At 42.2% G+C, this 288,358-nt stretch overlaps 2 protein-coding genes across 10 annotated transcripts in view; one reads left to right on the top strand and one right to left on the bottom strand.

Annotated features, from left to right (window-relative positions):
* CCN3 (cellular communication network factor 3) overlaps positions 1 to 15,015 on the top strand; it is a 16,956-nt gene extending 1,941 nt beyond the window's left edge. Inside the window, exons 2-5 of the mRNA XM_089659063.1 lie at positions 4,413 to 4,626; positions 5,764 to 6,015; positions 7,792 to 8,006; positions 12,585 to 15,015. Coding sequence (XP_089515189.1) covers positions 4,413 to 4,626; positions 5,764 to 6,015; positions 7,792 to 8,006; positions 12,585 to 12,884 — 981 coding nt within the window. The 3' untranslated portion in view covers positions 12,885 to 15,015. The remainder of the gene's footprint in view (positions 1 to 4,412; positions 4,627 to 5,763; positions 6,016 to 7,791; positions 8,007 to 12,584) is intronic.
* Positions 15,016 to 83,144: 68,129 nt separating this feature from the next.
* ENPP2 (ectonucleotide pyrophosphatase/phosphodiesterase 2) lies at positions 83,145 to 240,094 on the bottom strand. 9 transcript variants are annotated; one of them, XM_089659054.1, is made up of 29 exons: positions 239,948 to 240,094; positions 207,395 to 207,500; positions 180,751 to 180,906; positions 180,000 to 180,071; positions 160,933 to 161,055; positions 158,461 to 158,521; positions 156,376 to 156,473; positions 152,319 to 152,398; positions 150,906 to 151,025; positions 150,473 to 150,528; positions 148,906 to 148,971; positions 147,279 to 147,351; positions 147,048 to 147,156; positions 144,130 to 144,252; positions 137,030 to 137,061; positions 135,307 to 135,434; positions 134,921 to 135,008; positions 134,719 to 134,806; positions 132,896 to 133,068; positions 131,154 to 131,202; positions 123,834 to 123,890; positions 123,427 to 123,564; positions 117,563 to 117,699; positions 108,187 to 108,322; positions 106,012 to 106,089; positions 104,940 to 105,072; positions 103,522 to 103,675; positions 89,234 to 89,284; positions 83,145 to 83,708 (listed from the first exon to the last, which is right to left on the bottom strand). In XM_089659054.1, the coding sequence occupies exons 1-29, from the start codon at positions 239,966 to 239,968 to the stop codon at positions 83,538 to 83,540; spliced, it is 2,877 nt and encodes a 958-aa protein (XP_089515180.1). In that variant the 5' UTR covers positions 239,969 to 240,094; the 3' UTR covers positions 83,145 to 83,537. The 9 variants fall into 9 exon arrangements, with proteins under 9 accessions (XP_089515180.1, XP_089515179.1, XP_089515183.1 ...); XM_089659053.1 differs by lacking the exon at positions 239,948 to 240,094 and adding an exon at positions 208,039 to 208,260; XM_089659057.1 differs by lacking the exons at positions 123,427 to 123,564; positions 239,948 to 240,094 and adding an exon at positions 208,039 to 208,260.
* Positions 240,095 to 288,358: the final 48,264 nt, after the last annotated feature.

Here is a 288,358-nt window from a genome sequence, read left to right as displayed (position 1 = left end):
GCTGACGATCCCCGCAGGATAGAGTCCGATCCATTATGCTCAATCCGCAGATCCAATCCATTCTGCGGGGATCGTCGGAGCGGGTGTCACCAAGTGTTACCGCACCAGGTGACACCAACCCTAGGGACGCCTCTGACAGGAAGTGCCATTACTGGCAGGATCTCCGGGTAAGAAATTTTGCACCCCGAAGAAAGGATTTGCTGTATACAGCAAGGCAGGATGCCTTTGTATTTCCTTAACTGAGAATGCTAATATGAGTATCTTTACATAAATAATCTTAGAAATTTATATTCGTGTTTTAAACGCTATATGTGTACCTGTGTATACTTTGTAAGTACATATATATTGGGTCCAACATATTTGCTTACTTAATGCACATGCTGTGCTCTCTGCTTAGCTGTACTGCACGGTGGCTGTGCTTTATTGTTCCTCTTTTATAACAAGTCTATAAGCCGCCTCGCACTTAGTCTAGATTCACACCTATGCATTCTTCCATCTGATGCCTTTTCTATTGAAATCAATAAAAAAAACATAAAAAGAGAAGTACAGCCAAAGCTCTTTTGGCTGTACTTCTCCTGTGGATCACAGGATTGCAATTCGTACTGCACTCCTGTGACCTGTTTTCAGCTGACAGCGGGCTGAAGCCCGCTGTCAGCTCATGTCACTCACCCAGTCCAGGCCAGGGAAAGATCCTGATTTTGAAGTCGGGATCCACCCCAGTCTGGAGCGGCACCGGCACAGCCTCTCAGCAAGTCAGCAAGCCGCTCTTCCATCGCCGCCACAGACCATTGCTCCAGTGAAAACGGGTTGGCAGAACAGACAGCGGTGATTGATAGTCACTGCTCACTGCGACGGTGAGAACTCAGCGATCAGCAATCATGTGATCGTTGAGTTCTCACTCTAAGCCCGGGTTCACACTGATGCGGTGCGGAATTCGCACCGGTTTCTGTGTGTTTTCCGCACTGCATCATAATCGCACCCCGTTCATGCGAACCGCTGCGGGTGTGTATGTTAAGTTAACAACACCCTGAAATTGGTTCGCAAAACGCGGTGCGAAGTACAGAATTGGATCACATGGGTGTGAATAGCCATGTGATCTGATTCTGGTGCGGACAAAAAAAAGGGTCCTGCACTTTTTTACGGTATGAACTGAGCCATACAAAATGTATGGCTCAAATTGCCCCGCACAGAAATCGCATGTGATTTGCGCAGAAATGCGGTGTGGTTCCTGTGTGAATCACATGCAATGTGCTGCACTGCATCAGTGTGAACCCGGGCTTAGAGCCGGCGAGGGACAGATGGTCGCTGATGATCGTCGAACCAATTCAGCATCCACCTAAGTAAGTATAATTTTGGAAAAACAATCCATCCCATACTTCTCTTTTAAAACAAGTCAACGCGCTTTGACACATATTAATGTGTGTTTTGCACATTGCAATGAACTGTGTGTTGAATGTCAACATGCATCATAATGCACTGATGCATGTCAATGTGCATTATGATGCATTTAGGTGCATCATGATGCATCAACATGCATAATGACATGCAGTGACGAGTGTCTCCACACAGGCATTGAGATGTGTTTTTATGTGTTTGCACCAATGCATCAGGCAAAAAACCGCAAAAGGTGTAAATCCAGCCTCAAGGCTTTATAATTGGCAGGTGGCTTACCCTGTCTTCCCAGCAGTTCTGTACAAGTGCTAATTGAACCTGTTATAGGTGCACTTGTAGGACTTTCCACTAGAGGGGGCATCATCAGCCCGCCATATAAAATACAGTCATGAAATTATAAGGTGATGTCCTGTGACATATGAGAAGCCAATGAATGGCTCAACCAGCCAGTGTGAGAAATCACTCACAGCAACCAATCCAATTTAACTTTTCTTGAAGTCTCCTGCAATTAGTTGTTGCTGGTTTCTGCAAATGCATGTTGATTTTTGGTCAAATCTATTTGTATAGACAAAAAAGAAAACTGCCATTAAAGTATGTACGATGGAATGAAAGAATTCTTTTTAAAGGAATGTTGAAATCTAACTATTTTTAAATTTAAAGATCAGCTTCATTGTCAGACAAGTTGGAACTGGCTGTATATCTGAATTCTTTTAGGTGAACGTAATCGTATGTGATCACTGTCACTACCTGTAGAGGGAAGAGAGTGATCTCATTGCAGACACTAAGTGGAAACATATCAACCTGTCTACTCTGTTACAGCAGATTGGGACACATGCAACCTTCCGACACCTCTATATTGGCCCACAGCTGCTTTAATAAATTACATGAAACTCATTCTATAGGCTATTAAAGCAGAACTCTGGGGAAATTAAATAAGCTACCCTTGGAGTGGGGCTCTCCCTGCACCACGTGGGGCTCTCCCTGCAATGCAAAGATTAAATGCTTGTTTTTTTGTATCCATTAATAGGCACTTTTAGCTATCTAATCCCTCACTCCTGCAGACTCCTCCTTCCATGCAAATGGTCTCCAAAGCTGCTTCTCTTCAGCACTCCGTCTGTCGGTTGCACTCTTACGTCAACACATACAATACAGGACCAGGGGCGGACTGACCATTTGGAAACTCAGGTACTGCCCGAGGGCCCGGGGTCAGTAGGGGGCCCCATGAGATGCCCCTGGTACCTTTTTCATAGGCTTTTTTGAGTTTGGGCAAGGACACAGGGGCCCCATGATCCCCTATTGCCCGGGGGCCCCATGAGGTGTCAGTCTACCCCTGTGCAGGACCAGCAGACCTTCATTGTAAGTGGGGATGCGAAGAGCCCGCTCATAACTCAGGGGGAAGGGAAGAACACCGGCTGCTGGGGAGCTTAGGGTAAGATAAGTAAAAATTACTTTTTAATGATACCCTAGACCAGTGTTTCTCATCCTGATTTTAGTCAAGGCACCCTTTAAAAGTATGGACAATCTCAAGGCACCCTTTAAACTTATGGACAGCCTCAAGGCTCCCATTCTAAAATGTAAAAAACTATTCTAATAGTTTTAAATAATGCATCAATATCCACACATGTAAGACACCCAACGTTAGAGGTGATTTATTCTTCCAAATCAAATACACTTTTGCACACTAGTATTGATTAGTATTCCAAGGTTTCTCTTCTCCCTCAGTTTTTCTCCATCACTGAGCTAATGTGACCCCAGCACTGATGGAGAGGGGCAGGGGAGGGTCAAACTAGGATGCTGTGCAGACGACTGACTTCCTCCTTATCAACTGATGATGTCATTAGCTGTTAGGATGCTGGCGGCTAGAAGGCCGTAATGGTGCACAAAGAAAACCTGTGGCTTTGTGTAACTAAAAGGCTGGTTTGAACCACCTGCTGGCTTGTATACAATTTTTGGGCAAGTTTTAGGTATTTTGCCAAGGCACCCCTGAAGAAACATAAAGGCACCCTGGTTGAAAAAGGCTGCCCTAGACAATAGGGACCATTTATCCATTGCAGTGCAGGGGAAGGTTCACCGCAGGGGTAGTTTTTTTAATTTCCTAAAGTCGTACTTCTAAACTATATGGATTTTGCATCACTTTCTCTATTGGTGACAACGGTTGCTGGGACTAATATAACGGGGGAATCTGCCCAATGGAATCACAGACAGAAATAAAAACCTGACAGGTATGTAACCTTTTGCTGACCACCTGACCCATATGTTCAGCAGCAAGGCAGATGGGCCTTAACACCCATGTATTGCACATATGTGTCCATGGTGCACCACTGTTCTGTGCTGAGAGTGCGCTCACTGACAGCTCCTGGTCACCATTTATGGCCAGGAGCCGGTGGGATCATCTGACAGTCAATACAGCAGTGACATAATTGGGAATTCCACCTTACATCATTCAGAACCTCTTAAAGGGCAGGCAGGAGGCAGCTGCAAGGGGTTACATACTTCCACACTCTACACAAAACTAAAAAAAAAATGTTTTTGGATTTAGATATACAGTACAGTAAATAATTTGTACGCTGACCAACCTAGAAAATGTTTTCTTGTATAATTACTAAGGTCACTTATTTCTTTGTTTAACGACCCCCCCACCAGGCATACATGTAACGGCAGGGGGTGGTCATTAAAGCCCAACCACATATATGAGTTGCTTTCTTGATCTGGGATGCACTCCATCATCACCCCCAAAATTTTAGCAAACTGTCACCAACTACAGATGAGGGGGAGCTGGTAGGTGCTTCTAATGAAAAAGATTAGCATCTGGCAGCCAATCAAAGTGTGGCCTACTGGCTTCTGGAGTCATGGCCAATTTAAAGCACCAGGAACCTCTAGCCAATATTGGTGCAACAGAACCATGAAGACTGTTGTGGGGAATTGCCTGCACCTGTTTTAAGATATACCCCATCTAAAAAAAAATCCAAAAACGGGCAGAAAATTACTTTAAGCTCACGTTGTGACTATTTGCCTTGCAGGTGGTTTCCCAGAGATGTCCATCGGAATGTGGTCCCTGCCCAGAAGACCCACCCAGGTGTGCTCCCAACGTACCAATTGCATTAGATGGCTGTGCCTGCTGTCCTGTATGCGCTCGACAAGATGGGGAGAGCTGCTCAGAAGTGTACCCATGCCAAGAAGGATTATTTTGTGACTTTAGTGCCGATCTCAGGGCCGATGTTGGCATTTGCATGGGTGAGTCAAGCATTGTAAAATCAATATAACTGCAAACCTCTTACTGAACAAGGACAGTGTAAACCCATAGCAAACAGCTATCTCCTTTCTCTTCCTAACTGCTTTTAAATATAGATATTTGTGGAAGTACTAGAAGGAGCTCTCAGTGGCTCAATGCCATTACTCTCTATTCAGTAACTGTTGAGATAATACATTTATGGAATTTATTATAGGCATTTATATAGCCATCACTATACTATTCATTCACATTAGTCCCTGCTGACAAGGAGCTTACAATCTAGGGTACTTGTTTCACATACTAGGGCCCATTTAGATAGGAGTGAATTAACCTACCAGCGTGTCTTTGGAATGTAGAAGAAAGCTGGAGTACCCAGAGCAACCTACACAAGCACAGGGGGAACATGTAGAGTCCATGTAGATAGTGTCCTGGCTGGGATTTAAAGGATAAATTGCATAGAGTGCAGAGGTCAGGAGTAAGTAATACAAAGATTACAGAGGTCAGGACTAAATAAATGCACAGAGTGTACAGGTCAAAAATAAATAAAGAAAAGAGTGCATCCAAAGCAAAATATTGCCAGGTTATCCACCCAGGCTGGGGATGCCATTGGAGAACTGGGAGCTAATCTGGGGAGTCTTTTTTTCCTGGGGACAACCCCAAAAACTGAGGACATCTGGTCACCACACCGTAGTTGGCATTGGGAGAGCCAGTCACTTGCTTGGGGGTGGGTTGAGGGGTTTCTTAAGCATGGTGTTTTTTTTGTGTCGGTCATAGGTGGTTGGGCAAGGGGAGCAGAAAGAGTGGGCATGTTGGAGAGCAGTGTGAAAGCAGCAACTATTATAGTTGACAGAAATCCATTGTGTGGTAGAAGGGAGGCCACGGTCACTAGTTGCCCACCTCTGATCTTAGGCAGGCATGCAGTGAGGTGCTCCCCAAGTAGTCCCCCTCCTTGGGTTGTGGGGCTGAGCCCATAGCAGCTGCCCCTTCTTTGTCCTGGCCCTATCTGTACGTATATATGGAATACCCACTTACTTTTTAGAGTACATGTAATAGTGTTTTACAGTAGATTTATGGATTTAGTATAACACACTGTTGGGTCCAGTAAGTCACTGTATTTCTTATTTTTCTTCATTCTCCAGCTCTGGAAGCTGACAAATGTGTGTTCAATGATGTGGTGTATCGCAGTGGTGAAACCTTCCAGCCCAGCTGTAAATATCACTGTACATGCCAGGACGGGCAAATCAGCTGTGTTCCCAGATGCAACAATGACCTGTTGCTGCCCAGTCCTGAGTGCCCCAACCCAATCAAAGTGAAAGTGCCCGGTGAGTGCTGCGAGAAGTGGATCTGTGACTCCAAAGAAGAGGTGGCGATCGGCGGTTTTGCAATGGCTGGTGAGATATTTACATTTCAACAATTTTTTACAAATATAACTTAACATCAGTTTGTAAATGGATAGAAAACTGGCTAAAAGACCGTATTCAGAGAGTAGTGGTTAATGATTCATAATGGTCTAGGGTTGGTGGTGGTGTACTCCAAGGTTCAGTGTTGGGACCCTTACTTTTTAATATATTTATACATGATATAGGGCCTAAGAGTACCCTTTCAGAGTTTGCAGATGACACCAAGCTGTGCAGTGGAATAACGACCTTACAGGATGTCTCCAATTTACAAGACAACCTCAATGCACTGCATAATCTGATTGAAACACATGTGACCAATTTATATTTAGGTGAATTTATTTATCTTAATCTGTTGTTGCCAGCCACAGGCATATATGTACAGCTGGTACAATTTGCACTCACTTGGCGCCCCTACACAGTAACTACGCTGTCATTGGCAGCTCCCATATATACAATCCAGGTGCGCCAAACAAACATCCAAACGTCGAAGGTTTTTAATGATAAAATTGATTCATAGCAGAAAAATCCAACACATTTCGATGGCTAAACACACTCCCCTTTCATTAGGGCTACAAAATAAGTACAGATACGAAGGTCATCAATATAAAAGTAAATTGTCATCAATATAAAAAATGAGCATACAAGTAGAAAATAATAAATAGAAAAGAGTGATTTTTTATTATTACATTTTACTTGTATATTTAATTTTATATTCATGACCTTTACCTTTTACATTGATGACCTTTGTATATGCACTTGTCTGAGATTCCATGTCCAGATTACTTGCATAAAAGGAGACTGTCGCACCCCAATGATGTCATCTTTAAAAATCTTAATTGAAAGCAACAAAAACACAGGAAATACAGACAATCTCTATGACCAAGTCTTGTAGGTGAGGCGAAATGCATTGAGGATTGTTTAGGTGCAGCTGTTGTAGTACCTGTGTACATTGAAGTGCGACTGTCTGTAAGCTCCTAGTCACTATTTACAAGCCAGGGAGATGTGCTCATAATTAGGTGATCACTGTGACAGCCAATCACAGTAATTACATCAATAGTCTACCTACCCGCCTTGGACAAATTGGGGTTTATTTACTAAAGCTGGAGAGTCCAAAATCAGACTCCCTTCTGCATAGAAACCAATCAGCTTCCAGGTTTCATTGCCAAAGCTTCATTGAACAAGCTGAGGTTAGAAGCTGATTGGTTTCTATGCAGAAGGGAGTCTGATTTTGGACTCTCCAGCTTTAGTAAATAAACCCCATTGGGTCTTCATATGATGGTAAATATTAAAAGACATCTGATTTTTTTTTTCTCAATGTAAACTGGTCCTAAAAAAATAAATAAATATATATATATATATATATATATTTATTTTAAATGTTGGCATTATATTTCTTGCCATTACCATGACCCACCACCAACACATAACCTAAAATAAGTTTTCCTATCATGTCTAGTGATACCACATATGTGTACATTATTTGATGTTTGTAGTCATAGTAGGGCCCAGAAGGGCTGTCACCATGGTCAAGTGATTAGGAGCTGTCCAACCAGCTCATCACTCTGGGTCTTGGAGGTGCCAGATCAGTCACATTGCTGGGGGCCCTCCCTGAACAAAAATAGTTGTGTTTAGGTGGTGTTGAGAGGTTAAAATACTCATAAGAATGTTCTTGATGAATGTTGTACATCGACAGATAAAAAGTCATTTTTTGAATATTTGCCAGACTCTCCACTTTAATATAACGATATCCATTTTTATATTTTACAGCTTACAGACCTGAAGCCACTTTAGGAGTCGCTGTGCCTGATATGGGTGGCAACTGCATTACGCAGACAACAGAGTGGAGTGCGTGTTCCAAGACATGTGGCATCGGGCACTCATACCGGGTGTCCAATCGGAATAATCGATGTGAAATGCAGAAGCAGATCCGCCTGTGTATGGTGCGACCCTGCGATGAGGAGAAACAGTGGCTTCTTGGAAAGGTAATGGCCAACAGCATCATTTAGCTTTTAAGATTTATATTAAAATATACGTCCAGTTTTGGATTCGGTGGGGAAGGGTTTCAAGTAGGTTTTGCGGCTATCTGTTGTCAGAGAGAGAGAGATTTCCCCTCACTTCCTGTGCTTTTGACAATGGTTTTATAGACAGGAAGGGAGGAAAAATCTGTAGCAAGGAAACAGACAGGAAATGGCCACCCCCCTACTCTACTAAAGGCTAGGCGACACAGAATTTGGGATCCTGATGTAAAAATGTATTAAGAGTGCCGAACCAAAGATCTGAAATCCAAAGTCAAAAATTTCCCCCTTCTTCAGGGCTCAGATTTGGTATGTAGTTACAGTAGCAGAACTCAAAAATGGCAGAGTAGCCAAAGCTCATTACTTAAAGTATAAAAGGTAAAACATTTTCTTTAGTTTTAGATAGAGTGGAGAGGGTTTAGAACCCCTGCCAGGTTTTTATTTATGTCTGTGGCCGTTATAGAGACTCACCCTCTTTATTTGTCATGTTTACCATTATCATTAAATGTGAAAGTAAAAGAAAATCCCAAAGTTTGATTTGCTCCTAGAACAGTAATACGGGGGGAATCGTCCAATTGGTGCACCAGTTCCGATGATCTTGGTAACAACCAGGGATTCTCTCATTTTGGAGGGTTTTCCTCTCACTTTCTGAGTTGACCATGGGACAAGAGGTGAAGAGAAATCTCCACAATGGGACACAGATGGCAAAAAACCCTGAAAGTTGTGTCTTTAGTTGTACTTTAAAGGGTGAACAATACAATGTTCCTGGATTAGGGCCAAGATCAGAATCTACACCTGAACTGACCTATAGAATATCTGAACCCCCCCCCCCCAAACACATTGGATGGTTTCTGTATTCTTGTTATGATCTGACACTATGAGTAAAAGATTTTTAACTCTTAGATCTTTGGTCTGGTGCTCTCAGGAGATTTTTACATGTGGATCCCCATCTCTGGGTCCCCTAGCCAAGGGGCAACCTGTTTTTATTTTGGTATATGTCCCCTTTGCATATTATCTCTTATTTAAAAACTAGCTATGGATTATAATTCTTCCCCATTCTATCTAATGGTAGCCATCTACAGAGCAATTTTATTTACTGTCAATTTGATTTACTGTCAAGGTGAAAAATATGATGGGAAGATCAAAAAGATCATTCAGCGCACCATACACCTAATGATCATAATCTAATTTTACAGAATACAATCCATGGTTTTCTTCTAAATCAGCGGTTCTCAACCTGGGGGTCGCGACCCCTTTGGGGGTCGAACGACGCTTCCACAGGGGTCGCCTAAGACCATCGGAAAAAACACATATTTCCGATGGTCTTAGGAACCGAGACACCGCTCCTCGCCGCCGCCGCCGCCACCGCCGTCTCCAGGTGTGGGCGGGATGACATGCCGCCCCTGTCATCTGGACACACCTCGAGATCAATCCTCGCCTGTGATTGGCCGCCGGCACTGTAGCTCAGGAGAGGCACACAGGCGGCCAATCACCGGCAAGGAGGTGGAGCTTGGAGAGGAGGAGCCGAGCGGCACCGCGAAGATCGAGCGAGTGAAGAGGAGGAGAGCGGCCGGAGAAGGAAGACATCTGACAGGTAAGTGTCGGTACCATGGGAGAGGGAGGGAGCGAGCGAGCCCAGGCTGGAGCAGGGGTCTGCAAGGTAAGTATCATTGGTGTCAGTGGGAATAGTGCGCCATCATTGGTGTCACTAATACCAATGATGGGGCACTATTCCTCCCACTGACACCAACGATGGGACACTATTCCTCCCACTGACACCAATGATGGGGCACTATTCCTCCCACTGACACCAACGATGGGGCACTATTCCTCCCCCAAATGACACCAACGATGGGGCACGATTCCTCCCCCCACTGACACCAACGATGGGGCACAATTCCTCCCCCCACTGGCACCAAGGAGGGGCACTATTCCTCCCCCCACTGACACCAAGGATGGGGCACTATTCCTCCCCCCACTGACACCAAGGATGGGGCACTATTCCTCCCCCCACTGACACCAAGGATGGGGCACTATTCCTCCCCCCACTGACACCAAGGATGGGGCACTATTCCTCCCCCCACTGACACCAAGGATGGGGCACTATTCCTCCCCCCACTGACACCAAGGATGGGGCACTATTCCTCCCCCCACTGACACCAAGGATGGGGCACTATTCCTCCCCCCACTGACACCTATGATGGGGCACTATTCCCCCCACTGACACCTATGATGGGGCACTATTCCCCCCACTGACACCAATGATGGGGCACTATTCCCCCCACTGACACCTATGATGGGGCACTATTCCTCCCCCCACTGACACCAATGATGGGGCACTATTGCTCCTCCCACTGACACCAATGATGGGGCACTATTCCTCCCACTGACAGCAATGATGGGGCACTATTCCTCCCACTGACAGCAATGATGGGGCACTATTCCTCCCACTGATACCGATGATGAGGCACTATTCCTCCCACTGACACTGATGATGGGGCACTATTCCTCCCACTGACACCGATGATGGGGCACTATTCCTCCCACTGACACCGATGATGGGGCACTATTCCTCCCACTGACACCGATGATGGGGCACTATTCCTCCCACTGATACCGATGATGGGGCACTATTCCTCCCACTGATACCGATGACGGGGCACTATTCCTCCCACTGATACCGATGACGGGGCACAATTCCTCACACTGACACCGATGACGGGGCACTATTCCTCACACTGATACCAATGACGAGGCACTATTCCTCCCACTGACACCAATGACGGGGCACTATTCCTCCCACTGACACCAATGATGGGACACTATTCCCCCCCACTGATACCAATGATGGGGCACTATTCCTCCCACTGACACCAATGATCGGGCACTATTCCTCCCACTGATACCAATGATGGGACACTATTCCTCCCACTGATACCAATGATGGGGCACTATTCCCCCCCACTGACACCAATGATGGGGCACTATTCCTCCCACTGATACCAATGATGAGGCACTATTCCTCCCACTGATACCAATGATGGGGCACTATTCCTCCCACTGACACCAATGATGGGACACTATTCCTCACACTGACACCAATGATGGGGCACTATTCCTCCCACTGATACCAATGACGGGGCACTATTCCTCCCACTGACACCAATGACGAGGCACTATTCCTCCCACTGACACCAATGACGGGGCACTATTCCTCCCACTGACACCAATGACGGGGCACTATTCCTCCCACTGACACCAATGATGGGGCACTATTCCTCCCACTGATACCAATGACGGGACACTATTCCTCCCACTGACACCAATGACGGGGCACTATTCCTCCCACTAACACCAATGACGGGGCACTATTCCTCCCACTGACACCAATGACGGGGCACTATTCCTCCCACTGACACCAATGACGGGGCACTATTCCTCCCACTGACACCAATGAAGGGGGCACTATTCCTCCCACTGACACCAATGACGGGGCACTATTCCTCCCACTGATACCAATGATGGGGCACTATTCCTCCCAATGACACAATGACGTGGCACTATTCCTCCTACTGCTAAATTACAGTTATGAAGTAGCAACGAAAATAATTTTATGGTTGGGGGTCACCACAACATGAGGAACTGTATTAAGGGGTCGCGGCGCTAGAAAGGTTGAGAACCACTGTTCTAAATCGATTGATGGCACAGTATGTTAGCCTTTCTCAACCTTTTATTACAGAGGAACTCTTGAAATTATTTTTAAGTCTTGGGGAACCCTTGCAAGATTTAATTCATTGGTGATTATTGGGAAAAATGTCCCTCATATTGGTGGTTAGTGGCAAGAATGCTCCCATCAGTGGTGGTCACCACCGAAAACAGCCAAAAAGATCATTGGGTTAGTTGACTCTGCCAAGTGGCGTTGACCCAGCACTATGCTGGCACCATCAGATGAGAAGTCAATCAGCTCAAGGAACCCCTAGTAACCGCTGGAGGAACCCTAAGGTTCCATGGAACTTTCCATGGCTGTGGTATGTGTCTTTTCAATAATTGACAGATTTGATTATATTGATTCCTTTGATCGGATCATTATGTGTATGGCCACCATAAAACATAAAAAACATTTTTTGACTTGACATACACTTGAATACGATTCTCTTGGTGATTCTTTGGGGGCAGTTCTCATATCTGTTACTCTTAAGAGTCTTTTATCCATAGAATTTTCTTGCCAAATGTTTTACGAGTTAGGTCACCAAGTCTTTCCTCTACCTTCCACAATAGCTTGGACTTGGGACCAACATGCAGAATGTGATGACACATGTGCATAGCCATGTAGTATTCCTATACTAGGGCTCATTTAGATAGGGGCCAGTGGGCCAGTGACCCTACCATCATGTGTTTGGAAAATGGGAGGAAACGGAAGTACTCAATGCTAGCATGGGGAAAACATCCAAACTCCATGCAGGATGTATCCATAGATAAAAAAGCTTAGAGTGTAAGGAAATTGTGCACCTCCATAACAAAATATTTTTTCTTGCTCTCTCACAGGAAGGAAAAAAATGCACAAAGGTGACAAGATCAGAAAAACCTATGCGATTTGAATACAAAAACTGCATCAGTGTTCAGAGCTACACGCCCAAGTTTTGTGGCAGCTGCAGCGATGGCCGATGTTGTACACCACACAGCACCAGGACCGCCCAAGTGGAGTTCCAGTGTCCCAAAAACAGAGTCATGAAAAAACCTGTGATGTTCATTAATACATGCGTCTGTCACTACCACTGCCCACGAGATACGAGCCTCCTTCAGACAGAAAATGCAATGTTCCCGGGCCTGCGAAGACCATTATAAGGATGAGATGGGATCCACTCTTAAAATTCAAATCTCCAGGCCATGAAATGGCCAGTGAACTTTGAAATGCCCCTGATGATATAAATATACAGCGGGTGGCAGGAAAAAAGTAGAGTGTAATTATAACATTTTTATACTTGCCGTATATTTAAAGTAATTTAAGTAGGCAAAAAAAATTCACAGACTGTTTTTTGACTTTTTTTTTTAAATTGTAAATATGGTAATTTAAATGGAATATTTTAAATTTGATGTGTCTGTCTTATTGTGAATGTAAAAAGTCAATGTTATGTTAATGAAAATAGTGTACATTCCATTTAAAGCCCAAGCAACATGGATTATTTAATAGAAATTAGGTTTTTAAGATCAACCCCAACATCTGCTTCAGCTCAGAATTTTATGTGGGATTTTAAAAACAGGAAGTGAGGAGAAATCTCCCTCAAAGGGGCAGAGACAGCATTTCAATCCTGGCATGTTCTAAACATTTCTCAGATTGCTAGGACTCGCTTGTTTCCACATGGAGGAGAATTGCTTAGACTTCTTCAAACAGACAGGAAGTTGGGAGATTTCAACTTACTTCCCGTGAAACAGATTGAAAGCAAGGTGAAATTTTCCAAAGGGAAGCCAAGCACCGATCACTCAACTTCCCTACTTAACCCCTTGCCGACCTCGTAAAGCACATGTGCAGTGGCATGGAGTTAGACCGCACATATGTAGCCATGGTGGCCAAGGTTTCTGTCCTGGGACCAGGGGCGGACTGACCATTTGGGCACTCGGGCACTGCCCGAGGGCCCAGGGTCAGTAGGGGGCCCCATGAGATGCCCCTAGTACTCTTCATAGGCTTTTTTGGGTGTGGTTTGAGGGTGGGTGAGGGCACAGGGGCCCCAAGATCCCCTATTGCCGGGGGCACCATGAATTGTCAGTCCGCCCCTGCCTGGGACTATGTTTCCACCACAGTTACCAAGCTGACACAGACAGCTCCTGGTTTATGATTATGACTGGGAGCCAGTGGTATGGGCTCATGTGACCACTGTGACAGCCAATCACAATAATCACATGACTGAGAAGTCCTCCCATCATTAAGACCCAGCTAAAGGACTACCAGGAGGTGGTGGGAAGGGGTAACATCTCCTAGGCTAAAAATCATGGCTGCCCACATGTGCACATATATTTATGAACAATACACAGAGACCAGGTTTTGAAACCATTACAACACTTAAATGTGTTTTAATTTTAAAATGGGGAAGGGTTATAATCCAGTTTTCCTCACACTTCCAGAACAGAGATGCAACAAGAAGTGAGAGTAAATCACCCCAACAATTGTTATCGAAACACATGGAAGAATTACTTTCACCTCAAATCCAATTGGTAAATTTTCCATCCCAATGGTCACCAGGAAAAATAGCAAACGTGAATCTAACTTCAGCTGGCTATTGAAACTGAACAGGGGTTCTAATTCATCCCTACTCTATCCAAAATTAAAAAAAAAGAAAAAAAAATGTTTTTTCTGTAAATACATAAGAACATTTTATTTTCCAAACAAACATGTAATATAGGGGTCTGCCATGATGCAGGGGTCACAGAGCATGATGGGCTTACCAAACAGGGATCACAGCAGGAGCTGCTTGCTTTCAAACTGCCACTCTCTCACTGAAAATCTGGTGGAAGATATACAGAACAGGGAGACAGGTAGGAAGGATCAGTAACTGCTCTGACTAATTTAACTGTGAAAAAAAGAGCTTGAGCTACTGAGCTCTGTAGACAGTGTGGGCTTTAAGCATAAGTTAGGATTAGGCCAGAAAACATGTGGAAAGCTCCACCTGCTGGCTCAACATAGGAAAATATAAAATGTTTGCAAACAATAATTTTTATTTACTGGACTTATAAAATTAAGTATGTATATTTTAGACCTACACATAATTAAAGAAAGAAAAGCTTTACAATTACACTGTACATTCCCTTTAAGTAGGCCCTATACACTAAAAGTTCAGAAATGCTATACTGAGTTGTGTGCTGGAAATTTGGATTTGAGATTACAAAGATTTTGTAAAATACTTGTGTATATTTTTGTGTTCTTTTTACATTGTGTTGTACAGTGAAAAATATATTTTTTCTAATAAATCAATTTGTGTTACCTCCTGTGTCCCACTTTTGTCCTGAAACACTTTGCAATATAAGGCCATTATCTTGACCTGTACTGCCACCTGTGGGTGATGTGTGGGAACTACACATAGCATCCCAAGTACTGCAATGGTTTGTTATTCTCTGGTTATTGCTAACTGTATACTCTTTCACCATTCCATCTGCATTGTCAAGATACTCTGCATTTATTCAGTAAACGCCAAGTGGCACATCACTATTTGATCATTTGGCTGATCTTTTTTACATGAAAGGTTGTTTTCCCAGACTTTAGCTTAAATTAAATTAATCCTTTACATTTAAACTTTTGGGAAATTCAACCCTAACCATAAACTAAGCACCCTATCCCCCTAATATTATCCCTATCACTAAGCAATGCATCCATCAGTCCACTTATGTATTCTTTTAAAAGCCATCAAAACGGTTCTCGTTTCATTACAACAGTGTAATGGCCTCAAATCTGTCTTTGTATTGTGCTGCTGCTGTACATCACATGAAAGCTGACAGCAGGTTTACCCCAGGGGTATCCACACTTTCCAAACAAAGGGACAGTTTACTGTCCTTCAGACTTTAGGGAGGCCAGACTGTGACCAGTGGTGAGTAGATAATGCCTCAAGCTTGGTGGTAAGTGGGAGTAAAAAAAATTACATAGCAGTCCTGTGGTTAGGAGGAAGCAAAATAGTCCCCATTCATTATTATTAGTGGGAAGAATAATGCCCCCATCATTGATATCAGTGGGAGGAATAATGACCCCATCATTGGTATCAGCGGGAGGAATATTGCCCCCATAACTGGGGTCAGTGGAAGGAATAATGCCCCCATCATTGGTATCAGTGGGAGGAATAATGCCCCCATCATTGGTATCAGTGGGAGGAATAGTGCCCCATCATTGGTATCAGTGGGAGGAATAGTGCCCCATCATTGGTATCAATGGGAGGAATAGTGCCCCATCATTGGTATCAGTGGGAGGAATAATGCCCATCATTGGTATCAGTGGGAGGAATAATGCTCCTATCATTGGCATCAGTGGGAGGAATAATGCCCCCATCATTGGTATCAGTGGGAGGAATAATGCCCCCATCATTGGTATCAGTGGGAGGAATAGTGCCCCATCATTGGTATCAGTGGGATGAATAGTGCCCCATCATTGGTATCAGTGGGAGGAATAGTGCCCCATCATTGGTATCAGTGGGAGGAATAGTGCCCCATCATTGGTATCAGTGGGAGGAATAATGCCCATCATTGTATCAGTGGGAGGAATAATGCTCCTATCATTGGCATCAGTGGGAGGAATAGTGCCCCATCATTGGTATCAGTGGGAGGAATAGTGCCCCATCATTGGTATTAGTGGGAGGAATAGTGCCCCATCATTGGTATCAGTGGGAGGAATAGTGCCCCATCATTGGTATCAGTGGGAGGAATAATGCCCATCATTGGTATCAGTGGGAGGAATAATGCTCCTATCATTGGTATCAGTGGGAGGAATAGTGCCCCATCATTGGTATCAGTGGGAGGAATAGTGCCCCATCATTGGTATCAGTGGGGGGAATAGTGTCCCATCATTGGTATCAGTGGGAGGAATAATGACCCCATCATTGGTATCAGTGGGAGGAATAGTGCCCCATCATTGGTATCAGTGGGAGGAATAATGCCCATCATTGGTATCAGTGGGAAGAATAATGCTCCTATCATTGGTATCAGTGGGAGGAATAGTGCCCCATCATTGGTATCAGTGGGAGGAATAGTGCCCCATCATTGGTATCAGTGGGGGGAATAGTGTCCCATCATTGGTATCAGTGGGAGGAATAATGACCCCATCATTGGTATCAGTGGGAGGAATAATGCCCCCATCATTGGTATCAGTGGGAGGAATAATGCCCCCATCATTGGTATCAGTGGGAGGAATAGTGCCCCATCATTGGTATCAGTGGGAGGAATAATGCCCCATCATTGGAATCAGTGGGAAGAATAGTGCCCCATCATTTGCATCAGTGGGAGGAATAGTGCCCCATCATTGGTATCAGTGGGAGGAATAATGCCCCCATCATTGGTATTAGTGGGAGGAATAGTGCTCCATCATTGGTATCAGTGGGAGGAATAATGCCCCCATCATTGGTATCAGTGGGAGGAATAATGCCCCCATCATTGGTATCAGTGGGAGGAATAAATACACCATAGTTGGTGTAAGTGGAAGGAATAGTGCCCCATCATTGGTATCAGTGGGAGGAATAATGTCCAATCATTGGTATCAGTGGGAGGAATAATGCCCCCATCATTGGCATAAGTGGAAGGAATAATTCCCCCATCATTGGTATCAGTGGGAGGAATAATGCCCCATCATTGGTGTCAGTGGGAGGAATAATGCCCCATCATTGGTGTCAGTGGGAGGAATAATGCCCCATCATTGGTGTCAGTGGGAGGAATAATGCCCCCATCATTGGTATCAGTGGGAGGAATAATGCCCCATCATTGGTGTCAGTGGGAGGAATAATGCCCCATCATTGGTGTCAGTGGGAGGAATAGTGCCCCATCATTGGTATCAGTGGGAGGAATAGTGCCCCATCATTGGTATCAGTGGGAGGAATAGTGCCCCATCATTGGTATCAGTGGGAGGAATAGTGCCCCATCATTGGCATCAGTGGGAGGAATAATGATCCCATAGTTGGTGTCAGTGGAAGGAATAGTCCTCCATCAGTGGTGTCAGAGGAAGAATTTATGTTCTATTATTGGTGTCAGTGGGAGGAATAATACCTCACTGATGTCAGAGAGAGAAATAGTGTCCCAGGGACCAGATAAAGACAAGCAAAGGGCCGGATCTGGACCTTGGGCCGCAGTTTGGAGGTCGTTGCTGTACACTAATAAACCAGAGTAAGGGGGGCATTTAGGTAGGCATACGGGGAGGGGGGGAGGAGAAAGCTCCCCGGAGCTGTATGGATTGGCGAGCAAGTAAAGAAAAGGTGAGTATCTGCAGCTAGGGAGAGCAGCAGTCAAGTGAACCTGTTACATAGTTAGTAAGGTTGAATAAAGACACCAGTCCATCCAGTTCAACCTGTGTATGTGTGTGTGGGTTTATATTACATAGTTAGTCTGGCTGAAAAAAGACAAAAGTCCATCCAGTTCAACCATAAAAAAAAAAAGTTATAATCCTACACCCACAGTTGATCCAGAGTAAGGAAAATAAACCCAGCACAGCAATTTGCTCCTGTAGGGGAAAGAAATTCCTTCCTGATCCTCCAAAACGCAATCGAATATTCCCTGGATCAACGTTACCTATAAATGTTAGTATCCAGTTATGATCTGTGTATCTCAGAAAGAATCCAGGACTTTTTTAAAGCAATCCACTGAGCTGGCCAGAACCAACTCTTGAGGGAGTCTATTCCACATTTCATAGCTCTTACTGTGAAGAAACCTTTCCGTGTTTGGAGATTACATTTCTTTTCCTCCAGACGTAAAGAGTGCCCCCTTGTCCTCTGTGATGACCTCAGGGTGAATAACTCTACACCAAGTTCACTATATGAACCACTGATGTATTTATACATGGAGATCATATCCCCCCCCTTGTGTATTATACATGGAGATCATATCCCCCCTTAATCTCCTCTTCTCAAGAGAGAATAAATTCAGTTCCTCTAATTTTTCCTCATAGCTGAGCTCCTCCATGCCTCTTATCAGTTTGGTTGCCCTTCTCTGTACTTTCTCCAGTTCCCTAATGTTCTTTTTGTGAATTGGTTCCCAAAACTGAACTGCATATTCCAGATGAGGTGATACTAATGATTTGTACCGGGGGAAATGATATCTCTCTCTGAAGTCAATACCATTTTCTATATTACTGTATATTGCGTTCACTAAAAAGCCTTTCTAAGAGTTTTTATAAATTATTGACACTTCCTGCTAACACCACCAACTGTGGAAGGGAGTTCCACATCCTACTGCTTTGACAGTAAAGGATCCTTCACAAGTTTTAAGGTAAAACCGCTTCTCTTCCAAAGTCTGCCCTTCAGGGGTAAAGCACAGGTTAATTGAAGAGTAGGTGACACACTTGATGTTTAACCAGTTGGTGACCACTAACAGCAGATATACTGCGGCAGAGCAGCCCCACTGTTCTGGATCACATACATGTACGTGATCCAGCTCTTCTGGGTAGGGGGGCATGTGCGTGCCCACTGCCCTGGCTGTACTGATATTCACTCCAGCACATGCCAATCAGGGCCCCAGCCAATGATTTATGGCTGAGGCTCACTGATTGCCTGAGTGAATGACAGAAGAGAGCCCTGTGTTGGTAAACAACATAGGTTTTCTACAGACAGCAGAGAAGTGCCATTTTTTTTTCTCCCTGCACAGCAGGGAGTAAAAACCATTACATTGCTTAGTGAAAAAAGCACACAGTAAACACAGTACACATTGTTAGGCACACAGTTAACCCTTTGATTGCCCCTAAATGTTAACAGCTTCTCAACCAGTGTCATTAGTACAGCGACAGTGTATATTATTAGCACCGATCACTGTATTAGTGTCACTGGAGATGTCAGTGTCATTTAGGGCAAGTTCACACTACAAAAATGCACTCCAGATGCATTCCAGGTGTATGAGTCTAGCAGCATCATTCATAATAGACTGAAGGGGGGATAGCCTGTGTAATGGTAGCCCAGTGAGGAGGGAGTTGCAGTAGTCAAGGCGGGATAAAACCAGGCGTGGATAAGTTGTTTTGTGGTGTCACTGGTCAGGAAGGGGCGGATTTTGGAAATGTTCCGGAGGTTGAGGGCAGGGTTTAGCCAGTGAGTGGATGTGGGGCCCAAAGGAGAGGTCAGAGTCTAGGAGTACGCCTAGCACCCTGGCATGAGGGGAAGGACCAATGGTTGTGCTGTTGATCTTGATGGTAAATTCATGAGTGGGGGATCGGGGGGGAGGAAATATTACAAGCTCGGTTTTTGAAAGATTGAGTTTAAGGTAGTGATGTGACATCCATGCTGATATGTCGCTTAGTAGATTTGTGATGCGTTAGGAGATTGAGGGGGTGAGCTGGGGAGTGGAGAGATAGATCTGGGTGTCATCAGCATAGAGGTGGTATTGGAAGCCATGGGAGGTTGTCAGTTGGCCCAGGGAGGAGGTGTAGAGAGAGAAAAGGCCCAAGAACAGAACCTTGGGGTACCCCAACAGAAAGGGGAAGAGGAGCGGAGGAGGAGGAGTTGTATGTGACACTGAAAGTGCGTTGAGCAAGGTAAGAGGAGAACCAGGAGAGAGCAGAGTCATGGAGGCCGATGGAGTGGAGTTTACTGAGGAGGAGCCGGTGGTCGACTGTGTCAAAGGGAGCAGAAAAGTCAAGAAGTATGAGTATGGAGTAATGGCCGTTGGTTTTAGCAGTTAGTAGGTCATTAGTGAGTTTTAGTATGGCAGTTTCAGTGGAGTGTTGTGGGCGGAAGCCAGGCTGTCGGGGATCAAGAAGGTTGTTGTCGGTGAGGTAGCAGTTCAAACGGTTGTGAACAAGCCGCTAAAGAAGCTTGGCCTGCATCTGGTGTGAACTGCATCTAGTGTGAACTAGCCCTTAGTCAGTTCCCACCCAGCATCAGTTAATGACATATTGCCCGCCACACTATCATAGTCCCTCTATAAGTTGCTGATCTCTGCCATTACTAGTAAACAACAAAATTTCAGTTATAAATACCATCATTTGTAAATGTTATAACTTCCATACAAACCAATTAATATGCACTTAATGGGATTTATTCTTACTAAAGACATGTAGCAGAATACATTTTGACCTAAATTTATAACGAACTTTGATTTTTTTACATTTTGTTATTAGATATGTTTTATAGCATAAAGAAAGAAATACTGTTTTTTTTTTCAAAATGTTCTCTCTTTTTTACACCTATAATTAAAACTATAAAAAAAACAGTGGTGATCAGATACCACCAAAAGAAATCTCTATTTATGTGAAAAGAAAAGATAGAAATTTAGTTTGGGTACAGCGTAGCATGACCACACAATTACCAGTTTAAATATCGCAGTGCTAAATAGCAAAAAATGGCGCAGCAGCAAAGGGGTAAAACCTTCCGGAGCGCACGTGGTTAATGATGTATCATTCTGATATATTTGTTACAGTTTAGTTTTATTAGTTACTGTTAAAAAAATGTAGCAATGGTTATTTTTTGCCTGCCTCTGCCTAACTGAATATTCATTCAGGACCCCATGAGACAAAGGCAGTGAGGGGATGCATCTGTCTTCTGATCATTAAAGTGGAGCTCCAGTCTCCCCCCCAAAAATTAAAAGTCAACAGCTACACATACTAATATAAGGACACTTACCTGTTCAGATATTCAACGATGTCCTCACCTAAGCCGATTCTTCAATTGGCTTTGTGTGCAGGCGCCGGCATCTTGGGTAAGGGAAACCGGCAGTGAAGCCTTCCGGCTCCGCAAAAGGTTTCCTACGGCGCATGCACAAGCATGGTGAATGGTGAATGGTCCTGCAGTCTTGTGTGTCCCAGAAGGAGGAGGGGCTGAACTTATTCCCAGAAAGAGGAGGGGCTGAACTTATTCCCAGAAGAAGGAGGGGCTGAACTTATTCCCAGAAGGAGGAGGGGCTGAACTTATTCCCAGAAGGAGGAGGGGCTGAACGTATTCACAGATCGCTGCAACGATCTCACCCAGAAATGGAAGCAGTTACATGTCAAAACCAGGTGTCAGGGTCCGCCACGGCGTCTCGTCCGGCGCATGCGCAGTCTCGGCAGCTCGCACCGGGATACGGGCACTAGGTCCTAGCCGGCCGCGGCTGAGGGAGACTCGTGCATGAGCAGTAGGTGCCGCGAGTACACGCTGGGCGGCCAATGACAGCGCAGGGCTCGGTATTTAAAGATGCCCTGTGCTGTCACAAATCGCCGCAAGGTCTTATCCTGTTACCAGAGTTCCTGTACCCCTGTGATTGTGTTATTTTGACCCGGATTGCCCTGACTACGCTGCCTTCTCCTGTTTTTGACCTGGATTGCCCTAACTACGCTGCCTTCTCCTGTCCTGACCCCCGGCTTGTTTGACCTCTCTGCGGACTGACCATTCCAATACTGACCCTGCGTGTGACCTGACTATCCTTTGCCTGCCGATTCTGTACCTCGCTGCCCCCACGGTGACAACTGGCTAGTTTGACTACGATCCGTCCATCCATCCATCCATCCATCCTGCCTGGGCCTGCCGGCCTCCTCACATCTGGCTCTCCTCCTGTATCCATCCCCGGAGGTTCCCTCTGCCACGGGTGGGATTGCTCGGAGGTCGTGACCTGGTCCTGGTCTGCTTCAAGTCCATCCCCACCATCAGGGGCCCTGGTCAACACGCAGACGGGGACTTAGACTCCACGCTCTGGGTATTCCTGTCCAGTGGGCTGCCAGAGGCACCACCTGGCGGATCCTTAACACCGGGTATCAGCACCCCCCCATAATGTGGGGGGGGGAGGATGCAAACAAGCAGAACTTCCTCTTTTGGGTGTAGTTCCACTTTAAGCTGAACATGTATTGCAAACAAGCACAATAAAAAAAACAATATCCGCGCTGAATTTAAAAGTGTAAGGCAGCTGACACCAATAGGTAGGTAGCATACTGAACCTAAATCATTGTGCATAAAAAAATACAAGTGTAGCACCAATCATAAAATAGTGTAGCTAATAAAACATATACTGTAATCCAGGGACACATGGCAAAAATCAAAATACAAAAAACAAATATACTAAACGTTCATAGAGTCAAAAGTTCAGTGAAAAAACTTAATGATGTCAATCCACCATCATAAAGTACTCTTGCTTGCAGTAAAGTAATTCACAAATGATTATTATACAGGATTTATATAGCACCAATAGTTTGCTCAGCACTTTACAAAATGAAGATAGACATTACAGTTACAATACAATTTGGAACAAGAGGAAACAGAGGGCCCGGCTCATTAGAGCTTACAATCTAGGAGATGCTGTCACCGTTTATTTATTTATGATTTATTTATTATGTTATTTATTTATTGCAGGTACTTATATAGCGCTGTCAATTTATGCAGAGCTTTACCTATACTGTATATTGTACATTCACATCAGTCCCTAACCCTCAAGGGGTGTACAATCTAAGGTCCCTATCTTACATTCATACATATACATACTAGGGCCAATTTAGACAGGAGCCAATTTACCTACCAGCATGTCTTTGGACCGTCTACCTGTGAATTAAAAACTCACCAGAAATGATGGCTGTCACTACAACAGCATGAACGCCCCTGTGTTTAAACAGAAATTCAAAAGGTGCACATGTCTGGCAAATGACTGTATCAGTAGGTGTCACTCTGTCTGGTCGGGCTTTAGTGAAATAAAGCTCACAAGGAGCAAATATTCTTCCATTAGAGGTGTGATTTGTAAATGGAATGTTGCACCTGAAGTCGAACCGGAGTGAACCAGGTCTTTAGATGATCCCTAAACATCAGGCATGTCTTCTTTTGTGATCCACTAGGGGGCAGTGCTGCACCATAAACCACAAGAGAGATGATTACTACAATCTATATAAAAGAAAATCTTTTAACATAAAAATATGGACACTGCCATTGCTGATTTACATCATGTTCATCCTTGTAGTTTCTTATAAACTATTTGAAAACAGTCTTAGCACTAGATGTTAGCACAGCACCAGACACAGAACCACTGAGTATCTTAAAGTGTTACTAAACCCCGGACCCCGCATTCACTATATCCGCTCTCCCCGGACCCTGCATTCACTATATCCGCTCTCCCTGGACCCTGCATTCACTATATCCGCTCTCCCCGGACCCTGCATTCACTATATCCGCTCTCCCCGGACCCTGCATTCACTATATCTGGTCTCCCTGGACCCTGCATTCACTATATCCGCTCTCCCTGGACCCTGCATTCACTATATCTGGTCTCCCCGGACCCTGCATTCACTATATCTGGTCTCCCCGGACCCTGCATTCACTATATCCGCTCTCCCCGGACCCTGCATTCACTATATCCGCTCTCCCCGGACCCCGCATTCACTATATCTGGTCTCCCCGGACCCTGCATTTACTATATCTGGTCTCCCACAGTAAACAGAACATGGAAGTGCAATTATTTTAATTAATTAATTAATTTATTTATTCCAGGTACTTTTATAGCGCCATCAATTTACACAGCGCTTTACACATATATTGTACATTCACATCAGTCCCTAACCCTCAAGGAGCGTACAATCTAAGGTCCCTAACTCACATTCATACATACACATACTAGGGCCAATTTAGATAGGAGCCAATTAACCTACCAGCATGTCTTTTGAGTATGGGAGGAAACCGGAGTACCTGAAGGGAAACCTATGCAGGCACAGGGAGAACATGCAAACTCCAGGAAGGTGGTGCACTTCAGTACTTTGCTGTTCACAAAGACTATTAATAAATTTAAAATAAAATACACTCACTGCAGGTTGACCCATTCCCCTACATAGAAAGAATGGATATCCCAGATGGGAGATACCTTATGAATTGAAAAATATATCTATCAGCACAGAATGTGTTTTGGTAAATTTGATAAGCTCTGGGCACCATGGTTAGGTACTCTGGACCTTGTCCAAGTAGATCTCATTATGGACCGACTAATGTTATGCCTAGGTGTCATTAAAGTGGAGCTCCACCCAAAAGGGGAAGTTCCGCATTAAGGACTGCTCCCCCGCTTCCATTAAGGATTGGCACCTCTGGGGGGCGGGGAGGGAGCGGGTACCCGAATTTGACAGGTACCCGCTCCCAGTTCCGGTCTGATCGCCTAGGCGACCGGAAGCAGAAGGTGTCCTCCCTCCCTTTAGTCTTTTGGGACACATGACAGGTCCCAGAAGACTACAGGACCATTCATGAAGCGCAGCGCTACTCGCGCATGCGCAGTGGGTACCCGGCTGTGAAGCCGCAAGCTGTCACAGCCGGGTGCCCACACTAAAGATGCCGGCCTCCTGGAATACAGGACGGCCAGTGAAAGGGCTGCGGGGGACACACCACGGGACCAAGGGACAGGTAAGTGGCTGTTTTTTAAAAGTCAGCAGCTAGAGCTACCTGCTTGTATAATATGCCCATGTGCCTGTTCATACATCTGTTTATACGTCATTTTTTGATGGTGTCATAATCTAAATATGATGTTTCTATGAGATGTACACTGGACTTTATACTGTTTATTCACACTGCTCAATAAAGGTCTTTGAGGAAAAAAAAAAAAATACGCTTTGAAAATATGCTGTTATTTTTCACCCAATGTATTTGTTAACTCTAATTTAGAGGGTTTTTTAAACAATATTTATTGGTATGATTTGCATTCCGTGAAACATATTGCTAACAATTTACAATCTAGAAGAATAGTTGTTCCATAATAACCAATCAGCTACTCCAGCACCCGAAGACAGCCTTAGGGCCGGTTCACACTATAGAAACACAATCCGGATGCGTTTCTGCATGTGCGTTTTTGACACGTTCTGGTGCGTTTTTGTGTGTGCCATGCATTTGTATTCAGCCTCCTTTACTCTGATACCCCTAACTAAAATCACAACTATGAGCCACTTTGTGTTGGTCTATCACATAAAATCCCAATAAAATACATTTACATTTTTGGTTGTAACATGACAAAATGTGGAACATTTCAAGGGGCATGAATACTTTTTCAAGGCACTGTATGTATTTTCCCTGCAATTTTGAATTTGGCCACATGGTGGAGACTGGAATGAATTCACTGTTTTTCAGAAACCAGAAACTGTTTAATTAATAAAAGCTCCCATCACCCTTTATGCTAAGAAAAGGAAACAGGTGCATCCTGGGAGCTCAGACTCCATCTTAAGAACTGAAGGAAAGGAACCAGCCACAATTCTCTGCAGAAGGTCGTGGACTGAACTTGCATCCCCTACAGGCAGCATCGCTGGTGAGCATGGTCTTATTGCCATCCGCAACCTAATCATTTCTTTTTGTTTGTATGTTGCACACATTAATTGTACATATTTCTCATCTGTTTTTCCCAGCAGTTTCACCCACCCTGTTTTGTTAATAAAGCTTCAAGATTACGTTCAGTCTGGCTTTTTGCAGAATTATTAACATCCAGAAACCAACCTAAAAATCGTTTCTATGAAATAATTATAACCCGTCATTGTCCTCCAGGCAGAGTGGACCCCAGGAGATTTTCAGAGAAGGTGCATATCCACCTTGCGAGAGTTAAAATCCAAGGAGGATCATAACATGCAAATCACCATTATAAGTATTCAAGGATCTCATTGTCAATTCTCTGATCTCATATTTTGGCGAATCACTTAGTAAATCAGCTCCCACTTCCAATGTCAGTAAGTCCAGGCCTCTCATATCAGAGGGTATTCACAACAAGAACCTTAGCATGCTTTGTCCAGGTAGATACTACATGATTACAAAAAGTGTAATCCCAAGTGTTTAGTCCCTGGGGTGACTCCCCAAAAACCTCTGACATAGGGGATAGATAGGACCAGGGGCGGACTGACAACTCATGGGGCCCCTGGGCAATAGGGGATCATGGGGCCCCTGTGTCCTTGCCAAAACTCAGAAAAGCCTATGAAAAAGGTACCAGGGGCATCTCATGGGGCCCCCTACTTACCCCAGGCCCTCAGGCAGTGCCCGAGTTTCCAAATGGTCAGTCCGCCCCTGGATAGGACATAGGGTGGAAAAAAGGAAAACGTTTTAGCTGGTGATTTCAGTCATTGCAGTCATATATTATGTTGTAATTATATCCCTTGTCCTGGGATAGATGCTTGCAATGGTGCAACTGTATACAATATAAATATGAGGCATTGCCTGTTTTTTGTTTTTTTTGTAGGCAGCTGTTAATCTGAGCCCAGGACACAAAAAACTCTAGTTATGCAATGAGGCAAAAATATTCTTTAGCCAGCAGAATAAGCCGCAATACTGAGCTCTACCAAACAAACAACTGATAAGAAGATTAAATGCTGCCTACACAGCCGCTGCTGGCTGACACAATGTATTGGTAACACACTGACAAATTAGGAAGGTCACTGTGCCACCAGAAAGATATTCAATCACTTAAAGTGAACTCAGAAATGGAAGATTTGCTATATTATAGGTAATATCTAGAAATGCTTATTGTGCCTAAACATCACTTCGTAAGAATTACCTTTTGTCTTGAATTACTACAGAAAAAATATTGCTGCACTCCTATGCTTTGAGTCTGCAGTGTGAGATCATTCAAGGCACTGCTTCCTCTGACTGCTACTTTTATGAACCTGTATGAGAAGCTCAAGATAATGAGGGTGGTTGCTTGCACAAGATAACGAGGGTGGTTGCTTGCACAAGATAATGAGGGTGGTTGCTTGCACAATTCTGGGGCAATGGAAGAGCACAGGTGCCAGGCAGCTGGAACCTTGGACTTGAATTTGAGGGCACTGGTGTAAGGTAAGCAGAAGCACAGCGATGAGGGAACCTCGCCTTTACCCCGACCAATAAAGAGTAAAGCCAGGTCACAAGCCAAGTTCGGTAACAGTTGAGAGGGAAGGCACCAAATCATAAACAGGATCAAGGTCAGAGATGAGCAAAAGTTAACAATGTGCAGGCAACGAGGTACAGAATTGATAGTCAAAATCTTGGTCAAGAGTCCAGGCCAAGGTTGGTAACATAGGTAGCAGGGATACACAGGCAGGGGTAATCTAGAGGGAGGACAGGTAAAAGCCAGTCATTAACATGTAAGCAAGTGCCTACTTGGGGCTACACACCCTGCCATGTTCTACTTCATGTGTTGCTGTTGCACTGTTTTATTGATTAAAATATATTGGAAGTCTTGTCTATTTGGCTGCCTGGAAGTCAGGAGGGGGTTATTTGCTGACTCTCGGGTGTTCACGGCTCTGTCCCCTTGTGGCAGGTTATAAATACAAGGGGAAGCAACCTAGCTGGGGCTTTGGGTCTTGCATGGGACCGTAAAAGGAGGACTACAGCCACATATAGAGTTACCGGCCACTTTATTAAGTACACCTGTTCAAATGCTTGGTAACACAAATTGCTAATCAGCCAATCACATGGCAGCAACTCAATGCATTTAGGCATCTAGACATGGTGAAGACGACTTCCTGAAGTTTAAACCAAGCATCAGAATGGGGAAGAAAGGGGATTTAAGTGACTTTGAATGTGGCATGGTTGTTTGTGCCAGACGGGCTGGTTTGAGTATTTCAGAAACTGCTGATCTACTGGAATTTTCACGTACAACCATCTCTAGGGTTTACAGAGAATGGTCCGAAAAAGAGAAAATATCCAGTGAGTGGCAGTTGTGTGGATGAAAATGCCTTGTTGATGTCAGAGGTCAGAGGAGAATGGGCAGACTGATTGTTGTGACATTCAGATGGTAGGGTCAGAATTTGGTGTAAACAACATGAAAGCATGGATCCATCCTGCCTTGTATCAACGGTTCAGGCTGGAGGTGGAGGTGTAATGGTGTGGGGAAGATTTTCTTAGCACTAGCAAGGTGTACCTAATAAAGTAGAGTCTAACTCTACTCTTGAGGGTCTTCCCCTTGGTGGGTACGCAACTGGGGTACCTATAACAGATCATGGACAGTACAGAAAGAGCTCTACTTTGTTTATGAGGTATGCACTGGGCAGCCTAAAGATAGGATTAACTAGAGCTGTGTATAGAGGAATCTGTGAGAAACGTTTATACTGCTTTGTATTTGATCAAATTTCAAGTAAAGGTTCTGAAGTTCACAAAAGTTTCTGAAGTTTCTTAAGGTGATTGTAGCCGTATTAGTGCACTTGCGACAGAAACAATTGAGTACTGACGTGATATTTTTTTTATTTGCACTAACATACTATTTTGAGGACAAGCTTTCGGGGTGTGTCCCCTTCTTCAAGGTCTCAAGGTTCTTGAAGTTTCTTAAAAAAGGGGAGCATGCACGGCATATCAAAAGAACAGGACTTAGTATGGGAATGAAGAGGAATAATTGGAAGAGGCATTACAAAAGTTTAACCTGCAGAGGAGTTGGAGGATAGGTTATATTGTCATTGCAATACATAGCCAGGGGCGGACTGACAACTCATGGGGCCCCCGGGCAATAGGGGATCATGGGGCCCCTGTGTCCTTGCCCAAACTCAAAAAAGCCTATGAAAAAGGTACCAGGGGCATCTCATGGGGCCCCCTACTGACCCCGGGCCCTCGGGCAGTGCCCGAGTTTCCAAATGGTCAGTCTGCCCCTGTTCATAACTGAAGTGATATTGGGTACTAAAGCAGCCAGCCAGTGGAAAGAGGTTTGAACTGGCATGGGTGACGGAAGGCCCTGGTAGTGTGGGGGCTTGCAAGCTTAACCCCCTCCCTAGCGATCCGTGCCCCACATACAGGGACCGATATCGCGACACAGTTTTCTTGCGGTACGTTGTGTCTGCACACCCTCCTATGAAGCAATAGCAAAGGCATCACTCTGTCCTCAATGATTTTTTATTTTCTATTACTGGAGAGGCATGATAACATTGTTTGTCTTTGTATTGCATTGAGAGTTGGACATTATCAGCAACTATACAATACAAAACAATGAGTTACCTGTGAAGGCTGGAATTTGCTGTAGTAGGCACTGCTACTGCAGTGATCTCCACAAGCTTCCAGGTCCCTAGCCAAGTGGCTGCATTGTGAACACAGGAGGTCGCTTGTTCAGGCAGACGCCATTCAGGTGGGGTGGTGACATAACAGTCTCCATCTTGTCCAATCAGAGAACGCTTTGCATTCTTTGAGAATATAGAAATGAACGAATGGTGCTGTTGTCGAGCAAGGGACCTGCTGTATTCAGTAAGCATGGCAGCCTCTCGGCACGGGACCAGAAAGCTAGCGGCAACCACTGTAGTAATGGTGCTTTCTATGATTTTCAGCTTCCATGCGGATCCCACAGGTACGACACATACATACGTACATTGGTCCAAGCTGGAACCAATTGCCATACCTAAAAATTGCCATACCTAAATTCAGCTTGAAGAAAATACTGTATACAGTGAGGCATGTGGCCAAACATAATGAAAAATTGATTTTGGGTTTTCATACCTCTTGTATCTCAGCCACTCCTGGCAGTGTTTGTCCCAAACCCTTGTGCGGAACAGATTGCAATTTGGAAAATAATATAATATTATAAAAAAGAGCATAAAATGAAACAAAAAGAGCATATGAATCATTGTACTATGTATTTTAACACAATAAAGTTATCAGAATAAACTATCTTTGCAACACTGGTCTGGTTGGTCTTATATTTATTGTTTTACAGTAGCTCTTCTGACCAATCATGATCAGAGCAGTGGTCTCCAAACTGCGTCCCAGGGGCCGGATGTGGCCCTTTGCTTGCCCTTATCTGGCCCTTGTGGCATTTTTCCTGCCACTAACATCAATGATGGGGCATAATTGCTGCCACTGACATCAACCACAGGGTACTATTATTCCCATTGACACCAACAAAGGGCTATAATTCCTTCCACTGACACCAACAATCAGGCACTTTTCCACCTACTGACCCCCAATGAGGAGGCAGTATTCCTCCAACTGACACTAATGATGGGGAGCTATTCCTTCCCCTAATATAAACGATAGGACATTGTTCATTCCCACTGGGCAGTCTGGCCCCCTAAAGTCCCTTTGTTTAGAATGTTTGGAGACTTATGTTTCAGAGGAACAAAGATGTGGAAATGAAGGGGGAGGCTAAAAAGGCATCTTAAATAACAGACACACATGTAAGATATAAAGAAACATATAAATGATGCATATATTCACTTAGGTATGGTTTCATTATTAAGGAAACAGTGTGCATTTAAGGTATATTAGAGTTCCCCCCAAAGGCTTTAGTTATATAGACTATAAAGAGAACCATCTGGCCTAATGCTGCTTTGAGGTAGGTCCTCAGCATTGACTAAGTAACTCCAGATTTATTTACTTTTTGAGCAGACATACAGCCGCTGGATCACTTTTACATATGGCAGAAGTTGGTTCCACCCACCCCCACCGCCTTCTGCCGTCTTCCTGGCATTTCCAGTTCTACTAGGGGGCCCAGGACTGAAATTGGCAGTCGCGGTGGTACACCATAGAGATGAAGGAGGAACTTCCATTCCTGATCATCTCTATGGTCTATGAAACCAGAAGTGATGAGGATTTTGTCATTTCTGGTTTTCCCCAGATTTAAACAAGCCGTTATGGGCTTGTAAAGCATCTGATCAAACCTATCTTGGTCTGATGAGATGCTTTTGACAGCAGAGGAGAAACTTGGAGTCTAATATACCCCAGATCTCACAGTAAAGAGTATCTGTCGCTGCCCTAGCTAGTACAGATGTTGTTCCACCCCTGTGATTGATCATAACTTTTTTTAAAGAGACAGTGTAAAAAATAAATTTAAATAAAATAAATAATACATTAAAAAAAATTAAAGCTCTATTGTCCCTCCATGTTTATGCACAAATGCGAATTTGCACGTTGGTCCAGCGTGCATATGTAAACGGTGATTGCACCACACATGTGAGGTGTCGCCATAAACATCAGAGTGAGAGAAATAATTCTAGCACCAGACCTTCTGTGTAACTCTTAACTGATAACCTGGAAAGGCTTTTAAAACATCGACTATAGAGACCTTTTAAGTACTGGAGTTTTTCGCCATACCACAGGCGTGACATGTTAGGTATCTATTTACTCAGAACAGCGTCATCTTTTATATTTTACCAATTATATATTATATTTTGCTTGTGTGCACTAAAAGTCATTAAAGTGTTTTTTTTTCCAAAAAATTTGCTTTTGAAAAACCACTTTGCAAATACTGTGTGACATAAAAAATGTAACAACCAACATTGTTTTCTCCAGGGCCTTTGCTTTCAGAAAATATATAATGTTTTTTGGTTTCTAATTATCTAGTAAAAAAAAATGCAGATTTTTTTTACTTGTATGTCAGAATTGGCCTGGTGGTCAAGTGGTTAAGTTTAATTAGTTTTACACTTCAGCCACAGAATTTTATATGGGATCATTTCTTTTCACATCTCATTTTATGGATCCATCATCACGCTGTATAGAAAATAAATGTTCATGTCTTTCTACCCTTGGCCCAAGAACACAAGACTTTCATGTTTTGTTATTACCATTATGGAAAGAACTGAATTTACGTCAGTTCCAGTTGGTTGTTTTGGCTATAAGCATGCAGTGTATAGATTTGTGTTAATGAAAGCCAGCCTTTATGTTTATTATGTAACATTGACATAGCTATGTTTTTGAAGATACTGAAAAGGTCAGCGTCAATCTAATGGTGTAAGGTGACCCATGGGAATGGGTATAAGTTATATATTATTATTATTATACAGTATTTATAAAGCGCCAATAGTTCGCTCAGCGCTGTACATTACAAAGGGGGACAGAACATGTGACAGAACAATACCAATACAATGCAAAACATGAGGGGATCGAGGGCCCTGCTCTTTCAAGCTTACAATCTAGGAGGGAGGGGGTGGTGGCACAGGAGGAGATAGCTGTGGGGGATGGAGTGGTAGGAAGAGTGGAGGAGGTCGGCAAGTTAGCAGGGGGTGGGGTAGGCTTCCCTGAAGAGATGGGTTTTCAGGGTGCGCCTAAAGGAGAGGAGAGTAGGTGATAATCTGATGGGTTGGGGCAGGGAGTTCCAGAGGATGGGTGACACCCTGGAGAAGTCCTGGAGGCGGGCATGGGAGGAGGAAACCAGGGAACTAGAGAGAAGGAGGTCTTGTGAGGAGCGGAGTGTGCATGCTGGGCGGTACTTGGATATTAGGTCAGTGATGTAGTTCGGGGCAGTATGGTGGACAGCTTTGTACGTCAGCGTTAGGATTTTGAATTTGATCCGTTGCGCAATCGGAAGCCAGTGGAGGGATTGGCAGAGGGGGGTGGCGGAGACAGAGTGGTTGGAAAGGTGAATGAGTCTGGCAGCCGTATTCAGGATCGACTGAAGCAGGGATAGCCAGCGGCGAGGCAGGCCAGTGAGGAGGGAGTTGCAGTAGTCGAGTCGTGATATGATGAGGGAGTGGATGAGCTGTTTAGTGGTTTCTGGGGTTAGGAACGTGCGGATTTTGGCGATGTTGCGGAGGTGGAGTCTGCACGAGTTTGTTAAAGATTGGACTTGGGGCTGGAAGGATAGGTTGGAGTCCAGAATGACACCCAGTACTCTGGCCTGCAGGGCGGGTTTGATGGTAGCGTTGTTGGACGTGACGGAGAAATCAATGGGGGGTGGTGTCCGGGCTGGGGGGAAGACAAGAAACTCGGTTTTGGAGAGGTTCAATTTAAGGAAATGGAGCGACATCCAGTCTGATATGTCGCTCAGTAGGTGTGTGATTCGGGCTGAGACCAAGGGGGTGAGGTGGGGGGTTGAGAGATAGATTTGTGTGTCGTCGGCATAGAGGTGGTAGTTGAAGCCGTGAGAGTGTATGAGTTGGCCAAGGGAGGAGGTATAGATAGAGAAGAGAAGGGGCCCGAGGACAGAGCCTTGAGGGACCCCAACAGAGAGGGGGAGTGAGGGGGAGGTGGTAGCATTATAGGTAACGCTGAAGGAGCGTTGTGACAGGTAGGATGAGAGCCAGGAGAGAGCAGAATCTCTGAGGCCGAGGGAGTGTAGTTTTTTGAGGAGGAGGGGGTGGTCGACTGTGTCGAAGGCCGCAGAGAGGTCAAGGAGTAGGAGCACTGAATAGTGGCCATTAGCTTTGGCGGTTAGCAGGTCGTTGGAGAGTTTGAGTAAGGCAGTTTCGGTGGAGTGTAGGGGACAGAAGCCGGACTGTAGGGGATCGAGGAGGTTGTTGTCGTTGAGGTGAGAGCATAGGCGGGTGTAGACTAGGCGTTCGAGGAGTTTAGATGTAAATGGGAGCAGGGAGATGGGTCTGAGGTTGTTCGGGTCATTGGGGTCCAGGGAGGGCTTTTTAAGTATGGGGGTGATGTGTGCATGTTTCAGAGGGGAGGGGAAAGTGCCTGAGGAGAGGGAGAGATTGAAGATGTGGGTGAGGGAGCGTTGGATGGAGGAGGAGGAAGGTCGTAGGAGTTGTGAGGGGATAGGGTCGAGGGGGCAGGTGATGAAGTGGGCATCAGAGAGGATCTTGGAGACTTCCTCGATGGTAGTAAGGTCAAGGGTGCGGAGTGTGGGGGGAGCTTCAGTATGAGGAATGTAGGGTGGGGTGGAAGAGGAGGTCAGAGCAGTGGTGGGGCCGTGGGAGAGGGGTGATGAGGGGGTAGCTGAGTGAGGGTGAAGGGGGTTGGAGAGAGTTTGAGCAGCGACGAAGTCCCTGCGGGTTATGTCGAGGGGGAGGGGGGATAAGGGGGTAGCTGTGCGAGAGGGGACGGGTTGAGAGGGCGTGTGAGTTGCGGCAATGTCCTTGCGAATTGTGTCAATCTTGTTTTTGAAGTGATTGGCAATCTCAAGGGCAGTGAGTGAGGTGCTGGGTGGAGGTGGGGGTGGAGAGAGTAGAGAGCTGAAGGCAGAGAAGAGTCGGCGAGGATTGGAGGAGAGGGCCTTGATGAGGGTCAAGAAGTAGGCCTGTTTGGCAGCATGGAGGGAGGAGGTGTAGGTGCGGAAGGCAGATTTATAGCGGGTGAAGGCTTGTTGGGATTTGGTTTTGCGCCATAGTCGCTCCAGGGCACGACTTTGTCGTTTGAGGGTTTTGGTGTGATCAGTCTGCCAGGGCTGGAGCGGTCGGGGTCTGATGTTGCGTGTGGTTAAAGGCGCTAGTGAGTCAAGGGCTGTTGAGAGCGCATTGTTGTAGGCGGTCAAAGCCAAGTCGGGGCAGGACAGGGGGAGGATGCGGTCGTGGAGTTGATCAGCTGCAGAGTGGAGGGAGGCAGGGTTAAGGTTGCGGAGGTTACGGCTGGTAGTAGTGTGACATTTGGAGGGGTAGGCGTTGGAGGACGAGGAGATAGAGAAGGTAATCAGGTTGTGGTCAGAGAGAGGGAAGGGGGTGTTAGTGAGGTTGTGGGGAGCGCAGCGGTTGGAGAAGACAAGGTCCAGGATATTTCCGTCGGAGTGGGTGGTGGATTGTATGCACTGTGCAAGTGCAAAGGAGGAGGTTAGGTGGAGGAGATGGGCTGTGTCTGGGTTGTCGAGGTTGACAGGGATGTTGAAATCCCCAAGGATGATGGTGGGTAGCTCAGAGGAGAGGAAGAAGGGTAGCCAGGAGGAGAAGTCATCCAGGAAGCGGGGTATGGATCCAGGAGGCCGGTATATCACAGCAATCTTCAGGGGGGTTGGGGAGAATAGTCGGATGCAGTGGGCCTCGAAGGAGGAGAAGGATAGGGAGGGGGGGTTTGGGAGGACTCGGAAGGTGCTCTGCGGTGACAGGAGCAGACCAACCCCACCACCTTTACGACCGTTAGGCCTGGGTGAGTGGGTCCAGGTGAGACCTCCGTAGGAGAGTGCAGCAGGGGAGGTAGAGTCAGTTGGCTGGATCCAGGTTTCCGTGATCGCTAGGAGGTTGAGGGAGCGGGAAACAAAGAGGTCGTGGATGGCGGTAAGCTTGTTGCACACCGAACGGGCGTTCAGGAGTGCACATGAAAACGGGGGGGGAGATTTTAGGGAGCATATATATAGTTCTTGAAAAATGATCTGGTACAGCAAAAGAAGATAGATAGATGAATGTAGCAGCTTCAAAGGAGCAAGAGGACTTCATTTAAAGACCATATTGGTTATAGGATCCCAGTACACTTTTACTGCCAAGGGAGCTCATAATGTGTGGAAGTCTAGTTCCAAAACCCTTGTGAGCATGACATACACATATGAGCAGGCTAGTTTGGGGACTCCTTTCATGTCTGAGAGTCCATTCCTTGAAATATGATTGGATCAGCAAAGGGAGAACTCTTTGTTGGATTTGGCAGTTTCAAAGGAGCAGAAGACATCATGGAAAGGCTATATTGGTTATATGGACCCTTGCACACTTGTACTGCCAAGGGAGCCCATAATGTGTGGAAGGCTAGTACCATAACTTTTGTAAGAATATGGAAAGAACTTGAGTTGCAGCACCTTTTATGATGTTTACATATGAGCACGCTAGTTTGGGGGACTCCTTTCATGTCCACCCCTTGAAAGATGTTTGATTCAACAAAGGGAGAGCTCTATGCTGGATGTGGTAGTTTCAGTGGAGCAGGAGGCATCATGGAATGGCCATATTGCTTATGTCACTTAGAACACTTTTACTGCCAAGGGAGCCCATAGTGTGAGGAAGACCAGTAAGAACCCTTGTAAGAATGTGGAGTGAACTTCAGTTGGAACACCATTTATGATGTATACATATAAACAGTCTAGTTTGGGGGACACTTTTCCCCGAGTCCATCCCTTGAAACATGATTTATTCAGCAAAGGGAGAGCTCTATGCTTGATATGGCAGCTTCAAAGGAGCAGGAGAACATCATGGAAAGTGAAGACCAGGGGCATACAAAATATTTGTGCAGCTACACAAGGGCTCTCTGGGATAAAGGGGACAATTTATACTAGATCTGGTTCAACCAGGTGCTGGGACCCACGTCACTGTTATATATAAACTGCTTAATTCCAGGGCAAGTGAGAAGCAGATGGCAATACATGCGATATAAAGAACTATTTGCATGATCCCAGCTATTCCCACTCTTTCCGCCTACCTCCTCCATACTTAGAAGTTGTACTATAGCTTGTTGGCATTTTTGATGAATGCATATGACAGGTTTCTTGGCTCAATTAATGCCCACAGTACCAGAAACTTAATGCTGCAGGGGTGGGTGGGGTATCGGAGGATGAAAGTGTACCGCTACCCCTGCAGGAGGTATTTTGGGTTCTCTGTTTTGTTGTCTTGAATCTGTGAACAACTTCGGCCCATCTAACACACCTGGTGTAAGCGAATGGTTGCTGAAAACACTTATGTGAGCACAAATATGAGTATCCTGCACACAACTGTGTTTTAGTACCAGTAAATAAGCCTCAAACTGGATGACTGTGAATATAATAGTTATATTGTCACAGCTTAAGGAAAATTGCAATATATACATAAATGAGTAGATAAAAAGTAGTAGATAAAAGAATCAAAAGAATCAATTTACTCACAGAGCTATTCAATTGAATTTGTAGGCTACAGTCACTTAGGATATAATACTGTAGCAATGAGCAAAATCAGCACAGCAACATCAAAGGAGGCAATATATAAATAAAGAGTCCCACAACAACTCCTCTGTGACCAGTAACCTATGCCTCTTCAGAGTGCACTCTAAGTAAATGTCTGTGATGGTTTATGTAGCTCCCTAAGTGGAAACTCTGACTTTGGGTAATTAGGGCAAAGTTCATGTAAAGCAGTTGGTGTGTATACAGTTCTTAGTTCTGAATCTTCAGTTGGCAAGTGTTGGGGCCCAGTCTTTAAGGTGATGCACATCAGTACAGTCCCTTTTAAAGTCAGTGATTCCAACCAGTAGGCAGATGGTCAGCAGCAGTAGAACAATCACGGCCACAGCCTTTCACTAGTAATAAAAAAAGTATTGGCCCAGGTACTTAGCTGTCAGCAGCTCTGCACTCAGGGTACTCCAGTCATAATCCCCTTCGGTCTCCAGCACTCCAATCACAGGTTATAGCAAGAGTGTACATTGTGACAGAGGCGCACACTCCCTGGTCTCCCTACAGCAGGAAGAAATCCTTTTGTTTACTCTCCCTCAATTCAGTGCGGCCAGCATTGAAGTCTATTGAGCTTCTTCTGCTTGTTAACTCCCCCTGCTGGTTGGAGGCGAGATAGCGTTAACCCATTCAGCATAACAGTCCAGTGGGAGAACAGAGAGTAACCGCAGCACAGTGTCCTAAAATTGGTCTCTCTGTCTCTAGTCAGCACCTGGCTACAGAAGATTTCAACTAATCTGTGGCCAAAATAACAATTGGGGCTGATTTGCTATGGCAAATCTGCAAGGGAATGTGCATTAGAGCTTAGTAAATGAGGTGAATCTTCACTTTGCAAAGAATACCCAATCACATGCAAGGAAAATAAAAAAACTGAATTTTTGCTTGCACATAATTGAATGATGAAAGTCAGCAGGTTTCAAAGTGAACAACCTATTTACCTTTACAGTAAATAATGTCTCTTGTGCTGATTTTTTAAAAACTTTTCTGGCCAAACTTAAAGTGTTACTAAACCCACAACAGTAAAACCAGTCTGTATATGCAATAAAGCATGCTTGGCATACTCACTGTGGAATCTAAGGGGTTAATCCTCTGCTTTGAGTAAAAAGGATGTTTGATCCTGTCTTTTCTGATCCTCCTCTTCTTCCACAGTCCCCAGTCCATCTTCTGATAGTACAGAGCGCAAGAAGGCACTCTGAACATGCTGAGTTTAGTGTGTATTGCTAGAGAGTTTTTTTTTTTGGGGAGGGTGCATGTTATCAGCACAGGGCCAATCAACACTATCAAGACAGAGGGTCAGGGGTTATGCAGCCTTATAGGACAGTCAGAGCAGAATGAAAACTTCTCCTACAAGCTTAAACGTGGAAGTAAACCCACTTTGGTAACTTTTGCCTATAGGTAAGCCTTTAATAAGGCTTAGCTGTAGGTACTGTAGATATCTCCTAAACGTGCACCATTTATGAGATATTTACTGTAGAAGTACTTCGTGCATGCGTGGGAGTGATAACATTGTGCCTCGGCCAATCAGATGGCCGCAGCTCGTGAACCCGGAAGGAACACTGGGTGAAGATGGAGGCCTCGGGGAGCCATGACAGCGCTCTGCTGGAGGACTTCATTTTAAGGTCTTTCATAATGTGCTAGTATGTGATGCATACTAGCACATTATCCTCTTAACTTGCAAGAATTTGTTTGGGCGGTTTACTACCACTTTAACCAGTGCTCAGCTGGACACTGATAGAAGTCACAAGACTGCTATATACTGCTGATGAGAATAGGTATTTAGAAGTGTAACGTCCTCTAGTGTAGATAGTTTTTTGTACAGTTAGAGGCTTGCTAGAAGCCTGGGTATGAGTCAGCCTGGGAGTGAGTTAGCAAGGTTACTTCATGTTAATGCTGCAGGGCTCTATAGGTCAGTTCTCTGATACCTCCCGCTGCTCTAGATAAGTTTCTAGAAGCCAACAGGCGGGAGTGAGGAGGGGCTGATATGCATACTTAGGGGAATCTGGCCAACCCCCAGGCAGGAGGCCTGGCATGGTGGCTAGGTCAGCCCTTAAATATGACAGAGCCAGTCCAGCACAAGGGCGGACTGACCATTCGAGCACTGCCTGAGGGCCCGGGGTCCCCATGAAATGCCCCTAGTACCTTTTTTATAGGCTTTTTTGGGTGTGCCTTGAGTGTGGGCAAGGACACAGGGGCCCCATGATCCCCTATTGCCCGGGGGCCCCATGAATTGTCAGTCCGGCCCTGGTCCAGCAGTAGAGTTGGGTGGAAGATGAAGTGGGGAAGTGCTGCTGGTGTGGAGCCTGGGAGGGGGTCCAGGAGGAGGGGGGTCTACCTACAGGCTGGGAGCCTGATAGAGGGACCAGCACTGTTCCACAGTCTGCCGGGGAAGAACAGCCGTCCACAAGGGAAGAAGCTAGCACAGCGTAAGGCATGAAAGCAGCTTCACCTTTAAAGCTACAGGAACAGTACAGTGTGAGTACCTCTACACTCCCTGGATCTACAAGGGAGAGGGTGGTCAGGTGAACTAGTTCTCCCTGGGACATCATTCCATGTGTGTTTTGGAATCCCTTGCCCTGGAATACTCTTTTGACAGCCAGGTGGATGAGGAGATTTTCATCTGGGGTTTGAGGAGGTTCATTTAGGGGACCTAATGCTCCTAGTAAAAACTGTGTGTTAAATTTTTGCCTGTTTGTCCTCCAAGTTGTTTCAGTTCCATTGGGCATCCCATATACCCCTAGACCCTATCCAACTTGTTAACCCCCTAATAAAACAACAAAAACCAAGCTCATGAACTGTTTACGGACTGTGGATGCAAGAGTGGAAAAATATGTGTGCCCCTCAAGAGGGAAGCCCTGAAGCAGTTTATATTTACTAAAGTAATTGCATTTTCATGTTGTGTGTACTGTGGGAGACCAGATATAGTGAGTGCAGGGTCCGGAGCTTAGGAACACTTTAAACTGAAAGGTATATCTGAACTCCCTAAGGGGTTTAATCATGCTACAGACTGTTACTTTAAAACATAAACCTAACTGTCTTGCCTAATGCCACTTTGAGGTAGGTCCTCAGCATTGACTAAGTAACTCCAGATTAATTTCCTCTGTGAGCAGCCAGCTGTCAAAGACACAGAAACAGCTTGGTATTAGCAAGATTAAGTGTAATTAGTTTTACACTTCAGCCACAGACATTTTCTATGGGGTCATTTCTTTTCACATCTCATTTTATACATCCATCATCACACTGGATAGAAATAAAATGTTCGTGTCTTTCTACCCTTGGCCCGGGAACACAAGATTTTCATATTTTAATATTAACATTGTGGAAAGAATTAAGTTGATGTAAGTTCCCGTTAAACCATTTGGTTTTGGCTATTACCACACAGTGTATAGTTCTGTGTTCATGAAAACCAGCCTTTATGTTTAGCACATAACTACGACATAACTATAAAACACTGTCTGTGATAATCTAATGATGTCACGTTGTAAAGTGCGTACAAACTGTTGACGCTATATAAATCCTGTATATTATTAATAATAGTAATAATAAGGTGACCAACAAGGATGGATTTCAGTTGTATGGTCCCTAACCCACATTTTATTACAAATGGTAATTTTAGGTATTTTAATATTAGATTTTTGTATGTATAAGATAAGTCGGTTTATCTAGATTATATCATATTAGTTAATTCATTATTTTTTATTCATTATAATTTGTTCTAATAATACATGCCTGCAACTGAGGCAGCAGTCCTCCATTTGCTACAGTATATATTAATGTTAATGAATGCCACAGACCTAAGCCCTTATGATGCCCTATTGGGCAAAACTTGTAGAGCTTGTGATGTATTATGTGCCTTGCATTGGATACCTGTAAGGCCATTTGTTTTATGAACTTGGTAACTTTTAAAATATTAATACATTTCTGTTCTTCATCTATCTCTTTGGGGATAAAAGGACTGATGAGGCATGGTCATAAAGAGAATGCTCAATGGACTCTTCAGTGGAAGATATCAGATTCTTTATTATATCTTAAGTATGTATTTAGCTCTAATTCCTCTGAGGACTTACAATCCCGTGCATGATGCTTGTGGTGGTGAAGGTCAGTCTTCATTCTCTATCCTGCATGAGTATACTTATATTTGTATACATTGTCAGGTTTGGAGTAAAAGGAAAAAGAAGCCTAGATGCAGGGCCTACATGACTGGGTTATAAGGGGTTTGGGAAAAGGAGGAGTCATTGTGGGATTAAATGTAAATAGATTAGAGGTACTCAACGGATTGGTAGAAAGGACTGGAGCAGGTGGGACTTTAGGAACTGGAAATGTGGAGGGTCTTGATGGTGTTCAGTTGTCCAGTTGGAAGAGAGCCTGGACAGGACAACTCCCCCCCCCCCCCTTGAAGGTTTGGTTGTTTGGTTGTGTTCAGTCTCTCTTGAGGGGAATGGGGTCTGTGTCTTTTTGTCATGGCAGCTGGTGGGGCACAAGGTCCTTGGATGTGTTATGATTAGGGGCAAAAAGGTACATTGTAGGGATCTGTTTTGGGTATGGCTCCCATTATTGTGGCTGTGGTACCTGCAATACTGGTAACCTGCGACAATGGTGGTGTACACAGGTGTTTGAAGTAAATGCCAACAAGAACCTTGGGGACCTTTGAATACTGTCTGTATGTTTATATGTTAGGTTTAATATGTTTTTTATATTTGCTTAACAAAAGACTGCTATGGCCATTTAAACTCCAGTTGGTGTCATTTCTGGTCATTCATGGTAGTGGTTGGGGGAGTTGGAGTGAGGCAGCTTGGCCAAGGCATCTTTTATACCCTAGTCATGTGTCTGTACATGAGCAGTAATTGAATAGGCACCCTTTGGTGGATGTCCACCACTTTATGTATGGCTAGTATTACATTTCTGAGAATATGCTTGGTCAGCCAGATTGGATCAGTTCCTCCCTAAAGGTTGCCAGTGTAAGTGTATGATTGCAAGTAGGGGTTCCTGAACTGGCATGGTTCAGAATTCTCGTTCCTTGACAATATTTACTAGAAGCTTCTGTTGAAGAGCATAGACTTTCATATTCTGGGATGTGTCTGGTACAAAGTTCTGGTTCTTTGAAATGTATCTCTGCCTGTGTGCCTAAAATGCCCCACTTCCCAGTGGATGAAGAATATAGTGTTTGTTTAATTTGGGGGATGATCTGTCACAAAGTATTACTTATCTTAGTCCATGGCCTGCAGTCTTCCCTCCTGCTGGTTGCAGTTGTGATGACCAGTCTGAAGCTGTTCTTCTTGTGAGTTTTCTCACTGCTCCTCTTTGTTGACATCATCACATTCAATGCAGGACCAGTAGCCCCCATTGGTCCTGCATTGTATGTAATGACATAGGAGTTCCTTTCTACAACACAGAACTGAAGACAACAGAGCCACCATACCATTGTGGGATAAAGTGTTTGTCAAGTCATTTTGTTTTTTTTTGTTTTAGATATACTGCAGGCATCGTCCTGATATTATTTTTTTTAGCCAGCATTAGGCTTTCTTGTAAAAGCAATCCTAGCTAATTAGCTGCTGGATTGCTTTTACAAGCAGCAGGAGGGAACACCCCCCTCGTCATCTTTCACGGCTCTCTCAGAGTCTCCCGTCCCACCTGGGGAGACCTGAGCATCCAGCCGGCTATTCATGGAGGTAATTGAAATGGCTCCGATCATTTCTATGGTCTCAGAAACTAGAAGAGATGAGTATCATGCGGTTGCAATCAGCGCCATTTTTAAATTGGGAAAACATCTGATCACACTGATCTTGGTGTGATCAGATGCTGTGAAGGGCCTAATAGACCCCAAATCTCTCAGTAAAGAGTACCTGTCACTGCCTATTGCTATCACAGGGGACATTTATATTCCTTTTGATAACAATAAAAGTGATAAAAAAACATTTTAAATTAACAGTGTAAAAATAATAAATCATTTTTTAAAAATGTAAAGCGCCCTTGTTCCCCCATGCTTGCTCCCAAAGACGAACATATGCGTTGGTCCCGCACGTGCACAAACAAAGATCAACCCACACTTATACGGTATCACCGCGAACATCAGATTGGGACCAATAATTTTAGCAATAGACCTCTTCTGTAAATCTAAAGTGGTAACCTGTAAAGACTTTTAAAGCATTGCCTATGGATAATAAATATTTGCATCATTTGTCACTATTTTAAAGCGTGACATGTTTGGTATCCATTTAATGGTAACATCATCTCTTATATTTCACCAAACAATTGGGTATTAGATTATGTTTTTGTGCATTAAAATACAAAAAGTTTATTTATTTTTTTAAATTGCTTTTGAGAAACCACTGCGCAAATAGCATGTGACATAAAAATTACAACAACTATCATTTTATTCTCTAGGGCCTCTGCTTTAAAAAAAATATATAATGTTTGGAGGTTCTAAGCAATTTTCTAGCAAAGAAAAAAAAATATTTTTACATAAACAAAAAATGTCAGAAAAGGCTAGATCTTTAAGTGATTCTGCCTACCTTGGAGCGACTTCTAAGATGGTCCAGCGAAGTGCAGGAAAGGTAAAAATGAGCAGCTGTGGAGTCTATCATTAAAGCGATCCTATTGCTTTGCCCTGTATAGTCATTCAACAGATTTACTTTATACAAACATTACAACAAGAACTCAAAGTATACAGTGCACTCCATTACAATATAATATCATTTTACACAGTTTTTATAAAATCAGATTAGTTTGGCCCAACATTAGTACTTTGTTGGCATTAATTCTTTTTTTGAAAGTAATATCTTTCTGTCTCTCGCTTTTTAGTTCACTTAATGAAAGAAAGATGTGGAATTTTTTATACAAACTTAATTTTCCTTTTTAGAAACAAATGGATTATTTTTATATAGTGTAATAAACCTTACATAATCTCTCATTATACAACTTTATATCAGGACTCATTAGGGAATAATATTATAGCAATGCAGAAGCACTGTAGTTGTGCTGCTCCTCATTGCTACCTAAATAGATTTTAGGGTGCACCAGATTTTTCACTTTCCTCCACTCTTGTAATTTCACCATCTTTCAAACTGTAAAGGCTTGTTCCCACTTGACTACTTCCCAAACGCCCCTATAGCGTTTGACAGGCGTTAGAAAGGCATTTGGGGAGCATTTTTATTGCTCCTCAAACGCTCCCCAAAAGCCCACTGTGCGTTTTTGAGGCATTTCATAGGCGTTTTCTAAACGTTAAAACTGCTACACAAATGCCTATAATGAAGTTAAAGGTATTGACACCCTGGTGATCCATCTGTCCTCTGCTTCTCCACAGGTGATCCCCCTGTCCTCTGCTTCTCCACAGGTGATCCCCCTGTCCTCTGATTCTCCATAGGTTATCCCCTTGACATCTGCTTCTCCATAGGAGATCCCCCTGTCCTCTGCTTCTCCACAAATGATTACCCTTTCCTCTGCCTCTCCACAGGTGATTCCCCTGTCCACTGCCTCTCCACCTGTGATCCCCCTGTCCTCTGCTTCTCCACAGGTGATCCCCTTGTTTTCTGATTCTCCATAGGTGATCCCCCTGTCCTATGCTTCTCCACAGGTGATCCCCTGTCCTCTGCCTCCCCACTAATGATCCCCTGTCCTCTGCTTTTCTACAGCTGATCCCCCTGTCCTCTGCCTCTCCACAGGTGATCCCCCTGTCCTTTGCCTCTCCACAGGTGATCCTTCTGTCCTCTGCCTCTCCACAGCTGATCCCCCTGTCCTCTGCCTCTCCACAGGTGATCCTCCTGTCCTCTGGCTCTCCACAGGTGATCCTTCTGTCCTCTGCTTCTCTACTGGTGACCCCCTTTCATCTGCCTCTCCACTCCTGATCCCCCTGTTCTCTGCTTCTCTACAACTGATCCTGTCCTATGCTTCTCCATAGGTGCTCTCTCTGATCAACTGTCCTCTGTCCTGCTGACCCCCTGTACACTGCCCTACAAACTACTGACCCTGTCCTCTACTGTGCTGACCCCCCGGTACACTGCCCTACAAACTACTGACCCTGTCCTCTACTGTGCTGACCCCGATACACTGCCCTACAAACTACTGACCCTGTCTGTAGCAATATGTTATATGCTGTGTATGGCCTCTAGGGGTCTCACTACTTAGATACTGGTACAACTGTGTTATTGCCTCTCTTTGGTTGTAGTTCTGAAAGCAGACACATGTATAATGGCAGCTAGGAGCACCTAATAAAATGTCTCCTACTAACTACACTGTGTGAGCATCTGAGCAGGATCGACTAACAGAACATGGTGGCAGCTGGGCACTGGACCTCTGAATAGCAAGTCTTCTGTCTACAAATACAGATTGTGTGACACTAGAACTGTACAGAGAATCAGCAACTGTAAGTACAGAGTCCCTATCAGACTGCACTATGGAGAGTGGCCTGAAACCCCCTCAGAGACTGGATGTCACTTCTTCCAATCTCACACAGACATGGAGACACTGGAAGGAAGAGTTTACTCTGTATGTGGACCTGACAGTGGCACCCAGAGATGAGAAGAGGGAAGTAAAGCGGTTTTATTACTTGATTGGGGAAAAAGGCAGAGAACTAGCCGAGACCCTGCTCACAGACAGCATGACACTGACAGACATACTGCAAGCATTTGATAAGCACTGTGACCCCAAAAAGAATGAGACGGTGGAGAGATACAAGTTCTTCTCAAGGAATCAGGAGATTGGGGACAGTGTGGACAGATATGTGACAGAGCTGAGGAGACTGGATGCAACCTGTGGATTTGGGGACATCAGGGACTCCCTTATCCGAGACAGGATAGTGTGTGGCATCAGAGACTCTCACCTCAGAGAAAGATTACTGAGGGAGGAAGAGCTGGCTTTGGAGAAATGTATACAAATCTGCAGGGCTGCTGAGCTGACTAAGGACAGGCTGAAGATGATGGAGGGCACCAGTGATGCCTCAGTACATGGAGTATCTGTGAAAGGCAGAGCAAGGTCCAGGCTCCCTATGAGCTCAGTCCAGTGTAAATACTGTGGCAAAAGACATGAAAGAGACAAAGAGAAATGTCCAGCGTATGGGGAGTCCTGCAGGACTTGTGGCAAGATGAACCACTTTTCAGCTGTGTGCAGATTCAAAACCAGCAAACAGTACAGACAAGTCCACACAGTGACCCAGGACACAGACGAGGACAGCACAGAGGGCATCATATGGCTGCAGCTGCAGTCTGCAACAGAGAAAGTCAATGTAGTCAAACAGCAGGTAGCCAATGATGCAAAGCAGCTCTTTGCCATATTTATGGTGGATGAACAGCCCATAAGATTTCAGCTGGATTGTGGAGCAAGCTGCAATGTCATTCCATTTACTCTGCTTAACAAACAGGTTCCCATTGAGCCCACTGATAAGGTACTGGTCATGTACAACAAAAGTGTTCTGAAACCCATGGGAACATGCAAGCTAAAATTAAGAAATCCACGTAACAGAAAGAGCTACAGAGTGGAGTTTACTGTGTTGCAGGAGGACGATCACATTCCTTTGCTGGGAGTTAAAGCAGTTCAGGCTATGGACTTAATAAAGGTGCAGTCCCATAACATCATGGCTCTGGAAGTTTCTGAGAATACTCAAAATCCTAAACAAAAGGCAGAATACATTTTGGATTTTCACCACATAAAAACAGAGTATGCTGATTTATTTGAAGGTGATAGGTGCCTGGAAGGTAAATACAAACTAGAAATTGATCATACAATACAGCCTACCAGACTGCCTACAAGAAGAGTACCTGTAGCCTTAATGCAACCACTTAAAGAGGAACTGCAGGATTTGCACAGCAGAGGTATGATAGCACCAGTACAGGAAAGCACAGACTGGATAAGCAGTTTGGTGGTAGTGAAAAAACCATCAGGCAAGTTAAGAATATGCATTGATCCTAAGCCACTGAACAAGGCCCTGAAAAGAAATCACTATCCAATGCCAACAATAGAAGATAAAACTCTACAGATCCTAAAGACTGTCATCTTGAAGGGATGGCCAAAACACAAGCAGCATGCTCCAATGGAGGTTTCTCCATTTTTTCATATAAGAGATGAACTCTCTGTGCAGCATGGAATCATCTTTAAAGGAGAAAGGGCTGTCATACCACAATCCCTTAGAAGAGACATTATAGAAAGATTGCACTCGACTCACTTAGGTGTAGAAGGATGTCTACGTCGTGCACGAGAATATGTTTATTGGCCTGGAATGAATGACCACATAAAAAATAGCACAGTGTGAAATATGTGCATCGTGCAATGATAAGCAACCGAAAGAGACATTGCAACCACATCCAATTCCAAACAGACCATGGTCAAAAGTGGGAACAGATCTGTTCACGTGGAACGACAAGGAATATCTGGTAACTGTGGACTATTTTTCCAACTTCTGAGAGATAGACTACTTACAGGACACAAGGGCCAAAACAGTAATTAAAAAACTCAAGGCCCATTTTGCCAGATATGGCATTCCGGATATTGTGTTCTCTGACAACGCCGCTCAATTTACATCGGAAGAATTCAAAAAATTCAGGGAGAGGTGGGAATTTGAGCACCAGACATCATCTCCTGGATATCCACAGAGTAATGGTAAAGCGGAGTCAGCAGTAAAAACAGCCAAAAGACTCATGCAAAAGTCAAAACAAGCAGGTACAGAGATATACCTGTCTATACTGGATCACAGAAACACACCCACACAAGGCCTAGACACCAGTCCAGCACAGCGGCTTATGAGTAGACGTACAAGGACTCTCTTACCAACTGCAGGTCAACTACTAAAGCCAAAGCTTGTGGGCAATGTTAAAGCCAAACTAACGAAGAATCAAGATAGGCAAGCTTTCTATTATAATAAATCTGCAAAAGATCTGCCTGTTCTCCAGAGCAATGAAAATGTACGGATTCAGCCAATAGGCAAATATGACAAACACTGGAAAAAAGCGAAGGTTGTACAGAAATTGGGACCACGGTCCTATGAAATTATAACAGAGGAAGGAAGAAGATGGAGGAGAAATTGGAGACATCTGAGAAAAACACAAGAAGGAGATGATACAGGGCCCTGGGAACAGTATATGGACACTCAAAGCGATGAGACTAGGAATACCAGCAACAAAGAAACAGGGACTGCTGAGGAGCATAGGGAGGTCTCTAGGCAGAGAGAGACAGTCCCAGAAAATAGACTGCCAGAATCAGAAGAACACCAAGATTTCTGTGAAGAAACCTCATATGTTACGCGAGCTGGCAGAACAATCAGAAAGCCGGCTCACCTCAAGGATTATAGTTAACTAATAGCTATGTTCTACTTCACCATTTTGTGTTTGTTATATTTCATTGTTCTTTTATTTAAAAGAGAAAGGATGTAGCAATATGTTATATGCTGTGTATGGCCTCTAGGGGTCTCACTACTTAGATACTGGTACAACTGTGTTATTGCCTCTCTTTGGTTGTAGTTCTAGGCAGACACATGTTTAATGGCAGCTAGGAGCACCTAATAAAATGTCTCCTACTAACTACAGTGTGTGAGCATCTGAGCAGGATCGACTAACAGAACACTGTCCTCTACTGTGCTGACCCCCTGTACAATACCCTGCGGACCTCCCATACTCTGCGCCCCTGACATTTTTACTGCACCCCAACATCAAACAGGCTAGATCTAGCTCTGTATGAGCCACATAATATAAATAGTTGTGTTACATCCTCTGTGTTTTTTGTTTACCACATTGAGCACAATAAAATCATCCCCTGTAAATTATTTGTTAAAATTCCTACCCCAGCACTTTCATTTTACAACTTTCAGTGCTGCTTGCTCCTGCTCTCTCAGTGCTGCTTTTTTAAACGTTTGGTCTTCACAGGGATATTGACAGTGGACAGTGCAGTCTCCAGCCAGTCTATTTACATTGAAAAGATGGGGGAGGAGTAGCAGGGGAGTACCTTACTTCTCTAGGCCATGGGGGTCATGTGTTTCTATTGATGTACACAGTATAGGGAGACACAACTCTAGTCCCTGCATGCAAGGGTGGTTGCATGAGAGCTGCAAGAGAAAGGATCCACTCTGAAACAAGAAACCTGGGGCAGTAGTCATGGCACCAGCTTAAACAGGCAAGGATTAAAGTACAAAGAAGCTGCTTACACAGAAAGTGATTAAGTGTTACTGAACCCCGGACCCTGCATTCACTATATCTGGTCTCCCACAGTACACAGAACATGGAAATGCAATTATTTTAGTAAATATAAACTGCTAAATACCTTCTCTCATCAGCAATATATAGCAGTCTTTTGACTTCTATCAGTGTTCAGTAGAGCACATGTTAAAGCTTGTAGGAGGAGTTTTCTTTCTGCTCTAGGAGGATGCAGAACCCCTGATCTCTGTCACACTAAACTGAGCATGTGCAGAATGTCTACGGTTCAGTCAGTCTTATCAGAAGATAAGACGAGGACCTTTGAACAAGAGGAAGGCAGTAAAAACAGGATCAAATTGACTTTTTACACAATGTGGAGGATTAACCCCTTAGGTTCCACAGTGAGTATAACAAGCATGCTTTACTGCATATACAGACTGATTTTACTGTTGTGGGTTTAGTAAAACTTTAAATCAGCTGCTGAAAGTGTTTTAAAAAACTGAGGGTTTAATATCACTTTGAAGCTGAAATCCAGGCTATCCAAATATGATCTAAATACAGGAGTTAGGTGTGTTCTATCTGGAAGCTTGGTGTACTTTGTGTATTTCTTCCATATCTGTGTGAAACCTTCCCTCTGAGCAGGAGATTCTTGTAATAAAGACCAGTCACTGCTGCTTTCTCTCCTTGTGACTGGTCTTGTCTCCGCCCCCTCCTGTAGCTTTTTGCAGGCAGCCTGTAGTGGGTGGAGTCTACTGTGTCCCTCCCACAGCTCTGCCCCCTGCACAGGCTATGTACAACATATTGATGAGGTCACCACTACTTTTCTAATGCAATATCTGGTTTGCAAATGCATTGATGAACACAAAGTATATATATGTGTAGCATCCTCTAGTGTGCTACTAGAATAGCATAGTGGATTATAGGTAAAATAGTTATGTGACTCATGGTAGTTGTGTGGGTCATGTGACTATGGTTGGGTTATTGCAGGTCAGCTGGATAACTCTACAGGTTGTGGCTCTATCGCCTCACTCCTGACTCTGAAAGGACCATAAAAACTTCCAGAGGTCAGTAAGAAGGAGGGGTGGAGGCCTAATCTGCATATTCATGGGGGTCTGGCCAACCCCAGGTTTGGAGGTCCTGGTAGAGTGGTAGATTGGCCTACAAGTATGGGAGAGTCAGGCTGATAGAGGAGTCGGGTGGAAGGTGGAGCATTGTGAAGTCCTCTGGGTCTGGGGGGGGGTCAGCCTCTAGGCTGGGCTCAGGCTTGCTCAGTAGGATACATTCAGAGGTGCGGATGGGATCAGGCCTGGAGCAGCAGGGGGCGAAGAGGACAGTGTGAGCACAGCAGCACACTTTGGGGTCTACAAGGGGAAAGACTGCTAAATGTAGCAAGCTTTCCAAGGACAGTATTACCCTAACTCCTTTTATCCTTGATCCGAGAGATCTTCTGTGAAGCCAGGAGGGCTAGTAGTTTCTGTAGGCCAAGGAGCTGAGAGCAGCTTCGTAGGGGTAGAGAAGGCATCTCTGTATGTAGTTTCTACATGATTTCTGAGGGGCTGCTAGTTCCTCACCTGTAAGGGGCAGCTGCTACTGGTCCACAACGACTGATGGCTTTCAGAAAAAGAACAGTCCCGGATCTGCTTTGTGCATAGGAAGGAAGTGTCCCCCTTCCAGTATTTCAATTCAAGTTGGGCATCCCATAATCCATGTTTCCCTATCCAAGTTGAATTCCTCTAATAAAACAACAAAACCAAGTTCATGGAATCTGTCTCTGGATGCAAGTCTGTGTGAAAATACCAGTTGCCTGGGTGTGCGGAGGGAAGCTTAGGGATACCTACACCACAGCAGCCCTCACGAGGGTAACGCTACATATGCTTTGTGACTATTGAGAAGTATATTTAAGTGAAAGCTTGAACTGAAAAGAAAATAATATGTTTCACCCTTCTAACTGCTGGGTACGCGAACTGAAATTTTGACTTGTGTTCTTGTTTTTTAACAACTCATCCTCAGCATGTCACAGATAAGCAGGACTGAGCTCCCATATAGCAATGCAATCATTTTTTGCTCTACTCTTGCATGACCTGTAGTGGTGGATGTTAAAGGGAACCTCAGGATCTGTCTAGTAGACCAGAAGTTCTTGCAATCCATGAAGCTAAATAGCTGAATATACACTGTTGTTCAAAGTTCAAAGTAAAGTCCTAGTTTACCATGTGTGTTAAACATCCAAATAATGCTGTTTTACTGTCTCCTTTTTCCATAAGGCGCACCTCAGAAAGTACACAGAAAAGAAACTAATTTAATCAGCAATGAAACTTGCATGAGCCAGCCTAAAAGGTGTATGAAATAGCTCCATACTTTACACTGTGTTATGAAAAAGTCAACAAATGAATGGGCATTTGTTTCATGCTTTTTTTGATATGCCCATCTAAAGATGGTAACAGCAGTAAAAAAAAACATTGATGAAAGTCACTTTTTATTTCAGCACTCATCAGCTTAACTGATGTAATTTCAGATGCTGGAACATACATTCTATGGAAGCCATCCTTGTTAATAAATGTTTCAGATATTCGCTATAGCCTGTTCAGACATGTTTGTGCACATCACAATAGGATAATAAATTCCATGAGCATAGGCTTTGCTTGTTCAAGAGATCTTACTTCATGATCCAATGCACATTTACAACTCTGTTTTGGGGGAGGGGGGTCATTTGAAATGACCCTCATCATGCAGTTATTAAATTCCCATCCTGTAGCACCTGGTTAACATAGATCTTGAGCATCAAACCTTCACTTACAGCTGATGTTCATAGCTTTATAGTGTCTCCACCCAATGGGATCTTGCAAATACAAGAGGAAATCTCTCTTTGGAAACTTTCTTGTCCCCAAGACTTAGTTGACCAACAAGGAAAAGTAGGTTCACACTTAAAAATGGTTTGAAGTGTTGACAGTGTAAGCCGTGTAGCGGGGTGGGCTCCCCAGGATACAGTGAAGTCACAAACGAGGAAAGCAACCCCAACACCAGCTTTTGCCACAACAGAATTTTACTTAGATGTGGCAAATAAACACAACCACAAATGCTGGGAACATACAATAAATTTACATCCACCCAGCCCAAAGGCTGAGACCCTTGTACTGCACAGCACGGCGCCTCCTGATGGATGAAGGTAGAAGGTGTAGTAATTTACCTACTGGCGGGCACAACTAAGCTGCCACACCTTACCTGTTATTACCCTAAAAGAGCAGGAATCAGTATATGGGTGTATGGTATGGGCTAGCCTGCGGTGCAGCACAACAGCTTACAATCTTACACAAATCTACAGTATTCCCCCTCCCATAACTGGTCCTGTAGCACGTGCCTGAGTATTCCTTCTGAGCAAAACGCCAGTCTGGCTTGAGTTTGTGGGATCTTATCAGCTCTCCAATGTGAAATGTCACTTTAAATTATGGAGTCCTTCCAATGATCAGTAATAACACTTGTGGCCTGACATAAACAGAGACCCTAACTAACTAACTATAGGTCTGGACTCAGTCTCTAGGCGCCAACACTGAAATGAGGTGCGTGCATGATCTTACGGACCCGGGTCTGCTTTGCATCCGCTGGTGACTCTGAACAGAACAAATGTCTCTCCAACAAGCATGCGGTATCGCAGTGTATGTTGCTTTGTTCCTCTGCTCTCATCAGCATTCCTGGCAGCAATCTTCCTTTCTCTGAACAGGATCAGGGTCTTGGACATGATCAGCTTCACTTAGCTGCAGCTCTGGTTACTGAGGGATGTTCTCACACCTGGATGCCATCAGATTCTCTGCTCACACGGCTCCTGCATTCACCATCCTCCAAAACAAGGCTGCTGTCTCTCTCCTTCCTGTTTTCTAAACTCTGTGTGCAAAACTCCACCTCTTCATGAATATAGAAATATCTACGCAGTCTGAGGCTGTGTTAGGAAAACAGTGGCATCTTGTGGCTAAACCGCAGAATGGCACTCCAGAACATTTACCGTATTTTTCGCTCCATAAGACGCACTTTTTTCCCCCCAAAAAAGGGGGGGAAATGTTAGTGTGTCTTATGGAGCGAATGTAAAGCGGCCGGTCCGGTATTTTTACCGCCGCCGTGTCAGAATACCGCCCACCTCCAGGATCTTCTTTTTAATGGTACCCAGCTAGACAAAAGACAAAAAGCAGCCCCTTACTGCAATACTCAATTCCAGAGCTTCCCATACACAATACTTCTTCTTGGCCACAAGATGTCCTTAGACTTGCAAGTTCAATAGCATACAATCTCAACACAGAAGACTGAAGACATCCTTTGAGTGCAAGGGTCATAAGCCCTCATCCTGAGTTGGTGGTACCACAGCTTGCTGTGCTCACAAAGTAATGATGCTGCTCTCTGCATCATCAATGACTGGCCACCAGGAGAAGGAAGAAGAGGCAAAGAGGAAGAGAACCTGGCTCTTCCTATGACCAACCTGAAGACTTCGACAGAAGGTAAGTATACAGTATATAAAACTCACTGCAAACTCTAATCCTATGTGCAGACAGTGGGAAACAGAATTGGGGATACAACCTATTGAGCAAGATTGGGAATGTATATATACACAGACCCAAAAAATGTTTATAAAAACAGAAAGTACCCCTGGAGGGGTCTAGGTGGAGCTGAGATTGGAGTTATGGTTTAAAGTTGTTATCAAGTCAAAAGTTTTTTTTACTTTTATACATTCTCTGCAATAAGGTAAAAAACCTTTCATGATGAGCACTTATTCCAGAGCTGCTCTCTCTTGCTTCATTTACAGGACTCAGAGGCATCAGCCAAATCCTTTCCTAGAACAGTCATCCTCACACTGGAAAATGTCCCCTCTACTCTTGCACTGGTGACAATTCAAAATTTGGATTTTGCATAATTTTTTGTGCAGGTGACAATTTTTACCAGGACACGTAGAGAGAGTGAATCTCCCCAGGAGGACATGGACAACAATAAAAATATGAAGGGGGATTCTAATTTTCAAATACTCTATTCCAGGAGATCTCCAAACTATGGCCCACGGACCACATCAAACCCACTACAAGATTTTATCTGCCCCACAGCAACTTCCTATGAAAATATAGTGGCTGGCTGGCAGTGGTCTATGTATTGTAGTATGGAGACTAAATGTCAACATTCCTATCGCACACGTACCTAGAGTAGGCTTAAGGATAGAGGGTGTTGTGGCAACAACCAGCTGGAAACCGGAAACCTCAAAGATCAGTGTGCATATTTGTTAGCACACCATGGATCTTCAAATAATGACCAAAGATTTTCATTGGAGAACAATAACATCACAGCAAAGTTTCGGAGCCATGCAGGACCCCTTCATCAAGCATGTGACCACTGCATGACTCTGAAACATTGCATTTCCTTGCTGTGATGTGATCATTCTTTAGTAAAAAATATTTGGACATTGTTTGAAGATTCATGGTGTGCTGGCAAATATGTACACACTGTATATAGAATCTCCTGGATCTCAGGGTAGGACTCTGACAGGTACTCCTGGATCTAAGGGTGGGACTCTGATGGGCACTTCTGGATCTAAGGTGGAGAACCATGATGGGCACTTCTGGATCTTAGGGGGGCTCTGATCAGCACTCTGAGATATAAGGGAGGGACTCCAATAGGCACTCCTCGATCTAAGGTTCAGGACCCTGATGAGCACTTCTGGATCTAAGGGGGGCTCTGATCAGCACCTCTGAGACCTAACGGAGGGTCTCTGATAGGCACTCCTGCATCTAAGGGTGGGACTCTTATGGGCACTCCTGGATCTAAGGTGGAGGACCCTGATGGGCACTTCTGGATCTAAGGGGGGCTATGATCAGCACCTCTGAGACCAAAGGGAGGGTCTGTGACAGGCACTCCTGAATCTAAGGGTGGAACTCTGATGGGAACTCCTGGATCTAAAGTGGAAGACCCTGATGGGTACTTCGGGATCTAAGGGGAGACTCTGATGGGCACTGCTGGATTTAAAGGGAGACTCTGATGGGCACTTCTGGATGTAAAGGACGACTTCATATAAAACTGATTTTGGTTAGTCCATGAATATTTGTAAAACCCACAACGTGGCCCTCATACTGCAGAGTTTGGAGACCCCGTCTCTATACAATTAAAAAATAAAAAGGTTTTGGCTTTAGATACACTTTAACAGTATATACAACATGGCTGGATCTAGGGGGGTGCTGGGGTGGGCTTTGCCCCCCCAGATTTTAGTTGTGCCCCCCCCCAAAAGCCAACCTGAACCTGTCACTATACTGCCCTAACTTTCCACTATACCACCCTAACCTGCCTCTATACTACCCTAACCTGCCACTATACTGCCCTAACCTGCCACTATACTACCCTAACCTGCCACTATACCACCTTAACCTGCCACTATACCGACCTAACCTGCCACTATACTACCCTAACCTGCCACTATACCACCTTAACCTGCCACTATACCGACCTAACCTGCCACTATACTACCCTAACCTGCCATTATACTACCCTAACCTGCCACTATACCGCCCTAACCTTCCACTATACCACCCTAACCTGCCACTATACTACCCTAACCTTCCACTATACTGCCCTAACCTGCCACTATACTACCCTAACCTGCCACTATACCGCCCTAACCTGCCACTATACCACCCTAACCTGCCACTATACTACCCTAACCTTCCACTATACTACCCTAACCTGCCACTGTACCACCTTAACCTGCCACTATACCGACCTAACCTGCCACTATACCACCCTAACCTGCCACTATACTACCCTAACCTGCCACTATACTGCCCTAACCTGCCACTATACTACCCTAACCTGCCACTATACCGCCCTAACCTGCCACTATACCACCCTAACCTGCCACTATACTACCCTAACCTTCCACTATACTACCCTAACCTGCCACTATACCACCTTAACCTGCCACTATACTACCTTAACCTGCCACTATACCGACCTAACCTGCCACTATACCACCCTAACCTGCCACTATACTACCCTAACCTGCCACTATACTGCCCTAAACTGCCACTATACTACCCTAACCTAAATAAAATATTGGATGTGTCGCGCTCCTCAAAAGTGTTTAGTGATATATAATATATAATGTATATACAAAATAAATAAATCGAATTAATCTAAATAAATATTAATTCATGGTGATGTAATTTAAATTAAATTTAAAACACTCCTAGTGCTGTAATTAATTAAATTGCAATTAGCTAAATAAATAAAATTAATAATGTGAAAAATAATTATATTAAAATTATATAGACATGATGTTAAAATGAATCAAATCAAGTGAACAAAAGAACCTCCATGCATAATGATATTCATGTGCAAAAATGTGTATGTGCAAAAATGCCAATATTGCCCAGAGCAGTTATATAAAAAATATATATATATAATAAAGTGCAATGAACGAATTAATATAGAAAAATAAATAATAATAAAACTGTGCAAATAATATGGTGTAATCACCTCACTTATACAGCCTGAAGTGGTGATTAGAGCTATATATTGCTTATCCTTAGCTTAAATGACATATAATCGTCCCAATCTGTTTGTACAGATATATGGAAAATATATTGCTGTTGAGGTAGACTGTGATGTTACTTTCCTTCCACTAGATGGCCTCCCAGTTTCTTCTGGGTTGTGAGGGCTGGATGGATAGATATAGATATCTCCCCTCGTCCTGTTTAGGGTCTATCTCCTATCTCCTCTTCTTCCCTTTTGCTCCTCCGATTTAGGCCATGAAAAAGAAAGATTCCCACATAGTGCTTTATCCTTTATAAAAGGTTTTAATACGTCTCCAGAAAAATGCAAACTCACATTCCACAGAGCAATACAGAGCGTTTTTTTTAAAATGTGTGCCCTCGCACAATGACAGTACTCGCCGTTCCGCTGAAAGTGGCGTCGTGACGTCAGAGCCCCTCCCCTACGCGTTACGCCACAGGGTCACGTGGCTTCCTCAGGGGGATGTACATTACTTATAAGTATCTCTATACCACCATAGTAGCTCACAAGTACACATTATCATAAGATTTATACTACCCTAACCTGCCACTATACCACCTTAACCTGCCACTATACCGATCTAACCTGCTACTATACCACCCTAACCTGCCACTATACTATCCTAACCTGCCACTATACTGCCCTAAACTGCCACTATACTACCCTAACCTGCCACTATACTGCCCTAACCTGCCACTATACTACCCTAACCTGCCACTATACTGCCCTAACTTTCCACTATACTGCCCTAACCTGCCACTATACTGCCCTAACCTGCCACTATACTACCCTAGCCTGCCACTATATTGCCCTAACCTGCCATTATACTTCCCTAACCTGCCACTATGCTACTCTAATCTGCTACTATACTACCCTAACCTGCCACTATACTACCCTACCTGCCACTATAGTGCCCTAACCTTTCACTATACTACCTTAACCTGCCACTATACTACCCTAACCTGCCACTATATGGCCCTAACCTGCCACTATACTGCCCTAACCTATCACTATACTGCCCTAACCTACCACTATACTACTCTAATCTGCCACTATACTGCCCTAACCTGCCACTATACTACCCTAACCTGCCACTATGCTACTTTAATCTGCTACTATACTACCCTAACCTGCCACTATACTACCCTACCTGCCACTATACTGCCCCAACCTTTCACTATACTACCTTAACCTGCCACTATACTACCCTAACCTGCCACTATATGGCCCTAACCTGCCACTATAATACCTTAACCTGCCACTATACTGCCCTAACCTGCTACTATACTGCCCTAACCTGCCACTATGCTACTCTAATCTGCCACTATACTATACTACCCTAACCTGCCACTATACTACCCTAACCTGCCACTATACTGCCCTAACCTGCCACTATACTACCCTAACCTATCACTATACTGCCCTAACCTGCCACTATACTTCCCTAACCTGCCACTATACTACCCTGACCTATCACTATACTGCCCTAACCTTCCACTATACTACCCTAACCTGCCACCATACTACCCTAACCTGCCGCTATATGGCCCTAACCTGCAACTATAATACCTTAACCTGCCACTATACTGCCCTAACCTGCCACTATACTTCCCTAACCTGCCACTATGCTACTCTAATCTGCCACTATACTACCCTAACCTTCCACTATACTGCCCTAACCTGCCACTATACTGCCCTAACCTGCCACTATACTTCCCTAACCTTCTACTATACTACTCTAATCTGCCACTATACTACCCTAACCTTCCACTATACTGCCCTAACCTGCCACTATATTACCCTAACCTTCCACTATACTGCCCTAACTTGCCACTATACTGCCCTAACCTGCCACTATACTGCCCTAATCTGCCACTATACTACCCTAACCTTTCACTATACTACCCTAACCTGCCACTATGCTTCTCTAATCTGACACTATACCACCCTAATCTGATAATTTACTGCCCTAATTTGACAGTATACTGATCTGTTATCGGTTGTGTGGGTTGGAGGAGCTCTGCTGCCTGTGCCCAGGCTGTTTGCAGTGCAGGGATGGGAGAAGGTTATGTGCCCCATCCTCTGCCCTGTCAGCAGTGCCCCCTGTCCTCTGCCCTGCCAGCAGTGACCCTTGCCCTCTGCCCTGCCAGCAGTGCCCCCTGTCCTCTGCCCTGACAGCAGTGACCCTTGTCTTCTACCCTCCCACCAGTGACCCCTGTTCTCTTCCCTCCCAGCAGTGACCCCTGTTCTCTTCCCTGCCAGCAGTGACCCCGTCCTCTGCCCTGCCAGCAGTGCCCCCTGTCCTCTGCCCTGCCAGCAGTGACCCCTGTCTTCTGCCCTCCCAGCTGTGACCCCTGCCCTCTGCCCTGCCAGCAGTGACCCCATCCTCTGCCCTGCCAGTAGTGACCCCTGTCCTCTGCCCTGCTGACCTCCCATCCTCTGCCCCCCTGACATACAGTACACACTCATACTGTATACACTCAATGGCCACTTTATTAGGTACACCTCTTCAATTGCTTGGTAAAAACAAATCGCTAATCAGCCAATCACATGGCAGCAACTTAATCCATTTAGGCATCTAGACATGGTGAAGACGACTTGCTGAAGTTCAAACTGAGCATCAGAATGGGGAAGAAAGGGGATTTAGGTGACTTTGAATTTGGCATGGTTGTTGGTTGGTCTGAGTATTACAAAAACTGCTGACCTGCTGGCAATAACATGCACAACCATCTCTAGGATTTACAGACAATGGTCCGAAAAAGAGAAAATATCCAGTGAGCGGCAGTTGTGTGGATGAAAATGCCTTGTTGATGTCAGAGGTCAGAGTAGAATGGGCAGACTGGATACAGATGATAGAAAGGCAACAGTAAAACTCACGTCAATATGGACCAAAATCTCTGAGGAATGGTTCCATCACCTTGTAGAATCTATGCCGTGAAATAAGGCAAAAGGGGGTCCAACCCGCTACTAACAAGGTGTACCTAATAAAGTGGCCGGTGAGTGCGTATATATCAGCAATTTCATGTAACATTGACATGGAATGTCTGAGCTTTGTATGAAGTAGGTAATTTCATTTCATTTATTTAGGATTAAGTTTAATATTTTCCTTGGAAAGAAAACAGCCTTCCCTATAATCCACTTCCACTTGTAATGGAACCAGGAATATTATTGTTGTTATATTCTTTCTGTATAAACCAGTAAAATGATCTCCTGGATTGAATGAGCATGTTCAAAGCTCAATGTAAAATTCCATTAGTGACCTAAACTAGCCATTACAGAAGCATCACACATGGAAAGATAATTCCCCGTCAGGCCTAATTTGAACTTGTGATTGGAGGCAGTAAAACCAGGTAGCTGAGTCACATTTTTGCCTCTCTCCCCTATGCTGCAAAGGCAGCTGTCTGGGGGTATACATATTCAGTGTCCGCAATGCTTTGCATCAAAGCTCTGCAAAATGATCCCCCATGTCATGTTTGATAGGAAGTACCACCTGCTGAACAGGACCTACCTACCTACCTTCTCACTAGCTGTCAAAGGACCTCTGAAAAGCAATCCATTGCAGATCACTCTTCAGAAGGCACCACTTGTGTTAAAAAAACCCTATAGTGTATAACTTGCTAAAAAGTTTAATTTGCTTGTTTTGGATTGGTGAGTTATCTGATACACAGTGCTTTAGCAAAGTAAATGTCTTTTATTTGGAGCTTACATCTACGTTAAAAGGGACCTTGCAGTAAAAAGCAAGGCCTGCTTGTGTAGCACCCTCCCAGGTAGGTGCTAGGAGTAGAAAAATGTAGTTCTGACTTACTGTAATCAGTGGAGATGTGCTGATTACTCTGGTCTGTTAAGTGTTTCAGCTGCTGTAAGTTTAAAGTGTTACTAAACCCACAACAGTAAAATCAGTCTGTATATGCAGTAAAGCATGCTTGTTATACTCACTGTGGAACCTAAGGGGTTAATCCTCTGCATTGTGTAAAAAGGTGTTTGATCCTGTTTTCTCTGCTCCTCCTCTTGTTCAAATGTCCACACATTATCTCCTGATGGACTGAACGGTAGCCATTCTGCACATACTCAGTTTAGTGTGTATTGCTAGAGAGGGTTTTTTTGTCTTGGAAGAGTTCATGTGATCAGCACAGAGTCAATCAGCACTGTCCAGACAGAGGTCAGGGGTTCTGCATCTTCCTAAAGCAGAAAGAAAACTCCTACAAGCTTTAACTAGTGCTCCGCTGAACACTGATAGAAGGCACAAGACTGCACTAACTGCTGATGAGAAAAGGTATTTAGCAGTTTATATTTACTAAAATAATTGCACTTCCATGTTGTGTGTACTGTGGGAGACCAGGTATAGTGAATGCAGGGTCTGGGGAGACCTGATAGAGTGAATGCAGGGTCCTGGGAGACCAGATATAGTGAATGTAGGGTCCGGGAGACCAGATATAGTGAATGCAGGGTCCGGGGAGACCGGATATAGTGAATGCAGGGTCCTGGGAGACCAGATATAGTGAATGTAGGGTCCGGGAGACCAGATATAGTGAATGCAGGGTCCAGGGAGACCGGATATAGTGAATGTAGGGTCCGGGAGACCAGATATAGTGAATGTAGGGTCTGGGAGACCAGATATAGTGAATGTAGGGTCCAGGAGACCAGATATAGTGAATGCAGAGTCTGGGGAGACCGGATATAGTGAATGTGGGGTCCAGGAGACCAGATATAGTGAATGTAGGGTCTGGGAGACCAGATATAGTGAATGTAGGGTCCGGGAGAGCAGATATAGTGAATGCAGGGTCTGGGGAGACCAGATATAGTGAATATAGGGTCCAGGAGACCAGATATAGTGAATGTAGGGTCCAGGAGACCAGATATAGTGAATGTAGGGTCCGGGAGACCAGATGTAGTGAATGCAGGGTCCGGGGAGACCAGATATAGTGAATGCAGGGTCCGGGGAGACCAGATATAGTGAATGCAGGGTCTGGGGTTTAGTAACACTTTAACTGCTCTCTCTGATTTCTGGAAAACTGTGGATGTCTCTAGAACACAGGTGTTAAACTGGCGGCCCTCCAGCTGTTGCCAAACTACAAGTCCCATGAGGTATTGCAAGATTGACAGTTACAAGCAAGATTCTCAAAAGCAGAGGCATGATGGTACTTTTCACAACAGCTGGGGGGCCGCTAGTTTGACACCCCTGCTCTAGAACATAGGTGTGGAGCAATGCAAATATCAGCATGAATATTTATACAGACCTGGCCAATCCCAGGGTGGGTGTCTCTGAGGGCTGCTGGGAGTCTCTATAAATACTCTGAGAAACAGAGCTGTCTTGTCTTGTCCTAGAAAGGAGAAGTCCAGCCTGGAGGGCTTTCTGTCCTCTGGGCAACCCTGCCATGTGCCTGCTGTTTGTGAGGCCTCTGCTGGGCTAGCTGAGCAGCCTGGATGCAGAACTGACTGAGGGGCTGTCTGAAGATCTAGTCTGGTATCACAAGACAAAGGTGTCGCATGGATGTTGTAGGGAGACAACCAGCTTATATACATTTGTGAGTACTGGCTGCTGTGAGAGATCTTAGAGACTTTTGGGCTGCTGCCATCCCTCTGGTGCTAGAGAGTCAGCTGTGTGTTTGTGTAAAGGGGACATCGGTTGGTGTCCTGGAGAGCTCAGTCTATCTATTTCTTTGTGAAGGGACACTGATTGCTCCAAAGAAGAAACTTTTGTTATTTAACTGCTTCTACTACACAGCCAAGTCCACGGTTTACTTTTTCAGGGACTTTTGCTTCTACAGAAGGACGTTATTGACCTCATCTTGTACATAGTTCTTTTTGGAGTATCCCAATCAATTCCCCAATCCTATCCAAGTAACACCAAAAAGAACACCCCTGGACTTGTCATTGAGCCAAAGAGTGACTGTGAACATGTGTCTGGCTGCTGGGCAATTACTGGGAAAAAAGAACCTGGGCAATTCCCAGCAGCTCTCTCAAGGTTAGTGCTACACTTACAATTTCTGGACCCCCCCCCCTAAAAAAATCACCTGCTTATAGTGTGCGAAAAATACACCTGAAATAAAAACTATTTTAAATTACAGTTACCTATATAAGTTAATGCTATTACCTATTTACACTCACTGGCCACTTTATTAGGTCCACCTGTTCAATGGCTTGGTAACACAAATTGCAAATCAGCCAATCACATGACAGCAACTTAATTTAGGCATCTAGACGTGGTGAAGAGGACTTGCTGAAGTTCAAACCAAGCATCAGAATGGGGGAGAAAGGGGATTTAAGTGACTTTGAACGTGGCATGGTTGTTGGTGCCAGGCGGGCTTGTCTGAGTATTTAAAAAACTGCTGATCTACTAGGATTTTCACGCACAACCATCTCTAGGGTTTACAGAGAATGGTCCGAAAAAAAAGAGAAAATATCCAGTGAGGGCAGTTGTGTGGATGAAAATGCCTTGTTGATGTCAGAGGTCAGAGAAGATTGGGCAGACTGGTTCGAGATGATAGAAAGGCAACTCAAAAAACAACATTAAAATGTGGATCCATCCTGCCTTATATCAATGGTTCAAGCTGGTGGTGTGATGGTTTGGGGGATATTTTCTTGGCACCAGAAAAGTGTACCTAATAAAGTGGCTGGTGAGTGTATATTCACCTTCCACCCACTACACCTCGGCCACACACCTCGGCCAAATGTGACACCACACACCTTCTGTTTAGATCCTGGGAAATACTGAGCAGCCCTAATCTAACGAGAAGACACCCTTGCTCAGGACTTGAAGTGTCTTCTCACTAGATTTCATCTACTCTACATTTCCAAGGAATATATAGAGGAACAATGACATCATGCCAGCGATGTGGAAGATGGGGGAAAGTTAAAGACCAACTCCAGGCAATCTCTATAGTTTGAGGAAGGATAAAAGTCCGGCAAACAGCGCTTCCCTATGCTCTAGTGGTGGAATGTCCACTGGTGTCCTCATGTCCTGTGTAGGGCTATGGACTCTGCATAAGTCTGCATATTGCGTGAGCATGGCACAGAAGGCACTGCAGGGACTGGTCTAGCAGTGTGGACATAAATGAGAAATTAACCCTTGCAGTGCAGGTATAACTCCACTGCAAGGGAGCAATACCAAGTTCCCCAGAGTTGGGCTTTAATAAAATCTTTATGTCTCTATAAAACTGTAGGGCTCTACTGCCTCTCCTGTCTGAATTTGTAAATGCCTGTAAATATTTCATGTATGCACTTCCTGCCCCTTGGTTATTGGCTTTGAAACCCTCGAAGAAGAAGGAAGTAGACAGAGATAGAAAGCCACAGCCATATGTCCCGTCTATGTTACTAAATCCTGGACCAAAAGAGACCATTATGCAGACACTACTAGGAAGCGACTAACACACAGAGTAGATAGGCTGACTCTGAGTTCCAGTGCCAGAGAGAGTTCCTGCTGGTGAGAAGTTCCCTTCCATGCTGGTTTGACAACAATTGGAGGATACTGCCATGAACGCTAATTTGGTCCTCAGACGCTCCAACACAAAGACAAAGGCCACATCATCCTCAAGGGCCCCTGCAACTGGACTTTGGTGAAACATTCTTCTGTAGATATCTCTATTAATAGCTATATATATCGAAAGTGGGCTTCAACTAAAGCCTGTTGTCAGCTGGCATCATAGATCCGGTCCAGGCTCTGAAAAGAACCCCACCATATGGATCCGACCAGAAGTCTGGACTGGCAGCTGGCTCAGCCTCTCAGAAAGCCACTGAGAGCCTGAGCCAGCTGCTCCCGCCTCATCCACAGCCCAGCGCTACAGTGAGCGCTGGAGGGACAAAGCAAAGAGCCAGAGACTGACAGTCACCAGCTCTCTGCAGACTCAATCTTAAGCAGGCCATACATGGGTCGAATTCCAAACTATTTTTTGGTCAAAAATCGAAAACATTGTTTGTTCTGTAATCCGATGGTGCCACCAATGATTTTGAAAATCGGTAGTTTTTCACGAAGTTTCCAGCATGCCCGAAGAACCACGAAAATCACTAACGAACGAAAATCAGCTGATTATACTTAAGTCCAATTTTCCAACGAAAAATCGTTCGGAAATCGACCCATGTATGGCCAGCCTTAGGAGGAACGAGGGACAGCTGCAGCTGGAATCAGTGCTGCAATTATCTAGGTGAGTATGATTTTGAATTAAAAAAAAAAAAGCCATATTTCTCATTTATAAAAAGGTAGAAGAAATGTAATATCTATAACTGAGATATGATGAATGCACAGCATGTGGTTTACATAAAAGAACATTATAAATATGTAGTTTAGCTGTAAAGATGATTCATAATTTTTTTCTTCTAAAGCACAATATTGTTTCTTTGCAGTTAAACAAAAGAAAAAAAATGCTATGGATTTTTCAAGTATAGTTTGCTAATGAAATTTTCTTTATTCTTTGCCTCATAGAAAGAATCCTAGGTCATACTTTAAAAAATAAAAAACTAAATCAACCTTTTTATTGGGCTTTGAATTATTAACTAATATGGAATACGGTCTTTTCAATGAGTGACTCGCTGGTTCCAGAAGTCATTGAGAGCCGCCTTTTATTTTGTTTTCTTTTCCAATGAAGTTACTTGAAAGGTTTAATGCAAAGCACCTGGGGCCATTTATATGTTATTCAGCACTGGGCAGCAGCCAGGGCTGGGAAGTTAAAAAGACTTTCTGGATATAGCTGAATGGAAACTAGTAAACTTTTCAAGATGACACATTATAATTGGATGATTGAAAATAATTTGTTAAAAATATTTTAATATTTGAGAACTGTATTATAAACTGATAGCATTACAAGAAACCTGAACTAAGAGGTATATGGGGACTTGACACACCAATGTCAGGACAGAAAGTGATAGGAGTTCTGTTTCCAATACCACTTTACTTCCTTACACCCAGTCTGCCTGGACAGTATGGTCACCTGCTGACTTGGCACCATTAACAGGCAGCTCAACTCTTCAATAAGACACAGAAATTGAATTCAATGGATTTTTACTTCAGATAATTACAGTACAAAGGATATTTCCCAGACTTTTGAAGTGTAAAAAGATAATGATTTTCCTAAGCCCTGTCTCTGCAAAGAACTAACACTGAGGGAATATGAAAGAAACAGGAAGAATCTAGCTTGGACTGAACTAACTAGCACTAAAGAGGGGAGGACAGAGGGAGATACCAAACCACATAGTAAATATGTTGTAGTGACCCTAACCCACCACTAGGTGACAGCTTATCGCACAATAATAACCCAGTGCAGTTAAATACAACACAGAAAACACATATAAGTGACACAAAACAGTAAGAAAGCCAGAAAATACCAGGGACAACTGTTTTCCATAATTCTTATATGGGGTGTTGTAGAGGGAGGCAGTAATGAAAAATCTCACCAATGGGGTTGTAGGTAGATGAAGTCTGTTTTCTGCACTGTGGGTGGTGCTCAGCCCGAGTGGTACCAGAGCCTGGATAGGAAGTCCAAGGGAAACATGGTTACACTACAATTTACTGGATCAACGGAGCAGTGTTCCGGTTGGCACTGTGACCCATGGTGGCCATCTTGGGTCAGCAAGGTCTGTTTAGATATCTTTCCCTGAGTTTTAATGTGCTTTGTTGCGAGTGGCTAATGTAGGGAGGGAGACCCCGCTTGCAAGGGAAAGTAACTAGCGGTAGGGAAAGGTTCCTGATGAGGAGGGAAAGGTTAGGGACTCACTTTCCTGGAAGATGTTTCCCCTCTTTAGACTGGAGCAGCCAGGCCACACTTCTCCCTCTGAAACAGACGCTGTCGGCATCACTCCTCAGCCGCATGTGACTGCATTGAACTGTGAGTTATTTTCCTAGCGGTGCTCTTCCGCCAGAGTGTTTGTAATGTTGGCATTCTATTCATTACATGTTCACCGCAACTGGACTCTGTATTTACTGCCCACACCGTGCTGCACCTCTCCACATGGTCACAGACATACATATAAGGAAACTCTTAAAGAAGTAACAAATCATCTTTTATATTTTAGCAAAAAATCTGTATTATATGGTGTTTGTGTGCTCTAAAATGAATTTACATGTATTTTTTTCAGAAAATTTGCACAAATATTGTGTGACATATTGCAAAAAAATAAAATTGCAACAGCCACAGTTTTATTCTCCAAGGTCTCTGCTTTCTGAAAAAATATGTTTGGGGATTCTAAGTAATGTTTCTGGCAAAAAATACTAATATTAATATGTATGCGAAAAATGTCAGAATTGGCGTGGACTGTGTATTTTTTTTTTTAAATGCAAGCAACAAATGTACCTGAGTTTGACTTGGTATCCACCCCTTATGGTCCCTGAACAGCAGAGCTCAGGCTGGGAGAGGGATAAGCAGCACAAGGAGCCAGTCATTTGTGTTGTAGTGCCCATGGGGTAAGAGAAATGCAGATAGAAGGAGAGAGCAGAGTGTCAGAGAGGTAGGCTCACCAATCCAGTAACAGGCTGGGGAAGGGACAAGACTTGTAAATGTTAGGCTCCATTCCAGGGGCGGACTGACAACTCATGGGGCCCCCGGGCAATAGGGGATCATGGGGCCCCTGTGTCCTTGCCCAAACTCAAAAAAGCCTATGAAAAAGGTACCAGGGGCATCTCATGGGGCCCCTTACTGACCCTGAGCCCTCGGACAGTGCCTGAGTTTCCAAATGGTCAGTCCGCCCCTGCTCCGTTCACACCTATGCAGTTTGCTTTTTGTCAGTTTTGCAGTGCTTTTCGCAGTTTCTTTTTGCGTTGTTCTACACACGTTTTTGTGTTTTCTTCAGCTTTTTTTTTTTTTTTTTTTTAAAGTGGAATTTTTTTTTGCTGGGCAGAAAAAAAATGCAAAATAACAGCAAAAACACAGTAGTATGTAAATATCCTCCTGCGCTCCACAGAGTAACTAAATAAAGCTAGCTGCTATCATCTAGACCCTATACCATGGGACAAAAATCACAAAAAATGGATGAAGCGCTCAGCAGTGACGGTACTACACATATTAACCTAAATAAATAAATAAAATGCAGAATATAAATATATATAACAAAATAAGATGAAAGTGACTATTGCTCAAATCAAATGCAAATGTGCAAACAAGACAAACAACCAGTCTGCCACTAAGTGGCTAAAAACTGGTCCTGAATGTGCACACACTAGGTGCATACAAAGTGACAAGTGCTCAAAACTGCATATATATACACATGTGTTACCACATAAATACAATATAAATGTGTAAATTCACAGTGAACATTCACTAAATAAGGTGACAAGTGTTGAAATAAATTAATCAATCAATATCAAATCAAAAATAAAGTACAAAATTCATGCTAACACTCTCCTGTGATATAAATAAATATATAAAAAGTGCTTTTTCTTCCTCCACTTCAAATCTGTGCTCAAATCAAGGTGTCCCTCTAGTGCATATATCCTCCAGTGGCTAGAGTGCCTCCTCACCTCCTTCACTCAACCCCTAGGGGCCACAAATCATATAATATTTTGATGTTCCACACCGATTGGACTCTTTATCCTCAGGAAAGAACTTGTCCCAATGGCTCCACAACAACTCCTCTAACACACCAATATCCACTCAAAAATGTTAGGTATGGGAAGACTCAGCAATGAAATATCAGGGCCATGTAAGGATAAACAGAAAGAGAAACTTCCATAGTGCAATATTATTATTATTATTATACAGTATTTATAAAGCGCCGATAGTTCGCTCAGCGCTGTACATTACAAAGGGGGACAGAACATGTGACAGATATGTCTGTTTATTTAATATAAAAGCCAGATAAACAACTCACATGCTCCAAGTACCAAACACACTATTTCCCATATGCTATGGGCGTACTGAGGAAATCAAGATGGTGACGTCACCGGAACTGCGTCACCAAGCTCCACCCGGAAATTACGTCACTGCGCTCCACGCGTTACACCACTAACATGTGGCTTCTCCAGGAACACACTACCATGCACTTCAGCAGATTCTCCATTGAACTCGATTGTAGCAAAATTGCTGCTTTTTACTCCTTTTTAAAAAAATCCATGACCCTTTCCAAATACGCAGGAGCTCACAAAAGCATAGATGTGAACATGTTCCATAGGAAACCATGTTAAATGGACTGTAGTGTATTTCTGCAAAAAGCACTAAAATAAGCGTAAGTGTGAACGGAGCCTTAGGTTTTATGCACATGAATGCTTAGCAGCTCCTGTGCTCTTTTTGGTGCTGGGAGGGTGCAGGTGCCTTGTACAGCCACCAAAAAAAGTAAATGGCTGTTCACGGCTGGTAAATGCTGATGACTTCTGCGTCCTCATTTGCCTGCGCAAGTGTATACAGCGTTTCTTCCTGAATGCACTACTTACGCATTAAGTACATGCATGAGCAGATATAGAAGCTATTGGCAGTTACCAGAGCACAGCCCTGTACACTTGTACTGATGGCTGCACATGGCACCTGTAGTACCCAGGTGCAGCTAGGCACTTGTGTGCATAAAGTCGGCCATACACGGGTTGAATTCCAAAAGAATTTTATTTTGAAAATCTTTTCTAAGAATTTTCGTTCGAATTTCACGCCGTTAGTGGGTCACAGAATTGGCCGATTTTCGTGTGACCGTTGAATGTGAATGATCGGGAATGTTGGAAATTTTTTGAAAAAAACTAACAAATGTTGAATCAATGATGAGAGAATCGTGCAAGAAATATAAAGTTGTGACCTGGAAAGAAAAGAAAATTCTTGGACACGAAAATTCTTTTCTGTAGCAACATGAGGAGAAATTGAAGGCTTGGTTGGTTGAACTTCGAAATCAATGGTGGCACCATCGGATTACAAAACGCATAAAATTTCCAATTTTCTAAAGAAAATTTGTTCGGAATTCGACCCATGTATTGCCTGCACAAGGCCATACTTAACCATTTCCATACTGGGCACTTTTACCCCCTTCCTGCCCAGGCCATTTTTCAGGTTTCAGCACTCTCACATTTTGAATGACAATTGCGCGGTCATACAACATTGTACCCAAACTAAAATTTTATCATTTTCTTCACACAACTAGAGCTTTCTTTTGGTGGTATTTAATCACCGCTGGGGTTTTTATTTTTTGCTAAATTAACAAAAAAAGACCGAAAATTGTGAAAAAAACCCCACGTTTTTCTTTGTTTCTGTTATAAATGTAAATAAATAATTGTTCTTCATAAATTTAGGCCAAGATGTATTCTACTACATGTCTTTGGTGAAAATAACCCAAATTAGGAGGTATTATTTAGTCTGTAGGAAAGTTATAGAGTTCACAAACTATGGTATAGATCTGAAAATTGATCAATCCTGAAGTACTGACAGCCAATCTAATTTCTTGAGGTCCAAGAATGTCAGAACAGTACAGATATCCCCCAAATGTCCCCTTTTTGCACAGTAGACAGTCTGATGTACTTCATAAGAGGCATGGCGAGTTTTTTTAAGTTGTATTTTTTTTGTCAGAATTTTTCGGAAAATTAAAAAATTAAAAAAATTATTTTCGCAATTTTTTTTACTTACTGTCACCAGTGCAGTACAGCGTCATCATATAACTGGCATGGCGGCGATCAGGGACACTGACTGGTGACTGTACGAAAAAAAAATTTAATCTTTAAAAAAATTTTTATTATTTTTAATTTTTTATTACATTTTTTTTAAGATTTTTTTTCATATTTCACTATGACCAAAGTAGTACAATGTTACTATAGTAACATTGTACTACTTTGGGGAAGTGATCAGTATTTTATTTTTATACAATTTGCTTATAGCAAAGAATTACTTTGCTATAAGCAAGCATTTACCTGAATGACATCGATTTATTAAGGTTTTTTTTTCTTTTTTTATGTGCTTAGCCGTGATTTGGCCATGGCTAATCACATGACACAGCTGGGCATGTGATTGCTGTGACCATTCACAGCTAGACACTAGTATACAATGGATGACATGAATGAAGCCATCCATTGTATACAACTGTCATGTGACCTGCTGTGATTGGTCACAGCAGGTCACATGGTACCGGCAATGGGGCCGGTACTCAGATCTGTCATCGGCCGTGTCCGAGGTACATGGCCGGTGACAGATCGCGCTGCTGCGCGGCTCTGCAGGAGCATGCTGCGCATGTGCGGGAGGACGCCATATGGATGGATTGGTAGGAGGAATAGAAGATTCCATTATTAGCTGAGGGCAGGATAGGCTTCCCTGAAGAGATAGGTTTTCAGAGATCGCCTAAAAGTGGGCAGAGTAGGCGACAGTCTGATAAATTGGGGTAGAGAGTTCCAGAACACTGAGGAATTTTGCCGGCCGCCATCTGGCCATAGGCCGGGCGGGTAAAGGTTAAGGGCTATGCTGTGTGGTAGAGTTGTGTAAATCTCAGGACTGGATGGACAGAAATACAAATAATTTGGCAGATAAACCAGCTGTATTCATCTGTTTGCTTTGTTCATCTTATTATTACTATACAGGATTTATATGGCGCCAACAGTTTGCTCAGCGCTTTACAATATAAAGGGAGACAATACAGCAACAATACAGTTCAATACAAGAGGGATAGGATAGGAGGCCCTGCTCCTTGGAGCTTACAATCGTCTTTAAATCTTTCAGTAGCAGCAAACGAAAAATCACCCTTGTGGCTTAGCCCTTAGTATAGAATAGCTGAATTCTGATTGGCTGTTCCAGGTTGCTGCCCATAGTCTTGTTAAAAAAAAAAACCTTGGAAATGTACTTTTTTCTTTTACCACGGGGTCACCCTACTCCTCTGCAGCGTCCGTAAACAGAGACCGGGCCAAGTCATGAGTTGATTCTGCTGGAGGCCCCAGGAAAACAAACCCCGTAAACAAGAAAGCTAAATTCGGACCACTATAACAAGAAGCCACTGAACATTGTTCCAAAACCGAGAAATGATGTCAGAAAGGAAAGTTAAGCAAACAAACCCCACTGGGGTCCATTAACATTCACAACAGCCGCGGTTGTCTCACAGTTGGACGTCACCCAAGTCAAACAGCGTCCCCCGAGTCTGCGAACACACAGGCCGTATTAAGAGGCCGCTTCTAGTGGAACAGTTTTGCTACAGATGCTTCATCCCCCTAAGACATCTACATAGTAACTAGGTTCATGAAGAGTTTGGAAAGGGATTTTCTCGTGTTGTTGGAGGGTCTCCTGAACTGTGATGATGTGGTTTAAGATATTAAAAGGGCCAGAAGTCCTACATGATATGGTAACAACCGCTAACATAGACAGAGGAATTCATAAAGAGTGTCTAAGACCTCCATGCAACAAATGTTGGAGTGGGCGGCATAGTCATGTACCTGTTGTATTATTATTATACAGGATTTATATAGCACCAACAGTTTGCTCAGCGCTTCACAATATAACGGGAGACAATACAGCAACAATACAGTTCAATATAAGAGGGTTAGGAGGACCTGATCCTTGGAGCTTACAATCTAGGAGGGAGGGGCTAGTGGTACAAAAGGTAATAACTGTGGAGGATGGATTGGTAGGAGGAATAGAAGATTCCATTATTAGCTGAGGGCAGGATAGGCTTCCCTGAAGAGATAGGTTTTCAGAGATTGCCTAAAAGTGGGCAGAGTAGGCGATAGTCTGATAAATTGGGGTAGAGAGTTCTAGAGGATGGGGGAAGCTCTGGAGACGAGCATGGGAGGAGGAGACAAGGGAGCTGGAGAGCAGGAGGTTGTGCGAGGAGCGAAGAGTACGGTTTGGGTGATATTTGTAGACAAGATTGGTGATGTAATTTGGGGCAGAGTTCTAAATGGCTTTATAGACACATACATGAATGTGGGGCATGCATCGAGGGTGGAGATGCCCTGAGACCAGAGACTCCGCCCTGATTGCAACTGCGCTTCCTCTCTGCTGCTGCACCTGTCAGACAGTGCAGTTCCGGGGAGTTTTGTACCCAAGAGGAAGAGCATGATTGGGATTTACATACACTCATTGCCCCCCTTGTGATTGACAGCAGGTAGTGGGCAGGTCCTTAGCCAATAAACAGCCTGCTATTGGCTATAAAATCTGCCCATCGCCTGCTGTCAATTACCAGGCGAGAGTGGACTTGATGGGGATTTAGTGTCTCAGCTTCCCCACAGGGGTAGACTGACAACTCATGGGGCCCCCGGGCAATAGGAGATCATGGGGCCCCTGTGCCCTTGCCCAAACTCAAAAAGACTATTAAAAAGGTACCAGAGGCATCTCATGGGGCCCCCTACTGACCCTGGGCCCTCGGGCAGTGCCCGAGTTTCCAAATGGTCAGTCCGCCCCTGCTTTCCCATCAGGCTTCACCCACTACAGCATCACTGGTTGTTAGGGGTCTGTCGGCTTGGAAGCAACTGGTGACAAGGAGAGGGTAGCAAATATGTTGTACTACTACACTGCATACAGGAACAGGCAGTCTGCCTGTCTCTGTACGCCAAGTTAGAGTAGGTCTTAAAGTGGAACCACATTGCATCTGAACATCACAAACCAAAAACACTAGTTAATTAATTTGTAATATTCAAAGCAAATCCATCTATCCTTGTGTTCATGCTTTATTTGGCTGAGAAATCACTTTGAAAAGCACTCCCCCTAGCATTTCTGGCCATGGCCATCTTGAGTAAGGGCAGATGATTCATGTAGCATATACTTCCCAGAATCCATCTGCCCTTAGGTATGCAGGCAGGAGGGTGTGCTTATCTGAGAAAACCCTTCCTCCCCTCCTGAAGACTCCTGGGATGTATTACATCATTTGCCTAGACAAGAGACCAGTAAGTAACTGAAGAAATGTAAAAAAACAAAGGTCAAAACAAATATAATATACCTTCCTATCGATTTACTAATGCTAACAGCATAAGGATTAAAAATAGTCAGTGTTAAAGTGAAGTTTCACTTTAATTACTTCCACTTTAGTTATCTATAGACTGGAGGTAATTTTGTTTTTTTACTTGGTGCATTAGTACCACTTTGTAAAAATGGCCCTATTAGGAAGTATCTGAATCTGCCACACTTGTAGGTAATGTAAACAAAACTGGCACAGGCCATTTAAAAGGGCCACAGAACCACAAAACTGTTGGTTGTGGTGTATTGAATTTCCTTTGAATAAGTAGGGATAAACCCAGGTGTAGTCTAATCCTAGTCCAAACCCACCTGAGCAATCCTGTCAGGAAGCAGTCACTGTACTTGGCTAATCTAGGGGGGGGGGTACAACTGGGGGAATCAATGGTGGAGAAGGATCTAGGAGTTCTGTAGATCACAAGCTTAATAATGGCATGCAATGCCAAGCTGCGGTTTCTTAAGCGAGCAAAATCCTCTCTTGTGTTAAAAGAGGTATAGACTCCAGAGAGAGAGATATCATTTCCCCCGGTACAAATCATTAGTAAGACCTCATCTGGAATATGCAGTTCAGTTTTGGGCACCAATTCACAAAAAGAACATTGGGGAACTGGAGAAAGTACAGAGAAGTACATGGAGGAGCTCAGCTATGAGGAAAGATTAGAGGAACTGAATTTATTCTCTCTTGAGAAGAGGAGATTAAGAGGAGATATGATCAACATGTATAAATACATCAGTGGTTCATATAGTGAACTCGGTGTAGAGCTATTCACCCTGAGGTCATCACAGAGGACAAGGGGGCACTCTTTATGTCTGGAGGAAAAGAAATTTAATCTCCAAACACAGAAAGGTTTCTTCACAGTGAGAACTGTGAAAATGTGGAATAGACTCCCTCAAGAGTTGGTTCTGGCCAGCTCAGTGGATTGCTTTAAAAAAAGGCCTGGATTGTTTCCTAGATACACAGAATATAACTGGATATTAACATTTATAGATAAAGTTGATCCAGGGAATATCCGATTGCCTCTCGGGGGATCAAGAAGGAATTTTTTTCCCTTGAAGGAGCAAATTGGATCATGCTTTGCTGGGTTTTTTGCCTTCCTCTGTACAGCAGCAACGTTGTTCAAAGCATCGGTCTTCCATATCCACTACACATCTAAGAGGCTGGTCAGCAGCTCTGAGGAAAGGGACTCGTCCCCGAAACGTGTCAGCCATTTGACCGTACTGACTGTTGGAACACCTTGCTTGCCATTGTGGCCATCTTCTGAATGCAAAAGCTTTTTATACATGCTTTGTCTGTGAGTATGTTTTTGTCTTTTATACCTTTGAATAAACCTTGGATAATGCACTAGGTGTGTGCGCCACCTGTTAATTCTTTATCTAGTGGCTGATCTCCCCATCTGAGGAGGGCTGCACCCCTGAAGCATCTTCTTTTGGTTATCTCTGTCCTGGTCCCCTTGGCTTCCCTTTGGCTGTTCATTTCCTGAAGCGCTGGAGAGTACATACGACATCCGGTTAGACTAACTATGTATCTATGTAGTCATAAGTGGCCAAGGCAATCGTGTGTGTAAACACTCCACTCGTATACCTACAACTGCAGAGTGAGAATTGCCTGGGCCGCCTATGAATGGAATAGTAGAGTTGACAGCTTCCTGGTTGGATTACTAAGGTGGGTTCTGACTAGGATCCAAACATGTTTGAGCACCATCCCTAATTATGATGTAACATGACTGTGACCCATAGCTGTTAAAAAAGAAGCTTGTTAGCAACAAATCACCAGTAGCTACAGAGATTATGTTGCTAGCTACGAAACAATGATAGTCACCGGCATTTGCAAGGAATCATTGCTACAAAATTATGGCCCTAATCGGGAACTTCTCTTATTTGCCATCTTTAGGCCAGTTAAATATTTAATCAAAAGTGTGTTGTGATATCTGTTTAATAAGTGAAAAAAAATACCAGGTGATCCTTCCAGAAAGCTGGTGGGCTTGTAATGTCCTCTATGGAGTTGACCGCACAGTTTTCTTGCTGTAGTGAAATCCCAAGGAGTCTTGTGAGCCCTGCCAAATTCACCTCTGTACCTGCTCTTGGAATTATGTAGATGGAGCTAGGATAATGGAACCTAGAGCTAGAGTCATATGTTCAAATTACTGCCACCGTTATGTTAATGTTTACACACATTAACATACACACACGATCTGATTGGTAGGTAGGCCATTTCCACACACCAAGGGGTCATCACTATAACCTTGGGTCGTGTGGGCAAAACTGACTCCAGAGATCGAAACGCCACACCATAAGATTATGTTCAGAAAAAAGTGTATTTATTGGGCATAGTAACCAACGTGATTCGGGGGCCTGAAATCACCCATCAGGGCTAAAATAAAACATAAAATGTAGACACAAAAAAAATACTAAAAATGCTCACTGAAGCATTAAAGTGTTAACAAACCCACAACAGTAAAGTCTGTATATGCAATAAAGCATGCTTGTTATACTCACTAGGGGTTATCCTCTGCATTGTGTAAAAATGTTGTTTGTTCCTGTCTTCTCTGATCTTCCCCTTCTTCCAGTGCCCCCCTCTAATCTCCTGATAAGACATATCGTGTGGAGTCACTCTGTACATGCTCAGTTTGGTGTATTGCTAGAGAGGTTTTCTTTTTTTCTTGGGAGAGTGATCATGTGATCAGCACCGGGCCAATCAGCACTGTCCAGACAGAGGGTCAGCAGTTCTGTATCCTCCTAAAGAAGAGTGAAAACTCCTCCTACAAGCTTTAACCATTGCTCTACTGAACACTGATGAAAGTCATAAAACTGCTCTATGAGAAAAGGTATTTAGCAGTTTATATTTACTAAAATAATTGTATTTCCATATTCTGTATACTGTGGGAGACTAGATATAGTGAATGCAGGGTCCGGGGGTTTAGTAACACTTTAAAGTGGCGTTCCACTCAAAAGCAGAAGCTCCGCTTATTTTCCTCCGCCCCTCCACTGCCATATTTATTATTATATTATTATTATACAGGATTTATATAGCGCCAACAGTTTGCGCAGAGCTTTACAAAATGAAGGTCGACATTACAGTTACAATACAATTTGGTACGAGAGGAAACAGAGGACCCTGCTTGTTAGAGCTTACAATATTTGGCACCTTTTGGGGGGGGAGGGGGGAGCGGGTACGTGGTTTTGACAGGTACCCGCTCCCAATTCCGGCTCAGTTCACCGCAGCGAAGTGACCTGGAAATTCAGCCCCCTCCTTGCTCCCGCAGTCTCCTGGGAACTTTCATAGGTCCCAGGAGACTGCTGGACCAATCAGGAGGAGCCGCTCGACTCGCACATGCGCAGTGGGCACCAGGCTGTGAAGCCGCAAGCTGTCACAGCCTGGTGCCCACAGTAGAGATGCCAGTGCTGTAGAGAAGGAGAGAAGGGACTGCGAGGGTAAGAACATCGCTGCACCCCGGGATAGGTAAGTGTGTGTTTATTAAAAGTCAGCAGCTACAGTTTTTGCAGCTGCTGACTTATAATAAACACAAAAACGTCTGGAACTCCGCCTAAGTGCACGAATGCATGGTATTGCGTATATGTAACACTTCCAGGTATAGGCAGGGCCTGAGATTGGTACATTGGAAATACACACAGTTTATATTGTACTGATGATCTTTATAAATCTTGTGCAGTTTGGTTGCAGCCAGGGGCGGACTGACAATTTGGAAACTCAGGCACTGCCCGAGGTCAGTAGGGGGCCCCATGAGATGCTCCTGGTACCATTTTCATAGGCTTTTTTGAGTTTGGGCAAGGACACAGGGGCCCCATGATCCCCTATTACTCGGGGGCCCCATGAGTTGTCAGTCCGCCCCTGGTTTCAGCAATAAATATACTGTTCTTCAGCAGTCCAGATTATTTGCAATCTCAGTGTTTACAGTATATGTTGTTACCAGAGGATGGCTTCCGCTATCAGGGGTAGTGTCCCTTCACTGAATAGGTAGAAGATGTTTCTTCGGTCAGCACCAGTTCCACACCACTAACCAGAGTGTTTGAAGTGAAAAAGTGCCTTTCCTGAACTATCCCTCCTCGTCTAAAACCTGATCCTATGCTAAGCGCTGTCAAGCGGGTTCCTCTCCCTACCACACACTCACCAGAAGCATGGCAAAATGATGTGGGTTCTCACCAAAGATGGCCACCAGAGTCTTTCAAGAGTTCTGTGTCCCATCAGACAAGGCACTATACGGATTCTCTAAGGCACGAGTGTCAAACTGGCAGCACTCCAGCTGTTGCCAAACTACAAGTCCCACGGGGCATTGCAAGATTGACAGTTACAAGCATGTTTCCCAAAGGCAGAGGCATGATGGGACTTGTAGTTCCGCAACAGTGGAGGGCCACCAGTTTAACACCCCTGCTCTAAGGGATCAGTTCCCTTATGAGACCCTCTTCCCAGGCTATTATGGCAGGAGACCACCTAGGAGGTGGGAAGGCTAACAGCAAACACCAAAAAGAAAGGAGAGAGACAGTGCCATTACTTAAGTGTAGTATTTATTAAAACACAATGAAAATTATATTTAGCACTAACGTGTAAAATTAATATACAAGCACATCTGTCAAGTCTCCAGTAGGTGGCGGTATACCAGGTGGTCAGTGGTGTTACAACAGCCCCCTCTTGGTGGATGTGATGTCAGATACCAGGATCCAGTAAGTGTACCAGGGAGCACACCAGGAAGAACCAACAGTTGAACTAGCAGTGTGTAAGAAGCAAGATGGCGGGCACTGGTGGGCCAATGAGAAAGGGCCTCCCTACCCCAGCACATTGCCATGCCCACCCAAGTCACATATGATGGTCATCACACCCCCAGCGGCCACCATCTTTGTTTTTACATACTGCTGGTTCTTCCTCGTGTGCTCCCTGGTATATTTACTGTGTCTGACATCACATCCACCAAGAGGAGTTTGTTGTAACACCACTGACCACCTGGTACACTGTCACCTATTGGAGTCTTGACAGATGTGCTCATATATTTATTTTACATGTGAGTGCAATGTATAATTTTTATAATTTTCAAGTTTTAACTCTATACTAAGGTAGTGGCGCTCTATCTCCTTCTTTCCTTTCCTTTTTGGTGTTTACATTTCCTGAACTTTCCCAGATTCTGTGTGATGGTCCATGGAGAGATTGCTTACATTGCCATCATATGAACTTTTCATGATGATATGGACTCTCCTTATGGACTCATTGTTCTAATATAAGAATTTTTTCTTGTTTGTGTTTTATGATGTGAATTTGTGCACTAGAACCGTTTTGCTCCTGGGTATACACTTTACATACTGGACAACACTGGACTATTGAGTGCAGTTTTTTTTTATTTCAGGGAAGGCTAACTGCACTTGCCTACACTGGTATTTATTACTTAACCCCTTTGCGCTGGTGCCCCCGGCCCTTTAAGGGTTTCAGAAGCCGGGAGGCAGGCGGGGTTTAGGGTCATGTGACCGCCGTGACACGCCATCACATGATCGGGAAAGGTCCCGATTGAAAGAGGAGATTGGGACCTTTCCGTGAGTACCGGACATGTGTGCTGGGAGCGCGCAGGGCTCTCAGCACATATGTTCTTTTTTAATAGAACTCAAATGTGCGGCTGCTCAGCATCTAGGCCCAGACGCTGGGAGGCCGCACATTTACGCTTGGCCGGCGTGAAGAGGTTAAAGGATAAGTTCACCTTTGGGAACATGTTACATATTCCATCCTTTTTTAGGGTGGAACATGTAACATGCTCCTGGTCCTGCAGCTACAGTCAACTGCCCCCTTTTTCCTGTGACAGAAGTAAAGGGAGAAGTTCCCCGTACTAGCTGCCAGTTTTCATAAACAGCCTGGCCGTGCGGAACTCTGCCCTCACGGCCATGTCATTCATTCATTGTTCTGTGAATGAATGGACTACAAGTCCCAATAGCCTTAGTGGCTGTCGGCTTGTAGTCCTCTGTAATGCCTATGAGATGTGTTGGCCTTGGACCCTTTGTTTCTTGGGTAATTTTTACAATAAAGCATTGTTGCGCAAATGCCAGGGGCGTGAGACATCTAGTAACCTCACATTAGGAGATAAAAACCTGTTTAAGGACATCTAAATTAGGAATCCTTAAGTCTGGGGGAGATGAAAAGAGGTTTTGGGGTAGATAAGAAGCAAAATTGTGACTTTTCAGATAAGGAATATGGTGGTTGAACATAACTGTTATCCTAGCGGAACCCTTGTGCTAGCCCCTCCCATAGTGGGTATGGCACCGCCCACTATTGGACTGCTTCCAGAAAAAGGGTTTATAAGGCGAAGGTCCGGTCAAGACTAGTGGAAGCTCCCCTAGTAGCCAGAGGACGCTCTGACGCTGGGATTTTTACCAAGGCTATATGGGCTTATCAACTGGTCACCCCTATGGCTTCTCCATGACCCCCTGGCCAGTTTGGTTCGGATGGGATTTGTTCCTCCCACCTTCCACATTGCTTCGGTAATGTATTAATTCTATGCTGTGACGCTGTCAAATGATGTGTCTGTTTCATGCTGTAATGGTCTCATTATTATTGGTGAGTGTTATTATGCAGATTGTGATGACTATAAGATATATCCTCCTGTGTGTTGTGTGATAATAAAAGTGGAGGTTTTGACAGTGCAAGAATATTGCAGTTAGATTCTGTTATTTCTTGCAGTGCCGGGTGAATGCTATGATGTGACAGGGCAGGTATTCATTGGGTAGTTGGCCTTTCACAATGCATAGAACATGTAATGGTTTAAATGCTGATTAAAAGTACCTGCAGGACTGCATGTTGATTGTGTGCATGTATAGGACTTGTTTTTAGTAATTGCACCCAGCATCACTATTACATCCTCCATGAACTATCACGGTGCTCTGAGCACTGTGGCAGTTCCTTGAGCAGGAGCAGACTGACCATTTGGGAACTTAGGCACTGCCCGAGGGCCCGGGGTCAGTAGGGGGCCTCATGAGATGCGCCTGGTACCTTTCATAGGCTTTTTTTTTGGATGTGGTTTGAGTGTGGCTGAGGACACAGGGGCCCCATGATCCCCTATTGCCCGGGGGCCCCATGAGTTGTCAGTCCGCCCCTGTCCTTAAGTCTTCCGGTCAGCAAGTATCGGCTTGCCCGTATGGGATGTACGATCAAAGCAGATACACTGACAGTGTGCTGGAGACCTGCATTGCATCAGCGAGCTGCAGATTGCTGGTGCAATGCTTTACAGGCTGCTAACAAAAAATAATAAATGCACATTTTCATATACCTGTATATACATTACAGGCATTTATTATTTTTTGTGGAAAGGTGAACTTATCCTTTGAAGTGATAGTAAACCGCAGGAGAAAAAAAAAATCCCCTGCAAGGTAATGTCATAATGTGCTAGTATACATTTCCTACTAGCACATTATGTAGGACTTACCTTAAAACGAAGCCCTCCAGCAGCACATTGTGACCTCTGCAGAGGCTTCCATCTTCCCCTGGTCTTCCTTCCAGGTTCTAACAGGCCGGGCTGCGAAGATGTCAGGGGTATACCGTTCCTTCAGAGCGCATGCACCGGCTCTAAAGAAGAGCGAATATCTCCTAAATGGGGCATGTTTAGGAGATATTTATTTTACCTACAGGTAAGCTTTATTATAAGCTTGCCAGTAGGTAAAAGTTAATAATAAGACTTCATTACCACTTTAAAGCGATCACAGTATCCCCCTGCCAATGCCTTTATGTGATTTCTCTCCAGAAGGACAACACAACACATCAGACATTATTGAGGGTCACCACCTACTTTCTGGATGCTCATTTGCAAATTTGTTAAATAAAAGTTTAAAGCTTTAACATTACTATAAACCTTGTTGGCCATTCTTGGACCTACATGTGGTTGTGTTAGAGATGGTGGGCCTGTCATGCCATAGCCAATGACAAGTCTTGAAGATACAGCACAGAGGACTGCTCAGGAGGACCATGGACAATGGATATTGCTCAGACATCCTCAATGCTGAGAAATGCTGAATGGGATCCACCATTTCTAGGCTGCATCAGTGTGTCATAGCTAGGCAATAAATTTCAGGGGAATGTCCATTTTGTTACACTTTTCTGAGGCCATGAGGCATTTTCACTTGCTTTATTATCAATAAATGTTAAAGTTGAATTAGGTCAGTGCTGCGCTAAGAGGATAGCCAGCATGACTGGGGCTTGCAGAGGAGGTGGGGTGATCAATTTTAATTATGTTTAGTATTAAAGGAGAAGGAGAAAAAGGCACTTACCTGATTGGAGTGGTGGAAGTCATGGAGGGTGGGTCCAGGTGGTTGGGAGGAGGGAGGTTCCTGCTGAATATCAGTTGGAGCTTAGTCAGCATTAAAACAGGTCTATAGGTCTACAGGCCCCCCCCCCCCCCCAATGAACCTCCTCTAACACTTCACTATTTATTTTAAATTTTGAAAATAATCTATGCCTAATCTATCTGTCATAGCAGCAGGCAGGGATCTCTAGGTCTTTGAAGGCATTGCTAGTTAACCATATTTGGTAAATGGTGGGTTGAGCCCATCTCTGGTATGGATGTTTCTTCCCAATATAACGTTACATTGGTGGTAGTGGTGATTCAGCTGTATCTGGGGTAACTTAGTGGTTAATTCTTCCTGTGGTGGTATAATTGCGAGTGGGGGCCTTTGTTAGAAGTTTGTGGCAGACACAGACAGGTTTTGAAAGATATGTGCCTTCAAAAAAATCTTAGAACAGGTAGGAGGTCAGATAGAATTTCTTTTGTTTGTTTTTTTTTATTTAAATTAAGGTCTGTTTTGTATTTACAGTAATATGGCTGCTATGGCCATTCGACTCCACAGAAAATTGTTGTGGTCTAGTTAATTTGGGTGGAGTTGTGAAAATCTGGGGATTTTGGGGTTTGAAGAAAATGTAAGCCTCGATATCTGCAGTCCCTCAGTCATGTGTTTGTACTCTTCTAGCTTTGAGGGTTTCCCTTTGACACAGGGTGCTTAAGTTGCAAGATGGTTATACACAAAGAACTTTTCTATGAATTTTGATGTATACACTTTGTATGTATTTATCTACTGTATTTGTATAATGTTTTTATAAGATCCATTTGAGACCTACTACCAAAACACCAAATACTTGTACAGACAATAGAACGTAGATCTATTTTCTTTTATTAGGTGCACTGAGTAGGAAGTGAGTGGAATCCATGTGCAAGCTTCAGTATAAAAGACAGCAGGACACTCTGCAATAAGAGTTGCTTAAATGTCATGTCAGTATCACCATTTATTATTTTAATAGAAGTCAGGCTGCACAATAACAACCCGTAGACTTGAGAAATACCCATACTGCAAGATCAATGACCAATTAAGGTCTACGGGATGTTAGTACACAGGTGGGTGAGCTCTAGATTTTTAGTGGCCGAGCTACAGACAACACAGGAGGCCACCGCAGGAGGTAAGTAAACTCTTGCAGGGGGAAGAATCAGCTGTGTATGTTTAGGGGACGAGGGAGGGGGACTCTGAGGTTTTTGAAAAAACCTGAACTTGTCCTTTAATGTGATTACACAGCTGCTGCACAAGCCAAGAGAGCATTAAAAATGAAACGTGTGGTTTATTATATGAGGTTCCATTAATCCATACAACATAAATATGTTTGGTCACAATTTCCAGTTAATATAAGTCATTTTACATATTGCATTACATAGTAAAAAGTCTACAAAGACATCAGTGTTGCACTAGAAAAATAAAGTTCCCGGTGCAAGAAGTAATTCTGCAGCACTATTAAACAAGCTTAGTCTACCAGCCTAGCTGCAGCAAAGAACAAGATTTCCTAACACAGACATCTAAAAACATTACTGGACATCTGACATGTGCGTGACATTTAGGATTAAAATACTAAATATATTTAAGTGTCCTGGTTTAAAAATTAATAAATACAAAAAAATATAAAAAATATACACCACTTGAGAGTTGCGTTGTTAGATTTAAATCTCGCTCTCAAACGTATGCATGTACGTCTTTAGGGAAAGGATCTCTGTGTAGCTGCGATTTGTCTTTCGATAGAAGTCAAGTCCGGTTAGCTGTTCAATGTCTTTAACGCGAGCGGTGTGCATCTTTAAAAGTTCCTCCACCCACTTCGATTCATCTTCTGAGTTCTAAGGGAGGGAAATGGGTTTTCTATTAGTTTAGGAAGTAATGTTTCAAATCATTTAAAAAAAAAAAAAAACACAAAACAAAAACAGATGTAGAATGTGTAATATATATATATATATATATATTATTTTTTTTTAACATAGCATTTATATACTTTTTTGCAATTCATTCTGTAATTTTGAACACGTTTCACAACTTATCCAAAAACATCTTCCTCAGCAATTTTCAACATCCAAGCTTGAATCAGAACTCAAGAGGCTGTTTGAAGAAGCTGTGAATCATCTTCAGAATTACAGATCAATTCCAGTTGAATTTAACTAATACTAGATCAATATGCCCTGGATATGGGAGAACTTTTACAGAAATTTTGGCATTGGATAGAATTTCTGTTCCTTATGCTAGATACACGCAAGGCACTTTTAGACACTGTTACAGTCTAAGTTTAGTCAACACAATTTTTTGAAAAAAATCAGCACAACGGACTATACTTGTGCTCAGTGCAGAGTGTTCCTTGTGCTGATGGCTGTGGTTTTAGTTGAAATTCCTGATGCCCCGAGTCGTAATCTTCCAGTGTCACAAGGGTTAATAAAGGTGAGCAATATATCACAGGCACCCATCAAAAGTACCAACGATTCTCACCTTATTCACCCATTTCCTCCATTCATAGAAGCTGTATTATAACTTTAATCAATGAAATGAATGAAGGACAAATGGATGAACAGTAAAACTGCAGCCACTGACAAAACGGGCACTTCCCATTGATTGTTAGTACTATTCATTGTGCAGGTTAAAAAAAATAAATGTTTTGACTACCTTTGGATCACAAACACAATTAAATGTGTGAATGCAACATTTCTATTAAGGCTGAGTTATAAAATCTAGATGATTGACTGCCTTAAAGCCAAACTTCATCCTGGATTTAAAAGTTGAAAAATTGGGTGTGGGGGAAAAATTTAAAGCCTCATTCACATGGGTATGCTTAAGCGAATGCCCCTTTAAGGGCAGTGTTTGCCAACATAGAGATGCAAAAATGGGAGGCAGAGGTAGACAATATGAGTTTGAGGATCTACTTGCACCCACACAGATGTCAGGGAGCAGTGGCTGTGTCCCAACTGAAATGAAAGGGGCTACCTGCACAGGGGTGCATGGAACACAGAAACTTTAAATGTCTTACTGAAGCTTGGCAATTCTTCCTTCATAGCAAATAAAGATGGAGTAGCTCATAGGTCAAAGCTCATGCAGCCACCACATCTAGAGACCGGTAAGCTGCGATAGATTATATTGTTATTCTTAGGTTTGGATACACTTAATTTTTCCAATGAGATAAGCCAGCTAAGGTGACTGGATATGGGATAAAAGTGGTTATATATATATTCATATTCACTCAGTGGCCACTTTAATAGGTACACCTGTCCAATTGCTAGGTAACACAAATTGCTAATCAGCCAATCACATGGCAGCAACTCAATGCATTTAGGCATGTAGATGTGGTAAGGACAACTTCCTCAAACCTTGCATCAGAATGGGGAAGAATAGGGATTTAAGTGACTTTCAATGTGGCATGGTTGTTGGTACCAGATGGGCTGGTCTGATTATTTCAAAAAAAATGCTGATCTACTGAGATTTTCACATACAACCATCTCTAGGGTTTACAGAGAATGGACTGAAAAAGAGAATATATTTAGTGAGCCTTATTAATGTCAGAGGAGAATGGACAGTCTAGTTTCAGATGATAGAAACGCAACAGTAACGCAAATAAGCACTCATTACAACCAAGGTATGCAGAATACCATCTCTAAACTCTCAACATGTAGGGGCTTGAAGCAGATGGGCTACAGCAACAGAAGACCACACCCAGTAGCAAGGTGTACCTAGTAAGGTGTCCGGTGGATATATATATATATATATATATATTTATTTATTTATATTATTTTTTATTTTATTTTTTTTTTTATTCTCTTGACTGGCCATGTGTTGATGCCTATGGTGATAAGAGGAAGAGCACAGCTAGGCACCTGGGATATATAAAAAAATAAAATAAAAAATAAAAAACTTTAGCAGTCAAATGGGAAGTTCCAACCAAGCAGTTGATTCTTCCCCGTGATGGGTTGACCTTGGAATGCCTGGAAATGTTGGAGACAGTATAAACACAAATGGTAATTTCCCAATTCAATTGTAACCTGCCAAATTGGACAAAATCATCTTTTATCTGTATATTCCTTAATGGACTATGAAATATGCAGGTGATATATAAATGGCAAAAAATGTTAAGCATTAAAAAAAAAAAAAAAAAACCTTAAAAAAATCGGTCTTATCTCTAATAAATAAGGCAGTTGTGTGATGTATGAGGTTGGTCACTAGAGGATGAGGCTTTAAATCTCAGATGGGCTTTACTTTGCTCCCTACAGGCTTTTTATTATCCATCTTAAATAAATCAAACAAGTTGTACTCAGACAGCATCTGCTTCTCATTCTTGTACATTCCCCCTATTCTGTTCACAAGTCTCGCTAGTAAGCTAGTAATACTCTCTGTACTTCAAACCTCATGCTATTGTTGGTATACTGAAAATTATATTGAACACAAAATAAATCCTATATTTTGATTCTTGCTGAAAAAAAATTTGAAGAAATACCAGCATTTAAGACCTTTGCAAGTTAGACTTCCTTCAGACATACAGCAGCATCGCAACATGACAAATTCAAGTTAATGGGGCCCATGCCCAACAGTCCTGAAACCTCATACAGTGCATGTGGTTGTGATGGTGCAGCCCTTTGAGTGGTAAAACAGGTGGTGAGGAGGTGAGATATATTGCTCCCCCAGCCAACTCTCCACTGCAGATCACTTTACAGAGGGACAGCAAGGCTGCCCCACATGAGTTCAAGCCCTTAGGTAGATACCTCTCTGAGAATCCTGGGCAGGGATTAGTCTGCCTGCCATTGGTAGTCCATGCTGTAACAATAGCCATAGCGTTGCATGCATCTGCTAAGGGGCCTGGGGGTAGGAGGGGGCCCCATTAGGGGGGTAGACTCTGCAGTGTAGAAGAGCTGACCTTAAGAAGCATCATAACCAGTCGCAGGTCCCCTTTGAGGGATCTGTTTTGTTTAGCTGTCTTAGAAGGATAAGTTTATTGCCCTCAGAAACTTTTCTGCAGTCTGGTCACAATTAACCCTGTACGTCTAATTCTTAAAAAAAAAAAAAAACCTCAGAATGCCTCCTCAGAAAAAAAAGCTAAGTTTTGTAGTTCTGCCAAAAAGAAGAGAGTTTTCAGGACCGGCATTAAACCCCCTTTCAGTTGTAGCACAACCCCTTATGAGTTGCTGAAGATTTGGGTCCCCCTATAGTCCTGTACAGCCAGGCATCACAAACTTCCACATAGGCTTACATCCAGAGTCAGAAATCAGTCCTTGAGCTTTGGGTATGTTATTTTATTTAAGGGATTTGAACTGGGATAGGGTTAGGGTTGTACAGGACAGGATGGCCAAGGGAAGTGATGTACTGAGGACAACTTCCTGGAACTATAAAAAAGCCTCCACTACAACACAGTCTCAGTTGGAGAGCTAGCCAGTGTCTCCTTAATGTACCACCCCAGATCCTAATGAGCGAATGACATGGGATCCTCTAATCCCCTGGATATTTTAATGCCATGAGATTCAGCTATGAGGGGAGGGCTGGAGGGCAGAGAGGGGCAGAGACAGGTGTAGACAGGAGGAGGAGGGCAGAGACAGGTGTAGACAGGAGGAGGAGGTTAGAGACCATCACCGGGCATGCGCAGTGCTGTTTCACCACACATGTGCGAGGTCCTCACTGCTGTACTGCGCAATCACGGTTCCCACTTCCATACCGCACAAGCGCAGGTCCCACTGTTACATTGCGTATGCACGCAATTTGCCTTTACTGAGGAAGGGTTGTGGCAGTTACCAGGAAGCGAAAGAGCGATGGCTTCAACTGCCCGACGTTAACATGGCCGTGGTGGCATTACAGGGAAAGTACAGTTCCAGGCTGCATTTTCATCGGAAAAGGTAGATTTTGATAAATGAAGTTAAAATATCAAATTGCCCATTGTGATACATGCTGCTTGTTGTTTTTCCTAAACGTATCACGTTTAAGTAAAATTCCTCTTTAAGCATTGACAATTTTGATCCCAGTTCACATTACTAGTTGTCACAGAAAGAGGTCACTGGAGGGGGGGCTTCCTTGGGTGAGTTACCAAAATGGTAACTCACCCAAGGAACCTAAATAAAAACTTGAGCGGTTGGCACCTTTACTTGGTGCAGGTACACTTATACTGAAGCTTTCCCTAATCCCAGCCAGTCTTTTACTGACCTTCAGCAATAAACAATCACTGAGACCATGAAACGGGGACAGGTGGGTATAAGACTGGGGGTAAGTTCCTTTTTCCCACCTCCCCATTATTTCGTCAATTTATCAAGTTCATCAAAAATAGGAAGCATTTTTTATGCTTTGTAAATCCTACAGAGAGAAGAGAACTTCACCAGACCCAACCAGTAAAACTGGACAATGACCTACCTGACCCCAGCAAGCCAAGCATTCTTATTGGATGAAGAGATCTCTACGATTTTGCCTCAAGTGCTTGCCTACATTTTCCATAGGGCAGACATGCACATTTGGCAATAAATCTTTGCAGAACAATCCATCTAACCCGAAGTCTGTAGGTAGCTTTACATTGAGAAAATGTTATTTGTTTCATGGAGATTGAAATGTATTAAATATTTCAAGTCTGAGTGTCAACAGCTATTAGGTCCATATTTCGATTTGTAAGAGTAGAGGGCAAAAGAGTTAATGTTGGGAATTTTTTGTTCGTGAAGCCTACAGAGAGAAAAGAACATCACTAGACCTGACCAATATAAGTTGGAGAATGACCTGCATGACACCAGCAAAAACACCTACCTAAATATTCTTATTGGTTGAAGAGATTTCTATTGTTTTTCCTCAAGTGTTCCCATACCTTTTCCATAGGTCAGATATGTACCTTTGTCAGTGAAGGTTTGTAGAACAACCCATCTAAACTGTAGATGGCTTTACATTGAGCAATAATGTTGGTTTCATGGAGAATTAAATGTATTAAATATTTCAAGTCAACATCTGTATAGCTATTAGCGCCTTATTTTTGTATCTAAGAGGAGAGGCCAAAAGAGTTAATGTTGAGCATTTGTTGATGATGAAGAGATTGTGTCCTGTTTTAATGCAGGAAGATTGCATAGTGAGCAACATGAAACACAAAACCACATGAGGAAATGGTAGACACTGAGCACTGCACGAGGACAAACCTCAAAATTAATCAAAAGCAGTTTAAACACTGATAGTTGGACATCTGGTGCTGACAAACATAAGTGGAGTGACTGAGAAACACAGAAGAGGACAAGAGATAAGAGTAAATTGCTAGAGGCAGTGTTTGGTTACTCAATTGCAAAGGGTTTATTTTTCCTCTTCATTGGTGAAATGTCAGCTAAAGTTTAACTAAAGACAGTCTCCACCTTGAAAAATAAAGAGGAGGAAATATACTAACCGTCCCCTTTGACCTGACTTTAGAGGAACCCTGGGGACCGGACCTGGCATACTATAAGAGAAACAAAAAGTTTTCTGCTGAAAATATTGTCCTTATACTTTACAGTTCATGCATTCTCATGCATCTACACTCCGTAGCCAAAAAGAAATCAAAGTCATCTAATGGTTGTATTATGGGCAACAACTTACTTTCCAGCTGTAATGGGATTCCCCCCCACCAACTGGACAGCTGTACCTTTTCAATAGGATATTTGTGTTTCAGTTTACATTTTAAGAGATTTTTGTATTAGACTAGTTATAGGAGTTTGATAAAAAAAAAGACAGATGACATTATTCAAACAAATGAAAATATATTATTTTCCGAATTTATTTTTGGCTAGGATGTGCAAAAAAACCACTTCAGTAGCAAAATATAAAACATGGGATTTTGCATGGCTTTTTGGTATCTTGAGATAGGTGTAAAATTTGGAGTACAGTCAAAATGGGGCATATTTAAAAAGAATAGGAATATATGAATAGGACTTTTTTTTTAGCCTGAAAAAATTACTGTAAAACCCAACGGATAAGAAAAATGTGCTTTTTAAAAATGTAAGCTCAACTCCAGGCACAGTGTTTTTACATTTTTTAAAAACCTAACATTTGCTCATATTTAATCCTTAACTGATTTTTTTTAATTTAAAAGCTGTTCTTTAAGCAGCTGGTGCCAGAAAGTACAGGGAACCCGCACTTCCGGCTCCCCGCAGCATCAGAACAATGCCTCATAGATATCATAGACACCTGTTTCAGTGTTGTACTGTTGCTCCTCCCTCTGCTTTTTTATTCATCAATCACAACTAGAGCATCATCAAAGGCTGTGCTTTGTGAATGGCCAAGCATAGGGAGCAGGGGCTTATTTACCACAAGGCAAACAAGGCACTTGCCTAGGGCAGCATTTTTCAAGGGGGCAGCACCTCCCCCCAGAAGAAGGTATGAAAGAAGGGACAGACACGTGCACTGTGGAAACCAAGAAGTGGGATCCGAGAAAGACTGCTTGATGGTGTATGTAGAGCCTGACTTTTGTTCTCAGGGATGTCCAGTTCTGTGAAGAGGAGTGTCTCTCTATCACTGGGGGGGTAGTGGAAGGCTCTTCCAGGTGGGGGGCAGGGCTGTTGTTGGTGAATGTCAGGCTCTCTCCGCGGGAGGGGGATGGAGGGGTTGTGTTGGTCAGTGTCTGTGGAGGCAGACAATGTTTGTGTTGCCTAGGGCAGCACAAAACCTAAATACACCACTGATAGGGAGGGGGTGATGGCACAACCCCAGAAGTTAAGTCTATTAGGCAATGGGGAGCTGGACCTAAGGCTCCTTTGTACTGTCTGGCAGGGCCATGGATAAGGGGGTACCACCAGTCCTGTACAGGCCCAGGCAGCTGGGTAAACTGGATGTGGGCAGGGAGGGTGATCGGTATGGTGGGAGGGGGGTAATTACTGGAACTGATCCCCTGTATGGCTCTATCTGCAGTAGCTGAAAGTTGGCTTCTTCTCCTCTCCCTCCTGCTGGCTTTCAGCTGCTGCAGAGAGAGCTATACAGGGGATCGGTTCCAGTAATTGCCCCCCACCGCACCCATCATCCTCCTTGTGCACCATATGTTTCCCCCTGCTGCACAGGCACCCCTGTGTGCCCCCACCCCCACAATGCTGCCAGCTTCCCTCCACTCCTTTAAGCAGCTGCAAGCACACAACACCGTCTTTCAGGATGGAGTTTGGCGGAAAGGTCTGGTAAATACATCACATTTACCAGCTCCTTCCTTTCCCGAATGAACACGAGTGATTGGTACCAATCACTCACTCTGTACATTCATAACTAAAGCATAATAAAACTATGTTTTTTGGAAAGGGAGGTCCCTGCCAGGTTGGCTATATGGGGCCCGTGGTTTCCAACAGCAGCCCTGCTGTCTGGTACCAGCTCAGTGGAGCTTAGAAGCAACTTATAGTAAAAAATGATGTAGGGATTACCCACGTCATAGAAGACATTATTATAAAGTGTATAAGGTTTTCAAAGGTTTTAAAAATCACTGTGCCCGGAGTTGGGCTTTAAAGGAAAATTGTACCTGGTGCTGTTGCGCTTAGGAAAACATGAATTAACATATATGTGAAAGAATTTAACTATATATAAAAGATACCTATATAGCAGCAGTCCTAAATGTGAATTCCTAAACCAAAATCTTATAGATTTCAAAAATGGACCGAGCTAAGATCACAAATAGACAAAATAAAAACTTTGCAATCTTTAAAGTGATAGCGCTGAGCAAAATACAAATACAATATTAATATTCAGTCCCAACATGTGAATAATTGGTGCAATGGTGCTGTATCTTTAACGGTGATACTCCATACTGGAATGACAAGTGCTTCACTGTGTTCACACTGGTGCCCCACATAGATGTAAATTCACTGTCATTTCATGACCACCTATCTGTAAGTAAGTCACACTCGCTTTTTGGGACTATCCCAGTTTGCAATCCGGTCCTGATGGCAGATACTCCTTTGCCCTTATAACCCTGGTTGCTGGTAGTAGCCAATAACTTTCCACTAGATCTGCATCAATGTTAGGCAGCTCCTCTCCTCCACAGGCAATATTTCATATTTTCAGCATAAATCGAAACAAAACCAGACATCCCGTAGTGCAAAACTGTATAAAACTTTAATATGGGGTCAAACAATAGAAATGCCACTTGCAAAAAAAGTGCCATTCCTGGCACTAGATGGATTCAGCTTTGTATATTATGAATGGGAATTAAGATGGCAGCCGCATTCCAGCGTGTGTTCCAAATCCTGGAAGTGACATCAGCGGAAGTTGTGTCATAAGCCCTCGACTAGTTTCAACCAATAGATCGTTCTCAGGAAGTCCAGGAAGCTTCCTGAGGACGATCTATTGGTTGAAACTAGTCGAGGGCTTATGACACAACTTCCGCTGATGTCACTTCCGGGATTTGGAACATACGCTGGAATGCGGCTGCCATCTTAATTCCCATTCATAATATACAAAGCTGAACACATCTAGTGCCAGGAAAGGCACTTTTTTTGTGAGTGGCATTTCTATTGTTTGACCCCATATTAAAGTTTTATACAGTTTTACACTATGGGATGTCTGGTTTTGTTTTATGCTGAAAATATGAAATACTGCCTGTGGAGGAGAGGAGCTGCCTAACATTGATGCAGATCTAGTGGAAAGTTATTGGCTACTACCAGCAACCACGGTTATAAGGGAAAAGGAATATCTGCCATCAGGACCGGATTGCAAACTGGGATAGTCCCAAAAAGTGAGTGTGACTTACCTACAGATAGGTGGTCATGAAATGACGGTGAGTTTACATCTATGTGGGGCACCAGTGTGAACACAGTCAAGCACTTGTCATTTCAGTATGGAGTATCACCGTTAAAGATACAGCACCATTGCACCAATTCACATGTTGGGTCTGAATATTAATATTGTATTTGTATTCTGCTCAGCGCTATCACGTTAAAGATTGCAACGTTTATTTTGTCTATTTGTGACCTTAGCGTGGTCCATTTTTGAAATATGTACTTTAACCCTCCTACTCTCTTGAGTGCAATCCACCCAGGCAAATATTCAAAGGAATAAATAGGGCTATGATGCTCATGTGCAGAAAGGAACAGAACTGGGCAGGAATGTTTTTTCTACCAAGCATGTACAGCACCAGACCGGGTGGCATAGTAAAGATCACTGGAATGGGGAGGAAAATAAATATGTTACCAGGTAGGCTGCACTCAGGGGAGTGTGGGCATGAAGTAAAGGACAACTGTACTAAATGTACAGTTGTCCTTTGAAGTAAACTTGGTCATGGTCCCAGAAGGGAAAATCGACGTGCACTTTAATGGCGGCCCTGCCAGCAGCTTATACTTACTCTTCCTTTGCTTCCTCTTTTTGTAACCGGTGTCTAAATAAAGTGGCAGAGAGCACAGGCTTGGAGCTTACATAGGGCTGAGGACTTTAAAGCCTCGTGCAGGGATGGACTGACCATTTGGAAACTCGGGCACTGCCCGAGGGCCCGGGGTCAGTAAGGGGCCCCATGAGATGCCCCTGGTACCTTTTTCATAGGCTTTTTTGAGTTTGGGCAAGGACACAGGGGCCCCATGAGTTGTCAGTCCGCCCCTGGCCTCGTGCGCACTGGGCACTTCTAGAGGAGTCTTGCATTTTCTTTTCTACCACCAAACACCCCTCAATGTTAGCCTATGTGTCCATACACACATAGGTGTTTACAGGCATTTAGAGGCAGAAAAAAAACCTACTGCCAGCTCACTCAGGAGCAGCAGTGCTTTGGCAGAAAAAACACCTTATGCACCTAAAAGATATCTAAGTGCGCTTAAAGTGTTACTAAACCCAGCACCCTGCATTCACTATATCTGGTTTCCCACAGTACACAAAATATGGAAGTGCAATTATTTTAGTAAATATAAACTGCTAAATACCTTTTCTCATCAGAAGTTAGAGCAGTCTTGTGACTTCAGCTGAGCACTGGTTAAAGGTCGTAGGAGGAGTTATCTTTCTGCTCTAGGAGGATATAAAACCCCTGACCTCTGTCTGGACAGTGCTGATTGGCCCTGTGCTGATCACATGCACTCTCCCAAGAAAAAAAAAACCTCTCTAGCAATACGTACCAAACTGAGCATGTGCATGTGACTACGGATTCAGTCTGTATCAGGTGGTAATTTCAACAAGGGGAGGGGCAGAGAAGAAAGGATCAAATAGCCTTTTTACACAATGCAGAGGATCAACCTCTTAGGTTCCACAGTGAGTATAACAAGCATGCTTTACTGCATATACAGACTGATTTTACTGTTGTGGGCTTAGTAACACTTTAAGTGCTAGGTGCATCAAACTCTTGGGTGTTTATTCATTTCAATGTCCAGAATAAATTAATATTCTGGCCAATGAAATGAATAAATGCCCAAATGTTTGACGTGCTTAAAACATGACTAAATGTTTTTGCAAAAAGACATGGCTTTAGGTGCTTTTTTGATGCTGCTTTTCTCCTGACCAGAGAAAGGCATTAAGAGCTGAGCAAATGCTCAGTGTGCATGAGGCCAAAAAACAAAAAAACTGCAAAAAAATAGATAAGGGGCATCTGTAGATAAAAACATGATGATGTGCAGCTTTGACGAACTTTAAATAATTCCCTTGCTATAGGTGTAGGCTATTTACATACCTCATGAAACCTGACTGGAGAACTTCTAGGATGTTTCTAAGGATGTTGCTAAGAAAAGCATAGCTGTTACTGTTCACCTTCACCAACACAGGAGCAGGCTCTTCTATGATTCAAACCCTCTGACCAGCACTCTCTCCCCTGATGTAGTAGCTCTGAGCTCAGCGTTTGAGAATTCACTCCTCTGATGCTAAATGTGAAGAGTATGTCCTCATGCACACTGGATGTTTTTACAGCGGCTGTTTTTGGCTTTCAACTTTTTTCTACAGCCAGTAAACCCCCCAGAATGCTATCCTATGTGTCCATGCACACATAGACTGTAATTAACCTTTTTTTGGCAGTGGCGTTTTTTGGCTGGAAAAAAAACCCCCAGAACTAGTGGGTTTCTAGAGGAGTTTGTTAGCTGTAAAAACGCTCTATTGCTGAAAACGCAGCAAAACACAGTACATCACAGCAAACCGGCATTTTTTTACTTTTTAAAAAAAAAAATTGTTTTTTTGTAAAAAAAAAAAAAAAAAAAAAAAAGCTAAAAAAACAAATGCGACAAAACGTGAAAAAAGTGGTAAATTGGTGCTAAACGCTAATGCAAAAATGCTAAAAAAAACCTCTGAAAAACTCAAGTTTTTAACGTGACTTTACACAGCTAACATTACCAGCGTTATTAAAATGCCCAGTGTGCATGGAGCCTTAAATAGAAACAATGCAACAAAACAGTTCAACCAGAGTGAGCAAAAAAATAAATAAAATAAAAAAAGACAAGAATGGAAAGTTTTTGTTGAATCTGATGGGATGTAGGCATCTCCTAGTAATGTCCTAGAAGCTTTCCAGTCTAGTTTCACAATGTACGTAAATGGCCTACACCTATAGCAAGGGCCCGATTTACCTTTGCTCAAAGTTGCACTGTTTGTTTTTATCTACAGATGCCCCCTACCTGCATCGGTAGTTTTTTGGTAAAAGGGAACTAACCCTTTAACCTCACTCCCATGTGATAGCATTGGGTGCTTGAGGAGCCAATCACCAAGCATCAGAGTTGCCTCATGGGAGGAAGAAGAGTGAGGTACAGGTGGCCAAATAGAAAGGTTGGGAAGGGAAGTGAAGAGTAGTATAAACCACTGGCGTTAAAGTGAACCGTTAAGGGAAATTTCCTCAAATGGGATCCAACATTAAAAGAAAATAAAGTTTAATTAATCTTTGCATTATACAAAACAAAAATGTTTAGGAAGGGTTCCCACATTTTGTACATAAATGCTATTAAATGTACAGTAGATGGACTCCACAATGACTGGGTGGTTATACAGAAGGACCTATAAAATGAAATATGTATAAATCAATGACTAATGCACATGAAACAAACATATAACATACATATACTGTATGGAACATATAAAACAGATAGACAAACAAAAGCAACAGGCAAGAAGATAATGTAAGAGAAACACAAAATGAAGTGAGTGTTCATGTTCATTATTGTCATATAGTTATTAGAGATCTCTCCTCATAGCCATGCAATATTAGCTCAATATTATGTATAAGCATCAGTATAGTCAGTAGCTCTGTGGTTACACAGCTATTTTTTTTCTCATAATTAAAATCACATTGAAGGAACACAGAACTGACTACTCTTAGATAGTGGCATAAGATTTTTTTTTTAAACTAGTTGCAGACTTTGGGCATGCTACAAATGTCCAAAAAACCTTCATCATTGTACACTGGGTTCTGTCTCTCTGCCCTGCTTATGGAACCCTTTGCAAGTATACAGCAAATGTCGGCTTTGATCATTCAAAGCTGGAATTATTGCATACTGAGAAGGTGTCCGCAGCTGTAGCTGTCAAAAAAGCAATGTGAATCAATGTTCTTAAATTACACTGCTCAGAGGCACATATACAAAAGATATGCAGTAAAATATTTTACTTTTGTATCTTTCTGTTCATTCATCTGCACACCAGAGGAATGAACTTAGATCTGTAGTCAGTTAAACAAACTGACAAGTAAAAATAGCTTTTTTTTTTTAACAGATTCCCAACTGCCCTACAGCAGATATACTGCTACAGGGCAGCACGGGTGTGCAAAATCACGTATATATGTGTTTTTGCATTTCCGGGTAGGGGGTGCGCACCCTATCAGTGCCGCCATTTGCGGCTGCAGCTGTCAATCACCGGGTCCCGGCTGGTGATTACTCACTGGCGCCCAGTGATTGCTGAGCATGTCCGACAGGGAGGAGAACTGTATGTAAACAATACAGTTCTCCTCCCTGTCAGCTCATGCACACTGCTTTGGATGGCTGTGCACAGCACAGCCATGAAAAGCAGTGTGATTACAGTGAAGCACACACACACACACACAGTTAATCCTTTAACCCCTTCCTGCCCAGTGCCCTTAGTACAGTGTCAGTGCTTTTTTTTTTAGCACTGATCACTGTATTGGTGTCACTGGGGATGTCAGTGACATAAAGTCAGTTCCCCTCCCCCCAGTGTCAGAATGCCCACCGCAGTCCTGCTATAAGTCACTGATCGCCGCCATTATTATTAAAAATGTAAAAAAAAAATTCCAGTATCTATACCGCCATTTGTAAACGCTATAACTTTCACGTAAACCAATTAATTTACACGTATTGGGATTTTTTTTTTTTTCTTAGCAAAGACATGCAGTAGAATACATTTTGGCCTAAATTTACAATGAAATTAGATATTTTAAAATTCTTTTACTGGACATGTTTAATAGCAAAAAGTAAAAAATGTTTTTTTTGCAAAATTGTCGGTTTTTTTTTTAATAGCGCATAAACTAAAAAAAAAAAAAAAAAAAAAAAAAAAAGGACGCACAGGTGATCAAGTACCACCAAAAGAAAGCTCAATTCATGGGGAAAAAAAAAGGACAAATTTCATTTGGGTGCAGCATTGCATGACCGCGCAATTGTCAGTTAAAGTAACGCAGCACCGTAATGCAAAAAATGACCTGGTCAGGAAGGGATGTAAATACTCAGGAGGGCAAGGGGTTAAATAAAACAGACCTCTTATTAACCCTTAGTTTATACTAATTAGCCCTAATTAACTCCCTTTTTCTTTTCTCCAATTATTTTTCAGATTTTTTTGTTTCTGTTTTATTAACAATTGAGATTTAAATATTTGAATATTTAAATGATTTTGTTTTAATAGGTCTACACATTTAACATATATTTACACATTTCCCATTTAAAAAAAGCTCAAACATTTAAGAAAAAAAACACTATTTGTAAATAGCTGCAATGTTTTGTACCAGAATTATATTTTTGTGTAATTTTAAACAGGACAAATTACAGAATAAAATGTGCACTTTTTATGTGCAGTAGCACTATTTTAAAACTAGCACTGCTCAAAACAATATAAAAAAGTGTGTTTTGTTTCATTATGTTGCATTTTAATGTCTACAGATTGCGAAAAAAATCATGCAAGACAATATTATCAAAAGAAAGCCTTGTTTGTCCTTAAAAAACAAAATATGTTTAACCTTGTTATTTTAAGAAATGATGTTTTTGCTGAATCAAAAGGTCCATAGCAGAAATGCAAAAATTGCTCTGGGCCATAGGTGGTGGTGGTGATGGGTTGGGGGGAACAGGTATGAGAGGCTAAGTGGTTAAACGAAGTTGTCCACCCAACAACCCACTAGATTTTAATTTCCCTCCTCGGTCAGGGTCAGCAGCCCATTGTCAACAGTTTTACACATTTTTATTTTTATGAACATAGCATGAGCTTAGAAGAGGGTTATATTGAATACTTCATGAGTTTATGTGAGTTGAATAATAGGCTTTCTAAAGTGAATACTAAAAAAGCCATTTCCAGTTCTTTGGTAGCCAAGCCTACCATCTAAAATGTAACTGTGTTTTAAAGGATTGGTCCAAAAGTGATGTTTTAGATACATGTGGAACCTGGTGGGCATTGTCAGAGCTTCACTTCTAATATCCCATACATTCACTAAACGGGAGAGCCACCTATCACCGTTGCCTGCTCCCGCCCTTGAAGTTTTGGGTGTTCCTACTCATCTTGTGAGTTCCAGCATCTGCTGCTGCCACATTCTCCAAAATATAAAATAAATGATCCTCTTCAGTCAGGATTTCCCCCTTAACACTCCACATAAACTGCTTTCTTAAAAATCATTAAAAATCATAAATGATTTAATAACTGCAAAAACCAATGGACAATATTCTGTACTTCTACTTCTGGACCTCTCATTTGCCTTTGATATAGTTGACCACCCCCTCCTCCTCAAAAAACTTTACTTTGCTGGTATCTGTGATTGTGCTCTTCATTGGTTCTCATCCTACCTATGCCACCGCACCTTTAGTACCACTTGCAATTCTACTTTCTCCTCTCCCTTTCTCCGTTGGAATCCCCCAGGGTTCTGTTCTTGGACCTCTCCTATTTTTGATTTAAACCTCCTCCCTGCGTCAGATGATAGCCTCCCATGGCTTTCAATGTCATTTCTACTCGGACAACATTCAGGTCCATCTCTCTACCCCTCAGCTCACATCAGTCTCCTTTCACATCACTAACTTACTGACCAACATATCGGTCTGGATGTCACACCACTTCCTCAAACTCAATCTATCCAGAACAGAGTTCCTAATATTTCCTCCTCCATGTGCCCCTTCCCCTGACTTCTCTGTCAAGATAAATTATACAACCATCAATCTGTCCATGTATGCTAGGGTGCTCGGTGTAATCCTGATCTGGCCTCACAAACAATCACTTTCCAAAGCTTGCTGTCTCAACCTCCTCAACATCTCCAAAATACGTCCCTTCCTAACCAATGACACCACAAAGCTCCTAATTCACTCTCAGGTTATCTCTCGCCTTGACTACTGCAACTCCCTCCTCATTGACCTACCTTTACATAGGCTACCCCCCCCTCCAGTCCATCATGAATACTGCTGTCAGGCTCATCCACCTTACCAAGTGGTCAGCATCTGCCACCCCTCTCTGCCAATCCCTACACTGGCTGCCACTCACCCGACAAATTAAATTCAAAATACGAACTTACAAAGCCATCCACAACTCAACCCCCAGCTACATCACTAACCTGGTCTCAAAATACCAAACAAATCATACTCTTCATTCCTCCCAAGACCTCTTGCTTTCTAGTTGTCACCTCCTCCCATGCTCGCCTGCAGGACTTCTCCTGAGCCTCTCCCAACCTATGGAATTCTCTACCCCAATCTGTTGGACTATCTCCTACTCTGTCCATTTTTAGGCGATCCCTGAAAACCTCTCTTCAGAGAAGCATATTCTGCCTCCACCCAAGGACTGTACATGTATCTACTCCATTAGCTCATCCCCCCCAGTTATTGCCTTTTGTATCACTTCACCCTCTCCTTGTAGGCTGTAAGCTCTAACAAGCAGGGCCCTCAGATTCCTCCTGTATTCAATTGTACTGTAACTGTGCTGTTTGACCTCTTGTTGTAAAGTGCTGGACAAACTGTTGGTGCTATAGAAATACTGTAGAGTAATAATAATAGCTATAAAGTGAGTGGGAGCCCCAAGTATTGGCCACGAAGAGCCCAACCAAAAGATCTTACCAATAGAGTCCATGAGATTTAGGAAACTGGCAGATGGTTTAACGCTCTACCAGAAATATCAAGACTGGAATAACAGTTTGGGTAGACCCACCCAATATATACATGTCTAAAAGCTACCAGTGCTGTAGTGAAAAACATAGAAAACAATTTCATAAACATTCAATGCACCCATCTAATATTGTAGTTGCAGAAGGCCAAACCAACTTTTTGCATTCATCTATACAGTTTCTAAAAGCACAGGAAATAGGTTGTATTAAAAGATAATACTGATGAGTTTAAACATCCGTTGATAGTAGTGAAAATGTTTTCACGTTTGTTTTCTGAGTAATCATAAGTAATGAAAAGTTGTAAGAGAATAAATCAGTCTTGTGTGTGGTAAACATAAATTATAGTACTGTATAACATTATCACAGCCTCTCTCAACCTTTCAAAAGACACCTAGGGGGAGATTTACCAAAACTGGTGCACATAGAATCTGGTGCAGCTGTGCATAGTAACCAATAAACGTCTAGATTTTAAGGACCGTTCACACCGAATCTGACTTAGAAGACAAGTGAAGTCGCATGATTTCAAATAGTGGCAGTGGAGTACAGGGAAGACATCTAGGGTCTAATAGACCCCGGATGTCTCCTAAAGATTACCTGTCACCCATATGCTATCACATAGCAGGATATTGGTCCCCTATGTAAGAGCAATAAAGTCATGTAAAAAAATGTTTTACACATTTAACCGATTCCCAACCGCCCTATAGCAGAACTACTGCTACAGAGTGGCAGAGCTGTGCAAAATTACGTATATATACACTTGATTTTGTATTTCTGGGTAGGGGCACACTTGCCACCCTACCCGCATTGCTGTTGGTGGCTACAGCTGTGGATCACCGAGTCCCGGCCGGAGATTACCCCCCGGCACTTGCCGAGGACCACTGACAGAGGAGAGGTCTGTATGTAAACAATACAGATCTCTCCCATATTAGCACTAGCATGCTGCTTTGCATTGCTCTGCATGGCAGAGCAATGCAAAGCAGCGTGCTTACATAGTAAAGCACACAGAAAACACAGTAAAACACACACAGCACACAGTTAACCCTGTGATCACCCAAAATGTTAACCCCTTCCTGCCCAGTGTCATTAGTACAGTGTCAGTGCTTTTTATTAGCACTGATCACTGTATTAGTGTCACTGGTGATGTCAGTGGCAGTTACTCAGTTCCCCCCAGTGTCAGAATGTCCGCCACAGTCCCTCTATAAGTCGCTGATCGCCGCTATTACTAGTGTAAAAAAAAAAATCCAGTATCTATACCGCCATTTGTAAATGCTATAACTTCCACGTAAACCAATTAATTTACACGTATTGTGATTTTTTTTTTTTAGCAAAGACAGAATACATTTTGGCCTCTATTTATGACGAAATTTGATCTTTAAACATTTGTTACTGGATATGTTTAATAGCAAAAAGTCCAAAATATTGTTTTTTTTTTCAAAATGATCAGTCTTTTTTGTTTATAGCACAAAAAAACAAAAAAAAATGCAGAGGTGATTAAATACCACCAAAAGAAAACTCCATTTGTGGGGACATAAATTTAAATTTGGATGCAGCATTGCATGACCACGCAATTGTCAGTTAAAGTACCGCAGCACTGTATCGCAAAAAATGGCCTGGTCAGGAAGGGGGGTAAATCCTCTGGAGGGCAAGTGGTTAAAGAGACCCATAAAAAATGAAAAAAAAACAAAAAAAACGTTTTTACAGTGGAGGGTGTCAGAAAATGCACCTTTTTCTATGTAGACAAAAATCCATGCACCAGCCTGCCTGCGGGAAAAAATTTTCTGCTAAAGACAAGACCTTACATTTTCATAATTCTAGCCCTGCAGATTTAAAAGCTAAAAAACCCCAGAGAAATCCATCAACCATAAAAGGTTTTCTGATCCATCTCCTATTCCAAAAAAACCCCCCAAATTTTGTCTTTGTTTATAAGGAAACGCTCTTTTTAACGTTAATACCAACATCATAGCATTTACATCATTTGCAACACAGCCAATTTCTAATATCAAGCAAACAAGCCGTTCTGCTGCCATGCAGGAATTCCTGAAACTTCAGGAACTAAACAGGCTGGTTAATTTACTGCGGCTATAAATTCTTTATAAAAACAGGCATTGCAGAATTAAAATGTTAATGTACTAATAATGCAACTTTCTGTTCAGGCATTAGACAATATTCTTATGACAGCCGGATTCTCCCCTTCATTTTATGGGTCGTTCTAAATTTCTAGACCCAATTATTTAAAGTAGCAAAGTGAATAGACACCATGTTGCTTTCTTGGACCTCTAACTACATCTGAGTTCTTTTACAGCATGTATGAGATCAGCTGAAATGTGAAATATCAAAAAATATCTCTGTTTAGCCAAAGTAAGGCTAACAACAGATGGAATTAAGACCATTAGAAGGTCAGCATCGTAAAATCTGAAAATTATTCTTTTTAATAACTAAAAAGGCAAAAGTTATTTTTATAGTTTTGGATAGAGTGGAGATGAATTAGAACCCCTGTCACGTTCTTTATACTTCCTGTTTACAATATCACAGAACGTTCAAGAGAATCCCAAATTTTGGGTTGTCACCACAACACGGAGAGGGGAAATATTCCAATGGGGGCACTAGTTCTGGTGACAACCCGGGATTCCCATACTTTGGTGAGATTTCCTCTCACTTTCTGCTTTGGGACAGGAAGTGAAAGGACAATGATGGCAAAAGTAAACCTGACACGTGTTATAACCCTCCATTACGCTATCCAAAATGAAAAACAAAATTGCCTTTAGCCTTACTTTAATTTAAGCTTCAAATTATTTTCAGATCGAAAAGGTGGAAGATGCATTTACAAGGTGGACTGAACAGAAGAGACAAGAAAAAACATTTTGAAATATGGAACCTATGTTGAGGAAAAACAAAAAAGGGCATAACAAGAAGATGAAAAATAGTGGACTGTTTACCAACAATTACAGCTCCACTTCTGCTATAGTTATGCATAGCGGCCTGGCTAAACCTGGTGCATAGAGCAATTAGTCCCTCTCTATCGAATCCTCTTCATGCTGTGCTGTTCTGCAACATACTACTTTCATTTAAAGGGTCAGTTCACCCAAAAGTGATGTTCATGGTATAGGTGAAGCCTGGAGGGGTTCGCCAGTCTCCTGGCTTCTCATATTACCAACAGTGAGCTCCCCTTGCCGTAATCCTAGACTCCGCCGTAATCCTAGACCTGAGAGTTTTGTGTGTCCCTCCTGCCTTTGAGTGTTACAGCTCCTCCACCAATATTCTCTATATTATAAAATATATTTTAAACATTCTTCAGTGATGGTGGGAGCCTCTCATAAAGGCCACAGCAGGTATGCAGAACAGGGAACTCATTAAGATATATCAGTTTTTGAGTGAACTGACCCTTTAAAATGTAAAACAACTCAGATGTTCTTTAAAACAACTTGCAGCAATCAAAGCAGTGCTTCATAGATGAAAACAAAATTTAAAATACAAAGTCAAAGCGGACTTACATTGCAGCTTTCATCGTTGTCTGGCCGGTGGGGAATGATAAAAGACATGACGGATAATCTGCCATCACAGTTGTCAGCTGGCTGGTTATAATCTAAGCAGCTGGTGATTATACAGAAGTAGTGTGTTGGGACTGGTATAGATCCATCTACAAAACTAGGGAAAAGGAACAGCGAGTTAGTAATGGCTTGTTCCTACCAGGTCAGGTAATGCAGGGTATATTAAAATACCATGCAATGTTCTAACACCCCAGCAACCCACGCAATAATCCACCAACCAACCCACGCAACACTCCATCCAACCTACCCACGCAACACTCCATCCAACCTACCCACGTAACACTCCATCCAACCTACCCACGCAACACTCCATCCAACCTACCCACGCAACACTCCATCCAACCTACCCACGCAACACTCCATCCAACCTACCCACGCAACACTCCATCCAACCTACCCACGCAACACTCCATCCAACCTACCCACGCAACACTCCATCCAACCTACCCACGCAACACTCCATCCAACCTACCCACGCAACACTCCATCCAACCTACCCACGTAACACTCCATCCAACCTACCCACGTAACACTCCATCCAACCTACCCAACGTAACACTCCATCCAACCTACCAATGCAACAATCCAACCTACCCATGCAACAATCCATCCAACCCACGCAACACTCCATCCCATGTAATACTCTACAACTAATACATTTTGCAAATTGGCTTGATCTATAGAAAGGACATCAGAGTGTGAAGGTGGTAAATATGATCCTTGTTTTTTCTTTTCAATTTATGTAACTAACAATCTCTTACTTTTGTAAGATTTATCACTATTATAGTATCATTACATACACTCATAGGGTTAATAGTACCATGCCACCAATTAAAGCCTATGTTTGGTCTGTTAAAAAAAAAAAATACAATTTGCTAGAAATAAAAACTTGCCCTACATGGTTTAACCCCTTACCCTTTTTTTTGATAGTGTGGGGAAGATTTAAACTGTCACCTAAGGCCTGTGGCAATTTTTCCCCATTTCCTGTCCTCGTCACTTTATTGGCAACCAGACAAGAAGAGTGTGTCCCATGTGGACACAAAGAGAAATAAAAGCTGAGGGAAGTTCCTGACTTGGACATTTTCCATTACTTCCTAATTTGGTGACACAGCTGACACTAGGACAGGAAGTGAGAGGAAATGTTTTAAAAACTGCCTCAGAAAACACCAACAATAACAGCTTCTCACCTTACCCCACTTAATCAAAACAAGGGAAAAAACATTTTGTCTGATAAAATGTAAACTATTCTGGTGTTTTTGCATTTGACAGCTGCCCATTGGCAGACCTCTATTTGTTCCCAGAGGTTTCCTTAAAAAAAAAAAAAAAAAAAAAAAAAAAATCAGCCAATTTATAATACGTACGTTTTGATCTTGTCAGAGGTGTCATATAAGCCATCGTAGTCATAGTCGAATATTGGCCCCGTAATGACATTGACTCCATTCCTTTCTGATGCATAGCGTTTCACCAGGACCCTCTGGAGATGGTTCCAGATTTCTAATAAAAGCAAAAATACAAAAATGAATATAAAAATGTCCAGGAAATAAATACTTTTTATTTAACAGAATAAATATGTATATTTCTACCCATCATGGTGGAAAACTATAATGTGCTTTTTATATCTCATTATTTATTACAGTCCAACGCCAGTAAAAATCTAGTAGTAGTTGGTCTCGTTCACTGGACTTGTTCTGTGAGGTTGATGTTTTGCAGCTTATCCAAACCACTTCTTTAGTTCCCGGAGCTTGGATAAACTATGAAACGTCTTCAACATTACAAAACAAATCCAGCTGAATGTAACTAACTGCTAGTGGATCTACCATCACCTGCATAAATGTGAACCCTCAATGCACAATGAAAAGGTTTTCTTTTTTGAAACACCCCCTACATGGTGTTCCAATACAACCCTCAAACCCGTACAAGGGGGGCATGTTGGATTGTTGGAGACCCAAGCTGCTTTATTTTTGTGTTATAGCAGCAGTCTAGCTCTCCTCCATGCTGCCAGAACAGGGTATTTAAACCCTTGCTAAAACATATAGTAAGAAAACAATGTATAGTGTATAGTAAGAGCCTGACTGCACTACAGTAATCAATACAGAACTTTCAGTTGCTTTATTATTATTTTAGCCTATAAAAAGGTCTGGATTAAGCCTAAAAGGTCATTTCTCTTCAGTACTAAGCACTACGAATAAATCAGTAACAACACAATTAAAAAAAAAAAACATCTGCCAAAGAGCATCGAAGGGCTGGAACTGTCAGGTTTTATTCCTGTGTCCCTGTAAAGAGTCACGTTGGCCACTGTCATCGAGTCAAAAAGTAATGGATAATCCAAATGTTTTAGGAGTGTTTTAAGAACAGGGGGTCACTTTCATCTAGCCTAAAATTAGAAGGAAATATTTGCCTGGAGTTTTAGTAGTGGATTATTAGTGCACTTACTTTTAAAAGCTGGATATATAGGAACGACATTTGTAATGAGGAATGCATCATATCTGGCATCTGCAGAGGAACTCAATTCTGAAAATACAAAGGAAAAATATAAGATTCAAATGCAAAAGCCATGCACAACATCTTAACATAAGATATATACAAGATAGAAAACAATAATGTCCCTTAAAACCCAGCTCCGTTGAAATATTTCTTTTAGTTTTGAATAGAGTGAGGAAAGGATTTATTGGTATTTCCACATGGTGGAGATTCCCCTTACTTCCTGTTCCAGTGATTAATTGCTCCACAGTACCTGCAGCTTCAAAGGTCAGTGAGGGCTTATTCTAAAGCTCATTTACTTGACTGTGGAGTATTTTAGAGGGTTTAAAACCTTAACTCCATGTTAAACTTTATAGATATTGTGATGTCTGTTCTTAACCAGTATTTCTGTAGAGTTAATGTGGTTCTAAAGCCTTAACATCTCTTAGGCGTGATGTGAAGGACACCGCCCTAACCACTCATGGAGTCCAATGTGAAGATGGTCTCAGCCTCAAGAGGGCCAAAGTGATGGCTGAGGCCATCTTCACATAGGACTCCACAAGCGGCTAGAGCGGCATCTTTCCTCACATCACACCTACATGACTGGAGACATTTGAGGACACCACTTCCCCTTTATTCCGGTGAGGTTATTATCGAGCTCCAGCTTGGAGTGGCGCCATCACGCTACACACATTGGCTAAACCTTTTTTACCTTAAGGCATTCCCTTCATTAGGGTAAAAATGTTCCAGTACCTATATCGCCCCCTCACCCCCCTCTTATATTTATCCTCACTCAGTCCAGTGCTGTGCCCTTTTATAGTGATTCTCCCCACTCTCACAGGGCTTGCTTAAGCAGCAGGAACCATTGGCTCCCAATGCTGTCAGACAAATCCTGTGATGAGAGAGCAGGGGACGGGGCCAAGCTAGGCTGTCCGTGTCTATGGACACAGGCATCACAGCTCAGGATTGAGCCCGCAGCTGTGACAACATAGGAAGCAGTTTCCTATGGTGGTACACCAAGAAAAGGAAGAGAGGAGTGCCAATGGGGGACCCCGGAAGAGGAGGATCGGGGGCCACTCTGCGCAATTCTATCATGCAGAGCAGGTAACTATACCATGTTCGTTATTAAAAAACAAAAATGTATACTTAACAGTTACTTAAGTACATTTGGGCCTAGGGGTGGAAGGTGGAAGCTGTTCGTTCATTTCTTATGAAAAGGTAAACTTACACTTTAAGAGCTCAGTGCAGTTCTGGCATATCAACAGGTATTGTTTTTTTTATTTGTAGGCTCCTAAAGGGTTTTTCTCCACCAGAGGTAAACAGAGCAGTTTGAGTGTTTTGAGCTACCTCCTACAACCATGATAATGTTAACCCCTTCCTGCTCGCCCTGGCATCCCTTTTAAAAGTACTTAACAGTTAGGGTGGCAGAAAGAACCGAGAGCCATTTTTGGCAGCTCCCAACACAAACATTACTTGCCCAGTGATGCAAATATGCAGTGTGTGGGAGTTAAAGCCCAGGTATTTGTCACCGAATATATGAATTACTGGTGAGTTAAACTGTGATTGTGCAACGTAAAAAAAAAAACAAAAAAAACACAACATTTGAAGTGCACCATTCAAGAGTGACAACATGGGGCAACCTTCCAACTTTCCATCAAAACACAAGGCATTTAATATGTGTCACCAGTGGAAACAAGCCCTATATTACTTTGCCTGGATATATGCTACAGTGCTAATTGGAATGTAGTAGAAAAATGTAAGCAAAAGTAAAAAATAGTGGCTAACCAGATTTAATGGTTTCAAAGAATTTTATTGGTCTATATAGTTAATTATAAATCTATTGCTCCAGGTTTTGTGCTTCAGTTTAAAGCCCTGACTGCAAGCCTGAGCATGCTAGCTCGTTCCAGTAAAAGAAATGTATCACACATTACCCCTATGATGAAATTTGTGTTTCTGCAAACACAACATTTTACATTTCTTAATCAGCCTGTAGCCTTTCACACAGAACTTCAGATAAAACTCAAGGCTATCCAAGTTCTAACATAGCAATACTGACACCAGCAATTATCATGCCATGGTTTTTCCTCTTGTGCAAGCCACCAGTAACAAGTTAAAACACACAGATTGAGATACGGAGATAAGACTCACGGGGTGGGAAGAGGAATCCATAGGACATCTGTTTGTCAGCTTTGTAAGCAGAACAGCTTTGGCTGTTGCCAGGAGAAATGCGTGGGTCGAGTCTTACACAATTCGAGAGATAGTCGGGGATGCCAGATACTTCAGCCTGAAAAAAAATCATATGATGTGATGTGTCATACTAGCACAAATTCATATACGGAGCAAAGTATAGACAAGATGTAAATATACAATGTAAAAAGATGGTTAGATGTTGAATTAAAGATTGGTCTGAGACACTTTAGTAAATGAGGGCAATTGTATAGCATTAGGTTACTTTAAAGGGAACTTGACCTGGTCCATAAAGTTTTTGAGACCTTCAGACAAACCGCTAAATATGCAAAAATACACATAAAATACATATGAGGGAGCAGTTTTACCTGCCAAAGGATATACATTTTTATGCATTCATTCCTGAGATTTGGATGGCCCACACCACCTAAAGTTAAGGAATACAGTGTTTATTTTTTCCACTCTATGCCCTGTGAGTAGATGGTGAAAGAGCAACAGCAGGCAGATTTGAGGCCATAACTCTGCTCACTCTTCTCTCTCCTGCTATCAGCATGTTCATTGCCAGAAACTTTTGCATGCAACAGATCTTATTGGCTTCAAATTCTGCCTCTCTCTCTTTCATTCTGAATGTTTCTATATAGGTTTAATGGTTCCGACTTCAGCTTTAACAACAGTACCAAAGTGCAAGGACCTTCTGGTACCTGGTTAGCCTTCAAATCATTATCCATGTCTTTGTGGATCTCCCTTGGATGCCAAGACCCAGCTGTACATTGGGTCTTATCTGTGCAAGTCAAGCTTAAGCCCTGCTTCCTGTCATTCAACTGCCCAATTACAGAGACAACAATACCCACTGAAGCTCTAGCATTTGACAGGTGAATGACAAAAAGGGTAAGGTTTCGTGCCAGGAGAGAGGAAGCAAAATAAAAACAAAACAAAAAAAAAATCCTCTCTTCAGATACAGAGCTGCTCTATACTTTAAATAAGTTTGATGGTGGTGATGGTGAAGGTGGCGCAGCATGACGCTCCAAGCCCCAGGAAGATGTCACAGTGACGAAACGCATAGGGAGGACCTACGTGCTGACATCATCGTGCATCGGGAATAGCTGAGTTCTATATTTTATTATTTTATATGCCAGCCAGCGATTTTTACATGCTGTTTCTGTTATAATTTAAGTGCAATCGTTTTTTATTAAAAAATCCTGTTCTTAATGGGTTGACACTATGTGGAGTCCGTTTTCTCTTCTTTGATCTCCCGCGGTGAGATATATATCTCTCCACAAGCGGTTTACTACTGGGTTCTCTACCTTATCGGATGGTCCATTTATGAGGAATTGATGGGAGTCCAGAGCACCTTTATGCACATTTGACTTCTCTGGCTAGAGAGTCAACACGGTCTGGTAAGCGCATTACTGTTTTTAGGTGGTGGGATCACCTTGGTTTTTTGTATTGGAAGACATTCAACTTTACTTTAAAAATTAGATCCTGCATTCTGGGGATCTTCACTTCATTCTTTTTAAAGTCACTGTTCATATCATATTGGACTTTTGTATACGTGGACTTTATTTGTGAACTGTGATTTGTGATATAGTATATTTTAATTTGATGTTAACACATGATTCATTAACGCAACAGAAATAGATATAAAGTTTGGAACGGTGTTATATGCCACATAGTACTGTTGCTGCTGTTTGGTACAGATTATTTTTGATTATTATTATTATTCATATATGAGCGCAGTATTCACATCTATATTTCTAAATAAACTTGAGAAGGTGGGGATTAGCTGTATGGAAGAAGGGAATCTTGAAGAGAGGAGCATTAGCTTGATAGAAGTAGGGAACCTTGAAGAGGTGGGGGATTAGGCTAAATGGATGTCGGGAACCTGGAAGTGGTGGGGATTAGCTAAATGGTAGAGGAGAACCATGAAGAGGTGGGGATTAGCTAGACGAAAGAAAGGAACCTTGAAGACATGAGGATTAGCTGGATGGAGAAAGGGAACCTTGAAGAAGTGGGGATTAGGCTAGATAGAAAAAGGGAACCTTGAAGAGATGGGGATTAGCTAGTCGGTAGATGGAAACCTGGGGGGATCCCTTCCTCCATCTAACTCAGTGGTTCCCAACCTAAATCCTCAAAGTACCCCCAACAGGTCATATTTTTGCCATACACAAGTGCTTTAAATCAATGGCAATGGCTTGTTATGTATAAGGACTATTTTACTAACTAGAATTCCAAAAATGTGGCCTGTTGGGGGTACTTGAGGTCTGGGTTTGGGAAATATTGAGCTAGATAGAAGGGAACCTAGAAGAGGTGGGATTAGCTAGATGGGGGAAAGGAACCTTAAAGAGGTTATGATTAGCTAGATGGAGGCATTAAAGAACATAAAAGGCCCATAAATTTATAACAGCTGAGCATGTTAACCACTGTCTTCCTGTGTCTCTCAGAGACTCCAGTGGTGAGATCTTCCTATTATGGTTCTTTGCAGTGTCCCCACATGCCTTGGAGAATGAGGAGTTCAATCCCACTGATATGTATACATTATGTTCTCACTCTCATTGCTACATTCTCCGTAAAAAATATATAAACATCCTACATGGACAAAGTTAGTCCTACTTAAAGGAAATCTGAGCGGAGTGAAATATCAGGGCTGACCTCCTGCAATGCTTGCTGTTTGGCTCTCTTGCTGTAATACGTTTTGGAACACTGAGCTGCAACAAGCAAGTTAGAACTCCTGATCTTTGTGTGCATCAGTGACCCAAAGTACTGAAGACACTGGATCAGCATTACTCTCAGGAAACTGGCATTTTCAGAAGGAAAGGTTAGGAATGGTTTACATGAAAAGCTACTGCCAAGTGTGCAGGCCTGGAAAGTCAAGCACCAAAGATCCAGCCATAGAAAAAAAACTTAATTGAACCCCTTGAGCCTAAAGCAGAACTCAATCACTTCCTGCCAAGCCCTTGATTTGCTTTAATAGGACCTATACCCCCTACCGGCAGGAAGGATCAGTCATTCACATCACCACTGTGATTGGCTGTCACAGTGGTCACATAATTGGGAGCTGGTCTTACCAACAGCTGATCATTAGTGTGGACTGAGAGTGATCTTTGACCACTCGGTTACTGTGCAGGCAGCATGCAGTGAGCGCATTCTCAGCACAGAAATCTCTGCCGCCCACACGTTTTGTGGGTGGCAAGAGGTCAAAACAAGATCTTACTGCAATATCTACTTTAATTTCTGAGATTTCCCCCACAGTACTTTTTTTCTACCATTGGATGTCCTCATTCTGACTGCCAGCATGATTTAACCCACTTAGTATGAGCTATGGTTGTCCTGGACATGCCCCAGCCTGTGACTGGATAGTGAAATAAGAAGCAGCACAATTATGAGCACATCACTCTGTCACTCTGCTCTCTCTTCCTATCAGAATGCTCTTCCTCAGTCTGAACTTTGCTGTACAGAGATTGCAAGAGGCTGATACCAAGTCAAATACAGGTTGCATTTAAGCTTGAGGTGATTGCAGCCATATTAGTGCACTCGTAACAGAAACAACTACTTTTTTTCATTTGCACTAATTGTACTAATACATAATACTAATAAATGTATTAATAAAATTGTATGTTAGTGCAAATAAAAAAGTATCCCGGACAGTACTCATTTGTTTCAGTGAAATTTAAAAATACATTTAATAATGCATCAATAAATACAGAGCTGCATTAATTTGTGTCTTTTATACCTGCCTGGAATTCTGCTTTAAAGTGAATATAAAGAACATATTTGTTGTTTTGGATAGTGGTGAGGAGATGGAGCCCCTGTCAGGTTTTTATTAAAGTCCTGCTAGGGAAATTCACTGTAATTGTTCTAGTGATTATTCTTATCAGGACCGAAAGTGAGTGAGAATTTAACATTTTGAGAACAGGAATAAAGGGGAAATCTTCCAATAAGATCATTTGTTCTGAGGAGAGCTGTAAAAAGTTGTCAATACACTAGTAGATTTTCGAACAAATGTTGGCATGAATATTTGTAAAATATTTTCAATACATTCAATAAATTGATGAATGTTGTTCGAAAGTACTTGAAAATTGAGTTTCCTTTCAAAATTCAGTTTTGGAATGAATGAACTTTCACAAATGAAAACCACACACACAGTTAGAAATGTTTTTGTTTCAGAAATTTTTTTTTCATCCTGCTCCTGTGAATTTTCTTGTCATTGCGGTAAAAAATAAACATCAAAAACCTGCCATTGCATAAAGATACCTACATCAACAGTGGATGCCCCAAAAAGGTTTGAAAGAGTTTGGTCAAAATGGCTGGAGGATACTTTTACAGCCTCAATGCCTGACATAATTTAGCATGTCCACTGAACTTCCAAAATTCAGGGTTCTTTCCATCCATTAATTACGTCTCTTACACACGATGAGAATATTGTACTAAAGAAAAAAACAACCCTTTCGGAGCAATTATCGGATAATCTGATCCTTAGTACACAGCTTTCAAGAGCCGATCAAGACAGGTCACGCAAACATTTTTGAAGGGACAAGCACGAAAATTTTTCTTGTATGGTAACAGAACCAATGATTTTTGTTTAATTAATACAGTATTCGTCCGTAAAAAACTAAGCGATCAGTGGTAGGATAGTGGTATCACTTTTTCAGATGAGGATTGGGATTCCATGGTGGATAACATATGTAAGTGTTCTAGATCTCTTTCTGTTCCTGAGACTGCCCTCAAGGTTCTAACCAGATGGTACTATACCCCATCAAGACTACATGTATTGTTCCCACAAACATCCCCTTTGTGTTTCTGGGGCTGTGGCCTCACAGGTACATTGGTTCATATATTTTGGGATTGCCCGACCATATCTTTGATTTGGCGCAAGATATCTGAGGTGGCTACCTCACTGGCGAGTATCCCGGTACGATTGTCTATACAGACCTGTTTATTGGGGGCTCATATCCCGGGGGTCTCTGATGCCTCTACGAGACTGATACATACTATTTGTTTTGCCACTTTATGGGCTATTGCCTTACATTGGAAGTCCAATGCTGTACCGTTGGCCTCTGTTTTACGCAGGGTTGATGCAGTGATGCTCATGGAACGTATTCATTATACCTTACTGGATGGGATGCACTTATTTGATAAAAAAATGGGAATCATGGAGGGATTATAGACATTTATTGCATGATTAACAACATTCCAAGTGAAGATTGACTGGCATATACTGTTGACAGATGTATCATTCAACCTACTTTATTGTCTATATATTTCATGTATTTGCAATCTATTCTTTTCTATTTCTTCTCTTTCTTATGTTAATATACTTTTCTGTATTGTATTTTTCAAAAGTGCCTTGTTTTTGCTGTAAGTATCATTTGAAAATGTACTGTTGTTTTACAGTCTACTTTTGCAAAATAAAACCGTTTGTAAACAAAAACTAAGCGATCAAGACCATGTATGCTTGGAAACAAAAGAATACATTACAATCACTTGCGAAGCTGTATTTTGTCTTATGAAAATTTTCGTAACTTTAGTACCTCGATATGAGACGAACATGCAAAAAAACAACCTGACGATTATTGGTATGATATTCTCATCATGTGTACAAGGCTTAAGAATCTGAGGAATCAAACCTGTCTAGGGCACGGCTTCTCCATAGCATAAACCAAGTGAAGAAATGTCACCAGGACACCAAGGATTCCTCACGAAGGGTCCAAAGCTTTATTCTCGTGGTCACACGGTACACATAAGGCAATGTTTCAGAGCCACGCCTCTTTTGTCAGGTCACTTGCTTGATGAAGGGGCCCTGCGTGACTCCAAAACGTTGTCTTATGGGTACCAAATGACCATGGGGTGAAAAGCTTCTTGAGGAATCCTTGGTGTGCTGGTGACATTTCTTTACTTGGATTTTCTACGATTCCCAGCCTGTGGTCATTGCAGCACCCATTATTACCGAATATCCATTTTCAGGAACATGTGCATGGGGAATATTGCGTTTGGATTCCTAGCATGAACAACGCACATAGGTTTTTTTTGTATTGAAGCATGTGCCTTCTGGCACCTAATGTTATGGTTTAGATGAGTGAAGGCCACTGTGTGGGTGTATTACTCGCCATTTTCTTGTTGTACTGTTCTACAAAAAAACCTAAATAAAATAAAAACTTATTTAAAAAAAATAACATCGATTTGGCCCCCACTATGAGAAACTGGAATGGATGTTCCTAAAACAATACGCTTAAAACAAAAAATTCTACTGGTGTATGGCCACCAAAAGAGGGTATTTTTGTCACTTTTTAATTTCCAGTTGTGTCTACAGGACAGGAAGAAAAGAAAAATCTCCCCAACACAGGGGACAAAAAAAGAAATACAACTGGCAAGGGTAACCTTTCCCAACTTCATCCAAAACTTGAAAGGGAAAAAAAAAAAAAAAAAAACCACACACACACATACAACTTTTGGCCTTAGACTTACTCTAAATATCCATCCTGGGTGAACTGACCCTTTAAGGGATTATGTGGATGATAGAGCAGATTCCTTCACTGGTGAACTTTGCAGGCAGATACATGGATACCACCATAATACCCAGATAGAGATCACGTAAACATCAGGCTAGCCCTGTTATGAGTCTTGACGTGTCTAGCTTCCTGGGAAATCCCTCACAACACCTGGCCACTTAATTGCAACAATTTCTCAAATGGTTTTGAGTTGTTCTCTGAGGTCAGGAAAGAAAATTACCAGTGATTTGTTTTTCTACAATGAATTCCTTTCAGTCGTTTGGAATTCACTGTACACAACTAAGCCCTGGTTGGCCTATGCTGCGTTCTTGCATGACTGGCACTGGCTGTGACAGGCGGTGAGAGGGAGGGATGGCACCGGAAAAGTTCCTGAACTTGGCAGACTGCAATGCTAAACTGGGAATATGAATTGCTTAAAGATGAACTCCAGGCAAACCGCTAAATACACAAAAAAAAAAAAACAGAAGAAAAAAAAAAGTTGGATTTGGGATCTGCATAGCATCTTGGGTTGGAATAACCCTATAGATAAAGGTACATAAAAAGACCAAACACTTTGTCACCTCAAAAACAAGGGTGTCCCTTGTAGGCTAGCCTTACACAGTAAGAATTTTGTTTGAAACAATCAATAATAAAACATTCGTTCAATTTTCTTACAGATAATTGGGACAAATTTGCTGATTGTTTTCAACCAAAGTGATCAGAATAATTGAAGGTAAAGGATGAAAAAATGTTTGTTTCTTATCTGATTGAATAAAATTCTATCTATCTGTGGGGGGGGGGACAATCACACGTATTGTAATGCGCTAGATAAAGTTTGGTCTTGTAACACAACTTTCCTTGTTTGTCAGAGATATGTACATGTTATATATGGTATATACTCTGATCATCCACAACATTATGACCACCCACCATAACTCGTGGAGGCATGGACTCCACTAGACCTCTGAAGGCATGCTGTGGTTACATAGTTAGTCTGGCTGAAAAAAGACAAAAGTTCATCAAGTTCAAGCATTAAAAAAAAAAAAAAAAAACCTGGCACCAAGCTGTCAGTTGCGAGGTGGGGCATCCATGGATTGGACATGTTTTTCCAGCACATCCCACAGATGCTGGTTGAGATCTGTTGAATTTGGAGGCCAAGTCAGCACCTCAAACTCATTGTTGTGTTCCTCAAACTATTCTTGAATTCATTAGACCAGGCCACCTTTTAGCATGGGCACCCTGACTGGCTACACAGTCCCATGTACAATAAGCTGTGATCCACTGTTTGTTCTGACACCTTTCCATTGGAACCAGCATGAACATTTTCAGTAATTTGACCTACAGTAGCTCTTCTATTGGATTGGCCTACACTTCCCATGTGCATCAATGAGCCTTGGCTACCTATGACCCTGTCACCTGTTCATCAGTTTTCCTTGTGACACGTTTGGTTGGTCCTGACCACTGCAGACTGGGAACAACCCAAAAGAGCTGCCATTTTGCTCTGACCCTGTCGTCTAGCCATTACAATTTGGCCCTTGTCAAAGTCGCTCAAAACCTTACGCTTGCCCATTTTGCTCTGCTTTTAACACATTGACTTCAGGGACAACAGGTTTACTTGCTGCCTATTCTATCCCACCCACTTTCATACGCCATTGTAATTATATAATCAGTGTTATTTACTTTACCCATTCGTGGTCATAACGTTATGGCAGAGGAGTGCATAGTATGTGGTCACAGGCATAAATACTACATCATTTTTGCACATTCTAAAATCAAATCTTAAACGCTAAACCACTGTCATAGCCATCAAACAAAATTCTGAAGGGCTTTCTAATGAAATGCGTCAAGTCACTGATGATACTATTGCATGTCCTGATTAACTACTTTGCAGAATGTCTATTCAAACAAAATTCTGCCTGTGTATGGCTAGTCCAAGCTGTACTCTCCTTTGAGCTCCAACTCTTGCAACGATAATACAATATTTACTAAGTCTGGAATAGCTGGAGTCTGGAGCAGCTGTGCATGCCGACCAATCAGCTTCTGGCTTTCATTTCCAAAGTTTAAACAGTAACTCTTTCTTTGTTGAGAGGAAAAACAATCCTCTGTTTGTGATACCGATTGCAAGGATCTAACCAAAGTTTGTTGCAGATTCCTAACTGTTTTTCCTCTGCAGAATGTTCTGTGCCCACTGTTTCTGAATGGGAGGGTCTGGTTCATTATAATCAGCTGGTGCACTCTCTGTGCTCTGATGAGGAAAGTTGCAGTGTCTGCATCCCTTTAGAAGTATTTAGCTCTTGGGGAGTATCTCACCAAAAATGAAATTTCTTTTGAAGAGGATGCCTAAAATTTGACTTGTATCTTAGTTCCGACTTCAGGGAAAATCAGTGAGGCAAGCAGGAAATGACATGGTGTACAGAACACCTAGAGGTTACCAGATTGCATTGCATTTTACCGAAAATGACTGTACAGAGCTGCAGATTGAAAAGGAAAGGTAATTTTTAATACCTGTATGGCTTGTGTAGCAAGCCATATGCGAGGGGTAGGCAACCTTGACTCCTGCTGTGGCGAAGCCACAAATCCCATCATGCCTCTGCCGCTTGGAGACATGCTCGTGGCTGGAGTCTTGCAATGCCTTATGGGACTATATGGTCATTTCACCACAGCTGGAATGCCAAGGTTGACTACCTCTAGTACCTGCTATATTATTTTTATATTTAATTTTTTTTATCAACGAAAGTGGATTTACCCTTTAAACGAACAAGCAGATTGGTTATTATGCCCACCTGCTCCAGATTCTGTTTTCTCTATTTGGTAAATCTCCCCCCCAAGAGACTACTATGAAATGTACTGACCTGTTTTGATATGGTATACGACGTCCAAAGTGGCATCATCAAGCTCTCGCTGTAACCACTTACAAAATCACTGTGTTGTAGTATGCTGTACTTGGTCTTAAATAACACAGCTGGTCTCCCATAGAGGGGGTTTTTATCTGAAAAAGATAACAAAATGATGGGTCATACAGCTTGCCTTGTCATGAACCAAAAACCGGTAAATGCAGCCAAGAATGTTGGATGAACAATTACATTCAGTATATACGTTTGATCACAAAAAAACCCCCCCAAAAAAAAACGGTGGTTCTTCCTTGTGCCATTTCAGACTATAATGACATTATGGTTTGCAGTCACGATTAACTAGAACTATTTGATCAACAATGTGCCTACTGGAATTTTTCAACCCATTTGCAAAATATATTACACCACCAATGATATCTACTTTTTATGGCCTCATCCAAGAAGAGATAAAACTAATGGTGTAATGCTTTTTAATAGAAGTGATTGTGCCAGAATCAACATGAAAAATTCTCCAACAGAAAGTCTGGAAATTGAAAGATTCACATACAGTACATACAAGCATAGACGTACACCAAAAAGTAAGAACATGGACATCCAATGTGACAAAGACAGCTGCCCTAGAGAATAACAGCCAATACCGAAAATAAATATTCTGAAAATATGAACAAGAATATAACAGATGGAACTAAGCTGTCCAGCACCAACATATTGCCCAAACAAAGCAGGTGTGACTAAAGACCCATGAAGATTTTTAACAAAAGATTACATTTCCTAAAGCAGTATTGCAAAGACCCATGCATAAAAGTACTTCCACCATGTTGGTCGTTTACTAAATGAAAACGGAATATAATAAACACTATTCCTATACAGTAATGATCCTTAAAAAGTAAACCCAAACAATGAACTTCTCTTATTTGTTCTTGTGGTCTGGTAAGAATACCATTAAAAGGGATTTGTTATATCTACAATAAAAACATCGATTGACCATGTCAAAAATGTACAAGCTCTTAAGTCCTTTTCTCAGTTCTACTCTGAAATTTCTAACAGTGTTACCCGCTCTGCCCATTTCTTTATGTGGACTATAGACCCCCCCCCCCCAATGAGATGAGGAGAAGGGGAGGTGTTCTGTAGTCATTACTCATTTCTTGTCCTAGGGCTACCATGCTGACATCCCGTGGAGTACAATAAGTGTCCATTATTGCTCTAGGACAGGACTGGGAAGCAACTGGTAACAAGAGCAACTCAGCCACAAAGTGGTAGGACATGTAAAATGACAGAGCTCACAGTGCGTAGAAATCGCCAACTGTCTGCAGTGTCAATAGCTAAGGACCTCCAAACTTCGTGTGATCTTCAGATTAGCACAACAGTGCATAGAGAGCTTCATGGAATGGGTTTCCATGGCCGAGCAGCTGCATCCAAGCCTTACATCACCAAGTGTAATGCAAAGCCTTGGATGCAGTGGTGTAAGGCACGCCGCCACAGGACTCTAGAGCAGTGGAGACGTGTTCTCTGGAGTGCCGAATCACGCTTTTCTGTCTGGCAATCTGATGGACGTGTCTGGGTTTGGCAGTTGCCAGGAGAACGGTACTTGCCTGACTGCATTGTGTCAAGTGTAAAGTTTGGTGGGGGGGGGGGGGGATTATGGTGTGGGATTGTTTTTCAAGGTTTGGGCTTGGCCCCTTAGTTCCAGTGAAAGGAACTCTTAAGGTGTCAGCATACCAAGATATTTTGGACAATTTCACGCTTCCAACTTTGTGGGAAGAGTTTGGGGATGGTCCCTTCCTGTCCCAACATGACTGCGCACCAGTGCACAAAGCAAGGTCCATAAAGACATGGATGAGTGAGTTTGGGGTGGAGGAACTTGACTGTCTTACAGAGAGTCCTGACCTCAACCAGATAGAACACCTTTGGGATGAATTAGAGCGAAGACTGCGAGCCAGGCCTTCTCGTCCGACATCAGTGCCTGACCTCACAAATGTGCTTCTGGAAGAATGGTCAAACATTCCCATAGACACACTACTAAACTTTGTGGACAGCCTTCCCAGAAGAGTTGAAGCTGGGTGGGCTAACTCAATATTGAACCCTATGGACTAATACTGGGATGCCATTAAAGTTCATATACGTGTAAAGGCAGGCGTCCCAATACTTTTGGCAATATCATGTATCAGTTTTCAGTGAAGCTATCTTTGAATCAATACACCAGTTGTGTCTTGTGTTATGTAAACGATGCATATCTGGGAAACTGCTTTTCCATATGGACATCCGCTATTTTTTTTTCAAGCCAAGCAAAAATGTTAATTATAACCTTCATTTTTTATTTTTTTTATAATAGAGTTGAAGCATTCTCTTCATTTTCTGTCTCAGTGAAAATGATCACCAGGAAAACCGGAGGGGTGAATCTCCCCAGCAGGTACGTAGGTCACAGTAAAAACACGATCGGGTCTAAAGCTGGCCATGCACTGGCAGAAATTCAACAATTTTCTAATTGTTGGTGGAGTTGAATCAGCATTCATTTTTAGCTGATCTGATGAGAAAACTCGAAGGAGCAAGATGAAATATTTTATCTCAAAAGATCAAATTTGTGACAGTGAATGCTAACTTTAGTAAAGTTCATTCACTCTAAAATCAAATGTTAAAAGCAAGTATTTTTGAACATCATTCATCAAGCCATTGAATGTATTGATGAGAATGTTGGTACAAATGTTAAATCTACTAGTGCATGGCCAGCTTTACTCTTTTCCGCTCTATCCATAAGTAATAGTCCTAAATGTGACATGACATGGATGCAACTGTCATATTTTGGTCACATAGTCACTGGAGAAGGAAATAATGTTTGGGAAGATCAAAGGAACCAGAAGAGGGAGACCAACTAGGTGGTTGGACACATTGACTTCTGCTGTGGGGATGACACTGGAGGATCTCACCAAACTAGCACAAAGAAGACTTCTTTTTAAAGATTGGATTCATCAAGTCGCTTGGACTCGGACTTGAGTTGATGGCACATAATAATAATTCAAACCAATCAAATATATTTTGTGGAAAACAAGAAATCCATACACTATTCAAAGTTATTAAAAAAAACATTTTTAACTGGCATATGAAATAAAAAATTTTACAAATTACAGAAATAAAAACTGAGATTGGCTGACAGCATGGAAACATTTAGAAAAATAACTGAAACAGATTGTGCTTGCATCAGGCCATGTGGTAGTGTATGAATCATTTTTAAATTGCATATTGTATATAGCCAATGATCTGAATAACTCATTTAAATGTTAACCAAAGCTAGTCGTAATAAGAGCATGAAGTTTGGAAGGGTAAAGGAATAAGAAATAATAAAACTGATACAGTTAAATATTAGGGGAACAGTATAGATGGAATGAAATGATTGGAGGATAGTTCATTCAGACAACGGAGGTATTTCATATCTCCTAAAATGAGAAAAAAAGACTTGTTTCATTAACCTTGATTACATGGAGTAATTTATTGAGAGCGTAAAAACCATCAGTTGATATAAAGATTGAGGCAAATGAAGTTATATGCAAATCTTGACTTTTCCTTAAAAAAAAAAAACCCATCAAACTTGTTCTTCCCTTCTACGAGTATGCTCATTATTTTAAAGTGGAACTAAACAGTTACATTCAAGGCAAGCCGTGAATGATACCTGTGACGCTTGCTTGTGCTCTCTACCATACTGCCAAAGTCTCAAATGGCTGTTGTTATAACTGATCTCATGTCCAGCAACACGGCAGCTACAGATCAAACGGAGGCTAAGATGGCAGCTTCCTTGGCTATAATGCAAAGTAGGGTTTGGTTTCGCTTTAAGATCAACATGAAGACTCTATTAGCAGAAGGGGCAAGATCAAGCAGAAATGTTACGGAACAGTTGAGAATTACATATAAAACGTCTGCCATTTAGTGTGGATTCACACATGTGCTGTGTGAATTGAAGCTCCGTTTTCACAGCTAATTGATAAAGTATTTGTTCAGCATTTCAGGTCAGGTTCAGAGGAGGATCAGGTCAGGTTCAGATGAGGATCAGGTCAGGTTCAGATGAGGATCAGGTCAGGTTTACATCAGGATCAGGTCAGGTTCAGATGAGGATCAGGTCAGGTTCAGATGAGGATCAGGTCAGGTTCAGATGAGGATCAGGTCAGGTTTACATCAGGATCAGGTCAAGATTTTATCCTGTTCACAACTGTAAGACGTGTGATTCAGAAGCGTTCTCATAGAAGTCAATGGGCCTGAATTCGCACCTGAGCCAGACCACACTGCTCATAAAACTGACAGGACTCTTTCAATTCGCACTGAATCCGCACCAGACACATGTGAACAGGCACAGTAGAAAGCAATGTTCTTTCATATGTCATGCAAATTGTATACAGTTCAAAATGCATCCAATTTGCATATGTGTGAACCGGCTCTTATACTTGTGAATCTTCTGAATGTTTTAGCATGTAGCTTTCACTTAAAGTGGTTGTAAACCCTTACAGATACCTAGTGAAGTGACTGGCCCCAGGTAATACACAGAGATGAAACAAATCCTCCAACATAAGTTGCACCTGTTTATCTATAGCAGTCTTTCCCCTACATGCATTTAAAGAGCAGAATTTACACAGGATCTTTCAGCTCCAAAAAACAGGGAGCGGGGAGCTGCAGTTACATTAGTGAGGAGAGCTCTGAGAGCTTATTGGAGGGACACTTCCCCTTCACACAGTACATGGAAACAGAGCTGAGGCTGTCAATCACAGGCTGTGCCCTCCCGTCACCATTTTTCTCTCGGTGTTAAAAAAACTTGTTAGAAGTGACTCATGCTTATAACAGAGGAATGAGGCAGCAGACAGAAATGGCACTTAGTGCTCTGGATTGAGACAATTACACACTATAGAGGGATATGCTTTGTTCATATTTCATGTCTGAGGTTTACAACCACTTTAAGTTGATCTCTCATTTTTACTTTGAAAAAGGTCCAACACCAATCCTTCACATTACTTTCTTTGGTAAAAGATATGCGATCTAGGACATCCATAAAAACCCAGCAGAAAGCCAATGTGTTTCAGCCAAAGCCTTAGTCAGGCTATGACTAAGACTTCAGACAAAACACGTTGGAGTTCTGCTGGGTTTGTCTGCATGTCCCATATTGCTTATCTATTACCAAATAAAGTACTGTGAAGGACTGTTATTAGACTCTAGGTGGACAGGAACCTGAGCCGTTGATGCCGACATTCCTGGTGTTCATACTGGCATGGAAATGGAGATGCACTTGTGATATTTCTAAGTCTGATTTTAACTTCCCATTGTATCAAGTTTGACCTGCATAGCATATGCTCCCGGCCAGCTATCAAATATGAATGTTACTGTGAAAGCTGATATCCTGGAGGGATAGATACAGGTAATAATAAGAAAACTCGAGAAGATCATTGCTAAAACCTGGTGACATCACTCAGCAACAATATCTCTTCTCTTAGCAAATAGACGCAAGGACAAATCTACCCAACAGGGACACAGACAACAATATAGCCATGGTATGAGAAAGATAGTAAACAGAACTTAGGAAGACTTGAGAAGCCAAAATAGACAAAACTTCTGAAGTGCATAAACTTCTTCATTAATAAAGTACAAGGTCTATATTCCTTTTCTTGCTCCTTAACAAAACCATATTCAGTGACTCAATCCTAGTGTGCTTTAGGAGCACCATAAATATGATAGAACTATGCTCCATCTGTTAGAGTCTTAAAGGTGGACATTAATGTAGTACTTTTACATGTGATCCAAATGGTGAAAAATGAATAAAATGGTGTTAGGGGTGTTTAAGATGTTTAAGAGCTGGACAGCCATCAATATGTCCTGCTTCAAAGGCTCACCAGCTCCACTCGTCATTGGCATTCCTGAAGACTCCTGCTGGTGTTCCCACGAAGAAGTACTTAAAGTTGCGTCTTCTGAGCTGCCACTTAACCTTTCTAAGAGCGCAGACCCTGCAATGCCATCCTCAGTGTGCAAGCCTTTTATTGTTGAGAGAAACACGATAATGATTCTTTATTTATCTGCCACTTCGACATAAACAAACGACACAGAAGGACAGACACAAAGATTTCCCTATTCCCCAGTCTCAGGACAAATGGACACTTGGGTCATGATTTACCAGATGTGTCAGTTTTCAGTCCAGCTTCCTCTCCCAGCTGGTTTCTAACTTGCACCTCTGGAAAATCGCCCTTCTAGACGTAATTTTACAACAGCCGGTTAAATCTACACAAGTAATAGATAGACAAACCTGAGTTCCTTGGTAGCACCTCCTTAATTTCATTGCTAAGCTCGTCTACTGCCACATCTGTTAATACAAACAAATACAAGCATTACTGCAGCTTTTGACGACAAATCCTCGTGAGCTTCAATCAGTATTTATCTTGAAGGATAACTAAACCCAAGAACAAAAATGTAATTCTTTGAAGATTTCCAGTCCTTAGATGTGGTAGCTGCATTAGTTTTCTTTTTCATGCTAGGAACAGGTTTTTAAAGTACAGAAAATACCTGCTGATCTTGCTAGAAATTCCATGTCCTCATACTCTGTGAGCTGAAAACACAGTAGTAGTGTAGTGTAGACTACCAGTCTCATCAGTCCCCCATGTAATGGGGATGAGCATAGTTGAACCAATTTGTATGGTGATAACCATGGCTCCTGCAATAATGGAGTGGAGTGCAACAGTGAAGGTGTGAACGTAGTCAAACTGAAGTGCATTATTCACAGGAATAACAGGTAAAAATAAAGAGCCTGAAAAAAATAAACTATTACAGCCACTTGACCTAAGCAATGGTAAACTACAATAGATTGATTTTCTGTTTTTGGTTTTAGGTATGCTTTAATAAAATATCGAAGGCAGCGAGTGTCTATACTAGTAGGTTTAGTACTTCCACCAAATCATGAAGCCTTTGTCTTAATATTAGTGTTAATCTACCAAAAGTGAGAGATGGATTTTTCTATCATTTTCTTTTTTGCTCTATTTTCAACAGCAGTAAGAATTGAAAAAGGAAGATCAGAAATCAAATTAGTTTATCTGATAATATAATGGTAATAAGGCCTGGGTTGCATCACTGTGACCTAGAACGTGTTTTCTGTACAACCACTGATCTACATACGGTATGTATATTACTTTTTCTTGAAATAAAAACTACTGATTGTTTTACTCTTGCAAATTTGTGAGTAAATAGAATTTGAAAAGCCAAGTGCGGACCAGGGGCAGACTGACAACTCATGGGGCCCCCGGGTAATAGGGGATCATGGGGCCCCTGTGTCCTTGCCCAAACGCAAAAAAGCCTATGAAAAAGGTACCAGGGGCATCTCATGGGGCCCCTACTGACCACGGGCCCTCAGGCAATGCCCGAGTTTCCAAATGGTCAGTCCGCCCCTGGTGCAGACTCAAGGCCTCTTAATTGTACGAATCCAGGTCTTGGCCCATGTGGGACTATACAGGCATCCAATTTTGGTGGTATTACTTTTTTTTGTAACAAGAGCACCAGCATGGGCTGGTACATGTGCTCTATAAAATAGAGCAAATGTGGAGAATATGTCCAGTGTGCAGAGAAAAGGTCTACGAATGTTTTTGGGTCTACTACAAGGCTTCTGTTGTTGACACCTTCCCACAATGCTCCCTTTGTGAAAACTGGCAAAACTCTCCAAAAATGCTCTTGTTGCAGACTCCTGCCCGCACGGCTCCCGTTGAGGACACCTGCCCGCACGGCTCCCGTTGAGGACACCTGCCCGCACGGCTCCCGTTGAGGACACCTGCCCACACGGCTCCCGTTGAGGACACCTGCCCACACGGCTCCCGTTGAGGACACCTGCCCACACGGCTCCCGTTGAGGACACCTGCCCACACGGCTCCCGTTGAGGACACCTGCCCACACGGCTCCCGTTGCGGACACCTGCTCACATGGCTCAGTTGAGGACACCTTCCCACACGGCTCCCATTGAGGACACCTGCCCACACGGCTCCCGTTGCAGACACCTGCCCACACGGCTCCCGTTGCAGACACCTGCCCACACGGCTCCCGTTGCAGACACCTGCCCACACGGCTCCCGTTGCAGACACCTGCCCACACGGCTCCCGTTGCAGACACCTGCCCACACGGCTCCCGTTGCAGACACCTGCCCACACGGCTCTCATTGCTGACACTCATAAACAAGACTCCCATTGAGCACACCTGTCCACATGGGCCTTGTTGCAGACACCTGCCCACAAGCCTTCTGTTGTGGACACCTGCCTTTAAGGTGCCAATTGTGGAAACCTGCCTACAGGGTTCCCATGGTAGAAACCTGCCTGTAGGCTCCAGAAATGTAATCTTCTTCTGTACATCAACCACTACTTGGCAAAACCCTACATTTTCTAAACCAAAAATAAAATGTAAAATGGCTAAGATTATATAATATTTATGTCCAGTACCTATAGGTATCTTTAAATCTTCACTTGCAATGCCCGGCACTGGAGCCCATCAAAGGACTCTTGAGCTCCCATATGAGTTTGCTGAACACAGATAATAAAGGGAGTTCTGCCTGTACCTTTAAACTAGTAAAACCTTCCAGGAGCCACCTAAATGCTTGTAACACAATTATTTAGTCTTTGTTCATTAATATTTGTTTTAGCTTTCCCAGATTGGTGCTGCAGGGTGCATAGGGGTCTTCAGGAACTTTATTTAATGCGTTGTAAATGCTTCTAAAGTTTGTAAATACCTGCTTTAAGGTATGCTTCCCAGACTGGCTAAGGTTTACAAAAAACGTATAATGTGCCAGGCCATTCAGTTTCTAAATACACATCAGTATAGCACAAACGGCATCCAACAAGCGTTGAGGTCAACCGTCTACCGCCTCTGATCGAATGGTGACAACTTTACATACAGATTCACAAAATCATCACAGAAACATTTCCTTATACAAGGAGGAATTACAGCAACTCCTTTTTGGAAACAGGATGTAAATGACTTGTACAAAACATGCTTCGTGACTGCAAACCATAACATTATTAATTCATTTTATAGATGAGCACTTCTTATTATGGGGCTACATTAGTAACGGAACATATGAAATACAAATTAAACATCTAGATACATTTGCATTGAATCCATCAATGTAATCTAGTTAAACAGAAGTCATTAAAATTCCTAATATGCACTGCCAACAACAACAACATTTACTTTCCATCTTATGATACATCCATAGAAATGATAAGACCTCATGCACACTGGACATTTTTACAGCTGCTATTTTTGGCTTTTGGCGTTTTTTTTCTACAGTCAGTAGACTCCCCAGCATGTTATCCTATGTGTCCATGCACACATAGGCTTTTAATCAGCCTTTTTTTTTGGCAGGGGCGTTTTTTGTCTGGAAATGAAAAACTCAGAAATAGTGAGTTTCTAGAGGAGTTTTTTAGCTGTAAAAACTCTCTAACGCTGAAAAACGCAACAAAACGTGGTAAACCGGCATTTTTGCCCATTTTTTTTTGTGTTAAAAAATGCTAAAAATTGCAACTGCGGAAAAATGCGGCTAAATGCTCATGCAAAAACGCTGACAAACTTGCGTTTTTAATGCTACCAGCATTATTAAAATGTCCAGTGTGCATGGAGCCCGAGACTGAAGTTAAAGAAACTCTGGGATAAACAAATATTTAGTAAATAAAAAGGTCCATATCTATTGTATATTTTAATCTGCTTTGTATATTTTTTTTTTTACATTTGTCCAGTAATACAACATTAAACTTTTCCTCTGTGCAGGAGCTTCCTGTAATAAAGACCAGTCATTGCTCCCTCCTTGTATCCACCCCCTACTGTAGTCTCCTGTAGGCAGCATGTTGTAGGTGGGGCATGCTGGGTCCCTCGCACAGCTCTGAATAGGCTATGTAGAGCTCAGTGTTGTCACTGCTACTTTATAAAGTAATACCTGGGTTTGTAAATGTATTTACTTGACACAAAGCCGATTAATATCCTTTGTGTCTATTGAGAAATATATATTTAAATTCATTTTTGTGCCCAGAGTTAGCTTATTGAATTATTTACTGTGCCGATTAATGACATTTGGTTAAGGTGCATTAGACTGAGGCAGGTTTAGTCTGAAGCACCAGGTGTTCAGTATTTTAATAATGAAAATATAAGCAAAAGGTTTAAAATTAAAGCAGAACTAAATTCTCTCAATCAGCATTAACTATTTTTAATCCCCACACTGCTAGTATTCGTAAACAAATAGGAAGGTATATTATATTTACTTGTTTTAAACTTTTCTTAACATTTCTTCAGTTGCTTTCTGACCTAGGCCAGAATTATGTCATACATCCTAGGAGTCTCCATTACCTATTTTTTTATCTCAACTGGAGAAGGGGCTCTCTTGGCTAAGTACACCCACCTGCCTACGCTAAGGGCAGATGGACTCCAGGAAGTAAATGCTACATGAATTATCTGCCCTAACGTACGATGGCTGCCGCTAGAAATGCTAGGAGGATGTTTTTTCAAAGTGATTTCTCAACAATGGATGCGTGAGTTTGCGTTGAATATTAAAAAATTAATCAAATAGCGTTTTCAGTTTGTAGTGCACAGACACAGTTTAGCTCCACTTTAACATGACATTCCTCCTCAAACATTCCTAACATGACATTTTCCTATACAGATAGCAGTGCTAAACTTTGTCACCAAAAATCTTCCCATTATGAGAAAAGAAGAAAAACAAAACCATTAATACCCAAGATGAGACTTGCCGGAAAATCCCTAATTATGGGAATTTCTCTCAACTATTTACCTGTGAGATACTTTGTTAGCCAGAAATCCTTCAAACAGGATGGAAGATGCAATCATTGAACGCCAACATGTCTATGCAGCTCTTTGTTCTACATGTGATACAGATAATCTGAAGATGTGCATCTTCTTCAGATTTAGCAATCACCCTGGAAAATGCATGGCCTACTGTCGAGAAGAATCGCCAGGTGTCCTGATTTCCAGGAACCTGGGTAGCTTTACCCAACATCTTTTGAAGACTGAATACTGTTATCAATAGCTATTTAAAGTGGAAGTGTAGTGAAATCCTAACCATACTTAAACGTGCTCCCACCCAGGGGCGGAATGACAACTCATGGGGCCCCCGGGCAATAGGGGATAATGGGGCCCCTGTGTCCTTGCCAAACTCAAAAAAGCCTATGAAAAAGGTACCAGGGGCATCTCATGGGGCCCCATACTGACCCCGGGCCCTCAGGCAACGCCCGAGTTTCCAAATGGTTAGTCTGCCCCTGCTCCCACCCCTAAGCTTACTCTACCTACCCTGGAAAGGAAAGAGGTCTATACTTATGCTGAGGCCCTTCAGTCACATGATCAGCTCCCAGTGCTGTAGAGGAGGGACAGTACACCTATGAGGGATGTCACTGCATAGGCTCTGCAGCCATTGTCATCAGTCTTTCATCTTCACTGAATAGGAGGGGGAGGTCATGTGACCGGATCGGAGCACCCTAAAAATAGGTAAAGTATGGAGATCTTTCCTTTACAGGGTAGTTAGGATAAGGTCAGAATGGGGGTGGGAGCAGGTTTAAGAATAGTTAGCATTTGAATGGAGTTCTACTTTAAATTCTAAATTTTCTTTTGTCGTGTGGTATTCCACAATTAAAAGACACAACTGACAAATGAATATTGTTAGGTCCAACTTCAGCCAAAAAATGGTTTTCACTGGAGTGGGAAAGAGTCAAAGTTGGTAAACTAGTAGACGTTTGCTCAACTCAGCTTACAGCAGAAAAAAAAAGATCATTTGGTCCATCAAGTCTGCCCCATTTCTTTAATTTTTTTTTTTTTACTTTTGTCTTAATAGAGATCTTTGTTTATCCCAAGCATGTTTAAATCCACTTACCATTGACTGACTCACTACTTCTACTGGAAGTCTATTTCAAGCATCAACTACCCTTCCAGTAAAATAATACTTTATAAGATTTGTTTTGAACTTTCCTCCTCCTAAGTCATGTCCCCGTGTTTTTGATCATTGCTTCATATTGAAAATGCTGCCCTCTTGAACCTTACTCACCGCCTTGATGTATTTAAAAGTTTAATTCATGTCTCCCATTTCCTTTCTTTTCTCCATACAGTAGATATTAAGTTCCTGAAGTCTCTCCTGATGTGTTTTATCCCCCAGACCTTTCACAATTTTTGATGCCTGTTTCTGGACTCATTCTATCTTATCAATTTCTTTTTGTAAGTGAGGTCTCCAAAACTGGACACAGTATGCTAAACAATGTCTAACTAAAAGATCTCCATATTGGTATCAGGACTTCTTTCCTCCTGCTGGTGATCCATCTAGTGATATAAAGATCTCTATAGGGAAATCAGGACCTACTTCCTCCTGCTGGTGACCCCTCTAGTGATATAAAGATCTATCTCCTAGATTGTAAGCTCGAAAAAGCAGGGCCCTCAATCCCCTCATGTTTTGCATTGTATTGGTATTGTTCTGTCACATGTTCTGTCCCCCTCTGTAATGTACAGCACTGAGCAAACTATTGGCGCTTTATAAATACTGTATAATAATAATAATAATAATAATAATTTAGGGGAATCAGGACCGCCTTCCTCCTGCTGGTGACCCCTCTAGTGATATAAAGATCTATTTAGGGGAATCAGGACCGCCTTCCTCCTGCTGGTGACCCCTCTAGTGATATAAAGATCTATTTAGGGGAATCAGGACCGCCTTCCTCCTGCTGGTGACCCCTCTACTGATGCATATCAGAATTTTACTCTCGTGTATTCTATGGTCGTTCATTTTTCTGTTCATCAGTGGGGACAAATCTATGTTTATTTTCAACCTCAGTGAAGGGCAAATTCAAAGAAGGAAGATGGAAATTTTTTATTGAATGTGCAAAGTTCTGACAGAGTATGTGGTATTCGATTGGTAAAGTCCATTGATTCCAAAATCAAATGTTAAAAGCAAATAAAATCTTGAACTACTTCTGAAGATAATTTGAATGTGCCGAAAATTTTCATTTAAAATTCTACCCAGCTTTTGGAATATTTCCCCTCACTTCCAGTCCTAAAAACTCTACGGTGTAAGCGGGAATGGGTCTCACCAGGACAGGAAGACATAGAGAGCAAAGAAAACCTGCTCTAGCCATTTCCGGCAAAAAATAAATAACTGTACGTTTGTTGCTCTGTCCCCAACAGGAAGATATCTCATTATTTCCAGTCCTGGTGAAAGCTTAACATCAGGACAGGAAATTAGGGTAAATCTGCCTAATAGAACACAGACCCAGGGGTGGACTGACAACTCATGGGGCCCCCAGGCAATAGGGGATCATGGGGCCCCTGTGTCCTTGCCCACACTCAAACCACACCCAAAAAAGCCTATGAAAGGTACCAGGGGCATCTCATGGGGCCCCTTACTGACCCCGGGCCCTCGGGCAGTGCCCGAGTTTCCGAATGGTCAATTGAAGAACCACCATCAAGACCACATGGGTATGATTTACATGCAAACACTAATTATCAATACCCAGGACAGCCAAAAGCCTTCATATACAAAATTCTTTGTTATCAAAAAGTTGTATGCAGCAAGGAATAGACACCAGAGAAAGAATTGCATTATCCTTACCATCTGTTATTTTAACATAAAGTCTCTTATTCAGTTCCTCAGCTTTATTCTTCATAGTGAACAAAACACAAGAAAAAAAAAAACACATCCATGTTATTAAAACTGAATGCTGACATGAAATAATGTTTTAACACATTAAAAGATACATTTTAATTAGATCCATGAGGCCTGTTGTCAGGCAACTAAGTTCTCTAGGTTTTTGATGGATTTGAATACTGTAGATTTGTGTATACAGTATATATACAGTTTTAATACCCCAATATTACTCTGGAATAAGCAGCTTTGATACATCACAGAAGATCAATTCCTAAGCTGTTGGAATTCACTGACCTGGAACAATTATAAAGACCTAATGCAACTTTCCAGCAATTTTATCTACTCTCTGTCAAACTAAAATATAAAATTCCGAATGATTGAAATTGGATTTTTTTTTTTAAACAAGAATTTGGAAATTATTGACTTTGATCTATTGCAAATAAAAATCAAAATTGTGTCAAACAAACTTGGCAGAAAAAAATGTAATAGATTTTTTCTTTTGGTTTGGTTGATTTAAAGCGTTGTTCCAGCTGAGAAAAAAAAAGTCAGCAGCTACAAAAACTGTAGCTGCTGACTTTTAAAATACAGACTCTTACCTGTCCCTCGGTCCAGCGGTGTCCACGCCTGGCATCTTCAGTGTGGGCACCTGGCTGTGACAGCTCGCAGCTTCAAAGCCAGGTGTCCACTGTGCATGCGCGAGAAGCTCTGAGCTTTGTGAATGGCCCTGTAGTCTTTAGGGACCTGTCATGTGTCCCAGAAGACTACGGGGAGGGGGGGAATGGACAACTTCTGCTGTGATTGCCTAGGCAATCGGAAGTGGAAGTGGGAGCGGGTACCTGTCAAATTCGGCTACCCGTTCCCCCTCCCTGCTCCCCAAAGGTGCCAATCCTTTATGGGCAGCGGGGGACAAAGGCTTAAAGTGGAACGTCCCCTTTTGCATGGAGCTCCTCTTTAAATAACCTTTATGGAAGCGGTTCATTTATAGCCCAGTTTGATCTATTGAATGCAGATGGACTATCAAACTTGTCGGTGGTAGATTTCTTGGTTTCCGACAACCACTTTTAATTTTATGTGTAAATCCTGGTCAGAAGTAGTTAACATTTAAAGTTGCTACATGGATGGCTAGGATAAAGTGTACGTCAAGCCAGAAATGTTTTCCTAGTTTTGGATAGAGATGGAAAGGATTCTAACTTCTGTCAGGATTTTACTGCTGTCATTTCCTTAGAGAACTTTAACCTTACTTCCTGTTCTGCTGGCAACTGATTACCAGACAGGAAATTAGACAAAATCTGTTAAAAAGGACACAGATAGAAATAAAATCTAACGGGGGTTCCAACTTTCCCCTTCTCTGTTAAAGAAAAGAAGCATTTTTATTTTTGTCTGTGACCCCACCGCAGATATTTCCTCACGGTCTGTTTGGCAAAACATTATCAGGTTAAAAGGAAGTGAGATTTAGCTGGACATTTCAATGTTTCTGACTACATTTGTGCTGAAAGAAAGTAACTTAAAAATCATGGCTACAAAGGATAAAGCCATGCGCGTAGATAAAGGACTTGTAGAGGGCCTCTAAAGAACAACTCAGGAATGGCAGCTTTCATTTTTTTACCTCAATAGATTCCCTTTAAATGCTTTACACTTATTTGCTAAACCTCAGCCTCCATAGTTACACCTATGAATAGTGGGACATAAATCAAGGATTATTTTACCTGAACGTCACATGAACATCCTAGCTCTTCATTCACAGTGGATGGGGAGACAACAACTGGCACTGGTTTGGAGACTTCATCTGGCAAGGCTGGCTTGTGAGTTGCCACTTTTAGGAGGTGATTTAAACTTCCGTGAGTTCCATTGTTAGGGGCAGGTTTTAATCCAAGAAGGTCTAAACATCCAGAACACAAAAGATGACTAGACTTTATGTTAGGAGAGCATTATGAAGCTTTAGAAAAGAGACAAAGTGTATGTATGTATGTATTGCAAAAACTGGTATTCTCTTAGTTAAATTCAAACTATTTTTGAAGGTTTACGAAAGTGTATGTATGTATGTATGGCAAAAACTTGTATTCTTTAAGTTAAAATCAAACTATTTTTTGGTTTTGGTGTCCTGTGGGAGATTTTTAAAAGAGGAAATCACTAAAAATGTAAGGGAATTCCTCTCTTAGATAGTTCATCAGAACAAATGTCACCAAAGCAAGAGGGTAAATCTTACAGTGGGGATAACTCTAATTTAGGATTCTTGATTACTTTCTTTTTTGGCAACAACTATCACTGGAACAAAGGGGGAAGATGCATCTACCTTGAGGGGACAGAGACATCAATAAAACATGACAAGGATTGCCATCATCCATACGGTTTAAAAAACAAAGTGTTACTAAACCCACAGCAGTAAAATCAGTCTGTATATGCAGTAAAGCATGCTTGTTATACTCACTGTGAAACCTAAGGGGTTAATCTTCTGCATTGTGTAAAAAGGCTGTTTGATCTTGTCTCATCTGATTCTCCCCTTTTTCTACTGTCCCTAATCCATCTGATATAGTTAGGGCAGCAGGGGCAAGTCTGCACATGCTCTCTTTAGTGTGTATTGCAAGAGAGCTTTTTTTTTTTGGGAGGGTGCATGTGATCAATACAGGGCTAATCAGCACTGTCCAGACAGTTTATGCAGGCTCAGAGGACAGACAGAGGAGAATGAAACCACCTCCTACAAGATTAACCAGCGCTCAGCCAGACACTGATAGAAGTCACAAGACTGCTATATAGTGCCGATGAGAAAAGGTATTTAGCAGTTTAGATTTACTACAATAATTGCATTTCCATGTTCTATGAGCTGTGGGAGACCAAGTATAGTGAATGCAGGGCCATGGGTTTAGTAATACTTTAAAAAACGTTTTGACTATACATACACTTTAATAATTAAAGGGCTTGATTCCAAGAAGAGGGTAAGGAATGTCAGGTTATGTCTGAAGGACTTCAACACTAAACCATTCATAATTAAAGGGTCAGCCCACCTACAACTGATATACATATTTCCATTTTTGGTAGATGGAGAGTTAAAGGGTTAATTTAACCTTGAAAAAAATTACCATCATTTTGGCCCAGTAGGTAAAGAAAAACTATGCAGTTTTTAAAAATGTTGCTTAATATAATTTCCATACCTGTAGGCCATTCGCAGCCTCCCTTCCCCAGAGAGTGACCAAAAAACTATTATAGATCGTGTCCTAACAACAGGACAAGACAAAGCAAAGCTAACTGTTGGATGCTAGCCCCCAGCATCAGAGGAGTGGGCATTCACCTTGTTTCATACCCTGCACATGCACAGTATGCTCTTGTCCTCTCTCTCTCTTGCAGCAAGGTGGACTCAAGACTCTCAGGTGGACAGACACACTCAGAAATATCATCATGGAGATCTTGCTGCTGAAGCCCAACAGGGGCTGACCCAACCTCAAAGTCAATCCTTATTAAAGATTTTTTAAGTAACACGGTAATGGCACAAATATCCCCATACTATATTAAAAAGTCTAGTAAATTTACTTACCACACATGACATTGTATAACTCTATATTTTCAAATGGAGGTACTTTAGTCTTGTATTTGAATGTTGGTCCATATGCAACAAATACAGTCTTAAAAAGATAGAAATAATAGTAAAAAGCAATTCCCACATCTGTTTCAGTCTAACATTGGAGTAATTAACATCGGGTAGTTTAGGAGTTCCACAACATTTCTCTTTTAAATACCTGCATGCTGCTGAACTTGTTGTCATAGCCGTGATCTCCTTGGAAAACACATCCTTTGGTTGGCTTTTTATAGACATCTACAGGTTTTCTGTGTGGAGAGCACAACATTCTTAATACACTGGAATGTATGCTGTACATTAAAGCATCTAAAGCATGCAGGCAAGTTATTCATAACTGCTGACATCGCAGCTCTGAAAATAGTCAGCGCAGGGACTGTGTGGTTCTAAAGCCATTAGTTTCAGACACCCATAAGGCAAGTAGAGTACAAAGTTCAAATGTGAAGCTGGTCAGCCCATTGTAGTTACCACAAGACCATAAACCGCACTGCAGATTCAACAAATTCATATAATTCATTGTATTTTTATGTATTTTCTTTAGGTAATTACCTTGCTACATGCCATTTCCTGTCAACCAACAGATGAATATCTTCTATCCTTCTGTTATTGGCATAGTGCAGTCTCTTTGGAAGGTGTTGCTTCAGGTAAGGTTTGAAGTGCTGATCTGGTTTTTTACACTGCCAAATAAGAATTGCACTCATGGGAAACAATATAAACAATCAAATTAAAACAAAACACCTGTCAATGGTAAATGCTTTGTCTCAACCCTCGAATGATCATTTTTGCTGAACAGCTTGGTATGAGGAAGTTGAAAAATAACAGACATACTGGCAGGATCACCAGGTAATACAAATATATTATAAAGGGATTCAGAAAAAAAAAATTGTGTTAATGCTAGTGACATACTGCATCATGTATATAATTTTTAATTTTGCTCATGGTTCCAAGAAATGGGCCTTGTGCAATCCTGAAATTTTGCTGAGTGGACAGTGTGCTGAGATTTTCTGCATGCTTATATTACAAAAGGCAGATTTGTGTTAAACCCCCCAATCAGTCTTATTTTTGCTGCCCTATTGGGGAGATTTCCTTTCACTTCCTCTAATAGAAATGTAATAGGGCATGAGGGAATACAAAGTAAGGGTCTCTATATATGGATTAAAATTCCCTTCTAGGCCAGCCAAATTTTAATCACTGTGTGCTCCCCCTGCTCAACAGAACTCAGCTGTTCAATCATCTTCTGTTAAAGGGACATGTTGGAAACGTTTTCATCCATCAGTGGCTGTAGCCAACTGGGTACCTCTGTCAGAATACAATGTCCTGTACCTATACTGCATGCAGGTAAACTGGGACTGTCTAAGTGCACCGACACTCTTAAAAGGGCCCCAATGATAGCCAGCAGAAATGCATCTCAAAGAACTACCCCTCTCATAATAATTATTCCTGCTCCCTTTGCTACCATCCTCCTTTTCTTTTGGACAGTACATACCCAGTCGGTCTAGGCCTAGCATTGCTGCCATAAATATTCTCTGGCAGTATGGTGCCAGCATGCTGTAGATTAAACTTTACTATTACCCAATGCTGCACTTGAGGTGGCTTTGCTACAGTTTATGCTGGTCAGGGTGCTAAATGTCATTGTATGCCTAGTCCTTACTCTTGATTCACTTTGTATGCTTAATTGTATTATTACCATTGTTAATCCATTTTATGCTCGTCTAGTTACCAACCATATTGGGTAACAATATATTAAGTTTGCCTTTACTACCTGGTCTGGTGCCTATTTTCTTTGACATAGCACTACTATTGGGTACCATGCATTACTTTCAGTGATTGCCTGTGATATTGTAAGTCTGTACACTCAACCTGGTGTGTCAGAGGGGCTGAGGTTCTTGAGGAGGTTGAGGCAAAGAACAGAGGACCCATCCTATCCAGCAGCCCCTACATGGGTAGAGCTACATGTAGATTGAGTAATATGCTAATTGATAAGAAACTAACACTCTATGGTCAACTTAAGGGGGGCAACTTAGATGTAATCGGAACAGGGGTCCCTACTGAAAGATTTACCCTTACATCTTGTTCTGGTAACAACTAAAATTTTGGATTCTCCATCACTTTTGGCTATACATGCACCTTAGTGCTTTTAGAAAACATCTTCCTCTATTATTTTTACACCTGCAGTCACTTAACATTTCTCATGTCCCTCTGTAGGCATTTTCCTTGATTTTTTATCTTTACACTTTTACCCATAATCCAGTTTATTAAATTCAATGCTTACCGTAAGATTTGCAACAACTACTTTAGGATCATCTAGAATAAAAAAAGAAAAAGAAAGAAATACACACTGAATAAAAAAATAAACAGGATAAAAAAAAAAAAAAAAAAAAAAGACAAAAAAGACAAAAAAAAAAAAAAGACAAAAAAAAGACGATTTTTCTACTATTATAAAGTAAAGTTGACTTAAGCACCAACATGCTTTTCTCTTTCATGTAACATTCTGTCCTTTCAATCTGTATTCTATTTACGTACAAAAAAAGATACAGCTGAACTCCAGAAAGATATACAGTTGCAAGAAAAAGTATGTGAACCCCTTGGGATTACGTGGAGTTTTGCATGAATTGGGCATAAAATGTGCTCTGAACGTCATCTAAGTCACAACAATAGAAGAACACAGTCTGCTGAACATAATACTACACAAACATTAGATGTTGCCATGGTTTAATTGCACATAACATGTAAACATTCACAGTGCAAGGAGAAAAAATATGTGAACCTTTGGACTTGATAACTGGTTGACCCTCCTTTGGCAGCAATAACCTCAACCAAACATTTCCTGTAGTTGCAGATCAGACCTGCACAATGATCTGGAGTAATTTTGGACCACTCCTCTTCACAAAACTGTTTCAGTGTAGCAATATTTTTGGGATGTCTGGTGTGAATCGCTCTCTTAAGGTCATGCCACAGCATTTCAATCGGGTTGAGGTCAGGACTCTGACTGGGCCACTCCAGAAGGCATATTCTGTGCTGTTGCAGCCATTGTTTTGTTGAATTACTTGTATGCTTTTGGTCATTGTCCTGTTGCATCACCCATCCTCTGCGGAGCTTCAGTTGGTGGACAGATGGTCGTACGTTTTCCTGCAAAATGTCTTGATAAACTCTGGAATTCATTTTCCCATCAATGACAACAATCCGCCCAGGCCCTGAGGCAGCAAAGCAGCCCCAAACCATGATGCTCCCTTTGCCATGTTTTACAGTGGGGATGAGGTTTTGATGTTGGTGTGCTGTGCCTTTTTTTCTCCACACATAGTGTTGTGTGTTCTTCCCAAACAACTCAATCTTGGTTTCATCTGTCCACAGTATATTCTGCCAGTAGTGCTGTGGAACATCCAGGTGCTCTTTTGCAAACTTCAAACGTGCTGCAATATTCTTTTTGTACAGCAATGGCTTCCTCCGTGGTGTCCTCCCATGTACTCCATTCTCGTTTAATGTTTTCCTTATTGTAGATGTGTCAACAAAAATGTTAGCATGTGCCAGAGATTTCTGTAGGTCTTTAGCTGACACTCTGGGATTCTTCTTTACCTCATGCAGCATTCTGCGCTGTGCTCTTGCAGTCATTTTTACAGGACGACCACGCCTAGGGAGAGTAGCAACAGTGCTAAACTTTTTCCATTTGTAGACAGTCTGTCTTACCGTGGACACATGAACATCAAGGCTTTTGGAGATACTTTTGTAACCCTTTCCAGCTTCATGCAAGTCAACAATTCTTGACCGTAGGTCTTCTGAGAGCTCTTTTCTGCGAGGCATGGTTCACATCAGACAGTGCTTCTTGAAACCAGTAAACCCAAAACAGGTGTGTGTTTTTTAAGGGCAGGACAGCTGTCAGCAACACATCCAATGTCATCACACTGATTGGAGTCAAGGTTGGCTCACTCCTGGCTCCAATTATCTCTGGGAGAAGTCATTAAGCTAGGGCCTCACATACTTTTTCCTCCCTGCACTGTGAATGTTTACATGTTATGTGCAATTAAACCATGGCAACATCTAATGTTTGTGTAGTATTATGTTCAGCAGACTGTGTTCTTCTATTGTTGTGACTTAGATGACGTTCAGAGCACATTTTATGCCCAGTTCATGCAAAACTCCATGTAATCCCAAGGGGTTCACATACTTTTTCTTGCAACTGTAAAAGACATAAATTAATGCAGCTCTGTAACCATTAAAATTATCCTGAAAAGATTCAAGCAGTCTAGAATTTAACTCGGTATCATACTCTTGCAGTGCCTGTACAGCAGAGCTCAGACTGGGGGTAATAGAAGCAACAAAAAACACCAATCGGTTGTTCTGCAGTGCAAGATGGGAGAGCAGAATTATTGAGGGATGAACTAATCAATGTGCTATAGACAAGGAGCAGACCTGTTAATGTATTGAACTGCAGCTAAGAAAAAAAAATCAGGTCTTCTGGACTGCCAGATATGGCTGTGCTGTGTAATAGGGTTGTGTTAATCTCAGAACTGCATGAAAAGAAATACAGTTTCTTTGAAGGGTAAAATAGTTTCCTTATATGTATTTAATCTGTTTATTTAAAATTCAGCAACAAAAGGATTAGGGTCCTGGAGTTTACAATACTTGACTTTTTTAAAGTATTTAAAGTTGAAAGTTTTTTTGTTTTGGTTAGAATATGGAATGGGTAAACCCCTTTGCCTAGAAAGAAAGGGAAAAATCTCTCTTTAGGTTTTACCCTCTTTTCCTTTCCCGATGATTACTTAAAATTCTGGATTTTCCTACGTCTTCAATCCCAGCGACAATGGCCAGCAGAGCAAACAGTGGAGTGGGGGGTAAATGCTCCCAGTGGGGACACAAATAGAAATGAACACTGGACCCCCAAGGTTCTAAACCTTCCCTACTCTATCCAAAACAAGTTTTGACTTAAGATACTTAAAAGCCTATGCCTAACAATAGGCGGCTCTATGTTCCGGCAGCAATACAAGGACTTCCCGTGCTATTGCTGGAACAAAATGGAGTTGGGTGAGTGCTGCACATTCATTCACAAGCTTTGTATTTTTATGAATGAATACAAGGCTTCTTCTGATTGGTTGAGCTGAAGAGGTGGGCGGATGACCTTATGATCTCCACCTTCGCCATTCAGAGGAAGCATTATATAGCACCCTCCTAGAATGATGGCTAGAAAGGTTCAGGTAAAGTATGTTATTATGTAATCATTGGAGAGGTGTGTGATTATTTTTGGCTGTTCTGGGTCTCACTGGCTGCAGGCTCCTCTTTTTCGCCTTGCCTTCTAGTGGATTCTAGAATGTAGTGGGTTGGAAGAGGCAGAACCTGGGCCTGAATGTTCATTTGGTCTTAGCCAATCCCTGGAGGAGATGGTGCCCAGTAGGTGGCTGAGGAGTACAAAAACAGCCTGGTGCCTAGAGCAGCAGGCTTCTTGTCCAGGAGAAGACCCCAGCCTGGAGGGCCATTGACCTACTGGGCAGTAGCTGAAGTCTCTAAGGAATTCTTTGAGGTCCCAACGCTGGAGCCAATTTAAAGGGGGTTCAGTGAGGATCTGGCCTGGTAGCACATAGGAAAAATGCATGGATGATATTGGAAGGAGACATCCAAGTATACAGGGACAATGCGAGTATAGTCCTGAGCGTAGGATCCTAGTGATTGTTTGCTGCTTTAACCCTATGTGTATCTGATCCAGTGTTGCTGAATTGGGACTGTTTCTGCGCTTGGAGTCCCTAAGTTGCTTGTTCTCCTATTGTTTGCCAAGAGGGGAATTATCCTGATGAATGTAGACAAGGCAATGAGTGTCCTCTGTAACTTTGTGCACTAAATTTTGAGAACCCCAAAGTTCACCTTGCACCCTTAGCAAGTTCAACGACCATTACATCATAAAAAGACATTCCCTGCCTGGTTAGTGAGTTGCGAGACTGTCTGTGTTGTGTGCCTGGCTGCCTTTATACCCATTTGTTAGGAGAACCCGGGACAAATCTATGGGCCCATCAGGGGTCTGAACTACACTTGTATTCCATGAGAAAAGGCTTCCTGTAAATGACTGAGAAGCACTCAGCCCAACCTGATTTTGCTTTGGGAATGGGACAAGAAGTCCCCATTCCACTGCCAGAACACAGGGCTGCACTTCTTTGTAATCAAAATTGTTGGCCCAGAAGAACTGTTTAAAGTAACACAAAACCTAGAGTTAGGCTTCTATAATTATCAACATCTCCGTGGCTCACAAGTAATTTTATAGTATTTTTTCTTTAGGCTTTAAAGGGAATTTATAGTATTTCATTTTATTACGATAAATATTAAATAGATAATTACGATAAATATCTAATAGCAAGTAATTAAAGTCTTTATTGTGTATTAATTGAATTTAAAACGCCTGGTTTCTCGGTATAATGTGTATGAGGCAACCAAAACTTGCCCATTACATACATCTGCTTTGCAGTGCTACTTCATGGTTGTGCTTTCCTGATTCATGTTAATAGCAAAGTCTTGGATTATGCACTTCAGCATTGTTGTCAAGTTAGGCATTTTTTGGGCAGATCACTATCAGTTTACAATGCAATGATTTGCTGTTCTGAAGGGATGGAGAGTCTTTAGTTCACATTTTGCATCAGGTGCCAGAAATGTGTACCCACAGCCCTCAAACAAGTGACATTTCTGTGACATGCCCGCAGCATAGAATCAATTCTGATGCATATAACCATTGCTGAAAGTAATTTGTGGCACAAGTTCACATTATTGTTTCCAGCATGATTCTATTTTCAATGCATTTGTTGAAGACGTTGTAATGCATTGAAAATGGAAGTTTTTACTTACCCCTATTCTCAATGTTTCTAGTACAGACATGACAGTACACACGCTTGTCTCTCTCATACACATCACCTTTATTGCCATAAGAATGAGTATTGTGTGTCCCCGATATTTTTTTCTTCTTTTTGTTTCCTATTGGATTAGGGCAACATTGACCTGGAAGAGGAAGTGCCTGCTTATATGATCTGCCTCTCCGGGATTGCAATCATTTCATGTTACTTCCAACGGAAGGTGTGTACTGTCATGAATCATAACAGGAATGCTGATTTTCCAACTGAAGCATTGCCAATACGCAGTAGCATAGGGACAGGAGAAGCAGATGTGTATGCAACTGGGCCTCTGATATTGGGGTAGTCAGTAGACCATATCTAGCCAAACCCAACTAACCTCTACATCGCCTTTTTTTAAGCAGTTAAATTGCTCCTCTGAAGAAGAGAGCATATATTGTGATAGGTAGAAGGGGTTATGGGTTTTAGGTACAGGAGGTAATGGATGATCTTAAAAGCTGTAAATGGAGTTTTAAAGGTTGGGTATTGTAAGTCTGAAGCAGTGGGCAAGCGACAAGAGCCCAGCTCATGTCCAGCACAAGAGCACATTAAAACTGCCAATATAGCACCAAAAAGCAGACTGTTCTTGCTTAACAATATTGAAAATATGCAACGCATTTAGCTTGTCAAGTTGTTAGTCACAAAAGGATTAGGCAACATTAAATCAGAATGTTATGTATCATAAGGATGTAGTGAAATAAAAGTATAGTGTTTAAACAAAGTTCATTCTAAAAGATTTAAAGATTATCTATTATCATTTTTACACTCCTTTCCCCTACGGAACAAAATACATGTAGTAGATAGTCCCATGTTTCTAAGTGCTTTCTAAACCTAAATATATGGTCTGACCTGTCCACTCTCCTTCTGCTGCTTGGCTGTTTTGACAACAGGTATGAAGGAGACAACGGATTCATAGCTATGGCTTGTCTCAGCTGTGAGCATTTCCCAAAACAAGCAACAGCAAGAGGAATGCAGAAGGAGGTGGGATTTGTCAGCTTCTGCATTCTTCTTGCCATTGCTTATTTCAGGAGAGTGCTTACAGCCAAGACAACCTGCAGCTATATCAGTTGTCTCTGTCATAGCTGTCGGATTGATTACAGCAGGCGGGGAGGGGGCAGGTTGGACCTTATAACTAGGGTTACAAAGCACCTAGAAACATGGGACGAAGTACTACATTTACTTTGATCCATAGAGGACAGAACTGTAAAACGATTGTAATGATAGATCTAGTACAGTGGCTAATGTTTTAATGTATTTATAAAAGTTGATGTCTTATGTTCTTGTAATGCTCCACCCATTGAAAGCTAATGTATACAAACCGACAGAATGACGTGTAATGATTTCAGACCTCATAAAAGGGTACACAGAAATATTGGAGCTTCTATAAAAGGGAGTCAATGCAGCACACACACACACAACTATTCTACAATAGCGAATACGAATCCATGGAAAATAAAGTTCAATGCTCGATTCAGTATTGTTGATGTAAAATAGAAAGATGCGATACACGTTGGATTTTGATGTATAATAAATTATGTTTTTACAAATAGGTTGTGCCTCAAAAGTCCCCATTTTCAGGTTGTTTTTCAGTTTAAAATATACAGTATTAGGGATGTGGCACATATATATATTTTAACATTGTTTAATGCTTTGTGGTTAAATTCTTGGATTTACCCAATTCAACTGCAATTAAATCCATAATTTTAGTTCAAAACATTCAGGGCCTTTTATACCACTCATGAAACCCAGTGGTAAGATCTCCTAACTAGACTTTCCAGAACTTACTATCCCACCAGAAACAAATCACTGGCAGGTAGGTAGAGTTGGGCTAGTGTTAACATAGATCTATAAATAGATCTAGATCTTTAGATCTCTAAAGTTTATTAAACTTTAAAAGGGGGGCAGTAGAATTTTCTACCCTCAAATATCCACCCAATACTGAAATATCCCTGTAGGGGTATGATAGTTGTAACTGCTAATTGAAAGCAATAACCACCATATATCTGAAGAAGCCACCTGAATGAGTGGTAATATATTTCCAAGAATAGTCCAGTTTTGTTTTTAATTACACTTTATCAGCCTGGATCAATGAGCCTTGGGCTTGTGTCTATGGCATCAGTTTTATATTATGATGCTTCTGACACCATTCTGAATTAACTGACAGCTGCTTTGATCTGTAGTTGACATATTTCGGGCATGCACTTGACCTTCTTCAAGCAGGTTTGCATCTCATAGACTAGTATGGGAATGCAAAAGCAATGTGAAGTAAACCCAAAGCTTCTAACACCCTTAATCTGCTCTCTTTTTCTTTGGGGGGGGGGGGGGATTCGATACTTTATAGAGTTGTAACAGATTAAACTGGAGGAATGTGTATGGGAAAAATATCTGTTGTAGCTGGTAACACATTTTAGAAAGTCATCAATCAGCACATTAAATATGCCTAAAGTTAAATTGTTCTCTCTTATCTTGACCAAAATAGCAGTATTGATTGTTCGGAGATCACTGAACTCACGTTTAGGCAGACTGTTCTTAGTACGCAAACGTCCTAGAGAGCCAGGTAGGAAGATAAAATCATCCACATTGTTTAAATAGGAGTTCAAAAATTCAGTCCTCTCACAAGTTGCTTCTTCCATACCTGTGAACATAAACAGAAGTTAACATTACAGAAACTGTTTCTATAGTACAACAGAAAATAAGGCTAGGTTCACATCTGCATGGGTGATTGCACTGTGGGACTGCATCTGTTCCCGCAGCCACAACCACCTGCACAGAAAATCATGCTGGATGCTTGGGGGAGCCATTAATCCTAATGGCATCCCTACGCACTGAAAATCGCAGCAGCCGCTTCCTGCACGGAGAGCCGTACTGCACTTACAATTCCCATGCGGGCTGCGATTACAAAAATAGACAAAGTCATACAGCACATTTTGTTAGGATGCAGCCACATCTTAGAGTAGGAAAGCATGTCCTCAAGCTACATGGGTGATTGCTGCTGCGGAACTGCACCTGTTACCGTGGCTGCAACGCGCTGCACAGAAAAATGAGCTGCTGCCCAGGAGATGTTTGGGGGTACCAATAATCCTAGTGGCACCTCCACCACTGGATTCCTGCACTGCACTTGTGGTTTCCATGTGGGCAGAGTTTTTAAAAATGGTGCAGAGACATTTCCTGGCATTTTCAGGAGATCCACACAAATGTGAACTTAACCTAAAAGGAAATCTAAAAGACTACTACACACTGAGTTGTATATTTAACCAGAACAGCATTGAAAAAAGAAAAAAAAAAAAAAAGAAGGTTGTCATTATAAATGCCCTGCTTTCTGCTTAGCAGCAAAATAATTGTGCTATTCCAAGCCCCATATGTCGGTGCAAACAGATGGTCCAAGCTCTGTCAGACTTTTACAGAACATACTACATTCATAGGTTGGATTAAACCATACTTGATGTCCTTGCAGCAGCCATTTAGCAAGGATATCCTGTGCTTTGGATGGGAGTGAGTGGCGAGCTGTCATTATAATAAACCTTGGTTCGATTGGACAATCTTTGGTGGACATAAATATTTTACATGATTAGTTTGCACATGTTTTATTAGGACCTTTTGGAGAAAACAAATAAGCGGAGCTGGTTTAGAGTAAATAGATTGTTCTGATATTACCCTGGTGTCACTTGTATTGGGATGTAGAAATATAAGGTTTATACTATATTTAGCCTAGCTTCAAGATGTGCCTTCTCAGAAAAATAAACTCTGCCAAAGAATCTTCTCCCATCACACGTACATGTTCAGCTCATCCGAAAATTAAACAAAACAATTGTATTTGGCCTGTACAGTTTGTTCTAGTTGAAGAGGTCCGAAAAAGAAACCAATGGCTTCCAAAAAAACAAAGTTCATAGTTCAATAAACTGTCTGAATTAATCCAGCTTGAAATTTTGGATTAAAAGGGGAAAAAAAAAAAAAAGTCTTTTAATTAAACATCAAAATGTAATCAAAGCAAAGCTCTGACAGACGTGGAATTTCAAAGCTATTTATCGCCCCAGCTGGATAAACCTAGGCGCTGCTGGAAGCCAGCATCCTTAACCTTGGAACGTACAATTACTGAATTCATGTCACCTGAGCCAAGAAAACTCAACAATACCAAGGCTGAGATTGGCAAGTAAGGACATGTGCTGTGGACTTCAAACCATCTGATGGATTAAGCGCATATGATCTGATTAACAGGACATATTGTACCCAAAAAAAAAAAAAAATCATAACAAGTGTAAAAGTTTTAAAGCTGAACTCCAGGCAAATGAATGTCAGCTTGGCTCCTGTACAGCAAAGCTTAGAGAGAAGAAGAAGCAACACAAGTAGCCAATCAGTTGTGCTGCAGTGCAAGAAGCATGCTGATATGAGACGAGAGCAGAGTGGCATAGAAATGAACTCATCAGTGTGCTGTTGCTTCTTTCACTGCCTAGTCATATGGTGGGGTGGGAAGAAGACCTGTACATGAAAGTAAAACCGCAGCAGAGAAAGATCAGGTCCTCTCCCCAGCCATGCAGGGCTGTGCTTTGTGGCAAGGCTGTGCTTTGTGGCAAAGCTGTGTAAACCTCAGAACTGGATAAATTGGTAGAAGTATAAATATTCTGGCAGGAAAAGTTCTCACATACAAACGTTATCTGTGTATTTAATGATTTGTCTGGATTTTAGCTTTAAGGAATTTAACACTGTTAATCAAGAGTAAGGGCTGTCCTTACGTGCATCAGCCCTTGCTGCGTTTTGACAGCCCTCCTTAATGCGTGCTTGAAATCTAAAAAGACTGAACTACACTCCTGCATTGCTTGCAGTTACAGGACAGTTGTGGCTGGGTCTCAGACACTTAAATGGGTCACAACCAGTAGCAGTACTGCCTGCTGAATGCTTTTTGCTGGAGCTGCAAAGCATTGTGGCTGGGGCATGTGTACACCCATTAGGGGCCACATGTTCATCTTTAGTCAGAGGGCAAAATCTTTAGAAATTTTTAATGCAACTGGTGTCAGTAATTACACTCATTTTTACAGCAGCCCTGAGACTGAAAGAGGGAGGGGCAGTACATGGATCCAATCAGGTATTCTGCTGAAAAGGAACATGCTGACTGAAGGACAGAGCAGAGAGATATCAGTCTAGTTCTACTCCTTCCCCATCCAATCACAGGCTGGGGGTGGGGTGGGGATGTGACCCAGCTATGTTCCTTCGCTGCAAGAGAAAAAAATCAGGCTACCAGGCTGGCTGTGCTGATTACTAATTGTTCAGCAGCATAGATGTCTCCTATATATGTTTTTCAACTGTGTATTTAGTTTTCTACCTGGAGCTAAGCTTTAACGTGTTATTTTTAATCTGGTGGGATATTAAGGTAGAGACAGAGCAAGCAGACAGAATAAAATATCTAATGATTTTATAATAAAATGAAAGATTTACCGTGATCTCCCACGAAGATAATATTGACACATCGATGTAGCTTCATTTGTTTTAGACCATCCATTAACATTCCAACAATGATATCGATTTCCTTGAGTTGACTGGTCAACTGAAAAAGGAATGGACATGACTGAGACTGTTGAAATTGCTAGTTGCCCAGCTCTTATCCTGACCCTCTGCTTTCAGTTAAAAGAAAGTCATACAAAATGCAATTAATAAATCTGCACCAACCTCACTGCTAAATGGTCCATATTTGTGTCCTGTCTGATCAGGCTGTTCGGAATAAAGTGCATAGACATAAGGCCTAAAGGGGATGACAGATAAAAGCAATTGCGTTTGCAGAGACTTAGGTGGTTTTAGGGAAGGTACATTCCTAGGCAACAATTAGATCAAAATGTCTAAATCTATAGCAATGGTCAATGGAACCTGTTATTAACTTGAAGGACAATTCATCTTGTACATGAGTTTTGTTTTAGCATTCATAGAGGCAAGTATACCCAAGGAGAGACATAATCCTCTAGCATTGTTAGCTGGAACATATGATACCATTGAACTTCTTAGTGAGACCATTGGGTCTGGTTATATCATGGACAAGGGAAAGGGCTGATAAGAATCATTAGCTACCGTTAGAGTGACTAATAGGGTGGCTGGCAATATTTGACTACACAAAGGGGGAGATTTACTAAAATTGGAGCACTCAGAATCTGGTGCAGCTGTGCATAGTAACCAGATTCTAACTTCAGGTTGTTCAATTAAAGTGATTCTAAAGGCTCCAGGTTTTTTACCTTCATGTATTCTATGTATGAAGGTAAAAAATCTTCTGTATGTAGCAACCCCCCCTAACACTTACCTGAGCCCCATCCTAATCCAGCAATGTCCATGAGAACCTCAGTTCTCTGGGGACTCTCCCTCCTGATTGGCTGAGGCAGCAGTGGGAGCCATCGGCTCCTGCTTCTGTCAATCACAGCCAGTGAGCCGATCAGGAGAGGGAAAGGACGGGGCTGAGCTGCAGCTCTGCGTGTGAATGGACACACAGAGCCACAGCTCGGGAGTGCACCTGCTAGGGTATACCTATAGCAAGCTGCTTGCTGTGGAGGCACCCAACAAGAGGACCAGGAGCGCTGGCGGGAGACCTGAGAAGAGGAGAGGATCTGGGCTGCTCTGTGTAAACCGACTGCACACAGCAGGTAAGTATAACATATTTGCTATTTAAAAAAAAAAAACTAAGACTTTAGTATCACTTTAAGCTTTGGCAATAAAAAAATTGGAAGCCGATTAGTTTCTATGCAGAGTTGCACCAGATTTTGCACTCTCCAGCTTTAGTAAATAACCCCAGAATTGTCCTTGATCTATTAAATATCCAAATAAGCTGGAAGAGCTTCATCTTGAGATGTAATGCTTGAAATTTGGGATATTTCTTTCCTATTATAGCCAAACATAGGTTTAGTCCAAGCGTTATAAAAAAAAATGTGCATAAACAATTTTGATATTTGCCATAAGGATTATCCCTCTGAAGCCAATATTATGGAACCTGCAGATGTATGATTTCAGTTGTTTGCATTTCAAATACTTAACTTCAAAATGTGGATGTGATACGATTCACTTTTCTAACCCAATGGATGATATTTTTCAAATGTTTAACATCTTAATTTTACAAAATCTCATTTACATAGCAAAGCTATGAGAAATAGAGATTTTGTAAATTTAAGATGTTAAACATTTGAAAAATATCATCCATTGGGTTAGATATTCAGAAAAGTGAACACATTTTTAAGTTTGCAGAAAAAGATAAAACAGTTTAAATAAAAAAACAAAAAACAAAATTAGACCAAAACATATCTATACATTTTTCAGATACCTTTCATTGTCAGGCAAGTGCAGCCACTGAAGAACTGTTAATACTCTCCGCTGATAAGGTATAGTCCTGTAAAATATGTGACCAAATGTAATGTAACAAATGCAGAAAGAAATATACATACACAAATAAATACAAGGGTCTGGAAAGGCACATTGAACAATCTAATGACCCAGTGTGACTGATACATAGGCCATGGCCTTGGGCAGCAGCACAAAGCCACCCACAAATCGTGTGACTGTCAGGATCACATTCCCGTGCACAGTAAAGATCACGTTTTTCCCCCTGCCTGCCAAGACATTTTGTTGTTTCTGCAGTTTGTGCATTTGCATTGGTGAAATAGTATACTGTGTATTCATATTTACCCACTCTAGGGAATACATCTAGAACCAAGGTGGTCAGTTCCCTACTTGTCTAGTCATCAGTTCTACAGGAAATGTACCAGGACAGTGAGGGCAAACTGTCTCTACGGGCTATGGTTTGTGTGTCTATAACAGCCTTTCCTAACCTGGAGTTTCATAGAACCTTTGGGTTCCTCCATGAGGTCGCCAGGGGTTTCTTTAGCAATGGGCAATTCTTGCCTCTCAGATAAATAACCACTGACACCAATGATCAATTTGTCAGTTTGGATTATACCTAATAACTACAGTATATAATATATACTAATTATAGGTATGTCTTCCCTGAGCCTGGAAACTAATTTCAAGGGTTCTTCCATGTTAAAAGGTTGAGAAAGGTCAACCTATAATGTCTGGTATTTTTTAGCACGACAAGTCTAGCCAATTGACTTGGGCAGCAGGGGGTGGCATTTTGCCTGGGAGCACATCCCTGCACCCATCATTGGCTGGAAAACATGTAGCCCCATTGGCACACAAAAAAAACTGAAGGTATCTTCTGTAATCATTAACTGCGCAATGGCTACATGGGATTTGCCCAGCCTTGTATATACAATATATGGCCAAGAATCTGTGGACACTTAATCATCACACATACCTACTGTATGTATATGGTTATAAGTATGTTGGTACACCTCCAAATTATTGGAGATCATGTGTTTCCAGTGAACGGTAATGTTAATGCTACAGCACATAAAGACAATGTAGACAGTTGCAAATGTCCAACCTTGTGATAATAGTTTGAGAAAATTCTTATTCTGTTCCAGCATGAATGTACCCAAAGCCAACTCAAAAAAAGACATGGTTTGACCAATTTGATGTGGAGGAACTTGAGTGGCCAGCACAGAGCCCTGACCCTAATCCAAAGGAACACCTTTGGAAAGAATTGGAACTCTGATTTCAGGCCAAGACTTCTTGTCTAACAAGGAGTACCCGATTTCCCAAATGCTTTTAGGCTGAACAGACACAAATTCCCACAGACAGACTCCAAAATCTCAAAGAAATGGTTCCCAGAAGAGCAAAGGCTGTTAAAGCTGTAAGGGGGGGGGCATCTTCACATTAATCCCAATGGTGGGCTTTTATATCCAGTGACACCTTGGACTATTGAAATGATTTGGTATCAATTACAAGTAATAATCATAGTAAATGATTGTTATTGTCTGTTATGCACTTACACAGGCCAGAAGAATGTGGCTGCCTTCAACCCCTGTTTTTGAGCAGTAATCCAAAGCTGTAATGAAGAAAAGCATATGTGGATCTCAATTTTAGCTCAGATTCTTTACCACTAAATATAACAGTTTCAAATATGTATATCGGTAAAGTACAAAAGCGCCACAAATCTAAAAAATATGTAGGTATATATTGACTCTATTAAAGAATGAGAATGCTCAACATGAGAAATACTCTCTAACCAACATTAAAGTAATTAGGCATCAAAAACGTAAACCTCAAAATTACAGATTTCCATACTACTTGAAAAAAAACGTAACAAATATTTAAAAAAAAAAAAAAAAAAAACTAAAAAAAGGGCACTTATAAGAATTCCAAGCTAAATGTAGTCAGATTTAAGAACTCAACACGCAGTAATCTGTGCACTTAATTACTTACCGGTTGCCCACCCCACCATCTGTGATTAAATTTCTCTCGTGACCGAAGGCTGAAGTTAGCATCAAAGACAGGATCATACATAGAGTTCCCAACAATCCCATGAGATTCTGGATAAAGACCCTAAAATAAAAAGACACAAAAACATTGCACCAGGTTAATCATTAGCACTGTTTCACAATATATTATAGTGAATGTGCACATACAAAGTGAAGACTTTGCTGTGTTATAGGAAACATCATGAAATAGCAGTGCACGTTCTGTGTCTAGGCACTCTGTTCTGTAGCCTCATAGCTGCAGTATGACATCAATATAAGGCTTCTGATTGCTAGTCAAATCTAATTTGGAGTCATATTTGGTAATACCATTACTGTGCTACGCATTGTTATCCTTACTGGTGAGACAACTGTACCTGAGCATCTGCATTGCAAGATCTCCCGTTTTGGCTTCATTAATTTTATGCTTTCTCCACCTCTATTGCTAATTTGTAACTATTTTCCCACCAATCACCAGATCAACAGTCATCAGAAAATCAACCCTGACATGAAGAAGAAAACTGCTAACAAGGAGAGCTACCTCCACACGGAGGCGCACTGCAGAATAAGACATGGTAAAAGGAAAAAAAAAAAAAATAATAATAATAATCAGCTTCAGAAAACCTACAGACAATGCCTTTCTCCTCTGCCTGACTTTTATGGACACAGTCCCTAGAGTTCAGGTCCTTTTTATGCCATGAGTAACATGGCACAAGATGTTTGCATAAAATTACACAGCTATCAATATTGTATTATCCATCCATTCCATTTCCCCCCCATACACTTGTCAATAATGCATATATCACATGTAAATCCTTGCTACTGTAGCCACCATTTGCTACTGGAAAGTCAGCAGTTTGGACACCCTTATTAGTAGGAACATCCAGCGTGATTGTAAAGTGTATCCAAACATTTAATACTGTATATTGCAGTTTACCACTTCTTAGATGCGGTAGCTGCGTTCTTTTCCTTTTTAAGGCTTTTTCTTCAAATTCCCCTCGTGATCCTACCAGTTACACATTTTGCTTCCTAAGGTAACACTCAGATTCACTTCATTGTATCAATGCAGGGAACCATGGCTGTCTTCATAGGACAGGACTACATAGACCTCCTCTAGTCTTCTTCTCCTTAATGTAGACAAAAAGGGTTCTGTAGTCCTTAGAGACAACCATGTAGCTGATTAGCATCAGCACACACAAAGGGCTTGAGAAGTTGTCAATAATCAAGATTTCTGGCAGAATCAACATTTTTTTTTGCATGCATCAAACATATGTACCAAAACACTAATATGAAATGGTATTTGATCTAATATGTGAAGTGCCCCATTTTTTCTCTGCTCATTCATTCCTTATTAAAAAAGGTTTATAGTCTATACAATTACCGTTGCTAGTGTATACAAATTTGGGTATGTTTTTGTTGGATAAACAGGTCTCATATATGGGGCATGTGTTCCACAGGTTCCTATACAAAGAGGAAAATACAACACATGCTATATTACTACAATAAAACACAATAGCGATAGAATAAAAAAAAAAAAAACAATTATTTTCATTATAAACTAACAATTCTAATTAAAAATATTAGACTCCAGAATCTACATTTCCCCTACAACTTTGTGAAGTAGTTAAAATGTGTATAAGCATTTCCTATGTTGTTTACTGCTGCAAAGAAATTGGTCCTGTCCATTTAATGCAACTCCAACTGGCAATGCCAATATGATATGACCGCACGGTTTCAGCAATTACTTTTTTATTCAGCCATAGCAGCCCAAATACAGTATCTCACAGAAGTGAGTACACCCCTCACATTTTTGCACACAGCCATTAATGTCTAAACCGCTGGCAACAAAAGTGAGTACATCCCTAAGTGAAAATGTCCAAATTTGGCCCAAAGTGTCAATATTTTGTGTGGCCACCATTATTTTCCAGCACTGCCTTAACCTTCTTGGGCATGGAGTTCACCAGAGCTTTACAGGTTGCCACTGGAGTCCTCTTCCACTCCTCCATGACATCATCACAGAGCTGGTGCATGTTAGAGACTTTGTGCTCCTCCACCTTCCATTTGAGGATGCCCCACAAATGCTCAATAGGGTTTAGGTCTGGAGACATGCTTGGCCAGATCCTCACCTTTACCCTCAGCTTCTTTAGCAAGGCAGTGGTTGTCTTGGCGATGTGTCTGGGATCGTTATGTTGGAATACTGCCCTGGGGCCCAGTCTCCAAAGAGAGTGGATCATGCTCTGCTTCAGCATGTCACAGTACATGTTGGCATTCATGGTTCCCTCAATGAACTGTAGCTCCCCAGTGCAGGCAGTACTCATGCAGCCCCAGACCATGACACTCCCACCACCATTCTTGACTGTAGGCAAGACACACTTGTCTTTCTGCTCCTCATCTGGTTGCCGCCACACACGCTTGACATTTGAACCAAATAAGTTTATCTTGTCTCATCAGACCACAGGACAAGGTTCCAGTAATCCTTAGTCTGCTTGTCAGCAAACTGTTTGCTGGCTTTCTTGTGCATCATTTTAGAAGAGGCTTCCTTCTGGGACGACAGCCATGCAGACCAATTTTGTGCAGTGTATGATCTTAGCACTGACAGGCTGACCCCCCCACCCCTTCAACCTCTGCAGCAATGCTGGCAGCACTCATACGTCTATTTCACAAAGACAACCTCTGGATATGATGCTGAACATGTGCACTTAACTTCTTTGGTCGACCATGGCGAGGCCTGTTCTGAGTGGAACCTGTCCTGATAAACCACTGTATGGTCTTGGCCACCGTGCCTCAGCTCAGTTTCAGGGTCTTGGCAATCTTCTTATAGCCTAGGCCACCTTTATGTAGAGCAGCAATTCTTTTTTTCAGTTCCTCAGAGTTCTTTGCCATGAGGTGCGATGTTGAACTTCCAGTGACCAGTATGAGAGAGTGAGAGCAATAACACCAAATTTAACACACCTTCTCCCCATTCACGTTTGAGGCCTTGTAACACTAACGAGTCACATGACACCGGAGAGGGAAAATGGCTAATTGGGCCCAATTTGGACATTTTCACTTAGCGGTGTACTCACTTTTGTTGCCAGCAGTTTAGACATTAATGGCTGTGTGTTGAGTTATATTGAGGGGACAACAAATTTACACTATTATACAAGCTGCACACTCACTACTTTACATTGTAGCAAAGTGTCATTTCTTCAGTGTTGCCATATGAAAAGATATAATAAAATGGTTACAAAAATGTGAGGGGTGGACTCACTTCTGCGAGATACTGTATATGTGTCTCAGTGCTCAAATAGTGGAAATTAGACATGTAGAATTTTTTTTAAAGAAAAGTGTCATTTTCTGAATGTCTGATTATCTAAGAGTTAAATAGAGACAATGCGACAAAACAATTCAACCAGAGTGAGCAAAAAAAACAAAACAAAAAAAAAAATCAAAAGATAAAGAATGGAAATTTTTTGTTGAATCTGCTGGGATCTAATTTCTTTTTAATCCACAAAATTTCCATTAAATTTGCTCCCAACCAAGAAAATTCTTACTAGTCTTATGCTCATGCACTTGTCAGAGTTAATCCAGGTGTAAAACGTTTGTTCTATAAAAATTGAGACACTGACATGGCTCGCAAATGTTCAAAATCTAGTCCATTAAGACACCATCCAAAAGGTCAGACAAGCGATTTTTATACTTCCTCATCCAAATGAAATTCTACAGGTTTAAGGCCAGCATAAGACTTCAGGAGGTGGTAATGGAGCGCTGAAAGTAGGTAATAAGTGATCTACGGTGTTTCAAATATGGCCACCTTAGAACAGAATATACACCAATGGACCACCAGCGTTGTGTGTTTTATTATATTATTTTAAATTGGGTTTTATGATTTACAAATGGAATGTTAAGGTGGTCACACCACCACTGCCTAATGTTAGCTTTGTTGCTACTAATTGAACAAATAGCATTTGGTAGATGTTGCACATTTAAGAAAGTCAAAGTAAAGCCTTTGTTGTCATTGATGCCTATTTTTGTACTTATGCAATTTTCTGTATAAGAAATGTATATCCCCATTGTCCCTTCTTTTCCCCCCTGTTGAAATTATTAAAATCTTTGAAGTATTTTATATAACTGGTAAAAAAAGAGAAACATGTTTTTGCTGCAGCAATCAAACATTCTTAAACCTCACCTATACATTGTTTAACCTTCCCTAGAAAAGCATGAGAAAAAAAAATAAGACTGGTTGCTACCAGCATTGCCTTGGCTTTCTATGTGCCCTTTATTCAAGGCTGAATAACCAGTATAAAAGTTAATCAATTTCTTGTGCACAAAACATGCAAAAGAACACAGAATTAGATCTAGTAAGCACAGCCAATGGTAAGAGAGATCTTTAGACAATAACCACACAAGTTTTTAAATTAAACCCATTTCCAGAACATAAACTCTAATTTGCGTCATGTACGTAAACCATTTCCAGAACTGAAGCTCTGAATCTGAGTCCTACAATTAAAACAATCTGTTAACACTGACTTGATTTGCACAGCTATTCTGTAAAAACAAAAAAACAAACAAAATAAAAACACAACAAAAAAAAAAAACCTGTTAAGGTCTCATTCAGACAGGCAGTAAAAAAATGGGAGGCCTCTTTCATCAGGGTTGATTTTACTTCTAGAGATCTATACCATTACCCATTGCAGTCCCTTCCTAAGGCTCCTCACAGCGCCTCCACCACCTGACACTACCAGTGGCCGCTTTGCTACGGTCTTGTAGATTTCTGTGATCTCTACAGTTATAGCTGTAGAGCTCTGTGGACAGAAACTGTCTGATTACTAGTTCAAAACTGAAGGTTCCAGCCATTTTGGGGAAGTCTGCATCTCACTGAGATACTTTTCTTTCCCCAGAGCAGAGCTTGCAAATCATACTAGTGAGGCAGTGCGGGTCATATTGATGGAGATGCATTGCTTAGAACTGGGCAAAATTGGGAATATGACTTTTCATAGGTGTACACATGGTCAGTAATCAGTGGTTAGTATGAGAAAAAAAAGGGGCAGGGAGGACTCTGAACAAAGGGAGAGGGTGTTAATTAACAGTCTCTCAATTTACAAAATAAATGAAAGAAGAAGGGTGCTCCCACCCTTGTAGGCCTTAAAAATGTTGGCCCTGAACACATTTTCCTACATGCCACATAACAGGAGATCCATCCCAGCTTTTCCTCAGAATTATGACAAGACTCTTTCATGACATTTAGCATTCCAGACACTGCTCAAACTAGTACATAATCTTCTCCCATATCATCTTCAGGTTTCACATGGCTGTACCTTATCCCTGTTTCAATCGTTCCCTCACATTTTTTTCTCACCAATTATAATTTTGGATTATTCTACGTCTAGCTAAAGCTATCCTAAGTGTAGAAGGGAACAAAATTAATAACAAGTAACATCTACATTGAAAGGACCTACTTAGTTTGTAGATATTGGGCATAACCTTTGCTCCTTCTTTCATATATGAAGCACGAAATCCATCAACTGAGAAAATGATCAAAGGTGGTCGAAGAAACCTAAGAAGATAATTGACAAAAGATAGATAAGAAAATGGATTCTTAATTGAAGACTCAACGCATATTGCTTTTTTTTTTTTTTTGAGTTGCTCAAATTTCTTCATTGATTGCAAATTGAATAATGTCCAAAATGCTCAAGTTAAGTGTAATTATGTGCAGTGGGGAGCTGGTTGTACTGAAGTCAATGCATTGTTAGACTTCAGTACAACCAGCCTGTCGGAATTGTTTACATGCAATCACTGCCTGCAGCAGTGACTACGGTGTTCTGATAGCAATGATTACGGTGTTCTAGCAGCTGGTAGAATAGTGCTGAGAGGCACTCCCCCCATCAGCACAGGTTGAGCACGTTTCTTTCCTTCCACCCGTGGTGGAAGGAAAGAAAATTGTATCATATACGGCCAGCCTTACATTAGAGTCTTTCACACCTAATTCCACCACTAAACTAGTAGCACTGCCAAGACAACAGGCCAACAGTATGGAGGTACACAGGACTGAGTAGGCCTTAAACATGGCCACCTTCCACTTTCATAGTAGTATGTTTTTGTCTACAGCTCTAAACACTTGACATGAGAACTTGAGGGATATTTTTGTGTGTCCTAGAGTAACCAACCAGATCTCAGCTTCTATTTCTTTAAGTGCAGTTAGAAAACAATCTAAGCTGGGCAACGCAAACAAAACGTCCATGCTAGCTATGATTTTGGTAGCAGATGCTACACCACCAACTACTAAATCTATCAACTACCAGTCAATCACAGTGACCCTGTGCAGAATCACCTTACCACTCACACACAAGTTACACAGTGCATCGAATAGAACACCCATGTCATAACACTTATTAGAAGTCTAGATAGTTATCTTCCTTGCACAATAAAGCTGTACAAACCTATATTCTGTACCCTGTTGGCGAGATTTCACATTACCTCCTGTTCTAAAGGCACAACCAAAAGTGAGTGAAAATGCCTTCAAAATGAAGGAAAATCCCCTCTTAGACTATTGTCACCGGGACAGTACCCACCTTACAAAACTGGATTTGTCCTTGCCTTCTGTTCTGGTGGCAGACTCTGAAATGTCTGATTTCTCTGCATATTCTGTATTGCGGACAATGGTCACCCAGACAAAGAGGGTAAAAGTGCATCTAATATACCAAAAACATTTTTTTCTGAGTTTTGGATAGAGTAGGGAAAGGTTAGAACCCCTATCATATTTTACTGATATCTGGGAATCGGTTTGAGAAATTTCCTCTTACTTCCTGTTCTGTATACACTATGCATAATGTAGCTCTGTGTATGGTCTTAGCAAGCCTTGGTGCTGGGGTGAATTAACTTTCGCGCGTAAGTGTAGTCATATGGCCAATCTAGAAGAAGACTGGGCCAAGATGGAAGCACCAAAGGATTCCTCATCACTGGAGAGTAGGCAAGTATAGTGGAGTCTGGATTAGTTATACAGGGGTTTTTGAAAGCGCTGGTTGTAGGAGTTGATACTGGAGTTGGGTTGTGCTGTAAGATCAACCCCCATAAACACAGGGGTTGAAAAAACGATTGTGGAAAGTGGGAGTTCATCAATCTAGAACCCATACTAAAAAGCCAACAAACATCTAGCTAGCTTAGTGCAACAGGAGAAGTCTGAAAATAGTAAGGCGAAAGCAGGGGCGGACTGACCATTTGGAAACGCGGGCACTGCCCGAGGGCCCGGGGTCAGTAGGGGGCCCCATGAGATGCCCCTGGTACCTTTTTCATAGGCTTTTTTGAGTTTGGGCAAGGACACAGGGGCTCCATGATCCCTTATTGCCCGGGGGCCCCATGAGTTGTCAGTCCACCCCTGGGTGAAAGGATTCCCGTCAACCTGGCCAGTCTCATCTACAAATACATATAGGCATGTATTCATTCATCTGCATTTATAATATACTGTAGAAATGTGATGGTTTCTAGCATAAAATGAACACATTGTTAAAATGTATTATAAGTAAAAATGAAAACTTTTTTTTTACCCTGCTGGACAGTCTGGTTGCTTCATTTCTTCACATTCATCATCCGCCCAACGAGTTCCACCTAGGAGCGCAAAGAAACATTTTCAATTTCAAGGTATTACAGAAATATATACACAGTGAATATTTTTATGGAGCATGATGAAATGATTTAATTAACTGCAGAGCAATAGGTCATTGACACACATCTCTTAACTATTATATTATGTGGCCCCTAGTTTTCATATTTTGGCTGAAGTGGCTATAATTTGCTTCTAAAACCACTACCCCTCGCTGTACTCCACAGCCATCTGTGAGCCATTTCAGACACCGGAAGGCTCATTTAGTGATATTGCTGCAGCAAAACTGAAAAAAAGCTACTTTCAAAAGATTGCATTGTTTAATCAGCAATTAATCAAAATTATGTATTTGATACTAGAACACCACTCATATATGTAGTTTCTCTCGAAATGACAGTCAATTCAAACATGGATCCAAGGCGCTAAAGTGTTACTAAACCCAGGACCCTGCATTCACTATATCTGGTCTCCCACAGTACACACAACATGAAAATGCAATTATTTTAGTAAATATAAACTGCTAAATACCTTTTCTCATCAGCAGTATATGGCAGTCTTGTGATTTCTATCAGTGTTCAGCAGAGCACTGGCTACAGCTTATAGGAGGAGTTTGCTTTCTGCTCTAGGAGTATGCAGAACCCCTGATTTCGGTCTGGACAGTGCCGATTGGCCCTGTGCTGATCACATGCACTCTCCCAAGAAAAAAAAACCCTCTAGCAATACACACCAAACTGAGCATGTGCAGAGTGACTCCACATCATATGCCTTATCAGGAGATAAGAGGGGGGCACTGGAAGAATGGAAGGATCAGAGAAGACAGGATCAAACAGTGTTTTTACACAATGCAGAGAATTAACCCCTTAGGTTCCCCTGTGAGTATAACAAGCATGATTTACTGCATATACAGACTGATTTTACGGTTGTGGATTTGGTAACATTTTTACAAGTCATCCACATGGGTACAATATTTAAAGTTCTACTAAATCCACAACAGTAAAATCAGCGTGTATATGCAGTAAAGCATGCTTGTTCTATTCACTGGGGAACCTAAGGGGTTAATCCTCTGTATTGTGAAAAAAGGCCATTTTGATCCTTTCTCCTATGTTACTCCCCTTTTTCAAGAAACCACCTCTTATCTCCTGATAAGACCGACTGAAGCATAGGCATTTTGCACATGCTCAGTTTGGTGTGTATAGCTAGAGGGTTTTTTTTTTTCTTGGGAGAGTGCATGTGATCAGCACAGGGCCAATCAGCAGTCAGGGGTTTTGCATCCTCCTAGAGCAGAAAAAAAAAACTTCTCCTACAAGCTTTAGCTAGCGCTGGTCTGGAGACTGATAGAATTCACAGTATTGCTATATGCTGCTGATGAGAAAATGTATTTAGCAGTTTATATTTACTAAAATAATTGCATTTCCATGTTCTGTGTATTGTGGGATACCAGATATAGTGGATGCAGGGTCCGGGGTTTAGCAACACTTTAATTTTTGCTAGAGGATTTTTTTCTGCCCTTTTTTTTTTTTTAATAAAAAAAAAAGGTGCCATCCATGTTAAAACTTAGTCAATAAACATTATGTCATTTGCAGAGAGGTCTAAGATTGCTGGCAGATCACAGAAGCAACAACAGGGTCCAGAATTTGTCGCGGAAGCCATTGAGCAGTGTTGCCATCAGCTCCAAAGGCAATTGGATATATACAGGTTGTACGGCAGAAATCGTGGGGGGTGGGCATGGAGGGGAACTCAAATTTAAACTGGAACCTGGGATTACAGTTTAAAATGTTTGTAAATCCTTACATATACCCAGTAACATGACTGGCCTCAGGTGATACACAGAGAAGAAAAAAAAAAAATCATCCGACAAATGTTGTACTGGTTTATCTACAGCCTCCTGTCCCTACATCCATTCAAAATGCAGAATTTACACAGAATCTCTCAGCTCTAAAAAGCAGGGAGTTTAAGTTACATCAGTGAACAGAGCTCTGAGAGCCGATTGGAGAGAATGGGCATATCCCATCCAACACAAGGAACAGAGCTGTGGCTGTCAATCACAGGCTGTGCCCTCCACGGTCACCTTTTTTTTCTCCTGGTGTCATTAAAACTCAGCACCAGATAATAATTACACTTTGTGATCTGGATTGAGACAAGCACGCACTATAGAGGAATATGCTTTGTTCATATTTCATGTCTGAGGTTTACAACCACTTTAAAGAAGAGTCTCTGCTACTGACGTATCCCAAGAAAAATGCAATAACAGAAAATCAAACCTAGCACAAGAAAGTGAACTGCATGTCATCACATAGAAATAACCTAGTTGAAACGGTGAAAATTAAACTTGTCAAATCCCAAGCAAAAAAAAAAAATATCTTATCTTTTTGTATATCTCCAGAAGACAAAGTGAGTCGTGGTGACAGCTACTAACCTTTGCATGATATTTGATAGTCCGTACAGCAGTCTCCTTTAGTCAGACAATCCTCAGAGCACTGGCACGCACTGTCCTCATTCCGGGCCTCCCCACACCTCTCCTTGCAGCTCCAACCTCGGCCTGAAATAAATGGAGAAAAATAGTACAGGGCTTAACCAGGATGAACAAAGAAAAAAAGTCAAAGAGGCTCTTGTATTTGGATCACCCTGAAAAAATACAGTACATAAAACTCCCATTTCAACTTGAAGGGTTATCCTGAGCACTGGAAAATCCTGCAATCTGTGTACAGCCCTGGTACCCAAAATGAGGCCCAGAGCACACATGTAGCCCTTTACTACATATTGTGTGGCCCTTGGGAACTCTACATAGTCCGTGGTTTTTTTTCCTCCATCAAGATGCTGGATTTGGATTGGCTTCTAGTAGTCTAACTTTGTCATCTATCCATTTTCTCTTTTTATTTATTTTTTTACACCTTTTATCTTAAAATATGATTATTGGTAAGAAAATGATCAAATGTGGAAAATACAAACAAACATTCTTTTTAAGGGGCCTGTATGGATCACAAATACGGAAGCAGATATTTGTAGAAGTCTCATGTAACATTTCTCCAGTCTATGGCCAGCTCCTGAAGAATGGCCTCAGTCTCAAACAGCTCCCATAACATGTTTACAGCCTTTGACATCTTCTGTTGCATGCCTGCAGTCTTGACCATTTTTTCTAGCGTGTCCATAGTTTTCCCCATCTTCTGCAGCATGTCTGCCATCTGACAGCTTTCTGTAGCATTAAATTCAATGATTATGTCGAACCATCTGGTGACTTCAGGGGACCCACTTGAAGCCTCCTAATTTAAGTAAAGCTGGCCATATGTGGTTAGATATTCATTCTAAGGTTCGTATGGAAAGTCTGAAAAATCATTCTTGAGAGCATTGAGTAAACTAATTTACTTTGAAAGCTCATTCAATTTCATTCAGACTTGCTATTTGAATGTAATCCCAGACATTAAAACAGGTTTCATTACAATATGTATGATTTTCACTCTATTGAAAACCACATTCATAGTCAAGTCGGCAATACATGGATTGAAATTTGGCCGGTTCAGCAGGGCCCAACCGAATTTCAATCCATGTATGGGGAAGGTTTGTTGTACACAAGCCAATCAATCAACATGTGTATAACCAGCCTATTGGAAAATTTCCTTTCGATCAGCACCGTTGGCTATAGCCAGCAGTGCTGATAAGTGTATTCTCCCAGCAGGGAAATCTCCCCACTGCCCAAATACAAAAGGTTTAGAGTGAAGGATTCACCATTCACATCCAAGTGTATGGATAAGCGAATTGAGTCAATCTTTTGTTCAACCAGCATGCTGAATGAAAAAATATGGCTTGTGTACGACCACCCTTCAAATTTCATCAATTTAAGAAAGCTTTTCCTTCCTACTGCTTCGAATGTTCTCATCACTAGGGTCAAAAATTACCATCAAATTAACCCTACTAACCATCAGAAAATCAAATGTTCCAAAAACAAACATTTTTAAATGAAATTCTACAGCTGTACTTCCAGCTTAAGCTGCCCACTGCAATGATCAGAGAGTGTTGCAAGCTCATTCCCTTTCTAATGAGCAATTTGGTAGCAAATGCTAAGCTCCAAGGCTACTAATGTGCCAAGAAAGCATCACAGATAGGAATAGGCATCTTCTTGGTAGTCTTGCTCAGACCAGGTAGGCTTGCTTAGACAAGGATTGCACAATACAAGAGGTGCCTTGTTTAGCCTCCACATAAATACAAATACACGCATCCAAGACCTCTAGGTATAAATTAGAGACGGAGAAGACAAGTGCTGTCTGCCAATTGGAAGGGCGAGCATGCAGGACTATTTATATCTTTATTTATTTTACATTGGGGGATTTTTGTTTGGCTGTTTTTCACTTTGTAAATGCTTATCCCACTTTCCACTGACTGTGTTGAATTTCAATGTATCAATTAAACAACAGCCCATATTTTTTCAGTTACACTGCACTAGTAAGACCTCATCTGGAATATGCAGTTCAGTTTTGGGCACCAATTCACAAAAAGAACATTGGGGAACTGGAGAAAGTACAGAGAAGGGCAACCAAACTGATAAGAGGCATGGAGGAGCTCAGCTATGAGGAAAGATTAGGGGAACTGAATTTATTCTCTCTTGAGAAGAGGAGATTAAGGGGGATATGATCTCTATGTATAAATACATCAGTGGTTCATATAGTGAACTCGGTGTAGAGTTATTTACCCTGAGGTCATCACAGAGGACAAAGGGGGCACTCTTTACATCTGGAGGAAAAGAAATTTAATCTCCAAATACAGGAAGGTTTCTTCACAGTGAGTGCTGTGAAAATGTGGAATAGACTCCCTCAAGAGTTGGTTCTGGCCAGCTCAGTGGATTGCTCTAAAAAAAGGCCTGGATTGTTTCCTGGATACACAGAATATAACTGGATACTAACATTTATAGGTAAAGTTGATCCAGGGAATACCCAATTGCCTCTCGGGGGATCAGGAAGGAATTTTTTTCCCTGCAGGAGCAAATTGGATCATGCTTTGCTGGGTTTTTTTGCCTTCCGCTGGATAAACTGTGCGTATAGGATTATAACTTTTTTTTTTTTTAAATGGTTGAACTGGATGGACTTTTGTCTTTTTTCAACCAGACTAACTATGTAACTATGCACTGGAGGTAAGGCCACCTACCCCTGGTGCACATCTCTTGGACATTGAATCTCTCTCTTCTATGCAAGTCTACAATGGAGTTTCACACTGAAAGATCTGTATCTATCTGCATTTTCCCCTTAATACTAGCAAACTTCATCAATACTGTCACCCAGCAAGGCAGAAAGATAGACTTCTTATAAGGCTCCATGCACGCAGACTTTAAAAAAATGCCAACGCTCTCAACAGAAAAAAACCCTGCTAACTTTGAGCATTTTTTTGTACTAGCATTTAGGAGCACTTGGCTTTTTTCTGCCAGAAAAAAAACTCTCAAAAACGCAAAACAGCATGTTCAATCAATACCTGCAAAAAAAAAAAAAAGCCCTATTCCAATCGGAAAAGGAGGAGCCTGACCATGGCGTGGAGCGAGAGCTCGATGTGAGGGCTCTCTGCTCTCCAGTACCTATATGTGACCTGCCTAAAGAGGAAATACCTAAGGAATGCAAGACTCACCGGTGAGAGAGGTGGTCTCTTTGGAGGAGTGCGGGTCTCATGGGACTTGTGGAGCGTGGAGAAGGAGATCGTTGGGACGAGTCGACTGCAGAAGCTGGGTGGACGCCGGATACCCCCCTCTCTCACAAGGGACCATGGCTGCCAGGAATCCACCGAGACGAGTTGGAAGAAACCCCCCCTGCAATTTGCCTATTATGGGAAGGGACTATTGAATCCCCCAGAAGAGAGCACTCGAGGCCGCCTCACCCAGAAGAAAACGGAGAATGCGACAGGAGGGTGAGAGCGGCAGGTTGTTGTGATGGATGAAATGTGGGGGGAATAGAACTGTGTTGTAAAATCGAAGGATGGTTCACCCAGGGGGTCTAAAGGAAGAGAGAGGAAGGAGAAGGAAAAGAGAAGGAACAAAAAAGGAAAAGGAATGGAAGAAGAACAACTTAAAACAACTAAAGACCCAGAAGAAGTGGACCCTGGTGGAGGAGTAAAGGAGAAGGGGGAGAGGAAAAGAAGAAAGTGGAGATTAATTTCTCTGGAAGATTATAATTTTGATATTAAAATTTAATAAAGAAATCTCCCAGATCCTGGAAAAAACTGAAAAAGTTACTGACAGTATGAAAAATAGTGTCTAAAAGGAGGCGGGCCTAAGGCTTCCCAAACAGGTTCAATTAAAAAATATATACCCTCACAGGAGAAACAGACCCCAGAAAGACAACAGGGAATATCTGAAAGGAGTGACATGGAAATCAGTGTAGGAGAAAGTTCCAGACTATTCCTAGGAATAACCGATAGTAGTCAACAAATTGAAGAAGAAGTGGGGATGGAAAATGTAGAAGAACAAGAGAAGAGTTTACAGATGCCCACTAAAACAGAAATAGCAGAAATGTTCAAAAGGACTTGAGAAATCCATAAAACAGGAATTGACAAAAATACACAAAGATTTGGGGCAAATATTCTTAAGAGTGGAGGAGACGGAAGAAAAATTGGATAAACATGCTCAAATTATTCAGAAGTTAGAAAAACGGACGATAGAAATAAGAAAAGAACAAAGAAATCTGCTACTGTATATAAAAAAATAGAAGATCAGGAGAATAGGGATAGGAGATGCAACTTAAGGATACGAGGTCTTCCAGAGATCTCTCAAGCAGAAGACCTAATGGAAAAAATAAGGAAAATACTGAATACTATAATGGATAGAACCACATCAGAGACTCTTAAAATGGATGGAGTATATAGAATAGGAAGACACGAACAAGAAAGTAGAAAAGAAAATCAGAGAGATGTAATTGTGCAATTTCATAATTATCAAGATAAAGATGAAATCTGGAAGAAGATAAAGGAAGAACAGTGATAAAATATGGAGAAATAAATATTCAGATTTTTGCTGATTTAGCAGCAGAAACATTGATAAGAAGGAGAACTCTGAAACCATTATTAGAGCAGATGAGAAAGCAGAATGTTCGATACAGCTGGGGGTTCCCGGCGTGTCTAATTGAATGGAAAAATGGTCATTCAGCAAGATTGAGATATCCTGAATACTTGAGTGACGTTTGTGAGAGACTTGATTTACAGAAAATAAACATTCCTGGTTGGGGAGAAGAAGGGGATATATGGGCTATAGAAAAAGAAGGAATAGAGTAAACATCTACTGCCCTAATAAAAACCCGAGCTATACTTAAAAAACATCTTAAGGAAGTTATTAGATTTTAAGAAAGGGAAATTAATTGTGGCAGGAGATTAATTTTTAAGGATCCTCAAATGGATACAACGTCCCATGTGCAAAGAGAAGGTAGTAGGTATTTGAAATCTTTGGGGAAAATGCTACATCAATGTCAACTTGTAGATAGCTGGAGAATTAAAAAACTGAAAGAAAAAGATTATACGTTCTACTCTCATGCAAATGAGACGTATTCAAGATTGGACTATATAATGTTGGACCATAGACTTGTGGAGTCTGTAGTCAAAGTTAATACAGAAGTCACAACATTTTTGGACCATGCACCTGTCACAACGAGGTTACTATGGGGAAATGTCCAAAATAAGTTGGATACTTGGAAATTAAATGAGACTCTTATTCAGGACCAGGAGATAGAACAAAGGATTAGAGAAGAAATAGAATAATTTGAGAGAAATGTGACTGAGGAAGTGACAGTTGCAGCGGTATGGGAAGCACATAAAGCCTATATTAGAGGAATTTTGATAGGGATTGTAGTGAAAAAAAAAAGAAAGATAAGAGAAAATAAATAGGCTTCTTAGAGATTTGTATGAATTAGAACAGATACATAAAAAGAAAATAACAATAAAAATAACAAAAGAGATTAAAACAGAGTATAATAGATAAACGTGAAGATCTAAAGAGTTTAATGGAGGAAGAAAGGAGGAGAGTATATAATAAGATAAGAGGGATACCATTGGGGAGATAGACCAGGAAAGTATTTAATGAGAGCTCAGAGAAAAAAAGAAATCTAGCAATTATATAGAGAAGATAAGAAACAGTAGTGGAGAATTAAAATATTCAATTAAGGACATAGTAAAAGTATTTAAAGAGTACTATAGCAAGTTATATAATATCATCCCCTATATGCCTAAAAGAGATGAAGAAGAATAAAAAAAAAAAAAAAAGACAGGTATATTTAAAAGAAGCAGGATTACCGAAATTAAAAGAAGATCAGTTATTATCCCTTGAAAAAGCAATAACATCAGAAGAAATTCAAGCAGCATTGAAGAGCACTATGGTAGGGAAAAGCCCAGGTCCCGATGGATACATTGTGAGATATTACAAAAAATTTAAAGAGAAATTAATACCCAAATTGAGTTTATATATGAATGCATTGGGATGGGAGATGAAAATGAGAGAGGAGTCTTTACAGGCCCATATTACAATTCTACATAAAGAAGGAAAAGATAACACACAATGTTCAAGCTATAGACCGATATCCCTATTAAATACAGATACTAAACTATATGCAAACGTTTTGGCAAATAGAATGAAAACATATGGATCAGGTGGGCTTTGTCCCGGGGAGGGAGGGTAGGGATAATGGATTAAGATCTTTGCTCTTTATACAGAAAAGTAGGAAAGAAAAAGACCCCGTTATATTATCTGTAGATGCTGAGAAGGCTTTTGACAGATTAGATTGGGGGTATATGTTGGATACATTGGAAGTACTGGGGATAGGCCCCAGAATGAGAGAATGGATAAAGAAGCTTTATAGTCAACCCTCTGCTGCAATAAAAGTAAATGGAGAAATATCTGAATTCTTTAAAACGCAAAAACGGGACACGACAGGGATGCCCCTTGTCACCCTTGTTGTTTGTCTTGTCTCTGGAATCTCTCCAAGTAATAAGGAAAAACATAGATATAAAAGGGACCAAGATAGGAGAAACAGAACATAAAATAGCAGCCTATGCTGATGACATGCTGTATCATGTGAATAACCCCAGAATGACATTGCCTAATTTAATGAAAACACTAAAAGAAATATGGGGAGCTATCAAATTTAAAAATTAATCCAACGAAAACGGAAATTCTGAATATAAATCTTCCAATTAATGAGAAAAAGTCTGCAGAAAGAATTTCCTTTTTCGTAGAAGGAAAAAGACCTAAAGTATTTAGGAGTAAATTTGACTGCATCCCCAAAAACTTTGTATGAAGTGAAGTATATCCCATTGTTAAAACGAGATCAAGGATGACCTAAGGAAATTTGGAATGGGAAGAGTGTCTTGGATAGGACGAATACATTTAGTGAAAATGGTTATTGTTCCAAAATTCTTGTATAAATTTCAAATGATACCAATAAAACCCCCGGGAATATACTTTAGAATTAAAAAAATGATAACAAGATATATGGGAAAGTAAAAAACCTAGAATAAGCTATGAAGTTCTAAGTAGAGATAAAGAAAATGGGGGATTGGGTGTGCCAAATTTTAAAAGATATTATAATTCAATAATGTTAGCGAGAATTTATGATTTGACACATAATGCACATGGGAAAAGTTGGATAAATATAGAAAATACACTAAGTAAAACACAATTAAGTAGGATAGTATAGTTACCACCTCAATATATGGGATTAACAGATAACAGAAGTATATATACACACAAAATGTATTGAAAATTTGGGATGTAGTTCACAAACAAATGAGATGGGAATTCAATTCTATGTTGATGCCTATAGTGGCAACAGATTTCTTTCCGCCGGGGAAGGAAAATATAGCCTGGAAGTGGATAAAAAAAAAAGGAAGATATACAATTAAGAGATGTAATGAAGGGGGAAGAAATCATGCCATTCTATGAACTAAAAAAAAAAGAAGGAATTGTTCACTAAAATGGACGAGTGGCATTTTTGTCAAGTAAAACATTTCATAAGAAAACTTCCCAGACCCTTAAGAGTAAAAGCAGAGTGGAACCCTTTTGAACGGTTATTTAGTGCACTAGGTGATGGGAAACACGGAACTTCTAAGATTTATAAAATACTCACTAAATTGACAATGGATTCAGCACTGGCTTATATAAAGAAATGGGAAAGGGAGTTAGGCGTAACATTAGAAGAGGAAAAACAAAAAAAGATATATAGATTAACACAAGGAAGTGTAAATATGAAGGAGGTGGAAATGAATTATAAGTGTTTGGCGAAATGGTATATTACACCTAATGTTGCACACGGGGCGCACTGACAACGCATGGGGCCCCCGGGCAATAGGGGATCATGGGGCCCCTGCGTCCTTGCCCAAACTCAAAAAAGCCTATGAAAAAGGTACCAGGGGCATTTCATGGGGCCCCCTACTGACCCCGGGCCCTCGGGCAGTGCCAGAGTTTCCAAAATGGTCAGACCGCCCCTGGTTGCACATAAACAAGATAAAGACAAATCACCTTTGTGCTGGCGTGGATGTGGAGAAAAGGCCACTATGGTACATATCTGGTGGGAGTGTCATAAAATTCAGGAGTACTGGGAGGAAATAATTTACAAGATACAGGAGATAATTGGGATTAAAGTCCAAAAAGACCCAGAGATCTGTCTCTTACATGGAACGGAGCTAACAGGAAAGGAGTATAAAAATTCTGAGCTATTCTATTTAATAAACGCAGCAAAATGGCTGATACCTAATTTTTGGAGGAAACAGGAGGTTCCAAAGATAAAGGATTGGATAGAAAAGATAGATCAGATATATTGGATGGAGGAACTTTACCATATAAATGAGGATAAAATGGAGAGGTTTCATAAAAAAAAAAAAAAAAAAAAAAAAAAAAAAAAAGGGAAAATGGGAAGACTTTAAGAAATCAAGTCAATATGTAAATCTAGAGCGGTAAGAAAAAAAGGCTGGGTTTATGGTTTAAAAAGGAGAAGGAAAACAAGGGAAAAATAGAAGAGGAGATCCCTAGGACTCCCAAGAGAAATGAAAGACAGAGTGGAACTGAGAGGGGAGGAGGGGGGGATTGTGGTGTAGGGGGAAAAGATAAATATATATTTTGATTATGTATGTTGAAAATATTTAACAAGAAATTTTGTTAATCTTTACTATGGTTGAAATGGAAAAATCAATAAAATATTAATTAAAAAAAAAAAAAAAACGCAAAAACTGGAGGGTTTTTTTATGCCTTTAAATGCGGAGATTAAAAAAAAAAAAAAAAAAAGCCACTAGACTACCTAATGTGCATGGACTTTAGAAGCAGCGGTTGCATGAAGCTTTAGGCTGCAGATTGCTTCATAAATTCCTCCTGGAGCTGCTCTAAAATAGCATAGAAGGGCAATATAAAATCTGCCCTTCCCAAATTCTTGAGTGTGCATGTTTTGAATGAAAATGTGTCTCATCTGCAGTAACTACACGTCTCATCTTTTCCAAAGGTCTGTAACAGATTTAGAGTAATCAGTTTTGTTGGTTGCCTAGGAATGCAGTTGTTGGGGTCGCCAGTATGCAATCTCTCATATAAATAACAAGCAACCCAATTTGCAAAAGATGCATGTTGAACTAATTACTAATGTCACCAACTTGCTCAATATATGGCTTTTTTTCTAATGGAGTAAAAATTCAGCAAAGCAGAACATAAATGATTTCTGGATAAGCCTCAAAGTATGGTCAAATAGAAATCAGAAAATTAGAACTAGTCATCAACCTATAGATTGTCACCTCTACAGAAAGTGATAAAATCAAATTCTTTTTGAATCCTCACAGGAAGGGAAAATGAGGGGTAATCTTTCAATAGAGACACTTGTTCTAATGATTCAGGAATCCAGCATGATTTCCTAAATGCACATAAGCCATTCACTTTGCAAGGAAACTATTCCCACAGCTTTGGAATGAGGTGAGACGTTAATGACTTTCACCCAGGGGCAGACTGACAACTCATGGGGCCCCCAGGCAATAGGGGATCATGGGGCCCGTGTCCTTGCCCAAACTCAAAAAAGCCTAAAAAAAAAAAAAAAAAAAAAAAAAAAAAAAAAAGGTACTAGGGGCATCTCATGGGGCCCCCTACTGACTCCGGGCCCTCGGGCAGTGCCCGAGTTTCCAAGTGGTCAGTCCACCCCTGCTTTCACCAGCTAATCATGTGCAAGCAAAATGCTGTTTATTTTCATTTTCTTCCACATGCTTGGGTATTCTTTGCAAAGTGGAATTTCAACACAAAGCTCTGGGGAAGATTCCTGGACAAAGTGAACAGACTATTTTCCTTTAGTTAATCAGCTCCATTTTCTCAGTGGAGGAGCTTCTTGCTATGTGGACCAATCAGAGCTGCTTTTTTTTTTCTCTGTCCCCCCTGCTGTAGTGATCTGAAGCCAGCCAATAGTGGGAGGAGCCAGCCACAATTCTGCTCTCTGCATAAGTTAAGTGCAGCCCGGGGCTGACCCCTCTGCTACATTCATATGGTACTAGATTTGTTTGTAAAAGGTGGTTAAGTGCAGGATTAGTACCCTATTTGGCTATTGAGGAATATAATTACAGTGGATATAAAAAGTCTACACACCCCTGTTAAAATGTCAGGTTTCTGTGATGTAAATAAAAAAAAAAAAAAAAAAAAACAAAATCGGACAAAAATAAATACATTTCAGAACTTTTTCCACCTGTAATGTGACCTACAAACTGTACAACTAAATTGAAAAACAAACTGAAATCTTTTAGGGGGGGGAGGAAACATAAAAAAACTAAAATAATGTGGTTGCACAAGTGTGCATACCCTCTGGGGATGTAGCTGTGTTCATAATTAAGCAATCACATTCACAATTGTGTTAAATAGGAGTCAGTACACACCTGCCATCATTTAAAGTGCTTCTGATTAACCCCAAATAAAGTTCAGCTGTTTTAGTAGGTCTTTCCTAACATTTTCTTAGTCACATCCTACAGCAAAGGCCATGGTCTGCAGAGAGCTTCCAAAGCATCAGAGGGATCTCATTGTTAAAAGGTATCAGTCAGGAGAAGGATACAAAAGAATGTCCAAGGCATTAGATATACCATGCAAATCAACCTCATCACCATATACACAAGGTTGATTTGCGCTGTTTTTATTTTATATTATAATTGGTGTGATACACTGGTGCGCAGCAGCATTTTTTACCTCTACTACTTATTGGCAGGTAGTCCTGTGCGCTGGGGTGTGAGAGATATTTAACGTTAGATATACCATGGAACACAGTGAAGACAGTCATCATCAAGTGCAGAAAATATGGCACAACAGTGACATAACCAAGAACTGGACGTACCTCCAAAATTGATGAAAAGATGAGAAGAAAACTGGTCTGGGAGGCTGCCAAGAGGCCTACAGCGACATTAAAGGACATTAAAAAGGTACTGGCTGTGTGGTACATGTGGCAACAATTCTTCATTTATGTCTGGGCTAATGGGTAGAGTGGCAAGACGGAAGCCTTTTCTTACGAAAAAAAACATTCAAGCCCAGCTAAATGTTGCAAAAACACATCTGAAGTCTCCCAAAAGCATGTGGGTAAATGTGTTATGGTCTGATGAAACCAAGGTTGAACTTTTTGGCCATAATTCCAAAAGATAGGTTTGGCGCAAAAACAACACTGCACATCACCAACAGAACACCATACCCACAGTGAAGCATGGTGGTGGCAGCATCATGCTTTGGGGACATTTTTCTTCAGCTGGAACTGGGGCCTTAGTCAAGGTAGAGGGAATTATGAACAGTTCCAAATACCAGTCAATATTGGCACAAAACCTTCAGGCTTCTGCTAGAAAGCTGAACATGATGAGGAAATTCATCTTTCAGAATGACACCGAACCAAACCATACATCCAAATCAACAAAGGAATGGATTCGCCAGGAGAAGATGAAAGTTTTGGAATGGCCCAGCCAGAGCCCAGACTTGAATCTGATTGAAAATCTGTGGGGTGATCTGAAGAGGGCTGTGCACAGGAGATGCCCTCACAATCTGACAGATTTGGAGTGTTTTTGCAAGGAAAAGTGGGCAAATATTGCCAAGTCAAGATGTGCCATGCTGATAGACTCATCCCTAAAAAGACTGAGTGCTGGAATCAAATCAAAAGGTGCTTCAGCAAAGTATTAGTTTAAGGGTGTGTACACTTATGCAACCATATTATTTTAGTTATTGATTTTTACTTCCCTTTACCTAAAAGATTTCATTTGGTTGTTCAACTGAGTTGTACAGTTTATAGGTTACATTAAAGGTGGAAAAAGTTCTGAAATTATTTATCTGTCTATTTTTACATCACAGAAACCTGACATTTTAACAGGGGTGTGTAGACTTTTTTATATCCAATGTAAATTTAAAGTTTTTGTGTCTGGATTTCACCTTTAAGCATAAACTACTCTATCCAAAGCAAACATTATTTCTTGGTTTTTTTTAGCTTTTAAATCTGCAGGGCTACAATTGGGGTTATCATCAGAAAATGGGAGGACTTGTCTTTAGCAAAATAATTTTTCCTGCAGGCAGGGCTGGTGCAAGGATTTTTGCCTACATAGAAAAAGGTGCATTTTCTGACAATTGTTTTTTTTTTAATTTTTCTGTGTCTCTCTTTAACCACTTGCCCTCCAGAGGATTTACCCCCCTTCCTGACCAGGCCATTTTTTGCAATACAGCGCTGTGTTATTTTAACTGACAAATTGTGCGGTAATGCAACGCTGCACCCAAAATGAAATTTATGTAATTTTTTGGCCACAAATGGAGCTTCTTCCGGTGGAATTTCTTCACCTGTGTGTTTAATTTATTGCGCTATAACCAAAAAAAGATCGACAAAAAAAAAAAAAAAAACATATCCAGTAAAAAAAAAATTTTAAAAAATCAAATGTCGGCCAAAATGTATTCTGCTACATGTCTTTGCTATAAAAAAAAATCCCAATACATGTAAATTAATTGGTTTAGGTGAAAGTTATAGCGTCTACAAATGGCGGTATATATACACTGGAAATTTTCTCTCTATACTAGTCATGGCGGCAAATCAGCGACTTATAGCTGGACTGCGGCGGGTATTCTGACACTGGGTGGGAGCTGACTAACTGGCATTGACATCTCCAGTGACACTATTACAGTGATCAGTGCTAATAAAACCACTGACACTGTACCAAAGGAAACTGGGCAGGAAGGGGTTAACATCTGGGGCAATGAAAGGGTTAACTGTGCGCTGTTTTACTATGTGTGCTGTACCAGGGAAACATGCTGCTTTGTATTGCTGTGCTATGTCAGTTCTGACAGGGGAGAGATCTGGGTTGTTTATATACAGACCTCTCCCTTATCACTGTTCCTTGGCAATTGCTGGGTGCCAGCGGGGAATCTCTGGCTGGGGACCCGGTGATCGACAGCTGTAACCACCAATACCCGTAAATGCAAAATTATATATATATATATATATATATATATATATATATATATATATATATATATATATGTGTGTGTATGATTTTGCGCAGCCCTGCCGCCCTGTAGCAGTAGTTCTGCTACAGGGCAGCGGGGAACCAGTTAATAGCAATCTCAAAAAATGCAAAGAACGGGCCTATGAAATGCGTAAACATCCAAATTAGATTTGAGGACGGTGTCGGTGTAGACCTCATTTCATAACTACGTACAGCTAATGTGCAAAGAACACGGGAAATAAGGTAAAGCGTATAAAAACCAAATTGTGCTGCAGAAAGCATGACTACAGAAAGCATAAGTGGCTAAGCCGCAAGTAAGTTTAGCAAGATCTGTTCTAACAGTTCCCCTTATGTCCTATTAGCCATTCACACATGCTCCAACAAAACGAATACTGTTTGATTTAGAACATGTTAGCATCGTGCACTCTGCCCCGTTAAAACGTCATAAAAAGTGACATTCATTGAGACTAACATGTATTTATTAAGTGGTTTCTTTAATTAGAGAGAGTGGCAAACTAGACCAGATTATATTCAACCAACTCCCACATTCAGAATGTCAAAACCACACTTATACTTGGCTTAAATTAACTCCTTTCTGTCCCAACATCGTTGTGCTATGTTGTTTTCATGAAAGCTGGTGGTTTCTGGAATAGACTGTGTAAAACTAATGAATGAAATATCATGTAATACAGTTGGGCCGGCCAGCCTTTTAAAATTTACCAAAGGAAAATCATTTCTACCAAAAGGGCATTTCTCTACTTCACATGTGTCCAACACAGGGCCCGTGAGCTGAATACGGCCTGCCCGGCCATTTCATGTAGCCCTCGCACTTTTCCTGCAGTTGCGGCACCCCCCCTTGTCTCAGCAGTCAGCAGCAAAGAGAAGGAACTCCTTCGCCAGGAGGACGGAACTCCTTCGCCAGATCCTGCGAATCTCCGTGCAGCTGCAGAGAGGCTCATCGCTCCCCCCCCCCCATCTCAGCAGGAGACAGCAGAGAGAAGGACAAAACTCCTCCTGCAGATCCTGCACCTCTCTGTGCAGCCACAGCAACCCCGTCCCTGCCTCCCCTGGTCTCAGCATTCTGCAGACTCCAGCCCTCCTCTGGTCTTCCTCGACACCCAGAACTTTCTTCTCCAGCTCCACTCCCAGCATCTTCCTGGCAGCAGCACAAGGAAAGGGGGAGCACTGTGATGTGAGGGTGGGAGACTCTTGACTTTTGATGGTGTGTTTGTGTGTGTGTGGGGGGGCTCTAGTCTTATAGATATATAGGCAACCATAATGCTAATGCAGCCTGCGACAAAACAGAGTTTGACCCTTGCCCTGTATTTATAATACAGCTACTTCAATAGCTATAATATAAAAAAAAAAAAAAAAAAGCTGTTGGTAGGGACTGTGTTGACTGTACAAAGTGACATTTCATAAAGTTCTATTCAAGCAGCGGTATTGCAATGAGGTAGTTTGCATCCCACTGTGCTGAAAAAGCACACACCATTACAATACAATAGAGTGAACACACCATAGGGAACAAGATTTTTGCCCTGTGCTGCACTGGCCAAGGCTGCCTGGCGCAGTCCCAGCACACTTGGTTTGAACAAGCCCTTAAAAATAAAACAAGTATAAACACATACAATCAGGGGCGGACTGACCATTTGGAAACTCGGGTTTGGGTGTGGTTTGAGTGTGGGCAAGGACACAGGGGCCCCATGTTCCCCTATTGCCCAGGGGCCCCATGAGTTGTCAGTCCGCCCCTGCTCAGGACTGAAACACGTGGGTTTTTGTGCTTTGAGAGAGAATAGCTGTGGTGTTGCACTGCTGAAACCCAATTCCATCCAAAACATTTTTTCTGTATTGGACAGTGTAAGGAAGGGATACAACCTTTGCCTGATTTTATTGTGGCCTGTGCAGGGGCGGTCTGACCATTTGGAAACTCGGGCACTGCCCGAGGTCCCGGGGTCAGGAGGGGGCCCCATGAGATGCCCCTGGTACCTTTTTCATAGGCTTTTTTGAGTTTGGGCAAGGATACAGGGGCCCCATGATCCCCTATTGCCCGGGGGCCCAATGAGTTGTCAGTCCGCCCCTGCATACAATTGTGGCACAACCCATTTTGAAATGTAATGCGACTAAAAATGACATATTTAAATTTACAGCCAGCTATGATTTTCTAAGGCAAGACACAGATAATACAAAAAAAAAAAAAACAACAAATCGCTGGATGACTGTGCTGATGGGGCAATCTCTCCCACAGAGCTATTGTATTCTACCAGTGAGGAGCCTTTTCTGCCAGCAGAACCCAAGAATCACTGCTAGTGGCTACAGCTACTGACAGTGAATGCATGCAAAAAAATCTGACAGGCTAGTTGTACTGAAGTCAGTGGATGGATTGACTTCAGTAAGACCAGAGCCGGCCTGCCCATAGATGGACTGAATCTCAGCTGATTTAGCAGAGACAGTCTGAGATTCAATCCTTACATGGCTGGCTTAAAGCAGAGTTCCGGACCACCCACTAAAAAAAAAAAAATTAAAAGTCAGCAGCTACAAGTACTGTAGCTGCTAACTTTTAATATTAGGACACTTACCTGTCCAGGGTTGCAGCGATGTCTTCACCCCGAGCCGATTCCTCAAAATCGGCTGTCGGGTGCTGGAGCTGCCATCCTGACTAAGGGAAACCTTGCAGCTTCAGAGCCGGTTTTCTACTGTGCATGCTCGAAGCGTACTGCACTTTGTGAATGGGCTGCAGTCCTCTGGGACCTGTGAAGTCTCCCAGAGGGCTGAATGGGGGCCGAACTGAGCCGGAAGTTGAAGTGGGTACCTGTCAAAACCAGGTACCTGCTCCTCCCTCCCCCCCAAAAGGTGGAAAATGGAGCAGCGGAGGGGGGAGGTTGATAAGTAGACCTTCCACTTTTGGGTGGAACTCCTTTTTAAGGGTTCTTTCACATGGGTGGTAGAAAGGTGGCAGACAGGTTTTTCAAGAGGTTAACCTGCCACCTTCTGAATGTCTGCTTTTTTTTTTTTAAAGTATTCCAAGGAAGATTAAAATACGGCACCATAACCATGGGTCAAGGGTGTGGCTCACCATTGCAGTGTGTTCTCATTTACTTCTTTGACTGCATTTGATGGGTAGTGCCATCTGTCAAACTATGCAAGCATGAGTTAAATACCACCAAACATCATGGCCATGGTCCTTGTCTGGTTTCAATGGTAAAATTTAGCTGGGTGGTAGGAGGGGGCTCAACTGCCTAGTTTTACTGCCCTTTGGCCGTCCATGTGAGCGAGCCCTAATACTGTCAAAAATGTAAATGACTCCTGTACAGAATCCCCCCCGGAATGTTTTTTTCTGCTCGTCTGCTTGGCTGATTGCTTTTCCCAAACCTTTTCTCTTAGAACTCTGATTATGTGGCTACAGCATGTAGAACGTTTCAGTCCAGGAAGGAGGAAATGACTGGAAATGAGTTATAAGCTTTTACCAAACAGAAGAAGGTAAGAGTCTGCAATTAGATTTGACAGAATCTTTGCATTGACATGAAGGAGGATTGCTATTTCTACTTGGCACAACTGGAGTATTATTTTAAGGGTGTTCATATTGGTTTCAGCCTGCAGAAGAAGACAGAAGAGGAAAGAAGAACACCGAAGAAGAAAGAAGAATATGTACATCAACCTTTCACAAAGCATTTGCACAGCATTTAACGAGCTTCCAGCAGCTCTGAGCCTGAAGACTTAAAGCAGCTACAGCCCCTGGTTATGTAGATTAAATCAACCCCATCACTAGACTTCACTTTCCAATAAAACCATACCTTTTAAAACAACAGGTCCAGAGCATAGGCAGAAGGAGATGGGAGTATTTACAATGCCCTTTAACAGGTATGGTAGAAAATGGATAGTAAAGTGACCAGGTCAATTTAAACACATTTCTCAATGAGGGTGCGAACTTTCACTTTTCAAAAAGTTTCTAAGTAGTCTAAGTTATACTGACCATGTACTGCTCAAAGTTTGATTGATTCCTATTGAATCAGTAGAGAATTCCAAACTGTGGGTGGCTTTTGTTGAAGGAGCCAGTTTGAAAATTCTCACTCAAACAGCACTTGCATTCATTTCATATTCAGATGCAAGCATTGTACAGCTATTTGGCAGCCGCTGTTTCAACAGGATACAATAGCTGGAAGTTGACATTCTTTTATTCACAAAGCAAAATGTGAATGGAGGAAATCATTGAATTGGGGATGAATGAGAGAAAATTAAAAAAATTTAAAAATAAAATAAAAAAATGCAAGCAGACAGACATTCTAAATATAAAAACCCGCCTGCTTGCAGTCTTTTTCAAAATTTACACTGAGCTGCACATGTGGGCAGGACCCGTTCAGTCCCATTACGCGCTCCATGGGGCCCACCCAGCACATAGGGCTCACTCAGGTTTACTCAACAACCACAAGTAGCAAACAGAGCCCTCACAGATTTGCACATTTGCCTGCCATCTGCATGCATGGTGCCCCAGTGACATGGGGGCGAACTGCAAAGCCCACACACCATGCTCCTGGTCTTTTTGGACAACCGCATGAATTTATGGCCAGGATACAAGATGCTTCAGGCCTGAAGATTTCTTGTGGTTCCCGGATAGTGCCTCTTTTTGCCTATCCACCACTAGACCAGCTAGCTAGCTAGACCAGGTTTGCAATACTGTTGGTTACACAGGAAAGTTGCTAAGGGATGCTCTGTCTAACTTAACCTAACAGGGTTCTTTCCCAACAACCACTTCTGACATATGAAGCAGCCAGAAGCTTGATCCAATGCAATTTTATTGTACCAGTCACAGTTCCAATAGCGTAGTAAACATCCTCTCAATCCTCTACACTTCGTATCCTCTCTATATATTATATAAAAATGGAGGATGCAAAGCGTAGAGGATGTTTTCTACTTTATTGGAACTGTGACTGATAGAGATATATATATATATATATATATATATATATATATATATAGAGATTATATATATATATATCTAAGTCTCAAAGTATGGTAGTGTAGCTCTGTGCCCAGCTTCAAGGGAACCCCTCCAAAGGGAATCAAGGAGGATCAAGCTCAGCCTCTAGACAGTGCTCTCCAGCATTGCTGCTCTTCTTCCCATAGCCAGCAATCACCCTGAGCTAAGCTCCACCCAAGCTATTTAAATGATCCTGACAGGAAGGAAATTAAATAATTCTCCTTCCTGGAAGGATTTTAAAACAGGGATGCATTTAGGTGGGCCACCAAGTGAACCCTTCTTACACACATTTGCAGCTCAGTTTACATTTTGGCACAGTGCCAATGTGCCAGAATGACTGAAATCCTGCCCATGTGCAGGAGTGACATCATCCCACGCCGATCAATCAAGGAGGCTGAAGACCAGCACCCAGGTGAAACCAAGGAGAAGATGCCAGCAAGGGACCTCTCAGGCGTTGAACCTTTGAAGAAGATAAAAGCATTACAGGTTTTAGCTCCACTTTTAGCCAGCTTTACTTGAAACTTGTTGAAAGCCTGCTGAAACCTGCTAGAAGCTTGCTTAAAATGGTAGTTGGATCTTAGTTTAAAGTTTAGTTTCAACATCTGCATGCTGCAATTAAAGTTTGCTTTATAGTCTTCTTCAAAACTTGCTAAAGTTTCACAAACACTTTGTAAAAACCTGTTCTTTAACATACTGAAGCTCATATGTACAAGATCTAACAGAATGATGACCTGCAAACGGTTTGTTTTTTTTTTTTTTGGGATAGAGTGGTTAAAAAATTAAGAAATTGCCAGGCGTTCATCTTAAATTCTGCATTAAGCCATAACCATAAAAAATACAGCCAACGACTTCACCAGAAACAAGTGATTAACGTTTGGCCATGATGAATTGCAGTGGCAATAATGATTGGTTGGAAAGCTCCTTTGTTGACCAGGAAGAAATGTACAATGTAAGCTTGGCAAAATGCAAAATCATAGTAATTTTAAGTAAACTAATGCTTTCACACCCATGCATACACAATATAATAAGCAAGTCTGGAAAAATAAGGCAATAAAATAATTTTCTACATATTACTTGTGTCAAACCTGGTGCAGAGGCCGACTTAGAATCTGGGTTGGCCAGAGAATCATCTGGTAGGAACCATGTCCACTCCAATACTGCGAAAGAGGAAAGCAGAAAGGGACAAAAAAAAAAGCGAGAATTAAAAAGCGGAAAAGAGAAAAAACAGAGAAGGATAAGATAAGGAAAATAGAAAATGCAGGAAAGGGTGGAGAGTAGAGGAAATCAAAGGATGAAGCAAGATTGTTCTGTAATTCTAATGACCCAAAAGACAACTCTGCCCCGTCCATGGCTATTCTGCCTCCAAGGTTGGGTCTCCACCACTGTTCAGTGCAGAAGAGCAATACCAAGTCTGGGCATCTTAACCCAAACAAGGTTCTGCAAGTGCAAAACAACTAAGGCTGTCTGCTGATTCTTAGACTTCCTTGACATACGCAGCAATGCGCAGAGAATAGATAGCGCCAGAAATATAAAGATCCCCAACCCAAACGGAAACAAAGTAATCCATTTTTGATTGATGCGTCTCATAAATGTGTAACCAAAGACATAAAATGTGTTCTAGACAATGATACATTTGAAAATTATTAGTTTGTAAAGAAACCCAACAGGAAGCATCAACTAACATCATTCAGAAGTCAATAAATCACTTACCCATTTTAATATGACAACACAAGATGTAAAGGTCATAATTTCAGGAGATGTTTGTGTTTAGAAGACTCTTTGCAAAGTATCAGGCATTATACATGAATGCACTAATGAGACAATATTGCCACGTACCTGTCTTAAGGCAATGCTGATCAAAGTCTTGGCAACAACTGTTGTAACTCTTACACAGGTTGTCGCAGCGGCATGCGGGGGCATCGGCTTCTTGAAGTTCAAAACATCGACCCTTACAGGACCCAGAAGTGCTGATCCAAGGGGAATCCGCTAGGACTAGAACATAAATAGATAGTGGTTACAAACACAAAATGCATTGTGTACCTCTACATACTGTAATCTTTGGTAAAGACTTAGAAACAGAGGTGAAAACATTTAGCCCTTCCATTGAATATTCCTGCCAATTATTATTATTACTACAATTATTATCATTATAATGATGGATTTATATATCAACAAACAATTTGCACAGCACTTTACAAATTAAGGGAGATGGTAAAGTTACAAAAAAACAATTCAAGAGAAGAGGGTTAGGAGGTCCCGGCTCAAGAGAGCTTACAATCCAAAAGACAACGGAACTAATTTACAGTAGAATAAGAGAGAGGGGTCAGGTCACCAGCCTATACCGTGAATGGTATTTGTTCTGATCATCATTTGTTTCAGTTTACCGAGCCATAGGTAAAATAGTCATTTTCTGCAGCTGTTTCAGCCACCTGTGAGCAGCTAGCTCACCTAGCTACCCTGTACACTTCAAGGACAGGTTGGCAGCATCCATCACAGCTGTCCACAGGGCTGGAGATTGCCTGCAGTGATTGCTGCTGGATGCATAATACTGTGGAAAACGACACAACCCCATGCTGCCACACCACTGTCCACAGTTAACCCTATAGTCACCAGGAATTCAGGCATCTCCTGCATGGAAAGGAGACTTCATGCTGCACATCCAGCACGCCTTAATTAAAAGACATTCTCTCCCTCTTTGCAGTAGGATGTAGCCTTAATGGATGAGCCAGCCTCATGAACCAAGCTCCTTAATGCTTGTTCTCTCCCCTCCTTGAGCCCTACCCTTGCCTGTTGGCTTTCCTCCTTGGGCCTGTCACCATACAGCACCAACTCACCGTTGACTGATACGTTGTGTTATGCCACTGCTTTTGCCCTGATCTCTTCATTAAACACCTCGCAAAACGTGTTGGGACATCTCTCTTGCCTTATACTCACCATCTGGAGGCCTACAATTAGTAGCAACTATATTGTTTAATACATGTTTGGCTATGATTGATTGATTATTCTTGTATTAGATGAGAGGTTGAGTGGTGGGAGTTATATGTGAACAAAAGCAAAACAGGGCGTACTCTCTTTGTGCATTAACATAGTAAACCAAGAATTTATTATAAAGCATAAAAATGCATACTCACAAGCCAAATTCTTGGTTTACTACGTTAATGCACAAAGAGAGTGCACCCCGTTTTGCTTTTGTTCACCAGTATCAAGATTTCACGATTCTTTAAGGGCTGCACCTCTTTGAATGACAGTTTCAGTTATCTTAGTCAGCATGAAGATTTGAATGCTGGTTTCATTTGTTCAGTGGGAGTTATATCTAGGGGTAATTTTCTGCTAATTTTCTAATACTTTTTTTTTTCTTATTTACTTTTATATGAAGTGTGCTAATCATTTTTTAATCATGCACAATACAGTTTTTGCTTTTATTATTATACAGTATTTATAAAGCGCCAATAGTTCGCTCAGCGCTGTACATTACAGAGGGGGACAGAACATGTGACAGAACAATACCAATAGAATGCAAAACATGAGGGGATTGAGGGCCCTGCTCTTTCGAGCTTACAATCTAGGAGGGAGGGGATGGTGGCACAGGAGGAGATAGCTGTGGGGGATGGAGTGGTAGGAAGAGTGGAGGAGGTCGGCAAGTTAGCAGGGGGTGGGGTAGGCTTCCCTGAAGAGATGGGTTTTCAGGGTGCACCTAAAGGAGAGGAGAGTAGGTGATAATCTGATGGGTTGGGGCAGGGAGTTCCAGAGGATGGGTGACACCCTGGAGAAGTCCAGGAGGTGGGCATGGGAGGAGGAGACCAGGGAACTAGAGAGAAGGAGGTCTTGTGAGGAGCGGAGAATGCGTGCTGGGTGGTACTTGGATATTAGGAATGACTTGTTTCTTCTTTGGTGAAGTGTTTGCACCTTTTGAAAGTCCCATCTTTTGTCCTACATTTATTTTATATTTACTTACAGGGATGTGGTGCATTTTGTACTTACTAACACCAAGTGTTCTTACAGTCACCAGGAATTAACCCTTCAAATGCAATATCCACATAACATTTTAAACAACTGTGACATCACAGAACCAGCCAGAAGACATGTGGAAAAAAAAAAATATGTAAAAGGAGGGGCACCCCCTGCCCTCAAGGAGCTTAGAATCGAAGGTTCCCATCTCATGCATATACTAGGGCCAATTTAGACAGGAACCAATTAACTTACCAGCCTGTCTTTACAGTGTTGGAGAACTCTGGAGTACCTGCAAGATACCCATACAAGCACAGGGAGAACATGCAAACTCCATGCAGAGTGTGTCCTGGTTGGGATTCAAACCGAGGAACCTAGTGCAAGGCAGGAGTGCTAACTACTAAGCCACTGTGCTTTGAATAGTGTATGGAATGGCTAAAACCACTGACAGTTTTCTTTTTTTTTCACCATCTGAATCTTACTTGGGCCAATTCTCTTAACCAGATCTATCAGAACGTGAAGGAAAATCTTTCAAAAGTGAGGGAAACCTAGAACAGGAAAAGAGGGGAAATCTTTCAATGAGGACACTTTTTGCAGTGACAGCTCAAAAGTTTGGATTTTTCTTTATCACAAAGCTATGTGCATCCAATAGAGAGCCCATACAAATGCCATAATGAGAAAATGAAACAACAGGAAGTGATTGAACCAGGACCTTCATGGCAGGATCACCAGGTATTTTAAAGTGGTTGTTACGTCAATGCATTCCCTGCATTAAAGGTATAACAACGCCACACTATAGGTTTTACTCCCCATCCTTAAACACTTACCTGACTGACTCTCACTGTTCCAGTGCTGTCCTAGCTGCTGCAGCACCACTCCTCTTACTTCCTGGTCTCATAAGAGACACAAAGTAGTAGGCTGCAGTCAGTCAAGCTCTTGTGAGGAAGGAGTAGATGCATGGTTTGCCGGTGCTCTGTGTGTTTATGGATGCACACAGCTTAGCTCGGGGCAGGGGCGGACTGACAACTCATGGGGCCCCCGGGCAATAGGGGATCATGGGGCCCCTGTGTCCTTGCCCAAACTCAAAAAAGCCTATGAAAAAAAGGTACCAGTGGTATCTCATGGGGCCCCCTACTGACCCCGGGCCCTCGGGCAGTGCCCGAGTATCCAAATGGTCAGTCCGCCCCTGGCTCGGGGGCATGCACGAGTGTCCCCTTAGCACCTTGATTACTAAGTGGGCATTCAGAGGAGCAGACAATGCTGGTGGGGGCCTGCTAAAGAGGAGGTAAGGGACTGCTTTGTGCAAGGTCATTGCACAGAGCAGGTAAGTATAACATTTTTTATTTTAAGAAAAAACAGAAATAACCTTTAATATCACCTTAATGACAGCTGAAGATTTAAACAGATTGAAAATGGCTTTTGGAATGATATGACCATGCTTATATTTAATTTTAGTGATTGGATTTACATCTACTTTAATCCCATTTGTGGTGCTCTGCAGGACACTGGATTATTCACTTTCTAAGGAGTTTTAGTATTGTAAAATTAGAAGATTTTTTGAATGAATAGGAACCTCGACCTCGTTGAACAATGACCATTTACCACCTTAAAAGTACTGTAGCTCTAAACTGAATTACTAAAATCTCATAGAAGCTTTAATATGTTAATGTTTTCAATCTTTCTGAAATAAACTTTCATTAAAATATTATTAGGTGGGGATATTGCCACTTCCTGCTATATAATGAAGCACTCACCCCTGAAAGGGCCTGCTGTTTTGCCCCAGGTACTTTTCCAAAACTACTGCAGAAGCAGCGAGGCACACAGTATCAGTCACTCTTCTGGCTCAATTAACAGTCTAAGGATATCTTCTTTTGATGCTTTATTATAAATGAAGCTTAGACAGGGTGCAGGGAAGCTGTGGGATACTCCAGTAGCACAATATAGAAATAGGAGGACACATCCTACTATCTCAAGGCTTCTTAACATAGTCTCCAGCAACAACTAAGGAACTGAGCAACACTGAGACACCATAGAAAATGTCCACAATCTGATCAAGCTCTGGTACTGATGCACAAGGGATAGTCGCAGCAAACAGTCACTGGGATCTTACACTCAGGTCTATACTGACAATGTCCCTGGATACTTGTTTGCCTCCTTACAATGTCAGCCAGACATTTCTCTTGTGAACTCTCCAGACCAGATTCTTAGTGAAATCCCTTAATCAGTTCAACTAAGATTCAGTAGAACAGGTTCCCCAGCTCTAGCACAGCTGGGACTTTGATGAGCACATGTAGAGGTACAGCTGGGATTGCCCAGAAGAGTAGCATCCCTTCAGAATGGTAACCTCTCCACCTGGACAAGCACCCAGCTGCCTCAGGCCTCAGACTATTTATGCACTTCCTAGTCACCTACTGGGCACCCCTCTCACAAGGATTGGCTGGGACCACTTAAAATATTCAGGCTGTGAACCTTACTTTCAGCCCAATACATTCCAGAATCCTCCAGAAGGCAGTAGGAAGCAGTAGAACCTGCAGCCAGTGAAGCCCCGAATAGCCCAGAGTGCTTCACTGATTACAGGGGAGCCAAAAAAAAGTAAATCTACCTAGCCCATCCAGGAGGGTACCACAATAATGACAACCGTCTCCGAATTGTGCTTCTACACTGTCACCCTGTCACATGGGCTTCTGGTGGAGGCTACAAGCAGCCTTACTGGCACACATGGCTCTTCATTGTCTCGATCGTTAAACCAGTCCAAAACAATGACAGGGAATGGAAAAAAAAAAAAAAGGGGGAAAAAAATGAAACACATGGAAATTATTTGTGTTATACAGTGGTTTTGTTTAGCTTTTTTTTTTCGTTAGAAACAGATACATTAGAACCCAGAAGAGTGATGGCAGAAAGTCAGTGATCCATCAAGGCATTAGTTTCCAACATTACTCTTGCTAATTTGAGGTCATATCCCCGTGGTCTTAATCTTAGCTTCATAAAAGCTAGTATGGTGTTATATTATAGTGATCTATATTTTAGTTTCACTATTGCCAACCAAATTTTAACAATTCTAAAATTATATTTTTATATTGGGTGCGAAAATGTTGTTTTTTTTTTTTAAATCAAGTTATTAAACAAATACAATAAAAATACAGATGTAGGATTTACACATAAGACATTTTATGGTTTCCAGAACATTGTGTATTTCAGCCTTATGATGTGTATCTCTTTCTGCCCTTAAGGAACATTCAAACTTTTCTAACCCCTCTTGGAATGCTCTTCATCACGTGATTTATGCCCTGTCCTTTAAGATTCATCTCCAGAGGGAGGTTTTTCAGCTTTGTCTAGCCGAGAAAACTACTACCTTGGAAAACTGGTTTGTGTTGAGTCCCTGGACTTTCCAGGAAGTCAAGTCATCTTGATCTGGACTGTTTTGTCTCCATGTTATCTCAGATTAATGAGGAAGTTTCCATTCAGCAAAGAAAGCTGATCCTTCCATTATTGACAGCAAACTAAACAAACACATTTGAAAAGCTAACTAAAGATGTTAAATGATTGTCAACCAATGCAGCCAACATCAGCCATGTCACTCGAAAAGGGTCATGTCTACGGGCAGTGGTGGCTGCTCCTGGCTGACTGCTTTTGGGAGGAAATTGCTGATTACATGGGATTTGGTTTTCTACTCTGTATTGGGTTATTGGTTCATTCTTTACATAAGCATTACATGGTGACAACCATGACTTTAAAAATAAAAAGAAGATAATTTGTCTATTGAACATTTGGATAGAGCGGGAAGTGTCATGTTTTATTGTTCATTTTCCCTGCTAGGTAAATTCCCCTCATTTGTCCCAAGGGCCATTGTTACCAAGGCAGGAAACCGTGAGAAAACCAAAAAGAAAGAGTCACCGAAAAACAGGTGACAATGGTCTAATATAAGATTACCCTTCACTTTGGAGAGACAATGTTGTTGTGTCTCCAAGACATGAAGGGAAATATCCCCAACAGGACACCGAACAAAAAAAAACACGTTCTAAGCATTCACTGCTGTTTCCAACACCAAAAAAAAGTTTTGGATTGAGACATACTTTGAAAGGCCAGAAAATAAAATTTTTTGTTGGTCTATAGAAGATACTTGCACACTTTGATGGTATGCACATTCAGGGAACACTTCAAAGCCTCAGATACATATCTACATACAGCGGACTTCCTCTTGAATAATTACCAACTGCAAACCTAATTTATACAAAAGAGGTGTTCACCAGAACATGCCAAGCCCAATACAGGATCTTCTATTCCTTTCCTGAGCAGATAGAGACATTCAGAGGAATAGCACTGGTAGATCTTGTATGTAGATGTTCTATGTGTTTACAGCTCATTTTGCATTGAAGTGATCCTGAACTGCATTCACTATATCTGGTCTCCCACAGTACAGAGAACATGGAAGTGCAATTATTTTAGTAAATATAAACTGCTAAAATACCTTTTCTCATCAGTAGTATATAGCAGTCTTGTGATTTCTATCAGTGTCTGGCCGAGCACTAGGTAAAATCTTGTAGAAGTTTTCATTCTCCTCTGACTGTCCAGTAAGGCTGCATAACCCCTGACACACTGTCTGGACCATACTCATTGGCCCTGTGCTGATCACATACACCCTCCCAAAAAATGCATGTGCAGAGTGACTCCTATCAGCAGATGGATTGGGGACAGTAGAAGGGGTGGATCATAGAAGACAGGATAAAACAGCCTTTTTTGTAAAATGTGGAGAATTAACCCCTTAGGTTCCACAGTGAGCATAACAAGCATGTTTTATTGAATGTATAGACTGATTTTACTGTTGTGGGTTTAGTAACACATCACAATAATAACATTTATTTAGAACAATAAACCTATTTTATGTCCGGACACACATCATTCACATTGCAGATAAATTAGTAGTCATGATACATAAAGTCCACAAATCCCAATGATAACTCGCCAGCAACTGGATTGCTAGTGTGACGTCAGGCTAAAGCTGTGTTGACACGTATGCAATATAGGAACATACAATGCATAGGCATACAGGTATTGCTATAGTGCTATTTATTCTTAATGACACCGCAAAGACACACCAGCCAATGCACTTATTCTAAACTTGCACCAAAAACAAAAAAAATATTATTATTTGATTGTTACATGTTGGGAAGTCCGTTGAAATTACTGGGCTGCCCCAAAATGATGCACCAAAATGGATGGTTGTGCATTAATGTGCATTGGGGTAATGTGGTAAAAATGCACAATTTACTAGGGGTTACTACATTGTAACAAAAAATTGTTCCCAGACCAATGTTCAAAACTGAAAGAAAAAAGAAAAAAAAAAAAAAAAAAAAACTTTCCATAATTGGGTCAACTAAAAAGTAAATAACATGACTTCTGGACTCCATGAACCCATGAAAAAGAAACTATATCACAATAACCAGAAAGAAAAAAAAAAGAAATATCCAGAAACTGCCTCTTTCTTCCCATACAATGGTTTATTGTATAAGGCTAGGTTCACATTATGCTGGTTTTCCACCAGCTGCGTTTGCATGGGCACAGCAGCCCATTCATTTCAATAGGCTGTTGTACTTACAGAAAACACAGAGAAATGGTTCCTGCACCTTTTCCAAAAATCCCAGACAGTGCTGGACTTCATGGTCTGGTAAGTAGGGATTTTTAAAGACTCAGCAGCTACCATATTTAAGTTCCTCTTTAAGGATCTGGTGACGGGGATATCTGTACACAAGGACAGATCAGTGTGTACACATCGAAGGCCCAATGTCCGCCTAGTTATCATAGGATGTGAGTTTAGGAATCTAAAGTGCACCACACTCAAAACATACTAAATGGAAAACACAGATGTGTGAACATTCAGTGGACATAAAAAGTCTACACACCCCGATTAAAAATGTCAGGTTTCTGTGATGTAAAAAATTAGACAAAAATAAATAATTTCAGAACTTTTTCCACCTTTAATGTAATCTATAATTTAAAAACTGTACAACTCAGTTGAAAAATAAACTGAAATATTTTAAGTGGAGGGAAGTAAAAATTAAAAAATATAGTTGCATAAGTGTGCACACCCTTAAAACTAATACTTTTTTTAAGCACCTTTTGATGTGATTTCAGCACTCAGTTTTTTTGGGTATGAGTCTATCAGCATGGCACATCTTGACTTGGCAATATTTGCCCACTCTTCTTTGCAAAAACACTCCAAATCTGGCAGATTGCAAAAGCATCTCCTGTGCACAGCCCTCTTCAGATCACGCCTCAGATTTTTGATCGGATTCAGCTCTGGGCTCTGGCTGGGCCATTCCAAAACTTGAATCTTCTTCTGGTGAAGCCATTCCTTTGTCGATTTGGATGTGTGCTTTGGGTCGTTGTCATGCTGAAAGATGAAGTTCCTCTTCATGTTCAGCTTTCTAGCAGACGTTTGAAGGTTTTGTGCCAATATTGACTGGTATTTGGAACTGTTCATAAATCCCTCTCTCTTGACTAAGGCCCCAGTTCCAGCTGAAGAAAAACAGCCCCCAAGCTACCACCAGCATCCTTCACTGTGGGCATGGTGTTCTTTTGGAATTATGGCCAAAAGGTTCAACCTTGGTTTCATCACACCAGAACACATTTTCCCACATGCTTTTGGGAGACTTCAGATTTGTTTTTGCAACGTTTTGCTGGGCTTGAATGTTTTTCTTCATAAGAAAAGGCCACTCTACCCCATAGCCCAGACATATGAAGAATATGGAGAATACGGAAGATTGTTGTCACATGGACCACGAAGCTAGTACTTGCCAGATATTCCAGCAGCTCCATTAATGTTGTTGTAGGTCTCTTGGCAGTCTCCCAGACCAGTTTTCTTCTCGTCTTTTCATCAATTTTGGAAGGACATCCAGTTCTTGGTAAGGTCACTGTTTTGCCATATTTTCTCCACTTGATGAGGACTGTTTTCACTGTGTTCCATGGTATATCTAATGCCTTGGCAATTCTTTTGTACCCTTCTCCTGACTGATACCTTTTAACAATGAGATCCCTCTGATGCTTTGAAAGTTTTCTGTGGACCATGGCTTTTGCTGTAGGATGCGACTAAGAAAATGTCAGGAAACACCTACTAGAACAGCTGAACTTTATTTGGGGTTAATCAGAGGCACTTTAAAATGATGGCAGGTGTGTACTGACTCCTATTTAACATGATTTTGAATGTGATTGCTTAATTCTTAACACCGCTACATCCCCAGAGGGTATGCACACTTACGCAACCACATTATTTTAGTTTTTTATGTTTACTTCGCCCCTAAAAGATTTCAGTTTGTTGTTCAACTGAGTTGCACATTTTATAGGTCACTTTAAAAAGATGAAAAACGTTCTGAAAGGATTTATCTTTGTCTCATTTTTTTGCATCACAGAAACCTGACATTTTAAACAGGTGTGTGTAGACTTTTTATATCCACTGTAGCTTAAAAAGGAGGTCTTCACCCTCCCCACCCTTCTAACATCATTGCACTCTTCCCCTCTGCCCCACCCACACACATCTCAGGAGGCATTGGAGTACTCTGTGGTGGATGAGGGGACCAGCTGACTCTTCCTGGTTCATGTAGCCCACCCCGATGATACCATGGTACATGCACATCAGGGTGCAAGCAAGAAGATGGCAGCATGGCAGACTGCAGTAGGACAATACTGGATTTGGTGGGGAGCATATATTTTAACGATAACCTAAAAAAACATATAAAAAAGGTATTAAAAAGAAAAAAAAAAAAAAAAAAAAAAAACAACACACATTACAAAGGGGAAAGGGTTTTGGAAATAAGTTCCTCTTTAGGTTTCATGCACGATGGGAGTTTAGTCCCTGTGCATGAGATTCCGGCATTTCTATGCAGGCAGAAAGTACAGCTGCTGTAAATGGATGGAGCTGGATGGTGCACCAAACAGAAATGCGAGTTACATATTCTTTAAAATAATCACAGTAACATCAAAAACATGCTGTATTTGTGTGACAAATGTTGTGTGTAAACTAAGCTCTATCATACGTAGTGATCAAAGATTGTCAGAATCAAAGTATCTTTAAACCCAGCCACTAAAATCTCATGTAGCACTACCCCCTTTTCCCCTTTCACAGACTTTTGGGTCCCCCTATAGGCCTTCACATCCAGGCAACATGCATTTTTCACAGACTTTCATTCTGGAAACAGAAAACAGTCATCGAACTTTTTTTTTTTAAGTTTTATTAGTGGTATCGAACTTGGATTGGGTAGGGGATGTGTGGGATGCCCAACAAAACTGCAACTGAGGACAACTTCTTAGCAACTATTTACAAGTCTTTTTACAGCAAAACTCTTCTAGGAGAGCTCTCCAGCCTCTCCTGGTGTACCACCCCAGACCCCAGATGAATCCTTTTCCCATCCAGCATCCTGGAGAAAATCCCTGGACAAGGGGATCAAAAGCTGCCACTTTAAAGGTAACAGTCCCGGGTGAAGAGCTAGTCAGGTTACCCACCAGAATGCCCTCTCCCCTTGTCTGGCCCAGGGGGTGTAGTCCTTTCCTCAGTCCATTGTCTGGTCTGTTTTTAGAATCACAATCACCTGTGACTAAAAAGGACAAAGACTTTCAGAAGCAGAGTATTCTATGCCCTATAAAAATGGGTAGTGTTGAAAGGTCTGTATTAAAAAGGAATTCACCGGACCAGTTCACTTGGACAGCCTTCACTCTATCCCAGATCATAGGCCTCCTGCTCCTAACCCAAGGATCTCCAATCCAAGAGAAGACAAGTCCAGTTATTACCTTGGTTAGAAGCACATAGGACTGACTGGAAGTATACCCAACTCTTGTTATATATTAAGCAATAAGAATCTAGCAGGAAATCTGAAATACCCAGTAGCTATGTACTACATCATGGGGTCAAGAGATTCCACCCACAATTCTCTGGCTTCTGTAGCTAAATATGTGCGGTGTGCTCATTGGATCCAGTACCAAAATTTGCTTCCAGTCTTTTTCTGCCAGTGAGGAGACTAGGTCTAGTTCCCATTTATGCCGATAGATGGGTGGGGTTGCATGAGAATGGCTGAGGGTGGCCATAGATTACTTTTTTCATGAATGGACTCCTCCATCCATAAAATCAAGGTGGAAGGAGGAATCCTCCCCGCTAAAACATCTCAGCAGCGTGGACTCTCTGCTGTCAGAATACACTGATCATAAGAGTAAAAGAACATTCCTCAATGGCATACAAAATAGACCTAGGAAGAGAAGGCTTAAGATTTTAGTCTGTGGTAATGTATGAACCTAAGGCTTTGGAAGGTTTTAGGGCCATCAGATGTAAAAAGGGTATGGAGATGGAAAAGACCTAAGCACGACTAATGTTTAAAGAGCACCTGGGTGGTAAGATATGGGGGAAAAGCTGGATTTTGGAGAAAACAGGAGGGACATGTGGAAGAAAGCAAGCCATCAGAGTATTTCATGTCATCTCAAACCTCTAAAGGCAGTGGTCTGAAACTGATGGCCTTTACATATCTTTATCTAGCCTTCGGGGCACACTTTCTCCCACCGACACCAACAAGATGACACCATTCCTATCAAAGACAAACGATGGGGCAATATTACTCCCACTGATACTAACATTGAGGCACTATTCCTCCCACTGACACCAGCAATGGAACACTATTCCTCCCACTGATATAGTGGGGCACTATTCCTCCCTCTAATACCAATGATGGGGCACTATTCCTGCCCTCTAATACCAAAGACGGGCACTATTCCTGCCCTCTAATACCAATGACGGGGCACTATTCCTGCCCTCTAATACCAATGATGGGGCACTATTCTTCCCCTCTAATACCAATGATGGGGCACTATTGCAATTTTTTTAATCCCAGTGACCATCAAGCCTGAGGCACTGATTACTGCCACTGACTCCCTCTGGCCACAGTCCAGCCCTTTTAAAGTCTGAAGAACAGTAAACTGGGCCTTTTAGAAAATTTGGAGACTCCTGTACTAAGGACTGATAAGTGATTGGATTGCATAAATGGTTTTTATCCTTTGGAAGTATCTAAATGGAGATTGGAAACTACTAAAAGGGTCACAGTCAGCCACTTCTAATCAGAACCACATGGGACTTTGGTCCTAGCATGATATTTTTGCCACTTGAAAGAACTTGGATAGATAGAATTTGTGCATTTTGTATAGTTATGTACAGTAGGCAAGACATAAAAAGGTAGGTCTCTGGAGGGCTATAATACACAACTGCATCTTACATGAGTTGATGTGTGCAGGTACTCTACTCAAGGTTGTGTCCTATAATGATGGAGGACCACCAAAAGTAATGAATATGTGATAGAAATTCAACTACTGTAACATCTGTGGACATTGGGTTTCTTTCAGGTTGTGTTTTCTAAACTAAAGCAGCCTTCACATCCTCTTTCCCTGACTTAATAAGTGCCATTACCACAATTAAAAGATCCTGTCAACAGACCCCAACGAGCATTCAGATCCAGACACCTTTGGTTTTATGTATATAGTGATGTAATAACTGTTCTGCTAATTTGTTTTTCCATTTTCAAATGTGGCTGCTGTGCCCACTACATATTGTGATGAGGTCATCAAGTATGACCTGCATATTGCAAAGGATTGCTAGATAAACACATGGACAGAGATGTAGAGGAGAATGGATCGTTATTCACACAACACAAATTGTAAGTTAGCTAAAGGCAAACCTTTTTTTTGTTTTGGATAGAGTGAAGAAGGATTAGAATCCCTGGTAGGTTTATATTGCAGCCTGTTCCTCCGGTAGGGGGATTCACCTTCTTTATTTGTCCTTATCAACACAAGTTAAAGTAAAAGAAAATCTCAAATTTTAGGTTGCCTCCAGAAAAGTAATAGAGGGGAAATTTTCCAATGCGGACACTAGTTCTGGTGACCTGGGGGTCCCCAAGGAATTCCTTTAATTTGTTATTGTTATGGGACAGGAAGTGAAGGTAAATCTCCCCAATGGGGCACAGATGGTAAAAAAATAAGCTGACAGGGGCTATAACTTGCCAATAGTTCCACTTTAAAGGCATTATATGGTCACAACATACAAATTTAATTTGCTATAATCAGCATTGTAATAAAAATACAAACAAAATAATTATATTTGACAATCCAATACAAGCGTAGTTGAAAAATCTCTTTTCACATTGTGAGTTCTGTCTGTCTGTTGGCCGTCTTTCCACAACTTCCTGGATTCAATGCATGCAATGCAGCTTCTCATTTCTAAGGACAACATGTCCCATGGTACCTTGCTGCCTGACTCCACCTCCTGAAACTCCTCCTCTTGGCAGCTCTGTAGTTCAGAAGGCAGGCTCTGTGAAATGTGTGACACAGCGGTGCCTATGCACAGAGCATAGCGACTACGTGTCATAGAATTAAAGGAAGTAAAATGTGTGGAGATCTTCAGTAAGATCTAAAGTAAGTTCACAAAAACTTCAAGATTGTTAAGATTAATTGGAATAGGCTAGAAATAATGGATATACAATGTTGGGACTGCGTTTGACCTAAATGAGAGGAGGCACTGGCACTTTAGAGATTATGTCTTGTTCTGACAGGTAAAGTGAAGGCTGCACTCCTGTGAGTCTCAGGAGTGCACTTGCTTTTGTTCTCCTGTGACCCATAGTCAGCTGATAGCGAGCTTTTGCCTGCTATTAGCTTATGTGGCAGAGCTGTTGCAGGATCTGGAAGGATCCTATAAATATCAGAATCCATTCAGCTGCCTGATTAACAGCTGGTTTTACCTCTTAGTGCATGGTTAAGAGCAAGCTGCACCCGCCCCCTCCCCAGCCAGTTGATCCAGCGAGCACTGGAGAAGCAGAGTGGGGAGTGGTGACTGACAGTTACTGCTCTCCACACCAATCAGACCAGGAGCTAAGTGATCAGTGGACATATGATCGGGCTTAGAGCCATCACACTGTATATGGATTTTTGTTTACCACCCAGGTGGGGCCACAACTCACTAGTAGCTTACAGAGGGTGTAAAAATAAGGCTACATTCATAAAGCAGTTTAAAGGATGAGTTAACCTGTTTTTAGGGTGGAACATGTAACATGTTCCCATAGCTGCAGCAATGCCCGCCACCCCCTCTCCCTCTGAGCGACAGTACAGGGAGAAGTTTCCCCTTATGCTCTGCAGGTCAGTACCCCGATACCAGCCCCTGCTCTAGCAGCTTGAGAAGTTTCTAGAAGGCAGTGGGTGGGGGTGAGGAGGGGCTGATCTGCATACTCAGGGGACTCTGACCAATCCCCAAGCAGGAGGCTTGGCATAGGGTAAGGGCAGCCTTAAGTATGGGACAGCCTGATCAGGAAGTTATCAGTGTCAGGTGGAAGATGGTGTGAGGAGGCTGGAGTGTGGAGCCTGGGAGGGGGCCCAAGGAGGGGCCTACCTGCAGGCAGGAGCTGTGAAGGAGGATCTCTCGGCATCATATGTCACCTGAAAGAGGAAAGCCTGGGAATTGGGGAAGGAGCCAGCTCACTGTAAGGCCTAAAGGCAGCCACCAACTCACAAGCTTACAGGAGAGGACTGAGTAATCCTGCACCCCCTGGGCCAGATAAGGGAGAGAAGGCAGTAAGGTGACAAACCCAACTAGCTCCTCATCTGGAGCTGCTTTACTACAGTGGCAGTTTATGGGTCCCCTTGCCTAGGGAATACAAATCAGGCAGCTGGGTAAAGAGGAGGATTCATCTGGGGTCAGAGGTGGTACACCAGGAAGGCTGGGGAGCTTTTCATTCTTTTTCTCCACATCTGTACATCATTGCTAAGGAGTTTGTCCTCACGTTTCTAGGTTCCTTGGGATTCCCCATACACCCCTCAACCCCATCCAAGTTTAATACCCCTTAATAAAACGTAAAACAAAGCTCAAGGACTGTTTACTGTCTCCAGTGTGCAAGTATGGAAGGAATGCGTGTTGTCTGGCTGTGCAGAATCATACTGGGACCCAAAGCTCCTAAGGAGGTAGTCCTACACATGCACTACAGAATGAACACAAAACAGATTATGAAAGCTGCACAAACATGGACTCTTACAGCTATATCTCTATGGCTCAGTCAGGCTAGCTTGTGGCTGCATAGCATAGTCTCTATAACAGAGTCTAGCTGAGACTACTAATATAAAACAGTTCAGAGCACAAACAGCTACTTATGATTATCCACATAAACAGTATCTCTCACAGTGCAGCCCAGGCTAGCTCTGGTAACACAGGTAAACAGCTGGAGGGTTCCAAGAACAAAAGAGCCACCCCAATGAAACTGGAGTATTCAAGTAGCAATAATGGAAGTTCTCCCCATAGAGGCTGGGTCTACCGGAGCAGCTCCGTGCGATTAGGCTTCTGCCTGGCTGCCCGCATACTGGTTCTGACAATGTTACGATGTGACAGGAAGAAGGGTCAGCCGCACTTCGGAGGATGGATGAATATAGTGTATATTTATTGATCCATAGGACACACAAAACACCAGGACATGAATACAGGACTTGTTTACACGTTTCACACAATCTCGTGCTTAATCATAAGCACGAGATCATGTGAAACGCGTTAATAATACAGTAATAAAACATACAGTGCGTTGATATTGAAGGATATACAGCAATGGTCTCCAAACTGTGGCTCATGGGCCAAATGTAGCCGTTTGCCTACCTTTATCTGGCTCTTAGGGCACTAATGCACCAACTGACACCAATGGTGGGACACCATTCTTCCCATTGATGCAAACAATGGGGTCTTATTCCCTCAAGCCAATAATGGGGCATTGTTTATGCCCACTGATGCCAGAGTATTTTCTACTCCCACTGGCCACAGTCCAGCCCCCCCAAAGCCTGAAAGACAGTAAACTGGCCCTTTGCTTAGAAAGTTTGTAGACCCCTGATTTACAATATAGCACCACTTGCAAAGTATGTCAGTTTTATCGCCAGTCATCAAAGTCCCTTTATGACCTTCATGTGGTATTACATAACAGCATTTCAGTTTTAAGGGGGTAGGGAATGCTTTACTAAAAAAGGTGTTGGGGTGTTCACTTAGCAAAGTGAATGTGAACATGTAAACAAGGTGAAGCTGTATTTTAGCCTCCTGGGGACCGCTCACAGAAAATATCCTGCGACCCATGCTGTGATTGGACACAGCACAAGTGTGGCAGGAGATTTCAGCCAATGACCCCTTGATGTTCCTTCCTAGCCAGTGTCATTAGTACAGAGTACAGCATGATCACTGTACTAATGCTACTAGCTACATCAGTCTCAGTGACCCATCCAGTCAGTGTCTGTTAGCACCAGATATCCTGCCACCCTATAAGTCGCGTAACCCCGCCATTATAGTATAGTGTCTATAGCTGCGTAAATTACAGTATATATGCACACACCATAGTTTGTAGACGCTATAAATTTCACACAAACCAAATTATTATACATTTATAGGGCTTTTTCTAAAAAAAAAAAAAAAAAAAAAAAAAAAAAAAAAAACCACACACGACAAGTAGCAGAAGACAGTTTGGCCTAAATAGATGAAGAAATCCGATTTTTTTTTTCATTGGATATGTTTTATAATAAAAAAACTTTTTTATCTTTTTTTGTTTATAAAACACACACACACACACACACACACAAGCTCTATTTTTGTGAAAAATAATGAATTATGTAAATTTCATTTGCGTACAGTGTTGCATGACTGCGCAATTGCCAGTTAAATTAGCACAGTGCTGAATAGCAAAAAATGCCCTGGTCATGAAAGGAGTAAAATATTCCAGAGGTCAAGTGGTTAAATATCCAATCATGCGCTAGGGAAATTAAAAAAAAAGGATTTGCTCTCACATAATTGGATGATTGAAGTGCATGCACCGTTACTTCATTAACCAAGGGTCCATTCATGTGCTGAATGCATGGCTGTTGGTGTGCTCTTGGAGGACACATACCGAAGCACTGATCCCAGCACATTGTTTTCCTTTTTTTGTTCAAATTTTGTTTAAATATCACAAGTGACAAGTTCTGTTCACACAGTGGTGTTGGGATGCGGTACTTTTTTTTCCCCCAGCGCATGTGACCACAATGCAGTGGGACAAAATGACATCATAGGAAACATAGAAAATTGACTTGTCTGTCTTTGTGTTGGGACTGCGTTGCCCAGTTCATCCCAATGCAAATGGTGTGAATGGACATATACCGGAAATCTTCAAGATCTATTCCTTTTGTTTTATATATAAACAAACATTCTCATTATGCTATGCTAAAGGCATAGTTCCAGATTAAAAAAAAAAAAAAAAGCGTAAATCGTCTGATATTTTTATACTGCAGACTTGTAGTTAATAGCGCCTTGTAAAACGTTTCGTAAAGTGTTATCCTTATAAATACAAGCGTTTAGAAACTACCAACTGAACTCCTCATAGTCTGCCTTTGATTTTCAGACACCAGAACTAACCGCTGCAGTCCTCCTGGGGCCATCATTGTCAGTAATGTTTATGACTGGAATAGGAAACCTCAAAACCTACAAGGTATGGAACATTTGCTTAACCTCCCTCTATTAAACAAGCTCCATGTCTGCTACTGACAATTATCTAATTTATAAAAGGACATGAAATATTCTGAGCAAACAACCAAGCTGACCATTAAAAGGCAAGCTCAATCAAAACAAGCTACATATCCTTTTACAAACCTTGCTTTTCAGCCCCATTAAAGTGGACCTATAGCCAAAAGTGCATTACCATTTAAATAATTTAACCACAAGCTGTAGTAAAAAATAAAGAGGGATAGAGAAAAAAATTGCTACTAAAGCATCAGATCATTTTGGGATCAAGCTGGTATCAGGCCATTGGTTATGTGGTCTTTGATCCTGAAGTACCCATTGGGTGGCTCCCCATGCCATTGGCACAGTCCTAGTACTATCAGCCCAACACCAGAATCAGGCATTTTATATAGGCAACATTTCCAACTCTTACAGTTTATATTCCAGGTTCAGCTGCCTTACATTTAGTTTTCAACGTTCAAAGCACAAACAGCTCTATTGACCAACATAGGTGAGAGAGTATAAATGCACTTTCCCAAGAAGAAGAATATGTAGATGACAGCAGCAAACGCAGGCAGTGTCAGTACCTGAATTTAACCTGGTAGTAGACTTTGTACAGCAGAGCTCAGGCTAGGAGAGGGAGATGCAGCACAAGGAGGCAGTTAGTTGTGCCACAGTGTCCATGTGAAAAAATGAAGCATGTTGAAGGAGAGAACAAAAGTGATAGTGATTAACTCAATGTGCTACTTCTCATTTAACTATCCAATCACTGAGTTGGAGGTGGGACAAGACCTGAGCTCATCAGTGAGATGCTTCTCCTTTCTCTGCCCAGTTACTGGCTCAAGAAAGGACAAAACCTGAGCTCATCAGTGTGCTGCTTTTCCTTTCACTGTCTAGTCAACAGCTGAAGAAGGGACAAGACCTGAGCTCAGTGTGTGGCTTCTCATTTCACAATCCAGTAATAGGTTGGAGGAGGAACAAGGTCTGAGCTTGTCAGCATATTGCTTCTCCTTTCACTGTCCAGTCTCCAGTAACTGGCTGGAGGAAGGACGAGACCTGAGCTCATTAGTATGCTGCTGCTTCTTCTTTCACTGTCCAGTCACTGGCAGAAGGAGAGACATGACCTCAACTCATCAGTGTGCCGCTTCTCTTTCACTGTACAGTCATATGCTGGAGGAGGAGCAAGACCTGTAAGTTTTCCTGAGCTGCAGCAGAGAACATTCAGGTGTCCTGTCAAAGGGGGCTGTGCTTTGTTTCACAGGTGTGTAAATCTCAGAACTGGATGGATAAAGGTTAAAATCTTTTGACAGATTAAACAGCTCCATTATATGTATTCTATCTGTGTATATATAGCAATTTGTCTGAAGTTCAGCTTTAACCACACTTCATGGGAACATATAAAAGAAGCTCAATAAAAACAGTCAGTCAATCCACTCGCCTTCACCTCGGGTATCTGTGTGTGAACTTGACTTAATGAGCCATTTAGAACATAGTGTGATACAGCAAGACAGGGGCCGTGTAGATCTCCAGGCACGTAGAGTAAGGAAAGGTAAACACAACCCTGGCATGAGAATTTGGGTTACCGCTGATGTCAACAGTTCATCCTTTCACCCTCCCACAAGCATTGCTCCTTGTCCCGAGGGGATTTTTTTTATTCTCCTTACAACGCATAATAGACATTAGCCAATGACTAATAAAATTAACATCAGTCTTAGTCACTCAGTCAAAAGTATATTTTAGGGGGAAAAAATGTTAGATATCCATTTCAGGCTTGAAGCCACAGAAATAGAGTTCTAAGGTTTGAAGGGCACCAAAGAACTCAATACAATCATGGTATTAGGGAAGGAAAAAGGACAATTGGAAAGAAATCTGTGGGGGTATCAGCTAGAAAAAAGTGGCAGCACAGGGCCAATCAGCACTATGGCAGCACAGTGGCTAAATGGTTAGTACTTCTGCCTGACAGTACTAGGGTCGTTGGTTCGCATCCCAACCATGGCTTCACCTGCCTGGAGTTTACATGTTCTCTCTGTGCCTGCGTGGGTTTCCTCCGGGTACACTGGTTTCCTCCTACACTCCAAAGACATGCTGTTAGGTTAATTGGCTCCTGTCTATATTGGACCTAGTATGTGCATGAATGTAAGTTAGGGACCTTAGATTGTACTCCCCTTGAGGGTTAGGGACTGATGTGAATGTACAATATATATGTAAAGCGCTGCGTAAACGGACGGCGCTATACAAGTACCTGAAATAAAAAAATAATAATAAATAAAGTGGGTTCTGGTCTATGTACTCTAGACTGATGTATGATGTTCATACACCCAGGAAAGAAAGATATCTATGTTAAAGCAAGTGAGCTGCATTTCCTTTGGATTGTCTAGATTAATAGGTAAGTTTACCTTCTGAATAACTGAACAAACTCCAAATATCTTGACCACCCCTCTGGACCCTGCTGAACATAACAGCTGTGGTTGATACACCGCAATATGCAGCCCTGGCGGGAGTATCCATCACAATTCTCATAATGCTCACCAAGGCAAGCACACATTGGTCAACATGACCACGCTGACCAAAGGAAAGCTCTTCTTTCTTGTAAAACATCTTACTGGAAGAAGCCGCCTCAGATGCACTTCTCATTGGTCAACATGGTCACGACCAGTGCAAGCCAGTGCTTGCTATTGTAAGCATTATTGAAGGGTTCCCACCTCGAGGTTGTGTTTGGTGGTGTAGGGTCCAAAAGACTTGCCAGAATATTTGGAGTTAGTTACTTTTTAATTTTTCATGAAAAATGTGAACTTTCTCTTTAAAGAAAACCTGAGGTTCACTCTGGGTCTGATTTTTTGCATAAACCTAAAAACCAGGGCACTCTCAAATGCAACCAGCTTCTTGGTCACCACTAGCTCTGTCTGCCCTCTTCCTCACCATATTATTGGTTGGCCAGGTAGCACAGGGATGGGCCAGTAGTAGCCTACGGGAGGCAGGAATGGGCAGAGAATTGGAAAGGGTTAAAATTCACCAGGTTTTAAATGCCTGTGTACATTTGGGGAGATTTCCCTTCAATTCTTATTCAAGAGCCAAAAAAAAAAAAAAAACTAGAAGGAAATTTCCCAAAGGGATGGGTATCTCAGTTCTCACTGGAATAGATGTCCCCATTGGAAGGTTTATCATTACCTCCTGTTCTGGTAACAACTGTTAAAGTTTGATTCCAGGTACTAATGTTCAACATCAAGGTTGTCTCTTAAAACTAGACTGTTGGCACTAATTTAAAGTATATGGGTCATAGGGGCTGCCGCCAGGGGCAGACTGACCATTTAGAAACTCGGGCACCGCCCGAGGGCCCAGGGTCAGTAGGGGGCCCCATGAGATGCCCCTGGTACCTTTTTCATAGGCTTTTTTGAGTTTGGGCAAGGACACAGGGGCCCCATGATCCCCTATTGCCCATGAGTTGTCAGTCCGCCCCTGGCTACCACTACTAAGAAGAACAGCTGCCTGGCTTGGTCTGATTCAATACAGCATGTGACAAACGAAAGTCAGAGAAAAGTCAGAAGAATTCCAAGTCCGTGATTTAAGTCTGGGACTTGCACCCCAATCAACTCCCACCCCCTGAAGGACCCCCATATCTATGTTTTTTATTTTTTTCTACAAGTCTTTGGGATGGTTATGTGTCAAGTGTGAGTCCTCTTTCTAGCTGGATATTCTCTAGCATTAGGCGATAGACATGTGCAATTTGTTTCTTTAACGAACATTTTGTACAAATTTTGATTTGTATTCAGAGATTTGGATGTAATTAAATCTCCATATCATAATAGTAAAGAGTTTCAATGCATCCGAAACAAATAACAAAAACATTAATTAAATTTATTGCAACTTCAGAGGATTTTGGAAGCTCAATAAAATGCAACACACTCTGTATTGTTATGATTGGCCAAACCCGAAGTTCCAAAACATCAAAGTCGCACTGGGAACATAAGGAATGAATCCCATTCTTCCAAAATAATTTCCAAAACTACAAATAGATTTGCAACAACAAATATTCATTATGTTAGAATGATTCATTCCCTATATTCAGATTAGATTCGAATATGAACAAAAAGAACGCCTGACTTAATGAATGAACCTGAAATGAAACACATTTTTTTATTAGGTGATCCTTGATGGTGTAGAGGAGTGGTGTTAACGATAACGTCAGTGCCGCTTTCTACAACTTTACATCTTGAGTGCAGGTCACCGGAACTAGTATCCCATCACTTCTGGGTACAGCCCATAATTTCGGGTTTTGTTTACTTTCCATGATAATGGTGAACAGGACAAATAGAGAAGGTGAATCTCCCTAACAGGGGCAGAGACCACAATAAAAACCTAATATTGTATCTGAAACTAAAACCTTTTCCTATAATAGTAGTAGGATTGTACACTATAGTAGCAGTAAAAGCATTCCTTTTGGCTAAGATCAAGTGTAGTATCTGTTCTTATCAGTGTCCAGTGGGGGTGCTCCCGACCACTCTGTCTTTGTGGGGTTGGTTGGATAGTACCCTCACTGGTATGATGGGGGTCCGGAAGGCTGGACCGGAGGGACAGAAACCGGGGAGCGCCATGATTCGTTCTGGGGCCTCGGGAGTAATTCCTCTGGGAAGGCTGGAAAGACCCAGTACCTCCTGATTTGAGCAAGCTACCTTGGTCTGGCCAGGGGCTGGGGACGCAAAAAGTCCGCAAACTCAGTGCCCCCTGGGGAGACGCGCTCAGGGGTGTCACTAGTAACACTTGGGTGTGGGACCCCACGGTGTGAAAATGACACTTGGCCACTGTTTTTACACATCTTTTTGCACAGCGCCCTAAGGACCAGGCCTTTTGGCTAAGTCCAGGGCAATTTTTGCTACGGGCCTCAGGGCCTAGTCTGTGCACAATTCGGCACGGTACCACTTTTTTTATTTTTTCTTCTCTTTATTTATTATGCACTTCCCACGTTTGTCACTTTTTTGCTCTTATGTGTGTGTTTTTCACGGATGGAGGGTGTGGGTCCTCGGGCCTACCCTGAAGTCTAGGGGGAGGATGTGTGGCCATACGGTTCCTTCCTCCCCTGATCCCTAGGGGACTCTTCTTCGGGAGAGTCCCCTTGCCTAGTACTGGATGTCCGGCTTCGGCTGGGCATAGGGAACGGTGGTCCACCAGGCCTTTTGGCCAGGAGGACCAATTGGGAGCCTTGTCCCCGTCAGGAGCTTCGTGCCCCGGGGGATCAGGGTAAGCAGTCCAAGCCCCTTTAGGGGTAGGACACAGCACACCCCTAAGTGCACTTTTTCGTGTGGTGTTTTGCACTTGCACTTTTTTTGTGAACACTTACGGGTTTTTTTCGTTATAGTTGCACGTTTGCGGACTTAAAAAAAAGCAGTAAAAGCATTGTGCACTGTAGTAGCAGCATCTGCACTGTACACTAGTAGTAACATTGTCCACTATAGTAGTAGTAGCAGAATTGTACACTATAGTAGTACTGGTAGTAGTATTGTAAAGTATTGTATTAGTAGTAGCAGCAGCAACATTGTACATGGTAGTAGAAGTATCATTGTACACAGTAGTAGTAGTTATCACTGTACACTATAGTAGTAGGCATAGTAGTAGTGTACACCACAGCAGCAGCATTGTACACTATAGTAGTAGTAGAAGCATCATTGTACACTATAGTAGTAGTATTCTACACCACAGCAGCCGCATTGTACACTATAGTAGTAGTAGTATTGTACACCACAGCAGCCGCATTGCACACTATAGTAGTAGTAGTATTGTACACCACAGCAGCCGCATTGTACACTATAGTAGTAGTATTGTACACCACAGCAGCCGCATTGTACACTATAGCAGTAGTAGTATTGTACACCACAGCAGCCGCATTGTAAACTATAGTAGTATTGTACACCACAGCAGCCGCATTGTACACTATAGTAGTAGTAGTAGTAGAAGAAGAAGCATCATTGTACAGTATTAGCAGTATTGTACACCATAGCAGTCGCATCGTACACTATAGCAGTAGTAGTATTGTACACCACAGCAGCCGCATTGTACACTATAGCAGTAGTAGTAGTATTGTACACCACTGCAGCTGCATTGTACACTATAGCAGTAGTAGTATTGTACACCACTGCAGCCGCATTGTAAACTATAGTAGTATTGTACACCACAGCAGCCGCATTGTACACTATAGTAGTAGTAACATTTTTGGAAGATCAGTAATGGCTGTTCCCATGAAGATTAGTCATGTGTGGCTGCAGAGGGTTATAGAGGGGGATAAATATACCAACAATCCTCTTTATGTGAGATTGTTTTGTTTTACCAGTTCTATTATATGGCAGAGAAGAGATTATTTATTAGGGAGTTTCTGTGGAATTGTGGAGATGGGTCACTGAGGACCTATTCACAACCACCGCGTCGCAGTTAAAACAGGTCCATAATTTAAATGGGTTGCCTAGAGACTGAAAATCAGACTTGCACAATTTTTTCAGCAACACAGTATATCACAATGCACGGAAGTTGTCGCAATGCATTACCATGCATAGGGGGTGCTCTGGTTTAGCACATTGGGGTGGCATTCAAAATTACTGACACAAAATTCAGCTGTCATATTTCACACTTCTCTTATGAACATAAATATTAATACCTTAAAAATTATAAACATATTTTTGAAGCTTATTAAAAAAAAGTTATATTAATATATATATATATATAGTGAACCTGCCATTAAGGTCTTTGTTCAGTCACCTGCTGTAGGGTGACAACGCTCTGTCCTTGTGCGCTGTCATCACTCTGCAGTCAAGACTGTATGGGACTATGCTGTAGTTCATCACAGGTTTTATCTGTCATGATTAGGAAGTCTGACCAGAATCTGCAGACGCTGTAGTCTCCAAGTCTTTATTACGGGGGCCACCTTATTTATTTTACAAATATTTATGGGCAAAAAAAAAAAAAATCACTATCCAAGCCGACACTTACACCAGGGTCCCCATCAGAGGTTTTCATATCAAAGCCCCCCCTTACATCTTGGTCCCTATCAGAGCCCCCCCCTACAACTCAGTCCCCAGCAGGTCCCCACCCCTACATCTGGGTCCCCAGCAGGGCCCCACCCCTACATCTGGGTCCCCAGCAGGGCCCCACCCCTACATCTGGGTCCCCAGCAGAGTCCCCCATATCAGGGTCCCCAGCAGATCCCCGTCTTACATTAGGGTCCCCAGCAAAGCCCTCCTTACATCAAGGTCCCCAGTAAAGCCCCCTCTTACATCAGGGTCCCCATACATCATGGTCCCCATCAGAGCCCCCCTTACATCTGGATCCCCAACAGAGCCCCCCTACATCAGGGTCCCCAACAGAGCCCCCCTACATCAGGGTCCCCATACATCATGGTCCCCAGCAGAGGATCCTTTAAATCAGGGTCCCCAGAAAAGTCCCCTCTTACATCAGGCTCTCCATCAGGGGCTGTCATATCAGGGTCCCCAACAGAGCCCCCCCCTTACATCTGGGTCCCCATCAGAGCCCCCCTTACATCTGGGTCACCATTCATCATGGTCCCCAGAAAAGTCCCCTCTTACATCAGGCTCTTCATCAGGCTGTCATATCAGAGCCCCCTCTTACATCAGGGACCCCAGCAGAGTCCCCTCTTACATCAGGGACCCCAGCAGAGTCCCCTCTTACATCAGGGACCCCAGCAGAGTCCCCTCTTACATCAGGGACCCCAGCAGAGTCCCCTCTTACATCAGGGACCCCAGCAGAGTCCCCTCTTACATAGGTGGGAAGCAGAGACCATAGGCAACCTCTGCTACCCTAAATCCTCAGTCAGTTGATGTTAAGGATGTGCCACTGACCCCTCTAGCTGGGGGCCGGATAAAATCTTGTAGCTGGTCAGATGTGGCTCACAGGCTATAGTTTGGAGACTCCTGCTGTAGATGTATAACTAGATTACATTTGCAAAAGCACTGCGCATTAAACAATTGTATTCCCATCTCCCCCCCAATCTAAAAATTCCCAACCTTTGCTGCATCTCTGTGCTGATCTCCTGCAGCTTCTTTGCAGCCACTTCTTATCTACATATATGTGCTGCTCAGCACTGAGATACAACAAAGGACAAAAAGAAGAAAAAGTGATATTTGCTAATGGAACAAAAATATCAATGATTTATTCTACACAGTGCTTTAGCAAATGAAATGTAAGGCTGTACACCTATCTTAATCACACTAACATTTGGAGAGCTCTCTTATATAGTCCGATTTACATCCTTAAATATTAAAAAACACTCAGAAATTATGAGAAGCAATGGACTGTGAAAACAACAATAGACAAAAAACAAAAGCCAAGAAACAAGGGACAATAGGCACTAGAGAAAAAAAAAACAAAACAAACAAAAAGAAAAAAAAAAAACACACAAAAGAGTGAATCCATTTCCTGATCACAACTGGTGGCTTTAGATGTGAATTACATAAAACAACTGTACAATGAACCACTCAGCCCCCATTCACACCTGAGCATTTCTGAAAGTGCAACATGAAAAATCTCATTATATTCAATAGTGCTCATTCACACCTGATTATTTTCTCCCACAAACGCTCAACATAAAGAATTCCTGTATTCTCAATGGTGCCATTCACATCTGAGCACTTCGTCACTTTTACAAAAAAGGACATACTTTTTTTTTTTTTGCGGGGGGGGGGGGGGGGGTTTGAATGAATTGTATTTTTTTGACCCCCATGTACACACCTAAAAACACTCAACCAATTGTTCTACAATATACCAGGGAAATGCTGACCTAGGATATCCCAGAAGATCCTGCTTTCCATTGGCCAAATCAGTAATGCTGATGCTTAAAAAAGCATGCAATACGCTTCAAAAATGCACAAAAACACGTCAAAATTGCCAAAATATGCACACGTGTGATTAGGGGGAAAAAAAAAAAAAAAAAAAGTATATACACAATACATCAACAATATTAGTCAAAATCAAAAAGGAAAAAAAAAAAAAAAAAAATCAACCCATGTTTGGGTATTGACTTACCGGATGCAATGCCTTCATCCCATTCGGATTCCGACCTTTTCAAGCGATTTGCCGTAAATCCAAAGCAAACTTGTATTCCAAATAGAAAGGTGATACAATAGGTTACCTGTAGAAGAAAGAAAACGGGTCACTTTCAGAGAACTAAAACACAGGTCCCCCTCTCACCCTAGGTTCACATCTATGCAAGTTGCGTTTGAGGCGTTGCTGCATTGCATTACGTTTTTGATGCGTTTTGCTTTTTTTTTCCGTCTTTTTTTTTTTCTTGTTGCTAAGCAGATTTTAAACACAAAATGCATTACAATCGAGGCAAAAACGCAATACATGCTTTTCTGCAGCATTCCCATTGAAGTCTATAGAACCAAAAATGCAACGTTTTGTGTTCAAAAAAGTTCCTGACCCTTTCCAAAAAAAAAAAAAAAACAAAAAAAAAAACGCACAGGTGTGAACATGTCCCGTCAGAAATTGTTAAATGGACTGTATTACGTTTGCAGAAAATGCTTAGGTGTGAACCTAGGGTGAGTCAATGAAAAAAATATAAAAAAAAATATTAAAACAAAAAAAGATAAAATAAAAATATTGAAGAAGTGCGCTATTGAAATCAAATTGACGCCGTGTTCCAAAAAGGTGCCAGCCCCTGTTCCTACCTGATATAAGTGCAGGACGCTGTGCAGAATCATAGTGCAGAGGCTCCACCGCACCCCTAGCTGGGCAGCCGCCTGTTCCCTGGCTCTCAGATCTTCTGCTGGGAGTGCTGTGGGAGCCGAGTCTATTAGCTCCAAGTAATCCCACCTGGAGAAGTTGACAGGCTCATTTCATTTGTCCAGAGGACGGTTTCATCATGTTTCACTCACAAATCCCAGCCCTGAGTGCAGGAGGAGGCTACAGAATCAGCAGCACCACCACCGCACTCCCCCCTCTGAACACACACTTCTCTCACACTTAGCCAATAACCCTTTACTTTTAACATGCTCCAGCACAGACTGTCAATGTGCTTTGTAGGGGCAAGCTGTGAGGGGGGGTCATTTCACCGCCAGCTATAAAAACATGTGCGTAATATAAAATAGGGGAACGTGAATTCATCTGCTGGATGTAGAAGAAGGATAAAACACAGCGATAGTATATACAGCGTATAATACAGAAAGGGAGCATTCGGATGCGTGGCAGCTCTTTCTGCCTCTCTGCAGTCATTAACAGGCGTCCTCACCTCATTTACACTTGCGGTTGGGAGGTGGTAAAAACATGTGGCTCAGCCCAGGGGCGGACTGACCATTTGGAAACTCGGGCACTGCCCGAGGGCCCAGGGTCAGTAGGGGGCCCCATGAGATGTCCCTGGTACCTTTTTCACAGGCTTTTTTGAGGGCAAAGACACAGGGGGCCCTATTGATCCCCTATTGCCCAGGGGCCCCATGAGTTGTCAGTCCGCCCCTGGCTGAACCGTGGTTTTAATGCACACTCCCTCCCCCCCCAATCAATCTCCCTTATTTATTTATTTCAGGTACTTGTATAGCACCGTCAATTTGCGCAGCACTTTGCATAGATATCTGTCTTTCCTGGGTGTATGAACATCATACATCAGTCTAGAGTACATAGACCAGAACCCACTTTATTTATTATTTATTTATTTTTTATTTCAGGTACTTATATAGTGCCGTCAGTTTACACAGCGCTTTACATATATATTGTACATTCACATCAGTCCCTAACCCTCAAGGGGCGTACAATCTAAGGTCCCTAACTTACATTCATACATGCACATACTAGGGACAATTTTGACAGGATCCAATTAATCTACCAGCATGTCTTTTGAGTGTGCGAGGAAACTGGAGTACCCGGAGGAAACCCACGCAGGCACAGGGAGAACATGCAAACTCCAGGCAGGTGGTGTCGTGGTTTGGATTTGAACCGACAATCCGAATGCTGCCAGGCAGAAGTGCTAAGCCACTGTGCTGCCCACCTTTAAGCAGAACGGTACCCAAAAGGGTAAGTTTCACTTTTCTTCCTCTTCCCCTGCGATTTTTGGAATTTTTTTTTTGGGGGGGGGGGATGAAAGTTTGGCCCCCTCCCCTCTCTCTTTCTGCAGCCTCTCGGGACACATCAGTACCCCTTGCTGAGTGCAATGCATTCAACTAATATGGGCCACTTTGCACTGCAGTTGCACCATGGGTTTTTAAGGGTTAAAACAAGTGGTGAGTGAAGAGGTCACATAATGCCTCCTCACAACCTGTCAAACATCCTCTGAAGAGTGATCTACCACACGTGTAAACTATCCCCACAAAATGGCTGAACCACCATGAGGTTGCAGTGCAGCTCCAAACACTAATGGCTTATTTAGATGGCAGAGGGGGGGGATAAAACCAGGCCATTGAGATGCATGTTTACTGCCCCCTTAACCTGAACCACTTGCCTACAGGGCACTTTCACCCCCTTCCTGCCCAGGCCAATTTTCAGCTTTCAGCGCTGTCGCATTTTGAATGACAATTGTGCGGTCATGCAACACTGTACCCAAACAAAATTGTTATCATTTTTTTTAGACAAATAGAGTTTTCTTTTGGTGGTATTTAATCACCTCTGAGGGGTTTATATTTTGCTAAACGAACAAAAAAAGACCAACAATTTTGAAAATAAAAGGTTTTGTATATAAGTGATTTTTCTCTTTCACTGATGTGTGCTGATGAGGCAGCACTGATGTGGAAGCACTGATGAAGCTGCTCGGATGGGCACTGATGAAGCTGCACCAATATGCAGCACTGATGGGTATGGATAAGCGGCACTGACAGCCAGCACTGATTGCCACTGACAGACAGCATTGATGGGTACTAATAGTCAGCACTGATGGGTACTGACAGCCAGCACTGAGGAGACACTGATAGCTAGCATTGATGGGTACTAATAGTCAGCATTGATGGGTACTAATAGTCAGCATTGATGGGTACTAATAGTCAGCAGTGATGGGTACTGACAGCCGGCACTGATAGCCAGCACTGAGGAGACACTGATAGCCAGCATTGATTGGTACTAATAGTCAGCATTGATGGGTACTGACAGCCGACACTGATAGCCAGCATCGATGGGTACTGATAGCCAGCACTGAGGAGACACTGATAGCCAGCATTGATGGGTACTAATAGTCAGCACTGATGGGTACTGACAGCCGACACTGATAGCCAGCATTGATGGGTACTGACAGCCAGCACTGATAGCCAGCATTGATGGGTACTGACAGCCAGCACTGATAGCCAGCATTGATGGGTACTGACAGCCAGCACTGATAGCCAGCATTGATGGGTACTGACAGCTGGCACTGATAGCCAGCATTGATGGGTACTGACAGCTGGCACTGATAGCCAGCATTGATGGGTACTGACAGCTGGCACTGATAGCCAGCATTGATGGGTACTGACAGCCAGCACTGATAGCCAGCATTGATGGGTACTGACAGCTGGCACTGATAGCCAGCATTGATGGGTACTGACAGCCGGCACTGATAGCCAGCATTGATGGGTACTGATAGCCGGCACTGATGATCAGTGTAGATATCCCTTCTGAGAAATGTCACTTACCATCTCTCCTCTCACACTGCTGATAACTGGCATTTCCTATTTACACCGTGATCAGTTGTGATTGGACACAGCCGATCACATGGTGAAATGCGGCTCTGATTGGCCCTCTACCTGGACACGTGATCATCTGTGTCCAAAGGACACAGGGATCAGAGCTCATGCACGTAGCACGCAGGGAATGTGGTTCTGGCAGGACATCCATGGACACCCTCCAAGAACTGGCCGTCATATGACTATAGCGTGGTCAAGAAGTAGTTAAAATGCATAGACAGCAGACAGGGAAGTGGGGAAAATCCCTGTCACCAGCGCCAGCACCCGACAGCCGATTGAAGAATCGGCTCGAGGTGAGGACACCGCTGGATGCCTGGACAGGTAAGAGCTCTAATATTACAAGTCAGCAGCTACAGTATTTGTAGCTGCTGAGCAGGGGCAGACTGACCATTTGGAAACTCGGGCACTGCCCAAAGGCCCCGGGGTCAGTAGAGGGCCCCATGAGATGCCCCTGGTACCTTTTTCATAGGCTTTTTTGAGTTTGGGCAAGGACACAGGGGCCCCATGAGTTGTCAGTCTGCCCCTGCTGCTGACTTTTCTTTTTTTGGGGGGGGGAGGTGACGACGGCCAGAACTCTACTTTAAGCTTGGTTCAAATCTGTGCGGGTGGTGCCGCTGCGGGACCTGCACAAATACGTGCAGCCGTACCACCCACACATAGGAATGCGGGACCCACGGACGGGTGCCATTAATTCTAATGCATAGGAAATCACACCCATACTGGAAACCTCGGTTCCTGTGTGGGCTGCAATTTCCGAAGAAGTGCAGGGAACAGGAGTGCATTCAAATGAATGGGCTCTCCTGCCCGCGCAAATCGCAGCCCGCACGACCGCACATGTGTGAACCTGGCCTTACCGATGTATTAATGAATACAGATTTGCATAAACTTGTGTCCTTTTACATCTGTTTAGAGATCAGCTTAAAATCAGTTCTCCGTTCCAGTTGTAAGATACAAGGATGTTCTTGGTGAGGGCTCTATATAGGCTCTGCGTCGTATGATTCATCACTCTAGCTGAAGACAATGGGACAGGTAGCTACACACAATGTGTTGGAATTCAGATGAAATCTACGGATAAGCATACTCAGCCTGAACGTAAGTGACAGAGGGAATCTCCTAGCTCCAGGGCTCTAGAAGTTAAGTGGTATGTTGTGGACAAGCATAGACAGCTGAGGTCCAGGTAAGCACCTCGGGCCTTTCAGCTAGGTTTTGGGAGTTGTAGAGTCATTAGTGTCCGTATTGCTTCCTTCATAGCATGGGTGGTCACTTGAGGAAAAATGATGAGTATCGAGGAATGAGCTGGATACGTCTTGAGCTGGCTAGTAGATTTTCAAACAAGTGTTTCTACGAAAATTCTCAGTACATTCAATAACTTGACAAATGTCATTTGAAAGTACTTACATTTTTTTTTTAATTTTGTTTAATTTTGAAGTGAAGGGACATTCCCAAATTCGCTGTTAGAATCTCATGCATTCGAGGAAAAAAATTCCATCCTGCTCATTTTTTCTCATCGCTGCAGTCGAATATAAATAAATGTTGTTTGGAGCCCAATAAAGATGAGAAAATTGGATGAATGTTCTAAAAATGAAAAATGTAAAATGAAGTTCTGTGAGTGTAGGCCAGTTTTAGGAGCCAGGTATAATTACAACCGGAGTCCAACTTTTTCCATTTATCCTGTAATGTCCATACACATTAGGCTTTGTCTGATGGAAGCTCACAGGTTTGTGTCCATACTCCAATCATATGGCCCATGCACACGATAAGAAAATTGTATGAAAATTTCCATATGAGGAATGATCAGCCGATTATTTGCCGAGGGTGCAAGCTAGAAAACTTTTGTTGTACATGAACACAACGTCCGATTTTTGTTTAATGTGCACAGTTATCGTACGGAAATAATCGAATAGAAAAAAACGCGAAAAATCAGAGGCATAGAACGACCCTACACTTCCTCTTCTACTACGCCAGCATGTTGTTGCGTTTGCCTACCTTTGCCTTTGTACCCACCCATGTAAGTATAACATATTTCACGAACATGGAAGCCTCGCATTCGGGAAATATGTCATATGCACCAACGTGGTTAAATAGCAACGTATGGAGCATTTACAACAGTACACATCGGCATCGGCCTTTACAACAGTACACATCGGCATCAGCATTTACCACAGTACACATCAGCATCGGCCTTTATAACAGTACACATCGGCATTTACCACAGTACACATTGGCATCGGCCTTTACAACAGTACACATCGGCATCGGCCTTTACAACAGTACACATCGGCATTTACAACAGTACACATCGGCATCGGCCTTTACAATAGTACACATCGGTATCAGCCTTTACAACAGTACACATTGGCATCGGCATTTACAACAGCACACATCGGCATCGGCCTTTACAATAGTACACATCGGTATCAGCCTTTACAACAGTACACATCGGTATCAGCCTTTACAACAGTACACATCGGCATCGGCCTTTACAACAGTACACATCGGCATCGGCCTTTACAACAGTACACATCGGCATCGGCATTTACAATAGTACACATCGGCATTTACAACAGTACACATCGGCATCGGCCTTTACAACAGTACACATCGGCATCGGCATTTACAATAGTACACATCGGCATTTACAACAGTACACATCGGCATCGGCCTTTACAACAGTACACATCGGCATCGGCATTTACAACAGTACACCTCGGCATTTACAACAGTACACATCGGCATTTACAACAGTACACATCGGCATTTACAACAGTACACATCGGCATCGGCCTTTACAATAGTACACATCGGTATCAGCCTTTACAACAGTACACATCGGCATCGCCCTTTACAACAGTGCACATTGGCATTTACAACAGTACACATCGGCATCGGCCTTTACAACAGTACACATCGGTATCAGCCTTTACAACAGTACACATCGGCATTGCCCTTTACAACAGTACACATCGGCATTTACAACAGTACACATTGGCATCGGCATTTACAACAGTACACATCGGCATCAGCATTTACAACAGTACACATCGGCATCGGCATTTACAACAGTACACATTGGCATCGGCATTTACAACAGTACACATCGGCATTTACAACAGTACACATCGGCATTTACAACAGTACACATCGGCATTTACAACAGTACGACCGTGTACAGCCATTCGCTTATATGGAAGGATGTACAAGTGAATGGCTGCCATTGCCATGGCAGCTACTCACTAGCTTAATGCGCTGTATGTGGCACCTGTGGCTACCTGGCTGCAGGAATACAAGTTGACCGCTAGCACCACCTGTCAAACTTGGCTATTCAAGTCAATGAGGCCACTGTCCCAAACACTTGGCTTGCAGTTGTGCCATTGTGACAAGCATTCAGAAAGCAGCAGGATCACCTCCTGAATGCCTGATAGTGACTTCTTAGCTGTATTCTGAAAAGTGATCCATTACAGATCACTATTCAGAGCATGGCCTAGTGTGAACCTAACCTAAATTACATCTACTGCCTTTGACACCTGTTATTATCGCAAATTAAAACCAGACTTGCTATGAAAATAGTGACTCAGCAAAAACTGATGGGAATGAAAATCCATTTTAAATAAACAGAAGTTAAAGATTTACCCAAACGGTGATGACCTGGGGTCATTATTCAAACTCCATATTTAAAGACACATCCTACACACTACGAATTTTTATAGCTCCCATACTTAACCATCCAGCATTGCCCCCAGAGCACAGTGACACCAAAAGTTTCCTGTGCCTGATTGGATGAAGAAAAGGCAGAGGATGTGCACTAAGTGCAGAAAATGTTGTGTGTGGTGTGGTAAAAACAGGCTGCTGCCTGCAGTTTAACCGCATCTCAGCTGCCCAACTAAAGTTTAAGATACAGCTGGAGGAGGCTCTTCACATGCTTGGGCTGCCATACTTTGCATAGCGGCCACATCAAATTTACTGTGGCATGCTGAGCTGTCAAGCAGCACCGCCATTCAAGTCAATGGGGCCACACTGCAACCCCTAGTCAAATACTTGGTTCACAGTTGTGGTACATTAGTCACATTATATACTGTTGTTCAGCAAAAACGTAGGCATTCAGGAAGCGGTAGGATTGCCTCCTGAACACATAACAGCGGCCGCTTAGTCCCGCCCTCAAAAGCGATCCACCATGGGGCATTTTTCTCAGCATTGGCTAGAGTGCACCTAACCTTAGTAAATTACAGTCAACGTGTTTTGGCCAGGCTATAGGCTCAGTTCCTCCTCCAACTTCTTGCTCTGTACCCCCTTTGTGCATCTTGTAGTTCTGTGATGTCACAGGCTCTCTTTATCCTCTTCTTCCTCCAGCAGTGGGCAAATCCTAAATGCCGAAGAAAGGTGGCACTATTAATTGAAATGGCACAGCTCTCTGCAGTATTCTCCTGTGAGTCCATAGTAGCAGAGGGGTGGAGCCTTGACACCTTGGGCTCACAGGAAGTGGGTTGAATGACATTGGGTATCAATAAAGACCAGTCCTCCAGATGCCTGAAATAATCCAGTGTGAAATATTGCCTCTAAGCTGGAGCTTCCTGTAATAAAGTGTAGTCACTGCTGCCCCGTAGTTCTCTGCAGGCAGCTGAGAGGGTAATAAAAGGGTTTGCAAAGGCATTTGGTACATATAAAAAAAAGTTTCCCCTACATTTCACTGAGAAATATATTCAAATGAAAGGTTTTGTGCCTCTTTTGTAGGCTATATTTTTGCTGGTCATTGGATATGTTCTTGACTGATTTTCTGCTGTTTCTTATTCTATAATAAAATTCTTTGTAAAAGAAAAGTTTTGTGCCAGGATCTGCGGGAATCATTAGAAATCTCAGCATGGAAAAAAAATTGTTTGGCTCAATGCCCCATCAATATTCTAGCCCCCCCCCCCAAAAAAATGCTCAAAAAGTGCTATTAGGGTGGTATAGGACCCTGGAACGCGTAGCCAAGTTTACGCCTTCAGTCTCCCCTTTGTGCTTTCTACTATAATGGGCCTTAGACACAATGCACCATGTCTGGTGGCAATGCCCTAAAGCCAAAAAACTATGGATACAGGTATATAACCTTATCTGTACCATCTTCAACAAAAATCGAACTTGTAACTCATGGGAGGTGCTACTCCATAGGCCTATCCCAGACATCACTAAGTCTATTGTCTTAACTATTCTAAGTCTATAAGTCTAGACTATTGAAAAAGCTTGGAGAAAGCCATCCCTGAACTTTATGTAGATGAGTCAGCTGTTCATAGGTACCATGGTTCACAAAAACATCAATTGTAAAATATACCCACCCAAGATGCCTGAAAATATGGTCCCATTGGTTGGAACATAATCACAATCTTAACCTTGATCACTTGTTGTTCTTCCTTTAACAAATTAAGGCATGAGTGAGGTGGATGCACCCAGCCTGGGCTTCCTATTCATACTTTCTTTTTTCTGCTATCGAACCCCGGGTCTTATTATCTCCATCGCCTAAATAGGTAAATCTCCTCCCTACCCCTTAATGACTCTTTCCTAACTACTCCCCTTTCTTTTGACCCTAACCACTTCATCCCTAGGACTGGTTTTGCAGCCCTCTACTTTAGATAGCTGCATCTGCAGGAGCAAATCGGATTATGCCTTGCTGGGTTTTTTTGCCTTCCTCTGGATCAACTGTGGGTATAGGATTATAACGTTTTTTTTTTTTAATGGTTGAACTGGATGGACTTTTGTCTTTTTTCAGCCTAACTATGTAACCAAACTACCCTTCGGGTGATCTTTTGAAACAACATGCAATAGGATTGCACCAGAATTCTACCACCCCTTTTATCCCCCACCCACTTCCAGAATCATCCTGCTTATGAGATCAATCAGCTGAAAGCAGTTACACTTTACTTCTTTCTGAAAATATAAAACGGTTCTCATTCTGCATGTTTTTTTGCCATGCTTGCTAACTTGCACTATGTGCAATGTTTATATCGAGTGCACCGTTTTTATACCTGTATTTTTCAAAAATAAATCAATTAAACTCCTATAAAAAAAGGTTTTGTACCTGGAGTTCAGCTTTAACATGGTTGAAGACAACATGTGTTTATTTTCTTCTCAACCTGGCTTTGGACTTTAAAATCAGTGTTCCTAAAATACCTTTACAACTTTTCTTTTTTTCTTCTACTCACATCTGAATGTGGCCTTATGGATTCCTACTGGTGTTTGGAGTCAAAAGTGCTCCACAGTATTTTCACACTTTAATTACACCTCTGAGGTCAAAAATAGCAAAACTTGCTGTGACAGGAAAACTGAGCAAGTAGTCAGGGAAACAGACACATTTTCTGTAGGTCACTCCCTGTATTCACATATCGTTCCTCCTTACTGGAGGAGACAAACCCATCCAACCTTCTGGTGAGTAAACCCATCATAAAGCAAAACTTTCATTTGTATTTGTCCTCTTATAGAAGACACCAAATGTAAGCCTGCACTGGGCAAAGTCATATGTATACTTCACTGTAGGATGCTAATTCGGGCCACATTCTAGTAGAATATTGTTAGAAATTTTAAATTTTAAGAATGTTAATTCTATTTTTTAATCATTAGTGGGGTCAAATTGGCCACTAAGCCATCTAGGGCTGCAGTATGTGAACACTTGTTTTAAGACGAGCTTTGATGTGCTGGTGACTTCACATTTTTGCATTTGGTTCTGCCATGGCACCATCCCTGGCATCCACTTTGAGCATCCATCATTACAAGGTCACGTACAGTGAGTGCAGCTTCTATTTGGACTTGATGCGTTTCCATTGATTTAAACAGAAAATGCATTGTGTGTGTGGGGGGGGGGGGGGGTGGAATACATAGATGCCGCTAAGCTGTTAGGGCTCCAGTAGGGGAATGGTCTGTAAAAGTTACATTAGGTCAGTCCATCCATGGCCAATAGGAAGATTCAAGCCATTATAGAAAGGTTGGCTTTTGTCTCCTGAGTTTTTCTATTGGCCAAAGAAGGTGTCCATCACAATAATTAACCAATATGGAGGCTTAGTGGAGGTTATAGAACCAAGTTTGACATGTAAAGGGAAAATGGATATTTCCATTTGGGCTGCCTGATTTAGAATTTTGGCTTTCACCTAAAGTAACCTTTGCTTTGCATTTCTTTCATCTTATGCTCAGTTTGAATTTTGCAAGGCTTGTGATGGGTCTACTTTAAGTAAACCTATATTACCATTTCCCCTCAAACTTAATTTTCTATGTCTCATTTATTCCAAATCAATGTACTTCTCCTTGCATCTTTGTGTACTCTGTACGCTTGCACACACGCCAATTTTCCGTTCCACTGCCGCCCCCCCCCCCCCCCCCCCCCCTCAGCTTTTTGCTTCTGGAACTCATTAGCACTCTGTTTACAATACACCATCTCTGTCTTCAAAGTTAAACAAAAAAAGTCATCTTGTAAATGAAACACTACAATGAACTGCTTCATTGCATCGAGCTGACCACCATAAGGTTGTGTTCTTCAAATGTCTGTTGATTTTCTACTAGGAGTTTCTTTCTACAACTCCCTATAGCTCCCCTTATGTTGAAGCTTAAGGTAGAACTCCAGACAAACAGAAACATACAAAAATAACAAATACATCAGGAGCTGTTTTATCTGCCAAGGGATTTACATATCTGTCCATCTAGTTCTGAGATTTACACAGCTCTGCCACACAGCACAAGCATGAGACCTGATTTTTTTCTTTGCAGTCCAGGAAACATTTACAGGTCTCCTCCATACTATCACCCTATGAATAGACAGTGAAAGAAGAAACAACAAACAAATGCATTTATCTCTCTGTCACTCTGCTCTCTCCTCCTGTCGGAATGCTCCTTGCACTACAGCACATCTGATTGGCTCCTTGTGCCATTTCTCGCCCTCTCAGTCTCTCAGTCTAGTTCTGCTGTACAGGGACTGTAAGAGGCTAATATCGAGTCAAATTCAGGTACCTACACTGCTTCAGAAACTCAAAAAACAATAATAAATGCATTACCTTTTTGGGTGCCAAAATTTACACCGAGATAAGTATTATACAAAATCACTTTTATTACAGTTGAATTTACAGCTCAGACATTGTTAAAACCAGGGGCGGACTGACCATTTGGAAACTCGTGCACTGCCCAAGGGCCCGGGGTCAGTAGGGGGCCCCATGAGATGCCCCTGGTACCTTTTCCATAGGCTTTTTTGAGTTTGGGCAAGGACACAGGGGCCCCATGATCCCCTATTGCCCAAGGGCCCCATGAGTTGTCAGTTCGCCCCTGGTTAAAACCAATGACAGTTGAATAAACATGATACATGGACAACCACCTAATGCTAAAAAAGTTCCATGGGTTTTGGGATTTGATAAACAACTTTGAGCACCGCTGTTGATCTTTGTTTTACCACCCTACGTTGAAGTTGCACGTCTCCTGATTATCTCCTCCTGTAGTCCACTCTGTGCTTCCCTTTGGTTGGGATGCATGAGGTTTCCAGATTCAGAGGGGATTTCCCCTGGGTTGGACCCTTGGGCTCTCTGGTTTATCGACGTGGGTGGTTGGAGTGGTTTGCATTCATTTCTAGTGGACTCCTGATGAAGCTTAAGAGCAAAATATGTTGAAACCACCAATGATGATCGGTTATGCACAGGAATTATGATAGTTAAAACTTTGATACAATGCATAGCATGTATTTGTTTTGGGGTACAATTGTATAATCTCCCTAGCACTAGGGTACACAGATTATCACATGCGTTGCCCTTCCATGTGCTCCTTGCTGTGAAGGCCAGTTATAGACTGGGGCAGTGGCCATTTTTTTCACTGTTGAATTGCTGGTTGAGAGAGAGCACTGGACACCTTAGCTGCCATTGTGCTACATGCTGGGTGTCCAGTGCATTCCTGTACCTTTAAGGAGGGGTGGGCTCCCTTAAGTTCACCTGCCCTTGGTCTATCCATTAAATACATGTGCCTCTACTATGGGGGCTCTTAAAATTTGTAGAGTTAGGAACTACAGAATACTGGGGTGCCGTGACGAGGCTCTGTAGCTTACGTATGTGTTTGCAAATGTGTGCTAACTAAACCCCTGTTTTAACGCATACTGTTAAACAGGTTTATTTGGTTTGTTGGACAGCTGGCTGGCAAGTTAGAGCTGGGAATTTTTCTGGTTTGTTGTTTGACATGCGTCGCCCTTCCATGTGCTCCTTACTGTGAAGACCAGTGATAGACTGGAGCAGTGGCCATTTTTTGTATTTTTATACAGATTATCATGCCTGTTCCATTATATCCAGTACTAGATTGGAGACAATTTTTATCCCTTACAAGGTACCCTCTCAATGTGTTTATTCAATTGTCAATGCTTTTAACAATGTCTGAGTTGTAAATTCAAAGTATGTAATAAAAGTGATTTTATGTAATACTTATATCTGTGTTGGCACCAAAAAAAAAAGTCCCATTTATTATTTTTTGAGTTTCTAATAAATTTTAGGGGATGTGGTGCCTAAATTTGTCCCTCCCTCATTTGTTTAGGACAAAACTACTTGCAAAAACTACTGCACTGCATGCATTTAAAAAAAGGTCAACTATAACGTAAAAATCCAGGTAAACATTAGCTGACCTCTAGCTGAAGTCTGGCCATGTCCAACTTTAGATGGATCCATCAAGACTAGCCATCATAATGTAACTTGTCAGCATGGTTCACTACACATCCCTTGTAGCTGGGTATGGCACAAATGTTGATGAGCCTATGACACAAAGCATTGCTGTAAATGTGGATGCTTGATCCTTTTCATCCATCAAATGTCTAAGAGGTGATTTCTCCTCACACTGGAGATATTTACCCTTCCTTCCTGTTGTATCTCCAACTCCCACCTCACAATTCTATCAAAACCAAAATAAAATGGCTTAAAACAGACCTTCAGTCATTAACAATATGGTCCTTCTGGCTTCTCTTCCCTCTCCAATATAATTCAAGCATATTACTTTATCTTTTAAATGCATTCTGCCATTTTTTTGTACTGTTATAGAGTGGTTCCCGGAGGAGTAAGAAAAGTGCAGGGATCGCTATCCTCCACTGTCAGAAGCCTCCCAGTTGGGTTGGACCAGCCAGGCTGCCTTCCCACTCCTCATTGCAGGAGCTGTTGGCATAATTGAAAGCTAAAGAACCACCGCTACAGATTCCATTAGTGGCCCTGGGCAGCTGTGCTCTCCCGCCAGGCCTAGTTGTACTGTGTTGTAACTTTCTATATTACACAGTTCAAACTACTAGACCACTGTGTGATTTCAGATGCAGATGTGTCACAGGTCTCTGCGCACACACCAGATATTCAGTGATGAAGGGAGAGGAGGGATGGGTCCATATATCAAGAGTCAGATGTTCCTCCTTAATATATGAATTTAACCACATGCCAACTGGCCATTGTAAGTAAACAGTTGGTCTGGGCAGCTGGATGTTTTTTTAATTACATTTTATTGTCAGAATGCAATTAACAAGAACAATGGCTGCAACATTTGGCTGACAAGTTTAATCAAGAAAGACAATATACAGCATGTTAGTATAATTTGAATGAGACCTAGTAGTGCTAATGGTGTACATTAAGAAATATTTGAAAGAATGGCGGTCGAACTAGTAAGTAGCAAGAAAAGGAAAGAAGGGGAGGCCTCAATTTTTAGATTAGCTGGATGTTTTTACATGTCAATGCGTTTAGATCATGTGTGCACCTGGGCTGAAAATGGCCTAAGAAGAAAGGGGGTGTAACAAGCTGGTACTGAGGTGGTAAAAGATATGGTGAAACAAGAGTTGGGACTTCAGTTAACCACAAAATGATTATGGCAACAGAAAGCAGCTAACTTCATTGTGAAGACATAGAAATAGTACAGTAAGTCCTGGACTTGCGAACGAGTTCCACTCTGGGAGTTTGTTCGTAAGTCCAATTTGTTTGTAAGTCCAACAAAGTAAGGTTTATAATACTTTTCACACAAATAATGCATAAAAAACAAACACAAGAAATACTGTAAAGAAAGGTTGTTTAATCTTACAGTACCTTGAAAGGTACAGTAGTACAGCACAACAGCTTACATACAGGGGCTTGCATGAAGTGACCAGACAAAACCGCTGCTTTCATGCTTGCTTCCAGACATCCTAGGCCCGAAATCAACACTGTTCTACTGTACACTATTGTACTATACAGTAAAGTACACAGCACAACCGTTTGTAGCAGAGGGTGCACACAGCTGACAATGTCCGGCAGACACGTGATCTACTTTCGTGATTTGGCATGTGAATGCATGTTTGCATCTTTGAAAGTTCACAACTTGGAGGTTGTTCGCATCTTTGAAAGTTCGCAACTCAAATGTTCGTAAGTAGAGGACTTACTGTACATAGTTTCTGCCTCCTTGGTTTAGTTACAAAAAACAAATTATTCAACAATCAAGAAATATAAGGCAGATTGGCACATGGAAAGGAAAGGATGAAGGACCTACAAAAGATCTTCAAAAGGAAGAGGTACTGATGTATCTAAAAGTACAAAGGTCAGAATAGTCCCAGCTATGGTATTTTCTGTCACTCTCTGTGGATGTGAAAGCTGGAAAATGAAGACGCAAGATAGAAGTATTGGATTTGAACTTTGCTGTTGGCAAAAGGTTTATGGGGTTGTACCACCATCCCTTATATTTGAATATATATAACAAAAGGGTAATTGGGACTTTGAAGGAATACAAATTTAGTCCCACAAAATCCATGATTTATTTAATGCAGCTAAAATGTTATCCATATAAAATATAAATTTTATGTTTGTCACAATAATTATGTCCTACACATATTCCACTCAGAACATACTCATAACATTTCCACATCACATATATTGTATATTTCTTCAATAGAAGTGTAGCAACTCTACGTTTCACAAACACCATTCACTTCTTCAGGAGACTGCAAGTATATTGTAGAAAAAGAGCCAGCCAGTGTTAAAAAATAAATGGTTCCTGTTCCAAAGATGCCAACCTCAGTTGACCCCTTATATGACTCAAGGGATGTTTCCCAAAGTCCCCCTCACATATAGATGGCAATAATCATAATCCATTTTTGTGTGAACCCCACCATTGTCTACCTACACTTTCTTGCTGTATTTTAGTTGTATTAATTATGCATCAACCACCTTGAGCCTATACCTGGGTGTTAGAAGTTGATGCTGATCTACAATTTGACAAATTTATTTTGGCCGCTCTTAACTCTTCCAGCTTTATCTGAATGGGAGGGGGGTTACTTGAAAGAGATCCTTGTAACTGTCCTTGTACTGGCCAGAATCTGATGTGCTCACTCCTCCTGGAGTGGCACTGAGTGGATTGAAAAACCCTGGTTTGCTATGAAGTGCCTTTTTGCCCCACCTAGCAAATTGTTTCAGTTCTAGTGAACTGGTAATTGGGTTAAAAGGACCCCTTTACAGTTCAGTTCTACAATTTTAGAGGGCACAGTAAGGCTCACATCTGGTAAGCTCATGGTCCACTGGACTATACCCATGACATCATATGCCTATAGAAGAATGCATTTATGATTATGTACTGTAGGTGATTAAATAATAAAGATGTATAACTGTATAGCTCTTCCTTATTAGTACTATCATCCCAAAGGGTGGACAATCGTGTTCTTTAATCTTCTGCAGGATTGTGAATACTCATACTGTTGCGTGGAGGACCTCCTGCATGTTCTGAAATGCCCTGATTGAGCTAGTATAAGACCCAAAATGCTAATTGCAAATACCCTCCCAACAAAGATTTATCATATGTTCCATGGGACTGAAATTGCAAGGTTTACTCAACTCTATTCCCTATTCTTCCAGACCTTCAAAAATTCAAACTTTTGTAGGAATTTTTAAATGGACTGTCGATGAATTGGAGTGACAGAGGAACATGGGAAAGAAAAGTACAGCCTGCCTACCATACCTCCCACGCAGCTACCCTGTTATTTTGCTTAGCATGGGCAAAGTACAGGTTCACTTTAAGCCCCTGTTAACTAGTAAATATTTTCTGCTAACACTATGCAAACACATTTTAATAGATAGTAAAGTAAGATAGATTGAAAATCTAATTCTATGTCTGGTTAGTATAACGAAGAAAGACAGGCGATACTAAAACCCTTACGTAAGGTCTACCAGTGTATTTTGTTTAGGGATACAATACAGATACTGTATACACAGTTTAACTTTCCTATCGGGAAAACAAAATCCTTAAGTGGTACATCCAGAAGGGATCTGGCCGGCTCTGTGACTTGGCAGTAACATAGACATCTTCAATGTTAAGCTGTCATTGTGAATGTATTTCAGGGCGATATTGGCAGTCACAGCAATTTTAGAGCAGACTATTTGAAACGAATGAGTGTTTGCATCTCTGCAACAAGCTAAAAACCTAACAAGCCTACAGTACTCTACCTAGAGATAGGCAGGTATGTACAGAGAAAAGGAATGGAGGATAAGATGGGCACAGATTTCTTTGCTAACCAAGAAAATAAACTGAGTTTTATCCTTTTGACTAATGCATGACATCTCTAAAGGTGGCTGCACATGGTAATCTGATTTTAAAATCTCTATACCAGCATTTCCTAAGCTTCAATCGTGGGGCCCTTTAAAAGTAGGCAAAATATCATGTACCCCAGTCTAAAATGTAAAAAACATAAATGTTATTTATCAATGGGGCACCTGATCCTGGGATAATGCACACAACTGGCTTGATGAAATTACCTTCATATCAGAGGTTCTCCCATCACATCAGAGCCCCCTGTTTGCAGCAGAGGCCCCCCCCCCCCATATCATTAAAGTCCCCTCTTCACATCATTTATTCTTTCATGTCAGACTTTCCCCACCACATCAAAAGCCCCCTAAACATATGTTCCTCCATCATATCAGAGGTCCCCATCACAGAGCCCTCCAATCTCACATTTCCCCCCAGCACAGAGCCCCCCTAGTCACACAGTTCCCACCAATTACAGATCCCCTTAATCACACAGTCACACCATCACAGAGCCCCCAGTCACCTCTTCATATCAGTGCCCTACCTTTTAGCTCCAGCAGAGAGCAGAAGGTGGAGGAGGTCTGGAGGAGTTGGACTTCTATCTTCTAGGCAATATTGATGGTGGCCCTGTATTCTGCCTGCCCCAGATCAACTGCATGCATTGACATGGTGCAGGTGAGCAAGCCGATATCACCATGGCAATGAATGGCATCATGTGTCCTGGCCTTAGAGAGTCATTGGTTGCTGTGGTGCTAGCAGCTGGCCTGCTTGCACCCAGGGTGCCCTTTACAATCTCCCTAAAACTGACCAAGACTATGTGGTCTGAAGACAAACCTAAACAACCCATTCAATTTGTATCCAGTAAGCCAAGCTCTTGCACTGTATAGTTGTTGATAAACCCAAATCAGTTTGTACCAAGGGCGTACTGACCATTTGGAAACTCGGGCACTGCCCAAGGGCCCGGGGTCAGTAGGGGGCCCGATGAGATGCCCCTGGTACCTTTTTCATAGGCTTTTTTGAGTTTGGGCAAGGACACAGGGGCCCCATGATCCCCTATTGAGGGCCTGGGGTCAGTAGGGGGCCCCATGAGATGCCCCTGGTACCTTTTTCATAGGCTTTTTTGAGTTTGGGCAAGGACACAGGGGCCCCATGATCCCCTATTGCCCGGGGGCCCCATGAATTGTCAGTCCGCCCCTGGTTTGTACTGTATGTACAATGCATGGCCAGCTTAAATACCTTTATGTTAGCTACGTGACTGTTCAGATCTCATAACTGTTATAATACACATCATGTTATAATTAGGAATCGCGGTCGGCGGTCAAAAGCGTTCCTATCCTGAACTCATTTCTTTTGTGTTCAGGAGAGGGAGGTTTAACCTCATCTAAACACGGCAGCTTTTAAACTCTGCTAAAAGCCTATGTGTACATGGACAAAGGCTTTTGTGGAGTTGAGTTTAGGAGCTTTGGCAAAAAAATGCCAAAAGCTCCTAAACTCGAGTTTAGCAGCTGCTCATGTACATGAAGCCTTAGGGCAGCTGGGTCCATCATTCTCACCTAGGTGAGAAAGTTGGAAGCGCAAGATGCAATTAAAAAAAAGTTTTTTTCCAAAAATTTTGGAGGAAAGAGTAATATTATTCAGAGCTTTCATATTATTTAGATTCTCATGTCAAGGCCTTTGAGTGGCCACTGTGATTGTATAATATACTGTATATATATATATTTCTCCTCCTGAGCAAAAACTCTGTATTGACACATTTAATATTGGTTTACTCCTTTCCATTTATACCCAGCAATGTACTAGAGGCTCATGCAAATCACTGTTTACTTCGAAGCAGTTGTAAAGTGCACAATTAACCTTATCAGTGGGAATGAGCCATTAGCACCATAGATATGGTTGTAGATAGAGGCATTTCCACACTGAATACAATCTGCCTCTGTTTAGTTAACAGAACTTACAAAAAAAAGGTGTTGATTTTCATTTAGCATGGCTTTCAGACCACAAGTGTTTCCTTTATTAGTCATGATCCCCAACCTGACAATGTTCTCCTATTCAGAGGGCCAGTCTCTATACCTAGCCTTTTTTCCTTCATTTAGGTTTAGAATCTTTCTCATCTTGGTCCGGGTATTCTGTTTGGACTGCCTGCTTACCAATATTCAGGAGAAAAACAAAATCCTGACAATTTTTACCACGCAGAAATCAATAGTTTCAAGGGCTAGGGGGTGGATAAATGTGCGGGCAAAAGAGGTAAAACTTTTTCTTTCTGGCCTTGATTAGAGTAGGAAAAAATATAACCTCTTCCAAGTTTTTTTGCCTTCTGTGTCCCCCTAGGGAAGATTTCACTTCAATTTCTATCCAGGTGACCACACGGGAAATTAGGAACTGTAGTCAACTGGGTCACAGATGGCAATGAAAATTTGAGCTTCTCACTTTATTCTGTTGTGTTTTGTTAGTCTTTGCCCCCCCATGGTAGAGATTTTTCTCACTTCCTGTCTCACTGACCACACTGGAAGTAAAGACTATCTCTCAAATAGATAGATGCCACAGTAAAAACCAAAACAGACATAGTGCATTTTATCCCAAACTAACATACACATTTTGGATGAAATTATGCTTTGAAGATTATGTTATTCCAACATTTCATACTCCTGATATCAGTCTGCTGAACCATTTACTTCTATGAAGAAGTATCCTGTTCTCTTTGTATTGCTTCCTGTGCAAAATCCCTGGTATTCCTGCCATTCCCTTTGATCTCCTATTACAAACTGACCACACTAAGCAGTAAAACACACCATTATCAGTTCTCTAGGTGTGTCCTGAACTCATCCTGCTCTCTTCCAAGAATCAGACTAGTCCTGAACCCCCCCTTCCCTTCCCTGCACAGCTAACCTTGTTTTACAAGGAGAGGGTTCACATATACTTTCAATCACAGTTTGCATTGATGAACCCAATATAATTATATAGTTTTCAAGTGACTTGTTCTCCTCAAAAACAGAACTGCTGTTGCTATAAATTTACATAAAAAATCATTATACATCCTATTTTCCCAAACAAGTAAAAATATAATATTCAATCAGCTAACAGATGGTGTAAATGGAATGGAACAAGCTGTTCTACTATTGAGGTACTGCTGGTATTTTAATTTCTGACAGCGAAACTGACTTCCATCCCATTTACTCAGCTCATGGAACTATAATATCAACTCTAAGCCAAATTCAGCCTTATTTAACAGAGTTTTTCATTATTAAATGCTAATACATGAGCACAGATCCTATTTTAAATTCAGTTTGCTGCAGTCAGATTAGTATAGGATAAATTCTGATTGGGTGTTTTGGGTAACTGAACTTAAGAATTAAGAAATAATTATACTTGAATAAGGCCAACGGTGCCAAGGAGAATAGCATAATAACTAATATCAGCTTAGGCCAATGCCAAACATCATTGGTACAATCAGGTTGTATTTGCAGCTAACAGCATTGAACAGGCAACCCACTTGTCAGTTACTAAATGCCACAACTCAACCAATTCAACCTCCAAAATTGACTACATGAATCAGCAAGCAATTAGTTTCTTTAAAACTGTGGTAGCCCCTATACTTCTCTAATGACAGGTGTACTTTGACCTCTTGTTGTACATATAACACATGTATATGGTGACATGTAACAGCTGTGAGAGCCAATCACATGATACAGAAACCGTGCCATCTTCTGGGCATTAAATCCCACTTAAATTGTCAGTGGGAGGCTGTATTAAACGGTAAACATGGATAAGTAATGATACAGACAACCTTTTTATGAAAGTGGTGAAATTCAGTGAATTTTCTGCATGGTCCTACGATGGCCACAAATTATGAAGCCATTTTTCAGGACCTGGTTCACATTATAATGCAAACACTGTTCCCTCAGTATGTTCCCATTTGGTAATGGAAGGTTGGCAATTTATTCATGAACACTGCTCAAAGGGGGATTCCTAAACACAAATGTCTGGAATGAAATGTCTGTCATGGTCTCCTAAATCAACATAACTAAGGATGACTGGACCTCTATGAATAAAGTGAAACATGTTTTAAGATGGAAGGGCACAGATAACAGCAATAAAACATGATACGAAGCTCCAGTCCTTCCTCACTCTGCTAAAAATGTGTTTTCCTCTTTTCTCTGTCTCCAATGATGAGATTCTTCATTACATCCTGTCCCAACAGGAAATAAAGGGAAACCTCTTCAAGAGAACACAGAGAGCAAATGTAGCCTGACAGTGGCTCCAATCCTGCTCTATCCACATAAAGTATATTGGCTGGAGATGGACCTAAAGGCCCTATGATTTAAAGCAGAATTCCAGGTATGGATATTTTACATAGTTACTCTGATCCAGCCATGCCATGCCGGAATGATTCCTCTAGAACTGGCATTCTTAACCAGGGTTCCTCCAGAGGTGTCCATGGATTCCATGAGCTGTGACCTCCCATTTGATGGTGCAAGCATAGTTTTGGGGGCCAATGCCTCTTGGCAAAGCAGCAGCTTGACACCATGATCTTTTTAGCTGTCTGTAAGGGTGGCATTCTGACCACCACTGTAAGGACAAGTTCACAGCAGAATCACACAGGAATGAGGTCCACTTTCCATAGTAATTCCTGCGCATTCTCCTGCCGTGTGATTTTACAGCCCATTCAAATGTATTTGAATTCAAATTGCACTGCAAGGCACACAAAGTAGTGCATACACTACTTTTCAAAAACGTGCCACACCAAATTGTATGGTACTGCAGTACCTAGTGATCTGGTGTCCACAAACACACTGCGTTGGCAATCTTCATTTGGGGTGCCCTTAACAATGTATTGGCACCTGCAACACCTGCAACAGATCACAAAGGCAGTGAGTTTTGAATGCAGAAAACGCATGCAATAGCAACCTTTCCCACACCTTATTCTGGCGTGAACCCACCCTAAGGGTTGCATTCTTCTAACTGACCACTGATGTAAGGGGCAGGTGGAGAGGCAGGGTAATGAGGTCATGCTGTTCAACTCATCCAATCAGAGAATGCTTTCCATTTATTCAGAAAATGCAAAGCATTCTTTGAACTGGTGCATGTGCCAAACGGGTGACCTGCTGTGTTCACAAGGCAGCAGGGCAGCTGCTCAGCATGGTACCTGGAGGCTTGTAGAGATCACTGTAGTAGCAGTATCTTCTACAGGGATTTCCAGCTCCTAGAGCAGTGTTTCTCTACCAGGGTTCCTCTAGAGGGTGCTAGGGATTCCTTGAGCAATGAACAATTTCTGCTTTTCAGATAAGTCAGCAACAATGATCATTTTAGCTATCTGTAAGGGGTAATTCTTCCCAATGACCACAAATGCAAGAAGCATTCCTCCCATTGACCATCACACTAATGTTTCACGAGTTGTAGATATGGTAATTTTTAGCAGTGGTTTCCTGAGACTGGAAAGAAATTTCAAGGGTTCCTCTGTGTTGAAAAAGATGAAAAAGGCTAGAGGGATCTCAAAGATATGATATATACATAGTTGCATTGGTTCAATCTGGACCAACATAAATATGTAAAAGATATCTATACCCGAAATTCTTCTTTAACCCTGACCAGTAGCCTTATGCAGTAGACTGGTAATGGAGCCCTTCACTATAATATGTGCTATTATTTATGAAGAGACAGACTTTATTCTACCAAAATGAGAATGACAGAGAATCACAGCTGTAAGCTGGGGAATGCATACATGTTACTATTTGGAGACAATCAAAGCTGTTGGATTTAAATTTAAACAGATTGTCTCCTTTAAACTGTAAAGGTTTATCCCAGCCTTCCAAAGTGTCTTAATTAACTTTTGCTTTAATTTACTTTCCATAAATAAAATAAATACAAGAGATTATTGATTGTATTAGGCAGAAAATCACATAGAAAGCTTGGTTATCAGAGTGAATGAACCCTTTGGGCTTATACACAGATGTCCAACCACCCAAGATATATGGAAGTCCTTCACTCCAAAAAGTAAACAGCCAACGATAATCCCAGTTCACATCTGCTTTTGATACAATTGAAAGGCTATAGATCATTAATGCGGCCAATGCCAGCAGCTGATTTTCATTGGTTTGTTTTGTAACCTTGAGTTCATGGCAGGACTCCTTTGTTGGTTGTTAGAGAGGGGTAAAGGGCAGCGGGTGGGGGGGGGTTTGGAAAGACCCAAAACCAACATGCGTGTGTTACAATCACTTAAACACAAAGCGATACCAGTACAACACATAGAAACCACGTGTCAATGCACACAACAGTCACACACAACTGAGAGATCCACTGAAACCAAACAATGGAATATTATACAATGCATTCTTCCTAAGAATCACTAATTCCGGTTATATCTTTACTGGAAGCCTTCAAAAGAAAACAAGGCAAATCAGCCTCCTATTGATTTCATGGCTGGGGTGATACACTGTTGAAAGATACATTACAGCTGATAAGGAACTAAACTGATAGCATTATTGACTTAAGTGATTAGCAATCATAGATCAGAGAATCAGATGATCTCGCTCTTTGCAGAAAACTCTGATTTTATTCCTTAAAATTGGCTTGATCAACTCAACATTTACACTTGAAGAGTCAGTCAGTGCAAACTACAAAGAATGGGCTGTTTGTTTTACACCTTATCACCTTTGCCCACTAATCAGCATTGACACCTGGCTTGTGATGCTGTCAGTGGCTGCTGGTATTGTTCACACTTTGGGGAGGAAAGCTTCTTCACACCATGCTTTAAATTGTATGTATAGCCCAAACTTTTTTTGTTTTTTTTTTAGTTTTGGACAAAATAGGGAAGGGTTAAACTCCCTGTTGTGTGTTTTTTTTCTTTCACTCTCTTGTTGAACATGCAATAGGACGTGAATGAAAATCTCTATAAAGTGAGGGTAAATCCCCAATTTCAAAATGGGTGTCCACAGTGGATAATTTTCCTTCAACTCCTGTTCTGGTAATTAATCATAATTTTGGTTTTCCCAAAAACTTTCAGTGATAAGTGTCACCAGAACAAATAAAGATCAAAGAATATATATAAGCGAGCGCATATACAAAAAAAGCAAATGTTCTAGGTATCTGCTAGCACTACATGGCATAGGCAACGATCCCAATAGACGTATCAAAATATATATAAAAGTGCAGCGCTGTAATATATGTGAATAAATTATACTCAATTCATAAAGTAATCCGTGCACAATATACAAAGTGCTATTTAGTGTAGTATGTGCATTAAGTGAATAAATAAATGTCCATATCAATCCTTCTGATTTCAATAAAAAAGATAAAAAAGATAATTCAGCAGAAATAGTCTTCAAATTAAGACACAATATATCCTTTTGACCAAAGTGCAGATGTGCTTATATATCTTCAAAGGTAATCCAGCACTTCTGATGGGTGTGCACTCACCAGAACTTTGATGTATACAAGCATTGGTTACAATCTGTCACATCTGGGTGCAGGAGTAGAGAAGCAATCATCCAGCATCCTCGGTGATGTGTCTCTTTAATCTGGGGAAGATAGCTCAACCACAGGAGCCAAAGGGAACCTTTTGGTTTTTGAATTTCTGGTGGTAGTGAGACATCTTTGGAAGGTCCATTATATTTCAGGATATCTTTCATCATCAATTAACCCCAGATGAATATTTTATATAAATAACTTTGATGGTTCAAACAAACGCTCACCAGTTTTCCAAGAAGCAAATTGAAATGGGAGGAGAAGGAAGGTGAAAAGCAGTGCAGTTAGGAGCCCATTGCGAGTATTTAGGTGGAGACAATGCGAGGTGCTTAGAAATAGATGAGAAGAGACTCGCCTAACTACACTGCTTTTCACTTTCCTTCTTTCCTGCCATTTCAATTTGCTTCTTGGAAAACTGGTGAGCGTTTGTTTGAACCATCAAAGTTCTTTATATAAAATATACATCTGGGGTTAATTGATGATGAAAGATATCCTGAAATATAATGGACCTTCCTAAGATGTCTCACTATCACCAGAAATTCAAAAACTTACCCAGATGTATGTTTGCACCCAGATGTGACATATCCTAGATTGTAAGCTCGAAAGAGCAGGGCCCTCGATCCCCTCATGTTTTGCATTGTATTGTTATTGTTCTGTCACATGTTCTGTCCCCCTTTGTAATGTACAGCGCTGAGCGAACCATTGGCGCTTTATAAATACTGTATAATAATAATAATAATATTGTAACCAATGCTTGTATACATCAAAGTTCTGGTGAGTGCACACCCATCAGAAGTGGTGGATTACCTTTAAAGATATACGCACATCTGCACTTTGGTCACAAGGATATATCGTGTCTTAATTTGAAGACTATTTCTGCTGAATTAGCTTTTTTATCTTTTTTTATTGAAATCAGAAGGATTGATATGGACATTTATTTATTCACTGAATGCACATACTGCACTAAATAGCACTTTGCATATTGTGCACAGATTACTTTATGAATTGAGTATAATTTATTCACATATATTACAGTGCTGCACTTTTATATATAATTAGAACAAATAAAGAGGTGGAGTAAAGTTTGCACTTTAAAAAATAAGTGTTTTGAAATGTTGCACCCCAAATAGATCCAGTTAGCAATCGAAAAGATATGACCCACATTTGTACTTTTCTACTCACAGCTCTTGACACAGTAAAGATTCACACAGGCAGAGGGCCGCAGTAAGAAACAGCCGTTGCTTTTAGCTTTCTCTTTTTGCCTTATGGCCAAATGGGGCAATTCAGACTAGCACATTCATGCAGTTTTAACTGAATGCCTACTAAACATGCTAATAAAGTCGATGGGACCACACCGCAATGCCTCCTCTAATGTGGCTATGGTGGTTGCAGCACAGTATTTCAACATGAAAACTAGAGATGAGCGAATCGAACATGACGAAGTGGAATTCGTTTCGAAGATTTGGAAAAATTCGATTCGCGACGAATCCGAAGATTAGCAAACTTCGGATGCACGAATCGAATTTTCCCAAAAATGGCGGCGACATGTGTGGCGACAGGAGAAAATGGACAGAGAAGATGGGGCGGGGATCTCTGGGAAGGCGCGCAGACAAGGCGCGCTGACCCATAATGCATTCATGAGTCATGAATCATGACATGTGATCGCATTAGCCAATCAGCAGCCAGCCAGCCAGCACTGTGTAATGGTGGAGCTATAAATCGCGGCCATCTTCGAATTCTCCATTAGCCTCCGGTCATTCAAGAGAGACAGACCTCTGTGTATTGAGGGACAGAGTTAGGGCCACAGAGACTTTAGGGCAACAGAATCGTTACTCAGGGACACAGAACTGTTACTCAGGGACACAGAATCGTTACTCAGGGACACAGAATCGTTACTCAGGGACACAGAATCGTTACTTATTGTACGTTCAAAGAGTTAAATCCATTTACACGCCGGCTGGCGGTAATATTTTTTGGGTGATTAGTGCATTCCAGTGACACAAACGTACAGTTTCCAGCCAACGGCAAGCTGCAATTGACCGATTGTGTACAATAAACTGACTTTCTGCTTCACAACCACTATTGTACGTTCAAAGAGTTAGATCCATTTACACGCCGGGTTGCGGTAATATTTTTTGGGTGATTAGTGCATTCCAGTGACATAAACGTACAGTTTCCAGCCAACGGCAAGCTGCAATTGACCGATTGTGCTAAATAAACTGACTTTCTGCTTCACAACCACTATTGTACGTTCAAAGAGTTAAATCCATTTAGACGCCGGCTGACGGTAATATTTTTTGGGTGATTAGTGCATTCCAGTGACACAAACGTACAGTTTCCAGCCAACGGCAAGCTGCAATTGACCGATTGTGCTAAATAAACTGACTTTCTGCTTCACAACCACTATTGTACGTTCAAAGAGTTAAATCCATATACACGCCGGGTGGCGGTAATATTTTTTGGGTGATTAGTGCATTCCAGTGACATAAACGTACAGTTTCCAGCCAACGGCAAGCTGCAATTGACCGATTGTGCTAAATAAACTGACTTTCTGCTTCACAACCACTATTGTACCGCCACCCTGCGCCATGTGCCTCTGTCGTCTGCTCACGCTGCTGACGGCTTCCGCTTTTTAACCGAGGCCTGTGTTTGGCTTCCGAATACTGCTGCCTCCACCGCCACCCTGCGCCATGTGCCACTTTCAGGTCTCCTTACACTGTTGGTGGGTTCCATTTTGTGATAAGGTGCTGTATGGCCTTCCATTGCTGCTGCCTCCACCGCCACCCTGCGCCATGTGCCATTTTCAGGTCTCCTTACACTGTTGGTGGGTTCCATTTTGTGATAAGGTGCTGTATGGCCTTCCATTGCTGCTGCCTCCACCGCCACCCTGCGCCATGTGCCTCTGTCGTCTGCTCACGCTGCTGACGGCTTCCGCTTTTTAACCGAGGCCTGTGTTTGGCTTCCGAATACTGCTGCATCCACCGCCACCCTGCGCCATGTGTCTCTGTCGTCTGCTCACGCTGCTGACGGCTTCCGCTTTTTAACCGAGGCCTGTGTTTGGCTTCCGAATACTGCTGCATCCACCGCCACCCTGCGCCATGTGTCTCTGTCATCTGCTCACGCTGCTGACGGCTTCCGCTTTTTAACCGAGGCCTGTGTTTGGCTTCCGAATACTGCTGCATCCACCGCCACCCTGCGCCATGTGTCTCTGTTGTCTGCTCACGCTGCTGACGGCTTCCGCTTTTTAACCTAGGCCTGTGTATGGCCTTCAATTGAAGCTGCTTCTGCTCCGCCACTCTGCCATTGGACTCTTGATAGTCGTCTCCCCACGCTGCTGCTGGGGGGACTTTTTAACATAGGCCTCTGTATGGCCTTCAATTTTAGCTGCTTACGCTCCGCCACTCTGCCATGGGCCCCTGTACCGCCTCCTCATGCTGCTGCCAGGCCCGTAATCTGCCATGGGCCCCCGTACCGACTCCTCATGCTTCTGCCAGGCCCGTAATCTGTCATGGGCCCCTGTACCGCCTCCTCATGCTGCTGCCAGGTCCAGAGTGTGTCATGGGTCCCTGAACGGCCTCCCATTGCTGCTGTCTCCATCGCCACACTCTGCCATGTGCCACTTTCAGGTCTCCTCACACTGCTGGTGGGTTCCATTTTGTCATAGGGTGCTGTATGGCCTCCCATTGCTGCTGCCTCCACCGTTGCACTGTGGCTCCACACTCTGGTTTTGGCCCCGTGACTGCCCAAATGAGTGAAGTGTGCGGTGATTCTAAGATCGACGGCACTCATCTGCATGTCATACTGACTGACAGTATTATTTCTCTTCCCCAGCAGACTCCAAGGGCATTTAAATTAAAGGTACAGTGTTCTGCACTAAAATAAAGGCTCTCTGAAGCCTAGAAACACCCTTTTTATAAGTTAAATTCGCAGCGAATATATTCGCCTCGAATCGAATTTATTCCGCGAATTCGGCGAATCAGCCGAATCGAATTTTTGAATAATTCGCTCATCTCTAATGAAAACCCATTGGGATTGAAAAACAGATGTTCAAGAGGCAGCAGTATCTCCACCTGATTACTTGTATGCTGGCTTTAAACCACCAAATCTGTGGTGGATCTCTTTTCAGAACCTGCCTATTGAAAGAAGCCTATGAGTGGCTATATACTACATTTATCCAGGTCACGGAATAGTTAGTAGTAAGTCACATTCAATTTGACTTTTTCTATAATGTTGAAGATGTTTTTCGTAGCATCTCCAAGCCACCTCTAAAAAGCAACTTGGAGAAGCTATGAAACATCTTCTACATTAAAGAACAAGTCCAGTTGGATATGACTAACTTACTACTAGCTACATACCACATTCATACCCTGCCGCTGAAGATCTTTTTAAATGTTTTCGTAGGATCTCCAAGCCACCTCTAAAAAGCAACTTGGAGAAGCTACGAAACATCTACATTAAAGAACAAGTCCAGTTGGATATGACTAACTTACTAGTAGCTACATACCACATTCATACCCTGCCGCTGAAGATCTTTTTAAAAAAAATATAAATCTTTACAAAGCATTAGGAAAAATTTCAGGTTTCTGATTACAGAGGGGGGAGGGGAAATGCTGGAGGTGCCTGCTGTCCTAATAGCGATTGGCCAAGAAAATAAATCAACTTGTCCAGTGCTGTCAGCTTGTCCTCGGACAGAAGTAATGGGAATTCCAAAATTTTAGAGTGGTCTCCAGAACAACAGGTAAGGAGAAGTCTTGTAATAGGAACATTTGTTAAGCTGAATACTGCCTAAAACAAGGATATTCTGTCAATCTGAAGAGATTTCTACCAATTCCTGTTGTGTCTCTTGGACAGGATGTGAAGGAAACCTCCCCAGTAACACACAGGCAGGAAAAAAAAAAACTTGATAGGTTTTAACTATTCCCTACTCAATCTAAAATAGATACAATTTAACACAGGAGTATGTGCTGAAGAAGGTAATCTTACAAGTTCTAATACTTTTAATGTTGTCTGTTTCCACATTGGAGAGATTTTGGTGAGCCCACAGAACATCGACCCAACAAATGCCCATACAATAAAACCTGACAAAATATCCTAAGCAGGCCATAGATTAGTCAGTAAGTTGAAGGAAACAAAATGACTTGATTCCCCCATCAAAATACTTGATGTGGATGGGAGATCCTCCCGTTGAGCTATTGTATTCTGACTGCAATTAGACTGACCAGCGTTGCAGGCAATAGCCTGATTGAGCAGGGAAAATCCAACAGGTAGATCGACTTCTCTACAACCAGCCTGTCCATACAAGGATCGAACCAGTCTGGTCCCTGCAGAACCAGCTAAATTTCGATACATGTATGGCTTAACTCTCCTTTAGTCTATGCAACACTAACAAAAAAAAAAACTTTTTTGGCTGGGATTTCACTTTAAAAATTCTATATATTTTCAATAGATTGTATTCAACACACAAAGCAAAATTGCACAAATAATTCTAAATTATCTTCCTGTGAGATGTTCATAGATGTATTCAGGGGCGGACTGACCATTTGGAAACTCTGGCACTGTCCGAGGGCCCGGGGTCAGTAGAGGGCCCCATGAGATGCCCCTGGTACCTTTTTCATAGGCGTTTTTGAGTTTGGGCAAGGACACAGGGGCCCCATGAGCCCCTATTGCCCGGGAGCCCCATGAGTTGTCAGTCCTCCCCTGGATGTATTTACATAATTTCCTTTGTTTCCAGACTGTCTTCCAGTTTCTTGCCAATACACAAAGCAATGCACAAAGCAATACTAAATCACACTTGTATTTTGCGTGTTAAAAAAGTGTTCATTTTTATTGAAATGTATATGTGTTACTTACATTTCACTTTATCCCTCAATCCAAACTAATAAATAATTTGGATTAAATAACATTCTTTTGCATTTTATGATGCCTGAGTCAAGTTTGCTATATTTCTTAGACCCATGAGGACTCACAACCACAATTATTGTTGTATATGTAATACAATAATTTTTTTAGATATTTATCTCCATTGTGTGGCAGAGTGAGTCGGCAGTAGGAAGCATTTGAATTTATATTGAGCAATTTGGGTTTTTTTTAACTCAGTTCTGGAGATTTTAAGATGATTCTTCTGTATTTTTACATATATATACACTATATTGCCAAAAAAATTGGGACACCCCCCAAATCATTGGATTCAGGTGTTCCAATCACCTCCATGGTCACAGGTGTATAAAATCAAGCACCTAGGCATGCAGACTGCTTCTACAAACATTTGTGAAAGAATGGGTCGCTCTCAGTGAATTCATGCATGGTACCGTGGTAGGTTGCCACCGGTGCAATAAGTCCATAGCGGGCAGCACAGTGGCTAAATGGTTGGCACTTCCACCTGGCAGTACTAGGGTCATTGGTTCGAATCCCAGCTACGGCACCTCCTGCCTGGAGTTTGCATGTTCTCCCTGTGTCTGCGTGGGTTTCCTCTGGGTACTCTGGTTTCCTCCCACACTCCAAAGACATGCTGGTAGGTTAATTGGCTCCTGTCTAAATTGGCCCTAGTATGTGTATGTGTGAATGTGAGTTAGGGATCTTAGATTGTACACTCCCTGAGGGTTAGGGACTGATGTGAATGTACAATATATATGTAAAGCGCTGTGTAAATTGACAGCACTATATAAGTATCTGTAATAAATAAATACAATAATTAAATTTCCTTGTTACTAAATATTCCACGATCAACTGTTAGTGGTATTATAACAAAGTGGAAGAAACTGGGAACAACAGCAACTCAGCCACCAAGTGGTAGGCCACGTAAAATGACAGAGCGAGGTCAGCGCATGCTGAAGTGCACAGTGCGCAGAAGTCACTGTCTGCAGAGTCAATAGCTAAAGACCTCCAAACTTTGCGTGGCCTTCAGATTAGAACAACAACAACAGTGTGTAGAGAGCTTCATGGAATGGGCTTCCATGGCCAAGCAGCCTTACATCACCAAGTGCGATGCAAAACGTCAGATGCAGTGGTGTAAAGCACACCGCCACTGGACTCTAGAGCAGTGGAGACATGTTCTGTAAATCCGATGGACCTATCTGGCTTTGGCGGTTGCCAGGAGAACGGTACTTGCCTGACTGCATTGTGTCAAGTGTAAGGTTTGGTGCAGGGGGAATTATGGTGTGGGGTTGTTTTTTAGGGGTTGGGCTTGGCCCCCTAGTTCCAGTGAAGGGAACTCTTAAGGTGTCAGCATACCAGCATACCAGTATTTTTAGTAATTTTTTTTTGTTGGGGTAGGGGGGTTGCTGAAGAACCTCTGTATGGAAAAAAGCCTGAAAATGAATCATCCAATGATTGATGAGCTGCAATAAATTACATTTTTGTTTTTGGGTTCAGATGGGCTTTAATGCATGTTGCCAAATCTCCAAACGCTCTTTGAAATTTCAAGAAAATTAAAAATCTCAATTTTGCTTATCTCTAATGAACAGGGAGCAGTTTTATTGCGCTTGCTTGGTTTTTGTGTTTTTTTTTAAATAAATAAAATTTTTGGTTCTCAGTTCAGATAGGATTCGATGCATTTTGGCAAGTCTCCAAATTTTAATTTCCAGGAGAGTTAAAAATCTGAATTTTGCTCATTTCTAATTTAGAGAAAGCAGCTTTATTGTTCTTGCTTACCTTTTTTTAACTAGCTGGAAAACTCATGAACAAAACAGGTCTAAAAAATACAGCTTTACAAGCAGAAATAGATTCTGCGAGGTTGATTTACTGATCACTGTCCTGTTATGCAGCAGTTTACTGGGAACTGTCCACAGAGTAATAGGTAAATGTATACTAAATTACATTACATTAGGGTGAACTCAGGTAAATGAAAGGGTCCACAGTGGGGCAAAATTGATAAATCTGCCCCTATATGTCAATTCATTGCTATCATTACTCTGCTGACACTTGTCACAGCAACAATTCACAGCAAATTTTCTTTCAAATTATAAATAAAAAAAAATGAAGCCTACCGTACCGCTTTACTCCAGGTAGCCATTCCTTAAAGTGCTATTCCTGATTTTTCAGAGGGGAAGAGAGAGGAAAGGTCTTTTCGGAGAGATGGTGAACTCAGGACTAACTGATAATAGATTAGTGCTAATTGTTTGCCCCGGAGATCTATGCAATGCTGATGAAGTAAGGGTGTCAGCTGTTCTTGAAGACAATGGTCCTATTGGCAGATGCTCTACAATCAATGCTTGCTAACATTTACTTTCACATGTGGTTTTCAGGGAGCCAGTAGGTTTAGTGAGTTATATAACTGGTAATTGACAATAATATATTGTTTTAAGGTTTAGTTAATATTTATTAATAATAAAAATCTATAGCACTTGCTTAATTTACCATTCTCTTTTTGTAGTTAATAAGAATATAAAAATTATAAAGTCTAACTTCCTTGAGTAATGTATTTAAGGCTTACAACATTACATTGAATGATGAAGAATTCCTCCTGCGCTGTAATGGACCCCCAATCCCTACCTATCAGCTGCTAACACTCAAAGTGATACCCAACCAGTGCAAAATTAATAATAAACAATAGTGCAGCGCTAACAAACTAAATCACTAGAAATACTACTTCATGGGCTAAAAAAGCCAAAAGCACCTACATGTGAAATACTTAAATAAAAGTATAAACATGAAGATATATAAAATGTGAAAATTATAACACATCTTAAGGTGACCAAATTATCTTAGTGCCCCATTCCTGTGCCAACAATTAATAGTAAAATAAAAATCACAAGCATAAATAACGTGATAGTGCCACTTCAAATCTCATAAATGAACAAACACATAAATATATAAGTCCAATAAAATAATTCAGCGACGCAGCATACTTCATGCAATGTGCAATTAGTGCTCAATCGTGTAAGTGCCAACACACTTTTCCACTCCAGCTGCAGTGCCTCCTCACCTCCTTTCTACGACCCCTAGGGGCCACAGAGCTTTCAGGATCACCCTGGATCCTCAACAATGCCTCATTCCAATCCCTTCTACTTTTGAAGGGACATGTAAGGAAGATCCTCTCATGAAAGGTCTAATCTCCGCATTTTGATTTCCTGTCACCCATTAACAAACATACCCCCCTTTATGAAATGGCCTGGGAGAGAGAACTGGAATCCTCTGGAATAGAGAGGCAGTGGGTGGAGGCTTGGACTGTTCTAGCCTGTAGCACCTTTAAGGCTGAATTCCAGGTATGGTTATTTTTGCATGGTTAAAATCAAGGCTTTTTTTTATCTGGAACATGGGGGAACACAGTTTTGGCACCTCCAGTACTTAATGTATGTAATGGCAAGGAGTGCTGGGGTGTGCTGGAGGGTCTATTGTTGCTGGCTGTTGGGGGACCTGTTGTCGCTGGAGGGGATCTATTTTTTCGTGGGGGTCTATTGCTGCTGGAGAGGTCTATTGTTGCTGATGGAGAATCTATCATTCCTGGGGGGGTTGTGTTATGTTGCTGAGGGGTCAATTGTTGCTGGGAGGGATCTAATATTGAGGGAGAGGTCTATTGATGATGGCTGCTGGGAGATATGTTGTTGCTGGGGTGCTATTTTGTTGTAGGGGGATCCATTGTTGATGAAGGGGGGATCTATTGTCACGTGGAGATTTATTGTTGCTGGGGGTCGATTGTTGTGTTGTTGTCGGTGGGTGGGGGGTGGCATATTTGGCTGATCTCTGTGGAAGCTAGAGACTACTGTATTAGGCAACACTATTCCAATGAATGATCTCCACTCTGCGTCCCGTGCCAAGTGGCTGGCTTTCTGCACAGCTGCTATTCAAGGAACACTTTGCATTTTTGCAATGAATGCAATGTGTTCTATGATTGGGCACATTAGAGATTGCAACATCACTTCTCTACCTTGTCCAACAGGAGAGTGCTTTGCATTCTTTGAGATGATGGAAAGTGTTTTATGAATGGTGCCCATACTGAACAAGTGGCCTTCTGTGTCACATTTGCAAATTTTACATTTGACCATTTTTTTTTTAGTTTATTAAAGAAGTAATAGTGGATCTGCTGATTTGAATTCATTTGCTTTATGTTAATGATTAATGCTGTATTTTTCGATGTAAAATTACATTTGCTGAAATTTACTGAAATTAACTCATGGGCACACTTTCATTTAAAAAAATAATAAAGCTGCTAGCAGGTTAAAAAATGCATGCCAACAACAACATTATTGCTCCAATATGGTAAAATTCCAGTACATGTACAATTCCAGTTCCAGTACATTCCAGTAAACTGTCACTTTTTCAGGACAGCTTAGCCTGTTACAGGAAGTGGAAAATCAACAAGTCTACTGGCAGGATCGGCCGGTGATAAAAATGTTTAGGGGGCTCAGAAAAACAAAACTGCCCTGTTAAAGCTGCATACACTTTGCAGTATAATGTATATAACATTCTTGATTTTCCCCATAGTTTAAAGTAGATAACTGTCACTTAGGGTACATCGTTCACTACATACAGTTAGCTGTCGCTTGTTCTAGAGGCCAGAGCAGACCACTTGCATTTGACACTGACACTACCAGGCAAACTGTAAAGCCATTGTCAAGCAACACATGCCATTTGTTCTCCCTGAATAATGGCTATTTAAATAGTAATTATTGTCCCAGGAAGCCAGTTGTTGAAATGCAAATATCTCTAATGGCTTCAATAATGGAATCCATCTACTGGGAGGCATCCTCACAAAAAGCCAAAACAGTGCAACAAAAGCTGTGATTGGTAGCCAGGATTTTGACCACAAAATCCTTTTGAGCTGTGATGGTGTCCTGAGGTGCAATCACACTTGTTTTATTGCTCTCCTTAAATTTGAGAATAACTGTAATAGCAGAGTAGATTACAAACCATTAGCATGTATATACGTGTTATATGTATGTATATATACATATATACAGTTGCAAGAAAAAGTATGTGAACCCCTTGGGATTACGTGGAGTTTTGCATGAATTGGGCATAAAATGTGCTCTGAACGTCATCTAAGTCACAACAATAGAAGGACACAGTCTGATGAACATAATACTACACAAACATTAGATGTTGCCATGGTTTAATTGCACATAACATGTAAACATTCACAGTGCAGGGAGGAAAAAGTATGTGAACCTTTGGACTTAATAACTTGTTGACCCTCCTTTGGCAGCAATAACCTCAACCAAACGTTTCCTGTAGTTGCAGATCAGACCTGCACAACGATCTGGAGTCATTTTGGACCACTGCTCTTCACAAAACTGTTTCAGTGTAGCAATATTCTTGGGATGTCTGGTGTGAATCGCTCTCTTAAGGTCATGCCACAGCATTTCAATCGGGTTGAGGTCAGGACTCTGACTAGGCCACTCCAGAAGGTGTATTCTGTGCTGTTGCAGCCATTGTTTTGTTGAATTACTTGTATGCTTTGGGTCATTGTCCTGTTGCATCACCCATCATCTGCAGAGCTTCAGTTGGCGGACAGATGGCCGTACGTTTTCCTGCAAAATGTCTTGATAAACTCTGGAATTCATTTTCCCATCAATGACAACAATACGTCCAGGCCCTGAGGCAGCAAAGCAGCCCCAAACCATGATGCTCCCTCCGCCATGTTTTACAGTGGGGATGAGGTTTTGATGTTGGTGTGCTGTGCCTTTTTTTCTCCACACATAGTGTTGTGTGTTCTTCCCAAACAACTCAATCTTGGTTTCATCTGTCCACAGTATATTTTGCCAGTAGTGCTGTGGAACATCCAGGTGCTCTTTTGCAAACTTCAAACGTGCTGCAATATTCTTTTTGGACCGCGATGGCTTCCTCCGTGGTGTCCTCCCATGTACTCCATTCTTGTTTAATGTTTTCCTTATTGTAGCTGTGTCAACAAAAATGTTAGCATGTGCCAGAGATTTCTGTAGGTCTTTAGCTGACACTCTGGGATTCTTCTTTACCTCATGCAGCATTCTGCGCTGTGCTCTTGCAGTCATTTTTACAGGACGACCACATCTAGGGAGAGTAGCAACAGTGCTAAACTTTCTCCATTTGTAGACAGTCTGTCTTACCGTGGACACATGAACATCAAGGCTTTTGGAGATACTTTTGTAACCCTTTCCAGCTTCATGCAAGTCAACAATTCTTGATCGTAGGTCTTCTGAGAGCTCTTTTCTGCAAGGCATGGTTCACATCAGACAGTGCTTCTTGAAACCAGTAAACCCAAAACAGGTGTGTGTTTTTTAAGGGCAGGACAGCTGTCAGCAACACATCCAATATCATCACACTGATTGGAGTCAAGGTTGGCTCACTCCTGGCTCCAATTAGCTCTGGGAGAAGTCATTAAGCTAGGGCCTCACATACTTTTTCCTCCCTGCACAGTGAATGTTTACATGTTATGTGCAATTAAACCATGGCAACATCTAATGTTTGTGTAGTATTATGTTCAGCAGACTGTGTTCTTCTATTGTTGTGACTTAGATGACGTTCAGAGCACATTTTATGCCCAATTCATGCAAAACTCCACGTAATCCCAAGGGGTTCACATACATTTTCTTGCAACTGTAGTACAGATAGCTATATAGATAGACTGCACATATATACAGTATATAACATATACAGTCATGGCCAAAAATACTGGCACCCTGCATTTCCCTGCATTGCAAGTGACCAGAAAATTTTTGCAATTACAAATGTTTAGGCATTCTCATGTTTATTTCTTTTGTTCATACTGCTATGACACAAAAAAGTGGAGAAACAAAAAGCCAAATCTGAAATATTCCATGCAACCCCCCCCCCCCCCCAAATTATTGGCACCCTCAATTTAATATTTGGTAGCACACCCCTAGGAAAAAATAACTGAAATCTATAGCTTCCTGTAGCCATCAATGGGTTTCTTCCACCTCCCTACTGGAACTTTGGACTACTCTTCTTTCGCCAACTGCTCCAGGTCTGTCAAATTTGGAAGGGTTGCTTTTTCCAACTTCTGTTCCACAGATGTTCTATAGAGTTGAGATCTGGACTCATTGCCGGCCAGTTCAGTACTCTCCATCGCTTTGTCTGAAACCATTTCTGGGTGTTTTTTGAGTGCTCTGGATCATTGTCCTGCTCTAAGACCCATGATCCCTGATGGAGACCCAACTTTCTGACACTGGGCCCTACAGTGTACCCCAGAATACTTTGGTAGTCTTCAGATTTCATAATGCCATGCACACGGCCAAGACATCCAGTGCCTGAAGCAGAGAAGCAACCCCAAAACATCAGTGAACCTCCACCATGGTAGACTGTAGGGACTGTATTCTTTTCTTTAAATGCCTCATTGCTTTTTCTGAAAACAGTAGAATGATGGGCTTTACCAAAAAGCTGTAATTTTGTGTCGCCTGTCCACAGCACATTCTCCCAAAAGGATTTTGGCTTCCTCTGGTAAGTTTTGGCAAACTACAATCTGTTTTTTTTTTTTTAATTTCTGTGTCAGCAGTGGGGTCCTCCTGGGTCTCCTACCATAGTGTCCCTTTTCATATGGTGACGTATAGTGCGAGCTGACAAAGTTGTACCCTGTGCTTGAATTTGTCTGGAAGTTGATCGAGGTTCTTTACCCACCATTTGAACAATCCTTTGTTGCAATCTTTGATCAATTTTTCTCTTTTGTCCACGTCCAGGGAGATTAGCTACAGTGCCATGGGCTGTAAACGTCTTGACAATGTTGCACACAGTGGGCACAGGAACAGTAAGATCTCTGGAGATGGACGGTAACCTTGAGATTGTCCATGCTTTTCCACAATTTTTGCTCTCAAATGCTCAGACAATTCTTTGCTGCTCTTTCTCTTCTCCATGCTCCATGTGGCACACAGACACACAACAGAAAGGTTGAGTCAGTTTTTCACCATTTTAACTGGTTGCTGCTGTGATTTCTATATTGTCAGCACCTTTTAATTGATACAGGTGAGTTTAATTACACATTACAGGAGCATTACAAAATTTGAATGTAATCACGGGCGGACTGACCATTTGGAAACTGGGCACTGCCCGAGGGCCCGGGATCAGTAGAGGGCCCCATGAGATGCCCCTGGTACCTTTTTCATAGGCTTTTTTGAGTTTGGGCAAGGACACAGGGGCCCCATGATCCCCTATTGCCTGGGGGGCCCCATAAGTTGTCAATCCGCCCCTGAATGTAATTATTTCTTACAATTTTGAAAAGGTGCCAATAATTTTGTCCAATCTGTTTTTGGGGTTGTGAATGAAATGTGTCAGATTTGGCTTTTTGTTTCTCCACTTTTTTGTGTCATACCAATACAAACAAAAGAAATAAACATGAGAATGCCAAAACATTTGTAATTGCAACAATTTTCTCGGAGAAGTGGTGCATTATCTGACAGAAATGCAGGGTTGCCAATTTTTTTATGTATGCATGTACACTCACTGGCCACTTTATTAGGTACACCTGTTCAATTGCTTGGTAAAATAAATTGCTAATCAACCAATCACATGGCAGCAATTAGGCATTTAGACGTAATGAAGATGGCTTGCTGAAGTTCACACCGAGCATCAGAATGGGGAAGAAAGGGGATTTAAGTGACCTTGAACATGGCATGGATGTTGGTGCCAGACGGGCTGGTCTGAATATTTAAAAAACATCTGATCTACTGGTATTTTCACGCACAACCATCTCTAGGATTTACAGAGATTGATCAGAAAAAAAGAAAATACCCAGTGAGCGGCAGTTGTGTGGACAAAAATGCCTTGTTGATGTCAGAGGTTAGAGGAGAATAGGCAGACTGTTTGCTGTGACATTCAGATAATAGGGTCAGAATTTGGCATAAACAACATAAAAGTATGGTACCATCCTGTCTTATATCAACGGTTCAGGCTGGTGGTGAATGTGTAATGGTGTGGGGGAGATTTTCTTGGCATTAGCCAGGTGTACCTAATAAAGTGGCAGGGTGAGTGTATACAATGTGTCCAGTGTGAGCATTTCAGGAATATTTGGGTTTTATTTTTATTTGAAAATTGTTTTTGTAAAAATGTAAAAGCATGAATTAATTTATTAAATTTGAGTGAATATAGTTGGGTTACAAAATGTAATATATTGTAGCTTACCAGTCATGGTTTTATTAGTTTTCTTTTTTCAAGCTTTTATTTTTTTTATTATCATCCAGTGGTCTGCCAGTAACACGCATCCTGTCTTCATTACTCTACTGTATCTAGGAGTAATGTAGCTACCTTTGGACATCAGCATTGTCAATCAGTGAAGAGGGTAGTATTATATCAAGCATCCTCAACCCATGGTCCCTGGAGCCATCTGATGTGGCATGTGACCTCAAACGTAAGGCAACCCACACAGCCTCCTTCGGATGCATGCTGATCTACTGAATGATTTCTGGTCCTCCATAATCCTGACAGCTTTAATCCTTCTCCTCTCTTTCCTGCCTATTGCAGACATGTGGAGAGGAGCTGTTAACCAAGTGGATTACATCTATTGGCATCCATACTGGGGTTCTGAAAGTGGATTCTCACAGTGTGATGAGCTTGGTGTCATTCCAGGAGCATGTGAGTGCATCATGTGCCATTTTATTTTTGTTTAATAAAGATTTTTGCACTACTAGGGCATGCGCTTCCCTGGTCTGTTGGGTTTTTTTTTGTTTAGATTGTCCACAGTCCTTGCTTTGGCTATTCAACGGATGGTTGCAAAGACCCTGGTATAGTGAAGGCTGCAACACTGGTTCAGAGATTTTTTGGCTGGTCACAGCTGAGTGCGAGAGTGGGATTAATGGTGATCTGGTTAATAAAAGATGTGATTGTGATTAAATAGTGGATAAACATCCAGTGGGGTTTGTTCCACGGAAAACGATGATCCTAATTGTCGTTTAAAATATCCAGTATGCTATTCAAAATAAAAAATTCAAAATTCAGAACCAATTGACCCTAGTATGTGTGAATGTGAGTTAGGGACCTTAGATTGTAAGTTCCTCGAGGACAGGGACTGATGTGAAAGTACTATATATATATATATCAGTTAATTAATATTAGTTAATATTAATTAAGCGCTGCATAATTTAATGGCACTATATAAATACCTGTAATAAATAAATAACAATAAAAATTGTGGCTCACAAATGCTTACCAAATCACTTAAAATGAAACTTTAGTCAGAAAATGAAGTCCTGATAGATCACTTCGGGCTGGCCCCTTTTGTGGGTATAGCTACTAATGCACTGTCTCACCCTGCTCTGCACATGCTCAGTTGCTTTGTATTCTCAGTACTGTATCTCAAAATCAGAGCCACTAGAGGCCAATCAGCTAACAGCTTTAAGATTTATTGTTGCAGAAGGTGAAAGAAAGCAACAGGGATGCCACCAATTGTGCCAAGGAAACATAGATAAGAGAGGTAGAAAAGAAAAGCAGGAGAGATGACAGGACAAACTCTGTTGCCAGGGAGACATAAAAGACTTAAAATTACAAGGATAGTGTCTTATCTTATTTCCCTGATATTCTCTTCTTTCTCCCTCACTGGCAGTCTGAGATTTTAAGCACTATAAAGCTTCAGTCAGCTTTCCTCTCTATCTGAGCCAAGAGAGACAATCAAGGTTTGAAATGTACATAATTTAATTGAAGAAAGTGACATATAGTTTTTGAGACCAAAGGGAGGGGGAGAGTTTCCAATAAGGAAGTGAATGTTCTGGGCTTCAACAAAATGGTGGCCTCTAGCAAGAAGAAACAGGAGCAATGCAGGAGGCAATGTACAGCACACACTAATTTTCGGAGTGGAAACTGTAATTATTAATGTCAAACTGTTGTAAGTAAAGTTCTGCTTTAAGTGGTCTGCGCTATCCAAAAGTTGGAGCAACCTTGTATTAGATGGATTAGTAGATGTAGATGGACTTTACATACTGTGTCTAATAATGTGAAGCCCAACTCCAGCTAACATTTATGAAAGCACAATTTCATCCAAAAGGATCTCTTTTCTAAACTAGGTGGTTCTCATTGATGCAGAGAGTAGTGCTGATGTGATGTCAGTCTCTGCACCATTATATAGTGAATGTGGGGTGTAGTGGTAAAGCCCTGCACTTACAGTATGTCCTCAGTCTTCAGGGTTGAGAGACTGGAAGTTGTTCATCTCAGAAGGCTATGGACATTCTGGGCAAAAATGAAGTAATGCTGGTGATTGTGCCACATAATCTGATCTGCTTCTTTTTTTTTAAATACATGTATTTTGTGTGTTTTGCTGCCCCTACATGGGCAAAATATGGGTTCGCTTTAACCCTTTTCACTTACTGCATAATTTAGTAAAACTATATTGAATGCAGTCTACCAGATACATTGTCTGTCCAGATTATTTAACTGGTCATCATCTTTTTATGAGTTTATTCCCATTGGAGTTGGAGTGGAAATAAATAGGAGCAGGGTAATACTCACAAAAATGCACACAATAAAGTTTTTTTTTACTTGGACTATAATTGAACCCTTTGCAGTACACTTATAATTCGTCACTCTTTTGCACATACTGTATATTTACTATTTGTTCAGTGTTTTTTAGGATTTGCATATTTCTACAAATCACATAGAATTATTGTGATTTTTGCACAGATATATTTGTGTTGATGAATATTTGATTGCTTATATGTTGTTTCTAAGCACCACATTTTATGAGATTTTATTAAGTATTCCCCCCAGCCCGTGCCCCCTCCCCTGACTTCTCCATGAAGATCAATAACACAATCATCAGTCCCTCCCCTCATGCCAGGGTACTAGGTGTAATCCTAGACTCCCATCTGTCCCATCTTTCACCCCCAAATCCAATCACTGTCCATATCTTGTAGACTTCACCTCCGCAACATCTCCAAGATACGCCCGTTCCTAACCCCGAAAACCACTAAGCAACTTATCCACTCCCTTGTTATATCTCACCTTGACTATTGTAACTCCCTCCTCATTGGCCTACCTCATCGCAGGCTATCCCCACTTCAGGCTATCATGAATGCTGCTGCCAGACTCATCCACCTTACTAACCGTTCTGTATCTGCCATCCCTCTCTGCCAATCCCTCCACTGGCTTCCCATTGCCCAACAGATAAAATTCAAAACATTAAGAATAACGTATAAAGCCATTTATAACTCTGCCCCAAATTACATCACCGATCTTGTCTCTAAATATCACCCAAACCGTACTCTCCGTTCCTCGCAAGACCTCTTACTCTCTAGCTCCCTTGTCTCTTCCTCCCATGCTCATCTTCAGGACGTCTCCAGAGCTTCCCCATCCTCTGGAACTCTCTACCCCAATTTATCAGACTATCGCCTACTCTGCTCACTTTTAGGCGATCTCTGAAAACCTATCTCTTCAGGGAAGCCTATCCTACCCTCAGCTAATACTGGAATCTTCCACTTTTCCAACCAGTCCATCCCCCACAAGTTACTACCTTTTGTACCACTAGCCCCTCCCTCCTAGATTGTAAGCTCCAAGGAGCAGGGCCCTTACATCCCTCTTGTATTGAACTGTATTGTTGCTGTATTGTCTCCCGTTATATTGTAAAGCGCTGAGCAAACTGTTGGCGCTATATAAATCCTGTATAATAATAATAATGTTATCACATAGTGATGTCTACACAGCTGCTTTTTTTTTCAGTACCTTCTTGGCTAGATACCATATACAATGCACACATAACAAAGCAAACAACACATGTTGCAGAACACTGATATATTGTAGACAAGCATCACCCATTCAGAAGGTTTACACGGACCTATTGCATGGACCTTAACAAGGAATCAGTCACTACTGGATATGGAAAAAAATACAGAAAAAGGATAAAGAATAATAAAAAGAGAAAATAGAAACAAAATAAACATAAAGAGAAATGGAGAGGAAAGGGAAAAGAAATTGAAGAAAAAGCCAAAAAGCAAAGAAGGATAACAAAGGAGAAAGTAAATCTATACAAGGAACCAAATTTGGGTATCTTTTTGACCCTGAAGAAGCCTATGACATACCTCTCAATTTTCTGTGATGGGAAAGAGGGGCAAAATGTAGCAAGTATGTAGGCAAAGGCCATATCCCTACCATGCCCCTAATTACCTGAACCATGAAGAATTAATATTCAAAATATCATTGGTTAAACTGACTTTACTACTTCTTTTCCTTTATACCAGCTTTTCATAATAACATATGCAATAATTTAGAAGTTGGGTTTATATAATTTTGACAAATAGTACATTTTTAATAGAGGTTTATACATCTGGCCAAAAAAGAGGGACAACTAAGGAGGAAAGAGGGACAGAGGGACTGTCACTCAATATGGCCTCTCATTTGGATAGTTCCATGGCCAAAAGCTATCATTCTGGGATTCCCAGTGCCAAAATCAATCATACTGTGACTAGTAATCAGTAAGGAAGGGAAGGAATACATTTTAATGTACTACCCAGTCTAGCAACATGTTGAGTAGTCATTGTCACTACAGTCATGTTGGAGTCTTAATATACTGTTTAACCTCTCTGGCGGTATGATTATTTCCGATTTTTGGTGCTGAAAGCGGTACCATTTTTTTGCATGGAAATATGTAGTTTTTTATTGTAGGCTGTAATATTTAGGAATAACTCACTGAAATCTGTCCGAACAAGAGTCTAGTAAACATTCCGGATATGATAAAACTTGAAACATGAAATCATAAATTATAATTTAATAATCATAAAAAATAATAATATAATAATAATAAATTTAATTAAATAATATAATCAAACCAAAAACACTGAAATTTGAAATACAGAGGCAAATTCGCACATCACTGAGCAAAGTCGCAAAATCGTTTTCAGTGTCTGATGACGAATTTCCCCACAAATCATTATCACTCAATTCTGCAAGTGATTCTAATTTACTATCGCTGTTCTCGAGCTGATCTAAAACCGCTTTTGACATAAAGGGACGCTTTTTGGACGCCATGGACTTTTCTAAGTTTCCAGGCAGAAAGAACAGTCAAAATGTAGGCAGGGCACAGGACAAAGTAGTAGGGACAAAATATATGTGAAATGCATTGAAACAGCAATGTTTTACTATATAATAATAATTTTTTAAAAAATGAAATTTTTTAAAAATTTCAAATTTGCCGCGCCCGTATGTCCCGACGTCACAGGGACCGGAACACGGAAGCCAAATGCCGGCATCGACCGGAGGAGATGGCCGGGGACGCTGCAGGGGACACATCGCGGGAGCGAAGGACAAGGTAAGTGCTGCAGGGACTCCCTGAGCAACGCCGCATGGTAAGCCCGAGTGTAGCTCGGGGTTACCGCTCTTGGTACTGAAATTTTACCCCGAGCTACACTCGGGAATACCGCCAAGGAGGTTAAGTTTCTGTTCCCAAGTTCATCAACAGATGGTACAGCCAACACTAGTTGGACTAGCTGTTTCCACACAGGGACAGCAAAGACCCGCCTCTCACATATACAAACCTAAAAGTATGTTCCCATGCTTAGTAGGGCACCATAGGAGCCCAGAAGTTCAAGGGTGCTCTAAAATCTAAACAGCAACTTCAGACACTTGTTTAACTCTGCTTCTCCTGTTCCCCAGTAAAGGGCAGTTAGGCTGTCCATGGACCAATAATGATGGCCAAGAGGTAAGCGGACAGCACTAAGTGCAACTTTATTTCTGGATTATACTATTTGCATATTAGACAGCCCGTGGCTTTGGGAGTCTCTGGGTGCAATATTAATGTACATGTACTTATAGTATGTGTAAGGATCTCAATATTATCAGGAGCAAATTGGATCGTGCTTTGCTGGTTTTTTTGCCTTTCTCTGGATCAACTGTGGGTGTAGGATTATAACTTTTTTTTCTATGGTTGAAGTGGATGGACTTTTATCTTTTTTCAGCCAGGCTAACTATGTAACATTGCCCTTTATTACCAGGCCATTTTTCAAGGTCCCATAATAGTGGACGGGTTTCAGTTTTTAGTCAGTACTACACTTTTCTAGTTTGGATGTATGTAAGGGAAAAAAGTTTATCCTCATTGTACAGGACTTATTCTGGGCCTCCTGTAGGTAGAGTGTGAGTTATTTGGCCTTTTTGTCCCAGCTAATTTGCATCTGTGATCCTTCATTGCTGAAGTGGAAGGTGTGGGGTTTATGAGTCTGGAATGCAGGAGCTGCTATAACCCGGGTACTGAACGTGTCCCTCAGCTGTGTCCCTGTATCAGATGGTGGAAGGAAGTGCAGTGAATGTGTTGCACATATTTTTTCGGCAGGTATGGTGGCAGAAGTGCATTAGCCAAAAGGTGTGTTAGAACTGCATCACCATCCTGAAACTATGTCCGGAAGAGAAAACACTGCCACATTGTATTAAAAAACTGCACTGCAACCAGTTCCGAGTGGGGTATGATCCCATTGACTTTAATGGGTGCATTTAACAGGCAGTGCTGCTTATCAAAGTCTGTTAGTTGGGTTAAATGTATATCTAAACAACCGGTAGCCTTATAATTACCACACTATGTATCGATCCCTAGATGCAAAGATATCACTTCCCCCCCCAGAAAGTCCAAAACAAAAGTCTCTCTCAGCATCCGTACAGTGAAATGTCCCCATCAAGTGAAAGATATTCTCCTTTTTATTCAGTGTTCAACCACACATGAATCTTAATCCATCTTCTACTTGATATCCTCAAAAAAAATTAAATAAACACACATAGTGCATTATCCTCAGTCAGGGGCAGACTGACCATTCGGGCACTGCCCGAAGGCCTGGGGTCAGTAGGGTGCCCCATGAGATGCCCCTGGTACCTTTCATAGGCTTTTTTGGGTGTGGATTGACTGTGGGCGATGACACAGGGGCCCCTATTCCTGGGGGCCCCATGAGTTGTCAGTCCACCCCTGTCCTCAGTATGAACACAGCTATACCAAGCACAGATTTGCTACACATTTTTCTGAGTGCTTTTCTCTTAGTATAGCTATGTTCATACTGAAGATAATGCACTATGTGTGTTTATTTAATTTTTTTTGAGGATACCAAGTAGAAGATGGATTAAGATTCATGTGTGGTTGAACACTGAATATGAAGGAGAATATCTTTCACATGATAGGGACATTTCACTGTATGGACATTCAGAGAGACTTTTGTTTAGTTGGGTTAAATTTGCCACGGCCTTGAAGCAAAGCTTCGTGCCCTCAGCATGTATACAGTCCTTTCCGGCTGTTTTAGCCCCCTCTTGGCCACCCTTGTGAAAAAGCCATAAAAATGGAATTCCAGTCACTTTGGGGAAATTTCTTCTAACTTCCTATTGTGAAACCAAGACAGGACATAAAGGGACATTTCCCCAATGGGGCATAGACAGCAAAAAATCACCTGACCACTGTTTTAACCTTCCCTACTTTGTCCAAAACTTAAAAAAAAAATAATAAAGTTTTGTATATGCATACACTAAACATAAATGAGCAGTCCTCATTCTATACCTTTAGATGGTACCTGAAAAATATGGATTGGATTGCGAGTATACTCCAAAATGCCACATCCCTATATTCAAGTACAAACAGCTATTATTTTTCCGTTAATGGAAAGAGATATATGTCATAACATGTCAAGAAGTATATATCAAGAAGTAAGAAAATAGTTCTTGACATGTTATGACATATATGACTTCAAAGTCCTGAAAATATGGTCATCAGTTTCGGGAGGCTTGACAATCTACCTGGCAGTAGACAGCACCAGGCCTATATCTGAGCACCTCCAAACTGACTGAGATAATGGTGATGATCCTGTTAATAATTTACAACCAAAATAAACTTTTTTTTTCATCAAAAGTAAATATCAAAACCAGACAATTCCAGTGATCCAGCTACTCAAATCCACATTAGGAGTAAAAGAATGCATCCTAAGGGCTTTCCTAAGTAGAGCATGGCCTGATATGTCATGGATGATGTTGGTTGCTTGATAGAACATAAGAGTACTGTCTCTGCTTACATGTTTGCCTGACAGCTGGCTGATAGACATGCCTTCGGGTGGTCAGATCATGTCTTCACAATCTCCCTCCCTTGTATGTACACCCTCCAACCAGACCCCATCCATTAAATACAGAATACTCCTGGAAGTCTCTCTTGCTTTCTGATTTGTAAATTGAAATGTAAAGTAGACCTACAATGTATTGTTTACTTGTAAATGCATGCTTGCATTTGTAAAACTGACACTTCCAGGCATTTGTTACTTCTTACAGAGATCATAGTATTTCCCTCTTACTTTTCTCTCCAGAAGGACAGAGCCATCGTTTTCAGGCATCATCCAAGGGCACCATCTACTTCTAGGACTGTGGTGCCAGCTCAGAGAGGACACATTTATTTAAGTCCTGGTGCCCTATAGTTCTGCAATCAGCAAAGCTCACACTCCCTGCTGATCATGATCCTGCCATCAGGACCACGCTGACCTAGGGCATGCCCTAGATCTGAGCCCACTAGGAAGCTATCACCTGTACAGGCCAATCATCTGCAACCACAATTATACAAGCCCCTCATATACATGGGCCAGTACAGGTGACAGCTTCCAGGCTCACACACATGGGTTCAGATTCTAGTCCGAACAGACCCGAACAGGCCCAAGCTCATTGCTACTGCTGATTAAGGTGCTGTAGCTATGGGGCATGTCAGACCTCTGCAGAAAGGCAACAGATTCAATACAGAGAGCAAGGGTCCTTCATTACAGCATGCTGGTTGTTCTGTATATTATCATTGTGTTGAGTAGAGAGCCATCTATTGGGCATTCACTGAAACTGCACCTGTTTTTATTATTGCACCATTTTCAACAAGAATAGGAAGTGTTTCATGTTTGTTAAGAATAAAGATTTTCCATAAACCACTGCAGCCTTTCAGCTTGTAGAAGAACACCAGTGAAGATCTCCTCCTTTCTCCCTTTGATACACACATGCCTGTAAGTTCTTTCATTGTGTTTGGTAAGGTCACATACATAGCTTGATGGCATTTAAATGTATTCAATGTGATTTGTAGTTAGCTGTTTGCTAGAAATGTAGTCATTGTAGGCATTTGTGAGAGACATGGACAAACATATTGGAATTTCAGTTTATGTGATTGTATTGCAGTTTACAGAACTATTCACAGAAGTGAATTCAGTTTTGTAATGAAACACAATGCTGCTTCTGTCAGTTTTGTTAGCTAGCTGTTGGCTAACCATTAGAAGCACAGCATACTGGTGATGGAAAGGCTTTCATACCCAAGCTGTGGCTGCTTTGCAAAGAAAGCAAACTGTAAGCCCTCATTCACAAGCTAGCAGGTTACTATGGCTGGATTCACAGGTGGAAACAGTTGCGCCCGTTCAGCCCCTACAATGCAATGACAGGCTGACAGTGGCCACAGCTGCCCATCAATATGTGGATGTAATCACACATGGAGCAATTACCTTCTAGAGCAGCCTCTCTCAACCTTTTCAACACAGAGGAACCCTTGAAAAACCTTTCCAGTCTCAGGGAACCCCTGCTCAAAATGACTATATATACATCTCATGATACATTAGTGTGATGGTCAGTGGGAAGAATACTCCATACACTTGTGGTCATTGGGAAGAGTTACCCCCCCCCCGTACAGCTGCCCAGGGCCGTGAATAAGGGGGTACTTCCAGTCCTCCTGAATGGGGCCCAGGCCAGCGGGAGGGGGGCCCAGGCACCTTGGTGAATTTGATGTGGGCAAGGAGAGTGATTGAGACGGCGAGGGGTGGGGTGGGGTCACCGAACCCCTGTATGGCTCTCTCTGCAGCAGCTGAAAGCTGGCTTGTTCTCTTCTCCCTCCTGCTGGCTTTCAGTTGCTGCAGAGAGAACCATACAGGAGATTTGTTCCAGTAATTGCCCCCTGCTGCTGGCATCACCCTCCTTGTGATCCATATGTTTCCACCTGCTGCCTAGGCCCCCCTGTGTGCCCCCACCCCCACAATGCTGGCGGCTTCCCTCCTCTCCCTCCCACCGGCAGCTGCAAACACACAATAGGATCCTTCAGGATGGAGAGTGGGAGAAGGGTCTGGTAAATATGTCACATTTACCAGAGCTTTCCTTTCCTGAATGAACACAATGAGTGATTGATACCAATCACTCACTATGTTCATTCATAACTGAAGCACAGTAAACTGTGGGTTTTTTGGGGGGGCTGTCAAGTTGGCTGTATGGGGCCCTATGTTTTATAACAGCAGCTCTTCAGCTACCTAAAAAGATCCATGGTGTCAGTGGGAACTTATCTGAGAGGCAGATATTCCTCATTGCTAAAGGAAACCCTAGCAACCTCTGGTGGAACCCTAGCTGAGAAACCCTGTTCTAGAGACAGATGAAGGCCTCTGACCACCAACAGCTGGCATCCAAGGGCAATCGTCTGTCCCTAGCCACAGGTAACGGCTACATATGCGATTACATCTGGACAGCTATAGCTGCTGTCAGCTTTCCGTTGCTTTGTACGGGCTGAGCAACCATAATTGTCTGCAACCACCTCTGATCCGATGAATCCTTTACACAGCTAGAGTTAAAATGTTGTGTGAACGAGGCCTAAGCGTTTGCATACCAATTTTGATGCATCTGGACTGATTTTATTAACTGAAAAAATAGTTTGGTAGCTAAAATGGATTTTTAGCTTTAGTTACAATAAATTGCTCAGCTTTTATAAATGTTGTTTTTATCTGATCTAGTAGAAATTAGGTGTGAGGGTAAAATAACATGTATTTAGAGTGGCCGTGACCATTATTTGTAGCTTTTCACTATTGCTGGGCAATCATTAGGATTTAAATAGCTCGGGATGCTTTTTTCCAATGTAAAAATTCCGATCCTTACTTCTTTTTCCAGTTCAAGTCAGATGTAACCAGAAGCAGTGAACTCAGCTTTTTTTTTTTGGCTTGTGCAACATGTTCAGATTGACTAAACAAGATAGGAACTTGTATAAACCTAGGTAAGGTAACCATGGTCTTTGCAAACAAAACCTTTAGGGCTGTACAGTACTGCTGAGCACTCTGCTAGAACTGACAGGTGATCAAAGAATAGCATCAAACTCCGAGGCAGTTGTACACAAAGTGGTGGAAATTCACCGAAGAATTCAGTACACCCATATGGAAAAAACATATATTTAAAATCTATTTAAAAAATGTTCTTCCTAAATATATTGCCATATATTTGACATGCTACAATTTTGACCATATTCAATATATTTCAAAATATTTTTCAATATATATTATTTATTGCATGTCTTTTGGAGTGTGGGAGTAAACCCACGCAGGCACAGGGAGACATGCAAACTCCAGGCAGGTGGCGCTGTGGTGGGGATTTGAACCAATGACCCTAGTACTGCTAGGCGGAAGTGCTAACCATTTAGCTACTGTGCTGTATATATATATATATATATATACATATACTGCATGTTGAAATGCATTATTATTACAAAATATGTGATAAATATTTTTAAAAATATGTTTCAAATATACTGTATGTCTTTAAAAATACAAATCTACATTTTTGGAATGCATTTACAAATATATGTAAAAATATATGTTAAAATGACTTTTTTATATGTTAAAATCTGAAGAGTATATTTATAAATATATATATTTTTAAAAAAATACTTTTTTAAAAATATTCCTCAGATTTTTTTTAACATAAAAAAGTCATTTTAACATATATTTTTACATATATTTGTAAATGCATTCCAAAAATGTAGATTTGTATTTTTAAAGACATCCAGTATATTTGAAATGTATTTTTAAAAATATTTTTCACATATTTTTTAATAAAAACGCATTTCAACATGCAGTATTATTATTAATAATAATAATAATAATAATAATAATATATATATATATATATATATATATATATATATATATATATATACAGGTGAAACTCGAAAAAATTTGAATATCGTGCAACAGTTCATTTATTTCAGTAATGCAACTTAAAAGGTGAAACTAATATATGAGATAGACTCATTACATGCAAAGCAAAATAGTTCAAGCCGTGATTTGTCATAATTGTGATGATTATGGCTTACAGCTCATGAAAACCCCAAATTCACAATCTCAGAAAATGAGAATATTGTGAAAAGGTGCAATATTCTCGGCTCAAAGTGTCCCACTCTAATCAACTAATTAAGCCATAACACCTGCAAAGGGTTCCTGAGCCTTTAAATTGTCTCTCAGTCTGGTTCAGTAGGAATCAATCATGGGAAAGACTGCTGACCTGACAGTTGTGCAGAAAACCATCATTGACACCCTCCATAAGGAGGGAAAGCATCAAAAGGTAATTGCAATAGAAGTTGGATGTTCCCAAAGTGCTGTATCAAAGCACATTAATACAAAGTTATGTGGAAGGGAAAAGTGTGGAAGAAAAAGGTGCACAAGCAGCAGGGATGACCACAGCCTTGAGAGGATTGTCAGGAAAAGGCCATTCAAAAGTGTTGGGGACTTTCACAAGCAGTGGACTGAGGCTGGAGTCAGTGCATCAAGAGCCACCACACACAGACGGATCCTGGACATGGGCTTCAAATGTCGTATTCCTCTTGTCAAGCCGCTCCTGAACAACAAACAACATCAGAAGAGTCTTACCTGGGCTAAAGAAAAACAGACCTGGTCTGTCGTTCAGTGGTCCAAAGTCCTCTTTTTTGAGCAAATTTTGCATCTCATTTGGATAGCAAGGACCCAGAGTATGGAAGAAGAATGGAGAGGCACACACTGCAAGATGCTTGAAGTCCAGTGTGAAGTTTCCACAGTCTGTGTTGATTTGGGGAGCCATGTCATCTGCTGGTGTTGGTCCACTGTGCTTCATTAAGTCCAGGGTCAACGCAGCCATCTACCAAGAGATTTTGGAGCACTTCATGCTTCCTTCCGCAGACGAGCTTTATGGGGATGCTGACTTCATTTTCCAGCAGGACTTGGCACCTGCCCACACTGCCAAAAGCACCAAAACCTGGTTCAATGACTGTGGGATTACTGTGCTTGATTGGCCAGCAACCTCGCCTGACCTGAACCCCATAGAGAATCTATGGGGCATTGCCAAGAGAAAGATGAGAGACATGAGACCGAACAATGCAGAAGAGCTGAAGGCCGCTATTGAAGCATCCTGGTCTTCCATAACACCTCAACAATGCCACAGGCTGATAGCTTCCATGCCACGCCGCATTGAGGCAGTAATTGCTGCAAAAGGGGCCCAAACCAAGTACTGAGTACATATGCATGCTTATACTTTTCAGAGGTCCGATATTGTTCTATGTACAATCCTTGTTTTATTGATTGCATGTAATATTCTAATTTTCTGAGATTGTGGATTTAGGGTTTTCATGAGCTGTAAGCCATAATCATCACAATTATGACAAATCACGGCTTGAACTATCTTGCTTTGCATGTAATCAGTCTACAGTTGCAAGAAAAAGTATGTGAACCCCTTGGGATTATGTGGAGTTGTCAGGAATGGACTCAGCACTGGTGGTGGGACTCGCCTGCCGTGTGGGCTGCAGTAGCAGAGCTGACCAGCGGGTGCTCTCAGCACTGGTGGTGGGACTCACCTGCCGTGTGGGCTGCAGTACCAGAGCTGACCAGTGGGTGCTCTTAGCAGCCAGAAGCTCACAATCAGCCAAACCTGGGGCTGATTGCAGAAAGGTGTATATAAGGCATGACCAGGCCGATGCTCTGGGCCTTGGTGTATGTTTTCCCATGAGCCTCTGTACCTGGTATCTTGTGTTCCTGCTTTGTTGCTGACCCGGCTTGATTCTGACCTCTGCTGACCGTCTCCTGCTGAACCCCTGGCTTGCCTGACCATCCTTCTGCCTGATCCCCTGTACCACGCTGCCCGTGAGTTACTGAACCCGGCTTGTGACCTTGACCATTCTCTGCCTGCTCCTTTGATACCTTGCTGCCTGCACGTTGCTGACTGGGCCCTTCTGACCACGCTAACTACTCTGCCATCCATCCATCCTGCACGGATCCAGCCGTACCTGCACATACCTCTGGCGGATCCCTCTACCACTAGCAGGTGTACTCAGGGGCCGCGACCTGGTTCCTGTCTGCTCCAAGTCCATCCCCACCATCAGGGGCCCTGGTGAATAGCAGACTGGGACTTAGACTCCGCGCCCTGGGGAATCCTGTCCTGGGGACCACTAGAGGTACCACCAAACGGTCATTACAGAACCCTACGGCCGGCCTGACCGCTCCACCTCTCCAGCCCTGACTACGCCTGTGTTCCTGCACCTCCTAAGATTAGTGGAAGGTTGGTTTGCACACTGTGCGTTTATATATATATATATATATATCTGGAAGGTTGGTTTGCTCACTGTGCGTTTATATATATATATATATATATATATCTGGGTGGCTAATAATAAACTGTATTATACTGTACCTGAAACCTGCGTTTCCCTGTGTCAGTCCACGCCTTTCTGGTCATTCCTAGATTCCTGACATCACACCAAGGCCTTTCCTGACCAGAAGTGGCTGCACAGGGAAGCCATCTCGACTTGTTGTGAAGGATGCATCCTGATGAGGTTATATATTTGTCTATGCTAGTCTTTGATGACAGAGAATATGCCTATCAGACTCTGCGGGAGTATACCAGGGATCAGCTACTAGAGTGCATACGGGTCGCTCATTCCCTAGTAGGTCAGGACCTAGAGCTCTCTGAGTCTGAGGTGCAACCATTGCTTCAGGCTTGTGTTGAGTTGGCTTCATCTAGTACCCCTGAAAGCAGGGATGACTTCCTTCCTCCATTCAGGGCGAGGCAAATAATATCACTGGTATGGTTGTTGGAGGATGATCCGGATTGCTTCTTGGAGCATTATTCAGCATGTTCACCACATGTGCTAAAGAAGTGTATAAACGCAGTGCAATCTTTGACCAGACAGGCCTTGTGTAAGCTGAGCGTTGTCCAACCCTTACTGCAGACATGGTCAGACTTGTTACACCCAGCCTCAATCAGCTTGCAACGAATCAGTCCTGTTTCTCATCATTCCTCTGCTCAAAGCTCTTTTCCTGCATTCCCGACAGCACCCCCAGTGACAGCCCCCCCAGTGACAGCCCAGTATACCCTGCTATCTACCACATGTCAGTACCCTGCTCCCACTCGCTGTACCATCGTGCCAGTCGACTCGGTGCCAGTTGACTCGGTGCCCGCTGTCATGCCAGTCTACTTGATGCCTGATGACTCGGTGCCCGCTGCCGTGCCAGTTGACTCGGTGCCCACTGCCGTGCCAGTTGACTCGGTGCCCGCTGTCATACCAGTTGACTCGGTGCCAGCTGACTCGGTGCCCGCTGTCGAGCCAGATGACTTGATGCCTGATGATTCGGTGCCCGCTGTCGTGCCAGTTGACTTGGTGCCCGCTGTCATACCAGTTGACTCGGTGCCAGTTGACTCGGTGCCCGCTGTCGAGCCAGATGACTTGATGCCTGATGATTCGGTGCCCACTGTCGTGCCCGTTGACTTGGTGCCCGCTGTTGTACCAGTTGACTCGGTGCCAGTTGACTCGGTGCCCACTGTCGTGCCAGTTGACTCGGTGCCCGCTGTCATGCCAGTTGACTCGGTGCCAGTTGACTCGGTGCCCACTGTCGTGCCAGTTTACTCGGTGCCCGCTGTTGAGCCGGATGACTTGATGCCTGATGACTCGGTGCCTGCTGTCGTGCCAGTTGACTCGGTGCCCGCTGTTGAGCCACATGACCTGATGCCTGATGACTTGGTGCCCGCTGTCGTGCCAGTTGATTCAGTGCCCACTGTTGTGCCAGTTAATTTGGTGCCTGCTGTCGAGCTTGGTGAACCGGTACCCGCGGTTCTGCTAGATGGCTCGGTGCCCGCTGACATGCCCGGTGACTCGGTGCCCGCTGACTTGCCAGGTGACTCTGTGCCCGCGGTTCTGCTAGATGGCTTGGTGCCCGCTGACATGCCCGGTGACTCGGTGCCCGCTGACTTGCCAGGTGACTCTGTGCCCGCGGTTCTGCTAGATGGCTCGGTGCCCGCTGACATGCCCGGTGACTCGGTGCCCGCTGACTTGCCAGGTGACTCTGTGCCCGCGGTTCTGCTAGATGGCTCGGTGCCCGCTGACATGCCCGGTGACTCGGTGCCCGCTGACTTGCCAGGTGATTCTGTGCCTGCGGTTCTGCTAGATGGCTCGGTGCCCGCTGACATGCCCGGTGACTCGGTGCCCGCTGACTTGCCAGGTGACTCTGTGCCCGCGGTTCTGCTAGATGGCTCGGTGCCCGCTGACGTGCCCGGTGACTTGGTGCCCGCTGTCGTGCCAGGTGACTCGGTGCCCGCTGACGTGCCACTGCCCGTTGCACAGCCCGACATGCCAGCCCCTGATGTCCAGCTAAACTGGCCAATAACTGATTCCCAGCCTTCTCCTGGAAATCCTGTGCCCAGTGACCTGCCTTCCTGGGTTCTCCTACACAAAGAGAAGTCTACCAGCAGGAAACCCAGCCAGCCGGTTTACTCCGGCAGTTGGATATTCAGCCTGTTACCTGACCCGGGCGGTGGAACACTTTGCCCACTAAGGACTGTCTGGAGCGTCCTGAGGCCGCTCCTTGAGGGGGGGGGGTACTGTCAGGAATGGACTCAGCACTAATGGTGGGACTCGCCTGCCGTGTGGGCTGCAGTAGCAGAGCTGACCAGCGGGTGCTCTCAGCACTGGTGGTGGGACTCACCTGCCGTGTGGGCTGCAGTACCAGAGCTGACCAGTGGGTGCTCTTAGCAGCCAGAAGCTCACAATCAGCCAAACCTGGGGCTGATTGCAGAAAGGTGTATATAAGGCATGACCAGGCCTATGCTCTGGGCCTTGGTGTATGTTTTCCCATGAGCCTCTGTACCTGGTATCTTGTGTTCCTGCTTTGTTGCTGACCCGGCTTGATTCTGACCTCTGCTGACCGTCTCCTGCTGAACCCCTGGCTTGCCTGACCATCCTTCTGCCTGATCCCCTGTACCACGCTGCCCGTGAGTTACTGAACCCGGCTTGTGACCTTGACCATTCTCTGCCTGCTCCTTTGATACCTTGCTGCCTGCACGTTGCTGACTGGGCCCGTCTGACCATGCTAACTACTCTGCCATCCATCCATCCTGCACGGATCCAGCCGTACCTGCACATACCTCTGGCGGATCGCTCTACCACTAGCAGGTGTACTCAGGGGCCGCGACCTGGTTCCTGTCTGCTCCAAGTCCATCCCCACCATCAGGGGCCCTGGTGAATAGCAGACTGGGACTTAGACTCCACGCCCTGGGGAATCCTGTCCTGGGGACCACTAGAGGTACCACCAAACGGTCATTACAGAACCCTACGGCCGGCCTGACCGCTCCACCTCTCCAGCCCTGACTACGCCTGTGTTCCTGCACCTCCTAAGATTAGTGGAAGGTTGGTTTGCTCACCGTGCGTTTATATATATATATATCTGGAAGGTTGGTTTGCTCACTGTGCGTTTATATATATATATATATATATCTGGGTGGCTAATAATAAACTGTATTATACTGTACCTGAAACCTGCGTTTCCCTGTGTCAGTCCACGCCTTTCTGGTCATTCCTAGATTCCTGACAGGAGTTTTGCATGAATTGGGCATAAAATGTGCTCTGAACGTCATCTAAGTCACAACAATAGAAGAACACAGTCTACTGAACATAATACTACACAAACATTAGATGTTGCCATGGTTTAATTGCACATAACATGTAAACATTCACAGTGCAGGGAGGAAAAAGTATGTGAACCTTTGGACTTAATAACTGCTTGACCCTCCTTTGGCAGCAATAACCTCAATCAAACGTTTCCTGTAGTTGCAGATCAGACCTGCACAACGATCTGGAGTAATTTTGGACCACTCCTCTTCACAAAACTGTTTCAGTGTAGCAATATTCTTGGGATGTCTGGTGTGAATCGCTCTCTAAGGTCATGCCACAGCATTTCAATTGGGTTGAGGTCAGGACTCTGACGGGGCCACTCCAGAAGGCGTATTCTGTGCTGTTGCAGCCATTGTTTTGTTGAATTACTTGTATGCTTTGGGTCATTGTCCTGTTGCATCCCCCATCCTCTGCAGAGCTTCAGTTGGTAAACAGATGGTCGTACGTTTTCCTGCAAAATGTCTTGATAAACTCTGGAATTAATTTTCCCATCAATGACAACAATCCTTCCAGGCCCTGAGGCAGCAAAGCAGCCCCAAACCATGATGCTCCCTCCGCCATGTTTTACAGTGGGGATGAGGTTTTGATGTTGGTTTGCTGTGCCTATTTTTCTCCACACATAGTGTTGTGTGTTCTTCCCAAACAACTCAATCTTGGTTTCATCTGTCCACAGTATATTCTGCCAGTAGTGCTGTGGAACATCCAGGTGCTCTTTTGCAAACTTCAAACATTCTGCAATATTCTTTTTGGACAGCAATGGCTTCCTCCTTGGTGTCCTCCCATGTACTCCATTCTCGTTTAATGTTTTCCTTATTGTAGATGTGTCAACAAAAATGTTAGCATGTGCCAGAGATTTCTGTAGGTCTTTAGCTGACACTCTGGGATTCTTCTTTACCTCATGCAGCATTCTGCGCTGTGCTCTTGCAGTCATTTTTACAGGACGACCACGTCTAGGGAGAGTAGGTCTTCTGAGAGCTCTTTTCTGTGGGGCATGGTTCACATCAGACAGTGCTTCTTGAAACCAGTAAACCCAAAACAGGTGTGTGTTTTTTAAGGGCAGGACAGCTGTCAGCAACACATCCAATATCATAACACTGATTGGAGTCAAGGTTGGCTCACTCCTGGCTCCATTTAGCTCTGGGAGAAGTCATTAAGCTAGGGCCTCACATACTTTTTCCTCCCTGCACTGTGAATGTTTACATGTTATGTGCAATTAAACCATGGCAACATCTAATGTTTGTGTAGTATTATGTTCAGCAGACTGTTCTTCTATTGTTGTGACTTAGATGACGTTCAGAGCACATTTTATGCCCAATTCATGCAAAACTCCACGTAATCCCAAGGGTTCACATACTTTTTCTTGCAACTGTATCTCATATATTAGTTTCACCTTTTAAGTTGCATTACTGAAATAAATGAACTTTTGCACGATATTCTAGTTTTTCAAGTTTCACCTGTATGTATATATTTATTTATTTAAATATATGTTGAAATATATTGAATATGGCCAAAATTGTAGCATTTCAAATATATGACAATATATTTGGGAAGAATATTTTTAAAATATATTTAAAATATATTTTTCCTCCATATGGGCATTAAGGGTGCATTCACACTTGCAGGGTTTTTGGTGAGTAGGCAACCCTGTTGAAAGCAATGGGAGGCTGCAGGCTCTCGCAGCTAATCAAGTCCACTTGCATGTAATTGTTTAACCGCTTGCCTATCGGGCACTTTTACCCTGTTCCTGCCCAGTGCAATTTGAATGACAATTGCACAGTCATGCAACACTGTACACATATGAATTTTTTTTATATTTTTTCACACACACAGAGCTTTCTTTTAGTGGTATTTAATTGCCACTGGGTGTTTTATTTTGCTAAACAAATAAAAAAAAAAGACTGAAAATTGTGAAAAAAAAGTTTTTAATTTCTATTATAAAATTTTGCACACAGGTAATTTTTCTCCTTCATTGATGTGCATTGATGAGGCTGCACTGATCGGCAGCCCTGGTGAGGCGGTACTGATAGGCAGCACTGATGAGCACTAAAAGGTAACACTGATTGTCAGCACTGATGGACCCTTATTGGCTTTATTAGGCAGCACTGATGGGCGCTGTTGGGGCTGCACTAATAATCAGGGCCCTGATTATCAGTGTTGATGTCTCCTTTTACACTTGCCAGTTATCAGCAGTACTTTCCTCACGCTGTCACAAGTATGTTTATATTGTGATCAGCTGTGATTGAACACAGCTAATCACGTGGTAAAGGGCCGCTGTGATTGCTCCTTTAGCATGACGTGATCAGCTGTGTTCAAAGGACACAACAATCATAGAGAGCGCCAGGTGTGCACCACAGAGGGCATGGTTCTGAGAGGATGTCATATGATGCCCTCCCAGAACTGGACAGCCACGCTGTAGCCGTAATTTGTCTATAGCGCGGTCAGCAAGTGGTTAAGCAACTGTGAGATGGGGAAACAGCTCTCATTGTTTGAACACTGTTTGTGTGGAAGTAAATTAATGTTTTGACTGACATTCTGCAGTTTAGCCACAAGATGTCACTGTTTTTCTAACACAGCCTCAGACTGCATAAATATTTGTATACTCATGAAGAGGTGGAGTTTTTTGCACACAGAGTTGGAGAGAACAGGAAGGAGAGAGAGAAGCCATGTTTTGGAGCATGGTGAATAAGGGGCCCTGTGAGCTGAGAATCTGATGACATCCAGGTGTGAAAGCGTCCCTTCATACCCAGAGCTGCAGCTAAGTGAAGCTGATGAGATTGCTGCCAAGAAGCTGATGAGATTGCTGCCAGGAATGCTGATGAGATTGCTGCCAGAAAGGCTGATGAGAGCAGAGGAACTTAGCAACATATACGGTGAGACCACATGCTTGTTGGAGAGACATTTGTTCTGTTCAGAGTCACCAGCGGATGCAAAGCAGACCCGGGTCGGTAAGATAGTGCACACACCTCATTTCAGTGTTGGCGCCTAGAGACTGAGCCCAGGCCTATAGTTAGTTAGTTAGGGTCTCTGTTTGTGTCTCTGTTACTGATCATTGGAAGGACTCCACAACTTAAAGTGACATTTCACATTGGAGAGCTGATAAAATCCTACAAACTCAAGCCAGACTGGCGATTTTTGTGATGCTACGTTATAAGGAACATTGTTAGCTGCTCTTTAGCCGTACTCTACTTCTGTTGGTTCTACTGAATCCCTACTGAAAATAGCAGTGCTCTTCCTGATATGTGAGTGTGCCCAGGAGCTCTTGTGCCTGCAACCTCATAGCTGTATATCTGCAGTGTGGGTTCTAAGGCACTGCTGACTCAGGAGATTTGCTGATGGCACCACTGTGCTGCTCATTGTTCTCCATGCTGGAGGCTCTGACACGAGGAAGCAAAACCCTGCCTCTACTAACATGGCTGGCACATAGAGACAGTGCAGAACAAAGTATGGAAAGCCATTAATGGGGAAAAGAGGCGCTGCAGGAAGACCAAAGGCAACACTGGTGACTTTGACCTCTGCCTGTATAGTTTGGGCACATTGTCCAGAATTAATTTCCTCTTTACATTAAAAGAACTGGAAGATGTGATAAAGCTGAACTATAGGCAGATATAAGATATACAAGTGCAGCTCTGTATTAATTAATACATAATTGACTGATTTTATTTTTTATACAAGCTTTGTCAGATAGTACCTGAACCTGACTTGGCATCAGTCCCTTGCAGTCCCTATACAGCAGAGCTCAGACTGGGAAAGAAACAGCACAAAGAGCCAGTCAGGTGTGCTGCAAAGCAAGGAACATGCTGATAGGAAAAGAGAGCAGAGTGACAGAGAGATGAACTTCTCAGTCTGCTGCTTTTCCTTTCACTGTCCAGTCACATGGTGTGGGTGGGAGACATGTAATTGTTACTGCAGCGGATACAGATCAGGTCCCCTAAAAGACATGGCTGTGCCATGTGGCAGAGCTGTGTAAAATCTGAGAACTGGATGGAGAGAAATACATATTCTTTAGCAGGTAAAACAGGTCTCATGTACGTATTGTATCTGTGTTTTAGCTGTTTGCTTGGAGTTCAGCCGTAAAGCAAATGTGGAGTCTTGCAATGTTTTTTATACACGGCTCAAAAAAATGAAAGGAACACTTTGAAAACACATCAGATCTCAATGGGGAAAAATATCATGCTGGATATCTATACTGATATGGACGGGGTAATGTGTTAGGAACATAAGGATGCCCCATGATTTGATGAAAATTATCAACCAACAGAGGACTGAATTCAAAGACACCCCGAAAATCAAAGTGAAAAAATGATGCAGCAGACAAGTCCATTTTGCTGAAATGTCATTGCAGCGACTCAGAATGGTACTCCGTAGTTTGTATGGCCCCCACATGCTTGTATGCATGCCTGACAACATCAGGACATGCTTCTAATTAGACGACGGATGGTGTCCTGGTGTATTTCCTCCCAGATCTGGACCAGGTCACCACTGAACTCCTGGGCAGTCTGAGGTGAAACTTGGCGGTGTCAGATGGACCAAAATATGAAATCCCAGAGGTGTTCTATTGGATTTAGGTCAGGTGAGCGTGGGGGCCATTCAATGGTATCAATTCTTTCATCCTCCAGGAACTGCCTGCATACTCTCGCCACATGAGGCCGGGCATTGTCGTGCACCAGGAGGAACCCAGGACCCACTGCACCAGCGTAGGGTCTTACAGTGGCTCCAAGGATTGCATGCCGATACCAAATGGCAGTCAGGGTGCCATTGTCTAGCCTGTAGAAGTCTGTGTGTCCCTCCATGGATATGCCTTCCCATACCATCACTGACCCACCACCAAAACGGTCATACTGAACGATGTTACAGGCAGCATAATGTTCTAAATGGCTTCTTCAGATCCTTTCATGTCTGTTACATGTGTTCAGGGTGAACCTGCTCTCATCTGTGAAAACCACAGGGCGCCAGTGGCAGACCTGGCAATTCTGGTGTTCAATGGCAAATGCCAATCAAGCTCTATGGTGCCGAGCAGTGAACACAGGGCCCACTAGAGGATGTTGGGCCCTCAGGCCACCCTCATGAAGTCTGTTTCTTATTGTTTGGTCAGAGACATTTAGACCAGTGGCCTGCTGGAGGTCATTTTGCAGGACTTATCCTGTTTCTCCTTGCACAAAGGAACAGATACCGATCCTGCTGATGGGTTAAGGACCTTCTACGGCTCTGTCCAGCTCTCCTAGAGTAACTGCCTGTCTCCTGGAATCTTCTCCATACCCTTGAGACTGTGCTGGGAGGCACAGAAAATCTTCTGGTATTGGCACGTATTGATGAGCCATCCTGGAGGAGTTGGACTGCTTGTGCAACCTCTGTAGGGTCCAGGTATCACCTCATGCTACCAGTAGTGACACTGATCCTAGCCAAATGCAAAACTAGTGAAAAGATGAGTAGGGATAAAAATGTCAGTGGCCTCCACCTGTAAAACCATTCCTGTTTTGGGAGTCATCTCATTGTTGCCCATCTAGTGCACCTGTTGTTAATTTCATTAAAACCAAAGCAGCTGAAACTGATTGGCAACCCCCTCTGCTACTTACCTGACCAGATCAATATCACAGGAGTTTAATTGACTTGATGCTATACTCTGATTAAAAAGTGTTCCTTTAATTTTTTGAGCAGTGTATATACAAAGACGGAAACAGGGGATGGCCAATATTATCTAGAACTCTATAAGGGCTGTCCCAGTCATATAGCATTTTCTGGCACTTAGTATCCTAGTACTCACAGACTCAAGAGCCCACAGCAAGGTCTTTACTCACAATGTCCCAGGGGCTGTCAGCCACCCTGCATTCCTCAGTGAGGAAGATAAGGTTCTTCTCCAAACCAGGACTCCAGGATGATACCCTCCAGCAAATAATCCTTCAGCAATCTTCTGCAGTGAAGCCAAAAACTAAATTCAGCCTAATAACCTAACTAGAGGAGGACTCTACATCGGCTTCCCTGAACAGCTGAGTTTTCAGGGATGGACTAAAGGTGGTCAGATAACAGAAATTGGGGTAGAGGGTTCCTAGAGGATGTGAAAGGGTCTGGAGGCAAGGAGGTGAAAAGGAGGCTAAAGAGCAGGAGGGAGCAAAGAGGAGAGTTTGTGTGTTTGTTTGAGATGAGATTGGTGATGTAGCTGGGAGGGGGGGGGGGCGAGTTGTGGGTGGCTTTATATGTTATTATTATTATTTTTTTTTTTTGGGAAAACAGGAGCAAGTGGTGGCATAGGCAGAGAGGGGTGGCAGACACTGAGCTGAGTATTCTGAATGAGGCAGTGTGGAATATGGAATGTACAGCACAGTGTTCTGAATGAGACAGTGTGGAATAGTGAGTGTACAGCACAATCTTCTGAACGAGGCAGTGTGGAATATGGAATGTACAGCACAGTGTTGTGAACGAGGCAGTGTGAAATAGGAAATGTACAGCGCAGTGTTCTGAACGAGGCAGTCTGGAATAGGGAATGTACAGCGCAGTGTTCTGAACGGGGCAATGTGGAATAGGGAATGTACAGCGCAGTGTTCTGAACGGGGCAGTTTGGAATAGGGAATGTACAGCGCAGTGTTCTGAACGGGGCAGTCTGGAATAGGGAATGTACAGGTCAGTGTTCTGAACGGGGCAGTCTGGAATAGGGAATGTACAGCGCAGTGTTCTGAACGGGGCAGTGTGGAATAGGGAATGTACAGCGCAGTGTTCTGAACGGGGCAGTGCGGAATAGGGAATGTACAGCGCAGTGTTGTGAACGGGGCAGTGCGGAATAGGGAATGTACAGCGCAGTGTTGTGAACGGGGCAGTGCGGAATAGGGAATGTACAGCGCAGTGTTCTGAACGGGGCAGTGCGGAATAGGGAATGTACAGCGCAGTGTTCTGAACGGGGCAGTGCGGAATAGGGAATGTACAGCGCAGTGTTGTGAACGGGGCAGTGCGGAATAGGGAATGTACAGCGCAGTGTTCTGAACGGGGCAGTGCGGAATAGGGAATGTACAGCGCAGTGTTCTGAACGGGGCAGTGCGGAATAGGGAATGTACAGCGCAGTGTTCTGAACGAGGCAGTGCGGAATAGGGAATGTACAGCATGACATACATAACAGGCTGTTTGGAATACAAATTGTACAGCATTGCATATGGAATGCGGTGTTGTGGAATAGGAAACATACAGCATGCCATTCGGATTGAGACGGTGCTGAGTAGGGAATACAGGTCCCAGGGGTGAGGAGAGGTGTTTGCCCCATTAGTTAAGCTGTACTCCTTTAAGACCTCCTGTCAGCACAGTCCCGCAGTGACAGACAGCTCAGCCGATTGTTGCTGTCCCATGTAAACAAAGAGCCGGGCAGCATAATGATGACACTACTAACATTCTTCTCCAGGCTCTGAATAAGATGATGTCATCAGTCAGAGTCAGGCAAAGGAAGTGAGTAGTAAGCGTTGCTCTGCACTGGGTTTTTGTTTACATGCAGAAGTCATCTGTTGAGCTGTCTGTAACTACAGGTCTGTACTGACAGGGGGTCTGAAAGGGGCACAGCTTAAAGTGTTACTAAACCCCGGACCCTGCATTCACTATATCTGGTCTCCCCGGACCCTGCATTCACTATATCTGGTCTCCCCGGACGCTGCATTCACTATATCCGGTCTTCCCGGACCCTGCATTCACTATATCCGGTCTCCCCGGACGCTGCATTCACTATATCCGGTCTTCCCGGACCCTGCATTCACTATATCCGGTCTCCCCGGACCCTGCATTCACTATATCCGGTCTCCCCGGACCCTGCATTCACTATATCCGGTCTCCCCGGACCCCGCATTCACTATATCCGGACTCCCCGGACCCCGCATTCACTATATCCGGTCTCCCCAGACCCCGCATTCATTATATCCGGACTCCCCGGACCCCGCATTCACTATATCCGGTCTCCCCGGACCCCGCATTCACTATATCCGGTCTCCCCAGACCCCGCATTCACTATATCCGGTCTCCCCGGACCCCGCATTCACTATATCTGGTCTCCCCAGACCCCGCATTCACTATATCTGGTCACCCCGGACCCCGCATTCACTATATCTGGTCACCCCGGACCCTGCATTCACTATCTCTCGTCTTCCACAGTACACAAAACATGGAATGCAATTATCTTAGAAAATATAAACTGCTAAATACCTTTTCTCATCAGCAGTTAGAGCAGTCTTCAGAAGAGCACTGGTTAAAGCTTGTAGGAGGAGTTTTCATTTTGCTCTAGGAGGATGCAGAACCCCTGACCTCGGTCTGAACAATGCTGATTGGCCCTGTGCTGATCACATGCACTCTCCCAAGAAAAAAAAACCCTCTCTAGCAATACACACTAAACTGAACATGTGCAGAATGGCTACGGTTCAGTCTGCCTTATCAGGTGGACATTTGAACAAGAGGAGGGGCAGAGAAAACAGGATCAAACGGCCTTTTTACACAATGCAGAGAATTAACCCCTTAGGTTCCATAGTGAGTATAACAAGCATGCTTTACTGCATATACAGACTGATTTTACTGTTGTGGGTTTAGTAACACTTTAACTAAAAGGGAAAAATGCTACCAATGCCCCTGAGTGGGGCACTGCCTCCCAGCCAGGACCTGTGCCTGCCGTGGGTGCTGGTACTGATGTGCTTCCCATCATAACATGTATGGTATCCTGTCTTGTTGGGTCCCCAGACCTACTTCCATGACTTCCATACCCACTGTATGCCATTCAAAATATGTCATTGGAAGAAAAAAAATGCCCCTGTGTCAGTAATGTCCCTGGAAGGAAAACATGTCCATACACTATGCACACGATCAATAGTGTCACTGGAAGGAAATGCCCATGTGTCTGCGTCCCTCCTCTTTCTGTTCCTTTTGTCTTTCCCTTGTTGCTATGCAATGATTCTGTTGGAGGACTTTTTGATTGCTTTAGTCCATTCTCACCATAGCTTAGACCAGTGGTCTCCAAACTATGGCCCAGGGGCAGATGAAACCCTTTGCTTGCCCTTATCCAGCCCTTGGGGCACTTTTTCTTCCACTGATACAACACACTTTTCCTCTCACTGACACCAACAAGGGGGCGTAATTCCTGCTACTGACATCAGCAGGCACTATTCCTCCCATTTACACCAACAATTGGGCACTATTCCTCTCACTGAAACAAACCATGAGGCACTATTCCTCCCACTGACACCTATGATGGGGCACTATTCCTCCCACTGACACCTACGATGGGGCACTATTCCTCCCACTGACACCTACGATGGAGCACTATTCCTCCCACTGACACCTACGATGAGGCACTATTCCTCCCACTGATGCCAATGATGGGGGCATTATTCCTCCCACTGATACCAATGATGGGGCACTATTCCTCCCACTGATACCAATGATGGGGCACTATTCCTCCCACTGACACCTACGATGGGGCACTATTCCTCCCACTGACACCTACGATGAGGCACTATTCCTCCCATTTGCGCCAACAATTGGGCACTATTCCTCTCACTGAAACAAACCATGACGTACTATTCCTCCCATTTGCACCAACAATTGGGCACTATTGCTCCCACTGATACTAACAACGGGGCATTATACTTCCCACTGACACCAACGATGGGGCACTATTTCTCCAACTTACACCAAGAATAGGGCACTATTCCTCCCCCTAATGCCAAAGATGCAATGTTTACTCCCAATGACGCAGGACAATTCCTACTCCCAATGGCCACGGTCTGAAAGCCAGTAAACTGGCCCTTTGTTTATTATTTATTTATTTAAGGTACTTGTATAGCTCCGTCAATTTACGCAGCGCTTTTACATACAGTATATATTGTACATTCACATCAGTCCCTAACCCTCAAGGGGCGTACAATCTAGGTTCCCAAATTACATTCATACATACACATACTGGGGCCAATTTAGACAGAAGCCAATTAACCTTAGAAGCATGTCTTTGGAGTGTGAGAGGAATCCAGAGTACCAGGAGGAAACCCACACAGGCACAGGGAGAACATGCAAACTCCAAGCAGGTGGTGTCATGGGTGGATAGTGCTAACCATTTAGGCACTGTGCTGCCCATTAGAAAGTTTGGAAACCCCTGGCTTAGACCGTCTCATCAGGGAAAAACTTATGTGAATACTTATGCAGAGTTAGTTGAATAAGTTCTTGGTTTACTGTTTTTTTTTTTGTTTTTTTAAATAGACTTCTCTCTACTGTAGATTAAGTGATTTCCTTCTGTTCCTACCTCACTGGTAGATCTTCCAGTAGCAGCACCCTGGAAGTGTTTAATGTGCTTTAAAAGCCTAATATCTCACACAAGAGACATGCTAGCTGAAGCTAGGTCACGTTCAACACTTCCATCTCATCTGAAGCAAAGCCACACTTGACACGTGACCTCGGATCACACGCATCCTCTTAAAAAAATTGATGATTTGTCTCATGCTGACCCAATTCATCAAAGTGCCAGAGTTGTAAAACCTGCAAATAAAAAAGGCCAATGTTTCTCCCGAGACACGAACTTTAAACATTAAATGTTTACAGAGAAAACCGAGTGCTTCCATGTGGCAATGATCTCAATCACTTTCAGCCGGAGCCAGTGAGTTTTATCCAAAAATGTTCTCATCCAGCAATTTTATTTCTGCTAACGCTTACACAGCTAAAGACATTTGTACTGCTGTCAGTGCTCTTATTACCTGCACTTCCTGCCTGGGCTTCAACCATCAATTTCCTTCTGTTGACCGCCATTGGGTTGTTAAAGGTTTCCTGGGGTCAGACATGACCATTCTGCATTGAAATTCACTTGGGGGGGCAGCCTAGTCTGCAGGAAGGGTCTTATTTTAATCTTAGTGTTCATTCTTCATTACCAATGGTTAAGAAGAGACCCGCAGGCCATGATCCCAATCACCTTTTAAACGCACTAGCTCTGCCATCCAGATGTATTATTTTTCATAGTAGGGGATTGGTGTTTGCATGCCAAGGTATGCCCTATGGTTGAACAATAGAAGAGCAGCATTCAACTGATGTGGTCATTTCTTTCCACCTTAGAAATGTACAAGCAGCAAAGCCTAATTGATTCCTAGTACTAACCCTCAATCTTTGACTGCACAGGGGATATCGATAGTCTGATATCAAGGTAAATACAATTTTTAGTGTGACGGACCGCCTGGCACTCCACTTGAGTGCCTCCATCAGAGAACTGCTTGCTCGCTGCTGGGATACAGGACCAAGGTATTATGACTGGGCATTACACCCAGGGACTAGACGACATTAGCTTAGGTGCAACTGGAACTGTTTATTGAACAAAAATATAGGTTTTTATACACTTCAGAATTAGGAGCAGTCCCTAAATGAACAATAAAAACAAAGAATACATATTGGGATAAACCTCTCACACTAATTAGATAATGAGGTAAAGTTGATAAAAGACTAACCCCATCATGTAGGAACCTCCAGGAGGACTAGCCAACAGACAGATAGGTGACTCAATTAACGATGGGACAAATACACAATGGTAAACACATCACGCCTTAATAAACAGATCACAGCAAGAGACCTCAGCATCAGGTTGTTTTGAGCTGCTTATATTACCATCTGCTTAGAGTCTCTGAGTCTAGGAGGGTGTTGCAGCAGTCAATGCTGGTTTGGGCACAGAGACCCCGAATCTGTATACTTTTTCTCCAGTTCTCAGAGTCTATGTGTTTTGGGGAGACATGGATTTGAATCCAAAGTAAAACTTCATCAAAGGTCTCCCCAGGCCCAAAGAATAGAGCCCCCTCAGATGCCAGGGCTCATCGCTAGTAGGAAAGAGGCTAGCCTGAAGTTCCCTCCAAAAGACCCTCTCCTGGTTGGGTCTGTCACCTTTAGATAACACAGAAAATGTATAAAAACAGAAAACACACAGCAGAAATACAAATTTGTCCATGTCCAGATCGGATGGAGGCAGTCACACAGAGCATCGAAAAAACTGGCTTGTTACTCAATGGGCTAATGTAGTGGAGGACACCACCGAATGGGAATTAGGATGGGAGAAACTGGTGTCCAGGGGTTTACGGGAAAGAGCAACAGGAAGAGGGGGTAGGGGGGAATAAGGGGAACAAGGAGAACAGGAGAGGAAGAGATGGGAAAGGTGGTGGTGGGGTGTGTGTGTGTTGGCTGCCAGCGATGGGGGAGCCAACCAAAAATACAATTTTATAGCACAAAGCCTAGGAGTTCTGATTTCAGATTGTCAGAGTCCCTGGGGAAGGAAGGTAGGATTTGACCCAAGGTTCCCAAACGTTTTTGAAATATTTTAACGTTATTCTGTATAGCCATAAGTTTCTTGTAAAACATGACCTGAGAAACCTGGTGCTTGACCTCCACAAAGGGCAATGCTTGTGGACTTCTATATAAATATGAGTGACCAGCTTAAATTGGGTATTGGTACAGGCTTCCAGTTTTTGTTTAGCAAAGCTCTGTATGGGGTCCTTGTGGAAAGAGACACCAATACTTGTATACAGCAGTTCATAGACTATGGACCAGAAGTGCTTGACCTTCAAAAAGATGGTTGTAATGGACCTCCTACAGGACACCCTTGGAAACAAAGTGGTGAATATTCTGGAACAGTATGGGAGATCCTTAAAGGGACCAGGTACCACCAGGAGAGGAGTTTGTCACTGGCCTCTATGGACAACACACGAGTGCTTTATTTTTTTTAAATGGATTTACGATTACAATAAATGTTTTTTTTTTATTTTTGCCCGGAGTTGCACTTTACATGCTATTTTTTTTCACTAAAGCAAAATCTTGAAAAAAACAGCTGGAAATCATTGTAACAAGCAGAATTACACTTTTGAACAATGCAACCTTTCAGTAGTGTAAGCGATTAACACAGTAATCAGCATATAAAATAATTTACTTAGTAATTGGATTCAGCGCCAGATGTCCAATTATATAAGCTCCTAATAGATGGAGATTTATAGATGGATCAATTGACCAAACACACGGCCAATACTCTGAAAATAATTTTACATGGCTTATTTAAACCATCTGTTTGCAATGAACTATATCGGCCTCAGAGCAGCATAATGTATTATATTCATTGGTTTACAGAGCGGCAGTAGCCACAAACCTCACCGCAACATCTGTGCTGGGTCTTCACAATAGAACCAAGTCAGACTGCAAGGCAGCCACTAAAACACAAGAAGTAAACTGTTAAGCAGTTGAGCCTAGGTAATTAAAAAAAAAGGGTCACTTGTTTGTAAAGTATAAAAACAGTGCGGTGTGATCAAGTCCCCATGGCACAGCCTCCGTTTCCTCCTGAATGGGAGGTCACAACCACGTAGTAAAGGGCCTAAAGCTAGTTTCGTGAACTGTTTTGCAGATCTTGAAGTTTGAGAACCATCTTTTTTTTTAGAAAGAGGGTCGAGTTATCCATTTCTCTTGTGACGCTGCTGACCATGGGCAAAGGCTATGCACTACATTAGAAGTTGTTTCCTATTTCTGGCAGTGAACCTGTGAACTTTTAGTCCAAAAGTTGGCGATTCATGAATCCTGAGGATTCAGCATAGGCTCATGGTAGCAGCAAACCCAAACCTCAACCTTACACAGGACATATTGGGATTTATCCCAAAATATACCAGGCTTCATCTATTAACCGGACTGTACCTCCCCTTGCTACATGACTTCTGCCTGGCAAAGTGGCACTTGGCTTTACTTGCGTGTCTCCTCGTCTGCTGTTGCCAGGGGAGAAAATCAAGAGCTGCAATCCTGATAATGTCCGGCAAAGACTTCGATTTAACCACTTGCCCTCCAGAGGATTCCCCCCCCCCTTCCTGACCAGGCCATTTTTTGCAATACAGCGCTGCGTTACTTTAACCTCTTTGCGCCGGCCGCAAGCAAATGTGTGGCCTCCCTGCGTCTGGGCCTAGACACCAAGCATCCGCACATTTGCATGCAATTAAGAAAAACATATGTGCTGAGAGCACGTGCTCTGCATGCTCCCAGCACACATGTCCAGTACTCACGGAAAGGTCCCGATCTCCTCTTACGATCGGGACCTTTCCTGATCATGTGACCACCATGACAGCGAATCATGGTGGTCACATGACCCTATAACCCCGCCTCTCGGCTTCTGAAACCCTTAAAGGGCTGGGAGGCGCCGGTGCCAAGGGGTTAACTGACAATTGCGCAGTCATGCAACGCTGCACCCAAATTAAATTTATATCCTTTTTTTTCCAACAAATTGAGCTTTCTTTTGGTGGTATTTGATCGCCTCTGTGTGTTTTATTTTTTGTGCTATAAAAAAAAAAAAAAAGGAAAAAATGTCAGAAATTTAGGCCAAAATGTATTCTGCTACATGTCTTTGCTAAATGAAAATCCCAATACGTGTAGATTAATTGGTTTACATGAGAAGTATAGCATTTACAAATGGCAGTATGACTGGATACTGGCGGCGATCAGCGACTTATAGCCGGACTGCGGCAGGCATTCTGACACTGGGGGGAACTGATTTGGTGTCACTGACATCCCCAGTGACACCAATACAGTGATCAGTGCTAATAAAAAGCCTGACACTGTACTAATGGCACTGAGCAGGAAGGGGTTAACATCTGAGATCAAAGGGTTAACTGTGTGCTGTTTTACTATGTTGGCTGTGTATGTGCTTCATTGTAAGCACACAGCTTTGTATGGCTCTTCTATGCAGAACCATACAAAGCAGTGTACAGGAGCTGATAGGGGAGAGATCTGTATTGTTTACATACAGGTCTCTCCCCTGTTGGAAATCCTCAGAGGTCGCCAGAGGCTGGCGAAAAATCACCGGCCAGGACCCGGTGATCGACTGCAGAGGCTGCAAATGGCGGCGCGGGTAGGGCGTGCGCGCCCCCTACCCGGATCTGCAAAATCCCGTATATATACATGATTTTGTGCACCTGTGCAGCCCTGTAGCAGTATTTCTACTATAGGGCAGTGCGGAATTGGATACTTCAGGAAGGTTCTTTGTAATGCTGCCTAGGTCAATGCCTATCACAGGTGACCCAGAGAGTAAGACACTTATGACGTTGTCTCTGGTTCAGGAGTGGCTTGATATAAGAAATGCGACAGTTGTAGCCCATGTCCTGGATACGTCTGTGTGTGGTGGCTCTTGAAGCACAGACACTAGCTGTAGTTCATTCCTTGTGAATCTCCCCCAAATTCTTGAATGGACTTTGCTTCATAATCCTCTCCAGGCTGCGGTTATCCCTGTTGCTTGTGCTGTTACCTTTTTCTACCACACTTTTTCCTTCCATCAATATGCTTTGATATAGCACTGTGAACAGCCAGCTTCTTTAGCAATGACCTTTTGTAACTTACCCTCCTTTGCGGGGTGTTAATGACTGTCTTCTGGAAAACTGCCAAGTCGGCAGTCTTCCCCATGATTGTGTAACCTACTGAGAGACCATTTAAAGTCTCAGGAAACCTTTACAGGTATTTTGAGTTAATTAGCTGATTAGACTGTGACATCAGAAGTCTACAATATTGAACTTTTTTCACAATATTCTAATTTTCTGAGATACTGAACTTTGGCTTTTCACTAGCTGTAAGCCATAATCATCAAAATTTAAAGAAAGAAATGCCTGAAATATATCACTCTGTATATAATGAATCTATACAAATTAAATTTTTTTAATTCAATTACTGAAATAAAATAACTTTTTGATATTCTAATTTATTGAGATGCAACTGTATTAGTAAGGGTTCCCTCAGCCTAGAAAGTTATTTCAAGCGTTCCGTTTTGCAAAAATGTTGAGAAAGACTGACACAGCGTTTAAAATGATTCTGAAACTAGGTTCCTGAAGAAATTCAAAGGAACAGAAGGGGCTCATTTATAACAGAGAGAGGATAATGTTACCAACTCTAAGCTATATTCCACAGGGTTGCAAACACCACAGTCCATATTTTACAGTACAGCCTCAAATGTGGGACATAGCCTGCATTAAAGCAGCAGAGAGCCGTTTGACTTGGGGTAGATCTGTTCCCGTGACTAGGACAGGTCTTGTGTCTAGGATCTGCTCCCAACTTTTTTCTCTCCCTCTCCTATTCATTTTCATTGCATCCCACTAGATTTGAACTCTCAAAGCCAGCAGAGAGCAATGCATGTTTTTAAAGCAAATGGCCACACTGCTGCTTTTAAACTGGTCTGCTAAAGAGTCATATGCCATGGCATTCCTAAAACCAGAGAATCTAAAAGTAATACATTTTGTTTTGTATATATTATGTTTTTCTTTATTTCGTCCACAGCTAAAATATAACATTTCGTAGTTACCCTGTGAAACTGGTTAATAATGTCTGTGTAGCTGTGCAATGGGCGATGACCTTACATTGGAAAACGACAATGGTGCCCTTTTTAACAGGTGATCTCAAGGGTAGACAATATCATGTTAATGGAAAAGCTATACCATACACTTCATGGTTCGAAGTTCTCTTTTGATGCCAAATGGGAGCCATATCGTCTCCCTTCGTAATCAGATGTATTTCATTAGATTTTTCCACAGGTATACAGTTGTGTTCAATATAATAGCAGTGTGTTGAAAAAAGTGAATAAATCTCAAAATCCTTCTAATAGCTTTTATTTCCATACTCACAAATGCATTGGGAACACTACACATTCTATTCCAAATCAAAACATGAACAAAAATGTATCACATTTGTGTTGTTCCTCTAAAAAAATTGAATAAAAGTGAATATTAGACTGTTCAAAAAAATAGCAGTGTTTGTATTCTTCTTTACAAACTCAAACATTCACTATATAAACTGAAAAATGTTTGAAGATTTTGCTTTCCTTTGAATGACTTAATGAATATTTAGTTGTATAAGCACTGTTTCTGAGAACTGCTGTACATCTGTGTTGCATGGAGTCACCCAACTTCTGGCACCTGTGATTAGGTATTCCAGCCCAGGATGATTGGACGACATTCCACAGTTCTTCTCTATTTCTTGGTTTTGCCTCAGAAACTGCATTCTTGATGTCACCCCACAAGTTTTCTATTGGATTAAGATCCGGGGATTGGGCTGGCCACTCCATAACGTCAATCTTGTTGGTCTGGAACCAAGATGTTGCAGGTGTACTGGTGTGTTTGGGGTCGTTGTCTTGTTGGAACACCCATTTCAAGAGCATTTCCTCTTCAGCGTAAGGCAGCATGACCTCTTCAAGTATTCGGATGTATTCAAACTGATCCATGATCCCTGGTATGCGATAAATAGGCCCAACACCGTAGTATGAGAAACATCCCCATATCATGATGCTTGCACCACCATGCTTCACTGTCTTCACAGTGTACTGTGGCTTGAATTCAGTGTTTGGGGGTCGTCTGACAAACTGTCTCCGGCCACTAGACCCAAAAAGAACAATCTTACTTTCATCAGTCCACAAAATGTTGCACCATTTCTCTTTAGACCAGTCAATGTGCTCTTTGGCAAATTGTAACCTCTTCAGCACGTCTTTTTTCCAACAATGGGACTTTGCGGGGGCTTTTTGCAGATAGCTTGGCTTCACATAGGCATCTTCTAATTGTAACAGTACTCACAGGGAACTTTACACCTTCTTTGATCTTCCTGGAGCTGATTGTTGGCTGAGTCCCCGCCATTTTGGCCATTCTATCCATTCCAATGGTAGTTTTTCGCTTTCTTCCACGTCTTTCAGGTTTTGGTTGCCATTTTAAAGCATTTGCAATCATTTTAACTGAGCAGCCTATCATTTTCTGCACTTCTTTATATGTTTTCCCCTCTCCAATCAACTTTTTAATCAAGGTACGCTGTTCTGCTGAACAATAGCTGGAACAACCCATTTTCCTCAGAATTTCAGAGAAAAATGCACTGTAACCAGCATGTACATTTGCTGCCTTCCTTCCTTAAATAAGGGCAATAATTGCCACCTGTTTTTCAAAGAATGAATGACCTCACTAATAGAACTCCACACTGCTATTATTTTGAACATGCCCCTTTCAATTAGTGATTCAATTACACAGAATCAGCAGCATGCATGTCATGACTGCTGGGTCTGTTGGATTTCTATTACTCCACTACACCTGCTAGTACATTATTTGCCATGTAGAAATATCATTTCTACCAAAAACAGTGATTGATCAGGTTAGTGATGTCTGACTGCTATTATTTTGAACACAACTGTAAATGTTAAAACGGACAGTTGGAATTCCTGCAATCTGCTTTCTCATAGAGTATAGTAGTGAACCTCGCAATCTTGACTTTTTTTTATTTGGCTGTCTGTATTCATGTACAATTCCCTATATTTATCTGGATCCGTTATATTTTATTTTTTTTTTATATTAAATTTTATTTTTCTTTTTTTTCTTGGTCAAAATTGACTCGGGGTTTTGTATCACTTTACAAATGACTGCATTTCATGTCCTATGGAACTTGCTTTTGGATGTTACTTTACATGACATTGGTATTTGTCCTCCTTTACTGGACAGTTGAGTCCAATATTTCAATAAGAGATAGCATGCCTGCAAGGGACCCACTTGCTTTGGTCCTTTACCTAAATTGTAGTGCTCTGTAAATCCTTTTCTGTGTAATAAATATTTATTTGTAAAACAAATATATATAGTATATTGTTGTTTAAAAAACGCCCAGAGCTACAACAGTTTCAAAATGTATACAGTAAAAAGAATTTGCATAAAATTGCCCAGTGTACAAAAAGGCTCCTGTGCTGCAATGGTTTGATTTTTTTTTTCTAGGCTTAAAACATAACTTGACAAAAGCTAAATACTTTTTTCTAACATGTAATCACTTTTTTTTTTTTTTTATACAAACTGTCTAAGCTATAATTTTATTTAAAGCAAATTTTGAGTTTTCCTCTAAGCATGGTATTCCAGTTTTTACCATGCATGCTCCAAAGTGGTAATAAACCCAAAACCAAAAATATAGTATATTGCAGTTTACCAATCATGAGATGTGGTGGCTGCATTCATTTTCTTTTCTTATGCCTTTCCCCTCTGTTTACACCTCCTGTATTAGCTTGCCTCCACTGTGGATAAAGGAGCACAGGGGGATCTTTGGACAGTTGGGGGGGTGGGGTTGTTAAATGTATGAGCAGATTTAAATACACTAATCTAAAGCCAAACTGAAGCCCACACTTTATAATCAGTTCCAGCAAACAGTATTTTACTCTTGGGATAAAGGTTTTACATAAATAAAAGCAGGTCATTGTAATCACCCCGGCTACTGTTAAATGGTTTGTCTCATCTTTGTAACTGATACACTCTACTGGACAGCTTGTTCTGTTGAATAACAAACAGATTTCCATCCTAAAAAATAGAACAGCCATCACATCAATGAAACAGTAAGCTGCAACACAAGAAATGTTTGCTTTTGGATTTAATATCACTTTAATTCATAAAAATGTGACTGTAATAGTCTGAACAAAGTCCATATACAGCAACAAACAGAAAAAACATTCTAATGGCTATCTGCATTTAAAGTTACAGAACAGAAAGATAAGCCAGATAAACTTCTTTTGTTGCAACTAATTGAATTCAATGTTTAGGCCAACACACAATGCATAACTCCGAAGAATAAAATATTCAGTTAGCTAAAAGAAGGGAAGAGAGAGTTATGTAGTTCTGCATTTCCAAATTGTGATAAAGAATGTAATGAAATTCTTACAGTAGAAAGTAAATGTTTCAGTATGGCAATGATGTTGTGAAAAAAAAAACAGTAATGGCAATCTACTCCATACACATCAGCAATGAAAACTATTGACAAGAAGCATCTTCATAAAAGGTTGTAAGCTTTGTAACTCATGGTGACAGTAATGTTTTTCCAACAGCTAATTTCCACTACTCTGAAAATTGCTAGTTTCCAAGCTACTGGAATGAAGTTAGAAATGGTTACCTCCATACTTCCTTTCTACAAGTTTCCTTAAGACTCCATTCACATTTGTAAGACCCCTATGGTGCACGACTTTGGAGTGCAACTTTCGATGGGAGCAACTTGGATACGACTTTTGCTTTCATTAATGATAATGGACAACTGTTGCATGTATAACATTCAGATGCAACTTTCATACCTCTTTTGAAGGTTTTACATTGCAGTCTATGGCACTCAAGGTGCTTCAAACATGTACCAAAGTAGGGCGTGAACTACTCTGAAGTTGCTGCAACATGAAATCGTACATGTTTGTATGGTTGTCATTGAAAAACGTGAAATCGTACATATTTGAATGGTTGTCATTGAAAAACATGGAGTATGACAGTGTCCAAAGTTGCATGACAAGTTGCACAAGCGTGAATGGAGCCTTAAAGTGTAAAATATCAAAAATATTTATTTCACTGTCTAATCAATTCTATTTTCGCAGGGCAAGCTGTAATGCTAACACTCACACACTACACTGCTGCAATATTTTCATTTGAAGTGTATGCTCAGCTGGAACAAGCATCAAGAGGGTCAGCTTCCCTTTCCGACATCCTTCCCAAAGGAGCTGCATGGAAAATTTTCAGCCATTCTATCAGACGCAGCTACTGTTTGGGTGTTTTGAAGCTAGTGGGGCCAGCTGTTAAAATGTAAAAGCCGCAGCAGGAGATTCATCCATCCACAATGTATAGTGTGGATGGAGGGATCTGCAGACTGAACAGAAAAAAAAATCTGTGTATGGCCAGCTCTAGGCTTGTGGAAGGCCCTGTAAGTGCCACCTGGTTCAATAAAAGTTGATTTTAAAATCAATTGAACCAGGTGACCAATGACTGCATCCTATCAGATGGGTGCCATAATTATTTACAAGAAAGAGCTGCCAATTTACAAATGCATCTAACAAATATAATGGAGACTAGGAAGGCAACCTTTGGATCAAAGGGGGTATCCTTGAAGGAAAGAGAGCATGAGGTTGAGATCTCAAGGTGACAAAGTGCTTTGAATTGGGGGATTTATATGAGTAACTCCCTGAAGAAAAACCTTGACTAGGGATTGCTAGGCAAGAGACTTCTGGAAGAGTATGAATGAAGCAGAAACCCTTGAGTAAAGGTCAGAATACATGTGATAGAGTATTCCCCAGGGTTCAGCTGTCTGTGATCACTCCATGCAAAGTAAGCCTTTCATTTGATATGGTAACACTTGCAGTTGTTGGATTTTCTTGCTCTGAGTAAGTTGGGTATAACAAAGTCAGAAATAATCCTATCCTTTAGGACTTGGGTTTCAACAGACATACCTTTAGAGCCAGCAAGTGAGAAGCAATATGGAATAGAAACCTTCAGCCAGTATGTCTGGTCTGTTTGGAAGAGGTCAGACATATCTGGCAGAAGTCTTAGTATGTTCATGTACCACATCCTTCTGGGCAAATTTGGTCCAGGGAGAATCTTCATCAGAGGGAAGACGTAAACCTGTCTGAATTGAGCCCAAGGAATCACCAAATCATCCACTGTGAAGGCCAGTGGACCCCTGGTTCTGGCTACAAATTTGTTGCTTGCTGAACCTAGAAGCCAAGATGTCCACATCTGGTTTTCCCCACCTTTGCATCCCGTGATCTTTCAAAATCTTTGTCAGAAACCACTCAGAGATTGAGATCCAGGGAGAGCTTTGTCTGACTGGATAGAAGCATCAGATGATCCAAGGACTGGATTTACATGTTCCATGTTGTGTGCATGTTGAAGAAACCTGGCATGAAACTTGAAGGAGGCTACCATAAAGCCCAATATCCTCATGTGGTGTAACCTTAGGGAAGTAAACGTTCTAAGTAAGGACAAATCTGGCTTAGAGTGTGTCCCAGGTTAGACCCAGGTACTCCAGATGCTGTGAGGACTGAAAAGCAGACTTTGGAAAGCTGGTTATCCAGTCAAAGGTTTGAAGGAACGGAATCGTCCTCTCGATGTTGGCAGACAAGGTTGTGGCTAAAGAGTCCTTCGGCGAGAGGTCAGCAAGGTAACCTGTGAAATGAATGCACTGTGTCCACAGAAGAGCCAAAAGCTTTTGTGAACACTTGGGGTATAGATGCAAGCCCAAATGGCAATGTTACAAATTGGAAGAGTTAGTCTCCCAGAGCAAAAACACAGAAAAGATTTAGGCAAGGGGAAGATGAATATGTGCAGATATCCATCTTTGTAGGTCTACTGATGCTGGAAATTTCCTTTGAGAGAGGCAATGGCAGATTTTGTTGACCCAATACAGAAATTTGGGAAACAAAGAAATCTCTTTAAAGAATTTAGATTCAGTTTTGGGACTCTTAATAGGGCCCAAATAGTAAACTTATGTCTGATGAAACTGGTACAACCACTCCTTGTGCCTGAAGTTGGTGCAACACAGTTATTAAATCTGCTGTCTTTTGGTCTGAAGTTGGCAGACTGGAAGGTAAAAAATGAGCAGGGGGCAGAGACAGCATGGGCAAAGCACAGGTACATTTTAATTATGATCGCTTGTAGTTTCTGGAGTACAATAAAATAAATAGTTTTTACCCAAAATCACCCATTTGCCACTCTGAGCCATACAATCAGTTTCAAAGCCCTGAAATACTGGCTGTTTAAGAAGCTACAACATATGGCCCACGTTACACAAGTGATGCTGTTGCCGCACGTTTAAAAATTTTAATAGACCACTTAACTTTTGCTATGAAGTTGTTCCCTTGCTAGTCAGAGCGGTGAGATGTCCCTAGAGTCGGGAGGGTTTCAGGCCAGTGAGGGAGTAATTCTATTAAATCTGACCTTCACTCACAATATAGGACATTCACATCATCTCCTAGATTGTAAGCTCGAAAGAGCAGGGCCCTCGAACCCCTCGTGTATTGTTACTGTATTGTCTCATGTACTGTCCCCCCTATAATGTACAGCGCTGGGCAAACCTTTTGGCGCGATATAAATACTGTATAATAATAATTCCAACCTTGCTCTTTCCCTACGATACATTTGGAATTTATGAATTTGGTGGCAGTACCTTTTTCAGCGGGTGCTTCCTCCAACTTCCTCATTCCTCACCCTGGCAAGGATGATGTAGCTTCACTGCGTACCCCCGAGATGGACCATCACACATTCCGGGGAGAATTATATTATATAGAGATGTAAAATTATTTGTTGCATATTGGATCAGCAGCCCTCTGTTATGTGCCAATATGCTGAGAAGGGTCAGGAATTAGGGGTCATTGAAGGACAGGAAGTGCATATTACATGTTATTGTGGCAACCCTTTTCTTCTTAGTCCCTAACAGCCCTCCATATTATTTACATAGAATTCCCAACAGCCCTATGTCTGCTGAAGCACGGGCAATGGAAACTGCTCAGATCAGACATTAAAGCGGTATTAAACCCAAAAGCAAACATTTATTATATTCCAGTTTACCAAATCTTAGATGAAATAGCTGAATTAATTTTATTCTTCAGGCTTTGCATTGGAACCACATGGATGTACAGTCTGGAGTGCACTTGGAGATCCATGCGTCTGCCTGCCTGTCATTGATTTCAACAGGCTGCCTGCATGGGGCTGCACAGAACACCTGGGCATCCCGCACAGATGAAGATGGCCCTCTACACAGGTGTACAGATCAGAATGACGCCTAAAAACATTATTTCTGCATAGAGATCAATTTTTTTTTTCCTACTCTTTTCTGTTCTTCACTACCTCTTTAGTTTAATTTTTTTCCTTGTGAATGATCTAGATGGCCTAAACCTGTCATACACACTATAAATCGGATTCTCTTTTACATGTACCAATACTTAGAAATGTGAGGGACTAAACAAGTCATTCAATTTATATCCAAATGGGTGGACCCTTATACTACATAGTCGTAGAATGAAAACTAATGGTAGCTGTTTGTGATCAATAAGGTAGCAGTCACCATAAACGAGCTACATACTACAATATGAATCTATGCAACACATCCACATTACTGCGAATAAATGAAAATATCAAC

The sequence above is a fragment of the Staurois parvus genome, unplaced genomic scaffold, assembly GCF_062004578.1.
Source record: "Staurois parvus isolate SC_StPar_1 unplaced genomic scaffold, SC_StPar_1.0 ptg000030l, whole genome shotgun sequence".
Lineage (NCBI taxonomy): Eukaryota > Metazoa > Chordata > Amphibia > Anura > Ranidae > Staurois > Staurois parvus.
The sequence above is the reverse complement of the archived record's forward strand: the minus strand, read 5'-3'. Positions and strand labels throughout refer to the sequence as shown.

Coding starts and splice junctions, on each gene's coding strand:
- ENPP2 (XM_089659053.1), bottom strand. CDS start 208,071: ATGATTCTGCACAGCGTCCTGCACTTATATCAG. Junction 207,501..208,038: donor GCGTCCTGCACTTATATCAG/GTAGGAACAGGG, acceptor TTTCTTCTACAG/GTAACCTATTGTATCACCTT. Junction 150,529..150,905: donor GATGGTGGGGTGGGCAACCG/GTAAGTAATTAA, acceptor TCTTCATTACAG/CTTTGGATTACTGCTCAAAA.